The sequence below is a fragment of the Lonchura striata genome, chromosome 2 (assembly GCF_046129695.1).
Source record: "Lonchura striata isolate bLonStr1 chromosome 2, bLonStr1.mat, whole genome shotgun sequence".
NCBI lineage: Eukaryota > Metazoa > Chordata > Aves > Passeriformes > Estrildidae > Lonchura > Lonchura striata.
In genome coordinates, this window is record NC_134604.1 from 32,163,496 (window position 1) to 32,393,292 (window position 229,797).

General features: G+C 44.4%; 3 protein-coding genes across 23 annotated transcripts; 1 reads left to right on the forward strand and 2 right to left on the reverse strand.

The window, feature by feature from the left end:
* Window positions 1-40,987: 40,987 nt before the first annotated feature.
* MYO7A (myosin VIIA) lies at window positions 40,988-99,473 on the forward strand. The gene is made up of 49 exons (XM_077781289.1): window positions 40,988-41,101; window positions 42,101-42,253; window positions 45,202-45,219; window positions 48,006-48,190; window positions 49,550-49,671; window positions 51,469-51,611; window positions 51,699-51,812; window positions 52,666-52,819; window positions 53,474-53,550; window positions 55,199-55,318; window positions 56,516-56,658; window positions 57,010-57,220; window positions 57,697-57,832; window positions 58,246-58,352; window positions 61,624-61,680; window positions 66,794-66,931; window positions 68,982-69,140; window positions 69,488-69,580; window positions 70,875-70,969; window positions 72,030-72,114; window positions 72,971-73,189; window positions 73,339-73,446; window positions 73,998-74,207; window positions 74,754-74,957; window positions 75,753-75,929; window positions 77,591-77,680; window positions 78,902-79,029; window positions 79,565-79,691; window positions 82,901-83,020; window positions 83,704-83,877; window positions 85,049-85,276; window positions 85,697-85,867; window positions 86,245-86,362; window positions 86,642-86,768; window positions 86,883-87,052; window positions 87,171-87,361; window positions 87,914-88,038; window positions 88,769-88,926; window positions 89,406-89,559; window positions 89,675-89,830; window positions 90,191-90,296; window positions 91,927-92,040; window positions 93,102-93,189; window positions 93,984-94,090; window positions 94,290-94,475; window positions 95,329-95,445; window positions 95,920-96,003; window positions 96,528-96,647; window positions 97,364-99,473. Exons 1-49 carry the CDS (start codon window positions 41,003-41,005, stop codon window positions 97,451-97,453), a joined length of 6,576 nt encoding a protein of 2,191 aa, XP_077637415.1. The 5' UTR covers window positions 40,988-41,002; the 3' UTR covers window positions 97,454-99,473.
* A 1,662-nt stretch (window positions 99,474-101,135) lies between these two features.
* On the reverse strand, window positions 101,136-138,621 carry GDPD4 (glycerophosphodiester phosphodiesterase domain containing 4). The gene is made up of 16 exons (XM_021533931.2): window positions 138,515-138,621; window positions 122,712-122,920; window positions 122,019-122,122; window positions 121,158-121,251; window positions 116,429-116,488; window positions 114,599-114,697; window positions 112,371-112,464; window positions 110,713-110,858; window positions 110,129-110,211; window positions 109,122-109,272; window positions 108,202-108,426; window positions 107,235-107,392; window positions 104,973-105,120; window positions 103,829-103,911; window positions 102,221-102,306; window positions 101,136-101,730 (listed from the first exon to the last, which is right to left on the reverse strand). Exons 2-16 carry the CDS (start codon window positions 122,892-122,894, stop codon window positions 101,699-101,701), a joined length of 1,746 nt encoding a protein of 581 aa, XP_021389606.1. The 5' UTR covers window positions 122,895-122,920; window positions 138,515-138,621; the 3' UTR covers window positions 101,136-101,698.
* Window positions 138,622-149,942: 11,321 nt separating this feature from the next.
* PAK1 (p21 (RAC1) activated kinase 1) lies at window positions 149,943-222,288 on the reverse strand. Of its 21 annotated transcripts, none has more exons than XM_021533952.2 (17): window positions 221,431-221,513; window positions 195,339-195,417; window positions 186,661-186,810; window positions 179,534-179,744; window positions 174,581-174,681; window positions 173,013-173,160; window positions 171,850-171,887; window positions 169,835-169,951; window positions 169,350-169,524; window positions 166,348-166,411; window positions 165,430-165,478; window positions 163,084-163,196; window positions 157,628-157,745; window positions 157,084-157,183; window positions 155,093-155,289; window positions 153,401-153,538; window positions 149,943-151,530 (listed from the first exon to the last, which is right to left on the reverse strand). In XM_021533952.2, exons 4-17 carry the CDS (start codon window positions 179,721-179,723, stop codon window positions 151,444-151,446), a joined length of 1,635 nt encoding a protein of 544 aa, XP_021389627.1. In that variant the 5' UTR covers window positions 179,724-179,744; window positions 186,661-186,810; window positions 195,339-195,417; window positions 221,431-221,513; the 3' UTR covers window positions 149,943-151,443. The 21 variants fall into 21 exon arrangements, with proteins under 21 accessions (XP_021389627.1, XP_077637419.1, XP_077637418.1 ...); XM_077781293.1 differs by having other exon boundaries at window positions 179,534-179,751; XM_077781292.1 differs by having other exon boundaries at window positions 186,624-186,810.
* Between the last annotated feature and the right edge of the window lie 7,509 nt (window positions 222,289-229,797).

The following is a 229,797-nucleotide window of genomic DNA, read 5'->3' on the forward strand; positions in this document are numbered from 1 at the left end:
TCCTGCAGCATCTCCTCATCCCTCCAGCATGGTCATTTGCCAGGGATTTCTGCTCAGAACATTGGTTTCATATAATTTCATATTAGTTTTCATAGGGGGCTTTTTAAAGGGCTTTTTGTAAGGGCATGTTTTGAAAGAACAAATGGGGAATGGCTTTGAAGTGAAAGAAGATGAGGTTAGATGAGATATCTGGAAGAAATTCTTTATTGTGATCTTGGTGAGGCACTGGCACAGATTGCCCAGAGATGCTGTGAATGTGACATCCCACCCATGGAAGTGTTCAAGGCCAGGCTGGATTAGGCCTTGAGCAACCTGGTCTGGTGGAAGGTGTCCCTGGCCATGGCAGGGGCTGGAACTAGATGATCTTTAAGGTCCCTTCCAACCTAAATCACTCTGTGATTCTGTGACTCTGTGATTCTACTATTCTATGATTCTATGATAAATTGGAAGTTCAGCGTCTGCCTTTGACCTGAAAGAGCATCTTCACGGAGGAACAGACATCCACCCAATGCTTGAAAGTTGGTGTTGAAGTATTTCTTCTTGTACCTGGATCCCCTATAGCCATGATCTTCCCACCAGGATCCACTGGATCCTGGATACATTCACTGCCATTTGAGCCTCCTGCCACTCAAAAGGATGAGGGATTTCCAGCAGGAAGGGCTGCAGAGATGGAAGGGCCTTCAGCAATGAGATGGGTTTACTGCCTGTCCCTCAGAATGTTCAGGTGCTGCCACATCCTTGGCCAATAGCCCAGGTTAATACCAAGGATTGGCCATTGAAGTTTGCTCTGTGCAGCTGTCCAAAGGCTCCTTGCACTCTCCAAATGCCACCTCCAAACCCAGTGGTGCAGTCAGGAAGCAAGTCCAGCCCTGTGTTCCTGGCAGAGCCTCCCTCACTGCCTCTCCACGCATGCATGGGTCCTGTTGGGCACAAGGCAAGGCTGCCCAAGCCATTCCAAGCACAATGGATGCAGTCCAGAGCAAAGCCCAGATGCAGCCAGAATCTGCCCTCACATCCACACCAGCTATACTGACACAGGGAGGAGGGCTGGAGTGACCCTCGGCATGGCCCCATGGTCACACATCGTCCGTCCCGAGCTTAAAGTCAGCTCAGTCAGTTCACAGCTGAGGGCTGGGCATCAGCTGGGCATTTCTAGGGGCTGGGGAAGGGACCAGGTCACTGTGCTGTGACTTCTACATTTTGAGAAGAGTTCCCAGTTAGCTTTGAAGCAAGGAGGCACCCTTTTGTTGCTCTTTATTTCTGTAATATCACAAAAAAATTGCATTCAGTCAAGTCCCAGGAGGATTTCCAACTCCCTCATTCCAAAGTGGAGATTAGAAACAACTTTTATGATAACACTGCAAATAAAAAGGTTTAGTTTGCACCTTTCACTATACAAAATGAAAAGCTTTATACCTAAGTAAGAAACTTCAGTGGCGTTTCATAGCACAATTAAAATCCAACCCCACCTTTCTCAGGAAGGAAAAAAGACACTAGCCCAGATTTGGGCAGGGAGTCACCAGGTCAGAGTTAAGCTTCTAGGCAAAATCTGAGCTCTGAGTTTCCTGGTCCTCAAGTGTTTTCCTGTCCCAGTTTTCACATTTACAAGTGCACAAGGCTGGTGCATTTAAACAAGGATGCCTGTCAGCTCCTGGCCTCACCCCACAGGACCTCAGTACTGTCCCCTGCACAGCCCAGAGATCTCTTTGCACAGGGCTGGAGGACCTTTCCAGCCACACTTTTTCCTAGGGGTCCATCAGGGCTCTGCACAACGAGGACTTGAAACTGCACCTAAACTTGTAGCATGGGTGCCATGAAAATATTTTACATGAGCAGATAGTGATAGGAAAAGGAAGTATGGATTTAAACTTAAAGAAGGGAGATTTAGATTAGATACTGGGAATAAATTTTTACTGTGAGCATAGTGAGGCACTAGAACAGGCTGTTTGCCCGGAGAAGCTGTGGATACCCATCCCTGGAAATGTTCAAAGGTTCAGAGCAGCCTGGTCTAGTGGAAGGTGTGCCTGCCCATGGCAGGGGGCTGAACCGAGGTGATCTTTCAGGCCCGTTCCAACCCAGGCCATTCTATGATTTCATGGTACCATGAACCATAGACTCCAGCAGACTCCAGCGCTGCAGCGGGAGGCATCTTTGGAGAGCGGGGATGTTACGGGAGCGCGGCGCTCGCGGCTCCCGGGATGGAGGTACCACAGCACGCTCACACCCACTCACACCCCACCCCACACCCACACCCACACCAGGGGCTGGCTGCAGCCCGGCTCCTCCCCCGCTAAGAGGCTCAGGCAGGGCAGCGCTGCCCGGGCTCGGTGCTGGCGGCAGCGCGGCTCCGCGCCGGGCACCGCGCCCCGTCCCCGCCGCCGGCCCCGGCCATGCCCCGCTAAGGTAAGGCGGAGCGGGCGCCCGGGGGAGCCGGGGGATGCTCCGCGTGCTGCAGCGGGGCTGCGATGGGCGCTGGGGGATGCGGAGGGGCGCGGTGCGGCGCGATGGGTGCGATGGGTGCGATGGGTGGGGGTGCCCCCGGCGGGGCTGCGGGCAGCGAGTCGGATCAAAGCTGGGCAAGAGGCTGCGCTCGATGGGAGGGGGGAGAGACACGACGCAGACCTGCCAGCAGTGCCCAGCAGCCCCGAGCCAGCTCGGCTCCTGCAGCATGGATTAGCGGCTCGGTAATTTCTAGCTGCTGCTTAATGTGGCTGGGGTCACCTAGCAGGGAGCTGGAGTTCGTGTGCAGCCCTCCAGCCCTTGGCTCCACAGCCCTTTCACATCCAGGGATACCTCTGGCTGTGCTGAAACATGGGGAGGGGCTTTGGGGGATGTCCCTGCTACATGGATCCGCTGGCAGCGCCACAAGACCCCAGGTGTCCTCCCAGTTCGCTTCATCCTCTCCCTGCTTTCACGCAGCTCCACACACACCATTGAGGTGGATAAAGCACAGCCTGTGGTCAGGCAGGTGCTGCTCTTCAGGGAACAGCACAAGTTTCCCTGGCTGCAGCATAGCAAAGATTGTGCCCAGGCTGGTTTGTTGGGGTGTCTCCTGGGTCACACCAGTGCTGTAAGCAGCATCCAGGACCTTCCAGGATATTTAAATTATTAGGACCATCCCTGGGAAGGGACTGAGGCTTGATATGGGATAGGCAATTCCCACAAAGCAGTTTTCATTTTGCTGCCCGGTTTGGGAGTATGATGTTTTGTACGTGGGCTGTGCTGGACCAGCTGAGCACAGTACCAAAGAAAAATCCCAGGATTTCCTAGAGTATTTACAATTACACTAAGAGAAGTGGAACTGGCATATGTTGGTGTCTCTGGGAAGATTGGGGTGTATGGTGGAGGACCTGTCATGTAGGCAAAATGGAGGGGGGCAGGAGTTTGAAAGGCAGCACACCACTGTGTCTACAATTGCCTGGTTGCCCCTTGTTGTTAAATCTCCCCTGCAGAAGGAGGTGGCAGACACTAGAGATGGTTTTCTCACAGCCCTAGGCTGTGGTGTCGGTACGAGTGTGAGTGTGTGATTGCTTCTCTCCATAGTCCGGGCAAAAGGATTTTCAAGAACCAACCCTGTGGGGTTGACCTGTGCATTACATAAAGATGGCAAGGACATGGTTGTTGCAAGCTGACTCCTCACCCATCCTTCACTATAGGATGCTATGGGTCTTATTCTTCCCATGAGGTGGGGGGACTGCAAGCTCCCAGCACTGGTAGTGTGAATTTATGGAATGGATTTGCAGCTTTGACTGAGCTTTGCCAAAGCTGCAGTCAGAACCTGCATCCCTGTGAGACCCTGTGAAGCCTCCTCCCTACCCTGTGCCTGAACTGTCCCAGGGTAAACCAAAGAAGGGCAAAAAATAAAATCTGTGACAGCACTTCTCTCCTGTTCATTGATGGTCAAAATTGTTTTCACCTGTGGCTTTGCAATCTCTGAGCCCTTACAATTCCCAAATATGTGTATCTAAATTGTGTTTAACTTTGTGGTGATGGCCTGGTTCAAACTGTCCTTCTTCTCACCCTGACCTGTTTGAAAGCATTGATTTTCTGTAAAACTAAGATCTAGGGCCAGAGTCTCTTCTTGGGCTTTTTGGGGTGAGACTGGAGTAACTTCATGAGGCTACAGGATCTTCCCACGGAGAGTGGCATTTATGAGATCTGAATCCTGGCCAGGGATGACCCTCTTTTCAAGGCAATACTATTTCTAACTCATTTCCCCTCCTCAAAGCAGCCTATTTCTCTCGCTAACGATGAAGTTTCCCTGGGCCAAGGGCTGCTGTGCAGCCTTTCTGTCTTACACTTGCTAACTTGTGACTTCGCAATCCGTGGGTTGCCATGGAAAGGATTATGCTGTGATTAATGAAGGCATTGTCAGCTAATAGTTTTTTTTTTCAAAGCTTTTCCTGGAGCTGCAGAGAGCAGCTTCCAAGCCTGGCAGAAAGGGGCTGACAGGATAGGTGGCTGCAGGCACTCAGTCCTGGGCACATTTTTGGTTGTCTACATCAAGACCATGCTGGCTCCAATCACAGTCACGTTGGCTCTGCCAGTCCCTTTTGAGGGTGAGAGGAAAAGCAGGGGGTTTATTGGTCTCTTGGACCAGAGCCAGTGTTTTTTTCTCCCAAAGCAGAGTGGGACAAGTGTCACTGTACTAAGGGTTTGGCAGGATGTGAAGACAGCAAGTAACACTTTGCACTGTGAAACCCTCTTCTCTGCTAGGCAATGTCCTAGAGGAGAACTGATATGGGATGAACCTCTGTGACTTTCTGGTGCCCCAGTCAAATGCTAGGTAGAGCCAGAAAGGTTATCAGGACAGGACTGCCCCAGCAGTGTCCATAGGTATGCTGTACTAAACCCCAGGCAGGCTCTCTCAATCTGTGCCTGGAGCTGTGCACAGAGCCCCTGCTCTGAACTGTAGACACACAATGGTTGGAAAAGCCCTCTAAGATCATAAGGTCCAACTCTCAACCTAGCACTGTCAAGTCCATCACTAAATTGTGTCCCCATGTGCCACAATGACAAAATTTTTAAATACCCCTAGGGATGATGACTCCACTACTTCCATGGACAGCCTGCTCCAGTGCTTGGCCACTCTTTCTGCAAAGAAATTTGTCCTAGTATCCAATATAAAGCTCTTGCAATCAGACACTTGTAGAGAGCAGAGTGCAGTTGTGCCCAATTGCACAAAGGGAGTGCAAAATATGAGAATCCAATAAAAACAGGAATTTGAAGTAGATTGAGTACCAAATGAAATGGAAAAGTTAGACATCCATAGCCATAAATCTCTGGGGAGCCCTTCATTTCTTGGCATGGTTAGATGAGTTCCCCCAGACCTGCCCAGCCTGAGCAGCTAGGTAGCAGCTTCTACCTCAGCCCAGCTGTAATCTAAAAACTGAGTGCTTGGTCCCACTGTCAGCCTCAGGGCAGTCACAGAAAATCATTGAGCTCTTCTTAGACTGCAGTCCCAGCAAATGCCTTTCCCAGAATGTCAGTTCAGCTGCTGCCATCCCCTTTCCTGCATTTAACCTGGTGTAACAACAGAGCATTTACCCGGGGTGCAGATGACCTGAACACAGTTTCACATGCATGAAAGGAGTTAAAACTTACACTGGTTGTAAGGTTGTCTGTAGACTGACAGGTGCCTGGGAGGGAGGTTTGCACTGCTGTTGTTGCTGCACAACTAGCCTGGTCTCCACCTTTATGAGTGTGGAGGAAGGAAGATTTGCAAGAGGCTATGCCTGATGTTACATGGAGTGCTGGGAGAACAGAACCTCTGTGAATCCTGGTTTTGTCTCCTCTCCCCATCTGACACTGGCTTGTACAGTGGGAGCTGTGCTTGGAAGGGGCTTCACCCCATCAGACAGAGCCACTCTCTTCAGCCGTTCCTGACTTTGGAAATGGGAAGATAAATCTGGGATCATGCTGGCTGTCAGTGTCTCCATCTAAATGTGAAGACTTTTAGTAATATTATAGAATAATGGAATGGTCTGGATTGGAAGGGACTTTAAAGATTAACTCTTTCCCACCCACCTTGCCGTGGGCAGGGATACCTTCTGCTTGACCAGGTTGCTCAAAGTCCCATCCAGCCTGGCCTTATCACTGGGATTTAGTCTTGTAAGGCTTGCAGGTTGCAGCTGGGAAACACAGGGCACAGGGTGCTCTGGGCTGTGCTAGGCTGGGACCAGGACCCAAATCTTGGGACCAAGCCCTTCTGTCTTCCTCCTGATATCTGCCATTGTCCAGAGAGCACATCCCACTCCTCTGGTGCTTTTTCTCATTTCAAGTCATCTAAAACAAAAATGGTCCAACTGAGGAGAATTATGACAAAGGAAAGATGGTCAGAGGTCTGGGACACCTTTCACAGGGGGAATGATTGTTTAGACAAAAGCTCCAAGCTGAGAAGAGAGTGGAAGAAGGTATGTTATAGATCCTGGAAGATCATGTTTGCATGATGAATGCAAAATATTTTCCTTAATTTTCTTTTGAAATACAAAAATTAGAGAGTGTCAATAAAGCTTATAGAGACCAGGCTCAAAGATAAAAAGAGTTTGCACAATCTGGCATCTGTGGTGTAACTTAAGCCAGAACCCCGTGGATTCTCACAGTATTGGGTTAAAAAAGCATTTGGACAACTTTCACTTACAAAAAGCCTCTAAAAACTATAAAGCATATATATGAAAGGAAAAAGACAACTACCCCTTTTTGCACTAGATGTTCTTGAGCTGCAAATTAACTGGGGGGAACATTGCAGAGTAATGCCACTATATCTGCTTTTATACTGCTCCTTAGGCATCCTCTTTCAGATATAGTAGATGGGGAGCCCACAGGACCCAGCCTTTTATATGGAGCTCAACTCACTAGAAAGTTGTTCATGGCCAGAGATTTTCCTTCAAAAAATTCTTCTGAGATATGAGCCTCACTTCTTAGTTATCTTGGAGAAGATAAAGTGTCAACACATCATTTAGTACAAGTCCCATGTGTTATGTGGGCCAAGGGAAATACAACAATACCTGTTCTCTTCTTTTTTCATTGAAAATATTTTTATTCCAGAAGATACAGAGAGGAGCTTAATGGGATTTCGTGCATGTTCTGTATCAGATTTCCTGAAAGCCATTAGGGATTGCCACAAAGATAGTGATCAGCTGTATCTCTGCTAGAAAACCTGGGGTTTGTGTGTGGATTCCTGTGATTTCCAGAGCTGACCCATGTTCGGGTGAATCTTGCTTTGTAAGTCAGTTTTCCATGTGCCTGGTGTGTCTTGGTGTACAGGAGTTTGAATTCATGCCAACAGGAGAGGCTGGGAGAAGAAAATGCTTTGCCTCTTGGTGGCATCAAGTTCCCAGCCCAGGCAAAGCTCCCACTGAGCTCAGGGGGCTCAAACAGCTTCACAATAACAGTGGGGCTGGAAGGGAAGGGAGCCCACCCGCAAACCACAGCACCTCCCATCAGCAGAGGAGGGTCCTCTTCTCCTGCACTGGGACAGAGGATTCCAGCAGGTGTGTGCTGTGGGAAGGAGCAAGGAGCCCTGCCAGCCCAGCTAGAGCACATCAGAGTGCTGCCTCCCACGTCTGAGCCTTCGGGTGTTTTCCAGCATCAGTGGAGGTTGCTGTTATGTTGTGATGCCCCAGCTATTTCTGTCCTGCTTCCTCTCATCCTTCAGCTTTGCTGGAGCAGTGCCATCAAGGCCAGCAGATTTACCCTGGGCTGAGATGAACTCCAGAAACCACACACAGACACACACACACACTGGGTTTGTGTCTCATACAGCCCCCCAGAAAGTTTTGGTCTGGAGAAAAAAAGGAGTGGACACTTAATTTGTAGTTTCTGTGCAAGAGCCTTCCTCAAGTCAAGTCTGATTGAGTTCTCCATGTCTGGAAAAAGACTTCTAAGATCTTGGTCAAATGATGAAGTAAATCAGAACTGCAATTGATTCAGGTTAATTGTATAGGGTGATGGGCAACAGAAGGTGAAAGGTGTTAGGGCAGCCTTATTGCTCTTAGAAAAAAACCCTCTAGATCTCTCCCAGTGCTCTGTTATACCTGTTTTTCTACCAGGGCACACTACTCTTCAGAGTAGCAAACCAGGTCCTGTCCTCCCAGCCCTGAGCTCAGTGGTCAGGGAGGATATTAAGTAAACAGGGTCAAAATTCCGACTTTTCAGGTGGAGCTGTGATGTTGACCTCAGCCAGGGAAATGAGATTTGTCTCCAGAAACCAACAATTCCTTAAGTGTAGCTAGGAGCAAGGGACAACTATCAACAGCCACCCCTTTCTTTGTGTGGGTATCTCTAAGCACTGCAAGGAAGGGTAGGAACAGAGCAGTTTGTTAATTCTGGAATAATTTAAGGACTGATTAAAACTGGCTTTCTCATCTAGGCTGATTTCCATAGGAGACGAGGCTTGTGTGGCCACTGTGCCTGTCCCTTTAGATGTGTCACCTAATCACAGTAGTTTGATGATCAAGTTCACCTCAAATTTCAGCTGTAACAAGGAAACAAAGTTCCTAGACACTTCCTGAAATGACACAGGTGAGCATGGGAGAAATCTCGTGCCCTGCAGCATGATGCCACTGCCTGTTGGCCATCTCAGGTGGATGAGAAAGCTATTATGGATGCCCCACCTGCAGGAAAGTCTTCTTAGGAGGGGCTATGCCATACTGACCATCTAGAAATCTTATTATTTGGAATTTTGTCATTGTAAATGAGGCTTTTGTTAGCGCTGCTTCTCACAGATGAAATTCTATCTATTTTTGGCTCTGCTGTTTGCTAGGTGGGAACTTGGCATGGAGCAAAGTTGCTTTACTTCCTGGAGACTCCAATCCTTTTGTCCATCCATGCTGTTTCAGGATGCAATGACTTCTACTTTATACCTATGCAACACCTAACATATAGAATCATAGAATGGTTTGGGTTGAAAGAGACCTTTTAGATTATCTCATTCCAACCCTCTGCCATGGGCAGGGACAGCTTCCACTTGACCAGGTTGTTCAAAGCCCCATCCAGCCTGGTCTTGAACACTTCCAGGGATGGGGCATCCAGAGTTTCTCTGTGCAACCTGTGACAGTGTCTCACCACCCTCACAGTAACGTTTCCTCCTTATATCTAATCAAAATCTACCTTTTTATGTGCCCTTTAGTCTAACTCTCTGACCTATACAAGTGACTTCAGCTCAGCCAGATGATGCCCTTTAGAGCAGAGCACCCATGCACTGAATAACACTCAGCAGGAGAGCAGTAGATCAGCAGCAAACAGCCCCTGTGACTCAGAACTCCCAGCTGAAAAATTAATATGACTTTTTGCATGTGCAGCCAATGAGTCAGGGAGTGCCTGTCCCCCTCTCATCCGGACTATTACAGGGTTGATGTCTCCCAGCACTGCCTGATACTGCCCTGAGGGGTGTGATGGTGATTGCACCAAAGGCATCCTGAAAGGGCAGAGCAGAGTCTCCACTTAATTTTACAGTCCTTGTTCAAGCAAAACAACCTCTGGAGTCAGCAGGAGTCTTAGCAATAAAAATAGGGTTGGTATCTTATGATTTGAACCCATTTAATCCTAGCAGCCCTTGCATTCAGAAGCTGACCCCAGCCTCTTGAAGGGCCACCCTGAATATCTCCAGGACCATGAAAAATAAGAGGATAGTTTTAGGGCAGGCAAAAGGAGGATTTCACTAAAAATCCCAGTAAAGGAGTTCCTGCTGAGACAAAAGCCCTTACAGGATTACAACAGCTTGCAGAAGTCCTGCTCCAGCATTAGTAGCACCAAAAGGAGAGAGCCAAGGCCAGATCATTAGGGACCTACAAGAGCAGAGGTGAGACAGCTGCTTATTATGCCAATTTAAGGATAGAGAATGGTAGAGGAACTGCCTTTAATAAAGACATCTTGATCTGGAGTCATAGGCACAGACTTGGCTGCCCTGGTTCTACTGCATGACCTTAGGGAAAGTGACATCCTCACTCAATGCCTCAGTTTCCCTCTGTGTGAAATGAGGATAGCATTAGCCCCTCCTCCATAAATAGGCTGGGATTCAAGAAGTAATAACACAGGATAATATCTTGCTAGCATTGTTGCTAAAACAGTGGCTGCAGTAAAGACTCCCTTTAGAGAACATTTCTATAGGAAAAAAACAGAAGCGGGTTAGTAATTAATTTACTGAGCTATGTTCAGTAAATTACCTCTGCCATCTATTGTCTGGGTGGTGGAGGGTCATCTAGAGACTATTGTACAATGGAGCACCTTTCCTTAGATTTCTGTTTCCCAAGCCTTTGCAACAGGCTGCCCAGATAAGCTGTGGATGCCCTATCCCTGTTGGATGGCGCTCTTTGAGCAACCTGATTTAGTGGAAATGCTCTCTGCCCATAGCAGAGGGTTGGAACAGGACAATGTTTAAGGGCCCTCACAACCCAAATCTTTCTAGGATTCTATGACCTTTACAGAATTGTTTTCAGATAACAGAGTCTTTGTAGGTGCCTGAGCAGTACAGCCAAAGGGGTACGCGTGCATCTAAGCTAAGGGCTAATGTCTGTGGTTCCACTGCCTGGGTGGCTCAGAAGGCTGTTGCCTCCCAAACCTGGCCCAAAATGGGATGTAGCATGCATGAATCTCCTCCCAAATCCAAGCACTCATTGTGAAACATGTCAGGCTGAAGTCATCCACCACATCTGTCTGTATTGTTTGCTCTATAAACAGCAGGGATTTACCAGCCCATCAAGGAGCAGGTCCATGGTGACCCCACTGGCACTAGCTTGTCTGCTCAGTCCAGGTTAGCTGGGCTTCTCTGAATCACAGGTAGGCAGGTTCTGAGCTCTGGTCTTGGCACAGTGCTATCCACACATCTCAATTTGCTCAGGACAAGCAAGAGGGCTGCAAGTACAGCCCCACACTGTGCTGCTCCAAGGAGGAGAACCCTGAGAGCATATTCATGTCTCAAATCACCCCCAGTTTCAAACAAAGGCTTTTACTCCTAATTTGTTCTTGTCATGTGCTGAGCCCTGTGTGTAGGGGCAGAACTTGGGAATTCATGTATGGGTAAAGATGAGATGAGAACAGTTGAAAACACCATTCAGCCGACCTGCAAGTGCAGCGTTTTCCCTAGATCAGCTCAGCCTGCTGCGTCTGGATTATGCTGAAATTACACCTGACCTCCTTGCAAAAGGATACTTTATTTGATTAATTATTGTGGCAGTTGAGAAATACTCAGTGGGCAGTAGAGGCTGGTGCACAAAAGGAAATTGCCCTCCTCGGGAGGCTGTGCTGAGTGCTCTGTGCAGAGCCGGGATCGGATGCCGCCGCCATCCATTGTTCTGCTCGGGCTATGTGAAAGCACAGTGAGGGAGAAAAGGTCATGTCTTTTGTTCAGCTCCTCTACCTGCTGGACTTTTCGAGGAGATTGAATCTATTGAACTTCCTCCTGAAGGCTTAAAAAATTCATGTCTGTTTCCTGACCACTCTCAGATGAACAGAGGCTACTACATAATACTCTGACTTTCCAGAGGGGGGAGTTTTCTGTGATTTCTTGCTTTAATGTGACATTTTGGCTGGGACTCATTCAGTTGAGGTGTTTCTTTCCATGGCACTGCTACCAAAACCCTCCAAATGGAGGTTTGGGGATGAAACCCTCAGAGTCAGCTAAGTGGTCTTTTTTCATATTCACAGCTACTCAGGGATGGGAGAGAGGAGGGGACATAAAAATGAAAATGGTCACCTCAGGCTTCTTCTGTAGTCTATGGAGATAAATAATCCTGACAGATGGAATGAAATGGGCCTTGTAAGCACTAGTGTGTCCCTTAGTCATGGAGGTGATCTTAGAGAATCATGGAAACATTCAGGTTGGAAAAGATCTCTGAGGTCATCAGTTCCAATCATTAACCCAGCACTGCCACATTCACCATTAAGCCATGTCCCTAAATTATCTATCCACGTCTTTTGAACTCTTATAGGGATGGTAATTCCACCACTGCCCTGGGCAGCCTGTTCCAATGCTTAAAAACCCTTTCAATGAAAAGAGTTTTCCTAATACTCAGTTTAAACCTCCCCTGGCACAACTTGAGGCTGTTTCCTCTTGTCCTGTTGCTTTTTTACTAGGAAGAAGTGACTGACCCCCCACCTGGCTACAGTTTCCTTTCAGGGAGCTGTAGGGAGAGAGATAAGTTCACCCCTGAGCCTTCTTTCCTCTAGGCTAAACACCCCCAGCTGCCTTGGCTACTTCTCATCAGACTTGTGCTCCAGACCCTTTACCTTTCCAAACTTCGTTGACTTAATCAAACCCAGTGTTTGCATATAAACAGCTCAATCCCACTTTGGGTGTCAGATGGGACGTGGAGCATGAAAAGAAAAGGTTGAGAACCACAAAGACACCTAAACAACAGCACTGTCACAGGAGAGGGAATGATGGATGCTGATGTGAGGCATAAAGCCACAACAGAGAGATATACTAATGGGCTCCCATTCTAGGATTTGCATTCTTCTGTCTTACTCCAGGCTTGTGTGGATAAACACAGTGACAGGTATTTGCTCCCAGCTCTCCTCTGATCTGTGGCATGGCCAGAAGGAGGCATTGCTTTCCACCATCCCTAGGTAGTGAGTGCATCACAAAGCAGGCTCTTGCCTTTCTGGAAATTTGCCTCTGTCTTGAGTTCTGCTTAAAATAACATCCTGAGATCCATAGTGTTTTGGGGTTAGTTTTTTGAATTAGCTAGTTTATCACCTTTTGAGATATGGTGTCGACTTGGAGATTTGCACTCTTGAACAGAAGAACAAAATCAATTCTGTTGGAAAAACCTCTGAGATCAAGTCCGACTTGTGACTGAACACCACCTCGTCAACAGACCATGGCACTAAGTGTTGTCCTCAGCTGAAATATGAAAGAGTTTGGGTAACTCTGTTAGGAGATTGGTAGGGACAAAACAGAGGATCAAATGGACTGCAGAGCCCCTCTCCTATGACAGGGTGAGAGGAGAGGTTTGGGTTTGTTCAAGCTGAAGAAGAGAAGGCTCTTGGGAGATGTTACAGCCCTTTCCAGTAATGAAAAGTGCTACAAGAGAGCTGGAGAGGGACTTTGGACAAGGGAATGTAATGATACGACAAGGTGGAATGGCTTTAAGCTGAAGGAGAGTTTGTTTAGACTAGATAAGAGAGAAATTTCTTACAATGAGGAAGGTAAGGCACTGGAAGAGGTTGCCCAGAGAAGTGATCAATGTCCCATTGCTGGAAGTATATGATGTCAAGTTGGATGGATCTTTTAGCAACCTGATCTAGTGGAAGGTGTCTCTACCTGTGGCAAGGGGATTGGGCCAGATGGCCTTTAAAGGTCCCTTCCATCTCAAACTATTTTGTGATTCTGAAAAGGCTTTGAGACCCTGCAGCTGGAGAATGAGTCTTCATAGTCCTTTCACTGACCAGTGCAGTGCTTTGCAAAAACAAACAGTATGACACAGCCTGGAGCTGTCATCACAGGCTCTGACTAGTGCTGCAGCTCTTGGTGGAGGAAGGCACAGAAGATCACATTGCTTTCCTTTGCTGTCTTTTCATACCCTTCACAGTCTCACCAGGGATCACCACCTCAGCATTTCTTGGTGCTGCATTTCACAGCTTGCGGAAATCAGCACAGTTTCAACCAAAGTCATTTTATCTCAATCACTTGATACTGCTGGGGGTCTGGTTGTTGAGATTTTTAGCTGGGTCAAAAGAAACACTGCATTTTCAGCTGATCCATAGTCAGCCTGACCAATGAGGAGGGCTCAGCACATGGTTTATAAGTGCTCGGTTTTTAAGTGCTCAGCATATTTTTCATATTGTTCATATCTACTCAGGGTCTGTTGAAAATCATACCCTATTTTTGGGTACTGAAATCTTTGGCTGGAAGCACTACGTACTGCACAGCCCCTGGTGCTCATCTGTCACTCACGTTGTGTAGATGACACCCTGTTTATTGGTGGTTTCAGTTACGAGCATCATTTCCCCGGGTTTCAGTTGCACTTGCAGAATGACAGACTGCAGTGTGCATTAGCACTCCACTTTCTTCCTGGAGCTACTTGCATGGAGAAAAAAGAAAAAAAGCTCTAATGTACAGAAATGCAAAGTATCTGCATATGTAATGCAGCAAGGCTGCTCCTGTGCTGGGCTGTTTTACTACAGAAAGCCACTTTGGTACCTGTGGTCTTTTCATCCTGTAGTTACTTGGCTAATCGATTTGCAGGTTCTCTGTGTTCTTTTGTGTAGGAAAGGTTATTTTTACTCCAAGTAGCTGGGATTTCATAGGTTTGGAGATTCCAGATCTGAAGGATGGCTGGAACATCCCTTTTTTCTAAAAAAACAAAACAAACAAACAAGCCAAACAAAACCCCACCACAATAAAAGACTGCCAGGTCTTCCCTACAAACAGCATCCGCCCACGAGAAGGAGAAGCCTGACAGGAGTACCCTCAAATCTAATTAGCACCTAATCCTGTGCCTTTCATCATTGTAAGGCTGAGTGTTGCAGGAATAGCTATAGAAAAAGCTGCACATCTTCTAAAAGAGCCCTAGCAGGCTGTTGTTTAGTTGCACAGTATTGCACACCAAGAAGCCATTCTGAGCATCCAGGACTTCCCAAGGGCTTTTTACCCACCCTGCTATCAAGTATACCTTTACACGTCAGCTTGCAGCTCTACTTGAATTTGTCGTTTTCCCTCAGTTGTCCGTAAAGCTGGATCTGCAGCTGACAGGGAGGTAATTCTTTACACCAAATCACATCTCTTCTTCAAGCAGCTATTCCTCTCCTGAGACCAGCATTCACTGGAAATTGGTAATCACTCAAGTTCTGATGTGAAAACTGTAGGAAAGGCTTTTCTTGACCTTCACTGAATTTGGGTCAGAGCTTTTCCAGGAAAACAGGCTCTGTGCTGATCACAGTGCAGAAAGAGCCTGCATCTCGGTGGGCAGGCTGTGTCATGGATGCACCGCTCACATGAACAGTGGTAATTCCAATGTTTTCTGCAGCTTATTGCTATTGTGACCTGCCTTGCTGAGGTGAGAGCTTCCTTGCATTCCTCACGTCATTTGTCAGCATGACCCCAAGCTGATCTGTCTGTGCGGAGGCGGCAATTAAGGCATAAATAAGGGAACTTTCTCAGCACCGGTGGCAGGCAGCATGTGGCCAGGTGGTGCTTGCTGTGTCCCCACATCCCTGCCACGAGAGTCTTGTACTGTTTGCTCACTGGCAAAAGCTCAGGGTGTGCTGTCCTGTGTGTAAAAAAAAAAAAACAAACAGTGAATGCTCTGGGTGAATTCCCATTGTTTTTTATTGCCCTCCAGACAATATCATTGCTTTCCAGGGGAATGCATCTTTTCTCCTCATTAAATGGGATAATGAGTAACAAAACCAGAAGGCTGGATTTTATTTTTCTGGAGGAGTTAGAAATGACCATTCTTGCAAGGATGAACATACTGGTGCCACGGGAAGGGATGGTGCAAGTGAATGGCCACTACTCTAACACTTCAGTCCAAAGCTCACATTGGAGAAATGGGGAACATCATAGAGTCATGGAATGGGTTGGGTTGAAAAGGCCCTTAAAGATCATCTAGTGTCAAACCCTTTGCCATGGACAGGGACACCTTCCACCAGACCTGACAAAACCTTCCATGTGGGTCCATCTATGTGGTCAGTTGTAGATGGTAAGCTGTGACTGCCTCAGGTGAGAAGCTGAAGGCAAACAGAGGATGAGACCCTAGGACAAGATAGTTAAATAGTTTTTAACACTAAGGATTGTTTGAGCTGGAGCTAATTACCTAGAGAAGAAGTGGGTTGTCTCTGTTGAGAGCTTGCTCATTGATAAAGCTATCAGGGAAGATTCCTGTTAGTCAGGAAGAAGATGAATGGCTGTCGTATTCAGACTGATACCTTCTGACCTGAAAGCCCTGCTTCCCATTCAGGGCTCCAGAAGAGTGCAAAAACACATATTATCATAGCTTCCCAACCATGCCAGCTTCCAGATGGACAAAGACTAGGAGAAGTAGTATGTAGGGATGTTGCTTTTCTTCTTTCTGCTCACTGTCACCTATGGTCAGTGGTTAAAGGTCCCAAGGACTGGAGGGGTTTGTCAGCTTAACCATGATCAAGAGCCATTGTTTTCCTTCCTGAGTGTAATCCTGGTTTTGGTAAGGACAAAGGTGCTTGTCTCTGAGGGTGCAGGTCTGACCTTTTTATTCACCATCTCTCAGATGAACAGTAAAATACACTGGAAAATCCTTAATCCTTCTCAGATCCCTTGCAGGAGGGCAGGAGGTGAAAGCAGTAGTGTGCAGAGAGCATTGACGTGTTAAATCTCTTTGCTCAGCTAAGGTGGCACATTTCTGCCAGTCAAGTGAATTGGACACAAGCTGAATGAAATTCTGGATTTTTTACAATTTAAAGTGCACAAGGTGTTCTCCAAAGGACAGGCTCTACACCAGGATGGATACAGTTGGGGACAGGGATTGAATTGGAATGCACACACACATAAATTAATTATTCTCTTTTTTCACTGCACTTGCATGTAAGAAAATAATTTAGGGTGCAGAACTTCCTGAGAAAGGAATCGATTTTACATTTAGAGTGAAATGCCTGAATTTCTTTGGACTAATGCCTAATAAGCGTGTGCTCTGGAGGATTAGCACTGTGGAGTGATCCCCCAGGAAGTATGGCAAGTCATGTGGCTGGAATCCGGTCCTGAAGTTCCAACAAGGGGCACAGAAGTGCCAGTTAAAGAGATTAGAGTAGCAACCCCCTCCTTTGCAATTGCAGGATAATGGCTTTGTCCAGGTTCCTCAGACTTTCTCCCTCCAGAATCAAACTCTGTGGTGTTCCTTTTGTATTGAGGATGTCTTTAGAACCAGGAAAGCCATGGTGGAGATCACTGTGGTGCAGACCTCATACTGAAGCACTTTTTGGCTTCTGTTGACCACAGCTTGCAAGCAAGTGGCATGTATAATTCTGTGTCAAACATTACTCTGCATCCATATGTATTTTAAAGCCGCTTCAGTCTCACCCTACTGACTCCCTCAGATGCTCAGTTCAGATGATGCTCAACCAGTGATGGTCAGAAAGCTGAAAAATTAACCATATTTGCAAAAAATATATTTTCCAGAGGGTTCTCTCTGTGCCCTTGTGTTACATATGAGTGATTTGGGAGAGGTGCTGGGTATGTTTTTTTAGCCCAGCTCATTTCCCAGACCATCTGTAGAGCTTCTCACAAGATTGGGATTGAGGTGCCCTACACTCACTTGCCAGCGAGGGTCAGAGAGTCTAGATGGCTGTTTAGTTCCACCAGGGCCCTCATGAATTAATAGGCAGCTGGTCTTTCTGGTGCTCAGACAAGCCCAATCCTTCTTACTGATCCCTGTGGGAAGAACAGGCAGGGGAGTCTGTCCCTTCCCCTTTGGGTTGTCCCCTGCTGAGCAAACCTCAGGGAAAGCTGCCTGTCTGATGTCTACAACCTCTATTGCAAAGACATCATGAAGGGACTGACAATGCATTGAACAAGATTAAGCTGAGGCTACACCTTCAGAAAATAAAAATAACCCACAAAAGATTCTGGGCATCAAGAATTTAAAACCAGACTGGATTTGGTATGTAAATATTCTTCCAAACCTGGAGCAAGTTTTGGAAGAGTATTCAGCATCACCACAGGCCAGGCTAAGCAGGATGCCCACACACCAGGTAGTTTTAATGCTAGGAACCCAGATAACCATGGAAAAGTGCTTTGTTTCAGCAGCAGCAGGACAAAAACTGAAGGAGCAGTTCTGAGGTGTTAACTTGTGGCTTTAGCCCAACCTGTTGGAATAGATGTCCCATGCATGGTTTTTGCAATGTGGACACCTAGTGGGGCCAGCTCACCTAGGTCACTTGGCTGATTAGCATAAAATTTATGTCTGGGATACTTAGGAGCTCCCTTGTTGGGTGACATCTCTGTTTTTCAGAGAAGAAAAGGGAGGAAAGGAACTACTAGATGACTTGTCCATAGCAGATGTCCTTCAGCCAGGGAACTCCAACTGCTATCCAACTACCCACCCCAGAGTCCAACCAGACCCATGATCATCATGGACAGACCTCTGCAGAACCTTCCCCAGTGCCTGCTTGAGCCTGGCTAAGATTTCACTGGCTATTTCCAGTGAAATAGACCCTTCAGCATCCCTAGGCAGTCTGCCTCAGGGCTCTCTACTTGGCAGGGTTAGAAAGTTATTTTCAACCCATGTGAATTAAAGTGGAGAGTAATAATTTAAAGTGCTAGAGAGAAGGTTCAATCTTAGAATTAAGAAAAGTGCCTGACAGCCTTTCAGTTATTAAAGTGTACATGTGATTTTCCACCATTCATCTACCTTCTAGGAAAAGTAAAATTAATTCATTAAATATGGCCTGTGGCCAAAGCTTGCCTAGTGAGTATTTCCTAATGAACAGTGGTGTCTTGGCTGCTCTTAGGACACCAGTTCCTTTCCTAGGCAATGCAGAGTGTTTGTGGATCATGTAGATGGTTTTAGCAGATGGATGTTTTCATTAAGGTGGTTGAAGGCACTTGGATGGCAAAAGCCTACAAATGTCAGTGGGGTAGTTATCTACTTCATATATGTGATCTGTGAAAACATAGAGGTAGTGCAGGCAGCCTGGTGAGGAAAAGGAAATAACTGGAAATTCTGTTGGGCCTTTACAGTCTCTGCAGGAGCTAATGGAGATAAATCCTGACTTTCTAGTAGGATGAGAACACCTCTGTTTCCCACTGCACCTGAGAGGCTACAGAAAATTCAGCCAGCAGGATCCGCACCAAAGGCCAAGTGCCTACCCTGCTGTATGGGATGCAAGCAGTTGCTGCTGCTGGGGAAGAGAGATCACTTTCCTTGCCATGAGGAAGGTGTGTAGGGACACTGGCATGGAACATTATTGTACCTTTTTTTGTGAGACTGAGTCTCTCTCTTTGGGACATCCCACCTGGAGATGATTGTGGGGAGGGTTGAAAGACTTCTCCCTCCCATCCCCATGAGAAATATTTCCTCTTTAGTGGGAGGAGCATAAAAATGAAAATAATGGCTAAAAATTGAAACACAGTATTTAAGTTTTTATGATGAGCCCAGATTATTTTGCCTCTGTGAATGGAAATATCTTGGGTTCTGCAAGATTATCCTTCATCAGCCTTCAGTGTCCAGAGTCCTGTGGGAATTGTGTCTCTGAGATCGAGTGCCTTTCCCCCTGCTTTTTAAGACATGAATATTTTTACTATGCTGGAAAATGTTCCACACCATAAATACAAGTATTATTGATTGCCATGTAGCAAGGATGACTTGGAGATTAAAAGCTGCAGAAATTAAATTCTTTTAAAGTATTTTTCATTCATACAAACCTAACACACTTAATTTTGGGAGCCATGAAATGGCACCAGAGCAGCAAGCACAAACTCAGGAGCAGCATGGGACTTTCCCATGTAAATCTCACAAGGTACAATTTGCAAAACAGCTGAAACAGAGAGTGGAAATACTCCATCCAATCCAGGATTTAGTTTCAGGGTGTGCTAGGGGACTTCATATTTTCTTTCCTCTCTTGAAAACAGTTTGGATAGAAAGATGAAAATCCATCCAGCCATGTCATGTGTTGGAGACAGTCCTCCCTGCCTCTATGTGCTTTAGTTCATACCCCAGGATCCAGAGACACATGTAATAAATCAGTATCAGTGTGTTTGCTGGGTTAATCCTTGGATAACTTTCTAGGACTCAGTTTACAAAATATCACTTGCATAAGTGACCTGCAGGCCCAGTCTCATTCACCACAGTGCCAGCATTAATCTGGATGTATTTAGAGGATTGTCTCTCACTGTCTGGAATTAATATTACAAAAGCATTGGGAGTTTCAGTGCTACTGGCTCTCCTCCACACCTAGGGCTGTGGAAATGCTGTAGGCTTCGGACAGTCTCCAAGCTGGGTCTCTTGGGTCAGGGGGAGAATCATTAATTGCCGACTTCTTTTGATTTAGGTCCATTCCTGGTGACTGCTGATGTGTTTATACAGGAACCATGGTCATTCTACGACAGGTAAGTGAATAATTCCTGTCTTCAGCTTCTCTAGTTTTACTCCATCACCACAGGCACTAATAAAAATATATTTTTGGAGGGAGCGGGTCAAGTCAGGTTATTTTTGTCCTTTCTTATTTCCCTAAAAAGACTGTTACAAGATGCAGAGATACTCATTAGCCTTAATCCTTGATTGGCTTAGAGGAAATCATTACTCTGTGTGTGTAGTCCAGATTAACCTCGCACAATGTTCCACTTCTATTTTCTCATCTGGGTTGGCCCAAAAGCTGCATGTGAATCCTGGACATGCAGAAGAATAAAACAACTTACTGCCTGACTTAAAACAGGATCTAGTCAAAAATTGATTTCAACTTCCAGGAACAATTCTGCTTTGGTTGTGTAAAAATTGAGCCTTTTTGCACATTTAAAAGAAATTGAAAGATGGAGCACCTCTGATATGGAAACAGTCCAAGAGAGTTGAGGTTGAGAAGGAGAAGAGAAGGCTCCAGAAAGACCTTATATCACCTTGCAGTACCTAAAGGGAGTTTGTAATAAAGGAGAGCAACTTGTATATTGGTCTGCAGTGATGGGACCAGGGAAGTCCTTTTAAACTAAGAGGGGTCAGGTTTAGATGAGATATTAAGAAGAAATTCTTTTCTGTGAGAGTGGAGAGGCACTGGCACAGTTTGCCCAGAGAAGCTGCCCTATCCCTGGAAGTGTTCAAAGGAAGGTTGGATGGGTCTTTGAGCAGTCTGGTCTAATGGACAGTGCCCCTACCCCTGGCAGGGGGTTTGGAACAAGAACATCCTTGAAGTCCCTTCAGACCCAAACCATTCTGTGATTCCATCAATTGAAAATTTAAGTTGTGTAGCAGGTCTCATGCAGATTCTGAAATAATTTAGGGCTTCATATTGTAGTGTTTTCCCTTTGTCTGGGGATAACATGTCTCTCTCTCAGCTTCTCATTGCCATGTGTCACCTGGGGAGGACTGACAGTCCCACCACGTGTCCTGGGTTGGGACTGCAGAGACTCGAGTGTATTTGTCAACACAGTCAAGCATTGACACAATGGAGCAAATCTACCCAACCATTTTGACTGAATTCTGCATCTTGCTTGGTAACTCTGCTTTTGTCCAGCAGAAAGCACTGGACCTTTGAAGGACCTCACATGGCTTCAGTTTACAGGAGTGACACAAAGGGCTGAGGATAACTTTCAGTGGAAGGAATTCCAGAGATCTTGTAGAGCAACTGAAATGCTTTTTATAGCGTTTCCCCAACCTGCTGGAATCTCAGCCAAAAAAAAAAAACAGGCTTTACTTTGGTAGTGGTATGTAGAAGCTTGGTCCCCCTTCCAAAGGGTCCAAGGTGTTGGAGCACAAACTGCTGATACAGTTTGTGATGCCAAGGGAAATGGGTGTGAAAATTAAAACAAATTAGGCAAAAAGGTCAGAATAGAATTTGAGAAATACCCTATTCCAACTCTGTCTAGGATGGGATCACTGCAGGCTGCCTGTCATGTCTCTCTCCGAGGGTTACTCCTCCGTAGTTCAGCTACTGGATCACAGTCTTCTGTACCAGCCTGAATTCACCCTTTGTGGGCCTTTAATCAAATTGAGCACCTTTCTCATTATCTAAAAGAAAAGTGTCTTGTCTAGGCAAGGCTGCAGCATGCTTCTGAATAATTCTGGGCACTCTCCCTGTGGGTTCAGATACCAAGCAATTGCTCAGAAATATCAGAGAAATACATGTGTATTGAATTTGTTGCTTACTGCAAACATCTCTGCAGCATGGATAAGGTGAGCAAGGACCCCTCTGTAGTTGTTAGCAGGTGCAGGCCCTTTCTGAAGTCACTTCACACCAGTTTCTCCCATCTAAAGGTCCCTTCTGAGTCACACAGGAAACTTTGCTCTCTGTTGCTGTAAATACTGCTCTTTATGTGATGCTTAATTACAAATAGCAGCAATATTTGTATATTGCCTCCTTCAGTTTCGCTGTAAGATTTTGGAAATACACCTATGTTGTTCATGACCTCTATTACTTTCCAAAGAGCTTTCTCTCTCTCTTTTTTTTTGCTCATTCTTGAATGTTCACAGCATGCTTACAGTCTTGCCATCCTACCCTTTTTCCCCTGAGAACTTTCTCCCTCAAGGTCAAAAAAACCCAAATTGTCGCCTGAGATAGATGAGCACAGAGCATTTGACCCTTACTGCTTGGTTTCCACCCAGCTATAAATCCAGGAATTTTGAAGATGAGCCTGTGACATTGCTTCTCTTCCATTCTCCCATCAGAACAATTCATACCAGGATCTCCCTTAGGGAGAGCTGAGCACCGAGGCCAGCACACAGCTCCAGCGAGGAAGAGAAAGCACACAGAGCTTTCTGCCTGCCCTCTGTCTTCCACCCAGTAATCCAAAAGAAAAGCCAATATTGTTCCCCAGCAGGGGCCTGCAGGGAGCCAAACTTATCAGCTTTAGTTGCTGGCAAATTACTAGTGGCAAGTCCATTTCCATGCACAAAGAAAGGGAAGATGGAAAAGGAGGGCTTCCTGAATTCCTGCCTTGGCAGCCTGACGAGTTAGTTTGGCTCCACAGCACAGCAGCAGCTCACTCATGCACATTCTGTCTGTTACTTAATGTAGAGATGTTTTTGGAGCTGGAGTGGAGACTGGGAGGGTGTGCTGGTCCTGCCCACAGCTGACCACACAGCCTGGCCAGCAACAGGGCTCTCCTGGTGGCAAATGGCAACAGACTGGTGCTCGCTGCATGGCTCTTTTTGCCAGATCCATCTTCTTGCTCCTGTAGGCAACCCTCATATAGCCTACATTTAAATCCAAGGTGCTGCAAATTTGCTGTTGCTGGGCCATCCCAATAGAAATCAAACACACTTATCTGCTGGAGAATAAAACGTTGCAAAATTTAAGTATTTTGTGGAGGACCAAGTTCTGCATCAGGAGTTGGACTGGATGATCCTTATGCATCCCTTCCAACCCAGGAAGTTCTGTGATCCTGCAAATCTCGTCCATTAAGGTAGACTTTTCAGATTATTGTATCTGTGTTACTCTAGGCACCTGACTGTGTCCAGACCACATGAAGAGCATTGCTGCTGTTGCAAGTTTCTCCCATTCTTAGTGTCCCCTTAACCTGCACCTGCAGTTCTAGGGAGAAGAGTGGAAATAAGAGCTAGGAGACCTAATCCATGCAGATAAAGGAAACCAAAGGTCAGCCAGATATTAAGGTCTTGAGGGATCAAGCACAGTGGATGCTTTACACTATAAAGTTCTTTTTAGTTCAACAGCAAAACAAGGAAGTTATTCCAACTATTTTGAAACTTTGCAGGAGCCAAGGTTTGGTCAGAGACTTCACCTCTGCTCTCCGGGTTTGTCAGAGCTGCTGGTGAGGTGATTCTTGGGGGCAATGCCAAGATCTCACAGTTTCTTTGCTTCTGTCCATTCTGCAATTCCTGTGACACCTCTGGCATTTCTTGGAATGTAAAGTCTGCAGTACAGCTTCAGCTTTAAACCCCACAAGGCCTACATGAACAAGATGGTCCTTAATATCTTCATTATTCTGTTTTTTGAGGATATTTGTGGCTTCCTGCTCTCATGTCAGGAATGGCTTTTGGATAAAATTATCCTTTCTCCTTCTTGCCGTTTCTCAGTGTTTGTCTACAGGGTTACAGTTTACTTCCATACCCTTGGAATTGACCGAAATCCTACAGAACCTTTTTCCCCCACCTTGTAAAACAAACTCTGCAGTCCTCCTGTGAGGGCAGCAGCCCTTTCTTCACTATTCCAGCTTAATTTCTTCTTGTTAAGACCAGAATTGCATGTTGCAATGCAGGTGAAGGGGATTTATGCAGTTTGTAAATGAGCAGAAATAGATGTGACTGCCAGATGCTCCAGTAGATGTTTTCTGTGCTGGGGGTAAGAATAGCAGAGACCAGGTTTTGAAATCTTTCACAGACATGTTCCACTTGGGCTGTATGAGCACTGGCTTTGCCTCGGGCTGACATACACTGTTTTGAGCACACATTCAGCTTTGCCAGGTGATCTACTGTGCTGTGTATTTTGCTAGTAAGGAGGAAGGGGTGGGGGAGGAAAGCAATAATATTGTAGGTCTGCTTGGGGCTCGTCTGTAATCATGTTATTATAAAAAGCAAAGCGTAACTCTGCTGTTTGGATTCTCTTTCTCATAAACACTGAATAATTTAAGTCTTCTCCCATTTATGCCTTGTATCTGTCTGATCTATGAGTCTGAGGCTTCCCTGGATAACTGTATTGCAGCAGTGAAAAGTCCAGCACAAGCCAACCAAAGGGCACATTTGCATATAGATTGAAACATGAATCGTTGGGAGCCATTCATTAGTTGCAGTGCTCAAGACATTTGGCATTTTAACAGCTCTTTGCATCAAATCCTTTCCATCACATTTATGGGACAATTAAAGTGCAGGGGCTGCTGTGTGCAGAAAATGAAGCTGCAGGCTAGGGAGATGTTCTTGCAGAGCTATGGCTGTGGAATATAAATTGTGTGATGTCAAATAAAGGTAGAGCAAGCAATCTCAGCCCTAGCGTGGAGATACCTTCTGAGAGAGCCTGTCTGAAATGTACTCATTCCTGCTTCTTGATACCTCAGGCACACCCCCAGGATCCATCTTCCCTGAAGTGTATGGGCTGAAACCTTCATCTATTTGAATTCAAGACAGAGAAGGCTTGGAGTGAGAGTTGTTGTATATGCAGCTGAGTTTAGTATTGCTTTATAAAGAGGCAGTAACTGAGTACCCAGCCAACAGGACATTCGTTTGAGGGTATAGGAAACTTCAGAGGACTCAGTAACAAATTTTACCTTGACTCAATCTTGGGGCCACATGTTTCCCTAGGGAGAGCTCTATAAGGACAGCTCATATATCATCTTGTCTTACTTGATGGTAACTTCTCCATGACTGTCAGGACCCTTAAAGATGCATTTAACTTGCTGAGACCTGTCATCTGGAGCAAGAAGAGAGGAATTCATCTCCTCAAACTGCATCTTTCTCTTAAATCTTCAAACTCATCAAGGCCTTAAGTTGTGCCAGGGGAGTTGAGCTTGGATATTAGGAAAAAAATTCCTCAGCATAAGCACTAGAGTAGGCTTCCCAGGGCAGTGCTGGGGTCATCATCCCTGGAGGTATTTAAAAGATGTGGCACTTGGGGACATGGTTCAGAGTGTAAGGTTAAGGGTTGGAGTTGATGATCTTAAGAGTCCTGTCCAACCTAAATGATCATTCTATGATTCTATAACCTGACCTTGAAGAAGTCTCACTGTAATTACATGCTTTCTGTTAAAAAAAAAAAAAAAAATCCTGTCATGAATCTTGAACCTCACCTGGCCACTCTGCACCAGCTGGTGGAGCTGGGAACTGCTGGCCCATCTATCAAACCCATTTTCAGGAGTGAGATCAGAAATCCTTCACTCTCATCCACCCCACATCTTATCCTGCTGCTAGGGATCAACACAAGTGTTCATTTCCCATGGTCATACAGCTGTGGAGCCTCTGATTACTGTTCTTAATGGGAGGAAGCATCTTCATCCCAACTGTGCAAGCAGACGAGCAAAGGAGCTCCCATCCCAATCCCATCCCATTCCCCTGCCCATGTCTGCCCTCCACTCTGTCCCAGATGTGTGAGACAAGTGTTATCTGGACAACCTTATCCATAATTTTGCAAGAATCATATGATTCACATGTACTTTTAAAAATATTTTATGGAAGTTATGATTTTTTTTTCTGTTCTTTTTACTCAGGTTAGTTCTCATGTGGGATATATATAGGGACTGACAATTGGAGGGATTTGAGTAAAAGGTAGACAGTTAAGACAACAAGTTAAGTCTGCTGTAAGGGGTGTTTGTGATGTGACATCCACAGAGGGACCATACCTTGCTATCTTCTTGTACAAAAGGCTGTGCAGCAGACTGGTGCCTCCCCCTTTTCAAGGTGACCTTCCTCTTAATCAAATTCCTCTTGCAAGATTGAAAAACATTTGACAGCAAGACATTAAAAAGGGAACCCTCAACATTTCATGGATTTGGGGTTATAGACACTTCTGTGGAATGACTCTGATGTACTCCAGTGAAAAGATTTGGCTCTTATGGTGTAAAATTCATTCCTTTTTCAAGACACAGCATCATTTGCTAGCACAGAGTAGACTTGACAGCAATTTTCTTAAAGAAACCCATTTAGCTCTGGCTTTTGCAATCAGGTTCAAGAGGCTGAGCACATCTCCTGGGGCCCAGGGGAAGAAAAGCAGTAACAGACCTTTTCAAATAACACAAATTGAAAAATGGCATTTCTTTCTTGGGAGAAAGTTGAGATGGGCATATAGAGAATATCTGTCGGGATGTCATTTCCTGGTCAATAAATAAAATAGTTCAATTGGAATTAAAAGCTGAATTTGGAAATGGAATTCCAATAAGAATATCAACACTATACTCTCAGTGTCAGACTTTAGTGAAATGCAAGTGTTTTCCCTAAAGGTTCTGTTTATATGTTTTTCCTGTTGCATTACAGGTTTTGGTGAAACAGCAATCTCTAAGGAAAAATTATAGTGAGAATTTTTGAAGAGTAAATCTATTTTGAGTTGGTTCATAAATGCAGTCAAAATAGTCAGATAATTTAGATGTTTGCTAGAATTTACATAAGGAAACTTCTGAAAAAAAAATTCAAAATCTATTTAAGAACAAAGAAAATTCAGTACTGGGAGCAAAATAACCTGAGATAGGCAAGTGAGCCAGCTGCCACTTTAGATACTTCTACTGGAGCTCTTGACAATGGGGGAACGAGATGAGTAAGTGTGGACTGGGACTTGGGAATTTGTATTCTAATATTTTAGCATTTCCATTTTGCTAATCCTGGATATATTTACAGATACTGCTCTAGTGATCAGCAGTACTGTCCAGTTTGTGCAGGGGTTGTTGCAATTTAAGGGAATTGGCCTTTCCTGATTAGCCACATGCACATGGATAAGTTTTACAAACGTGGGAAGGTGATGTGATGGTGGATCACTCCTTTCCTTCTCTGCTTCACAAATCTGCCCTGCCTGGGAGGTGGCACAAAGGAGCTGGCATTGGCAAAGGAAACCAACTGTTTCTTGCACTGGGCAAAGATCAGTCTTAAAAGCTTACAAGGATTTCATCCTCCTTAAGGCAATTTTGTGAAAGGAGAAAACTTTACCAGCTGTAAATTATAAGGACTTCTGTTCATGAACAGAAACAAATATAAAATTCTTAAGAGAGTTACGGTGGGCTGAAGTTGGGAATGTATATCAAATGTTCAGATTTGTTCAGATCCAGTTCTGCCCCACTTGGCATTCTGTGTCCAAAATGACTGTTGCTGAACACCAAGGGACTAGTAAGTATACACTGTTATTTCCCCAAAATATTTTCCTAGCCTTCAGCTAATTTTCTGGCCTTCACCTCTGACTTTGCAGCTAGATTATTTCCCAAGCCTGGTGTGACTTATTTAGTTAGCAGTCCCTAATGCATCTCCCTTCCAAGCACTTGTACAATGCCCTTAGTTCTCATCCACCTCCATGGCCATTTTCTGAACCTACCCACTACTGAATTTGATATCTTCTTAGTTTTGGACCAGAAGAGTATTTTAAAGAAGTATCCCATCCAGCCTATCCCGCTGTGCCCTAGGCAACCTCATGGACCACTGGAGAAAGCAAGATGCTACCTACCATAGATGGCCCTTTGGTGTGCCTCAACCTTGCATGCCCATTTGCATGTCCTGCCTGAGGAAATGCCTCTTGCATCCTGATAGTATTGCTTCCTCCCAACTCTTCTACCAAGAAGCAGATGTCCTCTGTCCTTTCCTCAGAGCCACTTTAGCAGAACCCAGGAGAAGAAGAAGTTGGCTTATCCTGCATGCTGAAGAAGGAAACCAAATGATGCTTGGTTTTAAGGTTAGGAGAAACACCTGGGTGGAACAGTGATTTGTCCACCTTGACTCAGAAGCCTTTTGTGCAGCCTGTGCAAATGCAATGTGAGCAATTTATGTGCATCCCCTACCACCCAGCCAGGCGTTTTATTGCACCGTTGCTGGCAAATGACTCTTAAGGTCACACACTGCATTTTCATGATCTACAAATCACTTTGTGAGGGCATTTTACTGCCCCTTTACCCCATAAAATTGCTCGATTCGGTATGAGATGAACAGACAGTCTTTCCAATAACATAGATGCTGGAAATGAAACAACATTTGCATCCAGCAAAATGCAGTGGGGACATTTACCATATTTCCATGCTGATAGTGTCAGCTAATTCCTGAAACATAGGCTTAATTAATATATCTATATGATAATACTCTTGGGAGCTGCAAAATTAAAGCTGTATGACCATTGCTGAGTTTCTCAAAGCAAATATAAAATTGATGAGTATTACATGAATTAATTTCCCTTCACATGATTTGGGTTTGCACATGAGTACTCATTAGCTGCCAGTTTCTGAACAAGCCTCTATGCCATGCTAGGCTCCCTGAAAACCCTCCAACCAACCCAAAATTTTGATTCCAGGAGTAATATTTAACAAAACTTATTTGTAATGCAATCTTTCTCAAAATGGGTTTTGGAGGCCATATCCCCTTTAGGTAGCATATGCAGAATGGACTGTCTATTTTGGGTTTGTCTGTTTTATGTAATAAAATATCCATGAGGAATATAAGAAGTACCAAAACTACAGGAATTATTTGTTGAGCCAAAATACCAAGCTTATTTCTTTTATGGTTTTAATCTTAGAGCTACTAGAGTTCAGGATGCCCATATGAAAGACTTCTCCCATTGGCAATCTTACCAGCCACCAGTCCTTAAAAATTTCCTGTAAGACATGGTTCCAGCCTCCTTTTCCAAGCTATAACTATTGCTTTGTTTGCAGTGGCTGAGGATTATTTGGTCGGACTTGGATTTTGAAACACATTTCTGGGTTCTGCCTCTTCATGTGTGTAAAAAGGACTGATGTCTGGCTCATGGTCACTTTCTGAAGGCCAGGTCTCTTCAGTGTGTGCCCAACAAGCTCTAAACCATTAGCTGCAAAGCTGTTCCAAGCTCACAGTTTGAAGATATCTGCAGTACACATCTGTGTGTGTCCTGAGCCAACAAGCTGACTGTCTTGGCTGAGTCTGGCAACTGCAGGTGTGATTTGAACAGTGATGGCTGTCTCAATCTCCATCATATTGTGCTAGCCTGAAAACTCCACTGCACCTCTGTTTGCAGCCTCTAGGGTTTGTCTAGCTGAACTTGCCAGCTGGTCCCTCCAGACCCTTTATAAGCCAGGTTGTCCTCTGCGGTCTCTACATTATTCGAGAGCCTTGGGGAATTGCATGTACTATTAGCATCAAAGTTTATTTAAAACCCAGGGAGAAATCATCAGAAACAAGTCTCCTGATGCATTTGGTAATTCCAGAGAGTTACAGCAGATGGGGCTGGTAGTGTTCTGCCCAGCTCTGTGGTTGGTCCACTTCCTCCTTCAGAGGGGCCCACCACCAGCACTCTGGTAAGTTTTTCCAATACAGTAGACAGAGGAATTGAAGAATCCAGGCAAATGGTTGCAATTAGCAACTTGCTCTGAGTTTCCTTTTCAAGGTGATCTGGTTTGAAGCAACTCTGGGGTCTTCAGAACCACAAAGCAAGCAATGAAATATGCATTATTTTTCAGGGTTTTGATGAGGACTCGCAGGAACCATGTGCTTCACTTTCTCAAGACTTTTTTCGTAGAATCATAGTATCATAGAATGGTTTGGCTTGGAAGGGACCCCAAAAATCATCTCATTGCAATCCCTGGCAATGGACATGGACACCTTCCACTGGATCAGGTTGCTCAAAGCCCCACCCAATCTGGCCTCCAACACTCCCAGGTTTGGGACTGCCACACCCTCACTGGGCAACCTCTTCCAGTGCCTCACCATCCTCATTGTCAAGAATTTTTTTCCTGATACCTAATCTAAACCTAAACTAAACCCAGTTTTTTTACATCTTGGAGTGTCTTTTCTCCTTTTGAAAGGATGCTGCTTGTATTCTTTGCACCTTTGTTGCTGGCACCTAAGGAACAAAGAGCAGTAGTGAGATGTTTTGAATTGCATCACAAGCATGGCAAGCAGGATTTGTTTGTTTTCAGTTATGCTTTCTCCTCACCTCCATTCTTCTTAGGGACTGGCTTTTCAAACACATCCCTGAAGTAGTCAGCTTCTCCCTTCAGCAGTCATATAAAAAACTCCCTCAGGATGCTACTCTCTGAGCTGCAAAATAATCTCCCACCAGAACCCCACACTCTCCCCAGTAATCATCACAACCCTCAGAGGGTAAGCATAGATGGTGTGTAAAAAGGACAGATCTGCTCAGATCTGGTGTGGCAATGAAGGAAAAATAGCATTATTCCCCTTTCATTCACTGTTTCCAAAGAAGAGATATTCTTTTTAAGTAATAGGGTTTGTCTAGACAGATCAGTGTGACTTTGGCTAATTTAGACCCTTAGCACAGACACATTTCTGCTGGGAAAAGTGCATTTACACAAGTATAGACTACTACTATATTGGAAAATAATATATTTGCAGTATGATTAAGAACCTCTTTGTACTAAGTCTGCATCTTTGCTTATGCAGGAATTGCTGTGCAGATTACAATAGTCCCACATCTATTTGGTACACAGGCACTAACTGCAGACTAGGTCTCCGTGAGATGGTGAAATTGCAGAGAGGAGCAAAGGAGAGCCTGAAGTAAGGAAATTATCAGAAAGCATCTTCCCACAGCATGGAAGATAAAGCTAAAACTCTGAAACACAATTTGACAGGTTGCGTGTGAAAAGTAAAAGATATTTTTATCACAGATGGTAGAAAAATATTATTTGTTTCCAAAGAAATAAAATCAGCCAAAACAATTAAATTCATGTGGCTGTTTTTAGGCTTCTTGGAACAGTCTGCGAGAGCCAGGATTAGATACATCCCTTTCAATTCACATTTCTGTGTATCATCTTCTTTTTTATTATTTCTCCCTTAATCAGTACTGTACAATGTAATTCAAACTGTCCTTTCTGTGAATCATTGTGATCTTGAAAAGGCTGTATGCCTCAGAGGCAGAAAAATGTTTTGTAGACATACCTATTTACCTCCATATGTTACATAGTTCTGTAGCTCTCATGCTCATCAGCTGGGATTCTGCTTTCATGAATCTAATCAAACAGTTCTCTGCCTTCATCCAGGGAATAAAGCTCATCCACGAGTGTGGCAGAGCATCCATCAGCTCTGCACAGTGATGCCACCAGCAGGTACCTCACAGGCAGCAGCTCCACTCCCATGGCCATGCTGCCAGCTCTGTGTTCTTGCTGCTCTCCTTTCTCCTGCACTGGGGCTTTGCTTTTTGCCTGGGGAGTTAGTTCAAGGACTAAACCAGCAAAACACTTTGCAGAAACATGGGAAAATGTTGCTGCTGGGTTCATGCCCTGAGCTGGTCCACTCAGGATCAAATCAAAGAAGAAAACCACAGATTCTTTAAGGCTGATCTAGTGCAGAGCCCCTGCAACAAGCACAGACATCTTAAACTGGATCAAGTAGCAGAAAGCGCTGTCCAACCTGATCTTGAAAGCTTCCAGGGGTGGAGCATCTACCACCTTTCTGGGCAATCTGTACCAGTGTTTCATCACCCTCAATGTAAATTAACTTCTTCCTAACATCTAATCTAAATCTCTCTTCTTTTAGTTTAAAACCATTGCCACCTTTTCCTGCTAAAAAGTTTGTCCCCAGATTTCTTGTAGCCTAAATCAACCCTACTTCAACTTGAAGCCATTCTCCCCTGTCATATCACTACATGCCCTTGTCAAAACTCCCTTTCCAGCTTCCTCTTGGATCTTCTTTAGATACTGTAGAGGCTCAAAGGTCTTCCTGGAACCTTCTCTTCGGCAGACTGAACACCCCAACTCTCTCAGTTTGTCTCCATAGAAGAAGTTTTCCAGCCTTCTGAGCATTGTCATGGCCTCCTCTGTCTCACTCCAACAGGTCCATGTCCTTCTTATGTTGGAAGCCCTGGAGCATGTGGGGTTTTACCAGAATGGAGGTGAGGGGAAAGAACCCCCTCCCCTGGCCTGCTGGCCACACTGCTGGGGATGCAGCCCAGGATGCAGTTGGAATTCTGGGCTGCCAGTGCACATTGTTGGGTCATGTCCAGTTCTTTATCCATCCTGTCCTTCTCAGTGCTGCTCTCAATCCCTTTATCCCCTGGCCTGTATGGGCACTGGGGCTTACTCTGACCCAGGGGCAGGACCTTGCACTTGGCCTTGTTGAACCTCAGGAGATTCCTGTGGATGCACTCCTTGAGCTTGTCCCTCTGGTGGCATCTCATCCTTAAGGTGTATCTACTGCACTACAGAGCTTGGTACCATCAAAGGGATGGGAACAGACAGCTCAGTGGTATTGTCCAACCTTAGAGACCTGTTGGAATTCCTCCCAAACTATGCCTTGAGAAGGAGATGGCACTCCCTTAGTACCTTCCTAAAACTTGACATATAGAAAAACATTCATTTATAGAATAATATCCAAAGTATTTAATTCTGGATGGGTAAGGACAAGGAGTTTCCATCATGCCTGCTATTGCAAACAAAGGAAGATTTAGCTGCACACTTGGTTGTCTGGGGGTATGGGGTTTTCTGTTCCTGGCAGGTTTAGACTGGATCTGAAAGTTCCCAGGGTGCTAACCAGCAACCTCTTACTCCTAAGACCCGAAGAAAGATGTCTTGGTCAAACAGCACTGAATTATATGCTCCCATCCTAAAGTGCTCCCCTTCTGATTCCTCCTGTTCTTATTTTCCCTCAGTCCAGTTTTTCAGATTTGTACTTCTTATTTTGTCTTCATTTGGATTTCGTCCATTTGCATTTAGGACAGGACCCTGCCATGTGGCTAAAAGGCTCAGTCTTCATTTCCTGTTCCACTTCTGCATCTTAGCAGATTTTTCAATCACATCCCAAGCAGCATCCATCAGCTTTTTGTATGAGACCTGATAGGCAGGGCTCTGGCTCGGCTTTTGGGTGGGTGACACCCGAGGACAGCTTAATCTGCTTGCAGCATCAACGGATTGCCGGATTCTCTACTTCGCCCGTGGCAGTAATGCCATAAGAGTCACAGATTAAATCTTCTATCTCCATGTTTGTCTGCATGCTTAAACTCCTCTCCTGAGCCAAGAGGTCCCAAACAGTCAACAACAAGCTCCTTGCCAAAAGCCAGGGAAGAGGTCAAGCATCACTGGGAGATGAGCCTCCTTACGCCACACTAGGTTGAACCCTGGTAAATCCAACTAAATCCATAAATTTTGTTCCCAGAGCCTTTGACTATCCCTCAGCACCAAATGGCAAAATGTTGGGATGCATGCCATATTTGTGGGAAGTTTTCTTCACTCCTGTCAGTATCAGAGTTACAGGGTGAGTAAGCAGTGCATCAATTATTGAATTATTTAACAACTCCTCTTGTATCTCTCCCCTTGCTTCAGGAAACCTTTGTGTGTAGCTCATTACCTTGGCTGACAGCTGGTGCCTGATGTGCTACAAGAAATTGTGAATGGAATCTCCTTTGAAATAGGGAAATTATTAATGTTACCAGCTACCAGCATGTGTGCTTCTCTTCTATGTTATCATTTATTATCAAGCAGAAATGCAAGCTTTTTCTTCTTTTTCTGCCTCTTCCTGATGATAGTTGCAAATGCACAACTAAAGATGAGTGCAAAGAATAGCAATGAGCAGTCCTGGTTCTCCCTTGGGTTCCACAGCTGTGAAACCAGGAGGGGCTGCCTTAAACTGAGCAGGGTACACCTGTGTAATTGAGAGCTGAACTGAGACAGGTGATATCTAGAGGTGATGATATGTGGTTTTAGTAGAGCACAGACATTCTACTGCCTGAAGGATTCAAGTAGCTGCAGCAAGTCCTAACTGGCATAATCAGCTGCAGTGCACAAGTACATTTGGATTTCAGTCTGCTCTCTAAATCACACTGAAATTTGGAGCTGGGGGAACACCCTATGTTTTCATTGGTGTCATGTGCACTAAGGATTTTTTTTCTTCAGAGATTAGCAGGAAGGGAGTAAAGGACTCAGCTCTGGTAAGCTGAATATGTGATTGTGTCTGTTTCCATAAGAAGAAAAGCCAACAAACAACTGCACAATCGCACAAAAAGGTTGGTTTACATCTGCCATCAGTGGTATGGCCCACAGATAACATTTGTCCCACACAATACATCAACAGTAATTCTGCAGGGTATCATCTTTCTTATTTTAGAAAAACAAGTTTTAGAGCTGCAGGGAGTAACTGCTGGCCTAAGTCCATAGACAGCCTCTGCTAACCACTGATTTTTCCACATCCTTCAGCAATTTACTTGAGTATCAGCCCTCAGGGATTTTCAGTATTCATGCAGTGGGTAGGGGCCACATGTACTGTAGTTTTTTCAGTCCAAAATGTCCTCTTCACATACTCCTGTAGGTCAGCATCATCTGACCTAGTTTAATTACCTGCTTTGGTGACCATAGAAGTGCCTCTTTTTTTCCCCTTGAGTGTAGAATAAGCTAGACTAGGCTAGGATATTTCGTTTGAAAGGGATGATCATCTAGCAAAGGTCTGGATGTCTTGCTGAGAGGTGAACATTGGGTTAGTTGTACCTGACCTTTTGTCACTGAATAACTTAGCTTTTCAGTGCTAGCTGCAAAATAATTGATTCAGGAGCACTTCATCCACCCTGATAGTGTCTGATGCATTTTCTTTGTGACTGAAAAACAGTCTGGGGCAAAGAAACCCAAGCTTTCATTAAACTGGGTGTTTCACCTGCTGTGAGGTGCTTCCTGCAGGTGAAATTTCCCTTCTTTCTCCAGCAGTAAGGTCCATGCCACTGCAGTAGCACTTAATGGGAGCTCAGGCCTCAGCAGCAGCATGAACTCATTGCCTGTGTCACATCAATTCCTTAGGATAAACATTTACTCCTTACTTTGATTATGCACAAAGCGTGTCACAGCAGGACCTTGATCTCAGCTGTGCCTGCTGCTGCAGAGGTGCAGTAAATCATCAGAGCAGGGTCCAGCAGGAGTCTTCTGGCTCATACTTCTGTCTCTGCAGGGAAAGGTCTAATGTTACCCCGGGGAGCTGTAATCTAAACCGGATGGCATTGCTGACAGCCTGCCAGCCAGCTAAAGGTTTATTTTCCTCCACTGTGGCCCTCTCCTTATTGTACTGTGTTTATTTGTTTCACACATAAGGCATAGCACATTCCCTCAGAAAAAGCAGGTTGATAGGAGGCTTAGTGCTGTGGCTCTGCCTCTTGATGCATAGAGAAGAGAGGCTGGTTTCCAAGTTGGGTCATCCCTTCCAAGGAGCAGGGTTTGCCATTCCAGGAGGCAGCACGCTCAGGTCATTCAGGCAGACCTCACTGCAAATTCTGGGTGTTTCTGGCTGACATGTGTGACTCTGCCTCAGTGTGCCAAGAAAATCTGCTGCTAGCAGAGGAACAGTGCAAAAAATATAGTGGTAATGTGTGAAATTACAGATATTCAGCAGCCCCAGTGCCAGGAGAAAAATAAGCACACTCATATAGTAGGACTGCAGAGGCAAGATTCAGCCCTCTAAGGTCCCATCTGTACTTTGGATCCTATTCCAAGGATAACCTAGGGCAAATCATTGCAGTCCTCTGCTCCTTACTTTACTCTTTGGCAGCACACCGTGATACACAATCTCAGAAATACAGTGCAGGGTATGGCTGAGCAATGATGGTATTGTCTGCTCCAGTGCAAGGTGAGATAAATACTCCAGCAGCTCTCTTGGATCTGCTGCTCCCACACTACTCCAGTTTCTGTGGCACAGCAGTGAGGAGAGGTGTTCTGGTGAGTAAAGAACCTCTGTAGGACCCCAGTCAAATCCCAAGAGTTTGTCCTAAGGATCCCTTTATACATATTTAATGAGTTTTTCCTTCCACATGGATCCTCTCTTTTTTTTTTTTTGTTTTTTGTTTTGTTTTGTTTTGTTTTGTTTTGTTTTTTGACATCTATCTTCTGCTTTCTGGGAGAGCAGAACTGCAGTCATTTACAGCACTGTGTGTTCAGGTCATGCTGGAGGTAGACATCTCCCCTGAGATTGCTACATTCACTCTGTCCTCTTCTCCCTGCATTACTATCATGCCTCATGTACATTTTTACTTGCTCCTTTGCTGGACATCCATCTAATTAATATTCACCTGACTTCTTATCCATGAGACATGATCTCTTCTTTAACTTTCCCTGCACAGATATACAAGTGTGTAGACTTATACACCTTATTGTTCTGGGGCAAACCTTCAAAGTTGCCTGCCCTTTGCGCAAGGGTTGCCTCACTGTCATCACTGCAGCTCATGGATCAGCAGAACTAGCTCATTCTGAGTTTAATGTGCCCATCATCTGCTGTTGTGCCCATCATCTCCAAGACTGTGTCCCTGTGAAGCCTCCTTTGTCTAGAAAGCTTACCTTCAAGCATAAAAAATCACAGAATCATTAAGATTGGAAAAGACCTCTAAGGTCATCGAATCCAACCATTAACCTTACACTGCCAGGCCTTCCAATAAGCCATGCCCCTATTCTCTGTTCTTCGTGGACAAATGGATTCAAAACCTCATGTAATCAAGGCATTAGTAGAGCTTTGCATTAAAACAGTGATAAATGAGAATGTCTTAGCAGCTGCACTGTTTTATCTAGTTGCTCTGGTCTCTATAAATGGCACTGCTTTAGATTCAAAATTTTAATGGATGAAATTAGGGCCAAGCTATAGTGGTTTGAAATTCTCCAAATGACCAGCAAAACCTTTCTTAGATGAAAATGAGAAATTTCAGGTGTATCTAATACAGGACAAGAAAAAAGCAAGTCTGAAGTGACTGTAAAATGCCTTGTACTCTTCTGGTTTGGTCAGTGGTACTGATTAGTCCTTACTACAGCATTCCTCCCTGTAGAGAAGGAGTGATTGCAGAAATGGGTCTGTGGAGCTGGCAGGTGTAGAGTCAGTACAACCTCATTATCTCCATGCTCCTTGTACTGAGCCCATTTTCAGCACAGGCTCTCCTCTCACCTATAGGCACGGAAGCCGTGCTGCACTGAACACCTTCCACTCAATTATTTACAATTCAGTTGCTATGGATCTACTCAAGGCGATCAGTTTAAAGAAAATGCAGATGGCCTCTGGTTTTGAGTTCCGCTGCTCTTTGGTTAATTTGGTATGTAAAGGTATTAGGTTAATTAAATGCCATGTGTTGCATGGGGACTGACTGCATTTGTGGATTATTAAGTATCCTAGAGTGTTCTGTGCTGAAAGTCCTCAAGCTGGCAGACAGTTATTTCACTAAGAAAGGAAGGTAACAGAGAGAAGTCGTGGGGAAATGAAGAGGTTTCCTGTTAATCCTGGAGTTGTTTTTTCTGAACGGGAAGTTGCAGTGTCCTTCAGGTTCTTGACCAAGTATCAGCCCTTGCTGAAGCGACTGGAAGAATTTAAATGAAGAGAAGCAGAATTGTACAGTTTTCTTTGAGATTCCCACAGGGCTGTTCACATAAAGTGAGCATGTCAGCTGGCCAGGGGAGGACCATGGCTGGTGCGTGGAAATTTTCCTGCTAGGAGAAGATCTTTACCAAGAGCCATATTGTGAATCAGGTCAGAGGGTGTCCTGTGAGCAGCAGGCATGGTCACACCGCAGGGATAGAGCAAACCAGCCACCGTATTCGGGCATTCATGTTGGAATACACTTAGCAGGGAGAGGGACAAATACCACTGCAAAGTTTTGGAGATGTTGAAGAAGAAGAAAGTCGTTTTCATGCAGCCATGCCCTGAGGTGGTGGAAGATCAGGAGAGAGACCAGGGCAGATGGACACTACTTCGCAATGTCAACCAGGTCCTGAAGCCCACGACCATGTTAGCGGTAAGATAGGGGGTCCCAAGCCCTGGGCATGGCTGGAAACTTTCAGGCTGCTTTGAAATCTGTCTTGCTGTTGATGGGATCCTTGTACTGCTTACGCCAGCTTCTCTCACCTTCCTCCTTTGTCCCCCCCGCCAAGCACTGTAGCTCCCCTGCAGTGCAACCTTCTTGCTCTTCACATTTGGAAGCTCCTCCTAAAGATCCTCTCTGTGAATTGTGTGGATCCGTGTGTGGTGTTTCCTCCTCTTGCAGCACTGTTTGGTTGTCACTGCCCCCAGTTTGTGAGGTCCTGGGGGTCTGCCCCAGGGCAATTTGGAAGATTTTTCTAGTTTGGAAGGATACTAAAACCCACTGGCTGCATTGAGGAGGAAGAGGCAGACCATGTTGATACTCTAAAGGGTCTGGTGGTGTTCTCATTTCTCCAGTACTCTGTCATGTATTTTGGAAAATAAACTTCACCAGTGTAGGCACAAGGCAGATTATGCAACTTGAAAGCCACAGCTGGTAAATGCATGAATCACCCTGATTTGCCCTGAAATCCCCAATATATCGGCTGGGTTTGGGGTTGATCCGATGGTGATTGCTTCAGCAGAAGGAATGTAACTGACTTCCATGGGGTTTATATGAAATTGATTGAAGTCAGAAAAGGAAATGGGTTGGCACTCTTAATAAATGATGTTATTTTATAACTCCCTCAACTTCCTGAGCTTACCAGCTTAGCCCATCCCATAAGACTTTTTTCACCAGTATTAAGAACTGCATTTTAATGGGTTTAAAAAGAGCAGTTTGAGGGGATAAGCACTCTGTGCATTAGGCAGACAAAGCACAGAAGTTGTCTTAGTGGTAGGAGAGTATCAGTTTACCTTGGGGAGGGCAGACTGCCTTTCATCTCAGCTGTGTGGTAATACACCATATGAAGCAGGCTGCTTTTACAGCTATTCAATATTAGAGGAGTTTTTTTTAAATGGCATTACAATTCTTGGATTTTTGATGAAGAACAATTTTTACAGAGCTACTAAGGTGTTAGAAAGGTTTTCTGCTGAGCAGGAGCTGAGCAACCCAGCTCATCTCTTGCTGACACCTTGATCAGGTTACCCCCGGTGTGCACCCCCCCGTGTGCATGAATTTGCCGAGTGATGCAGAGAGGATAACAGTGCTGAATGTTCTGAAATGCTTTGAGAGTTTTAGATCAAAGGAGCTAAAAAAATAAATATTAATATAAATGGATTTATAATGTATCTGCTCCTGACACTGCCTTCATTAGTTGTGATTTTTTTGCCTTTTTAACTGAATTATGAGATGTGAGATTAAGACAGTTAATGAGAAAAATATATTAATACTATATTTTTATGAGCTGGATAAATATACTTAGAGCTGTAGCACAACCCTCTGAGGAAATGAAAACCCAAGCTAAGGACTGGATACTCAGCTCCATGAAACAGGAATTACTTTGTTGTTATCCTAGTGCAAACCTTGCAAGCAGCTGTTAAGGGTAGAGTCTGCCACAAAATGATTGGGAATTCCTGGTGTGTAGTTTCTCCATGTGTGGATCGCTGAGTGTAACCTTACATCCTGGTGGTACTTACAGGTTTGTGTCTCTTGGAAGACTTAATGGATGACTTGGATGGTGACATCTCCAGTTGCCACCGCCCAGCACAGAGATTAACACTGTTTAGCAGCTATTGGGCCATACCAAATCTATAAATATGCTCTGTCCACAGAAATGTGGATACTCAGGAAAGGGATTATATCAGAGGACATGCAAAGTGATGCATCCTGGTTTTCCTTCTCCCTCTCCCAGCAGTTTTTCAGGACTTCAAAAGGTAGATAGCACATTTGCATCATGCTTAATAGGTACAAGTGGAGCTGGTCCCCAAGAATGTGGTGTTAGGTGGGGCTATAAGTCCACAGCATTAATCTCAGATTCATGAATGAAAACATACCTGACAACTAGATTGCTCCCCATTTTAATACCCTTTCACCTTGCAAATAGGGGTGGAAAATAATTCTGTTTTGTTCCATCATGGATCTTGCTTGGGGCTTTAGTTTGGAGTTTGCTTTTGTATTGAAGAAAACAGCTTCTTTAAAAGCTTTTTTTGCATTTGAGTAATTTAATATCCACAGAGCTGATGAGCAGATAGTCCCTGCCCAGCAGGGCAGAGGTGTATAGGATCAGTAGTGACATGAAGTGAGTGGATAGAGGTCAACTGCTTGCTGTGTCTTTCAAAGGGAAAACACAGAGCTCTGAAATGAAAGAAGTAAAAACATTTGAAACATGTAAAAGGACACAGCCTTTTGGGATTATGGATGCTAAAACTTTGCACAGCTTCAGGACTCAAATGAAAGTGCTCACAGCAGATAAAATCCACTGAGAAGTATTAAATACAAACATCCCACCTACACATTGCTGTAGGTGGAAGAACTCCTGAAGAAGAACATATATCTGCCTCTCTGTTTATGTTTTTAACTCATCTTTAGTTATTCCCTTTTCAGCAGTCTCCAAAGAATATTTGATAGTGGTTCTCTGCAAGGAAGAAAGGTGCCCCAAGCCTCCAGATAAGGCTTAGCAGAGCTCAGAACAATCTCCTAAATGCAACTTCCTAGGTACATTACACAGAGGAAAACCCCTACCTGAGTGGGTTTTTCTGCCTGTATCACTGTTCTGTAACCACACTGTGACCAACAACCACTCATGAGCTTGAGAAGCAGACTTAGGGCAGTGGGGCAGCAGAGAATTATGTCCATACGCTGTATGGACCATGCTCTGCTGCTGGCACCTCGCAGGGGATTTCACAGATTCATGGAATCATTAAGGTTGAAAAACACTTCAAAGATCTTCAAGTCCAACCATTAACCCGGCAGCAGCATGTTCACCACTAAACCACATCCCCAGGTGCCATATGCAAAGCATCTACTTTCCTGAGCCTCTGTGAAAAGGGGTGGTTTGTGGTTTGCAAGGGAAGTCATCTGATTTGTGCTAATGACTTGGCTACAAAACATCAACTGCTTGTATCCCAATGGATGTTGAACTCCCTGCAGTGCTGAGTGTAACTTCTGTCTTTGGTTCCAGGGGGATTATGTGTGGATGGACCTCAAAACCGGACGGGAATTCGATGTCCCCATTGGAGCGGTGGTTAAACTGTGTGACTCTGGACAGATCCAGGTCGTGGATGATGAAGGCAATGTACGTACAAAGGCTTGTGATGTCCCTTCTTCAGATCTATGGCCTTGCTAGGCCAGGGGTCCCAGGGCCATGGACATACTCTCCTGTATGTCCTTGGGAATCAACTGTGCCATAGTTTTGTATGTGTAGACATGACAATGTTGTGTCCCCATTTTCGTGGCTGTACTGGGAGTGCAAGATTGAGAACCTTCTTGAGAACAATGATAGCAGAAGCCCCCAAAATACATTTAGGTAATTATTTGAGCAAACCCACTTACACCTGAGGTTCCTCTGTTGTTATCCAGTTCTTCCTTAACTCCTACCAATACCTGATGTGCCAAACTACTGTTTTTTTCTTCAATTCCCCACCTCTGTTGTTCTACAGTGGTGGCTGGTTTAGAGTAAGGTCTGTATCAAGGTGGTTCTCTGTGCTGCTTTTTTTTTCTTGCTGAAGTAATTGTAAATGTTCCCACTCTCTTCAAGGGTAATAGAGATTTAGTTTGGCAAGGTTCTTGTGGTCAATTTGTAGTGGCTTTTGAAGCCCTTAGAAGTGCTAAGTCTAAATAACGCTGCCAATAAAAGTATGACTTTGCCAGCCCTGTCCATCCCTTTCTCCTTTTCTAAATCATCTTCTCTCTGCTCAACAGTATTTTGTGGGAGAGGGTTAACCAGTGATGTGAAAATGTGAAGGGGAAGATGAATGTGCTGTTTGTTATAAACTCCCCTGATGTGCTGGATGACCACGTTGCCCTGGAGGAGATTCCTGCCAGGATGGCTTGTGTCTCCTGTCTCTTGTTGCTCCAATAAAACTTCAATAAAAAGATGTTTTCCTTCTTTTGTTACAAATCTTTCAAATTCGTCACTGCCTTGCCCCAGGAATAGAAGCTGTGGCACATGTGCTGATGATCTCTTGTGTGTGTTCTTCCATCTGGTCCTTCTCTTTGGGGTGGGCTGTTTGTGTCTTTCATCCAAGTGGTCTCTCATTTGACTTACCTTTCTGTGGCCTTGCTGTTTTCCCAGGAGCACTGGATTTCCCCGCAGAATGCCAGCCACATCAAACCCATGCACCCCACCTCCATCCATGGGGTGGAGGACATGATCCGCCTGGGGGACCTGAATGAGGCAGGAATTCTCAGGAACCTGCTGATTCGCTATCGGGAGCACCTCATCTATGTGAGTGTCCACCTCACCTCACCTCTGGTTCTGCACTCCATGCCCTGCTCTCCTTAGCTCTGGGGAACCCATGTCAGGGGGAACTCTGATTGAACTGAGCATTTGGGTTTCTACCTTCACCTTGTCCCAGGTGGCAAAGGGCTTCTGACTTTGGAGGACATTGCAGAGCTTCTAGATGCCTCAGTGAAAGACTCCATGAGTTAGGCCACAGGCAAAGTCCACACCACCTTGCTGTCCTGCCCCTGTAAAAGTTTTGGGCATGTATATTAGCTTTCTGAACACAGAGTAACCAGTTTAACTCAAGTCATGAGCATATTGTAGTCACCCTAAAGCAAAAGCTTCTCTAGAGGTGTAAACTACATGCTCAATGTGACCCTTCTGCCCTCTCCCCCTGAACTAGTAATTTATTTAACTCAAGGGGCTGAAGACAACCATTGCTGGAGGTGGAAGGGGTGGAGAAAGGATGATGAGGGGCATGCATGAAATAACTGGGAACAAAGAATTAAGCAACTCCCAGAACAGTTCTAAAAAACCTTCCTAGTCTGTGTTCATGGCTTATTAGCCCTGGGCTGCCTGGGATCCTGGCAGGTGATCTCTGAGGACAGCAGTGTCCTTCCTTAGGTGAGCTCAGTCATGTCATGCCCAGTGGACCCAGTGCAGCCTTGCCCATCCAAACAGACATTCACAGATTGAGGGATTTACAGGGAACCAGTCAGAGCTGCATCTCTCTTCTCTTCTTCGCAAAGGCCACCTCCCCAGGAGAACAAGAGTCAGCATTCAAGTCTCTGTGCTGGTTTTATCAATGTTCTCTCTTCAGACAGAAATTCAGAGTACACGTGTTTGTTGCTAGCTAATGTACTCAAACAGCCTCTGCAAATACAGAAAATTTGGTATTACTATTAAATCCTACCATTTTTAGATGTTCAGGTAAGTGCTTGCTATGCCTTTGAAGGCCTTTTCAAAGCCTCCTGGTCATTTAATTTTTAAAAGGCTCTAGAGACTACTAGATTTTCAGGCTGGAGGGAATTACAAGACAGTCAGATTTCACAGATAAAATAAGCTAACAGAGTGTGAGTGGGATTTTATCTATCAAGTCTGTTTGTTCATCACAGCTTGATGTCCAGTGCTTTTTGATATGATGATTTTGGATTAGGTCTGGGCAGTGATGGAGCAGACACCACTCTGCTGCATAGGCTGTTTATATGATTGACAACTCCTTGTCCCTCTCTGGGAGATATCCAGCTCTTCTTTCAGAGATGGAGTCCAATCCTGGAGGAAGGGGACATGGATGCTGAAAAGGCACCCATAAGTCCCCAAAGCCTGGAGGAGAATAGAGACCTCCAAATGCTTCTCTCACTCAGACACATTTTTTGTTGTGCATGATGCCTAAGGCCCTATATTGTCAGTTTAGACAAAAATAGTATAATCAGAAAATTATTCCCACATTATATGAACTGGGTTTCTCTCTTTATAATCAATTTTTCTTGCCATTTATAATGATAAACTAGCAAGTTAATAGCTCAAATTCATACTTGAGGTGGTGTCTCCATGGGCATCCATGGCAGTCACCATAGGTGTCAACAGAGTCAGCAGAGACAAGATTGACTTTCAGCTATGCAAACAGAAGTGCTTTAGAGCTGACTGGAGCTTGGATATCATAGAGGAGTTTATGTTGGAAGAAAATTTTAAGCTGGAGGTTTACAGTCCAACCTCCCCCCGCTCAGAGCACACCCATCTTCAAGGTTAGGTGCAGCACTCATGTGGATAACTGAATTCAAGAAACCTGAATGCCACCCAAGAAGTACAGATGGTCAATGATTTGTAGCTGATTGGCTCATTCAAGGAACTTGAATTTACCCATTGAGCATTGCCCCTTATTCCCCTGCCTGTGGGCACCCTGCAGTGGCACAAAGTGGATTCCTGCTGCTCTCTCTGAGAAAGTTTGGATCGTGTTCTATGTTTTTTCAGTGGTGTCCTTGTGTCTCTTTTGGGGTGTCTGTGTTATTTAGCAAGTTCCTGTTGCCTCTCCAAGTGACCTGAGATCCTCAGATACAATTCTGTGTGTACAGTATCATCAGATTGCCTGTGAATACACCAAGCTCCTTCAAAAAAGCTCTGTCTCTGAGCTGCCTTGCCAAGCTATTCACAGGCATCCAGGAAGATTAGGAACACAAACAAGCACTGTGCAAAGTGTTGTGTGGCAACATCATCTTAATAAGGGCTGATGCAAAGGGCAGCTTTTAGCCTGGAGGTGAGTGTGGGTGGTGATTTGGGCTGAAGTGACACAATAACCACATCAGTTTCTCTACAAGTTCTTCTGGTCCAGTGGTGACAGGGCAGTGTGTCCTTCAGAATTCCTGCCTAAGGGATGGCCACATCCCACAAGGACATTTGCATCACAGAAGTTCCAGGTTACTGTGCCTTGATTGCTCCACACCACTAATGGCTTTAGAGTGCCAGCCGGGGAACTGGGCACAGCACAGCAATTAGTGCAACCTCAGAATCAGAATGACACTCTCAAAATGACAGAGTGCATAGCTTGATAGAGAGCTATGCAAACCACTTCTGTCTATAGGTGTGGAGGCTCAGGAGCCCAACCTTAGATCTCATCTATCAGGAGTGATGGAACTAGGAGGAGTAATTTGTGTCGGATGTGGTAAATATTGATGACAGTTTTGCAAAGCCAAGGTATCATATGGATGCCTGTGTCCAGGGGACACCCAGTCCGCTGAGGTGGTTTTTATTCTGTGGTATAACTAGCACTGCCTTAAAGACAATGAAGTTTCACTGCTTAAAAGGATTTCTGAGCCTGCTGAGTAAATGATTACTTTTCCAATGGGACTTTAGTTCCTCTAGTTTCCTCATGTCCTTAGCTTTGTGGAGGGTGTAGTTCTGCTCTAATAAAATATAATTTCCCTTTTTCTTCTCCCTCACATTTTACTCATAAGACAAACTGCGGCGGGAGGGTAAGTACGACTCTTTGCAATGTCATTTGCAATTGCTGTCATGCCTTCCACTGGATCACTTTTTTCTGTTCACCGTTGTGGCCTTCTCATTTACTTTGCACCACCATTGCTGCTGCTTCATAAATGCACTGAGAGCATCCATCTGCTTTGGTGCAGAGCTTGACCCACATGGTGAAGTTGTGACACATTTCTAGAGCTGGAAAGTCCCCAACATGTGAATGTGGTTAAATCTTTAAGTGCTTCAGTAATGACCTTACCTTGAAGGGAAGAAATGTCTGCAGCAAAATATGAAAAATTTCAACAAGGTATTCTTGCCCTTAGTTTGGCTTGCACACAGCAAAAGAAACTATGCTGAATAGCAAGAGAGTCTGGTGGGGAGTTTGAACTCATGAGTAAGGTTAAATCTCTTTATCTGGAAATGAAACCAGTGCCTGCTACTGATCTCTAAGGGCTGGCAAAATGCAGCAGTGTTTGGTAGAGCTTTAACCCCATAAGAATCCAGATGAAGTCAGCCATGGTGTTCTGGGTAGTGAGGGAAGCAGGCTCAGAAAGGATTTGTTTGGGGCTAATTAAAATGTAGGTCATGCAGGCAGTATTGAATTTGCTGTGGGATGCGGTTCCTGTGGTCAGCTATAGCAGAGTCCCTGCTCTCAGTAAAGCTTTATTTTTCCAATAGAAAAGGGCTTTGACATCACCCAGCAATAGAAACCAGTAAGCTACTATTTCCTTGGAAGTGCCCTTTGGCCCTTGATCAACAGAGTGAACAAAGTTTTGCCTTCTGTCAGCTGTGAGAATTGGGCAAATTGTGATTATTTATCAACTAGGAATGACCTACAAAAACAAGCAATAGTACAAGAGTTCATGCTGACAAAGTGTTTTGTGGATCACAAGGGAAGGGTCAGTGGGAGCATCCAGAAAGAATACCTAATGGTTAACACCTTTAAAAGCCTCTCTGTTTACATTTGTGGCAGGGCAGACCAGTGTGACTAAAACACAGGGATTTCAGAGACCTCTGCAAGGAGTTAGATTAAAAAAAAAAAAAACTCAAGGAAGATGAAAAATGTCCCTAAAATTAACCTGGTGATAAATTGTAAAGAGGAAATGAATGAAGTAATGATGACTCAAAGGAGTCTTCATTAGGGATCTTGATGTCATAATCCCATTCAGAAATTGAGCTCCCTCCTCCTCTGAGCATTGAGGTTACCTGTTCCGTCCCCTTTGAAGGCTTCTCTGGGATGTCTCTGCTCCCTTTTTTCAATACCTTCTTCTTCTAAAATCCAGGTTATATGATTTCACAGCCAATTTCTACCCTTTGGAATTGTGACAACATTGTTCTAGGGCTCAAAGAGCTTTTTTCCCTTACTGGCACATAATCCCCCATTACAGAGGAGAGTATTGTGTCCTTTCCCAGTTAGCACTGTAAAGTCAAACCTCATATGGGACTGAACTGAAAGTTGCTCTTTTGTATTGGCCATGAGAGTAGAAGGTGAGGAGCCTTTAATGGATTTCATCCTCCCTACTATAGGACACAATTGCCACCTACTGGCTGCCTTCAGGATGCCTGAACTGGTGGCAAGTTTTGGAGAGATGGTGTCAAATTATTTATTCTCTCTCACAAGCATCCTTGGCTGTACCACATTGCTGCTTTGTGCTGAAACCTTACTGGGTTTAGGCCATGCAGATGAAAACCCATAAGGATTATATGAATGTTGAATTTACTTATTTTGTTTCCTGAAAAAATATATGCAGTAGTGGGGGCATTTTCACAGCTGCTTCCATCAGGAAAGAAAGGTAAGATTAATCTTGTAACTTCAGTTGCTAAAAATTAACCTAGAGAAATTAGGTTAATTTCTATAGCGACTTCTCTGAAGTCACAGAGTGAAAGTAGCCTTCATCTCATGCCCCTTGGCTAAGCCAAGGTGGAGACCCACTGACTCACCTGCTCTAGACACTGACTTTTAGACAGACGGAACAGGGGAAGGAGGTCCTTATTCTCTGCCTTGAGCTTGGGATGTGGCCAAACCTCCTAACCTCACCGCTGCATCTGAGCAAGATAACAAAGTTCACGAGTCCTTTGATGAGAGGCTTGAGAGAAACAGCTTCTGGAAGGGCAGAAATGAAAGAGCAAGATACTACAGAGGGTTTTGCTACCCAAGGCCCAGGACAGCTGGACCAAAGGCCATTTACAAAATTTCAGAAATAAATGAGAAGGGATATGTCAGGACTTTGTGGACAATAGCCATCTGCACAGGATAAGGTTTAAACTGAAGTATTAAGAGAATTGGTTAGGCAGAGATGGTAGAGAAGAATGCATTGCAGAGGGAAGTTTAGTAGCTGCTGTGGATTGATAAAAACAGGTTAGATAGTCATCTGCCAGAATGGTTTGGATCCAACTGGTCCTGCCTTGAGATATGGGAATGGTTGCCAGGTTTCTTTCACCTATGGTTTCTCATCATACGTGCAATGCAGTAGATATGTATGAATATATGCTGGCTCTGGTGATATTTTTTGCAACTATGAGCTTCTCTTAAGACTCTGAATCTTAGCTGAGAGCATACAAATATGAATTAAGGCTTGCAGCCATGTTGTGCATGATCAATTTAGGGACTTCTTTCCCATTTTACTCCAGGCTCCCCCTGCAAGCATCTCTGACTTGAGCATCATCTTTCATCCAGCTTTTAAAAAGCCTTGATTTTTCTGGCCTCCATCCACATTCCATCCAAGCTGTTAAAGTCTCTCAGCTACACCTCACTGTCCCCATAAACCTTCATGTGTTTTTCCTCCAGACATACACTGGTTCAATACTGGTGGCAGTAAACCCCTACCAGCTGCTACCCATCTACTCACCTGAGCAGATACGCCTGTACACCAACAAAAAGATTGGTGAGATGCCACCACACATCTTTGCAATTGCTGACAACTGCTACTTCAACATGCAGCGCAACAACAAGGACCAGTGTTGCATCATAAGGTGAGTTTCTGAGTTTCCAAATGGGCCATAACCTAAGAGCAGATGACAAGCAGATGCAACGTGCTTGATTTGGAACAGCTTATCAGATAGAGTCAGACACAAAATGGCTGATTAGATCTTCCATCCACATATTCCCAGTGTGGAGAATGTGCGTGTCCCAGTGTGTCTCTGTTTGAAGTCACTCTGTTCCTAGTAGAGGTGCTTTATCAATACTTTGGTATTTATCCTTATAACTCAATAGATCTCATATTCATTTTGAGCTTCCACTTTTAAATTTAAGCTCAATACTCCTACAGACATCAAAACCTCAAACATGGATACCTTCTGCACAAGGAAGGGTCGGGGACAAGCTTGGTCACTGGACCTGTGGTCATTCACACTCCTGAAGGGTGTCTCCATGCATGGCTCTGCTCTGGACTGACCAACCTTGGGCACTAAGGAGTGCCTGGTCACAGTTATGGGTATAGTTCCCTCCAATGTCCGTCCCAAATGGTGGTATAAGCCAGATTTGATGTCCTCAGCCCTCCAACACAGTCCTATAAATTCTGAACGAGTCTGAAAAGGCCATTCAGTGAGGCTTATTTTGCTGGTCTAAAAAAGCATCACATGGGGCCATAGGAGAGTCAATGCAGTGTGCCAGTGGCCTGAAAAGTGAAACAATTTGCCCATGAAGCGAAGACTGGATACTCAATGTTAGGAAGGCCTGTTTCAGTCACTTATTTTGGTTATCCCATGTATCAGACACATCACAGACTCACCCAAATATTTCTGCCCAGCATTCCATGAGATAGCTGAGGTTATCTTTCAGTGAAGAGAAAAGTTTGAGGAGAAGCTCTGGCTTCCTGCCCCATAAGCTTCTCCTCTCTCACCTGCTCCTTGTTAAAACAAGCCTAGGAGACCTGTGGAAGTCCCTGCTGTAAAAAAGCTGTATTTCACAGTCTGCCTTATCACAGCTCAAGACTGGTGATGAAGATGTCCCCTGGGAACAGCTAGATCCTGGACCACAGGGTCATGGTCTGGTGATCATACCTGGAAAAGCACTGACTGAAAGTATTTCACTACCTTCTTAGTGCTGGTTGAATGATGGAATTTGCTGGGGATACCCGAATTCAAGCAACAGCTTGGGCCAAATGGAACATGGAGCAAATCTGGACCTTGGCTGGAAGCTGTCTGGTACCATGTCCTAGCATATGTCCCACAACCAATCCTTGGGATGCTGGAAACCCATCCTTAGTGGTCTCATCCTACCTACACTAACAGAAGAGACAAAGAGACAGAAGTTCCTTTGGAGACAGAGGGAGGGACATTGACAGGAATGCTGCATGGCTCTCACTGACCTCCACTCATGTTGTCTTGCAGTGGAGAATCTGGAGCAGGGAAGACAGAAAGCACAAAACTGATTCTGCAGTTCCTAGCAGCAATCAGTGGTCAGCACTCCTGGATTGAGCAGCAAGTTCTGGAGGCAAATCCCATCTTGGAAGGTGAGGCCTCAGATAATAAAGAATTCTTTTGTAGGAAAAAATAAAAAGCAGATGCAGGAACCATAAAATATAAGCAAATGTAAATCACTTATGTCACACTTTGAGTTTCCAAAAAAGTGACAAAACTTTTTTTTTAAGTACGCTTTTGCTACACAATACATTCAGATTCTTTCCATCTAAATTTATTTTTCACAAGACTAGTATTCTCTGATTTGAGCTCTCAGTGTTTGCTTTAGTACTTTTGACAAATCTTGTTGAAAGCAAAGCATTTCAGCTGACCTGTATTATTTTTTTACTGTTTTGTTACTTAAAATTTGGGGGGGGGGAGGAGGGGGGGGAGAGGGAAGTGGTTTTCCACTTAAAACAATACTTTTCTCACCAGAAAATCCATACGAACTCCTGAATTTTACCTAATTCTGTATGTAGTATGTAAAAGTGCTGATCAATATTTGAGTATCTGATGTTGTCAAAGCTCTTTAGAAAAATCTCACCACCTTCTCCAGTGCTGGACTGCATGCAGAGCTTCAGTATCCCATCAGTGCTGTATTCAGCTAACTAATTATTTTCTTGTTTGGCCATAGTTGCAAAAATCATATTCCTATTCTCTGATTGTTCCATAAAACATCAGTTTAATAGGACCTGAGCTTCACAGCACCTTGTGCTTGCTGTATACAATAGCAAATCCCACCTTTTCCTTCCAACACTAGTGAATGGCAGCAGAATGCAGAAAAAGAAATAAGAGGAGTCCAAGAAAGAACCTGATAATGAGAATCAGCTTGTGGCCTCAATGGGTTCATTGGCAGGCTGTTACTGTTATCAACCCCACTGATTTAATTGGATATCTTTAATTTAAATAGGTTATCTAACCCTCTTGACCCAACATGATTGCCAGATGTACCTTTTATGCTTACACAGAAAAATTGCATTTTCCTTAAAGAGTAACACTGGGGTTGTTCTCTAAGGATAGAGGTTTGATCAGCCTGGTCTAGTGGGAAGTGCCCCTGCCCTTGGCAGAGGGCTTGGAACTAGATGATCTTGAAGGTCCCTTCCAACCCAAATTGGAATAAATAATAATAATTCTATTAAATAAAATTCTATGATTTTTACCTCCTCTGCTTGGTGAATAACCCTCTAGGAACCAACAGAAATGTGACAAGCACACAGGGCACTATTGAATATGCACTTAGTCACTGCTGAGATTCAGGAAAGAAAGGCTCTGTAATTCAAGTGCATGTCCATCACCTGCCAGAAATCCTGGAGCAGAAATTGCAGGGTGTGCTGGCTTGGGGCACTCATCCACACCCAACAGAGGATGGACACGGGTACCTTTCTCTGCACAGTCAGCTTGTAGGGAGAAGTCTCCTGCTGGAGGTTGGCTTAGTTGTCTGTATTTTCCTTTTGGAAGCATTTTCCCTTTTCTTTCCCTCTCAATCATCAAATCTCTCACTAGCATCTCTGTCATTTTCTGCAGAGTCACCTTTCACACTGTAGCCACTCATGCTCAACTCTCCTCTAATTTCATCAGCTGCTGCCAAAATCCTGCTGTCCTAGCCCTTCTTCCTAGATAAGATCACCACATTCCCAAGCTTCCTCCTCTGTGCTCCTCTCTGTATTTCCAAGGAAATTCATCTGATACACATCTTGGGATGAAATTGATCCAGCTAAACTTAAGGGAAGGCTTTGGGGCTGCTTTTAACCCTTTCAGCCTCACTCTTTTGACCTTTTTCCCTCACAATGACACCTGATCCATCATCCTCCCTGCATCAGATCCTCTGTAACGCACCATAATTCTTGCAGCTTTTGGGAATGCGAAGACCATCCGTAATGACAATTCCAGCCGATTTGGGAAGTACATCGATATCCACTTCAACAAAAGGGGAGCCATAGAGGGGGCAAAGATTGAGCAGTACCTGCTGGAGAAGTCCCGGGTGTGCAGGCAGGTGAGGTGATACAACTGCAAGGCGCGGGCAGCTGACCTTTGCCGTGCCGTTCTCCTCACAGAGCTGGCACTTGCTCTTCTCCTGCAGGCCCAGGACGAGAGGAATTACCACGTGTTCTACTGCATGCTGAGAGGAATGACCGTGGAGCAGAAGAAGAAGCTGGGTCTTGGGAAAGCCACAGACTACAACTACCTTGCGATGGTGAGAGCGCACTGAAACAGAGGTTTGGTGGGGTGTTGTGGTGAAAGGTCTTTAGCAAGGCAGAAAGAAAAGAGAGGTGTTTCTGCAACCAAGAGCTGCTTTGCTGGTTATGACCTTCCTGAGCTTTAGCCACAGGGTTTGACAGATCTCTTTGTCTCACCACTGCAAGGTTCATAGTCTTAGTGTAAATCCTTAATCCCTGTGTCTAGACCAGGCTATTTCCACACTTTCTGTGAAGTAGAACACAGGCTTGGATGTGATGGTGTATGGTGCCAAAATGCCACGTGTTTGAAAGTAGCCATGGTGTTAGATAAGACCTGCTGCTCTTGAGGCAGTGATGGCTGTAGAGGAGTGCTTGTCCGGATGGCACATTCTCAGCAGAATATGGGACTGAGCTGTGTGTGCTCCAAGTGTCCGACCGAGCCAGCAATCTCCAACCCCGCTCCCTATATACTAGTGTTGATATCTAGAAGAGCTGATAGAAGCAGGTGTAATTCAGGCTGGTGCATCATCAGCAAGGCTGGGACCCAGCTTTCTAACTGGATCAGTGGGAGCCTCCAGCTCCCTATCCCCATCTCAGAGAGCTTTTTCTCTTCTGCTGATGGCAGTCAGACACAGGGTACCTGGGGACAATGGGGTAAGTGTAGGTCACAAGGTTCAGCACTGAATCATAGAATATGACAAAGAGCAGAGCCTGATCCACAAGTTCAGCATCATCCCTTAAACAAAACCTTCCTAGTTCTGGGGGAAGTCCTGATAGTTTAGGATTATACCCTGCTGGTATAATCCTGATAGTTTAGGATTATATCCCTGGCTTTGCTCCATGCAGTGTGTGCCCCGTTTGCCTCCCCAGGGTAACTGCACGACCTGTGATGGCAGAGATGATAGCAAGGAGTACGCCAATATCCGCTCCGCTATGAAGGTCCTCATGTTCACCGACACTGAGAACTGGGAGATCTCCAAGCTGCTGGCTGCCATCCTGCACATGGGCAACCTGCAGTATGAAGGTAAAAGGACAAAATACAGGGACATGGTCCAGTGCACTGCTGCTCTTTATTCTGCCTGCTGACAGGGAGCCAAGCTTAGGGATGGAGGGCTGTATCCAGAACACCTGCCATGGTACCATGCCAGGGACTCAGGTGTTTATTATGGCATTGTAAGGACAAGAAATAAGGAATAATTCCACCTGCCCACAGCAGCACTGCCAGGCTGCAGTGTGCTCAATGACATCCACGTTTCTGAGTGTTGTGAGGTTGAATATGGACACAGGCCATTCAGTAGACTCAGGTTTTACAAAGAGAGACTAATGGAGTGTTTGCCTGTGTGATAGGATATGCCTTTGTAAATGTACCAAACAGCTCTGCTGTCAGAAATGACGCAGCAATTTAAAAAGCCTCTTCAGAAGGCAGAGGCCTAAAGCACTTTGATGCTAAAACATTTCTACATTCCTTACTATCTGGTCTGGCAGAGCAGAGTACAGGTCCTTTGCATCCAGCAGCAGGACTCCAGCAGATGTGTGAACTTTTCTCTCCCTTCTGATGCCAGATTTAGCCAGGACATCACACAGAGGCAGAGGAGAAAGACCCTTTCCCTCACCCCATCCACTTTCTGCAGAGACACATCCCTTGCTGATGGCTTTCCCTCTGCCTTTCTTTCCCCAGCTCGGACCTATGACAACCTGGATGCCTGCGAGGTTGTTCAGTCAGCATCGCTCATCACTGCGGCAACACTGCTAGAGGTCAGTGGCCCTGAAATGCTGCTGTTCCCTTTCTGATTCAATCACAGGTTCTTGGTATTGTGAAAAAGCTTTGTCTGAGCCAGCCTCTCCTTGCATCACCAGCTCTAGGAGGCTGAAGAGGCCTGGATGAGCCATATTGTGTCCTGCATTGGCAGCATGAAGGTGAATGTCTCCATCTGGGCTGAGTAGCCAGAGGAGGCTACAAAGATACTCAGAAGGCTGGAGCACCTCTTCTGTGGAGACAGGCTGAGAGAATTGGAGTGTTTCAGCCTGGAGAAGAGAAGGCTCTGGGGACAGCTTAGAGCCCCTTTTAGTACCCAGAGGGGCTCCAAGAGAGCTGGAGGAGGGACTTTTGACAAGGGCATGGAATGATAGGACAAGGAAGAATGGCTTCAAAATGAAGGAGGACAGGTTTAAATTAGATATTAAGAAATTCTTCACTGAGGGCAGTGAGGCACTGGAACAGGTTGCCCAAGGATTTTGTGGCTACTCCACTTGTGGGAATGTTCAAGGCCAGGTGTGATGGGACTTTGAGTGACCTGGTATAGCAGAAACTGTTCCTGTTGTGGGGTTGGAACTAGATGGCCCTTAAAGGTCCCTTCCAGCCCAAACTATACTATGATTCCATGATCCAATTATCTGAGCTCCCCTTCATACCAGCAAATAGGAACAGACTCTCAGGTGGCACATCATCCTAGAAAGGGCATCCAAAATACCTGAGTCCCTAAAGAAGGATGTTTGCCTCACTGATATAAAGAAAGCTCATAATGGTGCTTGAGACAGATGTCATATACATTCTGTGTATCTGAAGAGTGAGGTGAGATGACCCTCACTGAAATCATCCATGCAATGACTGGGGCATTCTTCAGTGGCCTTCTCAACAGCTAACAGGGACATCATCTCATCTCCATAGGCACTGCTGGTCCCAGAGTGTGATCCACAATTCTCTATCCACTTAGGGAGTGGAAATTTCCCTGAAGTATAAAAAGGGGTCAAGGTGTATAGTAAAAATGCAGTGATCCCCGGATACAGGAAGAAATGATGTCTGGCTCCAGATCAGAAGGCTGAAGGATAGATTTATTAAAACTATACTATATTACATTAATATATTATTTAAAGAGATACTATACTATTCTACATGCTTACTTCTTACTTATCTATCTAAAAACTAACAAACTCATGACTCTGCTGAGAGTCTGGGACACAGCTGGATCCGATTGCTCATTGAACCCAAACAACCTTCACCAGAATCCAATCCAGCAATCACTTCAGCAATCCAGCAATCTCCATACCACATTCCACATGGGGAAAACAAAGAAGCAGAGATAAAGATTGTTTTCTCTTCTTCTCTCTGTGCTTCACCAAGAAATCCTGAGAGACAGAATTATGTCTCTGTCCAGAGAATGTGAATGTCACAAAGGTGATGTAAAGCTTTAACCCATGCTGGTAGCATAAATCTTTGCAGGCTTTGCTCTGCTTTCTCATTCTGTCTTCCCACACCTTGTTAACATCTCATGCTAAGTCACAAGAACACCTTCCAGATTAAAGCACGGTATAAAAATGTTAATTTTTCTCTCTGAAAATACCTGTGTCTTCATTTGAGGTACCTCCCCTGTACAGTAGCTGTGTTTGGTGTTGTCCCTGGCAGGTTGAGCCTCAGGATGTGATGAACTGCCTTACCAGCCGGACTATAATCACGAGGGGAGAAACTGTCTCCACTCCTCTCAGCATGGAACAAGCGCTGGATGTGAGGGACGCTTTTGTAAAGGTAAGTCATAGGGCATTTCCTTATGCCTTCTGTTGATAAGCTGGAGTAATCTGCCCCTTCTGAGCCTGGAGCATCCACTGCACAAGAAAAGTGTCTCCCTTGGTGCCTGTGTGAGTCCAGATCAGCAAACACCCTTGAAACCGTGTTTTAATTGGGATGTACAAAGACTTGAGATGGAAGGAGTCTTGGTAACCTGCTCTGCAAGGGATTTGCAATCTGGACTGGAGATTGTATTCAAAGGGGACCTGCAGAAGTACGCAGCATTCTGAAATGACTTTATCTCAGCTTCTAGAAAGATCCTCAGTTGCTGTAAAGCAGAACAACTCAACCAACACCTCTAGCATACACAGCTGAATTTCAGGATTTGGGAACATAAGCAGCAGTAAATACAGAACAACACAGGTCCAGGGATAGAGCAGTCCAGAAGCCATCAGAGCACTTAGACCATCTTGAGCCTTTGGAGTGATGAAAGTTGATGTGATAGGTATGCATCATTGCTGTGCTGTTTGCAGCCCCACGTAAAATTCTGAGACAATCATTATTGGCATGCTTTGGCCAACTTGAGTCCTCATTTTATCTGTGGGGAATTGGTAGATCAAGCTGGTTTAATAGTTAACTAGTCTGCAAATCCTGAGTGTCTTCTCTAGTGGTGAACTGGGCTTCCCTCTTGGTCACACTGCTGTAATTTATAAGATAAAAATTAATAACAATTTAAAACATGAAGTTCTACAATTACTGAAGCAGCATTATCTGTGTTATTAGATCAGCAGACTGTTCAGCCAGTGCTGCAATGTTTCAGTGAGCACGTTGCTCAAGTGAGCAAGATGTTCTTGCAGTGTAATTTGGCTCTGCTCCGCTGATCTGTAGAGAGAAATGTGTGGAAACCAAGGAAAGGACTGTCTGGCTTCACAGCAAGCACATAGATCCAAAATTTATCACTATCCAAATTTGGGGTTTGCTCTTAGTTGTCCTATAGCTAGGCTTTCAGGTCTGTGTTCCTTGATCTACAAAATGGTTCTTGAAGCTTTAAACCATGACAAGAGTCCAGCATAAACATTGGTGAGCACATCCTCAGGGACTGTCTGGTTGTTGGACACGCTTTAGGAGAACCTGTTGACATCAAGGGTGAAGTGGTGACAGACTAGCGGGACAAACTGCTGAACTGTCTCAGTGGGCTCCATCTTTGGGATGTTGCAGGGAATCTATGGGCGACTTTTTGTGTGGATCGTGGAGAAGATCAATGCTGCAATTTACAGACCTCCTTCCCAGGAACTCAAAAGTATCAGGAGATCCATTGGCCTTCTTGACATCTTTGGCTTTGAGAACTTCACTGTGAACAGGTATGGAGCCTGCAAAAGGAGAACCAGGTCTTAATCCTCCTTCGCAAGCCCAAGCTCAGGGTCTTGCAGTCCTTTCACCTCTCCTGAAGTGAACTGGACTGGGTTGGACCAACACTTTTTCTATATGAGAAATGCTCAGAGCTAATCAATCAGTTTCTAAACTGATTTAGACCACACACAACATATTGTTTTGGGAGAAAAACTGATTGTCTGAACCAATAAGGAAATTCTAAGCCAACAGCAGCCTTACTGAGTAGTTGACAAGGTCTGAGAGTATTGTTTCAAGCGTGGAGAGAGAAAAATTTATCAGGATGTATATAAAAAGGCCTTTTCTTGACCTTCCCTCCACAGTTTTGAGCAGCTTTGCATTAACTTTGCAAATGAAAATCTGCAACAGTTCTTTGTGCGCCACGTCTTCAAGCTAGAGCAGGAGGAGTACAACCTGGAGAACATCAACTGGCAGCACATCGAGTTCACAGATAACCAGGATGCCTTGGACATGATTGCCATCAAGCCTATGAACATCATCTCCCTCATTGATGAGGAGAGCAAATTCCCCAAGGTGTGTTTTGGGCTCAGCCTTGCTGCCAGTGACTCTCCTGATTTTATACCCTTTGCACTTGCATACTGGCTCCCTGTGAGAGATCTGCTCAGCCCCAAACACACATTCACCAGTAGCCTGCCTATTTATAGTTTTTATTGCTCTCTTAAATTTTATTTTCTCAGTGTCACAGAAACAAGTGTTTCTGATGGGAAAATATGCCTGCAAGAGGCTCAAAACCATCTATTGGCAAAGTTTAAGAGAAAATAATGTTAAATATACTTGTTTTAGAGCATTATTTTGAATACAGTAGTACACATCAGTGATATGTAATCAATTTCTGTAATTTCTGCACTTGACATACCTTTTCCAACATACCACTTCTCAACATAAATGCACGTTGACGTCAAGACAAGAAAGAAATGTGCTATTGACTGGAAAATTATTTCAATGGGACTGGCCTTGGTTAAATGTCAGATCTTTTCATGCATGTACAGGGTACAGATGCCACCATGTTGCACAAGCTGAACTCCCAGCACAAGCTTAACACCAACTATATTCCTCCAAAGAATAACTACGAAACCCAGTTCGGCATTAACCATTTTGCTGGAATTGTTTACTACGAAACAAAAGGTATGGGGCACCTCCTAAGGCACTGCAGGTGGTGAGGGGATATTCATGGGCAGACCAGCCACTGCTGTGTTGGAGTAGGGCAGGGTGGTAGTCCACAGTAGTGTCAATGTATTCCTTTTCTGGCTGCAATGACTTGGCCCTCCAGCTGTGCCCATGAGCTGCAGAGTTTGGTGCTGTTTCATTCGTGTGTGCCTGTGACAGAATGGCAGTGCTTTGCACCACTGCATCTTCAATCCAGTCTGAAGATGCACCTCTGTCTTCCTTCTTGTGGTCTCTCTCTCTCTTGCCTACTCATTACTCCCATTAACGTCACCAAGAACATCCAGTAATCCAACAACCCAGAAGCTGCTTGCAGCTCACATGCTGACCATGTTGCACTGTGTCATCTGTGTGTTGTCCCATTATTTCTCTAGGTTTCTTGGAGAAAAACAGGGACACGCTGCATGGAGACATCATTCAGCTGGTGCATTCCTCAAAAAACAAATTCATCAAGCAGATCTTCCAAGCAGATGTGGCAATGGTAATACAGGCGGGAGAAGATCTTTATTCATGAGGAGGGGTGTTCCTGGAAGGGTTGGAAGATATGCAGAGTCATATTGCTCTGACGCTCCTTGGGGTGTCTCAAACCTGTTAGTGAGAGTCAACCATCAGGAAGTGTTAATGCAGTGTCATGGGTGCATCCACACTCACACCCCCAGTTCACTGCATCTGGTTCATCAAATGCATAATTTTTTTTTTTGCTCTGAAAGCCCCTCAGACTTGTGTAGGGACTGGAACAATTAGGTTTATGATTGTAGAAATCTGAGAGAAAAGTAACTGTGCCTTCCAGTTAGGTCATCCAGGTATGTGTATAATAGAATGAGATGTAAACTAGCAGAGGGCAGGTTTAGATTAGGTGTTAGGAAGAATTTCTTCCCTGTGAGGGTGGTGAGATACTGGCATAGGTTTCCCAGAGAAGCTGTGGATGCCCCATCCCTGGAAATGTTCAAGTGTTGAAGCAATCTGGTCTGCTGGAAGGTGTCCCTGCCTATGGCAGGAGAGTTGGAACTATGTGACCTTGAAGGTCCCTTCAAACTCAAAACTTTCTGTGAGTCCAAGTAAAAGTCAAATACTTGTCAAGCAGAGTAGAACAAAAGGGCAGTCTTGCTGTCGTTAAGCCCTGCAAAACAGGACTTGGAGGGAACAGTTATGTTTTGCTGTTACAACAACAGAGAGAGGGAACACCAGTTATGAAAGCTGAACTTGGAAGCTCTTCTTTCCACATCCCAGTCCTCCAGGAGGTTATGTGCTTACTCTATGCTCAGTATGAGAGAAGACTGTGTGTCCTGAAGTTTCAGAGAAAGGCAGAGTTATTGCTTTAACCCTTTCCACCCCATTTGAGCATTTCTTACTGAGATCCCATCTTAAATGCTGAGATTAGTGGCGATTTTACTTATCCCCCAGTCTTTCCCAAGGCAAAAGCCATGGGACTGCAGAGGGTGTGGGGATAACATTTTTCAAAGCAAACAAATTTTTTGGCAGTCGGAGTCCCATTTCCAAATGCCAGCCAATGCCACTGATGGGCCAAGGGACTTAGGGACTTTCAGGAGTGCCAAGTTCTAAGTGCTGAATTCCTTTACTTGCCAAGGGAAAGAAATATTTACATTCCTAAGACATTTCTTTGAATGTGCTATGTGCTGTTTGGCAAGCCTTGTTCATTACCTTCAGCCATTCAGTTTTGCTCCTGCTGAAATTAATGATCATTATCCTTTTGACTTCATTCGGAATAAGAGAACATTTATCAATTACTAATTAAGCTACCGATAGGCAGGACACTCCTGTTGGGTTCAGCACTATCCTCAGAAGTGGACACTCCTGTTGAAGTAGACGCTAACTCCCTTAGCATCAGTGCTGCTGCTTACTTTGCTTTTTATTCCTTATTCTTCGCTGCTTTTTATTTCTGGTGTAAGCTTTGCAGTTGACCTTGAAAGTGATTTCTTTCTTCTTTGGGCAGAGCAGAGATGCACTCTGGGGCATTAATGAAAGGGTTTGCACAGTCACACAAGCTTTCTCACAGGGATCCCTACCAAAGCATCTTAAAAATATTCTGGAAATATATAATAGCAAAGTTGAGATGTCTGCCTGGATGTTGTCTAGGACTTGAGAACTGAAACCTTTGAAAGCATCAGATCTCTTTTTTTTTTTTTTTTTTTTTAATGTAAACTGCTTGGGGTTTTTTGGGGTTTTTTTAAGTTCCACTAGACATTTCAGAATCTGTCCCAAGTGGTGGTCTCTGTGCTTTGATACTTTAATGATGCCTGGCTTTTTTTTTTGGAATGAGAAATTTTTAGCCTGGTGTCATGGAACTGGAAGAAGAGCCAACATTGTGTAACAACTCCCCTAGTTATGCACATTGTCACTGTGAATCTGGAGAGCACTAATTCCTTGAACAAAAATTCTCAGACAAGCAGGATCCAACATGGGGCTGAGATGCTTTTGCCATTGCTTTCCATCAATGTTCAGTAATGTTTGCAGCCCTTTTGTTAGGACATGTGCCCCAAAAGAGAGAGCAAGTGAGCCTGGGTCACAGAAATTCACTGCTCTTAGCAATGATCTGTGGTGAAGTGTCCTTGGTATGTCTTAGAATTGTGCGTGCCTTCCTCAAGCTTCAGTGAGGCAGTCTGTGGAGAAACTTTCCAGAGACACTCAGGCTTGGTCAATCAAATATATTCTCTTAAAAAGAGACAAGTGGCTGTTCAGCTAAGGGCTAAATCAAATCATGAGGCATTTTGCTCAACACCTTCTCAACTTTGGTTCTCAGGAGCTTATTGATGAGTTTGTAGGATTTTGTGAGTCAGTTATAAGTCCACATCTGCTTTACATTCAGTCTTTCAAATGGGGTCCTTATATTCCAGAAACTTGAGACAGCCACAGATCAGAGAAATTTGAAAACTGGTTGAGATTGTATATTTGAATGTTGTAGTAACTGATTGGTCCCTGAAAGATGTAATATCTGTACACAGTAAAACCTGTGTGGTGAACTGGGTATTTCTGGAGCACATGGGGCTATAAAGTCCCACTTCTTCATGGTCATCACAGAGACAGTTTATCTGCATGTGTTTGCTGAATAGGAACATTGTTTTGAGTGGTGCCAGATGAAATTATGGATTGAGTGGGAGTTGTACGCTGTTCCTCTGAGGGATCAGCTGGTATGGTCTGGCAGCACTGCTTGCTCAAGGAACAGGTAGAAGGAGCAGTGAAGGATGGAACCCTGTAAAGTTAAAAACAAATGGGAAAGTGGGGGTGGGGGGGTGGGCAGGATGGCTTTCCCCTTGGCAAAAGTTTAAATTCTATCAAAAATACCTGATTTGGGATTAAAATTGGGGAGGGAGGGATTTCTTTTCAATTCTTGTGCTTTGTTCCTGGAACCTTCCCAACTAATGTATATTGAGAGCAGAGATGTGTGAGGAAGAAGAGTGGGAATGGCTGAAATTGGGTGGACAAAGAGTGGGGTTAAAAAATTTATAGTTTGTTTCCAAGAAGCAAGAGCTGAACACTGACAGTTCCCTCAAATTCAAAGAAGTAAACATCAAGACAAAGGAGAAAAACCAGGAGAGAGTTAGACAAAAATCTAAGAATTAATGCATTTTGTTAATGAGATATGAAACAGCTGGGCTTCCAAGACTAAAATGTCAATGTCAGGCTCCCATTTCAGTTATTCCTTCTTTTCACTGTTTGCTCTTCTCTGTCTCTGTTTTGTGTTTTGTTTTTTTGTTGTTTGTTTTTTTTTTTTTTACCTGTGCTTCATGTAGTTTCTCTGTGGCTATGCATCCAGCACATTTGGCCAGTCGCCCACACCCACACCAAAGGTAAACTGAATACATGAGTTCCTCTTTTGTATACTCACCTCTCCTTGGCAAGGATTGTGCTTTACTCCTGTTGGTTTATTCCTCTTCCTATATTATCTATAGAGGATCCATTTCCAGTGACCAATGTGTTGGAGAGCATTTTTACAGCTTGTTGAATAGGTACATGTGTATGACTATGTCACTTAATGCTAGAACTCAACTCAGAACATTGTAATGATGGGAATTTGGTTTGGATAAAATCAGAACCAGGCTCAGCCAAAATTTTGTGGCTTTTTTTTTCCATTATATTTGAATCATTTCAAATAACTTCAGATGGATCATCTGGGATTTGGCTGTTGTTTACCATGGTGCCACCATCGGCTTCAGTGGGACATAATTCCTCCAAACAACTGCAAATCTCACCCAGTTTTGCACTTTTTGAGGCAAGATGGCTCACAAGCGAAGAGAGACCCCCAGGATTGCATTTCTGGGTTGTTGGAATTGCTATCATTTTTGGAAGTGGAGGGTTAGTTCTTGTTCAGGGGGGACCTCAGATCCAAGCCTTCAAAGACAAGGTAATATGAAATTTTGTCATGATAATCAAAACAGGCTTTTGGCACCTCTTTTCTGTTGCATCTCATCTGCTGACTGGTTCTGATAACTTCCCAAACCTTTCTTGCTAGTTATTTGGCCATAAGGTAGCATATGGTGTGCTAAAAATTTTATGATATAAGCTTTGTGACTCTGCTCACATTTCCACAACCCCTTGATCACCAGAGGATTAGCCTGCTTTTCAAAATTCAGCTCTTTGCATGGGGCTGAATTTCATCCCTTTTTGCTTCTGCAGTATCTTGGATGTTTGGATTTGGAATTCCAATGAGGAGGATCTGACCCAAAATGACTGAAAGCCATTAATTCCAGAGGTGGACTCCTTCCCCTCTGTATCATGGTTAAAATTGTTTCAGTTGGAACATATCACTGGGCCTTGCTCTAGAGTTGTAGTAAAAATAATAGTCTTTCCTGAGTTAGGATATGAGAGAGCTGGAGAGGGCCTTGAGTGATTGGAATGGCTTTAAACTGAAAGAGAAAATGTTTAATTAAGGCATTAGGAAGAAATTCTTTACTGTGAGGGTGGTGAGGCACTGGCACAGGTTGCCCAGAGAAGTTGTGGTTGCCCCATCCCTGGAAGCGTTCAAAGCCAGGTTGGATGGGGCTCTGAGCAACCTGGTGTAATGGAAGGTGTCCCTGCCCATGGCACTGGGGTTGGAACTAAATTAACTTAAAGGTCCCTTCCAACCCAAACCATTAATAATTATGTGATTCTATGGTGGGATTAAATCCAGGAGACAAATGTGCAAAATCTGTCAGAAATACTTAGACCAGTTTTTTCCTCTGAAGATGTCAACAGGTGGTACAGAGAAATGGGAGTTTTGTTGTTGTCATAGATGATCTTACAACTAAACTTTGTGTTTTGTAGGTTTTCTAATGAAAAATAATTGTTAATATTTGTTAGACATTGAGGTAAAGGTGGAACAGCCAAGATAAAAATGATTTTTCATGTATATATATATATATGTGCATGTCAATAAGCTTGTAGTTCAAAAGAGTGATACTTGGCACTTTTGTGTATCCCGTATCAGCTTTGCATTGGAAGGCACTTTCCAGACTGCACAGCCTTTAGGAGAGAGACTCTCTTCACTATATGATGCTACAGAATGAGGTGGCCTCATCTTTCAGTGGTCCTGAAGGTCACCCCAGTGACATTTCATATAAAAATATAACAAATAAAAAAAGCATTGTTTTGCCCAGAAACTGCATGTCACATTGGCATGGCTCAATTTAGTGACCACATAATCCTAAAGAGATGGGAGGATGGTCCTTTGTCCAGAACCTTTCCCCAGAGTATTGCTGGTGGCACATGCTTCACCCTCCTTCCCTAGCTCTCCCCAAGTATTTAATCTTTCTGCATTTCACTGAAGCAGGCTGCCATCTCCTGATGGTGTTTCTGGTGCACCAGCAGCCTTGTCCTTCAAGGAGAAGAAGGTGCATGAGACAGAAGGAATAACCTTTGACATTTCTGGCTCAGAGACTTTTGTCCTTGTAGTAGCCATTCTCCTTGCCTTTTGTCTTGGTGCTACTGCAAACAGCCATGTATGTGTTTGCACTTCCAAAGTTCAGACTGGCTTGAGATGGCAGAAAGATGTGGAATTGAAGCATGTCTAGATGTCATGCTGGTCTGCACATCATTCTAAACTCTCTTCTGCGTGCTCCTTCTCTGTAAATCATCTAATTATCTTCTTTTCCTTGTTTTGCTCTTCTGTTTTTGAGTATTTTCCTCTTTTGATATTGAGTACAGGCTGAGTGCTGCAGTCTGGGGTGCAGCATCTGTGAGTCCTGCTCATCCTTCCCCATTTTACACAGGTCTCATCCTCCCTTCTACTGGGCATTGTATGAACACAAGTGAAGAGAGAGTCTGAGTCTCAAAGATTTTACAGTCTTGGAGTTTGAAAGCTATGAAGAGTCTGGCCAGGGAAAAGCAGAATGTGTCAGCCCTTTCTCCAACAGGCTATGGGGACTGGGTCTGATTTTAGCTTAAAAAAATGCTTCTCCTCTGCAGAAAATCCTGTATATTCAGTGTCTTCCTAGGCTGTGTTAAGAGGCTGCTCCACTCCTTTTTTTGAAGTTATTTTGTTGAAGTAATGGAAGAGGTGTGATTCTCTCCAAGCTGTTGAGGTGAGGCAGAAGGAACCACAATTACTTGAGTGGTGTCACCCATCCTGAAGGATGAAGCTGATGCAAAACACTTGTCAGAGTATTTATTATGTATCTGAGAGCCCAAAAAAATGCCCATAGGGGTGGTGCCCACCATTGAGAGGAGTCTGTGCACAAATGTCAGGCCCTGAATTGTCATCCCTGAATGGGATGATGTGGTCTTGGCATGGGGAGCCCAGACCACTCTGACTATTTTGGTCAGGAAGACAAGCTGCTCTCCGGTCACTGTCCCTTCCTTCCAACCCCTCCCAGCAAAAAGCCCTCAGATGTAAGAATGGAGATGGCACCACTGCTTTTTGCCAGATCTGGATGCATGCAGGAAAGAAATGCAAGGTGCCAGCAACCTGGAGAGGCATTTCTTGGTGTCTGGGAGAAAACCACTCGTGCATTCCTTTGTAGACCCTTGTACAAAGTTTTGCTCCCTTCTAACACCATGGCATAAAAATGATCTCTCCCAGACAAGCACAAACTGACTAAAATTTGGCTAACATGCAATTGTTTTAGACTGCCAGTCCTGCTCCTGCATCTGTTGCTGCTTCTAACCCCTGTGGCTATCCTTACCCACCTCACAGCGGTGACCTTGCGTGCATAATTAGCAATGCGATAAGAAAACATTCATCAAAGCCTTTCAAACCAGGATTCTTGCTGAAACAGCCTTTTCCTCAGAAAATCTGTGACAAAATATGAGCATCAGACTCTACAGTGCTCTGCACGTAGCAGCTGTATCCATTAATTACTCTAGATTTGTTAGCAGTTTGTCCTTCTGGGGCCGATTTTGCTGGGAGAGATTGCTGGTAGGCTCCCATGCTCTTCTTGGCAAGCAGGCCAGGTTTTTGTGGTGTTTGCATGAGCTGGATTTTCTTTTGTTGGAATTCCATGATGACTTTGTGTTTGTCTTCATTGGGTTTGTCTCAACATCACATCCAACCCGAGCTGTGTAAACTCCATGTTCGTGGCAAAGGGGTTGGACTAGAGGGAATTTGTAATCCCTTCTGATCCAAATTATTCTGTGATTCTGTGGAATTCCTCAGTTTTGAGGAGTGGGAATGTTAAAGGTCATGAGTGATACTTGATGAAGCACGTGTAAAGATTTTAGCAAAAGTAGAAATAAACGCAGCAATAAAAATGTGTAAATAAACACTGCAAAACATGGCAGCAAGGCCAGTGCAGATGAGGATTTTGTGACTCCACACGTGGCTTGGCCACCTGCAAATAAGAGGATGTTGGAAGGAAAAATGCATTAAAATCCTGCTAGAATTCTCCCTTTGGGGATTCTCTGGCCATCAGGTCACGTCGCAGATCATGTTACAAGCTCAGCCTGTTTTTAATTAAGAGGGAGTTACCTCCTGGTGCCCAACTCTTCCTCCAGCCCTCCAGCATTACCTGCTGCCCCACAAAGGCTCCCTGAGCACCAGATCCCACTAGACACATGGCACCACTGTGACTGTGTAATGACCTTAGGTAATTGTGTCTGGAAAGTGAAATGAGATAGAGACTTGATTTGGAGGTGGTTTAACAGGGTTTTCTCAGAGCAGGGAGAAGGGACTATTAAGGGAAACATAGACATTCTCATTTAGAAACACTTGCCCCAAAATAGAGATTGGAGTATTAATTTGACTAGGGGAGTTAAACCAAGAAAAATACTCCAAATCATCCCTAAATTCTCAGCTAAATACTCCTAAATACTCACTTCCTTTAGATTCCCCCTAAATACTCACCTCATTTAGTCTAGTTAATATTCTTTTCTAAAAGTAATTTGAACTTGTAGTACAGGCTGAGGTATCTCAGCAGAAGTTTCTGGAACTATTGCAGAGTCACCCTGCAGCCAGCATTCTCATGGATTATTTTTTACCCTAAATGAGTCTCTGGTTCTTGTTCCGGGGAGCAGGAGGAGCCCTGCCTGACACGAGGGACCATGACAGAGGGTTTGGCATGCCCTTGCTGCAATGCATGGGGACAGGGAAGCCCACACTGCTCCTGAGAGCATCCCTGGGCAGATGCACTGCCCCAAGCTGTAATACAGAGAATTTTGATGGCCCAGAAGAGGCTGTTTGCTCTTATGGGCAGATCTTCCTCATGGCTCTGCACAGGGCAGATGGGTATTCCAGTCACACAGGGAGGTTCAAGCAGGAGAAATTAAATCACAGCACTTTTCCTGCCTGCATAGAGCCAAATGGAGTAGGCTGGCCATTGCAAATTCACAGACTCTGCCCTTCCCCTCTCCGTCCACAACTTTCAGCCACCTCTGGCCCCCCTCCCCTCTCCAGCCCTGGCTGTTGCAGGAGGTTCCTGGGGACGTGGCCAGAGGGGAAAGTCAGTGTTATCCTTTAATTTCCTGATGCACTGTGTCACGGTTTTGCAGGGAGCAGAGACGAGGAAGCGCTCGCCGACGCTCAGCAGCCAGTTCAAGCGCTCCCTGGAGCTGCTGATGAGGACTCTCAGCGTGTGCCAGCCCTTTTTTGTCCGCTGCATCAAGCCCAATGAGTACAAGAAACCCATGGTAAGTCCTGCTTTTCTCTCCTGGTTGCTTTTTGTATGGGACTGCCCATGGAGTCATTCTGCTCTGGAGCTACCGGCAAAACTCCTTTGGGCATCAGTGGAGTCAGGATTGACCCTGCATGCTTGGGAAACCAACCCACAGCCTGTTGTGCAAGCAACAGAGGGTTGGAAAAATCAGTGACTTGCTTTGCAGTCCAACAGCACCCTGGAATTTTTTGCAGGGGGTAGCTCCTGACCCTGCCTTTCTTCCCAAGGGTGATCTCAAGGAATTCACCCTGCAGCCCCTTATCCTATAGGAAATGCCTCTCCATTTCCATAGGGGGTAGGCTCCTTCCTTCAGCTGAGCTATGGGTTTAGTTCTGTGGCAGAGTTCAGTGCTTTCTAAAAATCATCTTCCCGTGGGTGCTTTCCTGAAAATCTTTGCTCACATTGGATCTCCCTTACTTTAAATCCTGTTTGATCATTTCCACTGCCTATTTTTTTTTTCTTCACCAATTACAAAAGCATGGTTCTAAAAGCAGAGGGAAAAAGAGGCAAAATAGCACAGAGGAAACATGAGAGGAGTTATTTTGCTCCAATTCACAGTGATTTGCTTCAAAAGCAATGAACATTACGGGGAAAAACTTTTGGGACCAAATGAAAAGGAAGGAGAGGGCTCTCAATCCCCCTGACCACAAACTTCTCATGGAAGAGACTTCAAGTCTCTTGCAGCAGAAGGCAGGCGATAAAGGTGGGTGCTACATGCTCTGATCCCACACCTTGCAGGACCAGACACTGATGCTGCGAGCAATCACTGTTTCCTGCTCACCAAACTTAATAGTGGTACTGCTTGGAAAGGAAGAGCTTTATTTAATAAATAATCTAGCCAGGGCTGGAGCTTTATCTAAAGTCAGTGTCTGTTAGCAAAGCTCAGCTGAGTGTAAATAAGCATAAAATCCTGAATTGCAGGACTGTTATGTACAAGCAGTGTTTGCTTGAAACTTATTTTTGCTGTTTAAAGAACCTAATATGATGCAGAGTGCAATGTTTGATGGGTCTCTCAGATAATTTACCATTCTCTCATCCTGGTTTTGGTGAGAGTAAAAACCTATTTGCCTGTTAATGGAATATTTTGGGTAAATATTTAACAATATGTCTGATGTGTAGTTATCATCTGAGAAGAAATCGAGCAAAACCTTCTTTTTGGACATAGGTGATGTTGAGGAATAGGTGTACATCCTGAACTGACATTAGCAAATTATTCTAAAGGCCCTGATTCTGAGCTGTTTTTACACCTGGATCTCTGGAATTCAGTCTGGTATTTTGTGTGCTGCATAGGAAGTCTGTATTTCATCAGATCTTGTGAGTGCTAAGCCAGAAGTCTCTGTTCAACCTATTTGTCTACAAAACTTTCAGTGGGACAGGAAAATGGTTTCAAGTTTGAAAGAATTAGACAAAGAGAAATTAATCTCCCCATGAAAGAAATAAGTGGGTGAGCTGACACTAAATCAGAGACTGCAGTGTGATATGAGATGTGATTTCTTGCTAAATTTAATTTTGGCCTTGGTTTAATAATCCAAAGGAAAAGAAATCCCAGATAAAGTCACACAGAGTTGTGCAGGGTGACTGCAAAACAGAACATTGTCTGAGAGATCATTTTCTGTCCCTGCCTTTGAGGGAAAACATACTGATAGTGATAGGAAATGGGACAGCGGAAGTGAAAGGTCAGTGGAAAGTCCTGACTGTTTATTACTTTATGTTATTCTAAAACTTTTACTTCCTTCTGAAATGTGCCTTAGAGGGGGAAAAATTGTTTGTATCGGGATGCTGGCTGGAGTTCTCTGGGTCTGTATATCATCCCATGCTGCTGCTTCTGAGTATTGTTCTGGTTAGGCCAAGAGAAAGGCGTGGGATGGATTAGATAACAGAACCATGCAAAGAAAATCAAAACCATCTCCAGCAGTCTGTGCCTCATCAGGCCCATGAGGAGGAGCACATAGTTGCCCATAGGTACAATGAACTGGCCCTGAAAAGGTTTGCAGTCAAACCCCTGTGTCCTGTAACCTCCCCAGCTGTTTGATCGGGAGCTGTGCGTCCGTCAGCTGAGGTACTCTGGGATGATGGAGACCATCCGCATCCGCCGGGCTGGATACCCCATCCGCTACACCTTTGTGGAGTTCGTGGACCGGTACCGGGTGCTCATGCCTGGGGTGAAGCCAGCGTACAAGCAGGTGAGAATCCTCCTTCACAGGTAATGAGTGCTCTCTGCTGGGCAATCTCCAGAGATATTTATGGGCTGTGCCTCCCCTGCAAAAACAATGATGCATCATTTGATCCCCGGGTGTCACAGTGGTGCTCTGGGCTTTCCAAGTGAAGAAAAATGGTTACAGGGCTGGCAGGGACAGGTAGCCATATTCAGCCTGTCTGATTCACTCATCTTAAACAAAGTGACAGTAAAACTATAAGAACCTCATTAGCAGAAAACTGCAGGATTTGGCACCAGAAAAGGTTTACACTGGGGCTGGGAGGAGCAATGGTTGAGTCTGGTCCTGGTGAATCCCAACTCCTTTTCTGTCAGGGTGACCTGCGTGGGACGTGCCAGCGCATTGCTGAAGCAGTGCTAGGGAAGGATGATGACTGGCAGATTGGCAAGACAAAGATATTTCTGAAGGTGGGTGGTTCTCCACATTCTCTCTGCCATCTTGGATCCTTACCTCAGGAGACATCTCCTACCATTTCCTTTCTGTCAAAAGACATGACCTTTTTCCATGATCTCTGGGCTGGCATGTCAGTGGGTAGAACCTGGCTTAAGGCAGAACATCTGGGGATGGTTTAAGCAGCAGGCAGGAGGTGCCACCACTGATGCATCACAAATCCATACCGATACAAATGCGGTCACATCCAGTGCACAGCCTTTTCCCTCCTGGGCTAATCTGTTCAGCTTCCTCTCCTGCCTTCACTCAAAAGCTACAGCAGAAAGAGGGATGCCCATGCTGAGCCCCGCAGGGAGAGAGACATGAGCACAAAAGGCTCATTTTGCTTTCTGCACAGCCTTGTACAACCCACAATATGCCTACAGTCTCCTTTTCTGCATCAGTCCAGCTGACACCGAACAGTCCAGCACTGCAGGTCCCCTGCAGCCCCATACACACTCATCTTTCCTTGCAAACCTATTCCTGTGCTGTTCTGGGAAGGTGAGCAAAAACCCTGACTGCTTACACCTAAATTCACCTCCAAATCCCACTGCCAGCACAAACACCCCCATCTCTTCCCCAGAGCTTGTTCCCACTAGTTGCTCTTTTCAGAGCCTGTTATCAAGATTTCACAGCTGTCAGGACAGGAAACAGAGAAACTGGGAGGCCTTGAGGGGCGACAGGAGGTCGAACAAAGCAGGAAACATGTGGAACTGCCTCTGCTGCACGCAGTGCGGCATGGCTCAGCTTGCCATGACTGGGAAAGAAAGCTGCATCACACACAACATGGGAGGAATCAGTATTAGTGCATCTGAAAGCCTCAGGGCAAAGGAAATTTAGTGTTTTGAGGGGATTTTTTATTCCTTAGGTTAGGGAAGCATTGCAGTCCTGGCTGGAAGAAGTGATAGGACCCAGGTAGTCTGGAGTTTGTTTGCAAACCTCTCCAGTGCTCCTAGGAGCTGCTCCCATGGCTGAGAGCACTAGGAGGGAGGTCTGTAGGGAAGGGCAGTGTAATTTGGTTGTTTTCAGACTGTGAAGTATTGCATTTGCAGCTTCTGGATGACCTGGTTCGTTTGGGAATGAAGATATTTCATTATGGTTTATGTTAGGATTTCCCCAGTGAGTAGGTGAGGTGATACTTGGGATGTAAAATGACCCCAGAGTTTATTTTGAACAACTATCCTGGGGAAGGGTCTTGTACCACCCACTCTGGCCACATATCTGACAGAGGGAGAGCTTGAGACATGGGTGCTGTGTTGCTTCCTCCCCCAGGACCACCATGACATGCTGCTGGAGATTGAGAGAGACAAGGCCATCACGGACAAGGTCATCCTCATCCAGAAGGTGGTCCGTGGGTATAAAGACAGGTAGGTATGAACCCCATGGCCAGATGGGAGGTGGGCTATGTGGGATGCTTCCTCCAGCAAGTGGGTCCTGGAGGCTGCATCACTTCTTTGGTGCCCAGATGACCAGAGGGGCCTCCTGACATGTTGGTACTCATGTGCAGCAAGTACCGGAGGAAAACAGTAGAGGAAATAAGAGGATAACTATGTTGTCTGCCTCAAACCTGGACAGAATAGGCCCTTCTGTCCCTGTGCCATCTTCAGAGAATGTGGTGTTATGACAGTGCAGCAGTGGGCTCTTAGCCAGCTAAAGGCAACACTGAGACTCCAATCTATGGAGATGCCCACAAGACTGCAGAGGGAACACTGGGTCACCTACTGCTACTAAAGTTGCTCTCCCCAGGGCCCAAGGGGTTCAGAACTCTCCCCTTTGCAACCTGGTTTCAAGACTTGGGAAGAGGACAGGTAGCTCATGGCACCGTGTGGGTGAAGAGGGGGAGCCACAGCCAAGGACAAGCTTCACCTATGAGGGAAGGACAGTTCTTAGGTTTTTATGCTCTTCGATTGTCCAAACCACAGCTGTGATTCTGGTTGTGGTTTGCAAAAAAGACACATGCTAAATAACTCATCAGTGTTTCACACACTGATCGTAGCAAGACGAGACCCCCCAAGGCCTCCCGACACAACTGTTGTCTGCAGGTAGAATCAGATCAGAATCAGAAGGACTGGAGAGCAGACAGGGATAGCAGCGTGGTGTTAGTGAGGTTTGCTCTCGATCACTTGGGTAGGATTCAATCCCTTTTCAGGTGCTAGAATGAAATGGGAAGACTGGGATTCCTATAATCTCCTGTTCTTCCCATTTCCATAATGTAGCATAACCTCTCTGCAGAGTATGCTCAGAGACAGTGCCTACAGATGTTTTTATGAAAGCAAGGAAAGCTGGGGAAGGAGACCTTTTCAAGCCAAAAATACAGGGCTTATTCCACTTGGACACTCAGGTTCAATTCTCCAAGAAATGAGGTCCAGGAGATGATAATAACTTGTGGCCAAATGACAGAGGCAAATGATTGAAATGCTTTTGCAGGTCCAATTTCCTGAAAGTGAGAAATTCAGTCTTGATGATTCAGAGATACTGGCGTGGACATAACTGCAGGAAGAACTATGGTGCTGTAAGTACAGGGGTGCTTCCTCACACTTCTGCCTTCCTGCCTCTCTAACGTGGGATATACATAAGAGTTTCTTAGTTCAAAACATCCCATTGAATGTTGGAAGTAGTGAGGTTGGCTTTTTTCAGTTAGAGCAATTAATGGAAGTTTTTTCTTTTGCTTTGTTCTCCATTGAAGAGATTGCCTTCTAGCTGCCCTCTCCCCTGTGACTCATATGTCCATTGTACCAGCTGGCCATTTGGGTTTTGTAAGTCTTCCCCTAGTTTCCAGATGACTGAAAACTCAAGAGCAGCTTCCTCTAAAAAATTGATTCCATCTCCATGTGGGACCATATTTGGATTTCTCACCCTCCCAGTCCATAGTCTTCTTCTCTCCCTGTTTCAGCTGGTTCTGACCCAACAGCACGGTCTTTTGGAAAGTGTGTTAAGATCTAAAGTATCTCAATATAATCATTCAAGCCTTCAACTTGATAGAAATAGCCACTTCCAGGCTGGCTAGGATGCTGCCTCCTGCCATCAAACAGCACTTTGACTGTCAGGCAGGAGTTTTGCAGATGCTGGACCTCCGTAGGAGCAACCCTCATGGCTTGCAGCTACCTTAGGATGGCAAACCAGACCTGAGGCCTCTTAAAGGCTCAGTGGGGAAGAAACTGTTTCTGTTTCTGTCTTTCCTGGGCAGCCAGAGGGTTTCATTTCTCTACCCTTTTGGAGACCCTCCTTCCAGAAGGTTCACTCTCATGGGGACTGATTCCAATGGCTTTTATTTACAGCCGTGCAAGCAGGAGATTAGCAGTGAAAATCTGCTTACAGTGGGTGAGCCCCTGGCTGGCGGGGTGGTTTCATCCTGCTCCCTCTTGTAGATGCGGATTGGCTTCCTGAGGCTGCAGGCCCTGTACCGATCCCGCAAGCTTCACAAGCAGTACCATATGGCTCGCCGGCGGATCATCGAGTTTCAGGCACGATGCCGGGGCTACCTGGTCCGCAGGGCTTTCCGCCACCGCCTCTGGGCTGTCCTCACCATCCAGGCCTACGCCCGGGGCATGATCGCCAGAAGGCTCTACAAGCGCCTCCGGGGGGAAGTAAGTATGGAGGAGAAACAGAGATGAGGAGAGGGGAGAAATACATGCTTCTGCATCATGTGCTCTTGGGATCAATTTTTAAAGGACAAAAAAAAATCTGGAAGTAATTAGATGCCTGTTCAGAAAGGCTCTTCTGTTTATTCCCACAGTATTATCGACGTCTGGAAGCAGAGAAACTTCGGCTGGCAGAAGAGGAACGACTTCGAAAGGAGATGAGTGCCAAGAAAGCCAAAGAAGAAGCAGAAAAGAAACACCAAGTATGTGGGGACTGATCTCTTTCTGGGGTTCTCTCTGTTCTCCAGGAACTAGTTTTTCTCCTTTGAGAGGCAATGACAAAAGTATCTAAGGGATTTCTTCCCTGCTTGAAAGGTTTGTATTTAATTCTCTAAAGTACTCTGTGCTCTATTAGTTTGAGTCTGCTCCAGAATTTCTGATTTGCTGCACAGGAATGCCAGAGATTATAGTTATTATTCCCTTTTGCTATTGTATAAAGGGGGAACTGGGACACTCTGTGTGTGTGTGTACATGCAGGGCTGTTGTATAAAAGAAAAAAAATTAGGTCAGTGAGAGTTTCTGTGCGTGGACCAACACCCCTAAACAGGCACTGAGGAATGGGGAAAATAAATTGCTTTGTCCTTCTGCAGCTGAGAAACTGAGACACGGACACGTCACTGATTTGCTCCAAGTTATGATACGGGTATAGTGCCCTAAGCACCAGGCAGCCTGCCTTCCTAAAACCAGGCCCTGTGGAATTTACTGGCAGCTCTTTGGAAGGAGCAGTTCAGTCATTGCACTTCTCCTTTTGCAGGTACGCCTGGCCCAGCTGGCACGGGAAGATGCAGAGAGAGAAGTAAAGGAGAAAGAGGAAGCACGTCGGAAGAAAGAGCTCTTAGAAAAAATGGAGAGAGCTCGCAATGAGCCAGTGAATGACTCAGAAATGGTGGACAAAATGTTTGGATTCCTGGGGACAACCTCCTCCCTTCCTGGCCAGGAAGGACAGGCACCCAATGGCTTCGAGGTACTGGAGATGTAGAGGAGCCTGGCTATCACATGACAGGCATTAGAAAAACATTAATAGATCAAGAAATAGTACACTAATAAGAAAGTGTGTCTCTGAAGGCTTCCTTCAAGGCCAGGCTCTCCTGTGTGACCCCAGAGGGTTATTGTGCTTTGGCTAGAGATGGACAGGCAGCCTGGCAGCTTTCCCTGGGACTATGAAATGGAGGAGATGACCCTATCACTACAGGGTCATGAAGGACTTGTGGCCTTTGAGATCTTCCCTTTTAGGTTCATCACAGCTTAGGCATTTAGCTCTTAGACATCCTTTCCCCATGCTATGCATAAAGCCATGCTTGTTGCTTCTTCTACTGCTCTGGGGACATTCCTGGGTACAGGCATGTCATGGGCTTTGCATGGGCTCTAGAGCTCATATTCCATGTTTTTCCTCCAGCTGACTTTTCCTTTTGGGATGAAAATGAGACTGGCAGAAAAATCAGGCCCAAAGGGAAATGATAGTTTGATATCCAAAGCCATGATGACTGTCTGACATTTCCTTCCACAACAGGATCTTGAGCAAGTCCAGAAGGAGCTGGAGGAAGAGGACCTGGATGCAGCATTGCCTCTCCCTGAGGAGGAGGAAGAAGACCTCTCAGAGTACAAATTTGCCAAGTTTGCTGCCACATATTTCCAGGGCACAACAACACACACATACATCCGCCGGCCCCTCAAGCAGCCTCTCTTGTACCATGAAGATGAAGGAGACCAGTTGGTGAGGCAGGAGATGAAAAATCTTGAACAGGGCTGGGTGGGTTGGAGCAAGCCTGGGTAACCCTCCAGCCAAAGGGCACCAGAAGTTTCCCTTTTGGGATACACTTATCTGCTGCACGTGTGTCCATGGACACTGTCCCACCAGTATGCTTTGAGTGCTGGTAAGACAGTGAATATTAGAGGGAAGGAGCATTAGAGAGGACGGTCCCTCTCTGTACCTTGGTGTTAAGACAATGGGCTCAGGCAATGGGCAATGGAAATTATTGCTTCAGTACCACTTGTAAAGCTTCTAGGGAGCTGTAAAAGTTGCTTCTTAACCTTGTTGTACACACCAGTGCAGAGCTAGAAGATAAGAACTGCTTGTCCCATATCCAGCAGTACACGAGCAGAATTGGATTGAACCTGCATGGCTATAACACATATTGCATCATCCATGAGCTTGCCTGCACTGTGGTTCTTCTTCCCCTCTGCAGTGGGTTAGGAGCTGCCAGTCCCTGCCCCTTGGTAAGGTTGGCATCTCCTGTCAAGCAGCAAAGCTCTTGTAGGGCTCACAAACACATTTATGGTGGCACAAACACAGAGCCTGAATGTGTGGACCCAGCCAGCAGCCTGCCCAGCATTCAGAGAAGATGTGTGCTGCAGGCAAAACTGTTACATATGGCACAGGGAAGTATTTTAATTCCTGCAAATGTAGAGAGATCACAGTGGGGATCCACAGGGTGGATTCAGCATGGCTTGACCACCCCCTCCACTGCCGTGGTGTGAGCTAACGGGCTGTAATTTTCCTTTCAAATAGGCGGCACTTGCTGTATGGATCACTATCCTGCGTTTCATGGGAGACCTCCCTGAGCCGAAATACCACACAGCCATGAGTGATGGTGGTGAGAAGATACCAGTAATGACAAAAATCTATGAGACTCTTGGGAAAAAGACCTATAAGAAAGAACTACAGGCTCTGCAGGGAGAAGGAGAGGTAACTGCTGTGGGTGTAAAAGATAGGTTGTTATTATTAGGTGTTGGATATTGAAGGGTGTTGGAAAGAAACAACTTGTGGGGTTTGCTCCAGGCAATCAGTTTGTTGATTGTATTTGCACTTATGCTATGAAGGCAGAACTGCCTGTGATCCTGTCCCTTCCTCACAGGGAGAACTGAATGTCTGCCAGCTGAATGTTCCCCAGTGAAGGAAGTTCCCTGGTATCTCTCATGAGACTTTGATCTCTCTCCTCCACCCTGCAGGGCTAAAGTACAGTGGAGGGGAATGTAATGTCCTCTGTTTCTTATTTGGCGATTTCCTTTTGATCTGCCCCGAGTCAGAAGAGACTAAATTAAAAATGTGCCCTTAATCTTGGAGCAGGAAGTAATTAGTTACCAGGAGATTAAGCTGTAGAAATAAAAAAATTTTAAAAACCAAATCCCTATTGCATCCTGAGTGCCTTCTGGATGTGCCACTGGAGGACTTCATCTTAGTATCCTTCCCAGACAAAACATTATTCTGGATAAATCAATGTCCACAGTGCTGATGCATTTTCATCTTTGGCAATTGCTTTATTCAATAGGATAAGCTATAATCTGCTATTGGCATCTTCTGGATGCCACTGTTCAATTTTCAATAAGTTTTCTTGACAAATCTCTATAGTATTTGCAGAGGTAAATTAACAAATCTTGATCTTAAAATAACGATACCATTCAGCACTTCTAGTGAATAACCTGATGAGAGTAGCCTCAGGATCATAATTCTGTGAAAATATATACCAAGAATCACCTTTCATTCCTTCTACCCGTAATTTCTTGCTTGTTTATCACAAAAAGGCATATTTCGGTCAAACGGAATATCAGGTAGTACAGAAGAGAAGGAAATTTAAGCTGTTCTTTTTCTCTCTGTTTGCATCATCTCTTCACAGTACAAAAATATGCCTAAGTAAAATGATATGCAAATCCAGGTTTACAGCACCAGCTCATGTTTATAATGGATATAAACCATCCCAGCTGCAGCACTCAAAGTGTTGTTTGGGTGTGAAACCATGATCTTTTCAAAGCTGTTTAAATGGGTAGAGGTTAACTGAGTCCAAAAGTTTGCTATAAAAGTAGAAAGCCAGCAAGTAATTTGATGATATATAGTCAGTGCCTGGAGCTGTCCCACATCAAAAGTGTCCTTCTCGGAAACCTGACAGAGCACAGGGCTGGTTAAAAGTTATGAAACCACAGTGGGTAACTACCTGTCCATGAATCCCTGACTAGATGACTTCCAGCTGAAAACCTGCTGTGCAAATGGCTTGTGTCAGAGAGTGGTCTGGCTCATCTCGTTTCCACTGTCATACAGCAGAACTGGGTGTACATGGGTTCAGCACAAATCAGCCATGTATTCAACATAAGTTCTTTCATATGTTCCCAATATATAATTTTGATCTGAGGGACACTTACTGATTTGAGAGTGTCTACAAAATTCAGAGCCAGCCCTGGGTTATCAAGGGACACATGAATATGGGTTCAGCCTTCTGGTTCCCACCAGCCTCTAAAACATCTCACTCTCTGCTCAGGATTAATGACCTTTTGCAGGAGCCCAAGGGAGGCAGAGAGAGCACTTGTTCAGGACTTGCATGTCACCACTTTGCATCCACTCCTCTTGCTTTGCAGAGTACTCATGTTGATGGGCACAAGAAAAACAGTGTGCGGCACAAACTGGTCTCCTTAACACTCAAGAAGAAATCCAAACTGACGGAGGAGGTGAGGGGAGACGCTTGGCCGCCTGGCAGCACAAGTGCCGTTGGATTGTCTGCAGCCCTCTCTGACTCTCTTCTGCTTTTCCCTAGACAACATAGAACCAGCCCTCCTCTGGGTTTGGCGCTACCTGTCTCTCTGCCTGAAAGATTTAAGGAGTGTTTAAGGGGAAAGGTTGGCTTCCCGTGTCTCCTTGAGTCATTCTGCACCTCGCACCGGCCTCCCCTCGGCTCCTGTTCTCCATCCATCCAGCACCTTCCCTCCCCTCTTTCACAGCCCTCCATCCTGCTGCTCACCTCTCATCACTCTGTGATGGTCTGGTTGTTATCCCTGCTTTTAGTTTCCTGCCCGTAGATAGCAGAGGTGGGGTCTCCAACAGCACTCGCCCGTCCTCTGCTCCACTCCAGTGCCAGGGACAAAACTCCCCATGGGAACAGTTACCCCAAGCTGAGAGCTTTTGAGAAATGCCATTTCAAAAGAGTGAGGAATGATAAAACTTTCAGGTGGGGGTCATGGAAACAATTGGTAGACTACCCATTTTGAGAGCAGGCACCGTCTTACCTGGCTACAGCTGCTTGAGAGCATGAAGATTGCTCTGTGAGATATTCCCTTAGGGGTCAGCAGGGAGAAACAGGGCCCAATCCAGCTCACCCTAACTGACTCTGAAGGTGCACTAGAAATGTCCATCTCTCTAAATGGAGATGAGGTTGACTAGTGAGACAGTGAGCTGTGAGGCAGACCAATGCCATCCTTGTTTTTACAAACAGCACCATGCTTATGCAGTTTCAGCTGCATCATTAGCATGGGGAATGGGTCCATTTTGCCAGTGAAAGCACTGATGATTATTTTAATATGATTAGATTAAAGGGACAGGTCCTTCTTGGCAATTAGATGGTTTATTCCAAAGACCTTTGGTGGCCCTCTCCTAGCAGCAGGACCAGCTCAGAGCTGGGATGCAAGGGGGTCTCATTGTAAGAAACCCTGGGAAAGGACCAAGCAGGTGGAAGTGTGACTAGACAGGACCATTTTTAATTTCACCCATACATGATTAAAGCCAGCACAGTCAAACCCTCCCATTGCTGTTAAAATCTTAGATGGAAGAACTTCTGAGAGCCCTCCTGGCTGGTGGAGGAGTCCTCTTTGGGGAGCACCACACACTTGGGATGGGGGTGGGGGGGGACACAATAACTGGCTGTCCTGAAAGAGACCAATATGTTTGGTTGGCAGGTGACGAAGAGACTTCATGATGGTGAGTCTACGCTGCAGGGTAATAGCATGCTCGAAGACAGACCCACTTCCAACCTGGAGAAGCTCCATTTCATTATTGGTAATGGCATCCTCAGGCCAGCCTTAAGGTTAGAACTCAAAACAAAGTCATGAACATGCCATTCTTTCCATTCCTTCTTCCTTGAACTTTTCTTGAGCTATTCAACAAAGTTTGATATTGTCTGCAGCTTTACAAAGCTCTTGTTTCATAATTTGTATGGTTATGTTGTGTAATGCAGGCTGGACTGGATCATGTTCCTTACTGTCCATATCAGGCTCAGTAGAAAAACCATGCAAAGAGATTCAAACATTTCTGAAACTCCTAATGACACTGGATTGTTCTTTTAAATGCTTGCTCTTGTTCCTCACTACTCTGTTTTCCATTTGACTATTGTATCTCTTTTGTTTGTGGGAATATTTTTAGTGGTCTGCTAATGAAAAACTCAAACTCATTTCAGCTGCTAAATGAAGCATTCAAAAATTGGAAAGTGTCAAATGAAGGCCACTTGCACATCTCTGGTTTAACCAATTTATGTGTTTATGTTTATTAATAGAAATTAATGTTAAATAATTCCTCTTTTTTATTGTTTAATTTCAAATTATTTTTATTGATTCCTGTTGTAGGGATGAAATCTACTGTCAAATCTGCAAGCAGTTGACTCAGAACCCATCCAAAAGCAGCCATGCTAGGGGTTGGATACTGATGTCCCTTTGTGTGGGATGTTTTGCTCCTTCTGAGAAGTTTGTGAAGGTACATTGTATATGACATTTGTCTAATGAATTATCTACTAATACATTTTCTTTTCCATTCATGGGATGAGCTTTTCTCTTGGGTTTCACAGTAGAGGGAATCCCAGTCTTTGCCAGAAATGAGGATGACAGAGTTCCTAAGGAAATTGTTCATGATCCCAAGTTCAGTGTCTAGTGTCAATCAGATGAGTCACTCCTGAGTGTGACTCCAAAGGTAATGTAGACAACCAAATTACATGATGTCTCCTGCATGTCGATGTGTGAAGATGTGATTAAGTGACTTCTGGTAGGAAATTTGTTTGTGGGAGGCTGCAAGTGGAATTTACACAACCAGAATAGCCCACATTTCTCCTCTGTTTCTTATATGCAAAGGTCTGTACATTCAGCATTTACTGGCTTTGACAGTATGACCTCAGGCACCTACTCTACCAAAACTGGCAAGGAATAGAGCACAGCCAGTTATACAAATATATATTTATAGTTAGAAAGAGAAGGATTTCATTTACGTGGAAGTACATTTGCTCTGTGAATGATGCTATGTTCCCCATCATATGTCATATTGAAAACATCCAACTGCAAACAGCCACATGAGATGATATGCAACCCATCTTGAGCAGCACTGTGGATCAGCAGGACTGAAGTCAGTGGGAGGTGCCAAGAGGCTGACAGTTTTGAAAATCAGGTTGTTCTTAAGGATTTTCTATTTTCTGGGCAAAGCTCTTTTGCCTAGATTTGAGCACTCTGCTTTCCAAATGACTTATAGAGTTGTGGAATTGTTTGGCTTGGAAAATATATCTAAGATCAAGTCCAACCACTGCCAAGCCTACCACTAAAGCACATCCACAGGTGCCATATCTGCATTTTTTTTTAACACTTCCAGGGATGGTGAGTCCACCACTTCCCTGGACAATTTGTTCCAGTGCCTGACTGGAAATAAAGATGTTCCATTAATTTCCATAGATACCAGATTAGGTACTGGGTGTTCAGCACTGAAAGAGCTGAAGCCAAGAATAAAAATGCCTCCATCATCCCCAGGCCTTGTCAGTGTGAAACCTAATAAAGAAGATAAATCACTGGCAAAGTCACAGAAAATTAAATTACACGTGGAAATGAGATCTGAGAAGTATGGCACAGGAAGCTGTGTTAGTTTAAATCTTTAATAATAGAAGATTACTTTAAGATAGTGAAGCACTTGTCAGAAATAATTTATAAGTAGTTCTGGAGACTCAGAATCATACAAGCATTGGATCATAGAATCAAAGAGGCATAGAATGATTTGGGTTGGAAGGGATCTTTATAAGTCATCTAGTTCAATCCTGCTGGCAGGAGGGCATTCCTTCCACTAGACCAGATTGCTCAGAGTTCCATTCAGCCTGGCCAGGGATGAGGCAGAGACAATTCTTCTGGGTAACCCTCACAGGAAATAATTTCTTCCTCATGCCCAAACTAAACCTGCTCTTTTTCAGTTTAAAGCAACTTTCCCTTGTCCTGTCATTCCATGCCCTTATCAAAAGTCCCTCTCCAGCTCTCTTGTAGCCCCTCTAAGTTCTGGAAGGTGCTCTAAAGTCTCCCTGGAGCCTTCTCTTCTCCAGGCTGAGCAACCCCAACTCTCTCAAGCTGTCTCTATAGCAGAGGTGCTCCAGCCCTCTGAGCATCTTAGCAGCCTCTAGACTTGCTCCAACAGCTCAACATCATTCTTGTGCTGGGGCTGGATGGGATCTTGTTAGGGCAGAGCAGGGGTGCAGAATCCCCTCTCTCTCCCTGCTGCCCACATTGCTAGTTATGCAGCCCAGGACATGTTTGGCTTTCTGAACTGTGAGTGCTCACGGATGGGTCATGTTGAACTGCTTGTCCATGGATACCCTCAAGTCCTTCTCCCCAGGATTAGTCTCAATCCAGTCTCTGCCCAGCCTGCTTTTCTGTTTGGGATTGCCCCAGCCCAGGTGCAGGAAATTGCTCTTGTCCTTGTTGAACTTCATGGGTTCACAGAGACCCAACTCTTAGGCATGTCCAAGTCCCTCTGGATGGCATCCATTTCCTTCTATGATTCTGTCATTCAAATGTATCAAGTAGAACTGAACACTTTGAGGTTTTCACTGATAATGAGGCAGGTCTTCAATATGTATTCCAGCTCCCAAATATTCAAATTATGCTTTGGATCCCATTAGACACCTTTATTGCATCATGGGCAAATGCACATTAGCACTCCTGTTCTTTGCACCTTTCTTGCAACCAACAGTGGGTCTAGGTGGGAAGGTTCAGTCACAAGGAAGTAGGAATGTGAAAAAATATGTAATTGCATAGATCATTATTAGAAATAGCATAATTAAAACTACATTTTGACATTGCATTGACCACTTATGATCACTTGCAGCAGATCTCATCCCTATAACCTGGCTATGTTATGTAGGTACTTCATAGTGTCTCTGTAAGTTAGGGCTGACAGAGATACCTGTCTCTCTAGCTGTGTTATTTATAGCTAACAGTGTTATAAAGCAGTATGTGTTTGTGAAGGTATAGCTGTGCCTTATTGCTCAGAGTACTCTATCTTTCTACAAAGTCTCTCAGAAAAAATTGGTTTACAGATTTATTAGTCTTATCTAACATTTTGGCCAAAATGTTCATGTAATATTTTTAAGAGTGTTATCTTTTATATTGTGGAAATCACTGGATTTAATTTTCTCTACAATAATGTGGTTATATTTTTAACATATACTGAAGTGCTTCAAATTCTGGTTTAGGCCAAAATGCCATTTGAAATCTGACTAAGGAGATACCTCTTTAATGTCACTGTGAAAGATCTTTTGTGCTCTCAGTTAAATGTTCTGAGTAGCATTCACTTACAATCCCCCTGAATCATTACTTACTCCCATCTTTTTGCCAAGACTCAATATCATTTTATGGCACATCTTTAAAATACAAAGGTCGAAATCCCTGACAGCAGTAGCAGGAACAGAAATCTGCTGCTCTGGCTTCAATCAAAGGTCTATCTAGTCTGGTATCTTATCTCCTCTGAGGCTAGAAATGCACAGGGGTGCAGACTGTCCTAGTGTCTCTCAGCTTCCAGTGATGTGATGTAGGAACATTTGAGCCTGAGTGGTATCGCTGTCATTAGTCACAGAGGGCTTTTTTCCAATAAAACATGCTTTTTTGCAAATGCTTGGCCTTTTAAGCCAAAGGTCTATACAATGTGTTCCCTGCTACCAACAGTATTTAAGGAACTTTATCAACGGAGGCCCCCCAGGTTATGCTCCCTATTGTGAAGAGAGGCTGAGGCGGACGTTTGCCAATGGGACAAGGACACAGCCACCCAGCTGGCTGGAGCTGCAGGTATGAGCCCTTCTGTGTCCTCCCCGGGGAACTGGGCCTTCGGGTTTAAGCCTTTCAAGAGCCACATCACTGTAGGATAACAAAACGCCTATTTCTGTCAACATTTTTTCAGATAATTCTAACATACTGCACTCCCTGTACATCCTGGATTTCCTGCAGAATGTGTTGAAGATCAGTCCTTTTGGCTGCATCAGTATTTGTAAATTAAATTTGCACTGTTGGCATTGAGGCCAGCTGGCACAGAGCAAGCCCCTGTGTGTTCAGAAAACTATCTTGCAGATGAAGATGGCTGCAGGCAAACTGCTTCCTATGAGTGGTCCTTAGGACTTATTTGGTGATAATTATAGCTGGAACAGGCAGTTTCTGTTAAAATGCTCATTTTCTAAACTGGTTTGCAAGCATATACAGCTGTGCTCTAGTGTCCATGAGCATTCCCAAGCCTCCTTTTCTGTTCTGGATTAGGCACCTTGATGACTGAATGTATTAAATAAAATATCTGTGACTTCCAAGTGCTTCCTGTGGCTGACTGTACATTATGTTGATAAGTATGGTGTGGTAGCATTGAAAAGCAGCCAGTCAGTGGGATCAGGAATTAGTAAGTAGTTACCAGAGTGGGGTGCAAGAGTATGCAGGTAAATAGTATTGAAATACACGTAACATAAAGTTTGACTTTAATCCTTTAGGCGACCAAATCCAAGAAACCGATCATGCTGCCTGTCACATTTATGGATGGGACAACAAAGACACTGTTGACAGACTCTGCAACAACTGCTAAAGAGCTCTGTAATTCTTTGGCCGACAAAATCAGCCTGAAGGACCGATTTGGCTTTTCGCTCTACATTGCACTTTTTGACAAGGTATATCTTCAGTTATGTTCCAGAATAGTTCTGGAAAAGAAGGGGGAGGTTCTCCTTGCTGTCATATATCTTCCAGAAGGCAGAGGGATTATTTCTACAGTGCAAGTGTCAGCATGATTTTCACAAAAAGAGTAGTCAAACTCTGCAGCTGGGTTGTAGGAAAATCTCTCTCCTTGGAGATACTAAGAATGCAACAGAAAAATGCACAGAGAAGCCTATTCAAAGATTCAGCTGTTCTGACCAGTGTGGTGTACCAGAAACCTTCAGAAATTCCTTTCCTCCTACATACTTATGTGATGCTATTCTCTTACTCTTAGTTGAGCTTATTAGAGATGAATTTTCAGTAAAGCATCCTACCTGGATTTTTATGCAAGAGAGCCAATTAAATTTAATTGGAATGCTAACAGTTGTAATTAGGCTTCCAAAATGAGTTAAAATCCAAGCTGCCATGCCTGCATTGGCATTTAACCTGCTTTATTTGACCTAAAAATATATATATTTCTCAGAAATTCTGTTAAAATAAAGGCGAGCATAAATGAGAGGGGTAAAGCTTCATCCTTCATCAGATCAGACCATAGCTGCAAGTCAATGAAACTCAAGTATTCCAACAGCTGCTGTGTAAGAGGATGAAGTATATTCTCATCTACAGATGTGGCCACCTCTGCCTGTAGGTGGGGAAGCAAATGGTTTATACTCTTTCCTCATCTTTTTTGAGGAGACATTCAGCATAGGATGCTAAGTCTGAGGAGATATAGTGCTTTGGGGGCTTCATGGCATACCTCAGTGAGAAGAGAGAAGACAGGTAAATTTCTAACAGGACAGGCTTTTTTATTCTGGGTTTTTCTGATGCTTAGCTAGGTTGGATCCAAGCCCATGACTTTGAAACTGTGCATTTCAAAGCACAGTATGAATCAACAATAGTATAAAATGGGACCATTGGCTTTGCTGAATCATGTTGATGCTCTCCTTTCAGTCTGAATGGGAAGCTGGAGCTCAAAATGGCTCACCCAGTCATGCTGCAGGACTTGGCTGGCTAGATGACATAGAACCATTGATTGTTTTGATTATTTTGATTATAAAGGTAGTCTGAGTGACTCAAAAATAGATCTGTCTACCTGAAAGGGTCTGCATTTGGTCAGGTGAATGCCACATTTCTCTCTGCCCTGCCTAGGTGTCCTCGCTGGGGAGTGGCAATGACCACGTGATGGATGCTGTGTCCCAGTGCGAGCAGTATGCCAAGGAGCAGGGAGCACAGGAGCGCAATGCACCGTGGCGGCTCTTCTTCAGGAAGGAGATCTTCACCCCCTGGCACAACCCCAGTGAGGACAACGTGGCCACCAATCTCATCTACCAACAGATTGTGCGAGGGGTGAAGTTTGGGGAGTACCGGTGTGACAAGGTATGTGACAGCAGCTCCCATTCTGGTCCAACAAGTATCTTTGAGATGGTGAAATAGGTTACAACAAAGGGTATGATAAATATTCCTCCCTGGACACCCATTAGCTTGGGAATTATGGTATTCACATGGAAAACGGGAGCTACAGCAATCAGATCCTCTTGGCTGGGCTTGGACACTTCCATGTGCTGCATAAGCACTCTTAACAATGAACATGTTAAGGCTTAATCATTGCTTTTAATGGTCAATGTCCTGAAGTTTAGATGTGCAAAAAGCTGCAAAAGGTGAAGTTCTACCAAAAAGAGTCATACCCACACAATTCTGTAGTACACCCAGCATCCAAAACAGGCTCCTTGAGTGGTGGAGGATGGATGTTGTGATGACTTGGTGACAGCATTCACTTTGTTTGTTTGGCTCCCATAGGAGGAAGATCTGGCAGAACTGGCTTCCCAGCAGTACTACGTGGACTATGGGTCAGAGATGGTACTGGAAAGGCTGCTAAATCTAATTCCATCCTACATTCCAGACAGAGAGATCACAGCTTCAAAAACAGTGGAAAAATGGGCTCAATTCATTATAGCCGCACATAAAAAGGTGGGGACAATAGATCACCTGTCAAGAACCACATCATGGTTCAATAGCTTCATGTGCCTTTTAAATGTGTCGGACACCATAGCTCAGCTCTTAGCCTGGCCTGAAGCTAAAACTGTGAGAAAGGGCAGGGCTTGTGCTAACCATATTCAGCTTTACCACTGGTTTTTATGCAAGATCTGACAGAAGACATCCTACAAAGATTTACTGTGAGATGCAAAACACTCTGTCTGGGGTGGCATTCCTGTTACATGAGATTGTGGTGTTACCAGTTGTATTACAGAGGTGGTTCATGTCTCTGGGTAATGTCAGGGCTTTATTGTGTCAAGCATTGTATAAAACCTCCCTAGCTTCAATTAGAACATTTGCTTTTTCCGTAGGGAATTTATACTCAGAAGAGGGCAGACCCAAAAAAGGTCAAGGAAGAAGTAGTGGATTTTGCACGTTTTAAGTGGCCTTTGCTGTTTTCTCGGTTTTATGAAGCCTTCAAATTCTCAGGTGAGTCAGTAGAGCACATCCCCAGAGCACAAGATGCTCTAAAGCAAAAGGAAGGAGAGATGGGGATTCCCCAGACAAGAAGGGGACCATCTAGCTGGTCATTTTTGGAGGTGTTATTTTTTGTTGTATCCCGATCAGCAATGGCTCAGGCTATGGATGTGCCATTATTTATCTCCCTTAAAAAAACACAGAACTTTTTGATCATTGCATTCTCCTTTGAAACATTTTCTGTATCCAAAACCCTTCATGAGCTGATTGAATGTCTTGTCTTCAACACAGGGCCAAGCCTGCCTAAAAATGATGTGATTGTAGCTGTCAACTGGACAGGGGTGTACTTTGTGGATGAACAGGAGCAGGTTCTCTTGGAGCTCTCTTTCCCAGAGATCACAGCTGTGTCAAGCAGCAGGTAAGGAGGAATAGACTTGGCTGGCAATCTCACCACAGATCAGTCTTTTGCCAGGCTTTGCCTCTGGATGTCATTATGTTTCATGTTTATGTCTCCTATAAAAATATATCCCAGAGGAGGAAAGCTGCAAGGGCAGAGTTTCACCCTGGCCACCATTAAAGGTGATGAATACACCTTCACCTCCAACAATGCAGAGGATATCCGGGACCTGGTGGTGACCTTCCTTGAAGGACTAAGGAAACGATCCAAGTATGTGGTCGCTCTCCAAGACAACCCAAATCCAGGCAAGTAAATAGCCCAGCTCAGTAGTAAACATAGAGTTAGATTTAATATTCATGAGGAATTTGGGGAACAAAAAACAGTTCTAACCAATGGTTGTTTTTTTTTTTTTTTTTTTTGTAGTGGGAGAAGAATCTGGGTTCCTCAGCTTCCTTAAAGGAGACCTGATAGTTCTGGATCAGGACACAGGAGAACAAGTGATGAACTCGGGGTGGGCTAATGGGTTCAATGAACGGACCAAGCAGAGAGGGGATTTCCCAACTGATTCCGTCTATGTCTTGCCTACCGTCACCATGCCTCCGTTGGAGATCGTGGTAAGCAGTCTTATGGAATTACACAACTCGGTACAATGCCCAGGGAGGTCAAAGCCTTCATGGAGTGCTTAGATCTGGCCCAAGTCTCCCTGAATGTAAGGCAATAAACAAAGTGGATGAGAGAGGTGACAAGTTGTCCAAGGCAGAAGTGATCTCAGCCTTTCTTCTGATCTTGGCACTCAGGACTCCACAAACTTGTGACTTGGAATATCCATGTATTGTGCAAAATCCTTCCAGTTGGCCTGATTGCTTAAAGGTATATTTGTGGTTGGAGAAAGCTGCTACATTCACTTGTGGAGCTGTAGGTTCCAGAGAACATTATCTTCCTTAGGAAGTGATCCACACTATGGAAATACTTGTTTTTCCTTGCATTGGTGACTGAGAATGGCACAGAGAAATGGCAACTGCACAGTTCTAACTGACTGTTAACAGGAGTTAATGGATTATTCTCATTTTCACTGTTCTTGTTTTGTATCTGCTTCCTCTCTTTGAATACATCAGATATATTTTGCTTCAAATATACAAGGTAACAGAGAGCTTTTCATCCCACAGGCCCTAGTCACAATGACCCCTGACCAACGACAAGATGTTATCAGAACCTCTCAGATGGCAGTTTCAGACAGTGAAGAAAGAGTAAAGCCATACACCTTGGAGGAATTTTCCTATGATTATTTTAGGTGATTTTTTTAAGCCATTCTTAAAAATTATAGGAGTCCATCTGCAGGTAGCTTGGGAATCAGGAAAGTTTTGCTAGTGGAAAAGACTCTGAATACCCCATTGTGTGATTTTGTGCAACTGCAGCTTCTGGTTTAAGTCGTGGTATTTGAGCTGCAGGTTTTCCACAGACAAGGTTTTATAAAGGATTTCTTCTCAGCAGAGGTGTAGCAATTTGAAATTTAATATTATGTGGGAGAATGTTCTTAGGCTATATAGGCATTTTCATCTCAGCTCCAAAAATGTAAATGTGCACCACTGCTGAATGCAGCTGACCAAAGCTCCCACTTCTGTTTGGATGGGCTGGCAATCCAAACAGGCAGATCAGATCCTCTGAGATGTCTTTTCCTTGTGAGGCTTATACTGCTAGGTGATATTCTTTCAGTGTGGCTGCCCTGACCATTCATTGCTGTCATCCTTCCTGCAGCTAGAAGCTTTTTGGGATAGGGGAGGTGATTGTGGTATCATTAATGGGGTAGGGTCTATAAGAAACTCTTCTGAGCCACAGGAGAGTACAAGTGGTTCTCTTTGAGCAGAACTGGAGCTGGATACTTGCTAAATTGTGATGTCCCTTTTGATGTAAGAGTTTATTAGCCAGGTGCTGTGAGCAACCATTCTAGGTGAAACATTGGCTACAAGCTGTTCCTATTATCCCTGTAATCTCTCCACCTCTTGCTTTGCATATGCCATCAGACCACCTCCAAAGCACACCCTTAGCCGGGTCATGATCACCAAGAGCCGTGGAAAGGACAAGCTGTGGTGTTACACCCGTGAGCCCATCAAACAACCACTGCTGAAGAAGATCCTGGGCAGCGAGGAGCTGTCCCAAGAAGCCTGTATGGCCTTTATTGATATCCTTGCTCTACTTGGGAGTCCCCTTGGGCTCGAGGTCTGAGGGCAAAGGGCTGAACAGGCTCTTTTGGGCCCCAAACAAAGCCCAAAGAAAGGTTTGTGGTCCCTCTTAAGGGCTATGACACCATGTCATAGGCTTGGAAATGGGTCTGTGCCACAAATCTGTACCATAAGCATCCTTGAAATCTGAGGTGTGTCTACTTCTTAATCAGTGAGGATTTGGGGACCAGTTATTGAGTCCTGCTGATCCACACACACTAGCACTGTTCTGTCTTGGTTCAGCTGACTCTGCCAAGTGCACCTGCTGTGGGTGGCCACAGCCGTAATCAGTCCACATGGCCTTGGAGACAGCATTTGATGCCTGAATATTCCTTTGCAGTCACTTCTGTAGTTATGTTAGGATGTCTTTAGCAACATTATCAACAGGGGGTCTTCAAAAGATATCCCAGTTAGCTCATCCTTGACTCCTACCTCCCACCTGTGCTGAAATATATGGGTGACTACCCATCCAAAAGGACCCGCTCAGTCAATGAGCTGACAGACCAAATATTTGAAGGTGCCTTGAAAGCTGAACCCCTAAAGGATGAAATCTACTGCCAGACCCTCAAGCAGCTCACAGACAACCACATCAAGTAAGAGTTGTTCATTCCTCTTGACCCAAATGCATTAGAATGTGTTGGGCAAAGCAGATCAGAAGTGTCCATGCCACAAGTAATTTTTTTTCTTCCTGGGTCTCTTCTTGTGCAGATACAGTGAAGAGAAAGGCTGGGAGCTATTGTGGTTGTGTACCGGCCTTTTCCCTCCGAGTAACATCCTCCTGCCCCATGTCCAGAGGTTCCTGCAATCTCGGAAACATCACCCCTTGGCAGCAGACTGCATCCAGAGACTCCAGAAAGCCTTGAGGTATGGCACTGGAAGACCTCCTAGTACTGATTTTATACCACAACATCCAGATATGTGTGAAAAAACACAAATGGGAGATATTTTGGTAAGTAGGGGCACAGTGAAAGCTCACAGCCTCTCTCTCTATTCCACCAAACTGATTGAAAGAGACATTAGGTTGCTGATAAGCAGTGCAGAAAAATAAATCAACTTCATCCAGGTCCATTTAAGTCACTTTCTTCTTTCTTGGAGGAAAGATAATGTTAATATTAAGAAAGTAGCTGAAGTTGCTCAAAAGGAACATGCATTAAAAACGGAATATTCAAACAAAGGATTCTTGCTACGATGATGCTGTGACACTTGCCACCTCCTGTTTTGCAGGAATGGATCCAGAAAATACCCACCCCATCTGGTAGAAGTAGAAGCCATTCAACACAAAACTACCCAAATTTTCCACAAGGTTTACTTCCCTGATGACACCGATGAGGTAAATGGCAGAGAAGGACATTCTTTTCTGTCAGGATGGTTGTTAATTTTCTTGTTAAAATCTCAGAAGAGGCTTATATTAGTTCTGATTCAGAAAAGCTCAGCCTTTCCAAAAGCCTCTGGACCAAAGCATAACTCAGATTTTTTTTGCAAGGTGTGGTTTTTAATATATGGGTGCTTTGCTGGTATTCACTGGAGCCTTTAGAGCATGACTGCAGAAAGAGGGAAACTGGATGGGCTCATCCATTTCCTCACAGTAGCTCACAGGCCTTGCCTCTCAGTTATTTGGAGCCTAAACCAACAGATATTGTCCACCCAACAATACTCAGAGGGGTACCATGGTGGCCCTCCCTGGGAAATGGGCAGACTATTGTAGGACTGGCAAGTAGGTGACTGAAATTACCCCTTCTGATCTGAGATGACACAGAAATTATACCTGCACTCAGGAAGCTCTCTCACTAAGCATCTTACATGCTTGTAAGGCTGCTAGTCATATTGATGCCAGGGCAGATAGGCATGTCCTTGCAGATACTGCTGTCTCACCTACTGATTAGTCTTCCTATGAGGCTCACACCTCTCTCTTCCCTCATACCCTTGGGTACCACTGAATTTTTGTATTTCCAAGTGGTTTTATTTGTAAAACAGTCCACACCCGTGGAAGAAAAAGGATGATTCCTCTGCAGCATCTGGGAGTGCCCTTGTTTATCTGTAATGGAGAGTTGAAAGAAGTCTTGGGGTTTCTCATCACTTTGAGTATTTTTTTCTACATGACCAGCAATGAGCATGACACTACTTCATACACATGCATCTGTGTGAGAGCCAGTAGAAGGAGGCACTGAGGGCTTCTACACTTGGATGGGTTTGCTGTTATCCATTTGGCCATGGAAATCACCAGGTGGACTGGCAGAGTAGCATCATTCCAGTACAACATGCATCTGCACTGATGTGGTGCTGAGCATTAGCAGCACTGAACGTTTGATGGTTCAGTTGTGCATGTGGTGATCAGAAGCTTCAGTTCCTTAAACTGCTATGAGCTGAATCTCATTAAGTGGGCAGAGAAAAACTGAGGCAATGTAAATGCTGAGCACAGCTCACAAGGCAAAACCAGAATAGGGATGTGCATACAAATGGGACAGACCTTTAAACATCCCATGCTGTAGACATCCATAAAACAGGAATCGTTTTCCCTCTATTAGCTATCTAGAAACTAGGCATCTGGCTTAGACCTGATCTAAGCCAGGCATCTGCCTTCCTCATCATCACTGGAGAGACAGTTGGGATAAATCAGCCTGGAGGTCTCTCACTCTGTCTTTCCCACCCCTCTTCCCTCAAGCAAATAGTTCCAATGCTTCACTGTTAGATGAGAAAAATCTCTTTCATTGCCTGGAGAGCTCTGGATAAGCCAGCACAGTATATAGATACAGGATCACAAAGCACAACGGTACAGCAGTAGCATGACAGAGCCTCTGCAGACATCCCTTCCAATGCCCAGGGCCCCAGCCCACAGTGTCACTGATTTCACTGGTGGTGGGCATCTAAACTTCTCTGTGCATGTGCACCTGGAACTCCCCAGACAGCAAAAAGTGGAAATTAACCCTTAGATAGCAGTAATGATCTTCCTCTCTTTGTAGGCATTTGAGGTGGAATCCAGCACGAAAGCCAAGGACTTCTGCCAGAACATCTCCAACAGGCTGCTCCTGAAGTCCTCTGAGGGCTTCAGCCTCTTCGTCAAAATCTCCGACAAGGTGAGTGACCCACTCAGAGGCTGAGGTGGCCCTGAGGTACCCAGGACAACCCGCTTGCCAGTAGGTACACATTGGTGGAGCCAGAGCCATGTGGTGAGAAGCATTCCTCTCCAAGCTGTGTGGCATTCCTAAGTCAGATCTGACCTGGTACAGGTGAGGTTTGTGGTTCCACAGCCCTGATGTACAGGTGTCACCCCAAAGTGACAGACGCAAAGCAAGACCCAAAGGACTTACAGCACACACAGGCAAAGCTCTCCTAGCCTGTTGCTGAGTTGGGTTTTTAAGAAAGGACTAAGTGAGAAAAATGTGCAGCTTAGAGCTGCCTCTGGCAACTGAGAGAAATCTATGGAGATAGTCATCAGAAAGGGAAAGGAAGGGTTGTGGTGAAACAAGGAGTAATGGGTGAAATTAGAGACAGAGCCTGAAGCAAGGTGCTGGCATTGGCTTTCTCACATCAGCAGTTTGTAGAAGTACAGATCAGTGAGCAACAGCTACAGGAGATGGGCTGGGCAATGGCCAGCCCTGCCTGTGGAGTCTGGCCACTTGTGTGGAGCACCACAACATAAGAAGGAAATAAAGCTGTTAGAGAGGGCTACTACAATGGTGAAGGTCATTGAGGGGAAGGCATGTGAGGCGCAGCTGAGGTCACTTGCCTTGTTCAGCCTGGAGGAGACTGAGAGACTTCATTGCAGTGTGCAACTTCCTCATGAGGGGAAGAGGAGGGGAAGACACTGATCTCTTCTTTGGGTGATCAGTGGTGGGACTCAAGGGAATAGCATGAAGCTGTGTCAGAGGACATTTAGGCTGGATACTAGGAAAAGATTCTTCACACAAAGGGTGGTTTGGCACTGGACCAAGCTCCCCAGGGAGATGGTCATGGCACCAAGCCTGACAGAATCCAAGGAGTATTTGTACAATGCTCTCAGGTACATGGTGTGATTCTTAAAGATATCCTATGCCAGAAGATGGACTTTGATAATCTTTCTGGGTCCCTTCCAACTCAGGATATTCTGTTATCCTATTGTATGACAGCCTTCGTGACCATGTGCTGTATCCCCCAGGTCATCAGTGTGCCTGAGGGAGATTTCTTCTTTGACTTTGTGAGACACCTGACAGACTGGATAAAGAAAGCAAGACCAGCAAAAGATGGTAATGATGACTTTTTTTTTCCCAGTATGGGTCACACAGAGCCTTCCTACAGCCCTCCAGCCCTTTCAGACAAGATTGACCACTTAGTCTGCCACAAGCATTGGAACAGGCTGTTCACGGAAGTGGTGGAATCACTGTCCTCTAGTGTTCAAAAAAATGTAGGTGTGGTGCTTAGGGACATGGTTTAGTGATGCTCCTGGCAGTATTAGGTTAATGGTTGAACTCAATCTTAGAGGTCTTTTCAAACCTCAGTGATTCTGTGATCTGTTGGGCCACACTGATGGGAGTGGTGCTCTCTGCACGATCCCTGAGGACATCACCTGGGAGATGGTCCATCCAGGAGCAGCAAAACCTCTGCTCCAAGGCTAGTCCTGGTTCCTGTGAGAAGCACCTGCTGTAGGGCATCTCTCCAGAAAGTGCCTGCAGGAAGGTTTCAGTGGTGGGATTCATCTCACCTCACTGACCACATCCAAAGTGGAACTGGCTGCAGCTCTGCTGAATTTACCAGTGGCTGCAAGACAAAGGTGCCTCAACGGTACACCTCCTCTGTCCTGTGTTAGGCACAGGTACTATCAATGAAGTACAGTTGTGCAAGTGAACCCAGACACTTTTCCCACCGTATTAAAGCCTTGCATGGCAATGTTGTGGTTTGTTCTGCAAAGTCAGAGCCCAGTTGGCCTTGTGGATGCTCCTGTCCCTGCAGGCTGTGATTGCACATGGGCACTGCTGGATGCAGACACCGATTGCCAGCTGATACTCACACCATCACTGTTACATTTGCTTCATTTGCACAGGTATAGTGCCTTCCCTCACCTATCAAGTGTTCTTCATGAAAAAACTGTGGACCAACACGATGCCTGGAAAAGACTCAATGGCAGACTCAATTTTCCACTATTACCAGGTGCGCTGGGACTCTTCAATAGCAGTGGGGACTTGGGAGGGATTAAGAGTAGGTTGCAAAGACTTGGCCATCTCCAGATGTTCCCAGGGAACAGCCTCTTAGCCAGGGGCTGGATATCTCCACCAACTCCATTTAACATCTAAGGGTGAAGGACCACAGACATCCTCTCTATCTTTCTGTTGTTCTTTCCTCCATGCAGGAGCTACCAAAATACCTGCGTGGCTACCACAAGTGCTCACGGGAAGAGGTCCTGCAGCTGGCAGCTCTCATCTACCGGGTCAAGTTTGAGGATGACAAGTCCTATTTCCCCAGCATCCCAAAACTCCTGAAGGAGTTGGTGCCTCAGGACCTCATCCGGCAGCTCTCTCCAGATGACTGGAAAAGGGTAAACTAGCAGTGTGATTCATACACTAGACCTGGCTGGGGGAAGCCCAGTCTCTCAGGTGACTTGTCTGACATTCAGTGTTTAAGTTGGACTGCCAAAATCAATGACACCTGGTCCTTCTGAAGCCTTACCAGAGCTTCAGCTTCCCTGGGACCACTAAGAGGAGAGATTGTACATGCATGTTCACATAAAGATGCCTTGCCTTGGGTTTTCTTTGTCCTGACTGTGGCTGTACTGGTGGATACAAAGCCAGATGGAAACATGCTAAAAGATGGTCTCATGAAGAGGTGGTCTGTCATTTAATGCAGACTACTGAATAAAGGGGTAATTCTTCCTGCTTTACATAGGGAGAGCTGTGGCACAGGTGCAAACAGGTCTAGCCTTAAAATATTAGGGGTGTCTCACTGTCAAAAAAATTGTCTGATAGTCCTTTCTGTTTCCTGTCTGATATCAGGATATCTGGGCTGAAGGTCTCCCAGTCTCTTCTGCTGCATAAACTGGATAATCACAGTTTGTTATCTCTTTACTGGAGTCACCAGCTCAGCTTATCTAAAAGGGATCTGCCTTGGTTCCAGGTCCTGCTCTGGTGACAAGAGCACTTTTTTGAAGTGTTATTGGAACAGAGGCTAGAACCAAACATCAAGGTCAGGTTGGACAAGACCCAGAGCAAGCTGTTCTAGTGGAAGGCAGCCCTAGCCACTACAGGAGAGTTGGACTAAATGACCTTTAAAAGGTCCGTTCCAACCAAAATCTTCTATGAGTCTATTATGGTGGAACTGATGCTCCTTCCATGCAAACAGCCCTGGTGCCAGGTACTGCAAACCCTCCATCTCCGTTGTGTTCTCTGTTGCAGTCCATCATGGCATACTACAACAAACATGCGGGAAAAACAAGAGAAGAAGCCAAGCTTGCCTTTCTAAAGATTATCTTCAAGTGGCCTACATTTGGATCAGCATTCTTTGAAGTGAAGGTACCTGCCCTGGGGGTTCTCTGGCAGCTTTTAACCAAGATCAGAAGACCTGTACCACAGAGGGATTCCAGTTCTGAACCAGACTGGGACAATCCTGATGAAACAGGGAAAAATGTAATACTCTTAATTGGAAAAGTGAAAATACACTTGTTCATTGCTGCTCTGCCTCTTTACACAGACAGGAGTATTGTAGAATTTCAGCATATCTCAGACCTTGGGGCTGTTCCCACAGCTCTGCTGCTGAACACACAAGAGCTCTTCTCTGTTTTGCCAAAGCAAAGGGGAACCTGTGGTTTTCCAAGGGATGTGCCTCTACCCATCACAAACTAAATCCAGACCATCCACCATGCCAGTACAGTTCCATCAAGGACAGCAGAAGCCAGTGCTGTCCAGAGAAGATAGAGAGACAGGAAATAGGAAGGGGTCTGATTTTGCTTGACACATCATCTAATCAGTTCATCTCTTTTCCAACAGCAAACTACAGAGCCAAATTATCCAGAAATCCTTCTAATTGCCATCAATAAGCATGGAGTCAGCCTCATTGATCCCAAAACCAAGGTAAGCAAAACTTGGGTATTCACCAGATGCTCCTGAGCCCAGTCCCCAAGCCCTCATGGAAGACATCCCAAGGAGCATATTGTTCAGTACTTAGTGAGTTCTCTTTAAGCCAGGTTAGAAAGGCTGGATAGACAAAATCTTCCTGGAGGTAGAAATTCACAGTTGCACAGAGGCAGCACAAACTTCTTCAACAAAATATGGATTGGGAGCATCAACTCTTAGGGCCCTGTACCTGGAGGATGCACACAGTCCTTCCTTAATCCTTTCACAGGCGATAGGACAGGAGTTGGAGTAAATGAGATCCTACTAGTTACTTCCACCACCTGCATGGTCTTTCTAGCGTAGCAGTCCTTCACAAGCTCTGGAGGATCTGCAGTCTTGATCTCACTACCATGAGTCTCATCACAGTAGACATCCTTGGCCTGCTGTGATAGAAAGTGAACAGGGACAATGAGAAGTGTCCACAGCCCCTTGGAAGTTGAGGCTTTCTTGCATGTTGAGTGTCAGTTTTTTGTTCCCACCAGGATATTCTCATCACTCACCCCTTCACCAAGATCTCCAACTGGAGCAGTGGCAACACGTATTTCCACATAACCATTGGCAACTTGGTGAGAGGAAGCAAGCTGCTCTGTGAGACCTCCCTGGTAAGAAGTGTTAAAGATTAGATCAAATCCTGACTTCAGCAGGAAATTGTGTCTCAGGGATTCTCTGGGCTGAAAGTGGTCTCTCAGAAGAGCTGCTGATAGAGTTTTTTTTCCTTCTGAATTTCCCATGGCTCTGCTCAATGAATCAGGGATAGGGCTCTCACTTGGTCCATAGTCCAACGAACAAGCACACCTAAGGTACTTGGCATGTTGCTGTGTCAGGAGCATGAGGGACTGCTCCCAGTAACTGGACTGAAAAACACATTAAAGTTGACATGGGCTCAAGGGGTACTCTTGAGCCCTTTAGCAAATAACATTTACCCATCTTGTCCCTAGTAACAATCACAGCAATAAACCTCCTTCTAGACTGTCTTAAACCCAAAGCATAAAAATCCCATCTGGATTAATTGTTACTAATCTGAGGCATTTAGTATTTTGTTGGCCATTTGAAAATTTATGTCCTATCCAAAGCTCCCTCTGTCCTTAGCCTCAGCAGCATCCTGGGACAGGGAGTTCCTCCATCTCAATGTTGCAAATAATGTTTGGACAGTGTTCCTTGTGGTGGTGACACTTCACTCAAGGAGAATGGTGGAACAAGTCAAATGTACCTGACAATTTGCAATGCAAGAACTGCTAGCCAGTGTGTTCAGGAGGCACAAGCCAGAGACTGTAAGTTGTGCTCTAGAGGCTGGTAACATCTTCCCTTTCCTCCTCAGGGGTACAAGATGGATGATCTTTTGACCTCATACATCAGCCAGATGCTAACAGCCATGAGCAAACAGAGGAGTGCAAAGGGTAGCAAGTGAACTGCAAGAAGCCACTGGCATGTGGTCATGGGGCTAATTCACCAGCTGAGGGCTGTGGGATACCCATGCAGCTGGGCAAGAACCTTTGCCTCCCAGATGTGGAAGATGAGCCGAACACCATCAGGGAGTTCAATGGACTCTGACCTTGAGGGCTCCAATCCCACCTCCCCTTCCAGCGAAGATGACTATCTATGACCTTCTACTCACCTTCATCACCCTGCATCCCAACTCAATCCTACACCTCAAAGATTTCCAGGAGACACCACTGCTCTCAGAGAGTGACCAAGGCAAAGACACTCCAGCAGGAGGTCACAAAGGCTCTTGGAAGAGGATTTGTGTGTGTGTGTGTCAGTGTGTGTGTGCGTGTGGCTTGCTTTGTTTTCATTTGTTTTTTTTTTCTTAAATATGAGAGCTGTTAGGATGCTAACAGATTTTGGTGAAGTTCTGGGAATTTCAGGTTTGAAGAGGAATAAAGGAGCCCTGACCCATGCTGGAAAGATGTCCAGTGAACACTGCAGGGCTTGTTTTTAAGTCATTACAAAAGAATACACTGTGTTCTTAAGATGTACAGAAAGAAAAAGTAAGCAGGGAGCACCACATTTTAACTAGGAATCAGAATAAACAAACTACTGATCGAACAGGCTAGAGTACTAAAGTCCTATCTGTGCAATGCTGGAAATATTTAAAGAACAAATTTTAAAGTTTCATTTCTTCTTTTATTTATTTTTTAAAATATTAAAAAGGAAAAAAAAATCCTGTATTTCGTACTGGTATCTGGATGCTGACCTGCAGAACAATCCCTTGCCCAGAGATTCCCCAAGAGCTATGACTGCCAGAGGCTGAGTAAGCCATATCTTTCTCAACCTAAGGGTTCAGCTGGAAGCAAAGCTTGGGAAATTAATTATCTCCTTTTGCTCCCTGTGTTCAGAAAAATTAACCTTAACTTTTATTGCAAACTTCAATATGGTTATAGGGGTTTTGAACACCCCATGCTTGGAAGACTGAAGTTTTTGGAAGACTGAAGAGCCTGTGTTGGGCTGTAATTCAAACATTAACTTGGCCATCAGGTTTGTACCAGCTGGTGATTTTATTGTGATTTGTTTGTGTGTTTCTGTGTAAAGCAGCTCTTCATGAGTCCTAGCTGGACCTGAACCACTCACAGCAAAGGCAGACCCTTGATTTTGGTGGTCTTTTCTCCATCTTTGATCGGCTGTCTCATCTGCCACCCAATGCCACAGAGTGTGGACCAGCATACTTTGGAGCAGAGATGGGACCTGCTGGCAGAGAGGAGGCTGAAATTATATTGTGTCTGGAAGGATGCAGGGAAAGAAGCCTGGGGGGATGCCTTTCCAAAATCCAGCCTTTAAAGGAAGACATGGCTGGGTGTGGAGTATCAAGAGAGGTGACAATTGTACACCAAGATCTGGTGTTGGTGTAACCAGCACTGAGTGGATCTCAGTAGATGTTGAGGCCTCTCTTGGTCCTGTGCACTGGGCTGGGTTTGACTGCTTTTGTAGAAGTCCATATTGTGTGGTGTCACGTGCTGCTCTGTTAAGCTCAGCTGAGCTCAGGTATGGTGTGCCAGGCAGAATTGGCAGCGCTGCCTACCAGATCTTGAGGACTGTGACATTCAAGTGGGATGCAGCAATGACTTATGACTTTGGTTGGTCCATCAAAGCGAATGAGATGCTGCATGGCGACATCCACCAGCCAGACAGGGCTGATAGGAGATCACCTTCTTCCATCATCCCCTACCCATCTGGGATGGGAGCATGGTTACACCAAGGCTACGTTAGGAGCCCAGCTGCCTTCTCATCATCCATCTCTGACATTTCTCTCCCTTCCCCAGCTGCCATGATCCAGCTGTCCCAGGGATCCCACCTGTCCTTAGACACACGCCTATCATCACCACACCATCACCGCTTTTTCTGAGTCTCCAGCCATCCCTGTCACCCACTGCACACTCAGCAGATGATGCATCACAGCAGTGTTTTCTACAGCTGTTGTGGGTCATCTTTCTCCTGCCACCACCCTCATCCCTCCACTTACAGCTCTGTTTCCATCCCATGCACCCATAATTTTGGGCAGGACTGGGACTCTGTGTGTGTGTGTATCTGTGTGTCTTATGTATTAGCATCTGCTGGCCTCTTTGTATACACACCAAGCGATGTAATATGAAAAAACATATGTCCAAGTGAAATACTCCAATTAAAAAGCATCAAGTGGCTTGTGGGAGGCTGTTCTGCACTGTGCAGTAGTGGTGACATCTCCATGGGGAAGGGTGGGTTCAGGGCCCCCGCGTTCTTGTTATGAACAAGACTTTTCCTTGTATTGTGCAACTCCTGATGAGAGCATCCAGCAAGGGAGAACAAACCATCAGTGTACCCAGACTGGAAATTAATTGAAGTCTTTTCTTTTGGGGTAAAAAAACACTGAAGTCTGGGAGTCTCCATTGCTTGTCCTCTCTGATAAGGGCTGAACCTTCCAGTCAGTTCTGAGCTTAATCACTGCATGTAGGAAGTGTTGGATGAAAAGTCTGTGTGTGGGAGTCAAACAACCAGTCATGTGCTTAACAAGGTTGCCAGACCTTGCTAGCTGAGAAGCAATGAAAATAGTAGCTGAGATGTGACAGAGTGTAAGACATTAAAGGAAACCACAGGTCTATCTGGCCAGGCCCTGCCTAGGCAAGACTTCTGAGGATGAGAAGGGTGAGTACGGGGAGTTACGAGTGCATACTGGCCAAGCAGTGGCTAGATAACATGGATGAAAGAGCATGGAGGTGGGTTTTCCCAAAGTACATTAAAGGCAGCAGTTGGGGAGCCACAGCCAAGTCCCTCACTTGAACACCAAGCCACAGGCTAAGAAGCCCATGGTGCCCACCACACATAACCCACACACTCCCCACCTCCTATTTTTGCTGCTCACATTCCCTATGTGACTGGTACTCATGAAAAGTTATGAACCATCTATGTATGCAAGGCAGGGGGAGGGGGATTTAACACCATCCACTCCCCATATTTCATAGACCTGGAGCAGCTCTACAACATTTCATCAGCCCTTTAGCCTTTTTCCAAAGAAGCATTTTCATTTTTCACATTTCTAGCCTTCAGAATACTCCAGAGTTGCAACTTGAAAGGTTTGGGTGCTTCTCAACACAGATAACTCTATAACTTAATGCTGCCCTCTCGCTTGTGATCACTTCATTTAACAAAAGGCTCATGTATAAGAAATATCTATAGTCTGGATCAGGCAAAGACTACTGTATTCTTTTTCCTTCCCAGTTTGCTGAAATAAGAACAAAACAGGATAGGAGAGATAAAATGTATTTAAAACATCACTTGCAATTTACAAAAAAACATATTATCTCTTCAAGTAGAAAGATATGGCTTAAACCTGAGAGATGTTTACATCTCCCTTACAGAGCATAGGCCCCCTCCCCACTGCCAGCAGCCACTGGGAGAAATGAAAATTGGAATAAATCCCAGGCTATAGTACAGGTGTAGAGACCTTCCCAAGGGAAAAGCAAACACTTGGTGGGACCAATTCATACACAGCTCCATCCTTCTGAAGAAAAGTGGTTCTTACTGGTCATAGTCCCAGTAGCTACATGGCCAAGACACTAAAAAGTCCTCAGCCCCCACATGCTCTTGCCAACAGATGAGGGGAGGAGATTGTCCTGTTAGGCTCTGTGGCAGGGCGAGAGTGGAGAAAAGGAAAACCAAAGTTGCTCCTGCCTCTGTTATGGAAAGGTACCGATTGTCACCCAGCCAGCAGCACCTGACCGTCGTGGTGGGGATAGTGTGCTCTTGGGGATGGAGGACACCTGCAACAGGGGAGGACGGGAGGTAGTGTGTGAAGAGGCTGGTCTGATACGAAAAATCTGGGCACCTGAGAACAAGGAGGTCTGGAGGATGCTCAGATGTTTGCAGCACGTGTGGAAACGGAATGATTGCCCTGTGAAATGCCAGTGGTCTCGGGTAAATGGTGGCTCCCATGTGCTTGGTGCATCTCACCATAATGCACAGTTTCTTCATGGCTGCAACTCCATCTGCGCTCTCCTGCACCCCAAGGATCGCTGACAGGCATGGGAATGTGAGAAAAGCTGTAGGAGAGGAAGGCTGATGCTAATCTTCAGCAGGGCCACGAAGGCAAATGGTTCCTCCTCACCAAGTAGATCTGAGCCCCCACCAGCTGGTCTCCCTGGCCTCACTGAGACAACAGGTTCACATCCCCTCTCTGCCCATGTCAGGCCAGGACAGCAGGCATGTCACTGAGCTCTGGAAAAGAAGACACACAGTGAGCTACCAAACATCTGCATCTGTTCTGACAGCTACTGTGAGCAAAGAGAACCTGTTCGAAAATGCATGCAGGCCAGGTTGGGTCATTTTGTCTGGATAATAGCTGATAGCTCCGTGGGTGCAGAAATGTGGTGCGTGGGAGAGTTCTCAGCCAATCCCACCCCACCTGGCAGAACCAAGAGTTCTCAGTGCCTCCAGAGTCTCTTTTCACAGCATTGCATAGTAATGAGTATTGGAGGGGACATCTAGAGGTGTCTGCTGCAGCCTCTGCTTGAAGCAGGGCCAATTGGATTGAGCTGCTACAGGGTCTGGGGCTGAGATAACCCAGACTGCATCCTTCCTCATAACCTTCCTTACTTAAGTATGGACACTTCCATACTTAAAGTATGGACACCCATCACCATCCCACCCATCAGGATCTTGATACTCCCACAGAGCAGGATGCAGCTGCTCCCCTTGTCTTGCTCACCTGTCTTGAATTTGTTATAGGTGCCACCACTTTCTATCATTGGGTTACTGTCCTGGGCACAGCAGGAGAAATTCTTCTCTCGCCACCTGCATGGGGCAAAGCACCTGAGTTAGGCCACTTCTTGCTGTGGTGTTCCTCACAGCCCCCTGCTGCCTTGGACAGCTTTTTCCTGCTTTGTGAAGGCAATATTTTGGGATTTTCTCAGGTTCTTACTGAGAAAGCACTCAAGTGCATGACTGATGTCTAAGCACCCACACTTCATGTGTGCAGCAGCATTTTGAAGTCAACTTTCTGACTAAGCCCTGTTTTCTAAGGAATATTTAAAAGCTCCAAAACCCCCAAAATATTTACAGACACTGGTTCTAAAGCAGCCAGGCAAATTAAAAAATTGTGATTTTGGTGTGTTCATAAACCTGACAAGACCACACAGGGCACTGACGCACTGCTAATAGCCCTTTGGTCCCAATCCCTGGGGATGCCATTGTTTGGGAAATGAACACAACATGAACATGATCCTGGAGTTGGGCATGGTAAGGTCTGATGGTGGTGGTGATATTTTACAGGAGTGATTGCGTACCACCCTGAAAACTGTAGCCTTGAAAACAAGGGGAAAGCGGGACTTGAGGAGAGCAGAGCAGGGTAAGAGGGGGAGGAAAGGAAAGAACCACCTTGCCTTGGGAAAAACCTGGATGCCCAGCAAAAAATGCCTGTACAGCTGCTAGTTCATCACGGTCAAACTGCTACTAATTAATTTTTTCACCATCCCAGAGCAATATTAGCACTCCAACCTTTTCCCATGCCAAAGCAAGTCACAGTTAACAGCAGCCCAGAGTTCTCACCCAGGGGCTTCCCAAACTTTCTGCTTGTTGCCACTAGAAGCATCATTGTACTGCCAGCACCCTGCAAAAAAACTTCCCTGGGCTGGCTGCTCTGATCCTCCCACCCACCTGCAGACAGCCAGCTGAAGCTGAGCCCAGCACATCCTGCTTTCCTTGGGCACTACTGGGATGAGAGCACAGGCATGTCCTCACACAATTGTGGCAGAGCAGAACACCCAGCAGCCAAACACAACCTGCTGGACCGAGCCTGTTCCATGAACCCCGGATTCCCCAATAATCTCTGACAGAGTGGAACGAAAGAAAATGTGGTGGCTGTGACATGGTCAGACATTTTTGTGTGGATGGATTTCCTGAGGGGCTCTGACATGTGCAGAGAGACTTGGGATGCTCAAATATTAGCATTGAGAGCTGTCCTAACAAATCAGTCCAGTGAGACACTGTCAAATAGTAATAATAGAAAAATCAGTTCCTTTCTCAGCCCACCAGCTTTGATAGCTGGTTTATGTTGCTACTATAAATCCACCAGTTCTCCACTGAATCCTGAGGGCAGACAATGGCAGAGTTGCCAAAACGAAAAGGGAAAATGAGAGCAAACAGGAGTAAGAGAAATTTTTGGTGGACTTTTGGGTCTTTCTTCCCTTCCCAGAGGGAAGTTCCTAAAGTTCTCAGGTGCAGTTTTAACCCTTGAGGTCACCTGAAAGCATTCCTCCTTCCCTCCATCTGGAGCAAAAGATCAGGTTAGGATGGCCATTAACAACTTAGTAGTTACCAGTGCAGAGCAAAGATGAGTGAGATGAGGAATGCAGCAGTCAGATCTGTCAGGATCCACATGGTGTTGTACTGCTGTGGTGTCTGGAAGAAAACAACAGAGGTTGTGTCCACCACCAAGGACCATGAGATTTGCAAAAAATTTACCCAGCCTCTTTCTTCCTGATTGAATATGGCTATTCAGCTGCCTGGTTTGCATCTGCAGTAACATCCCTTGGGTGTTTAAAGCACTCAGTGGTACTTCCAAGTGGCCACTCATCACTGGGTGTTAGTGCCAAATCATCCTCCTTCATACAAGCAGGTCTGTTGTGTAGCCAAGAAGATTTTACCATTTCACAGTGAATGCCACAGAGACCTCTTGTTTGTAAGGCAGGTCTTGCACTTCTCAGCTTCACCCCAAATATAATATCAACTGGTGGCATCTCATTTTCTCTGGCAAAATTGTCCTTTACTAAACACAACAGAGTGCCTGGGGTGGCTCCCACTTTAAGTCTAAGATCATCTGAAGATTCATTCTTACACTAGACCTCCACCCAAACTTAGGATGGACTGAAAGACTGCATTTCTCTGGAGGGGAGCATTGTAGAATCTAATTCAAGACTGAAGCCAACTGTTTAAAGCCCTTAGAGAGACTCTGGTGGGACCAATGCTCCAGATGCTTCTTGGTCCTGCAGGAGAAGGCAGAATAACAAATAGAGAAATTATGTGAAAATTCCTCCCAGAAGGAAGGCTTATTAAAGTGATTGTTTCCCTTGGACTTGCGGAACAAGACTAAGTTTGACAAGGGCAGTAGGACGCTGTGGGAAAAGAGAAATCCTCATGCATCAACTTCTGTCCTCAGAGGCCCTTCCTTTCTTCCTGCACAAGTCTCAATATGACCTCTTTTCCCTTATCTCAAGGCCTAAGGTGATAATGCAGACAAGCAGAGTGCTTCATCCTGAGCCAGGAGAAGAGAGAAGAGTATGGTAATACCTATAGTGGCTTTGAGCTTCCAGGTAAGCCAGGTTTCAACTCAGGTCCTTCTTATGCAAAGGATCCTTAAAGGATGCTTTATCCATGTGTGAACTGGCCCATCGTCTCCAAAGGTAATCATGAACATCCTAACCCTCTTTGCCACCCTTAAGACAGAGAAGACTTCCACTTACCATGAGGAAGAGTGGCTGGTTGAGATCCTTCAGCAAGTGGACAGCATTGGTTGTCACAGAGTGTGCCCCAGAGCACCATGCCAGGGAATAGAGCCATGGCTCGTTGACCACATAGAAGTTGGTGGTGATGTTTGCCTCAGCATATTTCCTTTAAAAGACCAAAAGGCAACAACCTTCATTGAGCAAGGAGATTAGCACTTCCTTCGGCCTTACTCAAGGAGATTCGGGAAGATCATGGGAAATGGTTGTAATCTTCTGTAGGAAGTGCTTACTTTAGGACCTAGATAAGGAACATAAAGGAAAGCCAACCAGCCAATAATTAATCATTAACAATTCATCAATACAGAATAGCTGAACAGCTGGAAACAAATGCAGATAAAATGCCCAAAAGGTCAAAACCTTTCTAATCCTTCTGCCATATGAATCAATGTAGGAATGTATTTGTAAAGGAGGCTGTGCCCAGGTGGGAGCCAGTCTCTTCCTTTAAAAGGCAACCGAAATATTCTGTGCTGCCATTCTTTCTGCATGGAAGATCTTCAAACAATAGAACAAGAAGAAATGGACCCAAGCTTCACCAAGGAAGGCTTAGACTGGATAGTAGGAAAAAAATTCTTGATCGCAAGGGTTATCAAGCTTTGTAATCAGCTGCCCAGGGAAGTGCTGAAATCATCATCTCTGGAGGAACTTAAAACATGTGGATGTGGCACTTGGGGACGTGGTTTAGTGGTGGGTTTGGCAGTGCTGGTATAATGGTTGGCCTTGATGGTCTTAGAGATCTTTCAAATCTAAACTATTCATGTTATTCTATAATCTTCCCACAGTGTGTTCCAAACCACCACAGAGTCACAGAATAGCCTGAGTTGGAAGGGACACAGAGGGCCACAGAGTCCAACTCTTCAGTTAATGGCTCAGGTAGGGATTGCACCCACAATGTTGGTGTTGGTTAGAGCACCTGAGTTGGTTAGACCAGCTGAGTTAATCTTTGAAGCTGGCCACCCAAGTTTGTTATGGTCACTCCATCAATGCATCATTTCTCAAGTTATTATAAGCTATTGAAACTTAATATGAAGTTCATTCCTTGTATAAAGGTAATGTATCCTCAATATCAGCATTTATAAATCTACCTAGGAACTACCCAAGGTTTACCCAAAGGGATCTGCCTATGATTTTTTATGGCCTTTCAGCCTGGAGAGAAGAAAGCTCTGAGAAGACCTTAGAGCACCTTCCAGTACTGAGATAGGCTACATGAGAGCTGGAGAGGGACATTTTACAAGGGCATTGAGTGACAGGACAAGGGGGCATGGCCTTAAACTAACGGGGGAAATTTTAGATCAGACATTAGGAAAAAATTCTTAACTGTGAGGGTGGTTGAGACACTGTTACAGACTGCCCAGAGAGTTTGTAGACTCCCCATCTCAGGAGGTGTTCAAGGCCCTGAGAAACCAGGTCTAGTGGGAGCTTCCCTGCCCATGGCAGAAAGTTGTAACTAGATGATGCTGAAAGTCCCTTACAACCCAAACCATTCTGTGATTCTATGACTTTACATCCTGTGACAATTATAATTGAGAAAACATGAACATTACTCTCGTCCAAAGGATTAAAGTTTTTAATTTCTTTTTCATTTCAACTAGACTTCAATGGTTTTGTGCATTGGAAAAAGCAAAAAATTCCTGTTTACAAAAGGAGAGCTGGGCAGGTAATGCTGGGGTTTTTTTGGTGATTTGTTGGGTTATTTTGCCATGTGAGAGTAGCATTCTGAGAACTCCTGCAAAGAAAGTGGAGCCTTTCATCATAGAAATGGCATTTCTATGTCACATGTAACACAGCACTGATAGTAACAGACAAAACACCAGAGGGTGATGGTCTCTCACCATAGCACTATGCACCCTCACTGGTGTTTGTGGAAGAGCCATGGGAAGTTAAATAGTTGTCCATTCTCCTTGATTAGGGGATGGCACAAATAAAAAGACAAGAAATCAGAATACAGCGGTGTTGTTCTTACCAGAAGATCCTCAGATCCTGGTCAATATCGAATTGAGGACAGCCAGATTTAATTACATATACCACCTCTTAATCAACAGTAGGAGTGAACTGCAGCCTGTCACCCCTAAAATACATCAGGGATGACTGCTTGATCTGAACAACCTATTCCCAAAATAATATCGTCTCTGGAACTGGTCACTGGAGGGAGACATTGCCCCATACATGAGGCAAACATAGTCCAGATGCACCCCAAAGATTGAACTTGGAGCTGAAACCTACCGGATATCTTCACTGGACATGTCAGTGTAGACCAGATTGAGTTTGACAATATTGTGCTTTAATAGGTCTTCTATTGGTGCCTTTCTGCCCATCGTGTGCTGAAACCCTGGTGCAACAGATTGAACAAAGGACCTCACGCTGTTATGCAGCCACAGGACCTGCAGGCAGCAAGAGGGACCAGAAAATTCTCAGCAGAAGAATTTGTGCCCCTGATATGCCCCACTGTTTACACAAGCCCAGTAAAGATAATGTCTTGAGGGACTTAACCCAGCCTGTCAAATTTTCTCCCAATGTTTCTCCCAGTGATCAAGTAATATTCAGATGCAGGGTTAGAACTTGCAAGTCACTTTTATCAAGAAATAAGTATCCACTGTTCCTTTCTTATCCACTGGAAATCAGTGAGTATGTTTCACACAGCCCAACAAAAGACACAGTGTTGAAAATGAATGAAATACAGCTTTGGTTTGTGGAAAAGGCAACTGAAAATATTCTCTTCTACCATTCTTCCAGCATGGAAGAAAAGATATTCAGCAGATATAGATAATTCCCCAGGCATCAATGGGTACATAAACTGATTCCCATGAGTTTAGTATTCATCCACTGCCAGGGGGAGGAAGGCAATAAAGGCTCACAATTTATTTTAATTTAAGCCAGGAATTTTTATGCAACATATAAAACAAGCATGGGTAGCAGGGAGTAGACTGACAATTGTTACATTTATGAAGGGGTGCTGTTTAGGGGCTAAGGCATCAGCTGGTATATATACTGCCTTCTTTCCTGTGCTGCTGAAGGATTGCACTATTGTGAACCTTCTGAGGAACTAATATTAGGAATATACTCCAAATTATGTCTTTTAAATCAAGTGAAATGCAACAGGCCAATTTTATGCAGGTGAAATCATGCCTAATCCACCCCAAAGCCCAATGAGGAGAGCAAGAAAAAGGCATATGGAGTGAGGCCACCCTACCAGATGGCGTTTAATCTTCGACTCTTTGAGGATGACATCCAGGACTTTGCGGAGCCATAAGTTCCTGTAAGGATGTTTCTCTGGAGGGCGGTAGAGATCAAATATCACAAGTTTATTGTGACTGTCTGCAAGGCGCAAAAAACTATTTAGCGTGTAAATGGACTGATTCTTTGCCTGGTTTCGATCTGCCTTTGACAGGGAGCCCATCCCTACAAATGGTTTGTTCTAGAAACAAACAGATATAAAAAAAAAAAAAAAAAAAAAAAAAAAGAAATCAATCAGATAGTTTGCCCTGGGAATCAGCTGTATCTCTAAGATGGAAAAAGTTTTATGTCAGCCCTCAACAGGTGGGGATATATTATTTTGTTTATTTCTTCTACATAAGAAGTGGAGGAAGCTAACTCAGGCTGTGAGGACATTGCTTCTGGGAACTAAATTGCATAGCTCAAAGCTAGCTTTGCTGTGCTTCTCTGTCCCACCTTGTTAGCTCTGAATATTATAAACAGCACATTGCACAAGTAGCTCTTTTCTTCTTCCCCCAGCTCATGAGATATGCTGCTTGCCATGATAAGGTGACACAAGAACACCTACCAGCCAATTGTTATAGGTCTCCTTATCCTGAAGGCAAACTGGACAAAAGAGACCCAAATTGACAGATTTACTCTGACTTATTTGAATTTTGACTCAACTAGCTGTTCCTCTTCTAACACTGATGCTGTTAAATACTAGACAGCTAGTGTCTCTTTTACATCCAGTTGGTGATAGTCATGAAATCATAGACAAGTTTGCATTGGAAGACACCCTTAAAGCTCATCTAGTCCAAGCTCCCTGTAATAAACAGGGATGTGTCTAACTGGATCAGGTTGCCTAGAGTCCAATCCAACTGACATTGAATGCTCCTAGCCCTTTATGATCCTTACCTTAAGGAACCACTTTCCAGCATTCAATTTCTGCAGGGCATCCCAGGAGAAAAATGAAGCAGCTTTAGCAGTGTCATTAGGGTAGACCTCTTCAATGTTAGTTGTCCTTCTCAAGGTGTCATCATGCATGAGGAAAGGAACCCCATCATAGCTGCCAGAGAGCAAGAGTTCAGGTCACCTGGGGAGCAAGTTCGTTCACAGCATGAGCAGACTCAAGCCAGGTCAGAAGAACATGTGGGCCACTGTGAATGCAGCAGAGTACAGAAGTTCTTTGCAGAATGTGCAATATGGAGGAATGCTGAGGCTCATTACACCAAGTTATTTCCAGCTTAAATACTTCTAGATCTCACAGAAGTCATGCTTATTTGTATCTCAGTTTCCCTAGAGGCAATGTGAAGGAGGTGACCTTTTTGCCCGCCGACTTCCTCAAAAATGGTTAGTAACTTATGATTGAAAACTCTTTTTGCTGACATCAAAGTGTTTCTGTGGTTTTCAGAGGACTGAATTCTGAATCGATAGTGACAGAAACACAAAATTTTCTTTTACAGAAATGTCTAGTTTACTATAATGTCCAAATGTTAGTGTTTTTCTCATTCAGTGCCTGTGAACAGCTCATCCTGCACAGAATGTTAGCATTTTATGGCAATGAAAGGCAATTAAAGATCTAATAATTAGGGCAATGCTGCCACAAATCTGAACTCATTTTCTGTTGTAGACCTGATATAACCCTCACTGTGACCTGGAAGCCAGGCTAGATGAGAGGCTTGTTTTTATACTCTGCCAAACATTTAAAACACACTGTAGAAATAACGATTGTTAAATCAATAGCTGCAGCTTATTGACTTGCCTGAGAACAACCATGCCCTACAGCCCCTGTCATCACATGACAGCTGAGGGACCCAGTCCCATCCATCAGTAAAACCCAACTGCCTGGAGCTGCATGTCTCCAAGGACAGCTCTTAGAAGAACCAGCGAATATTCTGTGACATGCGGTGTTTTGCCCTCACCTTATGGTGACATCTGTTTCAAGCCCATCCCCACCATGCTCAATTGTCTTCAGAAATGACATCTCAGTGTTTTCTGGCGCCAGCTGGAAAAAAAAAGCACAGGAGCAGATAATTTTCAAACACACTCTGGAGGACTCTGCAAATATTTTCTGCCTCTTTGTAACATCTCTGTTTTTTATTAAGGGAGCATCATTATATTCCTATAGTCTACTGTATATTTTCTTCCACTTTAGCCAAACCCATTGTGTAGAAGACTAATAGATTCATAGAATGGTTTAAATTGGAAGGAGCCTTGAAGATCACCCTATTCCAATTCCTCTGTCAGGGTAGAGACACCTTCCACTACTCCAGGTTGCCCAGGGCCCTCTTCAACCTGGTCTTGTCCCTCAGGAACATTGTTTTCCTTGTTATCCCACCCATACAGTGATGCCTTTAGCATGCAGTCCCAATGACCAGAAATGTTTCCCACCATCCACAGATTTAATGGGAAGAAAAAAAAAAAAAAAAAAGAAGAAACAACAAAATATAATGATGAAAGTAGCAACACACAGGATGAAGAAATGACATAACTTCTTCAGACCTACCATTGGTGCTCCACGATGTCCAATGAGGGCTGGCTTTGGTCCAAGTGTTCCCATCTCTCTTATGCAAGGAGAGTACATCCCCAGAGGTATCAAGAAAAGAAAGAGAAGGATAGCCAGGTATGGACCAACAATTATCACCTGAGTAACTGAAAGAATTTGAAGGAGGAAGGCTAGAGTTAATCCACATCATAACGTACGAGTCTGCCTCGCCACTTAACTTTTAATACAGCTAAGTAACTTTTGGGCTTTGTCCCATCCCTTTTTACTTTCCATCTTCCCCTACCTAATTTTCACTTTCTCTCTGAACAATACAACTCAAGAAAACAAATTGGTAAAGCAAGGATGAAGGCTGTCTAAGTCAGGACTGCACGTTTTAAGCTTTAATTACATCTCACAATGCCTGAGAGCAAGATATGACCTTATTTCTTTTTTTTCTTTAGATATAATGCAATGAAATCTCCTCCATGTGTAGAAATACAATCCTCAACAGAAGGATGATAATTTTTTTCTTACTCAGATGAGAACAAGCACCATTTTCAAGTTTCATTCACAATGAAGAAGAGTAGCTACCTCTCCTTCAACTATGTTGCATCTCCTTGCTTTGAATACTTTCCTGGTTTGTTCAGATGGTTGGTAGTGACCCAGATAATCCTACAGACCCTGAGAGCATGGATATTGCACCTCAGAGACTTGCCAACTCATTATCTGTGGTCTTCTCTGGAGTCTGTTGACACATTGCCCAAGAGCCCCAGGAGTCCTCCTCAGGGGCCAAAACAGTTCTTCTGAGAAATGAGCACCTATGCACAACACCTCTTTCTTTAATGGGTACCACCATCCCTCTGTGCCAGTGGCTCTGAAGGAATTTGGGCTTACACTAAGATGATGATGTACTAAGCTAGGACTATTTCAGGCAAGGTGGTGTATAATGTCCCTGTGTATTCTCCCCCAACCTCCCCAGCTGCAGTTCAACAAGTCTTGGACGGGAAAAAAATCAGTCCATTCTGTCTGTGATTTTTATTGCAAACCACGATCTGAAGATGGGTGTTAGGTAGATAATTTTGGCTACATGGAGAGACAACAAAAGAAAACTAGACACTCCCAATCAGGTTTTTCAGCAGTTGTTCCTGGCATCTGGCTTTATCCTTACACATTTGGTCATTCTTCCTAGAGGTGGGCAGGAACTTCCCATGAGATAACACCAGGAACTGAGGAAAAAGATATTTTCCCTATCCCAGCTGGCCTCTCTTGATATATGCTAGCCTGAAATAGTATGTCTGACTGGACTGGAGATCCTTTCTGTACACAGCAAGCAAAAATCAGCCACTGGCCGCTTTCCCCTGCAGAGGGCAAAACAAATTTCCACTCATGACTCAGAACATGGGTACTTCTGCTAGTCTCCTCTGCCTCAACATAGATCACTGCCTCAGTATAGGGCAAAACAGTGCAAGGTAACATGCAAACCAGTAACACACTGGGACAGCAACAGGGCAGTGCACAGCCCAAGCCCCAGCCCTACTAATTTCCCTGGGAGATGCAGAACTGGGAAGTCTCCTCCAGCTGGAGTACAGGTGTGGAAGGAAAGGGCTCCTGCATGCCTCTTTTCCCATGCTTGTATATATCTTTTATCATACAGGAAGGAGGAACCAGAGCTGCCATACCTTTCTTATCTGCTCTGATGGCATGAAGAGCCACAGGCCAGGCAAGAAATACCATGATGGCAATTGCCCCTATGTGGAGATAAGGAGCTGTGACCTGGTAAGGAGAAAAAAAGTATTTTGGTCAAAGGATGAACTGTGGAGAAAGATGGAAACAATCCCCATCAGAGTGACAGTCCTCACACCTGGATGGGCTCCTGCTGCAGATACCAGCAGTTAACCACTCTCCCTCACCTGTGTTGGATCCACCAAACACCTCAGGAGTCAGAGGAGAGACATGCCCCTGATCAGGCCAGGGAGGAGTGTGCCCCAGCCTAAGGAGCGCTCCTCACTTCTTTACCTTCTCCTAAATCAGCTGAAGGGGACACAACTACCCTCCTCTATGAGGACATGATTGCCACTACTGATATGCCATAATCTCTGAACATCTTCCAGTTTAACCCAATACAAACAACTCCAATCCTATCCAGGCAATAGCTATCTCCACACCACACCACACCACACTGCAGTTAAATCATTAAACTCAACAAACCTGAGAGATAAAATGTGGTATTTACTAGCTGTGGTATGAAGCTAACTACTGTGGTATAATAGAAGCAGATATATTAGGTAATATTGCTGGACACGTATAGTTAATAGATTTGCTTTCATTAATCCTAGGGGTTAAACAAGAAGATCATAAAACAAGAATCACTTCTATGCTTAGCATGAATGCATGAAAAGAGCTGGAAACCAAGCAGAAATACAAAATCGGAATGGTTTGTTGGTCTAACACATTTTTCCTAAAACTAGGCAAATTTGAACTAGAAGCCAGTCCATTGTATTCAGTGCCCTGTGGCAAATATTCCAGCTAGAACTGACAGCTATTAAGGTATGTGCTAGGAAAAACAAACAAACAAACAAACAAACAAAAAACACCAAAAAAACCCCCAAACCAAACCAAAACAACAACAAAAAAAAAAACTTTCCAGATGCAAGCCTTTCCTGTCTTAGTCCTGATGCTTGATTCTCTAAGCTGGAAGAGTTGAAGAAAGCAGCAGTCACTGGGACATGTTGCTGTATGTGACACTGTCTGCCCTGGACACCCTATACCAACATCTCCTGACCAGCAGCAGGATTCAGTTGTGCAAGCAGAGGTGCCATCTGAGATGTCCAGAATAGCTGAGATAGATTTGCTGGGCTAATGGACATGACACAGTATCTACAAGAGATTCATGTCCTTTGGGACAGCAATGGGAGGCCATGTCAAAGGGCATGGACACCTGAAATAAACAGCACCTTTGGGGAACCCAAAGGCTCTTGTGTCTCATGCTCATCATCCACATCCTCTGGTGTCTGTCAGGGGGAGGAGAAGCTGATGGTTTCTCATTACCTTTGCCAGTGCATAACTCAGTGGTTAGTGAACTGTAGAACAGGAATGTGCAATTAACCACACCCTACGAACTCTACATCTTCAATTCCTCTGCCAGTCCACTTGCATTGCTCTCCCAGCCTTCACAAGAACTAAGGCACTTAGGGGAGAGGTAATAGACCCAAATAGCATAGAATCATAGAACTGTAGAGTGGTTTGGACCCAAAGCAGCTGTGTAGTCAAAGGCTACATGCTTCCTCCTTCCCAATAGAAGTGGGGACCTGGATGCTCAGACACTGAACAGCACTGGGCAGCTCTTACCTCCACCGTCAGATCTGGTGAGAGTTGAGGAGGCCAGCAACTATGAACTCTGACCTCCTGCAACCAGCATTTTGTCCCACCTGACACCAGTGTTCTCCACCTGCTCCCCAAAAACCCAGTGCGCTTGTGCCCTCAGGAGACTAAGATCTTCTGAGTCACAAAAGACAGAAACTGTGCTGTAGCAGCAGATTAGCATGAAGGATGAGGGAGAAAGTTCTTGCTCCAGCAAACCTACCAGCCTAAGGTGTCCAATTTACCTGTCCTGGACAGCTGAAATTTAACAGTAGACTTCTATTTTTGGGGAGGGAAAATCAAAAAGGGCTTTGTATCTTTCCAAACTGAGACATGTTAAATCACACAGTTTGAAACTCAACCTCGGGCCTTGGCTTCCTTTCCCCCAACAGGAAATGTAAAGTCATAATAAGAGTTTTCTCAGAACGAACCTTGCTAACAAAACTACGTGAAAAACATCCACCATACAGAAAACCTTCTGCCAATTGTCACTGAGTATGTCTATAAACAAGCTGCTCTTTCAAATAGACCTCCTTACCCCTCTTACCTGGAACGACAGGCGGACAGTTTTCCGGTGATCTCGCCAGAGTATAGATAATGCAAAGAGGGACGCGATAGAGAAGCCCAGGACAAGAAAAGTACCAATCTGGGCAGACACAAAGAAGACATAAATCAGCTTCAGCATTTCTGCATAGGGTATGCCATTCATCTCAATCACGGCTAATTTAAGCAGCTAGAAAAATTGTTTCAGATGCATGAGATTGACTGTGCCAGTTCAGAGACACCCAACAGGTCTAAAACCAAATCCACAATGCTATCAGTATGGCTGGACTGATCCCGGGAGCTGGGTACTCAACTAAGTCAACTCTCAGGATTCTCTCTATAATCAGTGGAGAAAGAGGAATTTCAGAGGTGATCCATTCCTGCTTGCATTATGATGGAATATGCTTCTCTCTCTATTGATATAGATGGAGCCTAGGTGATTAATTTACATTAAATCTCTAACCTGCAGATGAAATTTATCACTTCTAAACTCAAAAGTGACAAAGTCCACCCAAAAGGGACAACAACACAGCTTCCTTGTTCTATGAGCTGCCTTATAACAGGCTTCAGCGATAACAAACTATCCCATAATTAGGAGATGAGAATTCAAGTTTTAACCCAAAAGGTGAGGCAGTGTCTCAGTCAATTCTTCAGCTTCTTATTTGGTTTGGTACCAGCACTGTGGTAATGGCAGACCTTTCTTGGTATAACATCTTTCTGTTGACAATTAAAGGTAATTGCACCAAGGCCTTAACCATTCTTCAGGGCATCTTCTACAGATCAATACTTTATTTCTTGCACCAAAGAATGCCTCTTTTTATTTTTATTATTTTTAATTTTTTTTTGTTTGGTGGGTTTTTTACAAATTGTTCTACAACTTTCTGGTTCTTCTGGAGCCCATTTTTTAATAGTAAAGATCACACAGTTTCCATTACTTAAATGAAGAAACACAGGATCAAGCATCTGTATGTTCAGCTATTCCCTCCTCCTGCAGCTTTTGCAATTGCATGTCATCCTACCCTAAACTGCATGGACAGAGAAATACTTTTAAATGCCTCACACAGCCTCAAAAATTACTTAAGGAAGATTATTCTAACCCATAATTTTACAGCAAAAAATCCCTGATAATTTGTTTCTGTGTCCTCAAAACTCCTAAAGGCATTTCCCAAACCCTAGAAAAGAATTAAGAACTATAGAACAGTATGAGTTGAAGGGGACTTTTAAGATTATCTAGTTCCAGTCCCCCTGCCATGGATACTCAATCAGATTTCTCAGGGCCCCATCCAGCCTGGTCTTGAACACTTCAAGGGAACCACACAAAGACCAAAAGGCATAAAACACCAGGATGCCCTGGAAAAGCCATCTTTCTCTCCTGTGGAGAGAGCAGACACTTTTTCACTATTGCTGGGGTCTGATCCAGAAAGTCATGCAGCGCTTCTCATGAAAGCCTTGCTTTTGACTTCCTGTTACCATATGTAGATGAGTCAAATATAGACATCTTCACCTGAATGAGTCACTGCAGGCACCTTTTAGAGTCAGTGGGGAAAAAAGGGTTTTTTGAGTGTGATTCATCTCATCTTAATTTAGAGGCCTATGACCAGCTGGATGAATTGCTTCCTCAGAGGATTCATTTCCCTCCACTGAGTGCAAAAGGAGTTTGAGTGATCAGCTCAGGTGGAGTTACGATTTTCATGGGTATCTCGATCTTGTAAGATTAACCTCTCCCCTCTCTTCCATCTTTCCCATAGTCTAAGAGGTTTTCTGCGCAAAGAAACACCACAGATTCAATTAAAAGCATAAATTAGAGTTACCAGAAAGCCCTGACTCTCCCCACCTTGTGACTCCAGTGCAGGTACAGCTGCTGACCTTCTGCAAGCAAACACATCGCGAGGACCTGGGAAATCAAGAAGAGATTGTATGCATCCTGGTGGAAGGTGCTGACATGTGCCCAAGAGGCACTTCTGGAATTATTTTTGCATTGGGAAGTTACTTTACACTAGGTCTTCCTGCACAATATCAATGTTTGCAGGACAGGTAAATGGAGAGAAAAGTTTAGTGCTACAGTAAAAATGCTTCTGAAATGGCCAAGCACACATCAAGACTCCCCTTCAGGATAAAAGACCTTTTCCTGGGTAACAGATAAATGGGCACTTTGGGGTACTTGCTTACAATGACTTTTTGTGAGGATAGACTCTAAAAGAGGAATGATGGCCAGGGTCAATTATTACTGTATAAACCAATACAGCACTAACCTTGACTATTTTCCTTGCATTTATTGTGATTAGAGGCATATCAATCATGGGAGAAAAGCCAGGAAAGAAAAAATGCCCCAGAGCAGCACAAAAGTACAGAGTAGACAGCAAAAAAGGCAATTCTTCCACATTAACCATGGGGAATGCAAGAGACAGGCACATCTTGGGGATTAAATTACTCCAGTTTTTGATGGCTGGCATGTCCCTTCCACCTGATGGCAAGTTGGAGCCCTTTGGGAGGGTTTTTACGAAGCATGCTGTAAACCCCAGCCAGGACAGTGATGCCTTGAACACCAACAAGCCAAGAATAAGGCGAGTCACTCCACGGTTCTCATGCAGAGCTTCTTCACATAATTCCATACCTAAGTGACCAGTGAGTCTGGAGATGAATTTCACCTGAAGAAATACTTCGCTGATGTGAAAATGTACTCTATTCTCAGGAGTCTAAATGCCTGGGGAAACTTCCCAACCACTGTAAAGGATCATTTTGGGACCACTATCAGGGCTTAGAGAAAAGTATCTGTTAGTAGACATCAGTGCTCCGCTAAAGCAAATCCCTGCAAGACTGTGGGATAGAGGGATTGTATGAAAACAAGATGTACAGATTTGGGGGAAGTGGGTCTTCTCTCCTGAAACTCAACTGCAAGTTATTTCCTATCCATTTACAAACACACTCTCTTTCCAGGAACAGGCTGATTTGAAACAAGATACAAGGCCAGGTTGGATGAGGTTTTGAGCAGCATGGTCTAGTGGTAGACATTCCTATCCATGACAGAGAGGTGGGAATTAGATAACCTTGAAGGTCCCTTCCAACACAAATCATTTTACAATTCTATGATAAACTCAACAGCGAATACAAGTGCTTCTTGACATGTTGGCTTCCTTTAATAGAATAAATGCACCCAGTACATGATAAGTAACATGAGAGCAGTTGAAAGAGAACTGAAATACTGCTAAAGATCTTAAATTAGCCCCATTTAAATAACCTATTCCAGGGTGAAAAAATGAGAGCAAAAAACCACTCTGCTCCTTTGCTGCAAGTGATGTTACACCAAGACCTGGTCCTTGCATACAAGAAAGCCAAAGATTTAGAACATTCTGAGCCAGAAGGGACCCACAAGGATTGTCAAAGTCCATCTTCTGGCCCAGCACAAAATCACACCATGATTCTTGAATCAACTAATGAACTAACATGAGTCAGGAACTCATGTTCCTGAGAGCATAGTACAAATACTTCTTGAACTCAGGGCACTCAGACAGACTCGATCCCATTACTACTTCCCGCAAGCCTGTTCCAGTGCCCAAAAATCCTCTGGGTAAAAAACTTTCCCCTAATTTTTAACCTAAATCTCCACTGATACTGTTTTATCATGTCCTCTCACTGGTCTGTCTACTCCAAATTGCTTCCACACACTTTCTGGGATTGTCTAATATAAGTACAAAGGCATGAGGGCTTAGGTGATCAGTATGTTTCTGCCTAATACTCCCAAAGTTAGAGTCAAGGTCCCTTTTGCCAATCCCATCATCTCCCAGAATTTTACAGCCTCCAACTCTTGAATTCTTCTCTTCTTTAAAATGAGGTGTGGAAGTGTCTCCCCTCCACCATCTACCTGCAAAATGGTGATTAAGGGATGCTTCCTAGTGGCAAGATAAATGAATTCACTGCAATGAGAATTTAATTTCTGTCTCCCTCTTTCTGAATGGCTGTATTGACCACAAGGTTTCTCTGCAAAAGGTGGACAGCAGATGCTCAATTCCACTCTACTTCAGCATGGGAACTACCTTGTAATCATCTCAATATTTCTGGTGAGGTGTAGGCAAGCTCTGAACCTACACTACAAGGACATGCAAGCAGGAACTTAGACAATTGGCTCCCCTGAAACATCTGCTCACTTAGATGTTCACAGCAGCTGGATTCAGGTCTTTATATTCATCCACTTCATGGTAAAAAACTCAGAACTTGTCTGATACCCCTGTCTCTTGGGAATGGAGTTTTTTGAGGTCACACTTTGCATTTCAGTGTCAATGTACTAATTTGAGTCCTCTCTATGAATGAAGAGGCCACAACACATCTGAACCTCTTCACTTTGTACAGTCATAAGTCACCTCCTCACAACCCTTAGAAAAAACATGGTTGAACTGCAGAGAGCAAATGTTATCTGCTGGGGTTTGAAAGACTAAACAAGAAAATATTTTTCTTCTCTGCTGAGCATAAACAGTTCTGTAATTAGACCCCTAGTAATTAGTTTATAATTAATTGTAATTAGTTTAATCTTTTAGCCCTAATAGGGATGAGAAAATTGTCTTGGGGAGCAGTTGAACAATTGAAATAATTGAAATTGATTGTGTGAAAAAAATAGCAATGATGCATGTGGATGAAGATCATATTTGTCCAGTTAGTGCTTTCTTGTGCAGAATTTTCTTTGGCTGGGTCACTTAACAGCTTCATAAAAGCAAGAAGCAAATGGACCTTCCCTGCAGGGCTGTTCTCAGAGCAGAGGAACCTCTGAAGTTTCTCATGTTGTCGGATACCATCCAGACTACTTGCATTCTTTCAGGTTTATCCATGCTCACCCTTCTGAGGAAGGCAAATGTTGTTAGCCTTAGACAGAATTGAGAGGCTTGAGAGGAAGAGGATGATGTAGCTATGTAATAAAGAGTAGGACCAGGACTGAACTAAACCAATTGCACCTCATATCCTCCATCTTCCTTTCCAGCTTTACTTTGCCCATCACCTACCCTGATAGCTTGCAGACATCACATTCATGGTGACAAAAACCTGAAAATGCTTAAAGAAAGTCCACTGCTTGGACACTGGCTGGCATTTGGATCCAGACAGAGCATGACCGAGCTGACAGATCAGCCCCAAGGGTCTTCAGGCTCCCTGAGCCCAGGAAATCCTGTAAAGCCAGTTTCTAGCATGGGCTATGGTGCGTTAGTCTGATCCTGAGGTCAACTCCAGATCCACACCCTGCTGAGGTGCCATCTCAGTCACATGGGCATCTCTGGCAAAGCTCTGGGTTGCCAAAAGTATTGTAACCACCAAACTACCCATACTACTCTATGGCCCCTGGAAAAGCCAGGTAGGCTTTGCTGAATAATAGTTCATGAGCCACCGTGGTGTTACAAAATCCTTGTAATTAATTATTGTTGTTAGTCCCTTTCAGAGCTCAGTTAATCCACATGTCTTACAATGCTCTTGATTGTTGTGGACATGAACAAGCACCTGTCCTATTTATCACTATGGGGTTTTTATCACTAGCACTAGAATAAAAGTTCTATTTATTTGTACTTCATCAGGAAAAAAGGGCCCCAGAAACCAATTATGTTAGGTACCACACAGACAAAGCCTGTGGTTCCCTTTCATGAGCAATTTACAGAATGACTGTATGATGCCACATCAGGGAATGGGTAAGAACAGCAGGAATGGATGATAAAAGCTGGTTGTCTTGGTCACAGAGGTGAGAAAAAGCCACAAACTCACCTTCAGCACCTGGCATTTCCAAATGAAAGTCAGAGCAGGCATGGGACTGATGTGAGCCCCAGTGCCTGGAATCAAAGTGAATTCTTGGCCTATAGCTCTGGATGAAGGTGGAAAAACAGGTGCAAATCTGTGTTTATTTGAGAGCTTTCTTATGAGGGAAATAACAGAGGAAAAGGATGAGTAAATAGAAATTTTAGGAAAATTTTGGGGTTGGTAGGTTTTCCTAACTAAAGCAGACATTATATCAGAAAATTTCACAGGATTTGGAAAAGTGAAGATTCCAGGAACCTCTTTCAGCAAAAAGTGACCACAATTATAGCTTCTATCTGGAGAAAATCCTCCAGCAAATCAGAGTCAGTCGAGTGGAAAAGTTCTGTTCTCCTTCCTCTAGTAGAACTTTTTATCCAGCATTAGAAGAATAACTCAGCTGTGATGACGTTTTACCACTGCTACATGACTCAGAGCCCCGTATTTCCCTGCTGCCAAAACAATTTTTAGTTCCCCCAAATCTAAATCCAGCCACTGCTGGGTCAGTTTTCCTTGGGTTCAAGAAGGAATTGCAAGCATTTATCAAAGGGAAATCATTGAGAGAAATCACAGAAATGGCATCTGGCTTGGAGACTCCTGAGCTGATACTGGTCATTTGCAGGTAGATATGGGGAGAAAGTACTGTAAACACTCATTGTGTTCCAGATCATCTCCCGATTTTCACTGTCCAAGGATCACATGGGTGACTAGACTGAGCTTTGGTCTGACACATTAAAGCCACATTTTTGTTCACCTTTCAGGACTACAAATCAAGGTCAGCTCCAAGGAGCATTACTCACCAGTAACAGTGAGATGTATGCGAACAAGACTGCAGCCACAATCAGGATAACAAGAGACCAGAGGAACCAGAAGCCCAGGTTCCCATAGTTATACCTAAAAATAAACCAATAAAATACTGTAAGAATGTTTTTTGTTAGCACCTGGACTACAGAGGACCAACAGACCTGTTCCTTGAAATTCTGAAATTTCCTAGGCAATAAAACAAAGAAAGGTGGAGGAGCAGCCTACACTGTAACATGCAAAAGTGATTAAGAACCTCCTTCCCCAAATCTCTGATTGTATTAACCATCAGACTAAAACACATTATTATACCTTTCCTTCCCATAATATTTGAGAAGCTTTAATTTAATTTTAGGGGCCATATTTGCATAAATCTACGTAGTACAGAAGGAAACAGAAGGAAAAGATGTGCATACATCCCTGATGATTATTTCTTACTTTTGAATTTGGGAACATAGAATTCTCTTTCAGTGAGATAGCTGATGCAATGCCTCTGATTCCAGCCACTACATTTCTTCACATAGAATTGGGGAGAAAAGGAAGGAAGAAAAGAAAGACTCAGAGAAGGAAAGAGTTATTTAGTCCCTTGCATTCACAATGTTTGTGATGATAATTCTCCCCTTTCTCCTAAATTCACATTTACACCCAAATATTGTACCAAGCAAAGACCAAATCTCAGCACCTCCAGAGTCACTGGACATTCAATTTGGATGCTGTAACCAAGAGTTTAAGGTGCAAATCTTTGCTTCATTACTAAAGTGCCCTGTTGCACCACAGCTGCTCTGGATGGTGCTCATCCCTTCCCAGTCATCCTAGTGACATGCCAAAGGGGTTGGAGAGGAGGAAAAGATGTTACTTACCAGTCAAAACTGTTGTAGTCATTTTTACCTTCACCCCACGTGTACAGAAAGACCAGAGAAAAGCAGAAAGCTGCAACGAGCAATGGGAAAAACATGCATTCCCGCTGGAGAGGGAGAGGAAGGACAAGCAGTCAGAGCTATGGCCAGCCCACAGCAATCAAAGGGTAGATTCTTTTAGGCTGTCCCTAAACATATGTAGCTTGGTGTTGGAATTCCAACTGAAGTAAATATGGAGAGGAATTCCCATCCTTTCCCTTGTAACCAGGAAAATGTCCTTAAAAGCATACTCTGCATTACTTGTTCTCAGGGAAAACTCATTACTTCCCAAATGAACAGGATTTTAACCACCTCACATGAGAGGAAATTGCAAATTGAGCAACCTTCCTTGCAATGCTTACTGCCCACCCTACCTAAATGTTACTTCTTTAATTTGATTCTATAGCTTTGAGAGGTTTCACTGGCCAGGAGAGGTTGGTGCAAAGTCCACATTCATCAGCTGTATGGTGGCACAGGCAAATTGAGCCTGCCACAGAAGCAGCAATACATCAAGCATTTAGAGCAAAACCTAACAGCCCAACAGATCCTAGTGGACTCCAACTTATATTGGGCTGGGATTCCATGTCATCAACCCCTTGTCTGCTTAGACCTCCCTGCCCCAGTACAGAAATCTCTGCTGACTTTGATCTCACTTACCATGTTGCAGCAGCATTTCCCAGGCTCGGTCTTTTCGCGCTGGTACCGCTTCCAGCGGCAGCTGTAGAAACCAGCCAGGCAGGAGATGAAGGGCTGGTGCTCGTACCTCTGCAGCAGGCTCCGACGGACCACCTTCAGCTTCCCAAGCTTCAGCCTCTTGAGGCTGCTGGGACCGGCCTCCATCTAAGTGGCTTTAGCTCATCTTCCTCCTGAAACAAGAGCACAGGTTTTACAGAGAGACTGTTGGGTAAGCTTCCCATAAAGGAGAGAAAGCTTTCCCAAGCAGATGCTCAGACCAGCAGGAAGCCGTGCTGAGGACATCCCACCTAATTTTAAATACAAAAGTGAGATGGCCAGCTGAGAAGGATGGTGACAGTCAGTGGTGCTACTGGTTATAACTTAGGTGCTCTGAATCACCTTCGATGCTACCTCTGCCTTCTTTTGGCTATACGGAAGGTTCTGGGAAATGAATTCATTAACTTAAGCACATTTCAAAATATGCCATAAGAACCTAAATCTAGGATTAGCTATGGGAATTATTCAGCATCACTGTGACCTGTTTGAAACATGTTATCAGTTTAACTAGCTCATGTAAAAAAGGCACTAAACCTCCCCAGGTACACAGCTCTCTTATCCTGGCAAAACCGCAGCATTGCAGAGACTGATCCCTTAAGAAATAATTATTACCTGGATGAAACAATGTTACTTGGAACAGATTTTAAAGTGTAGAAAGACCAGCTGCAAAAATGTACATGTGGGAGATCTATTCATAATCATAATTAAAACCAAAAAACTTGGTGGTAAATTGCAACCAGTGTAGTTACAGTGAAGAAAATAGCACAGGGACTAGTGCTAGGTGAGGAGTGGTTCACCCAGCAGGGCACTACTGAGACTTCAAGGAAAGATTTAGGAAAACAGTTTTGTGTGGGCATTTAAAGAAGCCCCATTATACAGCTCTTATCTGGGGTCAAGTTAGTCAGAGATGTTTTTCTGTTACATTAGAAGTGCCATCACATCCTTGAGTCCACATCAACCATGTTCAAATCCTGGAATGCTTGCCTGCAAAATCCCAGCTTAGGACACAAGATTTCCTTGGTTTTTCAGATGTAATAACAATAATTTAAGAGGAAGAGTAAACAGTTTGCTGCACTATACACATGGATGAAACAGATGCATGAAGGGTTTGGAAGTAACTCAGATCCCAGTGGGACTTTGGAGAAATCAGTGCATAAATCCTTGCAGACTGGCACATCCAAATAACAGACCAGTTTGCAGAAAGCACAAACAAATCAGAGACATGAGACACAAGTTAAAATAGAAAAGACACTCCCCTCATACCCTTTCCAAATGCCCAGCCTGTTGGCAGCTGGAGTGCAAGGAAAGAGGATGGAAAGGAAATAAAAAGTTGGTTCAGTTTGGACCAGCACTTATTATGCAGCACTAAGAATGTCATGCCCTGAATGCCTTCCTGAGACAGATGTGTCTGTCCATCCAGGACAGTCATAGGGAATTACACACTTGGAAGCTTAAATCTAGTGGGTTTAAGCCATCCCTAGAAGCTCAGCAGTACCAGATCCTGGCACCAGCAAGTCACCCTTAGTAAAAAATTGATGCCAATCTCATGTGGCAAGATGGTGATCCTGCTCTAGAATTCCCAGAGCACAGCTGGGGGGATGTAGTGCAGGTGACAGCTGATCCAGGTGGTTTCATCAGCTGGCCTAAAGTACACCTGGCATAAATCCAGCAATTACCAAGTAACAACAGCCACAGCTTCTGAATATATTTAAGCCTTCAGAGCTCTTACCAGAAGGTTGTCACATGCCATGGGACTGCAATATTTGTTACCTCCTAAAAGGATCCCCAAAACATGAGTACCTGTATCACCAAAGCACAGCATTCATTCTTGCTCAGCCCTTCCCCTTCTGCAACAGGAATTCAGGTCACTGGACCAAACCCATTAGTTTTGCTGTCAAAGGGCAAGGAGGTTCATTACTCACATTCCCAGGTGTGGGTACACATGGCTCACACATCCATATTTGTCTATGAGCACACAGGATTTGACAGGAAAACAGATTATGGAGATCCTGAAACACTGTCCGCGTCATCTGTCTGGCTACAGCAGCATGCCAGGTGTTAAACCTAGGTGTTAGTTTACCTCTCATGAAATTGTCAGTGATGGAAATCCCACCATCTCTCAAGACAGGCTGAACAAGTCCTAAATCACTTCACAATGAAAAGTTGGCAGGTTTCTTCCCAGTGTCACGTCTCCTGTATTACAGTTAGGGGCATTACTTCATGCCTTGTTTGCTGTGCATATAGTGAACAGCTTAAACTCTTCCTCTGTTAGATATTACATGTACTCACATATGGATGTCTCCTCTTAGAACTTCTCTGGCCTCAATTATCCCAGCTTTTCTAGTCTTTCCTTGTAGCTCATATTTCCTCCTCAGAATATCCTTGCATGCAGTGCACAGTCACCTGCTATTTGGGATTTCTGTGGCAATTCCCATGGGTTTTGGAACACAGGAGCCACAGTCTGTCCAGGTTACACCTGTTCATCCATAGCACAGGCTACTCGATACCTGCAGCATCCAGTTTCTCTCATGTATCAAACATCATCTGGCCTTGAGCTTCTGAATGCTTAATTTGCCCTGGACTCACCCCCAGCAGAAAGGGAAAGGTGTTTTCAGCTTCATCCCAGAGTGACAGAATTGTTTAGGTTGGAAATTATCTTAAAGATCATTCCACTAGACCAGGTTGCTCAGAGTCCCATCCACTCTGGCCTTGAACACTTCCAGGGATGTGGCATCCAAAATTTCTCTGGGCAATGTCAGAGCTTCATCTATGCATTAGAGTGCTTATGACACCACTATAATTAAGAATTTCATTACCTCCTGCCTTAGTCTTTCCAATACAGTCACCTCTCCAAGCCCATGAGTTATTGGGAAGGGGACACCTCATTGCAGCAGAAGCTGGGAAATGAAGGAGATACAAACACAACCTGCTGTCTACATCCCCCTCCACCAGCCTCTGGTTCTCCCAAGAACATCAGGCTGGCCAAAGAAGAGCAAATAAAGATGCCTGTCTCCCTGGCATCCCTTGAATTCCCATTGACCTGTTGTCCAAGCAGTATCACTATGGCAATAACACATCTCTGTATCAAGAGACTCAAAAAACATAACTTGTCTCCTGCTTTCAGCTCTAGCTTTTGCTGTTATCTATCCGTCCCTCTTTTCCTATCCTTTCCCTTTTCTCTTTCCAGAGACCTTTTCCCTCCTCTCCCAGCCCCCAACAGACAAAGAAATCCCACTCAGCTTCTTCTCCGGAGTCTGTAAAGGGCCAAAGAATTCTACAAAGGCAATAACCTCAGACTGAAATTTTGTCTTGTCAAGTAGAGAGGCCAGATGTTCTCTAGCATATCTCCACTCAGGTAAATGGAGATATAAATGGAGATATAAATGGAGACCCTGTAGCCCCTTCCAGTACCTAAAGGGGTTACTATTGAGCTGGAGAGGGACTTTTGACAAGGGCATGGATGACAAGAGGGAATGGCTTCAGACCGAAAAGGAGGTAGGTTGCAATTAAATCTTAGGAAGAAATAACAGTGAGCTCTTGTCCAAAGCAGAAACTATCCTGTCAATTCCCAGATCATTATTTGATCCAAGGCTTCTGTTCCCTCTGGGCGTACAGGGCTCACCTAGCAAATGGGAGCCTTTGAGGAGCTCTGCCCCACAGCTTCAGGGCTGCTGGGTCTCTGCTGAGGAATGAAGCACAAGGCATACTTGAGGCACTAGGAAAAAGGTGATGCTTGCATGGAGATGCAAAGGAAAGAATTGACAGGGAGAGGGAAGACCAAGGACAACTCACCAAATTTGAGGCTGCTTCACTCTTAAAGCAGTGACTTCTAAGAGGAGATCATCTCCCTCTACGCTCTGCAAGGCTCATGTTTTGCAATGCATTTACACTGTGCTGTTGCTGGTATTGGCAAACAGTCCAGCGACAACTCCTAGGACAAGTCCAGGAGAAATCCCTCTTAGATATGCCAGATCTCACATGAGAATGAGGAAAACAAAGACAGACACAAGGACAGACAGAAGGATGCTTCTCAGTTAAAATGTACTCATATATCCAGGCACTCCATTGTTCTCTTTATATATGTCCTTCCAAACAGGCATCACTCCTCCCCTTTTACCTCTGCATATTTTCCCTGTTCTCTGTCCTCAGGTTCATCTCCATCTTCTCAAGTAATTGTATTCCATTTAACACAAGCTTCCTCCTTACCACCCAGCCACCTTCCAGGTTCTCCATGACCCTCTGTCCCATTATTTCATCCTTCATGGTTTCATCTGTGGTAACCAATTACTAGTCTGCTGCCACAGCTGAGACAAGGCAATTCGAAGCCATAAAATCATTATAACTCCCAAGGTCTGGCTGAATCTGCAGTGCCTCAGACCACATCAAACACTGATACATTTGAATTCACAAGCATCTGATCCCAAGAAAGATAATATCCCAGTAACTGGGCCCAACAACCACCTTAAAGGGCAAAAACCACCTAAACAAATGACAGATGCAGAAGCAAAAAAAAACAGTTCAGTCCTTGGCAGAACTTAGCAAGAGGCTTCACAGTCCTTGCATCTAGGTTTGAAGCACAGTTCTCTTAAAATTCAGAGATCGTCTGCAATTCCAGCCCATCTTTACCAGGCAAAGTTAAATGGATAGAGAAGGGAAACAGCAAACTTGCATCCATTCACTGGAAAAGCCATGGGAGCAAAGAGCAAGTAGGTAAACATGCATTAGTAGGATGGCAAAGTTTAGGACTACTTAACAAGTGAGGCATGAAAGCAGTAACATATGTTATTCTGCTCCATAAACCCCGGGGACTTCAGGTTTTTCCATGGCAAACAGAGACTTTGCTTGCCGATAAGAGTTCCTATGATCACAGGCAGTCAGATAGGGCTGCTGCTTTCCCACTGCTTGGCACAGAGTGAGGAAAAGCATGGGAAATAGCCTGGGGGGATGAGAGAGAAAAGAGGAGGAGAGAAAAATCAGGAAACATATTCAACCACACAGCCTGAATGCTGAAAGCACTGAAAAAAGGAACCTACTTGAGAGGCCAGTGCTTAAGCACAGATTAAAATCTTGAGTATTTTTGGGTGCTGGGGCTGGAGCTTTAATCTTCCAAGGGGCAAAGGTATGGCAGTCAAACCTGGCACTGCCCTGTAGCTTTTTCCCTTGGGGCCTCTTGAGCATTTCTCGCCTTTCCCCTGCACGGAGGTATCTCCCACGCCATACCTAACAACGCAAGGGGTTTAAAGCACTGTCGGCGAGGCGGCAGCAGCGGCGGCCGAGGTACGGCCCGGGGCGAGGTGGGGATGCTCGGGTCAGGCCGTCCAAGGGGAACACCCGAGCAGCAGCAGCAGCAGCGCAGAGCCCCCGCAGCGCCGGGGAGCTCACGGCGGCGGAGCGGGCCGGGAGCGGCGGGGCCGGGACAACCGCGGCGGTTCCAAACCGGCCAGCGGGAGCGGCGCGGGGCTGGCGCGGGACTGGCGCGGGACTGGCGCGGGGCTGGCCCGGGGCTGGCGCGGGGCTGGCGCGGGACTGGCGCGGGACTGGCGCGGGACTGGCGCGGGGCTGGCGCGGGACTGGCGCGGGGCTCTCTCGCGGGCAGCGGCTGTCCAGCGCTTGTCCCAGCGGCTGTCCCAGCGGCTGTCCAGCGGTTGTCCCAGCGGCTGTCCCAGCGGCTGTCCAGCGCTTGTCCCAGCGGCTGTCCCAGCGGCTGTCCCAGCGGCTGTCCAGCGCTTGTCCCAGCGGCTGTCCCAGCGGCTGTCCAGCGGCTGTCCCAGCGGCTGTCCCAGCGGCTGTCCCAGCGGCTGTCCAGCGCTTGTCCCAGCGGCTGTCCCAGCGGTTGTCCCAGCGGCTGTCCCAGCGGCTGTCCCAGCGGCTGTCCAGTGGCTGTCCCAGCGGCTGTCCCAACGGTTGTCCCAGCGGCTGTCCAGCAGCTGTCCCAGTGGCTGTCCAGCGGCTGTCCAGCGCTTGTCCCAGCGGCTGTCCCAGCGGCTGTCCCAGCGGCTGTCCAGCGCTTGTCCCAGCGGCTGTCCCAGCGGCTGTCCAGCGGCTGTCCCAGCGGCTGTCCCAGCGGCTGTCCCAGCGGCTGTCCAGCGCTTGTCCCAGCGGCTGTCCCAGCGGTTGTCCCAGCGGCTGTCCCAGCGGCTGTCCAGTGGCTGTCCCAGCGGCTGTCCCAACGGTTGTCCCAGCGGCTGTCCAGCAGCTGTCCCAGTGGCTGTCCAGCGGTTGTCCAGCGGCTGTCCAGCGGTTGTCCAGCGGCTGTCCAGCGGTTGTCCCAGTGGCTGTCCCAGCGGCTGTCCCAGCGGTTGTCCCAGCGGCTGTCCAGCGGTTGTCCCAGCGGTTGTCCCAGCGGCTGTCCAGCGGTTGTCCCAGCGGCTGTCCAGTGGTTGTCCAGCGGCTGTCCAGCGGCTGTCCCAGCGGCTGTCCCAGCAGTTGTCCCAGTGGCTGTCCAGCGGCTGTCCCAGCGGCTGTCCAGCGGTTGTCCAGCGGCTGTCCAGCGGTTGTCCAGCGGCTGTCCAGTGGTTGTCCCAGTGGCTGTCCCAGCGGCTGTCCCAGCGGCCGGCGGCGCCCCAGCACCGGCAGCAGAGTCCGTTGCCGCAGATGCCTCGAGATGAGACGACCAAGAGGGGACCTCACCTGTAAGAGTCTGCGGGAGAGGATGGAGCCAGGCTCCTCTCGAGAAACTGGTGCACAGGAAGCTCCACCTGAGCAGGAGGAATAATTTAAGAATTTCGTTACTGTGCAAGTGACCAAGAACTGGAACAGGCTGAGGGCAACCCATATTGGAGATCCTCCACATCCCATTGGAGATACTCAAGAACCACCCAGTCCCATGCAGTGTGCTCTAGGGTGATGCTGCTTGAGTGTGAGGTTGGAGCAGGTGACCCACTGCGGTCACTTCCAGCCTGACGCCTTTTTATTCCATGATTCTGTGGTTGCAGGCTCTTTCCAGATCTTACAAATACATTTCACAGTTGGCTGCAGGAAAAGAGTTGGGGGAAAAAATTACATGGGCAGCAAGAGTCACATGAGAGACATGGAGATGGTAATTTCTCAGCCCTTTAGCATGGCCAACTTCTCCTAAGAATCTTTTTGATATAGAAAGACAGCAGAAAGGAGTGATGCCCACTCTGCCCATTCCACTGTTTCCAAGGGGTTTGGAGAGAAAGTGAACCCCATGCCAGGACTAGGAGATTCTTTGAACCTGAGCTGAGCCTGCCCAGTATCTGCAGCTCCTTAGCCTGGAAGTTCCTGCCACCACTCTTTAGGGCACCACTTCCTGGCCTTTCCTCTGGGACTCTTTCACAGCATCACACCAACAAAAGCAAAGGAATAAAAACTCCTGGCAAGCTGCTGGTTGATCACAGTCACCATGAGCTGCACACAGACCTTGCCACTAGCCAGAAAAGGCCAACAAAGAGCATCCCTTAAACCTGCATTTCTACCCTACACACTGCCCAAGCCTCTTGATCACAGCCTAGGATCCCTTTTAATTGACTATCATCTGCCTTCTGTTTCTTTTCAGGAAATTAATGAGGCGTAACCCAGAACAGGAAAAAAAGATCAAATAAAATAAAGATAGTCATAATCTCCCTATGATACAGAATATAATCTATATCCTCTCCCTAACAGATGATAATTATAATTTATCAGCACAACCTTCTGCAGTTTCTTGATAAGCCCTGGTCTGGGCTCTCAGGGAGTGGTACTGCCGGGGACAAACACGTGTAAGGCATGTCTCGTGCACTGCTTATCTGTTGGCTTCTGAGGTGGAAGAACACAGCCATTAGCAGAAAGAAACAACAGGGCTTAACATGGGAAACAACCAACAGATGTGGATGTGGAAGGGGCTAACAAGGAATTACAGCTCCTGCGACTGCAGGGACAAGGCTTCTCCATTCCATTTGTTGTTTACACCTCTAACAGGCAGTGGTTGTGGCTTCCAAAAACATGGAGAGGTTTCCACCAAGGTTCATGCCCTACCTTTTGGAACATCCCACCACATTTTGAACTGACAAAAATAAACAAGCCCATTTCAAATAAATACTGCCAAAATCCTGTATCTATTACACAGGGTCTTATCCCACCACAGAGGACATCCAGCAGGAGCTGTGCTGGGAATGGGTGGTGTGCCCTGCTCAGCCATAAGTGCCTCAGCTGTGGGTACATGCTTTAAGGCAAGATCTTCTCAGGCAACCAGTCAATCTTCTGGGGTCAATTTGAGAAGCCCTTGAGGAACCCCCATGGCTAAGAATGAGTGATAGGAGTTTGGAAACACTGCTGCAGCCCCAAATTTGTAATCATACCCCTACATGGTGAAGCAAGCCTCACTCCAAGGTGAGATCTATTCACCTTGAAACAAAATCCAACATGAGCCATGAGAATTTAGCATACAAAAGGCATCTTAATCCCTGGTTTTATTCCAGAGTGATCACCATAGGAGGTAAAGCTGTAAAGTTGAAATACATTTTTGCATAAAGCCCATTTTTCCTCTGCAAAACCCTCCCCCAGGACTGTTTAGAATCTCTATTCTTCAAGGTACCTCTCTCAAGAGTCTTGCATGATCAGAAGACTGCAGCACCCCTCCTGTGAAGACAAGCTGAGAGATTTGGGACAGTTACTGACTTTAAACTGAAAGAGAGTATGTTTAGATTGGGTATTAGGAAGAAATTATTCACTGTGAGGGTGATGAGGCACTGGTACATGTTTCCCAGAGTTGTGGCCGCTCCATCCCTGGAGGTGACCAAGGACAGGCTAGATGGGGCCCTGAGCAACTTGATGTAGTGGAAGGTGTCCCTGCCCATGGCAGAGAGTTTGGAGCGAGATGAACTTAAGTTTCCTTTCAACCCAAACCATTTTATGATTCTATGTTTGGAGCATGTTTGTCCCCAATGTCCAGTCTCCAGAGATGGCTCATTATTCACAACCACTTGCAGAATCCTTGTTTAATCGCACTTATCATCATTAGAAATTACAGCTGTTTTTCTTCATTTTCAAAGCACTTTGCAGGCTACATTGACAAATGTGTGCCCAGGAAATTATTGGCCAAGCCTTAGAGCATTTACAATGGATTTTATACAAATGCTTTCAGCTTCACATGGAAACAGGCAAGGGGAAATCATCATGTTTGTAAAAGGGTCTCAAAGTGCTACAACAGATTTTCCTCTTGCCTGCTAGGAGCAAAATGAATGTTTTGAATAAAGCTGAATAGTTGCTTAAAAAAAAAAAAAAAGGAAAAAAAAGAAAAGAAAGAAAGAAAAAGAAGAGGTGGAGAAAGGTTTTTTTACAAATGCCATGTCTTTGGCTGGACTCAGGCATAATCTGATCCAAGTGTTCTTGGGTACTTGGGCACTTTTCCAGCATTGCAGAAATGAGCATGACAGGCAGGTATCTTTGGCTCTGTTGGTGCCAGACACCTCAGCAGAGCCTTTCCCCTGTTTTTGACCCTAATCATTCTTCATATACCTCATATACAACCCATTATCTTGGCTTATACAGCACCTCTTATCTCAGTCTTGGGTTCCCATCCCAAAAGGAGAGAGCCTTTGGGGAAGCTGGCACTCTTCCCCTTGGCAATACAGGAAAGCACAGGCAGAAATTAGCCCCAAAAGGGATTGGGAACAGCTACCTTCCATCTGTGATCACACAGAGACCTTCCATCCCCCAGCCAGATGCTTGTCCCAGATGGCAGCAGGCGAGATGTCCACATCTGGGTGTCACTTTGCTCACCCCAAGAGGGAATCAGGAGCATTTCTGAGGTTATACCTCTCCAGGTCAAACTCTGAAAACAGACTCAACATGACCAGGTTGGGGTGAGATGCTGCTCCCCACACTTCAGCGTGGCCAGCAGCAGAAGGGAAGAGTTTTGTCCTCACCGTGCCTGTGGTCACGCAGTGTCACCAGCAGCAATGTGTGCAGCTGTTCTCAGCTAGCCCCGTGCAGCACGTGGGCACAGCCCCTGGGTGGCCCACAGCTTTCTAAGAAGTCGTTCTCCCACCATTGAAAAGCCACCATGGGGAGGCAAAAAGTGCTTCCACGCCTCAAAGCCTGCCTGGGCGGGAGGAGGAGGAGGAATAAATCCCTTGGAAAAAAAGTTAAAAAGAGCTCAGAAAGGAGGGAAATATTTCTTTGAAGATATAAATCCTACTTTGTGCGTTTCAGCATGCCCTGGCTTGGGTCCCTCTCTGCTCCTGGGAACGCCTAAGCAGCTCTTTGTGCCCTGCTGCTACAGGGAGGCAAGGAGATTGGGACACAGCATGGGGGACCCTCTCCAGCCCCACAGCCCCACCAAGGGCTGTGCATCACCCCAAGCATCATCTCTGGGGAAAGATTTTATCCCTGAGCCAAGAGGGCAGAAGAAAAGAGGTTTCCAGACTGTGTACCTCTGCTCAGCAGCTCTGCAGAGCTATTCAGCCTGGACAAAGGACAGGGCCCCTGGAAAGCCACTGTGCTGAAGACTCCAGCACTGGCCCTCCCCCAGGCTGTGGGTGTTGAAGTTCAAGTCTTGGAGAAAAACATCCCTCTGCAAGGAGGGGAGGAAAAGGGAGGAAAGGATGCTTTCCATGTCACCGGATATAAGTTTATCCATTTAGTGATTGACAGTATCCAAATTCATGAGACCTAGCCAGCTTTTGCATTATAAGAATGTGGTGCTGCTGTTCTCAGAGAAAAACCCTTTTCAGCTAATTAAACACTACCACAATTCTGCATTAGCAAACTCAGAAAATCCTGAACTCATTTCAGAGCAACAGGATATTCTGATACACAAATCCCCTGACCTACCCTCCAACAACGGATCCAGGGGAGCCATCACCCAGAGACTCAGTTTACCAGTTCAGGGTTGTGCCAACAGTACCACAAGATCAGCAGGTGAGGATTGTATGGCTCATTTGAGTTTCATCCATCTGCTGGTGTGAGACATGGCGTTTGCGTAGCAAAACAAGAAGATTAGCACAGACAACCCTTGAGCCTTGATGGACCTCCTCAAGGCCAAGGATGCACAAAACAGTCAGATCTGCTGGATCAGCACTCAGCACTCACATCCCAGCATCCAGGAGGAAACGAGTGATTTCTTTAGCTGAGAGCTTGGGGCAGGCATTTTGGTTCTTCCCTTGGTCTTCCTCCTTCCTGGAGGACTGAAGGATTAAAAAGTCCTCTAACATCAAGTCCACCCATTAACCCAACACTGTCAAGTCTACCAAATAAATCATGTTCCCAAAATGCCACATATACACATTTTTTCCAGGTGACTCCACCACTTTCCTGGACTATCTGTTCCAATGCTTGAGCACCCCTTCAGTGAAGAAATTTTTCCTTAAATCTAATCTGAACCTCCCCTGGTGCAACTCAAGGCCATTTTCTCTCATCTTGTTACCTAGGAGAAGAGACAGACGCCCACCTGGCCACAGCCTCCTTTCAGGTGGTTGTAGAGTATTAACGTGCCCCCTCAGTCTCCTTTTCTTGAGGCTGAACATTTCCAGCTCCCTCAGCTGCTCCTCATCAGACTTGTGCTCCATCTCCTCTGTGTTTGAGCAGACACCCTTATTGCCCAGAACAGCCAGCAAAAAGAAATGGGCACAACTCAGCTCATGCAAGGGCCAGTATCTAAATAGGCCAGATGAATGGCCTCACACACATCCAGAGTGCCAGGGCATGAGCCCAGCCCAAAACGAGAGCGCATTCATCGCTTAAACCCAGCAAGCCCTGCCAGTTCACCTTCAAGGAACTCCTGCTTCTGGCACAGAGAGGACAAGGCCACAGCTGCCAGGGGGTTGTCATCCTGTTGCCATACAAAGGGACAGCCACACAAATTCTGTGTGTGAGGTGACATGAAGCAGTCACAGGGACCACAGGTGGGCCCCTGGGTAGGACCACAAGTAAGGCATCAACAGACTGATCGAGGGCAGTGCTACTTAACCCTACAGTGCCTCATTCTCCCAGAAGGGCCAAAACTTCACTCCCCCGTCTCCCCAGACAGCATTCACCATGAATTGCAAAGGAATATAGAACAAGTCCAGCCTGGTAACAGGTTTGCCAACTGGCAGCAGGGAAGGAAGGAAGAGGTCAGAGCAGCAAAGCACTAAGATGAAGTCTGGAAAATCAGAGGGATGGAGAAGATAAAAGGGTTGGTGTAATTCACCTGAATTTCTTGCAAGGATTGTGTTGTGCTCAATGAAAAACTTCTTAAAAGCTTTGCAGGGAAAGAGAGCACTTAGGACACAGGCACCATGACCCCACAGAACCTTTCTGACGGCTTTGAGGCATGAATCAATTAAAGCAATCACAGAGCAAAGGTTAATCAGTAGCAAGTACATCTTAAGAAATAAGTAGTCCTTTAAAAAGCAACTGCTTTTGCCAATTCCCCCCTCCCTGTTTTCTAAAGTGTCTTTTATTTCTCCAACTCTGGAGACCTTCCAAAGTGAGGTCAGTGATTAAGAGCAGCAGCCGAAAGGACCAGACTAAGTTGGTGGTGGCTGCCAGGGCTCCGGAGCAGAGGGGACTGGACCCCTAATTGTCACAGAGGCTCAGTGCTGTAGAAGTGTCTTGGGGTTGAAAACCTTCCAGCCTAACTGGAGCAGATGGAAGTTGGAGAAACAAGGAATTGCTCACAGTTGCATTGGAGAACAGAAGAAAAGAAGCAGGAGAGCGAGGCAGGGACTGACTCTAAAGCATTTCTGCACAAGCAGTGAGACTCCAGCAGGCCTACAGCAATGCTTCAAGCTGCTCCTGGCCTGTGCCCTGCTTGCAGATATGTGCTTCTTTCTTCTTGCACCCAAAACTGGAGCTGACGTCAAAACAGCCCCCCCAGGCAGCAGCCACAGCCTCATTCACACATGTACTCATTCCCCAGCCCTGCCCTCTTTCCCTGCCTGCTGCTATTCTCGTGCTCCCTGCTGCTTTTATAGCACACCACCACCACAGCTAACCTCTTACCCTGCCACCTTTCCTTGCAAGTGTTGATGAAGTAAAAGAGCTGGCACGCTGTGGCGGCCCCAGGAGAGCTTCCTTTGGCAGCAGACCTGCAGGGGATGAGTCCCAGGATGGGGTTTTTCATCTCTCTCTTGCTTGTGCACTCACATGGGCTACAACTGCTCAGTCACCAGGAAGGACCTGGGCCATGAGCATGGGGAGTCCACCTTGATATTAGGTTTGCACCGTGCCTAACACAACATCTTCCCTGGAGACACCATGAAGACTGGCAAGGCAAACAATGACAGGAGAAAAGGATCAACATAAGACCATAACACAGGCATGTTCATAAAATCAATGTATCACAGAATGGCTTGGGTTGAAAAGGACTTCCAAGGTCAGCTGGTTCCAACCCTCTGCAATGGGCAGGGACATCTTACTGTTCAAGCCTCTGAAATATCACTGTTTCCACTTCCCTCCTCTTTTCCTGGAGAGAGAAAAAATGCAGCAAATGCCAATGTCCTGCTGGTGGGGAGAATAACAAGGAACGTGACCAAAGATACTCTCTGTTTACCAGGATTTCACAAAATGCCAAGCCCTCAGCCACCAAAAAGCAGCCAGCTGTGAGTCCTGACTGAATGCTGCTGGGAGAGCAGTGTCCAGCACATGAAGAACAGGATGAGAACAAGATGTTGAAGAGAGGAGCACCTGCAGGCTGGCTGCTCAGTTCCTTCACACCATGTGTCTGTAGCTGGAGCAGAGGGTGCAGCATGGAGCCAAGCCTGTGCACCCTCAGGACTCATCCTGCCATGAAGGCACAGCCCAGGGTACATCACAGGTCAGGTCTCCAAGTTGCTCTACTCACACCAGCTCTTTCCTTTCAGTAAGAGCTGTAACACAAAGGATGTTCTCCCAGCTATTTATGCTGTCTGCTCACCTAAAACATAACCCAAGACCCCTGTTTGCTGCACACCACAGAGGTCTCTGGGGCAGTTCTACAAATCAACACATAGTAGGTCACTCCAGGATGAAAACTTCCTATAAGCTATCCTGAGACATGGAGTCAGGTTTGGACCAAAGCCAGGCTGCTGCTGCACATGTGCATGGTGTTGCAGGAAATGACCACTGCAGAGCTCCCTGCAGCCTGTCCCCATCAAAAGCCACCAAACTGGGGCTTTGCCAACGGGCAGGATCTGCTCCACACTGGAGCACGTGGGTCTCAGCTGGTAAGTGGTAGCTTCTTAAAGTGTCTGCACACAAGTTAGCCTGAAGGAGGGCCTCTGGGTTTGCAAAGAAAAGGTCATATTGTCAAAGGACCACAAACTTCTAGAAAAAAAACCAACAACTTTCTCTTTTATTTTAGCTGGTACTTTATCACACTAAGCAGAGCTGTACAGTAACAACTTTCACAGAGGTATATTGTGAACTGCAGGCATTCTCACTAAAAAGCTGACACAACTAAATTTAAAGAACTGTGTTTCCAACAACAGAAATTATACATAAAGACACTGTTTGCTCACCTCCTTGGTCCAATGTCATTGTGTAAAGAAGTCCCAGGACTGGCCGTGAGAACAAGCTTTGTGTTTGTATTCTCTGCAAGGATTTCAAATTGCCCTGAAAATCTTGCACAACTTTTAGACATTTCAATAGTAAAGTTATAAAGGAAGTGACAGCTTTGTCTCCTTTCACATTCAGAACAATTCTTAATTAAAATCCAGCTGGTCTCATGGTATATTATGCCTTTTCTTGTTGTTAAATGCAGCCTAAAATCTTTAAGGAAGAATCTGTAGGAAATTATTTCTGTTCTCTCTTATCCTTCCACCTGGTATCATCTCTCAGAACTTATCAGGAGAGATGCTGCATTGTGAGGTTAGGATTCCTAGAGAAAGTGTAGAAGTGAAGAGAAGTGTACACCATGGGGTGGACCTCTAGCTAATCAAAGTTTGCACTTTGCAACTTAAAGTTGTTCCAGTCCCCAGGTTCACATCTGCTGAGCGCCTGATACGGAATTAAAATTCACTCTTTCTTAGAAATGAAAATTCCTCTCTTTCATTGCTAATGGACATTTGGACAACAACAACAGCAGCCTAAAGCCAGGGTCAAATCCTGTTTCAGCTGCAAACTGAGCTGCTCTCCAAACACTTGCCCATCAGAGCTCCCAGGGTGACTGCAGCATCAGGGCAGATGGTGGATTGTGGTGTTGCTTCCAGCCTTTCCAACCAAATCGTGATTATTTACAGCTGTTCCCAGATGTTACCCTTTCACGGGTTATTTGTTCCTGAGTCAAGCTCCCCGTTCACACGCTAGGCAAGCTCCGGGGAAGAAAGAGAGAGGCTCCTTTCTCCCTTTTACTATGGAAACAGCCCTTTATCCCAAGGATTGCCAACGCTCCGCCGCCGTTTCTCTCCCACCGCTGCCCCAGCCCCGGCGACCCCCGGAGCCGCCCGCCGCTCGCGTCTCATCCCGGCTCAACAGGTCACAGCCAACTCATCCAGCACGGCCCCCGGCTGAAGCGGGACTGCTGAGCACCTTCTCCTCCCCAGCAACCTACCAGAGATCCCCCCTTGCCTCCCCTTTTGTTATCCTTTCTCCCTGTTCTCCGGCTCCCTGCGCTTCGTTTCTCTCTTCAGCCCAGGCGGGAGCCGGGTCAGTCCCCGCTGTCGCATCCCGACCAACACGCTCAAACACCCACGGGTAACAAAGGAAAAGTGAAAAAAATCTGGCCAGCTCGGTGCTAACTTCCAAGGCAAGCAGGGAGAGGAGGCAGGGGTGAAGTCCAGTAGGCAGGAGCATCTCCGAGAGTTCGGAGGGAGGAGGTAACTCACCGCGCCGTCACGCACATGGAGGGATGATTTTTGCTTTCCGCTGCTGCGTCCCCGGCTTGTGACACTCCGGGATGCGAATGGTGGCACCGCCGGGTGACACCCGGTATTAGACAGGCTGCTGGAGCCGTCCCTCCCACGGGAGGAGGGGCCAGGGGAGGCTTAATAAATTCAGTCCCCAAAACTAGAGAAATTAAAATCTCACCATGGGGCGCAGACGGCTGCTCACGGCATGGCTCTGGGAGACACCCGCGACTTGGGGACAAACCTGGGATGGATTAATTTATCCCTTGCCCACCCAGAATAAGAGAGGTTGGTGTTCACATCCCACCTTGGTGGAATTAAGTGTCAAAAGGATGGGGTTTGAGGAAATATCCCAAAGGAGATCTGAGGAAGATGTGTCATCGCTGACTCTCAGAATTAAAACTCCCAAACTTCCTCCGTGAAAATATTTTCCACAATTGTAAGCCCCAGGCAGGAATTCAGTACACCAGATTTCTGAGCAACCCCGGATGCAAAACTGCTTATTTTACTTGGGGTTTTGCATGGTTTTGGGCTTTAATATCTAAATCCTATTAGAGTTATAACTTCCTTTGAAGGGGAGAGGGGACAGGTCTGTACAACAAAAGCAGGTTGGATTTTGTAACCTCCAATGCACCCTGGGCTTTCAGAGAGGCAAAATCCCATAATAAAGTTTCTCAGGATAAGAAGCTACACAACCTCATGCAACTCCTCCTGCTCCATCAAAGCTCTTGACTGCAATGGAAGCTAAACAAACATCCCCTCCAGCCCTGGAGGGCTCTCTAAAACATCACTGGTACAGTTTTTCCATCCCTGTGGTTTCCCACATTGGGGTTTTTCTTGTTAGATGTAAAGACAGATGAGGGAGTCCCTCAAAAGCAAAATCAGCAAACTACCCTTGGAAACAGAGAGAGCAAGAATGGGCAGAAAGGATGGTCCAGCACTTTTTGTGCAGTTCACTTTACAAAGATAAACTTTTCATTAGAAGCTGAGCTATAGAGATGACAGCCTGGTTCCCTCCGAAACTTAACGATGAGCAGAAGGCATAGAAGAGTTCCACTTTAAAACAGCCTTGCTAATCTTTCCTTAGCACTTGGTCCTAAAATAACATCACTCTTCCTGTGAAACTGGGAGAATTGGAATTAAATAAATGCAAGAACCACAAGACATGAAGGTAGAAGCAGGTGGTTCTGTTGCTGGTGGCTCTCCAGCTAGCACTTAGCTGTCTGGAGTAAAAATGCATGGGACTGTGTGTGAGCCTCCAGAAAAATTAGTTGCTTTATGAACAAATTCCTGGAAATCTGATAAATAGGGCAGGAAAGGGTGAGATTAGGAAGACTGGTAGCACTAATGAGATTTAGGAAGCAGCAGCTTTTCCAGGTACCCTGCAGTTTTAATCTCCTGAGTTGATCCACTGGATTTTTCTCCTTACGTATTTGGGCTGTGTTGAGCCCAGCTTTGTCACGAGGCCACACTGAAGTCCTGAAGGTCCAAGACAAGGGGAAGCATGGCACGGGGGTGGCCCGGAAGACTTAAGGAGTAGTGGAAAGCACAGACAGCCAGAGCATTTTGCTCTGCCTTTGTAGACAGTAGCAGGGTCAGCAACTCCCCAAAAATAAGTTCTGAAGGGCCTTCACCATCATCCCTATTCAGGCTGCCATTCTTCCAGCTTCACAGTGTGGATGAACCCCAAGAGTTACATGAAGGTAAAGGGACAGGGTTGAGCAACATTAGCAACATTATCACTGAGTCTCCTTCAGTGAAGGTAAGAGGCTGAAAACGAAAAGACTTATTAAAAGCACTACCACAGTCTTACTTCCTAAAAAGAAAAAAAAAAAAAAAAAGAAAAAAAAGAAAAAAGAAAAAAAAAAAACCAGAAACAAACAAAAAAATCCCAAACCTCCATATATCTCTATTCTCTGCCCTAAAATATTTCTATGGTTTTGCTTTCTTCCAGGTATAGAGAGGCAAAGAATTCAGCATCAATTTGCTCTCCAAACACCTGGCAAAGGACTGATCAGCTGGGCAGATACTGCTCTGGCTTCAGTATTTTCAGCTCAGAGTTCACCAGCTTATCTCAAGCACAAAATCCTCACCCAGTGTTCCATTCATTGTCCTAGACCTGCCAGAAACTGAGAATAAAGGCAAGCAAGGATCTGCCGGAGCCCTGCCACCAGCAAGGCCAGCCTTGGAGATTATGAGTTCATAAAGGAAATATCTGCAAGGGACTGGTGCTGTACAAATCCTCTCCAAGGGGAGAGCAGGGCAGGTCAGCATGGAACCCAGTGAGTTTTGCCTCTGTGTCAAGAGAAGATCAACCCAGGGCAAAAATGGCACAAATAGAAGTGGAGATGGTGTCCCTGCCCAGCTGCCAGCCACATCATGAAGGTTTTTGCTGGGTAATGAACAAATGTTCACACCCTCCCACCCTAAGTCCTCCTCACCCTGGTTCATTTGTCCTCTCACAACACACTGCCTTGGCAGCATGAGGGGCCAGTGTGTGTCCCCATCATGCCCCCCATCCCACACAGCACATTTGCCCAAGGAACAGCTCAAATTTCAGAGCAGGGACTCATGCAGGTAACGATGTCCCCACAAGATCTATGACAGAAATTGCACAGTTTATGGCAGTTCCAGGAATGATAAGGGAGGTGGGGGGAGAAGGAAATGGCCTGAACTGATCCAAGCTTCAGATCCACAGGCAGGGGATAGCAGCATCTGCTTTTTTCAACAAGTAGTATCCCACCAAAAAGCAGAAATATCAGACCCTCGAGGCACACAGGATGGACTGAGAGGAAAGAAAGGGACCCTGGCCAGCTCCAAGCCCCATCACAGGAGAGCAGAGGCTCCTCCAGCCCTTCAGTACACAGCATGTCCAAGAATAAAGATGTCCAGTCAACTTTACATTAAGCCCCAGAGGATGAGGCTGCAGGGGAAGGGGTAGGCTGGGAGGTCCTCTTGCCTTCTCCCAGCCTGAACCCTTTGACACACACACCGACACAAAAGAAACAAGGAGAGCATCAGCTCCCCCCAAAGTGTTGGTGTGGGGAGATTCAGGGTAAAGTAGAGGCACAGTGAAAATGGGGAGCAGCAGGATGCTGGCAAGCCTCCGTTGAAACCTGGACCTGCTCCTGCATCCTGGGACCTGTCCTTCATTAACACAGGCTGCTTGGGTTGATCAGAGTTGTTTCCAAATGCACTTGCTCCCAAGAAATGCTGCTGTTCCTTCCCAAGGACGGCAGTGGCTTTGGATAATGGTGAAAAGTCCAACCAGCTGAGCCCAAGACGTAGCAGTTTCTTCTGGAGTATGCAACCCACCAAATTCAAAACATACACCAAGAGCAAAAATATAAACGCAAGAAAGCACCTCATGCATGCCAAATTTCCAGGCAAGTCCTTCCAAGTTCTGGGGCTCAACAAGAGGCTCTGAGCACCGTTTCTGGGAAAGCCACATCCCTCAGTGGGCAGGAAGGGAACCAGGCAGATATACTAAGAGCCTGACTGTAAGGAACAAGCATAAATACAGGCTGTGTTGAGTGGATGGAGAGAGTTTTTATATTGTCATCAAAGCAGCTGGTGGGGACAAACTCTGCCTCTCACAGCTGTTGCTGCAGCAGCTCTGCCACCCGCTCTCCCACAGCAGGGCTGGCTGCTGCTGGAGCTGGTGCAGCCTTGTCTAAAGGGAGAAAGGGACAGTCCTCACTCTTCCATAGTTTGTGGCTGTCCTTTAAGAAATAGCATCATTTTGTCCAGAAATCAGGGGATTGCAGCACACCCAGGAGGACACAGCTTGATGTACCCTGAGAAGCCAAGGGACTTCCAGAGGGGAAAATCACGCAAAGACCAGTGAGGAAGAGAAGGGTGTCATAAAACATCCCTTGGCCAAATTTTTCTGTGTCCAAGAAATGTAATGTGGTAAATGGTGAGAGAGGATTGTGACAGACCTCAGGAGTGAAGCACTTCAGAGTTTTGTTTCTTAAGCACATGGGCAGCTATTCTGTGCTTCCTCTTCCTCCTCTTTGTTCGGTGAGCCTGGAGCTCTGCGTTAGCCCCTGCCCTGATGGAGCCTCTCTCAAGAGCAATGGGGACACTCTGCTTCTCCTCAGTAGGGATGTTGCAGCAAGATCCCCCACTATCCCAGGGTAATAAACCACCCTCTGGAAAACTGAGCAGTCAAAGAGTTTTGTGGGGACTCAGAGTTGCTGTCCCATTTTGGGCTAGCAAAGATGGTTCCTACCACTCAGGCTCTTACAATTGTGGCACTTGTCATCACCAGGATAGGTCCAGAGAACTCACTGGGTGCTTCTTACCCTTCACATGGTGGATGGCATGGGCAAGTGGGACCCACCATCAATGAGACCCCTTCCTCAGCACACAAGCACCAGTGGTGGCATTGCCTAAAGTTCCTGCACCTCTTGGGAGCACCGAACCCACTGTCCCTGTGCAAGGGGACCTGAACTGGCTGGTGCCTGCTCAGGGAACACTGCCATCTTTCTGTGTCCCAGCATTACCACTCATCTCGTGCTGGTCCTTCCTGAGTTAGGCATACCTGGTGGATTCTTCATGGTGCAAAAGAGATGGGACAATTTTCAGTGTCCCTGGATTGGGCTGTTCCCAAAGTCTGGGGGGGGCTTCAGAGTGACACAAAACACAAAGACCTTGAGTGAGAAGTGATTAGAAAATGTGAGGAATAGAAAAAAGCAGTGGATGTTTCCCATCTAGGGACTCAGTGTTCATGCAGCCATGAGGCTGGAGAATGAAGAGGAGTGTGACTGAGGGAACAGTTTCCCCCCAGTTCACTGCCCCCTGTGCCAGTCAAGACTCACTCCCCCCTCCACCTTTGAGCATTTCAACTCTCCACTGGTGAGAAAAGAGAGCATTCTTACCTGCCCGCTGCCCTCCAAAGCATGATCCAGGCACACCTGAGCCCTGGACACCATTACAGCTGCACACATGGACAGCACAACCATGCCCTTGACTGCCACAGGAGCTGTTAACCCCAAATTTACGCCGGTTAGTGGCTTTAGGGTGCAAGGTGTGGGATGAGGGATGAGCCGGGGCTCACTTCACCCGACTGCATCCACAGGGGAGGAGCTTCTGCCCAGGAGCCTCTCTCAGCCCTGCCAGCCTTTGCGGCGCAGAGCCCCTTCTCCTTTACCAGGCTTAACCAGCCCGTCAGAGCAGGTCTGGCCCAGCAGAAAGTCCCACCAGACCTGGAGGAAGCACAGGGGAGTCGCTGAGCATTAGGGACCCGTGCTGGGATGGGAGCAGAGGGCTCACACATAACCCATGGTCTGGGGGGAGACATTTGTCTGACCAAAACTGCTGCAACCTAAGAGAGGAACAAAGCTGGACATGGGGTGATCACAAGGGAACAGGACACCAGATTCCAAGATTCCATGTCAGGATGATCTTCTTATCCATGCCTGTGTGCCCCGGCTGCCTTCAGCGTGCATCCTCCAAAAGAAACACAGAAAGTTCCTTTTTACGTTGCTCACAGAAAAGGAACACGAAAGGAAAGGACTTTTCAGCGCATCTGCCGGGAGAGGGCATCACAGCCCCAGGAATGAGAAAGGATCGGGCAAGCCTAGCCAACTACCTGCTGTCCGTGTTCAAGCTACAGATCCTCCTCAAAGATGAGCTTGAGAACCAAAACTTGTAAGTCTTCTGCATGCTGCTAGAAAATGAGGGGACCCAGTCAAAGCATCCTCTGCTCGAGGAGCTGCAGTGTCCCTCAGCATGTGATAAAGAGCCCATCACCTCTGTTGCACCTGCCAGGGTATGGCTTCTCTTACCACTTATTCCCCCATTTCACTCCTAAATAAACAAATATAATTCAGTTACAGAGAATAACTGCTCCCACTAGGATTTAGCTGCCAGTTTTCTGTGTCTGGCTCCCCAAAGCTTTTTGCTGTCTTTCCTCCCCTTCTCCCATCTCCATAAATAAGCTGATCTAACACAAGGCATCATCACCTTGTGTCCATATCCAGAATTGACTCCCCAGCTATTAAGCTATGAAATAGGCCTTCAATAATTGTTTGCTTTTAAATTTGATTATGAATGTACCTTTAAGAAGAGCTGCCTTAGGCTCTGAAGAGTCTTCAGACAAGTTATACTTCACTAAATCAACATCAACAATTTCTTAAAACCTTGCCATCATTCATTGTCCAATACCTCCCATGCCCCATCCACTACTGGGCAACTCAACCAAGAAATAAAGTTCTCCCCAGAAATCATGGATTGTGGTAGCTAGTTAGAATACACTATGCCTCCTCCATGGGGTAGGGGATAGAGCCACCAGACACCAATCCAGTAGTATTTTTAGGGGCACTCTGGGGGAACATACATTACCTTAAGCAAAGTTTTCCTGGTACCCTGCTTGATGAAGCATTGGAGGCAGGGTGGTTATTCAGCCTGGAGAAAAGACTCTGTGGAGACCTTAGAGGACCTTCTGGTACCTAAAGGGACTATAAGAGAGCTGGACAGGGACTTTGGTCAAAGGCATGGAATGACAGGGCAATGGGAAATGGCTTCAAAATGAAATAGTTTTAGATTGGATATTAGGAAGAAATTCTTCACTGTGAGTGTGGTGAGACACAGGCACAGATTGTCCAGTGAAGCTGTGGATGCCCCATCCCTGGAAGCATTCTAGGCTAGGTTGGATGGGGCTTTGAGTAACCTGGGTCTAGTAGAAGGTGCCCCTGCCCATGGCAGGGGGGTTGCAACTAAAGGATCTTTTAAGTCGCTCCAACCCCAGCCATTCTATGATTCTATGAAGGAGAGGTGGTGTTGGCCCAGTCATATTTCTTTTCTCTAATGGGACAAGGACATCCAGCATGGAATGCTACCACAACATGGCAAAGAGAAACACCCCAAATCCCTGCCAGTGGAGCTGCAACATTCCTCTTGCTCAAACAACGGGGCCCCCATCTTTGTAAAACACAACTTGATGAGTATCTCCTCTGGCTTTCTGAAAAAGACCTGGAGAAGCAATGGATGGAAAGCAGCATTCAGCTCTAGTACCTGTTGTAGGCAGAGGGGATTTTATGGAGTCAAACTGATTTCTTCTTCTATTTGGTCAGGTCCCCCATTCAAGGTGTTCCTTTGTCTCTCAGTGACTTCTCTAAAACCTGGCTCAGCACCCAGCTGACTCATGGGAGCATGTCAGAGCTTCTTGCTGCTCCTCACCCCAACATTCCACAGGCGCTGACCTCAGAAACCTCTCAGCACCAGGCTGGGCTTTTCAGACTTCAGAGTAAAACATCCAGGCCAGAGGATACCCAGGCAGTATGATGAATTCCTGTTCTTCTCATCAGCCTTATCGCACCAACCCTAAAAGCAAAGAAGTGATGCTGGGAAGATGAGTGCACATACCCATCTCAAACCCACCCCGATTTCCTCCTCCTGAGACCAGGAGACACTCAGACACTGAACATCATCTGCAGAGAAAACAAGCATCCAAGCTTCCTTCTCTGCTTCTTTGAGCTGTGCTCTAGGTCCTGCTCTCCAGAATATTAACTATGTTCAAACAAGTTAAAATAAGTGGTGAAAGTCACACTTGCTGCAACAGATTTTACTGTAGTCAATTTGCTCAATCAAATAAGATCTGTTTAAGCTAAAATGGGTCAGAGAAACACAACCCCTCCTTCAAGCACCCCCATTCATTTCTACTATCACTGCAAGGATCATTGAAACAGCAGTCAAGCAGAAACAAATAATTAATCAAGGTTTTATATCAGGTTTCAATTTTTATTTTTAAAATGGCTGAGCTGACCTGGCACATTATACAAACCCAGCAGTACAGTACAGGAGTTATGCCAAGGCAGCATGGGGAGAAGTACATTACCCAGCAGATTTTAAAACTGCAACAGCCTCCATATTTCCAGGTGGGACATGACACAAAGGCGTCTACCAACAGCAGAGAGCTGCAGTCAGAAATCAGTAGGTCCGAAGCTGGGTGGCTGCTGACATGATCCCAAAGCAGAGCTGATCTCAGAAGACAAGACACTGATGCTACAAGGCAGGAGGGAATGAGCTACTTGTCATCCACTGAAGCCTGTGTTAAATTAGTTTCTGCCGTTTCACACATTCAGGAAATCTGGCCTCTCTCTTCAGCTCCTTGGTACATCAAGGCCATCTCCTCCATTCTAGCTCCACTTTTCCTTCTCAGCTGAATTATGTGATTTTTCTGTGAACCTCCTGGATTAGCTCCAGCTCTTAAGCAGGAGCTGTGACTCAAAGCCATATTGCTGCTCCAATCTCCACTTTCAGCACCTTTTCCCTTCTCGGGCTCCTTTCTGTTCTCCGCCTTCAGAGACACTGCTGCCTTGAGATGCAGCAGGCTGCTGTGGCACTCCCTGAATTTCCTCAGCAACTGTGCAATTGATTAACCTTTGCTTCATCCTACCCTTTGGACCAGCTCTGTCTCTCTCCCACTACTCACTGTAGGCTCATTCTGGCAGCAAGTTTTTGTCCAGCTCCCATCTGCATTGCAGTTTTGTTGCTGTTGGCCATTCTCTGTCAAAGCTGGCAGCTGCTTCTCTAAGGTCCCACCTTTGCCACTGTGAGTTGTCATTAGCAAAAAAACTAAGAGGTCCTACAGCATTCATTATACATATGCTCCATCCAGTTGGCTTATGACCCCAAAATACATCTACAGGCTCTCTATTACAGCTGAAATAAGAAGCAATTAAAAAGTCTTACTGTTTTATGGGGGAAAGATGAGCAGATAATCAGCTCACCTTTAACAATTTTAACATTGAAGATGTTGTCATTCACCAGACAAATGGATTATGCTCTCAATTAGGAGTGGGCTTCAGACAACTATTATTCCTGGACACTGGTAAGAACCAATTTTGCTGTCAGCCAAGAAGGGTGGGTTCTAAGAAAGCAAGCACCTACTACAGACCATTGCAATCTTTTCTCGCACAGTACTCTGCTGTAAATGTGCCCTACTTACACTGACCTGCAGCATTTTGAGGCAGATGGATCAGGATACTAACAGACATCTCCACTAAGCTAAGCTGAGTCAGACTTTTATACACCTCACAATCCTGACCAGGCTCTTCTCACTCTCAGCACTTTTTCAAAACCAATCCCCTGAAAAGGGGCATCAAACTGGCAACAAAACACTGCAGCAACTCCAGCTGCTTTGAAAAACAGTGGTGTCGATGTGGTGTCTACCCACCAAACCGCTTCTCAAGCCTTAGCCAGATTGTTTAAGTCAAGCAAATGTCTCCATGGAAACCTCCTTTCTCAAGGAGCCTCCTTTGCTGGAGAAATCCCTGCACCCCTTTTGTTTAAAAGGGGAAAGCAGTTTGGTAGGAGCATAATGCCTGCCTAGAGAAGTGCTTGTAGCAACAAATCAGTCAGATTTATGCTCCTTAAAAACACATTTATTCAATGAAGACATTTCAGGGATGGTGTGCTACTGCTGCAGCAACCAGCTAGTTCTGATGTGCCCACTATCCCTGTCCTGGCTCTTCACTCTCAGCCTCACAGAATATCCTGAGTTAGAAGAGATCCACAAAGATCATTGAGCCCAACTCCTGGCCCTGAGCAGGACAACTCCAAGAATCACACCATGTGCCTGAGAGTGTTGTCCAAATAACCTGCCTTCTTCCCACGTGGTCTCCATACCCCTCTCACACATAAACTCTTGGACATTAGTCAAATAGTCTGTTTAAAAAACCTTTAAACCCTAAAAATCCCTAATAGCTAAGGTAATACAAAGAATCAATGCCCATTCTTGAAACATAGGAAAAGTCTTATTGAAAATACCAATTGATACTCAAATAAGATAACTCTCTGTGTTTAACAAAAGAAGATGAATTTTATCCTCTCCTTCCACCAAGCCCTTTGAAAAATTTAGGATACAAAATTATTTCTGGTATAAGATTGCTTGAGATCCCCCAGAAAGGAAATCAGCTTTCTGAAAGAACAGTCAAAACAATTGAATATTTAATGTTCTAATATGGAAGAGAGAACTTTAATATTAGCAGGAAAATTAATAATTAAGGGCTGTGATTAAAAACGGTTTCAACTCAGGCATAAGAGAAAGTTAGGGAGAAAAAAAGGCACCAAAGAAGCCATCAAGTTGTAGTCACTTTCAAGTAACAGCAGAAACAATATTCTTGGAAAATAAGCCCTGGAGATTAGATTTTAAGTCAAAAAAGTCACTATTTAAGAGCACTCTCTAGACAGGAGTTTGCTGTAGACAGGAAGGGCTCTTCAAAAGCCAACAGAGATGCTGGTGCCGGGCGACTCACACAAAAGGAGAGGGGAGGAGAGGATGCATTTCAGAACAACTAGAATAAAATAAACACATTCTCTTAAGATTAGGCTAATTACAATTTAAAAAAAAATATTTTTAAGGATTTTCTGAGAACATAAAAACACAATGCATCTGGCAACTAGAAACTAGGTCTAGGCACACTGTAGCAATCGCCTCCTTTTCCCACACACCCATCACAAGAGGGGACAAAACAGCCTGGGACAAGATGACACACAAGTATGGGCACAGTCTTGCAGCTTTTCCCAGCAGAAAGACTTTTGGCAACATCCCTCTCCAGCAGTCAACAGAAACCAGGCATGATTGAGTCCATGTGGAAGTTGATGAGACAGAAGCACATTGTAAGATGAGGGATAAACAGACACTGTTGATCCCTTTTCATTATGTGATAGAAGATCCAGAAGAGAAACATAAAACATATAAAAATAACCTTTTCTATCTTGTTTGGGGAAGTTTAGCAGAAATCTTGCTGCAGGAAAATAAACTCCTCTGCCTGCTTACAGATAGGGCACATCTGCATTAAGGTTCTCATCTCAGTGCGATGCAGAAAAGGGAGTGGGGAAGGGAATCAAAGAGACATCAGACACATTAAACACATTGTGGATCAAATTGAACCCTGCACTGTCTGAAAAGTAGTGAACTGTCAAATCTGCCAGTCAAATGAGATTTTAGATCAAGAGAGATCTAGCCACTAATTGCATTCCTCCCACATATGCCATCCTGCATCTTCCAGAGGGAATACAAAGTCCTTTTCAAAGGGAATTATTCAAGAATAGTGGCCTTCCATTCCACAATCTCCAGCTAAACTCCAAGCAGATGAGCTCATCAATAGATCATATCCCTTTCCAGGTTGGCAGCTCTACTGTTTTGCCCAAGGAATTCATCCTTGGATATAAGCTTTGTGAGAGGAAACTTGACAATACTGGGAGAAAAACAATGCATGCACAGAGGGAGAGAGGCTGCAAACTGGGGGAATAGACTTCACTTCTCAGCCTTTTGTCAAATAGTGACTGCCCTGGAGCACAAAATAGGAGAAGGCCCCTGAGAAGCAAAGGAACTTACAAAGTACCTACACAGAGTAAAGCTAGTGTAATAGCTGTCATGGACCGTGGGGCCAAATCAGAAAAATATGTTTAATTAAAGCCCAAGTCCAGGGAGGAAAGCTGAGCCAGCAGCAAGTCTCAGCACGAAGTAATGAATTTCTGTCCAACAGAAAGATGAGCGGTTACTCCAGAATAGATTTAAACTCACCCCATATGTGACCAAAGCAGTACAGAGAAAGCAGCTCCCACAGTTACAATACACATTTTTTGTATCATTTTCACTGTGTGTAAAGTGGCCCTTGGGAGCCACTTGCTATCCCAAAGGGCTGCAGAAGAAGAGGTAAAAAACAAGGTTAAATTACTTCATCCAACACATCCAAATACCTGGTGACCATATGAGCAATGACAGGTGTCTGGTGACAGTGAATTCTCCAGCTCTCTTCTATCCCCGAGTTAAGAAATGCAGCAGTCACTTTATTAAAAATCAGTATACAGTTTAACATAAGCCCAGTGTTTACAACCAGTCCCTCTTCTAGTAGTTCCAGGTTTCCTGTTGTTTTACAGACTATTGGCAACCCAAGGAATCAGTAGCATAAAGAAACCATAATTTCAAAAAATTTGTGTCCCCGCATCTCCACAGAGAAAGCAGCATCCATTATCAGTTTGTTTTCCACTGGACTTGCTCTACGAAACAAGAGTTTTCAACATATTTTGCAGACAAGTCTTGTCTTTACAATAGTAACTTCTCTGTTAATCACACAGGGCAGCATGTCTAAATAGCCTCACAGCACTGATAAAATAACCCTAAAAGAGCTCTCTGTCATTTTTTTCCTGTGATTTGTTTCCTAGAACAACAACAATTATTTGCGATTTGTTTAACTAGTAGAGTTGCCACTAAAGGGGGAAGGAGGGAGCAGGGGGCAGTTCACACCATTTGGCAAAGAGATCATCCATGAATTAAGTTCTTCAATGGCTGCAGGAAGCACACAGAGGCTTTATCCATGCTTCCTCGAAGCATCCAGCAGTGCTGCAGGGGGGATGCACCTCCACTCCCTCGTTCTCCTCTCAGCTGACAGCTGTTCACATTGCTGCTGCCTGCTTCCTTCCCTCCTCCAGTCATCCAAAGCACAGAGCAGCCTCCACAGTGTAACAGCAGCTTGGCAGAAGCAGGCAAAGTGCAGCCAGCAAAAGATTTAATTTACTGAGATAAACATGGTGTAAGGCTCCACATTATTTTAAAAAATAAACACCATAAGAAATATGAAAAAAAACTGGCTTCACTACATGTAGGTCAGGTCCAGATGCTCTCGGAAAGATCTTCTCACCCATACAAAATGTTCTTTCCCTCTCGTCCCCATCACAAGGATGGAAGGAGAGTTCACTGTGTAAGATCAGCTCTGTCCCGTTGTGTGCCTTTCCACACACAGTGAACCATGCCTCTGCCACCCTTCAGGGCGAGTCAAAGTTTTAAGAACACCCCTGTGAAGAAGGAGCAGAAGGGGAGAAGGGCAAGTAACTCAGTCTCAGAAATGGACATCTAAAAGTCTTGATGTGATGACTGTGTTGACTTCACCACTTTAATGGTTGTTCTTGGCTGCCTCTTTAGCTGCAATAATCAGAGGAGTGAGACTGGATAGAGGCTTTGCAATTTTCAAAAACTGGTGCTAGGACAAAACAAAAAGAAAAATTGTTAGATTTTTCAGAACATGCCCCAGAAGTGGCTATTTTAAGCATTTTCACCTAAACCCATATGAAATCTAAGGACCTACTCTAGTCTCTGAACACATGAATCCAGAAGCTCTGATTTCTATCAAAACTCTGGGGATTGCCTGAAGTGATGAAGTGATTTCCGCCCAACACATGCTAAATTATCCAAGGTTTGCATATGTTCAAGATCAAACAAAACTCAGCAAATTCCCTGGGGAATTATAAAGCTGTAAAACCCATAGTGAAATCCAGTGTGAAAGAAGGTCAACCCATGTGTTTCAGACACAAGAGAGAGGGCTCCATGCAGGAATCGCCTCTCATTTCCGTGTTCCCCCTTGTCACAGGTCTGGAGAAAGCACTGCCTTGGCCTTCTACCAGATATCAGAAATTTGCAAAGCAGCTGAAATTTGGGATAGCAGCAAAGAGCTTGCAACACAACACCAGTCTCCTATATAGGTGCTCTTCTTTAAATAAAACAATATTGATTATCAAAACAGCTCTCAGGTGAGAGTGAAGGGCAAGTCTACAAGGTGTTCTGAAAAAAAAAGCAACAATAAACCACAAGACTTCTTAGCACCAGAAGGGATCAATCATTCAAGGCAACATGCTTCAGAGAAAGAAAAAAAAAAAAAGTAAAAATTCAGAGGTAACAAGGTAGTTAAGAACAGGCTGAAGTGTTACAGTCAGAATGTTCTCCTGCTCCAAGGAACAGAACATAACTTCTTTCTGATATTTTAGGACTGAAAAATACAGAAGAAAAAATGATCTTTCAGTTACTACCATACTGTCAGACGTTTATGTTTCATTATAGTTACAGAAGGCAGCAACACGTCCAAGTCTGAGCCCACTACACAAATTAGTGGAGAGAAAGGAAAACAAAATGGAAACTGTCAGATACTTAAGGTCTGAATGTTCCTGATCACAGATCTATTTTATAAAGACTTACATATTCTACACTCACGGCAAATTTGATAGAAAGAACGCACAAAACATTCCTCTCATCCATGTTGATAAAAATCCTGGCAGCTTGGTCCTCAACTTTCACTGTGAGTTCAGACTTAGACAACAGGTTTTCAGTGAAATATGTGATTATAGGGTGACGAGGCACTGGCACAGGTTGTCCAGAGAAGCTGTGTATACCCCATCCCTGGAACTATTCAAGACCAGGTTAGATAGGGCTTTGAGCAGCCAGATCTAGTAGAAGGTGTTCCTGCCCATGGCTGGGGAAGTGAAACCAGAGGATCTTTAAGGTCCCTTCCAATCCAAGCCATTCTATAATTATGATATCTCACAAGCTTTGTCCCGTCACCTCTGTAAGGAGTAATATCAGGAAAAATGTAGTAAAAGTGAACTGCTCCAGTTAATTGAAGCCATGAACATTTCAAAAAGCTTCTTGATCCCTCCTCCCAAAAGGAGACAGCCAGAATATCTGATAGCTAGAAGCCTTCCTGCTGTCCAAATTGGAACAAGTATGACAAGACAACACACACAGATGTCATGGCCAGCCACATGAAGAAACCATGGGAATCAGAGGGCTCAGCATCTGGCAGGCCTGGGACACAGCCATTGTTTGAGTTTGGACACAAGAACATGCTGCACAGCTGCTGCCAGTAGCCAGTACGGGAAAGAGAGCAGTCTTATCTCTTTATTATAGATTTTTCTTTGAGGGCTGTGGTTTTCAGTTGCCTTTTTCCCCTGAGAGGTTACCTTACCTTGTGCTTTCAGCTGATGCAGTATTTAAGACCTCAAACAAGATCTCATCCCTAAGCCTGGCCTCACTCAGGATTGTGTGATTATATTGTTCCAGTCTTGCTCCCCACCACCTACCTGTAGCAGCTCTTTGGCAGAGCCTCTCTTTTCCACGTCCATTTCAAGACAGCGATTTAGGAAGTCTCGGAATATGGGCGAAAGCTTTTCTGGATTCTGCAGTTCTGGAGTCCCGTTAGTAGCAATGAGATACAGGGCCTGAGACAAAAACAAGCACCCAGGAAACAGGAGGTTATGAAGATTAGATTCCATCTCTGCATTAGAGACACCCATTTCTCCTCTCCCTCCCCACAGTTCAATAGGGAGGAAAAAACCCCACCTTATCAGGGTCACTAATCAATGGCTACATTTCAGCAAACAGAATAGCTGCCAGCCAACCCTAATTTTTTGTGGATGAGATCCAATCCTTTATTGTTTTACCCTTGTAATCTGGGTTTGGATCCTGCAGCCCTCTCAAGAGATTACAAGGACAAAAACAACATTCCAGACCCTGTTTACACAGGGAAGTTAACTGGCACAATTTTATCATTACTCCTGTAATGACTCATGGAAGGTAACCCTGATTGAAGAGATTTTTTTTCTGTTGGTACTCTGCTTGAGTGCATAAGGCCTAAAACATCACCACTATAAAGATGCAGCTGGGTCCTTACAAAGAATGTTCAGCAGACCCTTGGGCATCTTTCCTGCAGGAAAAAAGCAGTTTTGCTGCTGCTTGGGGATAAAGCACTCATATACATCCTCCTCTGAGAATCAAGAGACTGAAAATTCATCCATTTCAGGATTTCATGTGTGAAACTTCCTGGATTCATTTTCAAGAGAAACAGAAATCTGCCAGAGACTTGTTAATATACAGGCTTTTTGAGCACATCACACAACACATCCCATAGGAGCAGTCTGATAGCCTGGGAATTGGCATAAATTGAGTTAAATGAAGCCAAAATATTATTACTTTAACTCATCACTGTTTTATTCCTTATAGTCTTCTTGGTTGCTACACCTTTGTCCCAAAAATCCCCTCTGTTGCAAGAGATGGGAAAAAAAAGTTAAACAGAATTTTTCTAGATCCCTCCAACCCATGTAACTGGGGAAAAAGCCATAAACCTAGCTTATATTAAGAGCAGTGATGTCCCTACATCCTGACAGCATATCTCCATTTGTTAATAATTAAACAAAGGAAAGACATCAGGAGGCTAAAGCCCTGTCCTAAAGGCTTATTACACTTTGAATTTTACTTGGAGCATGCAAGGAGGAAGAATTTGCCCGTAGGGAAAAATTCCTACTACAACAGAATTGAATATAATCACAGAAACATAGAATGGTTTGGGTTGAAAGGGACTGGGTTGAAAGGGACCTTAAAGATCACCTAGTTCCAATACCCCTGCCATGGGCAGGGAACCTTCCACTACACCAGGTTGCTCAGAGGAGAATTCTATCATACACAGGGGTAGAAAGTTTGAAGACATGACTGCTTTGTTGCTTTAAGGTAAAACATCTGCCTCTTCAGCACCCCAGAAAGTGGGAAATGATGAGTGCGCATGATCTAACTCACAGAAGAACCCACACCTCTGATACCTAGAGCAAACCATGGCTTTTAACTAAGCTATCTCAATCTTCTCACTATGACATCTAAGGAGGCCACAGCATCGTTTGAGTTAGACGGGGCTGGAGGTGATGAAATCACACTGGAGGATTCACATGACTCAGTTCCACCAACAGCTTAGTGAAGACCAGAGGAGAAGAGCACGTGCTTACTCTCAGGGGGTTCTCATTGAGGTAGGGTGGCTCTCCTTCGATCATCTCGATGGCCATGATCCCCAAGGACCAGATATCCACTTTGGGCCCGTAAGCTTTCCGTGTCACCACCTCCGGGGCCATCCAGTACGGCGTGCCCACCATGGTGCTGCGCTTGCTCTGCTCAGGAGTGATCTGGGCACAGAACCCGAAGTCAGCTGCAAAATTCAAATAGGGTGGAGGGAAAAGACACAAGAGTCAGCAAGTTTCTCCAAAATCAACTCTTACTGACACCAGAGCTCCAGTACACTTCACCCTGCTACACTCTATGGGGTGCTGCTGCTGCAAATGTGACAGGAGGAGTGTTTTTTGTGGCTAACACACAGGATGGTGTTTAGAGTAAAGTTTTTAAACCTGGCTCTCTATGGCCATGAGGATTCTAGAGCTGCTGACTTGCCTGTGTGAAAGATGGGGATCAGGAAATAACCACACACGGAAGTTAAGACACTCATTGGTGTTGCAGCATTACACCAATGTTACACACTATGTAATATACGGCTTAAAGACCATTCCTGGGTATGGGAAAACAGGAATTAATGCAAGTCTTATCTAGATACACCCCCAGACCACAGGCTGTACTGTCTGGTGATATTTTCAGCCCATGGGTATTACTTCCCCTGTAGACATATCTTCCTTCAAGCAGCATTAATTTTATAGAGCAAACAGTGTTCAGAATAAATTTAAAATACCTAAATTCATATTGATTATTTTCTTTGAACAGAGAGAAGGGTGGAGGGTCTTCACATAAAGATTGCTGAGCCCTATGTTTTATTTGTATTTTGCTCACCAAAAGAAAACTAAATCTGCTCTTGTGAGCCCAGCAGAATCAACACAACAAGGTTCATCACCCATCCTGACTCCCTGTGGCATCACAGGTCTAATTTTAGGGAGAATTATGAAAATTAAACTGATTCCTAGCTGAGTTTTCATCAAGGGTAAATACCAGGAAAGGACATATGGTTCATAAACAGGGCAAATTTCCAGCAGAGCCAACAAGCAGCTCAGATCCAGAAGGTTACTGCATCATATCCACAGAGATTTCTCTAACTTTAAACTACAGTCTGGTACCAGCGCACTGTGCTCAAATAAGTTTTTCCATAAGAATAGAGCACTTTGGCCCCCATCAGTTATTCATTGCTAAAGCTCCTGAGACCTGGCTCTATCAAAGTTCAGCTCTAGTTTAAAAAGCAATTATGGGCAAAAAACCCCACCTTCTTACTCAGCATATCTGCACTCTGTGAATTTTGAGTCATATCTGCTGTCGCTGCCGACAAAAATAGATTTATTTATGCCTGTTGGGTGCAAGCCAACAGAACTGAGAGGAAGAAAAAGGGAGCACCATTCTGTTAAAACTATAGGTGGAAGATCATAATTCGCTGGTTTCCAGGGTTATCTCTGCATGGACAATAACAAGTACAACAGCTACCTTAGCACCCAGTGGGCAGAACAGTCTTAAGATTTTCATTACCAGTGATACCAGAAGGAGGAAAAAATATTAAGGCTCCAGTCTGGGTTGGCATTGTAAGATTAAATGATTTGTAGTTACACAATTTTCAGTTCTCCCTCCACTTCCCCTGCCCCTTGAGTACCTGCAGTATTTTTCAGACTGAAGAGGTTGTTCACAAATAAAGATTTCTAGCCTTACACCTTCCAACCCAGCTTTCTGGACTGGAGTAGCATTAAAATACTGTTATTCTAGTTCACATAAACAGATGGCCCAAAGCTAAGCGAAGCCCAAGCCTCACTTCAACCCTGGTATCAGTTCACAAGGATTTGTGTTTGCCAATCTCCATTAAAACAAATGCCACAGAAATATCTACAGTAACATTTCTACAGCCTGTTCATCATGACAGCATCAAGCACCTCAAACACCCATCTCCCTAAAATGTCTGGCCCAGAGCAGATAACTGGCACGGGTTGGTAAGTCATAAGCAGTAACATTCCCTGCATACTTAGTTTGACAGAGCCATCCATTCCCAGCAGGATGTTGTCACTCTTGATGTCCCTGTGAATAACTTGGTTCGAATGGAGGAATTCCAGGGCTTGGAGACACTGAAAAATAATTGAGATATTCTTACTGTGCATGAAATGGTTCACCAGTCACAATTAGCCAACTAAAGGACTCAAACAGACTGCGCATTTTTGGTAGTAAGGGCGCAGTGTGTTAGAACCTTTCGTATCTTCAATATGTGCAGGGCCACAGAGAGATGTCACTCTGGGATCAGCAGGTCCTAGGAGGACAAGTTAGTCCCAAAAGACTTGAAGGACAGGCAAAACCAAGAGGATCCCACCCCCATTTCCCACTCTAGTTCCTGCTTCTGGGGTGAAACATGAGGCTTGCATTAGAATTGTACGCTGCATCCTCACAGGTGAAATCCATCCTCCAAAAGAAGACTGTCACGTTACAGAAGCTGGAAACATTTCCATGGAGTCAGTGACAGGTTGTGGAAATCCGTGTCCCGTTCCCAACCAGAGCTCCCTCTGAGTGCTCCTCACCTCCCGGCACACGGCGGCGATTTGTCCCTCGTCCATGCAGGTCTCCGTCACGACATCGGTTAGGGAGCCTCCTGCCAAGTACTCCATCACCACCCAGAGCTCTTCTCCTACAAGGTAACTGAAGAGCCCAGGCTAGGTTTTAAAACCAGAATGCACAGGGTTTTAAAGCTCTCTTACAAGTGCAATAAAAACAAGAGCTGCAATTAACAGTATTGGGGAACACGTGTTCCTGGTACTTTCTGTGCGTGGGAGCATCCGATCACAACCTGAATGACCAAAGGGAAGGGTGAGTGCAGGAAGTCGAGGAGAGATGTAGTGGGAGAGCTGGATACAAGTTTCCTGTCCATAAAAATAAGACTGAATTTTTTTGCCATGGAAAGGATGCAGACTAAGATGGAGACCTGACCTTACAACTTCTCCCACTGCTGGGAGAGAAGGCAAAGAGCTACTATTCAAGGATGGGGTCCAAGCATGCAACCCAGATATTTGGCACACAGCAATGGCTTCTGAGGGCTCTTACACTGGAAGAGGTGGCTGGGGGCTGTTTCATTACTCCTGGCATCCTGCTGTCCTAAGCAACTGACTGCTTTGCCTCAGCCCAGGGACAGTTCTGGGTTACACAAAAGATGGCTACCCACAATCAATCATGAGAAAGCACTTCTTTTTTAAGCATCATGCACTTGAAAACCACCTCTTTTCCACATTATCAAACTAGTCTGTGATTTGGTCTGAAAATTTCAGAACCATTCATAAAGGCAAAAGAGTACACCTTATTGAATGAAACAGCAATTCAAAAGACTTAAAAAATAAAACTCCTAAAAGGTACGTCTTTTCTAAAAAAGGCTCATAGGAAGATGGGGAGGAGACAACTGATGTGAGAGTGGCTTTTCTCAGTCACTTGGGATATTCCTCTCTGCTGAGTGTGTGCGTACCCATGTTTAAAAGTGGAAGACAGGAGATGAAGACTTCAGCAATAACTCATACAAAACAAAAAAAAAAAAAAAAGAATCAAAAAACCCCAAAACAAACAAAAAAGAAACCAAAGAAAAAACAAATAAAAAAACCCACCAACTATTTTTGCCTGTTTTTGGACCCATCAGTACAAACTTCCATGACCAATAAATACATCAGGATGACACATTTCTGAAGGAAAGAAGCATCAGTATGAAAACCCACCTTTTCAGCCTATCCTGTCATTTTTCAAGTGAGTGGACGAAAGAGTCAAAAGTGAGAGGGCAGAGAATGTAATTAAAAGCTTCATTTGGCATTAGAGTTCATCAACGACACATTCACTTTGCTACAAAACACTGATCCTACTGAGGAATGGATTTGCCAGGAGCCAAATGCAAAAGCTGGGATAGGGACTGGAGAACAACTAGGTAGAAAGCAACAGTAAAGGAGAAAGAAGCCATTAAGCTTTGCATGGAAAGTAGACATAGATGAGTGAGACATCACAGGGATGAGCAAGGTGTGGTATTTACCACCAAAGGACACACTGACAACACTAAGCTGATGAAAAAAATCCCCCTAAATAGCAATAATGGTCTGAGCTACACCTGGATGACAATAGCGTTACAGTTATGGACAGTTTTTGATTCCAGAGACAAAGTGGGCATTTTGGTTTGCTGGTGCTGAGGACTATGTAGGGAGGTGCCATCTGCAGATTCTTCCACGATACAAAGCCCAAGGGCACAGGGCTGTGCTCCTGCAGCAGAGAGGTCTCAAACTCCACTATGGAACAGAAGCTGAGGCACTGGCATTTTTTCTTCCCAGCATTACAGACTCCAGCAACAGCAGTACCAGCTGCAGAGCAGCCCCTCTGAGTGAGAGAGGAGCAGCAAGACTGCTTTCAGAAGCTCTCCTGATAACTCTGTGGGTCATTTAGCTGCTGTTGGGCTCTGAAAGCCCAGCTCCAGCCACACTCTTCCTTCCTGCCCCTATGCCATAGCTACTTTATCACTTCTGCCAAATCAGGGTCTCTGCAGATTTTATCAGCACCCTCTCAACACATCACCCACCACGGACATCACAAGGTTTCCCTTCACTGCCAGTAGCATTCTCTGCAGCCCAGATCCACTCTCTACAGCCCAAATGCACTTGCCTGTATGAATGAAGGCAGAACAGGCTCTTTGCATGACAATCTCAGGTTCCACATGCTGGGAGCAAGCTGGTATCCCTCTGCAGCCAAAACAGATGGAGCAAGCCAAGAACCCCACTGTGAAACCAAAGCTCAGCCACAGCAGCCACAAACATGTGCCAAGATCCTGGCAACTCAATAATTTATAGATTTGACATAACACACAGGGAGGGGAACTTAACAGTGGCTCTCTGCCAGCTGTCACCAAAGGAATGTCATTCCAGGGTGGTACTGTCTCAGGGATCTTTCCACGCTCTTGCCACTCTTAGTCCCTGAGCTGCCCACTGTTGGCATGACTCAAACCCACTCCCTCAGCAGCTCTAGAGACACCACCAGGAAGTCCATACACCTACACACTGCTCTGATGCGACATCAGGGACAGCATGGTGCAACATACTGTCACCCACAGTCACCTTCCAGAACAAGCTGGCAGTAAGAAAAACTTGATGAAAATCTGTGAGGAAGAAGGAGATGGTCCACAGCTTTCTCTTCATCCATCTGCAAGAGCAGGTAATGTCCCATACGGTTTTCCTCAGCCTTCATTTAGATACCTTAGGAAGCTGTTCACCAAGCCCTCTCTATCACAAATACACACCCTTTATTGATAAAACTGATGGAATTTGGAGTTGCTCAGAAGTGCAAGTTCATTCATTACAGAATTTTGAGCCACTAACATGCCTCCAACATGCAAACATGAATGTAGCCTGGAAAGAAACCAGTGTGTTCTTGTAGCATGACTGTCTTGCATCTCCAGCTTTATTCATTGACTACCCATCCTTACTACATTTTGGGGTTGGGGTAAATGAGGCTACCACTTATTTGGGGGTTTAAGTTAAGGAGTTGTTCAGAACAAAACTAAAGGGCAGGAGTTTGTTATGCCTAGCATGGGGCATCTGATGCCTGTGTTTAGATGGCTGAGTTCAGAAGCAGGGCTCTGAGGGCAGCAGAAAGGAACTGGCTCCTCCAGCAGGTAACTCAGCACAAGTGGCTGTTTGTCTGTACAGATGACTAGTGTCACTGTCCTCAGAGCAAGATCCTTCCAAATCCAGCTCCTAAGTACAGCTGAATTAGGCCATGTCACTATCTCAAATATCACAGCACACCTTTGTGCAACACTGACCACTTTTCTGACTGCAGCAGAAAAGCTGCTTAACCACAAGCAAGTAGGCCATGCAGTTAACAGAGGACAAAGCACAGGAAACCCTTGCACAAGGGCAGGAGCTGAGAACGCTGGTTTAGGCCAATGACTACCTTGCAGCTCCCATTAGGGACTCAGAATGGGAGACTGTAACAGAACCACAAAACAGAAGCCAGGCCCCGCAGTGATCAGCACATCCTTCCCCCACCTCCTTCAGGAGGAGGCAGAAGCCAGGAAGTGGCATCCAAATATCAGCTTAATTCAGCACTTGGGAAGCACAGGCACATTTAGGCTGGGTAAGAGGGACACAGCTCCCCAGCAACAGAATCCTGCAGTTGCAGAGCTGAAGTGGCATAATAGGCACAAGAATCCCCATGTTCATCCCAGTTGCTGTTCTGTCCATGTGCAGCACTCAAACAAAAGCTAAACCCTCTGATAAAGATTAGTGAAAGTGGAGGATAAAAGCAGCAGCTTTTGTTGCTGCAAGTTTGAACAAGACAGCCGGAGATGGAGCTATCCTGCAGCTGGGATGCACTGGCTAGACAAGGCAAGTGAATGTACACAGCAATGGTCTCTAATGGGAAGAGCCTGTCTCTCAAAGAGTTTTGTCAAAACAAAGCCTCTAATGAGCCAGAGGGAAATACCAGTTCTAGCCCAGATGCAATTCTTAACCACTTGTTTCATTTTACACTGGTAACATTCTTCTCCTCTCTCTAGGAAGAGGGTGTGTGCCCAGCATCAGATCCCTGCACACACACCTCTGTCATTAAAATCTCAGGAGCAGACTTTCTGTCTCCTCTACAAAGTAGCACTTTACAGCTATGTATGGGACACAGCACCACAAAAATTCAGCAAATCAACTGCTGCAGTTCATAAGTACCACCTTTTTTGGCTAAGACATTAAAAGCCTGCAAAAGAAACTTATTAAAGAAACAGCTGATTAGATTTTTATATACAGACAGAGAAAAAAAAGTGTGCAAATCCTCTCTCAAATTTCTAGGGATTCTAGATCACATCCCTTTGTTGTATCTTAAAAAAAACCAAGATGCTGAGATTAAAGTCTGCAGCCCACCTTATCCTTATCCAAGCAGTCTTTACCCTTACAATAACCCCAACCTGTGGTTCATCAGAACTGCTACATTCAGATTTTGAGTGCAGCAGACTGAAAATCTTGCTGCAGCTCAAATGGAACTAGCTATAGTTCTAACAAGTGAGTGACACAGGCTTGACACAATGCAGCACTGCGATGCTGATGGTGAATTCAAGACACCATTAAATGCTTTTTGCCTGCTGGACTTTCAGCATCATTGAATGAGAGAATGCTTCGGGTTCAAAGGGACCTTAAAGACCACCTAGTTCCACACCCCTGCCATGGGCAGGGACACCTTCCATTATACCAGTCTGCTCAGAGTCCCAACCTGGCTTTGAACACTGCCAGGACAGCTGTATCTTCTCTGGGCAGCTGTGCCACTGCCTCACCACCCTCACAGCAAAGAATTTCTTCATTATATCCAACCTACATCTACCCACTTATCTGAAAACTGTTCCATCTTGTTCTATTACTATCTGCCTTAAAATTCACTCTCTCTCTTCTTAAAAGTCCCCTAAAGTACTGTAAAGCTGTGTTGAGGTCTCCCTAGACTTCAGGTTATGTGTCACACGTCATTCCCCCTCACTGCTGTTACGCTACTGTGCAAAAACCTCAGTGGACAGTCACAGGGACAGCACTACATCTAACCCTGGAAGCAGTCTGCTCCTCTGGCAGCACAACACCAGCATTGCTCAGTGAAAAAAAAAAAAAAAAAAAAAAAAAAGAAGAGGAAAGCAAATAGAAATATTACATTTCAAACTGTTTCTATTTCTCCTTTAGTAACAGGAAGGAAATAAGCAGGAAGTCTGTTGCATCAAATTTGGCAAAGGAAAGAGATGAAATATGCAGTCCTGACAGGACCTTAGTTGCCAGCATCTCTGAAGAGAGCCTAGACATCCCACTAACACTGGTTCAGATACCTGTTTCTTCTCATTCTGGAGAGAGACTGCCAGGCTACCCACACTCCCACAGTGCTTTAAGCAGTGCAAGGTTGCCATACACTTGCATTAAGCTGAGCCTGGAACCCTTAAGCCACTGACAAGAAAGTGTTTTCCAGTGTCCCTCTGTGAGCCCTTCAAACACTGACATACCTGTCCAAGTAGTTGACAATGTTGGAGTTTTTGTTTTCCCTCATCACAAGGATCTCATTAATAATCAGTTCTTTTTTGGGCTGCTGCTGTAAATTCATCTGTTTGATTGCAACCTGCAGGGAAAAAAGATCATGTAAAGCATTATTGCAGGAATCCCCAGAAACCTTCCAGTACCAGTTGATTTAGTCCCACATCCACATGAGGGAGGAAAAACACCTTTTGATCACCTTTTTCATCATTAGCTACTGAATTACCATTCCATAACTCTGCAGGTTCCTGCAGCCAGTCCATTTCCACATATGCTGGATGATACTTAATGAAAAAAAGAATGAGGGGAGTTGCCATTTTCATACTGGACCTCAATGTCACAGCTGGATAGCTGTCTCCATCTACAGTTTCTTGGTAATAAAGAAGGGATCCCCTTGCTCTGGCATGGACTGGTGTGTTAAAACCTTTTTGTTTCTGAAAGGATTCTTATTATTTTTATTTTTCATTGGATGTTTCTGAAAAATATTTGGTGTTTTTTCCCTGCTCCCATGCAAATTTCAGCTTCTAAAAATCTGAAGTAGGGTGGGTAAATAACACAACTATTCAAGGTAGTAACTCTATTTCTTTTGTCACAACAATAACTGGAGGAGATAAGTACAAATGTTTAAATAAAAGGTGAAAATAAATAAATTAGAGTCAGCTTTATATCCAGTCATGCCTGAAGTGCAACAGGGATGGATTTGTCAGCTGCAGCCCTTTGGTTTAGTAGCTTTCTTCCTGTTTTAGGGTATCTGCTCTGCATGTATGTATGCAAAGAGCAGGAAGGTTACAACACGTTTGTAACTCTTGTATTCAAGTTTCCACACTACCAGCACACTGTAGAGCCCTGGCCCTCAGAGAAGCCTTCAAATCAATAAACCTACTCAGCACAGCTGGAGGCAGAGATAACTCACAGAGGTTACAATTGTCTTTGGTACAATATTTAGGCAAAGAGAATGAAGTGAAACACCCTTACAAAACTGCTACATGCAGAGAAAGAGGCCTGGGTGAATGGACTGGAGCCAGCAACTACAGTAACTCACAAAAACAAGGATTAAAAAAAAACAAGCCACAGAGTGCCAATATAGATGGATACAATTAGCATTTTGATAGAATATAGCAGGGAAGACTATACAAAAATCCCAATACATGAGAAGGCAAGAGCAGACAGACATGCTGCTTTTCCACAGTATTCATGAGGGATGTACTTTAAGAAGACAAAACCAAAAACCCCAGGCTGCTCTTTGTACAAGGCCAGAAAGAAGAATTTAAGATGAAAAAGAAAGAGAAGGCATTATATGCAGATAAAGAAATTCCCAGTGTTTCCCTGCACTGAGCTCCTGAGTTCATTGCACTTCATAGAAAGGAACAAGCAACAGCATGGCAAAGTTACAGTGACCCCAAACGCAGATTTAAAAATTCAGAACCTGATCACACAAATGTAATAGGAATTATTTAAAAATTTTCACATGAGAGTCACCCAAGGGGTCCAGAAAGAAAGCAGAAAACCATCAAAGGACTTCCCCCTCCTATAAAATTTCTTCTGCTTCAAAATAAATATAAGAACCTTTCCTTAGAGGCTGTAATTAAAGTGTATTAATTCTTCAAGGAACTGAAAAAGGAGGTGAAGGAATTTCAGGAAATTTACTGATTAATAACTCTTACATTGTACAAATGCAAAGTAGACACACATTGTTGCAGACTTCCATAAATATATCTGGAATAACACACACTTTCATCTTTAAAAAATCCTCCATCTAGGAATAAAAGTTTCCACAGTTGCTGCATATCCATCACTACTAGTTTATTATGCAGGCAATAAGTATGGTGCTTTTTAATATTTGTGAGGGGAAAAAAGAAAAGACAGGCATTCCTTGTCTCACAATTCAAGGACAGAATGTAAGCAGGCAAAGGGTGGAACAGGAACTATTTCCGTGCAAGTTAAGTCCTATAAGTGTAAGAAGTAAAGGAGCAGAGGGCAAATAAAAAGAGTTTGTATGGAGACAGGCAGCAATCTTGGGGAAAAAGGGAGAAACTTTTACTGAGGAACTGCCCAGTCCAAACATTTGCTTCTAGCTTTCCAATCACAGAAGGAATCTTTATAAATATGAAATTATTTAGTAATCAAAACTTGTGAAGTAATTTTTTCCAGTTCTCTGCTCAGACCACTCAACCATGTCTCATTAGTAAGTAAATAAAGACCTCATTAAAAATAAAGTGTCATGAATCTCTGAAAGATAGTCTTTATTTTGTAGCATCAACTTGAATTTTTGGGACACAATCCAAAATCCACTGCTGTGGTACTCTGGAAGCACTTACCTCCTGTCCTGTAGCTACATCTATTGCTGTGTAAACTGTACCTGAGGCTCTAAACAAAACAGAGAAAAGAAAAAGAAATTATTTATTACTGTCTCAAAGTAAAAGTGAGAGCTTAACACATGCCCCTTCCCACTTGTCTCTCTGAAGTGCTCTCAACCCTATTCCTTTACATGCAACAATTCCAGTGGTAAACATCACCTGAAATATTTCTGAGACAAGGCTGTTGTTGAGACAGAAGCCAGAGGACTTATGGGGAGAAAAGTTCCTAATAAGGGACACTGTGGTTGTCCAAACCCTTGCTGCTAAACCAGCAAACTGTAGGACTGAGTTTATTCTATTTCAAGTGGCATGACCACACTACCCTGGCTTGCAGAATGCCCAACATGCTAACAGAGCAACAGGATCAGCTGAAGTAAATGGGGCATTTGTATGAGGAAAACAGGAGTTTGAGCCTCAGCACATGGATTTGATAGCAGATCTGTGTTCTTCCTCAGTACAGTCTCTCCTATAATTCTACTTGCTCCCTACCTTGTTTAGAGGGGCACACAGCACATGCCTTAAGCAGAGCTGATTCAGAAGAAAATCTATAAACTGAAGATGGTCTTGCAGTTCTTTCCCTGCTTGTAGCTGTATTTATCAACCTGATCATCTAATGGCATGATTTCTTATATTACAACACAGTTCCATGAAAACCCAGTTCCTGTGACTTTGCCAGGAACAGGAGAAGATTTGGGGGGACATGGAACCCAGCAAAAAAACCAATAACAAAAGAAGAAAACAAATAAACAACGAAACAAAATAAACTTTCCAAAGTATCCCCAACAGCCTTTCCAGCAAGCTAACTTAGCCTGGTTTTGGTGACTTCTTCTTAGCACCAGGAAATGAAAGGTTTAGGACAGAGAAGAAGCACACACTAACCCCTGTCCAATCTTCTCAAAATTCGTGTACTTCTTTTTTGGATCGCCCACACTCACGATACTTCCTACAAAAAAAAAAAAAAAAAAAAAGGATTTTCTTCCAGTCCTTTTTTCATACAGCTACAAGAGCTAGCTGTACGAACAGCTCCATTGACCACAGTAGGGTCTGTCTCATGAACCACTCATCAGAAATCCAGAGGCACACAGACACCAAGGAAGTCCTCAGTTATTTCAACACATCCCAGGTGCACTATTCCCCTGTAGAAATGATGGGATACACACATTAAGAACATTTAACCTTAGCAGTCATTACTAGGTGCAGGATAGAGATACACAGACCTGACACATGGAAAAGCTACTACTTGTTGGAAACCTGCTACTTAAAGTCACTCCCAGCTTCAACACCGCGGATGATCCAAAATGCCCCTGCACTGCAATGTCTCTGAATTTGGAGGCTGGGCTCTCAATCATCTTGGTGGCAACAGTCTGTTATAAAACTAGTCAAAGATTTCCCAATACCATTACAATTTGTAGCAGGTAAAAAATGTATTTATGATGTTTTCGTACCAGCACAAGCACAACCATTTACTGACCCAGTGACTGGGCTGCAAGACTCAAGAGGAGAAGGTAGAGAAAACCTCCAGAGTCAAATCTCCCCTGCCTGTCCTGGGCAATGCTCAACTGCTCCTCCAGGAACCTGACAGTCAGCACAGGTTTCAGCAGCAGTTACCAGCACCCCTCTGGTTTTGGAGAGCAACCTGAGACCACCTCAGCTCATTCTCCCAAAACCAAAAGAAAGTCTATCACTGCCTTCCATAAAGGGAAAAGCACTTTGCCTGGTGTTCCACAGCACAGGGCTGCAAGTGGCTGCAAACTTAAACTGATTTTGATAACTCCCCTGTGCAGGCAGGAATTACACCCTTTTTAGGGTGAAGGAACCAGAGCCAGCAATTTCTAGAGCTCAGCTGGGAGCCAGTCTCCTCTCTAACAGCACCAGGGTGGCCAAAAGGATCCAGGGATGCAGAGCTGCATCCGAGCTGGCGTTTGCAAGTCACCGAAGCTGCCAACACATGGTGCTGCTCTCACAGGGTCCAGGCTGAGCCTGCACAGATGTGTACTGGCAAAGAGACTGCTCGTGGTCATTAAGCCAAGAAATCCAGTAGCAAGCAGAGCACAAGCAGGCTATTTTCAGACAGCACTGAAGAGCAGCCAAACCCAGAGGGTTTAGGACAGACAGAGGTAGAAGTAGGGAATATCACCCATGTTTGGAGAGGAGGGCAGGAGGAGAAATCTGGCTTTACAAAACCCACTCTACACTTACAGAAGCAATGCTGTCTGCCCTGAGGACTGGTATTTCTGGAAAAATATTCAGAAATTTTCCCTCAAAGCCTAATACAGGCTAGAAGCTCAGACTGCAAATTCTTCCCCAAGGCAAGGACTGGACAGAATGCTGTGGTGACAAGTGGCAGTTGCCAGTTTTGCCCTGTTTAATGCTGATAACTCTAAAATGGTGGGGTATTTCCTGCCTTCCAAAGAGTCAGGTGAGGATTCATTAATGTTTGCACCAATGCTGTGTTTCTTCTGAGAGGTAGGGATTGAGCACCCCCTTTTAAACATTTGCATGCATTTAGCACATCTTTTGTATGTGTAAACATTTTTTGCTTTATGATTTTAATCATTTTAGTTACATGTCAAACTCAAATATCAAAAGGCTGCTTGGCTGCACAAGTACAGCTCCATTGCCTTCAGTGGAAAGACATTTTTACTTAGATTAAGACTAAAGATTAAAACTTCATAACATTTTCTGACTAGCCCACATATAGAAGCTGACACCTGGAGCAAGCAAGGTGTCAGAAGGTACATCTGCTTCTCAACAGTCCCAAAAGTAGCACTTGCACTTCTCTGCATGACTGAAGTGGGCGTATTTTTATTAGCATAGCACTTTTTTTCCTGCTGCAGTTCCTGCTCGCCCTGCCTGGTCACAAAAATGTCTTGAATCCTTAATGATACAAAAATCCTGCTGATTGAGTGAGTGGAGCTGGTGTTTTGAAACAATGGGTATGAGTTTTCCAACAGCAAGTAGTCCCATTTAATAAGCCATCAAGTCAATTTAGGCTTTATTTAGAGAAATTAGTTACTCAGATACCATTCTAATATTTAAAATTTTTTTAAGTTATATCCTCAGATTAAGTCTTCATCTAACTACTAGACTCTTATTCCTAAAAGACTGACAAATATATCCTCAAACCAAAGAGGCCAGCCTTATCATAGAGGTGCTAACACAATTTAAGTCAACTGACAAGCAAGGCATGGATGTCATTAATACAGGATTAGAAGTTCAAAGAATTATAAATGTTCTACTCTAATAAAACCTGGCCCAGGCTGAGAATAGCAATCAATTGCATCAAAGACCTGGTTCAGCTGTTGGATATGCCACAGCATAACCCAAAACCACCAGGCAGCAGAGGACCACTTGCACTAGAGGTAGGAACTGTTAAAGACATGAGGACACATCTGAGAGACTTGATGAATTTTTCTCAGAAAAAACCCCACCAATTTGGCTACCCACAAAAATGTTAAAGCACTTAAAAATAACCAAGCTGCTTTACACCATGATACTGTGGAAGGCAAATTTGGGGATGCATTAATTTTCTCTCCATCTTTTAGACACCTCATGTCTAACATCGCAATATAATCATTTATGCTTCAGAGCTGCAGAATAAGATGTGGAACGATCTCAGACTTCATAGTTAAATAGATCTTATTTATTCAGGGCTGGTTTTGCAGAGCCTGAGGATCTACAGCTCCCTGGGGATTTCAGCCAGTATCACAGGTGCTCAGCTTAAATTCAAGCTCACCCCTTATACCTGCCCAAATTTTTATTGTGACCATGTGCCCACGTCTTTGGTAAGGGATCACAAAACGGGGAAACATTTCCGCTTATTGACATTCTCAGAAACCAACTCCTCAGGAGTTTAACTTTTTTAAAGAAGAAGGACATACTTAATTTTTCCAGTATTTCTTCATCTGACATTTTTGGCTTTTTCTTTTGCTTCTCCGTGTTCCTGACCAGCATGTCGGGTGCAGTTGTGCTGTTTTCCGAGGGAGAAGAAATAGGAGAGGTGGCCGCATCTCTGGTAGGCGGAGGAAGAGGGTCTATCACAGAGCGGGTGTAGATCTAATTTTGTTGGGAAAAACACACAAGTCAGATGAAGATTTAAACACTTCTATTAATCTTGTTACTGCTGCTGTCGGGGATGCATTTCTGTAGCTGCTTTGTTAGCGACTAACATCACTAACCAAGGACTCGTGCCCCCACAACTAGGCAGGTGACAACACTAAGGTACTCTGCCAGAAGGAATGGCTCCCACTGCATCCCTCCTGCTCCCAAGAAGGGCTCAGCATCAAGCCATGCAGAGGGACAAAGTCACTGGCAAGGCCTGACTGTGATTGCAGCAGTGCAGGCTGAACAAAGAACTTCTGCTCACAGATTTGGTGTGTTCAGGTCGTGGAGCTATCACAGGGGGTGGAGCTGCATCATCTTCATCATCCTCATCTTCTGACACGGAGGGCACTGCAGGGGTCTCAGAGACAGCCTTCACATTCTGCAAGGAGTTGCACAAATAGCAAAAACCAAAACCCAATCACACATTATAAACAAAATCACAAACATTAGATTAAGGTCCTAACAGAGATTGCACTGAAGCAAGTGCAGAAAAAACAATAATCAGAACAAGCTGGTGAGTTACAGTGTCTGAAAAATTCAAAACCCAAGGTTGCTGGGTCTTCATGGGAAATGGATGTGCAGTCCAACACTGCCTGACACACCACCTCATCTGCCTGAGTGACAGCAATCCTCTTCCCAAGGATCTGAGAAGACCTGGGCTCTTTCACTGCATTCCCAACATCCACACAGCTGACCAACAAGTTTTGGGACGCCCAAGTTTAGAAATATCTGTCTCTGTTTATACTGTCTCTTAGGGTTTTTTGCTTGCTCCAAACCCTGACCATTCAGTAGGAAGATTTCAGACTTTAAATGCTAGAATTTACATCAAACTCTTAATGGTTTCTCCAAAAGTTAGGAGGTCAAGTTAACATTGCCTCTGGTATGGTGATTGCGAACTAATTAATTAATGTGAGATTTTGGAAGCAGAGTCTGGCAAAATCTTTTCAAATATCTTTTTAAATTGCTTCCCAACATAAAAATTTATGGAAAAATAGGAACGATTATTTTGTTTAAAAACAGCTTTATAAGTGGTTAAAAATTATCTGGAATTTTCTGCATACTGTGATTAGGAAAGAAAGTCACTTAAATTTATCCACATGAAACTGGATTAGAAGTTCATTACATTCTTTACACTATGAACATTTCAGAATAAACTTGGTAAGGTCCTCAACCCACTAGAATAGTTCTGTTTGTGCATCATCACCTCCCTAAGAGTGGTGGGGGAAAAAGTATTAAAATCCTCAGAAAGTGGGGGAAAGCAACACAATATTTTACTGAGCCTAAAATATTTCAAGTCATCATCATCATGACAAATAATTGTCAAAATGAACTTGACATAACACAAAAACCTAGCTTGTCAAAAACAACAAGGAAGAACTATGTACTGGGAATTTCCTGAATATCCCCAAAATTAAAGGTCAGCCTGAGGGAGGGCATTGGGTATCTCAGTAGACTGGTAACTACTGCTTTTGTCAGGATTTACTTAAAAATCCAACTTCAGATATTGAAAATACTGAGGACTGACATACAATGACGTATAAAAATCAACAATGGCAGAAACATTATTCTTTTCTTTTTACAGAGTCCTAAATGATCAGATCTGAATAAGCTGCCTTTGGAAGGGAGCAGAACAAGCTAATTCTAGGCAGTGACATGGCCATGAGAAACAAGAGCTGAGGCAATTGTGGGGTTTTATAAATCATCTTAAATTGAAAGTTTTGTTTCTTCCACCTCACAGGCACACAGAAAAAATTATCATGTCTCCTAACAAACCAAGTAGGAGTGGTGCCTGCCCTGGCAAGGACTGAGTAAAGGTCAAGCAGAGAGGAAGAGAACCTTTTATTTCCTGTTCTGCTAGAGATTAGTCTGGTTAATGAGCATTAGCTTTAGTAAAGCAGACCTTGCAGGGTAGTAAATAAATTTTGTTATAAAACAGATGTTTATAGAAAAATAAAACCTGACAGCAGAGTGGTGATCTAATTCTAGGTGTAGAAAAAGACCAACTTCTATGAAAACAGAGCTACTTCTACTAATTAATTCACTAATTTCCATTCACTAATTCACTATTTACTAAAAATTCTACTTCCATCTGCTTTATTCCTCACCAATTGAAAAAAAAAGTTAAAGGAGCATGCCTGTTTTTATAAACATGTACTCACTATACACATATACATAGTTCAGATTTTAAAACACTAAGCAAACTACAAGTTTACATGTAATTAACTAGTTTTTGCAAGTTTTTTAATCCCCAAACTGGAGACAGAATGTGAGGCTTACCAATGTATTAGATGAATTGTAATCCTCAGCTGATTTATCTGAAAGACAGATAATAATGCTATTATAAATGAGTTACAAATGCAGCAGTGGGGAGAGGAGCAAGGGACAAGCTCTCTTTAGAAAAGGCAGGAAAAAAGGCTGCTCCCAAACTTAGCTCCCTAACTCCAGCTTCCCAGAACCAGCTGAACCCTGGAAGACATAGGAACAGAGGGTAAATAAATGCAGACAAATGCAGGGGTCACAAATCCCTGAAGCAGGAGGGTGGAATTGCCCAGAGCAAAACCTGAATGAATATTGTGCTCCATTCATGTATACAAATATTATTAATGGACTAAGTCCCCAGCAGAGGCACTGCATCTGACTCCTGACTGCAAAATGCTCAGTCTCAGCCACCTAAACTTCCTGGAATAGCAGAGAGGACCCCACAAGTCAACTGATAGGCTTCTCATTTGACTATTCAGGCACATATGGGGAATATTTTTGCTTTTATCACTGCTTGAAGCCTTCCTAATTAGTACCAGATCTGGTTCTATCCCCCTAAAAGAACCAAAGCAAGGGTTAATATTTAGAAAGGGAAGGAGTTGCAGTTGAAAGGAAAAGGAGTGGTGTTTGCAGATGTCCTTCAGAGGGCAGACAAGCCATAGAAAGAGGCACAAAACCTTGGCCAGTTTCAACTTTCAGAGGAACCCAGCCAGCAATTTTCAAGCACCCAGGCAGCTGAGGCATATTCCTCAACCATGGCACATGGCAGCAGAGAGACTCTCACCCCAAGTACACAAAAAAAAAAAAACATCCACACCCACCCTGCAAACTGAAACTGGTGCAAAATTTACCTGCCTGTTTTCTCCAGGGACTTCCATCAGGAGGAAGCCAGCCCCAGCAGTCTGGGATCTGCCTTCCAGATGCTGGCTGTGAGCACCAGAAAAAGTATATGTGTTTGGGAGGCTCAGCCAGTTGACTGACCTCCTCTTTTGCAGCTATGCTGGGCATCCAGATTAACAGAACAGCATTTTAAAGGAAGAAGGGTGCTTGAGCAGCCAGAGAATCTCACTCACATTATCCTTGAAAAGACAGACCTACTTGTCAATTAAACAAAAGAAGCCCCACATGCCCTGACCACGGAGAGTTGGACAAAGCAGCCACATGAGACCATCACCAGGTACCTGTGAAGCTCATGTACTTCTGGCTGTTGGAGATCTTCTTGGAGTTGTAAAACTCCAACACGTCCAGCACTGCCTGGGGGTTCTTCTTTTGCTCTGACTTGGTGATGTTGGAAGTCTGCAGCAGACGCGCCCATTGCTCCGGCATTCCCTGTGGGAAGAGGCAACACACAGCTGGTCTAATGTGCACAAAACATAACACCACTGCCACAGTTCTGCCCCAGCTTTTGGAGTTACACAGTATTGTGAGGGAAATAGGGAAAAAAGAAGACAGAAGAGGAGAGAGAAGAAAAATAAGTGTGCCTCCGTAGCCACTGCCTCACACTCGGGTATGTAAATGTCACTCTGCTCTTGGATCTCTGGGTGACTCCCAGGTCCTTTGCAGACCAAAATGCAAAAACCAGAAAGGAGAAGAAGCAATTGCTGTAGTCTGGGAAAAGCCTCAAGAAAAAAAAAATCAAAACAAAACACAAAATCCTTTATGTACAAGTACTCACATACTTATATATACCCAAGAAAGACTACAGAAGTTAACACACAGTGCATAGCCCCCAGCACAATGAACATGCAACACTCATTTGGGTCTTCTGGTAGCACTAGAGTAACACTAACAGCAGTGTGGTGCCCTCTGTAACCAGAGCTGGGAAAGCAGAGGTGTTAACTTCACTTCTAAAGTTCATAATTTCACCACAAGGACATCATTTCAGCCAGAAAATAAACACACCTGGAAAACAGCCAGATTTGTGCTTTTCCTCACCAGCAGGGATAATAGTTTTATGGCCAAAGTGACAGAGACTGGGATCCATGACCAATGAAATTATCCTCCCTGTTCAAAAGGATGGCTGGACACATCCCTCAGGTAATTCCCCACTAGTACAGGTGGGGTAACCTGGGTAAGTCTCGAGGCTGCCATGCAAAACACGTGTGCACATGATTCAGGGTAGGGGAATAAAGTCCCTGAAAAGGCAGCATATTACAGACAGGTAGAAACACCTTGTTCATAAACAACTTCTGCTGCTAGGAAATACTATCTCGACCAAAACAAGAGTGAAAATACAATGATGATGAAATACAACTGTCTTTACAGTATTTTGCACGTCAATAAACAAAAAAACCCACCACACATAAAAGCATCTGACATTTAGCCTTAGGGCAGCCCATACATGTTCTGTCGTAAGTAGTTGTACACAGCTGTGTGCCTCCTAAAGGAAAACTCTCAGAGCCCACCTGGGGGATACAAGACTATGCTATAGACCTCTTTCAGCTCTAGAGGGGGAAGGGCAGGGAAGAGAAGGGAAGGGAGGAGAGATACACCATGTTAAGCTGACCACAGCAGCCAAAAAAACAGGAAAGGAAAAGTCTGCTGGCAGACTGAGCTCCTGGGATGTGCCAAGTTTGACAGCCTCTCAGCATGAATTAGTGGGCAACCTCTGCAGATGTGTTTCAAATGAGATCAAACTAGACGATGGTAATAGCCCTTCCAGCATTAATATATAAAAGATTAATGGGTCCTGGCTCCTCCTAGCAATAATCTAAACCACACAGTTCTCTTTTCCTCCAGCTTCACTTACTGTGAATTCTCCCGTGACTGCATCAAACCCCACATGAATTGTGTGTTCAAAGTCTGAAGGGAGGGAGATCTCCGGCCGCTCTTTCTCTTTCTTCTTGTTGGCTGCAAGAGACAATAACAACAATTTTAAAAACCCCATAGATGCATCAAGAATTAAAATCTCCCCAATAGCTTCTAACTCACCTACACAATCACCCACTCTTCCCATTTTTGCTAGCAATAGGATTTTGATCTGAAGCAAACAACAAGTTTAAAAATTTTCTTTTCACACTTAAGAGCAGCCACAGTGAGCGGACAACAGAAATAAAAGGCCAGTAGCCTAGGACAAGCATAAAAGAAGGAAACTGATATTTTCAGTATGTAAAGTATCAACTAGTATATCTAGACTCAACATCATGAGAGCTATTTGCCTAAAATATCCACTCAAACTTACACAGTCAGAGTCAATAGCTCTGCAGTGGCAGTAAGTGGAAGCTAGTCAGTTTTGAACACATATTTTTATTTGATTTTCTACAGCAACTTTAAAAAACCCAACAAAACAACATTATGGGCTTTTAAATATACACTTACCTCTCATACAAAAGCCAGGGACAAAATTAACTACAAATATTGTTTAGAAATTTCTTCCTCCATCCTATTTCCTCAAAAGTTTGTGAAGAAACTTAAATATAATGTGGGATTCTGCTATAAAAGCTTATGAGCAAAAGCACATCTACTTTTTTTTTTGCTCACAAAATTAACTAAAGATGGTATAATAACCAGCTGTGAAGACATGAGCAAGACAGCAGAATCTGGCAGGTAAGGAGCAGAGAGAAGGAAACAGAAAATGAAATATATCAAAGCAGATGCACCCTGCAAATTTTAAACTGAGGTCTTCAAACAGGATTATCATTATGCATTGGATTAAGTTCATCCATATTCATTATCTATTAAAGATTCCACCTTCCTTTTAGCACTTATTGTATTCAAGAAATTGAGATCAGTTTAAGGAAGAACCACATTCTAGTCAGCTTTGCTGCTGCTTGCTGTTATAAAATCAGCAGAGCCAGGAGAAGGTGAGCAAACCACTCATATTTCCCAGCTGCTCCCCTTTTTTATCCAAACAGAATTTGTTTTGTGGTTGACATTCCCCAGTGCATTTTTGGCAACATGAATGCCAAACCCCAGGTATTTGAGAAGCCTGCAAGCTAACACTCAGTGTAGCAATTCTTTAGGATGCTGCTGTGGTTGTGTAGAGAAGCTCAGGGCTGGCCCCAAAGGACTGAATCCCATTTCCTTCAGTGCCAGCTCTGGCACTGGTCTCTGTATCATTACAGAGCTACAGTTGTATAGAGTAATTTTGGAGAAAGAAAAGGATCAGATGCTCCATTTGGGACACAAAGATGGAACAGATTGCTTTTGATCCTTCTTTCAAACAAAGGGAGTGAGGGAAGCTGAGTCACAGAGGAGTGACAGAGCTGCCAAGGGGAAAAGAGCAATGCTGGAGGAGCCATCCTTGAGAAGGGAGCAAGGAGGAGATGGGAGCAGCTGCTGGTTAGCAGATGGTGAGGGTGAGCATCTGCAGCACAGAGGCTGCGGCACGCACTAGCACTCGATGGAAAGCGAGAGGCAAAGAGGTGCAGGGAGTGTCATCAGAGCCACCATATTCCATAGGTCTGCCTACAGGATCAGTCCACTCTTCCAAGCCAAAGACTGAGGTGCCATCTCAGCCCAGAATCCCATTGCTCAGGTGAGGAAGAAGAGGAAACCTCTACCAGCACCACTATGCAAGAGTTACGCACGGACAGTGAGCACCCACACATGGTCCGGGCAGCTGCCACAGCAGAGTTGAACATATTCCTAAAAATGCTTAAGGGCATTAAGTTGTTATCCAGAAGACTTAGGTGGTTTTTTTTATTTCCACATTCAGGCAGATCTGATAGAGCTAGAAGCCTAAACATTATTAAACCATTATCAATACAATCGCCTTTGTAAGCAGATATTTATGTCATAGCAGGTGGTATAAGGAAAAAAGAACTAAAGAGAAAGGCACTCCCAGTCTTGCTAAACACTAAAGTCCCTTTAAAGTGATTGCATTACCCTAGCAATGAGCTAAAAAGACTTGAAGAATCTTAAATAATATAATATATTTAAGATGACCTACTACCACCACCAAAGGCTTTATTCCCACAAACAACTCATCACCTTCTCATCCACAGCCTTCCATGTTCAATGTCATTACAAGAGCCTCCCATAAATTTTCCTTACAATGTTCTGGCAACTTGAGCTGCAATTGTGAAGCACGATGTCTGACCATGCAGTGAGGCCATGCTGAAGCACACTGAGATGAGAACAGTCTTCACTGCTGCTAACATGGAGTAAAGTGCTCCCAGTCATGATGGAAAGGGCTCCTGGTTGCTGCATACTGTCACCTTGTGGGTAAAACCTTGCCTCTGTTTGAAGCCACAACTGAGCTCAGCAAAGTTCAAAGGCAATGACCCATTCAAGCCAGACTGATGCCCTCAGTTAGGCACTGAGAGTCCCCTGAGCCCAGGAAAATTTAAATATTCACAAGTCCTGCTGAGAGCAATAAGTTACACATGCTCTGCATTCTAGTGGGCAGGACCTACTCAGTATTAAGCCAACAGGTTTTTTAAATACCGGGTTTGTGGTTTAGGCTTGGACAGAGAAAATGAGGACTACAAATTACATTCTAAATTTTGCAGGCAGAGCATGACACCTCCAGAGCTGCCTGGCAAGGGGTATAGTTCAATGCAAGTGTGGAAATATGCATGAGGCCTTGGATTTATGACCCATGTGTCCTTTACACAACACCTCTCACACAGATTTTCTCAAAATTACTTTTCTCTAACTGGATGGAAACCAACTTCCCTTTTAGTTCAGCCAAACTAAAAAATAACACCCACATTATTTCAGTCACAAACCAAAGAGAAGTTCTGTGAACATTGAAGAATTTCCCTACATTTAAGCAGCACGACACAATAGAAATTTAGCTGTCATCATGAGACTAGAAGAAGTTTTCATAAGATGGAAATCAACCAATTTGAAGTGAAGGTGACTGTGTTAAAGGAATTTTTTGCTCAACAGGAGTTAGAGGATAGAAACAACCATTCTCATTTGGGCAGGTGTATTGCAACAGAAGGCTCTGCTGGGCTTGGCTAAACAAAAATCTCTCATGTCTTGAAGCATCTGCCATGTTGGCCAATCTTCAGTAAATATGGGCAGCTTTGGATCAGTCACAGTCTCTCTGCTGATTTTCCCCAAACCTTCATTTTTCTCCTCATTCATAGTTCTCCTTCATAATCCAACACAAACTAGCATTTCAGGTTCTACTTCTTTTACTCCTTTACAATTTTCAGGTGATTTCTTTGATCTCTGGAGCAGTTCATCCTAGAGCTTTAAAAATGCCTCTCCTTTAAGTAAGTCAACACAAAAATCCTGCAGCTTTTTTAGGACTTATACTCATAATGGCAAGTTCTAACCCAGACCCAGCAGACTTTTTTTTCTGGATTGCAGGTTCAAAACCCACATTTGTAAAACAAACCAAAATTGTCAAAAGTACCAGATAAGGATAATAATAATAATAATAGTAATAATAATTGTCCCATTCAATTTGTAGAAAATGATCCATCACCTTGCTTATTTAAATTAGTGAAACTATAATTTCAATTAGTCTTTTCACTAGTAAAAATTAGGAGGCAGCCTTCCTCCTGAAGGCCAGGGAGCTGAAGATATTTAGTCATGACTTTAGTTACCCAGTACTTAGAAACCATTGCAATACAGAAAAAGCTGATGTATTACAAAGAGGGACTCCAAAAAAATAGGTCAGATATAAAAAGAAACCAGCACATATTAGGGGATGGAGAATTTTTTTTTAACACTTCAAAAGATTCAGAGGAGAGAGGTTTTTTTAAAATATCCTCATCCTAAAAATTAGAATTTCATGTACAGTTCACAGTTCCTATCTCTTTTTCCATCTGTTATAGTCCCTTGAACATGAAAAATTCCTTCAGTTCACAAGAAATATGCAAGAATTTTCAGTGACAGATTGTTCGTAAAAGCAAGTAGACAGTGCCTGACCCAGACATTAGAACAGAGTAAATGGCCATGAGGCAAAATATGACAGGTCTAGTAGGAGATTGCATGTTAGTCTTGTATAACTCAAATTATTTGCTGTTTAAAACAATAAAACAAGCAAAAGACCAACCTCTGCTCTCTACCAATTGCCAATGCCAGCTTTATTGGCCAGCTTGTAACTGGCACAAAACCTCATGATTTTCAAGACTATTATGGACAATGGTCTGGGAAGTAACAGAGCTAGTCCCAGAGTTAGTCCAGGTTTTCAGGGATACTGTTCTCATAATTTATGGGAAAGGCAAAACAAATTAAAAAAAAAAAAAAAATACCTACAAGAAAGGGGGCCTAAAAGAAACCTGCAAAGGTATTTTGACAAGGGTGTGGAGTGATAAAACAAGAGTGAATGAATTAAAAACAAGAGAGGACAGGTTTAAATTAAGTATTAGGAAGAAAAACTGTGAGTGTGGTGAGGCACAGGCACAGATTGCCCACAGAAGCTGTGGCTGCCCCATCTTGGAAGTGTTCAAGGCCAGCCTGGATGAGGCTCTGAGGAACCTGGTCTGGTGGAAGATATGCCCAACTATAGCAAGAAAGCTGGAACAAGATGATCCTTAAGGTCCCTTCCAACTCAAAAAATTTTAGTGAAATTCTATGAAAAAAAGTGAGGTGGATTGAAAGTTACAGGAAAAAAACATTAGAAAAAACATATCTACAGACTGTTCCTTATGTACCCCAAAACAACCAAGACAGATGTGCAGGAAACAAACACACAATGTTGTCTAAAACCTCAACCATCACTAAGTACTGAATGCTTGACTATGTTCAAGCAGAGCAACATTCAGACAGACGGTTTATTAGAAGAGATAAAATACTGTACTTTTATCTCCTGGCAAAATAGATCGGTAAAATCGATCCTTCCTCTTCTTTTCTTCTGGATTGGGAGGCAGAGGTTTTGAGCCATGGTTTAAGGTCCCAGGATCCTTGCTTCCTGATCCAATCATAGTGCTGGTATTTCTCATTGGAGGAGCAGGTGGTTTGTCTTCTGTTTCAACTCCATTGTTGGACATCTTCAGTTGGGCAGGCCGTTACTGGGAATTGGAAAAGAAAATAAGTTAGAAGCTGTAATTATTTATTTATTACAGACTAGAACCACAAACTACCAAGTAAATCACAAAGAGGTATTTGCAGATGGACCTGCAATCTCAGCCCAACCATTAACCCAGCACTGCTGTACACCATTAACCATATTGCCCAAGTGCCACATCCACTTAAATACTTCAGGGATAATGATAGTAACACAAACCCAGTATAAAAATTTGTGTCAGCACAACAAATTCTACTCAAGATCCCTTTTTTTTTTCTGTTAATAAGACTATTATTCAGGCATTTGCATTATTTATCACTGAGAAAAGCCTGTTTCAGGATATAACAAATTCTCAAGCAAACCATGGAGCAGAAGTGCATGGTGAGAAGGTAAATATGATGTAGTGAAGAGTAAGGATACCTGAGAGGAGCCAACAAATTGCTGAGTTTGTAATACCTCTCAGATTCACGCTAGTTCTAAAAACTCTGTCAAAAGGCTTGCATCAGTCTCCAGCACAGCACAACACAGACACTGAAGTTTGTACTCAGAGTTTTGATCCAGTTGCTCAGGCCCCTTTGCTAAAAAGCTGCTGAGCGGGTTCAGAGGCAGAGGTGGCCGTAAAGCCCTGAGCTGGTCCCACTCAGATGCCAGAGCCCTCGACTGTGCCAAGCCAGCCCTGGCCTTCCTGCAGTAACTGCACACTTCAGGAGCAACTCCAGCTGCCAGGAAGTTGATTACATTTTGTTCTGTTGGGAGGGTCAAACGAAACTAGATCCCTAACACACGCTTAAATCCATAAGTAAATAATCCCTGCTGTGCAGATTTAAAGACGGAAGTTTGGGAACAGAGTAATAGATTATTCTGCAACAACTAACTTGTTCCACCCAAATGAGATCAGCGTTACTCCAGGCGCAGCCCGGCTGCAGCAAGATCCTTCTGGAAACTAGAATTCATCTGCACTATGTTTGCTTTCAAATGTAAGTTGGGAGTTAAGTGCTGAATAAAGACCAAAGTGGGAACAATTTCTGTTTGGGTGGAAAAAGCAATTCAACAGCTTTACCAATTTCACAGGCAGTAAGGGAAGTTGTTTCACTCAGGGAGAATTACAGGGTGGCAGAAAGTCAGAAGCTGTTTGCTCTCTTCAAGCAAGAAGTTTAGTTACAAAGCTGAGATCACTGCTGACTGCCAGGGAGCCGCTTTCCATAGGCTGGACTCGGTGTGACACTGAGTCACACTGAACAGATCTCACCACCACACCACAGCCCTATGGCCACACAGCACCCAGCCAGCCTTCAAGTCTTCTTTAGCCAAGCTACTGATCCTCAGCGTAACTGGCAAGCTTTGGACCCAGAGCACGCTGCTCTTGCTCCTGTGGAGAACTGAGGCAGGCAAACACTAAACACTGCCCACAGAAGTCACTCAGCAGCAATGTGCCAGATTTTGCCAAGAGCAGAGTTTCCCTGTGGCCTGCCAAGCCATGGCTGGCCTGCAGCTCCACCTTTGCTTCCATTTGATTGATTCCCAGTTTCTTCACAGTTGCCCTTAAATGGGAGGGTTGGCAGTGTTGTACAGCCTGTAAGGCTTTGGGCAAGTCTTCACACACAGGGAACTTTGTAAAAGGTCTGACCCCAGCCCCATTCTCCTTCCAATACAGCGATGGAATATTAAATGACAGACTAGCATCTGGGGATTGATTTTAACGGTGGGACAGCTTTGGCATTTGGGAGGGGTGGGGGGAAATTATCTGTGCACTTGTCTGGGTGTGTCCTCGCATGTGCCCTGTGCATGTCCTACCATTCACACTTTATCCTCATGCCATTCTCGGGTATAAAACAGAACAGAACTAAGTGACAGCTGGAGTGCCAGCCATGAAGTGGTTGGCGCAAATGAATACTCTCCCTGCCTAAGCAGTGGAAAAAAGTCTAAGCTAAAACCCAACTGATAATTTTGGCAGCCACTGCTGCACACGTATCTTATGAAACATGAAGATACTGAGGCCTTCCTGATGGGCTTTGCACATCACAGTGTCAGTGGCTGGAACTGAACTGGCACAACTAAACCATTTGAAACCATAAGCAGCAGTGTCCCATAAGAGATGCATTCTCTGCTTTGATCTTATTTAACTACAAAAAAGCAAATTGCCAGGAAGGTGCTAGGAACATACTGCAAACAGGGAAGCAGAAGAAAAAGGAATGTTAGCAGCCCTGTGCTTGCCAAACAGACCTCCCCAGGAGGAGCACCACATTTGCTGCTCTAACACGCCGATTTACCCCCACAGGGGTGTGAATAAAGGTGCATCCAAAGATTCTCCCATCAGCCAGACTTCTGGGAGCTGCAGGCATGGCTGGGATGGAGATTGACTCACTTCAGGGTCCCACTCCCACTGAGCAGAGAGGTCAGAGGCATAAAACTAAGCAGGGGACAGAGTAAAGTTTACTAAGTTGGGGAATGGATGTAATATCAGACTGAAACAAAGCAGTATGTGGCTCCAGCCTGGAGAAAAAGTGAGAAGAAGAAAAAAAAAAAAAAAACCCAGATTATAGGCAGAGGCTGGCCTAATGCTGGGAGAAAGAAAAAGAATATAAGGAAAACCTCAAAAAAAAAAATAGTATAAGAAAAATCTCTGGATGTCAAGCATCCTCCCTCTCAGTTCCACCAGTGCAAAACCCCAAGGACATCTGCTCTCAGTTTCTTTAATATGAGAAAGTTTTTCAAAATCCCTCAATGAGAAAGGATAGCGCACAAGTAAATTACTGTTTTACCGCAGGGATAGAAACTGGCAGTACAAGCTCTTGTTTATCTTACATTATTCCCTGAAAGAGCAAGCAACTGCTGAGAAGTTACATAGTTTTACAAGCAATATTGTTTCACACCTATTTGATAACTGCACCTTTGCTGTAGGCAAAGCCTATAGTACACGCTCTCATTTTCTCTCCATCACTCAAGTTCATAGACCTTTCTCTTCATCAAAGTCTTATGTTTGGAGTTACATGAGCTATTTGAAAATGGGAGGGTAAGAGAAATCCCTTGATCCACAAAATTAAGAGACTCAGATTCCACAGAAGTTATCCCCTGTAATAGCTGCACTAGAGGGTTCCCCAAAGCCTTGTGAAACTATATATTTAAAGGGAAAACCTAAAACTTGCTTAAGTGAATCCTCCCTCTGCAATACAGAGGTCACATGCAACATCATTATGCTTTCAAATTCTATTGGCTTCGAAGCAGGCAGATGAAACCCTGTCCTGACAGAATTATACCCCCAAGTGAGAGCTGAGAGACCAGAGCCATGGAGTGGTTGTAGAGGTAACCATCTCCCTCACTGCAGCCCAGCTGGCTGTGCAAATTCTCTTCTTTCTAAAATAATCTCCTGCCAATTCACATGTAAGCAGGCTTTAAACAAATCCCCTCATGTAGGCGCTGCTCAAATCCAGAGCACCAGGCAATCGCTTCCCCAGCCGGCAGAGCATCAGCGCTAGGCCACTGAAATGAGTCACTCTGCTCGGCACAATCCATGCCAACAGGAATGCAAAGCATCACTGCACTGAGTTATTTCCTTCTTCACACCAGCACGACTCTGCCTTGAGAAATCCATCTTAGGTTTCCACGGTGTGATTAAGTGAACAGTGGAAGCAATGAAACAGCACATGAACTTTTCAACCAGAGTCAGATGAGGGAATACATTTTAGCTGCAGACACAATTATTCTCAACTACAATATATATTAAAATACCAGCACTCAAGCCAAACTCCTTAGACACCACTAGGAAGGCATAGCTGTAATGTAGGACTATTGTTTCTGCAGACATTTGAGAGTAGTGAAAGTTTGAGTTGTTTCAGCACACAGTAATAATGAAAAGTTTTATTACATATGGCTATCTGTGACTGCTGTAGTCAAGTTATGGTTGCCTTCAATGCACCCCTGTCCCTTCCCATCAACTTCTGCAGCCCATTAGCTACATATCATTGCCCCAGACTCAACAGAGTCCAACAGCAAACCTGACAAACTCTCCTCCAAAACCTACAAAACACTTGTGCAGACAGGAAAAAGACAGAAGATAGAACAAGCAGAAGTACTGAACAGAAAACAGCACCCACAGGTGCTAAGAGTGGCATCCAAGAGCTCAAAGTACATCCACACATGCAAAGATCCATGCAGGTCTGCTGGTCTTCGTTACGAAGATATAACACAAAAGACAATCATAAAATCATTAAGGTTGAAAAAGACCCTAAGATCATCAAGTCCAAGCATTAACTCAGCACCACTGTGTTAACCACTAAATCACACTCTCAAGTGCCACATCTACATGCCTTGGAAATAATGAAGTTTATGTCTAAACCACAGGCATAAACCGTAGTACAGGCACAGTCTCCTGAGACATTCACCTCACAGAGTGGGACCCAAAAGTAGGTGAGACATTCTGACCCCACTGTAGCACACACACAAGTAGAAAAAAGAGAACAAAGACCCTCTATGTATGTCATTTTTCCTTCCACTTAACTTAAGCACATCATTTCAAACCTGCTGTTCCATGCTGAACTCTAAGTTTCTATCAATCTGCTTGTGTTCTCTTTGCATTCCTTAGCAAGACAGACAGATGACTGATTGCTAAAACAGAAAGCAATTAAAAAGTCAGAAAGGCTGAAACCTACGCTACAGTAGATGCCATACAGATAACTACGTCCAATGCATACTAATTGCAGGAGTCAACATGAAAACTCATAAAAGAGACATCTATAATTCATGCAGTCTGGCAAGAGAGTAGCTCCAAGTTACTCACTACAACTTACAGATGAATAAACTATATTAAACAAGATGGGGAGGAGGAAGATGCTCAGCAACTGCTCTTTCCTCTCTGCCTGCTATGAGAAGAAAATCTCACATTTTTCCAAGACACTAGTATGCTGTTGTTGACAGGGTGAGGAAAGGGTGTCTTGCCCACAAACAAAAAAAAAAAAAAAGTAGTCTTAACCTTTAATTGAGTTGATCCTGATCAGAATAAGTGTTTTACCTCTGCACCAGTATCCCTCCATCCTTCCACCCCATGGCTAGAAATTGCTTGTGTGCACACACAGTTAAAATATCCTCCTTCCCCCTCACACTGCCCTGGTGAGAAAGAGCACAGGCTGTGCCCTGCTCTGTTCAAACACATTTCAAGCAGCAGATTCCCTCCCTGTGTGTCACGCTTCCATGCAAATCCCAGCAAAAAAAGTAACATCAGAGTTTACCAGCTGGGTTTCCACCCAGGATGAAAAGACAGTCATTCGTTTTTTATTACCTTACGTGGGACTAAATCTCAAACACCAGTCTCACGCTGAAGGGAAGGCACCCCACGCCTTCCACCTGAAAAAGAGGCAAGAGGTGTCTTTTTCCTCCACCCAGTGGCAGATGGGACCTGGAACACATGCTGTCGCAAAAAAGGCAGCTGCAACACACACACTCCGAGGGAGGAAAGACTGATCACAGCATTTAGAGGTGATTAAAAAAACCCTCAGAAACCCTAGCATGGAGCTGTCTCCCCAACCACTCACTGCACATCTGAGCTCTGTGTACATGTGCCAATTAAACAAAAAAAGCCAAGGACCAGCAAAGCACCAGCCCAGACCCTGCATTTACATGTATACTACAACAAAAGCAAAACAAAAATAACAACAAACAAACAACACAAACCCCCAACAGACTAAACAAAGTTTGTATAAAGTTCAAATAAATAATTACAAAACAGCAGTGTTTGCTGATGTCTTTTTAGAACTTACCTGTTAGACCCCTGCAGGTGCTGCCAACACCTAAAGATGCAGATGAAACCGCTAAATTAAATTAAATAACTCTCAACATCAGTATACACATAGAAGAGAATGCATCCACTGCTACAGCATGAGTGGGTGGGTGGGTGTGAGGAGGGGGAAGGGAGACACTCTCATGGCAGATGGCCAACTACCAGTTGCAGTCTTGCTCCACTGCCAGCATTATTTCCATAGTGCCAGACATAAAGGATGACTGACCACTTACAACTCAACAGGAAAAGCTGGACAAGTCCATGGCTTGGAATTTTAAAAGCCAAAAGTCTGGACAGTCCTTTTAAAAAAAAAGCCTTTAATTCAACCCCAGCAGTTTGGGCTAAATGCAAGGTGGGATTCCCTAGCCCAGATTTTGCAGGAGGATGTGGACATGACTGCAGTGGGAAGAGGAGCTGGAAAATCTCTCCCAGGGCAGATATCCATGTTAACCCATCCTACCGCACAGATACGCTTCTAAAGAAGAACAGACTAATTATAACCACTCGATTCCTAGCAACAGAGTTCTCTTTCATTCAAGTTAAGGAAGCTTCTTGCTGTTTTGTTGGAAAGAATCAAGGCCCAATGGTCACCAGATTCCACAGTGTGGGCCCATGCATGACCACTGTGACAGTAACCCAGGCACACTGAGGGTTTTAGAAGTGCTGAGGCAGGTCAAGCCCTTTTCACCACATTAGGCTTGAATCCAAAACCACAGAGAGGCAATGCCAGCTTAAATTGCCATGTTTAGACTTGGCTTCAGCTGTTGCACAAATAAATGGCCGTGTCAAACAATAGCCACTTCACAATCGATGCCAGCTATGTCCAAGTATCTGGAACACGTGATGAACTCCCCTTACTTGTGCTCCAGTACTCCAGCTTGGAGAACTGCAGAGATCAGCTCTGCCTGATCCCATCCCTGGGCAGCAGCCTCCTCACTTTGACTGAGCATTTACCCACTCCGAACAATGCTTTTAAACAGCCCAAGAGAAATAAATTGCATCCATATTCAAGGAGGGGAAAAAAAATAAAATCAAAGCTGCAATAGAAAGAACCAAGAGTATAGTTTTTAAAAGTTCTCAGCCCACAAATCATCCTCCTTGTTTCCTCACCTCCAGAAGCGCTGCCTCCCCTCCCCCAGCTACATGCCTGAACAAGCAAGCTCGCTGTTGCAGATGTCAGGACAGGCTCCCTTTTCCAGCACAGAGCAGAGCAGCCTTGGCTCCGGTTCTGCTGTGGCTCACAGGAGGGCAGGGCTTCAACCACACAAGTCAAAGTAGGCGCTGGAGTCGGAGCATGCTAAGCAGAGTGGGAGAAATAAAGGCCTCTTATGTTAAAGCATATCCAAAGCCCATATAAGCAGGTTTCCTGGAGGAAATCTGTGCTCCAGAGGAAATGACTAGATGCACCATAAAGAGAATATATTAATGCACACAGTTAAACCACCCCCACTACTCTTGCCTAAGTTACTTGGCTCAGAGTCCTAACTACACATTAGCAGTAACAGCAACTGAGAGCAGCCGAATCATTAATCATTATTCCATTCAAAAGTTTCCAATGCAGGAAGATGTACATAGAACACAGGGCTCAGAATTAAGCCCTGCTATCTCCTAATGTGGAATAATTCCCAGTACAATGTATTCACACTTTAAATGCATGTCAGCATTTGCAAAAACTGCACCTTTTTAAATCCAGAAATCTGTCATTTAGCAATGGGGGGTGGGGGTAAGAACTATATAAGAAAATGGGAACATTGTCAGATCAAGCCAACAACATGCCATAGGCACAGAGGACACTGCAATGCAGTGGTCAAAAAGCCACAATACATAAATAGATGAAAGTTTACATTAACCTGTAAAAGCTGAGTTTTTTCTGAGGTGAAGAAACACTGAGACACAGAAACCTGCAAGGAGGAAACCAATATTCTTAAGAGCAAAACTCATTCAACTGCTTTGTTGCTGGGAAAGCAAAGAGCAAGAAGACAACCCAGTTATTGTTAGTGAATGAAACCACCCAAGACCCTCAATTAGACTGAGGGGAAAATGCCACAACAGTTCAGTGCTAATTGGAAATGCAAACATTTATCATCAGAGTAGTTCTGTGTATAGCTCCATTGTGTTCATTGCAGCTAATGACAGTAGGAAGCCCAGTGCTCCGTAGTATTTATGTAATGACTGGCAAAACTTTCACATTCCCTTAATTACTAGCCAGGATTTTCATACCGGCAGTAGATTTCAATTAAATAAAATCACAAAGATCGGTTCAGTTTCATGTTACTTTGTTAAAAGTTTTGGTTCTTCAAAGCTGAGAAAAGAGGGGAGAATGAATAGTTCTCCAAAGACAGGATAAGCTCTGCATCAAATATGAGGTTTGAATTTAGAGACAAGCACCATCAAATACCCAGCACTGCAAGAGTTAATTTAATATCAGTGAAGACAATCAATTTGAGAACTGCACATAAATCTGCTTCAGGTTTGCAATGATTCAAGTGCAATCCACTAAATGCTTTATGAGCAGTTCACTTACAAGGCACAATGAAACAGCTTATGGTGGCTTACGGTTTCTCCCCTAATTAAACTGTCTCAGTAGTCTTCTTTGTTGCAAGAACATCACCTCTGTGTTGATAATTATATGCTATCTAGCAAAACTCTAACTCCCTATTCTACCTTCTTTATGATTCTAGAACATATAGGAGGAGCCATAGTGGCAAGGTGTCACATCCCTAAACTTCCTTACTTGTACCAAATGTACTGCAGAGCACTAACTAACCATTAAGAATCATCATCATTTAATGAGTGACAGTTTGTTTTTAGGAAGCACCATCAAGCCTTTTATCACATCATATACTCAGATTCCAATCATACTTACTGTATGCCAGTAGGGAAAAGAAAGCTCTATAGGACTGGCACAAAGGAACTGCTGTTTCTGCAATATATTACAACCAAGTCTGCATTAGTGCTCAGTTAAATAAAGCCCATGAGCCAAGTGAACTATTTTTACTCCACTGAACAAAAGGAAATATAACAACATCATTTATTACAGTGGCAGGCCCATTTTAAGGCACTATGTAATTAGGAGTAGGAGTTAATTGCAAGGCTAGATATAGCAGGCAAGGTTTTCCTCAACATCTTTGAGCAAGGCTTTTCTGGGGCACAGATCTTCCTGCCCACTGCTCTTGCTACAGTGACATAAGCAGCTTTCAGTAGGACACATGAATCTTCACTGCTACCTATTTAAAACTCACTCTTTCTCAAGAAGCAGCAGCACTGCAGCCATAAAATTCAACCCAGAGGAGACTGACTGAGCTCCCATTCACAGCCCTGTCAGCATCTGAAGCAAGTGACTTGGTAATTTCCATCCAATTCCCAGTGGACCAGCATCTACATCATACAATTAGTGACAATATGAACTGCACATTCAGCAGAATTGGGATTTCACTGATGGATGGATTACGATGGATTGCTAGTATACATGTTTTATTCATCTCAAGACTGCTCTGTCAGGTTGTTGTTTGTCCTCTGTGTAGTTAAAATGCTAAAAATCTTTTTATGGTCACTACTGGGCAGACAAGAAGCTCTATAGACAATGTTGCACCTTTGCTAAGTGGTAGATAAAACTCAACCTATTTCCAAAATGAAGACAACAACCAAAGACAGATGCTCTAGGAAGTTGTATGAGCTAAGGCATTTTGTTCTGTACATAAATAGATGAAAGTATGAAATATTCCCTCCCATTGCTTTAAGTCACCTTGTTCAAGTCAGCTACTTGCTCCTAAGGCCACCAGCATACGAATTAGGAGAACACAGCATGCAGCAAGTCCAGGTGCAGTTTTCTCATCATCCTCCCCTAATTTCAGCAATTAAGAATCAAGAATGCTTGCAGCAGGCTGTCAGAGATATGGTACCTACCCCACAACCCAAAGATCTCTCAGTGTTTTGGCCACACAAATCCAGCATCCACCTCAGGTTACCTGACCACACTCCCTCTCTCCTATCCAAGGCAAGAGAGTATAAAAGGATACTTTAAATTCTGTAATTAGCACACCATAATTTCACCTCTCACCTCTACAGTACCAGCTCTGCTAAAAAACTCAAGATACAAACAGGGCAGTCAGTTTTGGAAGCAGCTATTGCACAACTCTCAAGAAATCCCTGGTTTGATCCCTGAGCACACTCAGGAGCAATGCATGGGGATGCACTTCCCAAACCAATTTTTCCCCCTTCCCTTTATGCTATTTACACTTGTGTCAAGGCAAGTGCTGCCTTCCTCTCTACTAACAATTCATACTCATATTGTGGCAGCACCTGCACTAACTCCATCTTTCCTGTTCTTATGCACATTGCAGAGGGATTCAGTGAAGTAAAATACATTTGCTGTAGAAAAGGAGATCCTCCAAATCAAGCCACAACAGAACTTAAGTGAACCATCTCCTTTGCAAGTATGAGGTTGTTTCTTCCACTCTTTCCAGTTGTTTCTTTTGGCCCATGTTTTCACAGTATCACAGAAAATACTTGTGTTGGAAGGGCCCTTAAAAATCAACTAAATCCAGCCCCTCTGCCATGTGCTGCAATGCCTCCCAGCAGATCAGGTTGCTTAGGGCCCCATCCAACATTTTGTTCCATTCCTGGTTATTCTTGTACTGCTGGTATTTGCAGGTGCTGATTCACAGCCTCCCAACATACATGTTTGGCTGCTTTCATTTCTAAGAGAAATGAAAGGCTGGAAATAACTCTTTGTTTTCCTGGGAACACTCTTCAATGTACATCTAGTTTTATCTGAGGAGCTTAAACATTCTGCATTTGCTAAAGTTTTGTCAGTCTTTGTTACTCTATTAAAATATTATAAACAGACATTGAAACATGTGGCCTTCTACTTTGTAAGGTCCCTTTTAGCTTTAAAAATAGAAGTTTGATTTGAGCCTAATACATATTTTTTAAATATGTATTTGGCTTGTTTGACTTTACATCCCACACAGGTGAAACTTCACCAAAGGTTTTCAGTTTGTAAAGATAATTAAAAATCTGAAAAAATATAATGCTTTATTTCTGATAAAATTTAACCAGGATATCTTAAATAGAAGGAGTCAAATCCCAAATCATGACTTTTTTAAATGGGCTCAAAAAAAGTAGGCTTAAGCAAATAAGCCTGTAATTCTGTCATTTTAGTATCTTGTGCTGTCAGCAGACAGCTTCCATCTCAGATGTGAGATGATGTATTGTCTCCAGCCCCTGGTACTCTGGCTCCCAACCTTTTCTTCCCCACGGAGCATCTGGACCCTGGATATTTCCCTGAAGATTCATTAACTGCTTCTTCCTCAAAGGATGACATTATTGGCATTTTTCTCAGACTACATTTCTAACCATTTAAAAGACCTGTCAGGACAGAGAAATAAATACATACCAAAAAATAACAATCAGTCTCTCTGTCAAGACATTGCAGGTAAAGGGAAGACCTAAGTTTTGGCTAATTCCTTTAAAGATGACTTTCTATTTTTCATGCCTGTAAATCATTTACATAGCATTCCACACCCTCTTTTAATGCAAGTATCCCAAGGGAGAAGGTGGATTAGAAAATTGGTATATTTAATTTAGGAGGCAATTAGACCAACAACAACAAACTAGAGCCGCATGCATGCTCAAAACAATCTTGTTAGAATTCTATTTTAATTAGAAATCAGTAAAACAATCCTGTTGTGCCAAGAATTGGTTTAGGCATGGTTCCAATCCAGCACATCTTTTTCTTTAGTATTTTAGTTCTATACAGAGAAAGTGATTGAAGTAACACTCTAGACTACCAGAATGGTCCTTTCTGTACAGCAAATTCCTCTTCCAGTTAGAGAGCTTGGGAAGATACAGAAATAAATGTTCCAATGTCAGTCAGCCACTTGGAAAGACATTTCATAAAAGAAACCTGCTAAAATAAAAGCAGCCTACATCTCAGGGCACTGTGACCAGCAAGTAGAAGAAGGGGATTCCCCACTTCTGCTCCACTCTGGTGAGACCCCCACCTGGAAATGCTGCATCCAGCTCTGGGGACCTCAGTGTCAGAGGGACGTGGACCTGCTGGAGAAAAACTACAAGAGACCAGAAAGATGCTCAGAGGGCCAGAGCACCTCTGCTAGGCAGACAGGCTAAGAGAGCTGGGATTGTTCAGCCTGGAGAAAGAAAGGCTCCACAGAGATTTTAGAGCACCTTCCAGTACATAAAGGGGCTGCAATAGAGCTGGAGAGGGACTTTGGACCAGGGCATGGAGTTACAGGACAAGGGGGAATGGCCATAAGACAGAAGGCAGGTTTAGATCAGATACTAAGAAAATATTCTTTCCTGGGAGGGTGGTGAGGCACAGAAACAGCCTGCCCAAGCAGCTGTGGATATTAGATCCTTGGAAGTCTTCAAGGCCAGGTTGGATGGGGCTTTGAGCAACCTGGTATGGTGGAAGGCAGTCCCCATGGCAAGGGGTTGAAACTGGATGATCATTAGGGTCCCTCCCAACACAAACCATTCTAGGAGTCTGTGAAATCCAGTTTCCCCAGTCTTTATCCCACGACCTGCAAACCTCACCTCAAAGGGCACCTAATTCCTTCTATTTCCCTCTTTTGCCTCTTTTGTCAAAAAGTAACACACACATCTGCTACAGCTGCACAATTTATATTGTCTTGTTTTCAAAAATCAGAGAAAATAAATATTTCCAATAGCATCTTTCATTTCTGGGTTTGCCCTTACATGGTCTGTGGGGCCCTGCTGCACAACAATTTTATCCACAGCAAAGACCAGCAGCACAGCTGCCAGAACCAGTAACCCACCTGCAGCTCTGAACTGGGGAAGGGGGCAGAAGGAGCAGGGCAGAGGTCTGTCCTACGGAAGAGAGTGTGGATGTATAAATACATATATCCACACTCACACACATTTATGTGTGCATATGGGTATATAACTTGCACCACCCAAGTTAACTCAGTTATTTTGTTTACTCCCAGACAGTGAGTATGCATCATGTGATATGACCATTTATAAAACATAGCTATCCTCAAGTGACAAAGTACTAAAAAGAAAAACAGTTGTGGAACATTATAAAGTACCACAGACTGCTCTAAATTAATATAATTTGGTATTGTGCGCTGCCCAGTTATTTCTGTAAGCATTCATACACCGGATCTTGTTTCTATTAACTGGAATCTATATTAAATTATAAAATAAATAAACTTATTCCCCAGAGGCATGTAAACAAGGTTGTTGCCCAGATCCATGTTGCCCTAATGCACATCAACCACTATACCCACAATACTGAAATATACTTGGGAATTAAATGAGAAAAGAAAAATGAAGACATTTCTGGAGGCCATTTCCTCTTCCAAGACACATGTGGGAGGGATGGCCCAGCAGCTTAACAAAGGTTAACTTCACCAATTCCCTCCAGGCTTATGCTGAAGAAAGAAGAGATTCAAGGTCTTGCAATTCCAGATATATAAATCCTCCATTGCAGACATTTTATTCTACCAGACCAACACACAGAAGACAGTGGTGGGCCTCGAGACATCATCTTCACCACTCCTTATCCTGCAGAGCCTTCCAGTCTGCCAAACTCAACCTTTTAATGTCTCTGGCTTCTTGGGAAGTAGAGAAGAGGTTATCCACAGACAAAAGTAATAAAGTTCCTGAACTACCTGGACTATTGTCACATTATTTATTTTTAGCATTTGAGTGCAGAAGTCCAGGAACTGATGGATGGAACCAGGTTTTGGTCATCTTGGTGTTTTGTACGAAGACTAAACTTCATTGCAAAGCCCTTTTGCTTCTCCAAGTATCATTGGGAAACAAGGTAGGATGGTTTCAGGGTGGTAAATGTATACATGACGATGTAGAACTGGCGAGGTTTGCCTTATTACAGGCTCTCCACGGCCTTAAACTTTGAGAGAGTCTGCCTGAAGAGACAAAAGTGTACTTCTTGTTGCCAGGACTGGGGGGGTGACCCAGACTAGTCCCCATGAATGTGAAACAGAGGTGGGCAAATGACCCTTACACTCCAAACCAAAATCATTACAAACTAGCAAGGTCTTAGACCTGAGAAATTCTTACAGGACACAGTCAGGAAGCCAGAGCAACTTGGCTTTGCATGCCTGCAGGATTAAGCACGGCCATCCAAAGGCATACCACGGTCCTGCAGGATCAGGATCACCACAGGGCTGCAGCCTGGTGGTCACTAGAGCCAGTGCCCATCCCACCTGCACCCAAAAACCCAGCGTGGAATACTGCGTCATGAGTCCACAGGACCAGATGGCAGAAGCACCTCTGAAGGAGGAATCAGGCAGCCATGAGAGTAGCAAGCTGACAGAAGAGGTAATATTTGCTCTGCACCTTTCCTGTATCATTAGTGCTTGTGCTAATTACACCAACAGCAGCAGCACTCACTCTGATGGGAGAGCTGAACACAAGTGACACAGCTGTCAAATCCATTCAAAGAACTAAAGCCTTAAAAGTTCATCCTTTTGGGGGCAGAACAGAATCCATACAGCAAGATGCAGAGGGTTGCAGCTTTTTTAGGGCAGAAAGTTTCAGAGAGCAAGTACAGCTGATGCAGAAATTAAAAAACTAAGTGTGTTTGCCAGTTTCTCAGGGGGATTTAAACAGCAGGTGAGTGGGGCTGGTCTGTGGGACGTGACCCTTTTTTATTTCAGCTATTTAGATGCAAATTGTTCCCCCTCCCTCCCCCTCTCAACACCATCTGTTAACCCAGAGGTTTAGACTGTGCCTAGGATGTAGGTTTTGGGGGAGGGGGATATAGATAAAGCACTGAGAGAATTTTGGTTGCTGCCTCTATTTCCTCCCGAGCACAGTTTTGAAGAGAAAAAGAAAAATGGCTTTGCTATGCCATAAAAACCAGTAGGATTTTCCCCTCATTCTACTGCACTTTTTTTTACTGACCCCATGGATTTTCTGCCCTAGAAAGCAGACCTTGTCCAGCTTTTGGCTAACAAGCCACATTACAGAGTGACATTTATAGCAGGTTGCTATGGTGTTAGAAAAGGGCAAGAGCTGGTATTGCATGAAGTATCAGAGATTCGAGGAACTAAACTCCTAAATAATAATAATGAAGTCCTTTACTACAGTGCACAGCATTTAATGTTCTGTTAGTGCTACTGAGGCTGCCTCATCTCTCTCTGACTTTCCCAAGTGAACAGCAATGTATCTTCTAGAACTGTTGAGAGATTTGATTCATTAAACACTTCACCCAGGGCTCTAAATTCTTTATAAAGGGAAGATTATGGATGACAGCAGAGTGTTCACTTTTGGGATGTTTGAAGATGATGCAGCATTGGAAGTGGTGGCTAACAGACCGGGTAGTGCTGCCACTCAGAGGGATATGGACAGGCTGCAGAAATGGGCCAACACCAACCTTTGCAGTTCAACAAAGGAAAATGCAAAGCCCTGCAGCTCAGGAGCACAGACTGGGAGCCAACAGGCAGAAAGGAAGTAGAAAAAGCAGAGAAATGCCTGAGATTCCTGATGGACATCAAGTTGACCATGAGCCTCCAAACCACATTTGTAGCAAAGAAGTTCAACAGCATGTGGGCTGCATTAGGAAAAACAACTTCCAGTAGGTCAAAGGAAGGGATCCTTCCCCTCTGCTCAGGGCTGGTGAGACAAATCTGGAGTGCTAGGACAAGTCCTTCCCTGCCCAGTACAACAGAGATGTGGACATACTGCTGAGAGTCTAGCAAGGGTCCACAAAGATAATTAAGGGACTGGAGTATCTGGCATATAAGGAGAGCTGGGACTCTTCAGCCTGCAGAAGAAAAAGTTCAGAGGGGTCTTATCCATGTGCATAAATACCTGATGGATGTGTAAAGAAGATGAAACCAGGCTCCTCTTGGTGGTATCCAGCAACAGGACAAGAGTCAGTGGGCACAAACTGAAATACAGGAAATTCCATTTAAATGTAAGAACAAACACCACAACAAAACCACATTTTTTTTCTGGGTGGGGATGAGGGGAGACGGACACAAAACCACAGAACTCAGAAAATCACAGATTTCTTAGGAAGAGAATGGGAATTTCAATCCTTGGGCATGCTCAAAACCCCACTGGACATGAAACTGAGCTGTTACAGCTGCCACCACATTAGGTGGGGAGTTGGACTAGACTATCCACACAGAGGCTCCTGCCAACCTGCAATGACAAGCCACACAAACTGACAGGGAGGCTTTAAAGGAGACACACATCATCATTCAAACTACTTGTCTGAAGCACTTTTTTACTCCTCAGTATCCAACACCCCAGTTTAGTGATGAAGACAAATTAAAAATGGTTGTGACAACCCTGAGCAAAAAATCAGCAGAATAGTTGGGACCGGTACCATAACACCCTCATTATGAATTTTAGTGTGTGGAGTACAGTTCCATTACTTGGCAGATGCCAGCTCTTGTCCCAGTTCTCACAGACCTCATTTGTGATCTTGAAGGCACAAGAGGGGGAGAAAGCCAAAGAACAACTTCTTCTACTCAGACCTCCTCCTATCAGTCAATCACCTCTTTAAAGGAAAGGCAATTCAGGTAGTTAGAGAGCACACAGCATGAGATAAATCTCCTCCAGGTGCTTCTGCAACTTCAGTTAGCACAAGAAACATTCTCAGGAAGAGAAAAAAAAAAGGAAAAGAAAAAGAGAGTTGTGTACACAATCCTGATGGAGAACTCAGAGGTAAAGGGGAACATAGAAGAATTTGAAAATCCTTCTTCCCACAGGATGGGACAGATGAGCCCTCCTGAGCTTGAAATATGAATAGGCAGTGACCACCTAAGGGGAAATGGGCAAGAAAAACAAGACAGTGTGTGCTTCACTCTAATGATGATGCTCCACTGAGGTGCAGGAAAGAAGCTCTTCAGCTGGGCAAACCTTCTGCCAGCCAAGGTTTGCACAGCAACATTTTCTGAAGGGATTTGGGCCTTTTTTCTTTCTTACTGTTGAGATATTGCTTGATTTTTCTTAAGTGTTGCCAACACAAACACAACATCTTCCCTCTTTCTTGCATAGAGACAAAGCCAGAACAACTTATGATCTCAATCACTTGGTGATAGTCAGGAACTTCAGGTACCTACTTTCAGACTCTTGACTTCTAAAACACATGTAATTCAATTTTGCTTGAAAGCCATATACTGATAAAAGTTGCAGGCATTTCATAGAAACATTCTCCTAAAAAAAACCAATCAATTATCTGAGCAAACAGAATTTCAATAAATTTGTGCTGTCATTTTGAAAGAATTTAAAGTTTTCAATTTAAAATACATGGGGTTATATATTTTCCATTTATGAAAAGTAAAGTTTTCAGAACATCAGTGTTTGCCCTACAGAATCAGTGTCTTCTCCATGCACTGCTCTAAATCACCAGCTAATTTCTGTTTCCACATTTTTGGCATTTCACCAGCATTACTGAGAATCCAAAGAACAGTTACTGGAAATGTTTTTGGTTAACCAACTTCTTGTTCACAAATCTCAGCACATGTACAAACTCCAAGGGCTACAATCCTGCAGTTTGATATCTAGTAGAAGACAGAGGAATCAAGTCTCAGTCTCCTTGATTTTTAAAGGACAGAAAGGTCATCTGTAATAGTTGAGGGGTACTTGGCCTTAATGCCAGCAAGCCACCCACTGAAAAGAGTGGGAGTTTAGCCCAAATTAGGATTTCAGGATTTATCCCTGTAACACTTCCCACACAGTACTACCTGACAACTTCTGAAAACTGGCAAAATGTGAGGGACATGCCAACACCATCCCAGATGAGGTTTCCAAGAGTGTGTTTTGTAACAATTGAATTCAACCAACACCAGTCTGCATATGCACATATTCTCACAACTCCAAGGGGGTTTAGCATGCTGATTTTAAAAGCACAGTGGCTAAAAACACCTCTCTGATAACTATTCAATGCCAAACAAACCACACTTTAAAACAACCCCAACCGCAAAGCAGTTGCATCCAGGGTATCATTCAACTTGTGCAAGAATACCCCCATCTTCAGATGCTTTTCTAGAACTTTTTTCCATCACCCAAATCCCTATCTTTTCCAACCCAATACCTCCAGAACTGGCCTAAAATAGCTGCTGTCATTCCCAACACGACCTGGGACAAGGTGGATGGGTTTACAGCCAGAAGGCACTGAGGGCTGAGAGGCCAGTTTCTACTCACACAGTGCCTTTGAACCCAAATCTAATGGTACTGATGCTCAGGAAACCAGTTTACCACTGGCTGATGAACATTTCCATCCCTGTCCCATTCTTAACTGAGCAAATATTGACCAGCTAAGTATGTGCCAGAGCTGAGTGCTTCTCCTGAGGGAAACATGTCTGTGAGCCCTGTTCAACCCAATCTGGCCTTGATCCTGCAGGGAGCTGAGGAACTTGGATATTCCAGGGCCAAAGGCTTTGTACAGTACCACTGGGCCTGGGTGCTGCCCAAACTGAAACCCCTGGTTCTACAGACAACAGGATAGGGTCTGCAGCATTTAATTCTTTAAAAGATCTTTTATTTGGATCCCTGGAGGCAGCAGGGCTTTGCACAAGACAGGGTCAACACCTATGGTGCAAGTCAGGTCATTATCTTTGTTAATAACCAATGCAGCAACTGGGATACAATAGGTAAGAGGAACAGCCTCTTTAGCTACCACAGCATCTCCCTGACAACAACCAAGAGAAATAACCCAAACAAATGATAGAAAAAAGGTTTAAAAGACAATCAAGGACAGTGGGGCTTTCAGAGACTGAAATATGACTCATTTTGGAGCAAGAGCACAGCTAAGTAGACACATTGCTGAAGAAACATGACAGGTACCACTCTAACAGCAGCAATTAGCTAGCAAATGACAGGTTATTCGGTATGCTTGCATTTTTCCCTGAAACTAGTCATTTTTAAGAGGATCCAAATGTAGGAGAAAGAAAGGAGCCTGATTCAAAGAATTAAAAAAACACCAAATTAAATAGCAAAAAAAAAAAAAAAAAAAAAATCCCATAGCTCTCAGACTTACATTCTCTAGACAGGAAATCTTTGAAGCAGCAAAAGCCTCTCTGCCCTTCACAAACCCTTGATATCATAATCACATTTTTAAAATATTGCCTTCTTGAATGATGCAGATTAAAAGGCGTAAGTAATTCTCTGACATACTATTGAAAACCACACAGCAGCAAGAAACAGCATTTATCGCATGCAAGGCCATTAAACTATTACTTACAGCACAATAAATTGTATCCATACAAATAGCACTGTCACCGCTGAGAACAAAACTGAGGAAATTCCTCATCCCTGGCCCCTGGGGTTTGAGTGAGAGAAGTTGAACTGCTCCTGCTTGGAGCAGGGTTTTGTCCTGCAGAAACAGTGCAGTATCTCAGCTAACACAGCAATTGTCCTGTGATTATCATGCACACTTTATAGTCAGTGAAACAGAAGAGAACTTTCACTTCAGAAGTAGTTTTTAAGGCAAAAACAGAGGAAAGCTTTTCAAATTATAACTGGGAAAGGACAAGAAGAGAAGCTTATGCTTTTTTATGAGTCAGTAAAGCAATGCTGAAACAATTGAGGCAGGGGATGGTCACAGGAGACCAGGGTTCATTTGCCACACCAAAAGTGGGTTTATTTTCACAGAGTTAATGCACTTGTCAACTACTCGGTCACAGCCCCAAACAAGAAGGCTGCCTGACAAGACAGAGCAAGACACCCAGCTGGCTCCACAGTCTAGACAAAAACTTGCTTCTCTGAAGCTTTTCTATTTTCCCTTCCTCTTCCAGAGTTAAAACTGGAATGGCATCAGTTCCTTTCCCAATTGGAAAGCCCTCTGAGAGCAAAGCAGATTTTGAAGCTTTCTAGCAACTACACAGATCAGGCCGCCAGAGCTTGCTGCTTACATGTCTGTGTTCAGAGCATCCGCAGGGCAGTCTTGGGCTCAGAGCAGAGCTACAGTTGGATGCTCTCCAGAGGTATTTTGGGAGAACAGAATCAAATTGCTACACGAATGTAATTGCCAAGTTTCCATCTACTGTTTCAGCAATTTGCTTGACACGTTTAATTTCAGATGAGAGAGTGGTAGAGTAATATGTTGTTTTTATTAATATGTCCAAATTCCTTAACACAGCATTCATATCTTTGGTATGGTGCAGGACTCTTTCAAGTCCTGCTTTTGATAACAGAAAGCATTACAAATTCTTCATGCCGCCTGGAAAAAAATATTTGGATAGACTGAGTTTAGGGCAGTCATTGAGAAAGGTGCAAAGCAATATTCTTAAATTACCTATTTAAACTACCTATCAAAATCTACAAATCTGGAGCAGAGAATTTTAGTCCTCTGCTTTCTTTTCAGCAGTCCATTCAGAAAGCCAAGCTTTCAGACATCTGTAGAACATCTGGTCACTTTTTACCTGAAGCTTTTAAATTCCCACACAGAGCTAACTCATCTGGGAAAAGAAGATTTCCCTGCCTTCTACCCCACAGAATTTAAGAGAGTTCAAATTCTGACCCCTTTTGAAAAGCCTAAGATCAGCGTGTTTCTATGCTCCTATCACCAACTCATTGTCCATTCAGCTCCTGCCCATTGCATCTCTCCATTTCCAAACTTACAGACATCTCACAGAATCCCAGAGAATACACTGAGATCATCTGAATGCATCAATATGCATTTGAATCATTTATTAAACCCACAAGGCATCCACTGTCAGAAGATCCATAAAGAGTGGAGAGTCAGTGTGTATGATGACTTCCTCTTCACAATTTATTTTTAAAAATATTTCAGTCCCAATTCCCACAGAACCAGAATGTCACCTGAAGAGAACTGTTTCCCTTCAGAGCTACATGAGAATTCAGGTTTTTGAGCAAAGCTGAGCTATCAAAAAACCAAGTTGCTTATATATCTAGTTTCCATTATAGAGAAATCCAACATTGTTTGTTACACTCTCCACATATAAACTGTTTCTCTTCAACATTTCAGAGCAAAGTCATTAAAGATTTAATCTAAAAAGTGAGAAGAGATTACAGACCTCTAAAAAATTACAAAAGACATGTCATTCTCTAACACTGTTCATAAGAATTGAGCTCTATCTTTATAAGCCTGTCATTTGGATTATTAGCTTTTTAAAATGTGAAAGAACTGAATCCCAACACTGACTTTCAAGACTAAGAGCATTTTGGTCTGAAGATGATTGACCATAGCAAAAAAATCAAGCTAAAGAGGGCAGGAAGTGGCTTCAGACCTTTTTAGCAGGTATACTATTGCAAGCACCAGTTTGATATTAGGCTGAACATCCAACTGCACAGGAAGCACCAACTCTAAGCCAAAGATAGAGCAAGTCCCAATTTACAGTTGTATAGAAGCAACAAAAAAATCCATTCTTTCACTCCAGCTATCTGAAATTCTCTCCTTTCTTGAATTCTTAGAAAAGGGCATTCTTCCTGCTCCATTCCACTTTACATGGGATTCCATTAAAGTAGAAATTCCACCTTTCACATATTTTTTTGACACAATCTTCACACAGGAAGATAGATTTTAAAGAGAGCCTGAGCTTGTAGAAACTGCATCTTCCTACTCCACAAGTTAGACAAAGTGTTCCAAAATCATACTCTGTGTAGTAACAGTAATTAAGATTTTACCAGTTTCCTTAGAGCTCTGCAGAGCCTATGAAAAACCATTTAAGTTTTCAAGTCACAAACACCACTGGCCCCATCAGCCTCACAGACTCAAGAGTGGTTTTACAACGAGTGGGTCACACTTCTGCAGGCAATCTCCAAGTCCTGAGCAAGAACAATGCTGGCCAGAGCTGTGACAATGCAAAAGTAACAGGCAGCACTTGAGCACAATCTGGTCAATAGTTACTGCTTAGAGATCCCACAAGAGCTCCACTAGACATGTTGGAGGAAATATTTTTGCAGAAATCCTCTCACAGGCACAAAGGTGGAGAAAGAAATGGTATAAAGCTCTCAAGCACTACTTTGCTTACTCTTGTACTAATGAAAGAAACCCACAGCAGCACAGACCTCAGCATAAGCATGAGCTACTCATGAACACTGTGGTCTTTCAGTACCCAAATACTGTCTACAAGAAATCTACAAGTCTACAAGGGCATGCAGTGATAAGACAAGAGGAAAAGGCTTCAAACTGACAAAAGGCAGAAGGTTTAGATTTTACATTAGGAAGAAATTATCTGCTGTGAGAGGCACTGGCACAGGTTGCCCAGACAGACTGTGGGTACCCCATCCCTAGGAGTGTTCAAGGCCAGGTTGGATGGGGCTTTGAGCAATCTAGTATACTAAAGATTTCCTTGACCATGGCAGGAGGTTGGAATGAGATGATCTTTGAGGTCCCTTCCCACTCAAACCATTCTATGATGGATACCCTGGCTCCAGGCAGCTTGACCTGGTTAAGCCATGACATTGCCCATGCTCCAAATACACCTCACTGAGCTACAAAGACAAGCACAAAGCCAGGTGACACAGACTTCAACGTGATAACACAATTCCAACAGACATTCAAGTACAGCCCCTGCTTCCTCTAAAAATGAAAGGCTTCAGTGAGATAATTCAAGCAATTAAACTTACACAAAGCCTTGAGTCACTTGCTGGGTCAAGATCCAGCTGATTCCAAGAATCTGTATGCTGGCTGCTTACCCAGAAATTAACCTACTGCCTCAGAAAGTGTTGCTTAATTTAGAAGAGTGATTACTTACAGCACCTGCTGCTAGCCTCGCAGCCCGATATGCCAGCTTCTCCAAAATTAATGCTAAGTCTTCTAAAATTATTTACATAAGTCATTAAGGAAAGAACTAAAAAAACTGTGCTAAATGTAAAACATAACAATCAGCTGGGTTATCAGCAGCAATTGAAATTGTAATTTCCAAAGTAAATAGTGTGAGTTAAGGCAGTTTGAGCTGAAGTTGCACAGCCAGTCCTTGTGGCTGACTCCCTTCCTCAGGCAGGAATAAGCAGCAAACACTGCACAGGAGACACACACCAAATTGTGCATGGACATGACACCCCACCTCAGAAGTAGCCCCACACAGCACGAGAACCTTTGCAAAAGAGGTGTCCTGGCTTTTAAGCCACATTATCTGAAGGTTTTCAATCTAAAGCCAAGCCCACGATAGCCTTTTCATGCAAGCAAAGAGCCTCTAGCAGCAGCTGAGGACTGAGGTCAGCAGGCAGTGGAGAGAGGGAAAGAAGAGAAGAAAGGAGGACCAAAGAGCAGCTTGATTCCCAAGCCTTAGTCCTTCTCTAGGAGTTTCTGGTCACATCTACATCTAGAGACTCTAAATAAGTACACAGGCCCTAACAGAATGTATCCAGGAATGCCACTGCAAGGCCAAGCTCAGTAATTTTTAATCAATCATGGCAACTGGCAGAAACGCCTATAGACTGGAGGAAAGCAAATGTCAGTCCTGATGTGCCAGAAGACCCAGGGAACCACAGGTGTGTCTGCACAAACCTCATCAAGTTCAACAAGGAGAAACACAGTTTTGCACTCAGGGAGGAACAACCACAGGCACCTACTGTGGTGCTGGGGTTCATCCACATGGAAGACACTCTGGCAGAAAAGGACCTGGGGGTCCTGGTGGCCACCAAGTTGAGCATGAGCCAGCAATGAGTCCTTGCAGCCAAGAAGGCAAATGGTGTCCTGGGCTGCATTAGGCCAAATACTGCCAGCAGGTTCAAGGCAGATGATCCTTCTCTCCTCAGCACTGGTGAAGGCACACCTGGAGTGCTGGGGCCAGTTCTGGGCTTTCCTGTATGAGAGGCACACAGACCAGAGAGAATCCAGCAAAGGGCTGCAAAGATGCTGAGGGGAGCATCTCTTCAATGATGGAAGGTTGACAGAGCTGGGAGTGTCCAGCCAAGAGAAGCACAGGCTCAGGGGGATCTCATCAAGGTCTATAAATACCTGCAGGGAGGATGCAAAGCAAACAGAACTAGGCTCTTGTCAGTGATGCCCAGGGCCAGAGGCCATGGGCACTAAGTGAAACACAGAGGGCCCCTCTGAACATCAGGAAACACTTTTTCACTGTGAAGGTGACCAAGACTGGCACAGGCTGGCCAGAGAGGTGGTGGAGTCTCCATCCTTGGAGATATTCAAATGCTGTCTGGGCACGGTCCTGGGTAACTGGCTGTGGATGGCCTTGCTCAATTACACCAGCTTGGTCCAGATGACTTCTGGAGTTCCCTTCCCTCAACCAGTCTGTGATTCTGTGAAGACATCTACCTAAAGGTGTACAGGCATCAAGAAGAGCCATTCCAAGACACAATGCAAACTTTTACCTCAATTTTAACTACCGAATACATATTTTTATTCTGCTTGAAAAAAAAAAAAAGACATTTCAGTAATGGTAGCTGAGATGTTGTGCACTTCCTTCCAGAAGAAGGGGTTCAGAATTAAAGATGTAACCCTTTACCACACAGCTCTATCTCAGAGAACAGTCAGCCCACTCACTTGTGTGCACACAAATTGGAAGCAATCCACATTTGGGGGCTTATTTCTTTTCCTAATCAAGACAGAGGTTATTTGCAAAAATCCAGCTGGGATCTTAAAACCCACTTCATGCACTCAGAAGGACTTTCTCAGCAGCTTGAAAACTTCCAACAGTCTATGCCTGCTTCCTCCCCTGACCCATATATATCAAACTCTAAAAGCCACAAGCGGCCTATACAGAAAGGTTTGCCTTTTAGGAGATGAAACAAAGAACATAACATTCTTGTCTGAGTGCAACAAAAACAGTTTGAACAAGATTTCAAAAGGTTGCAGTCATTACAGCCTCCCAGAACTAGAGGCACCCAGTTGCAATTCAAGCTACACAGCTCATCTCTTTCAAGCCCAAAAGCTTGGCTAAGTTTGCAGGTCTTCTGGGGACACTAAGTAAAACACCGGAGTGCCTCAGCTCCAGACACCAGCTGCCTCAGAAGCCAAGGCAAGCAAAGTAAAACTCAAAGTACTGAGGCTTAGGAGAGCTGTGTGGGCAAAATATGACTTCACCCATTGCTTTGCAGCTGTGTAGCAGGCCCAGAAAGCATCACACTTCATATTATTCCTTAGGGTGTTCTTAATTCCTTGTTTATGGCTTATGTCTTGAAGCCTCTTCTAATCTGTACATCCTTCCAAAAGGACCCACTATCTGCTGTTCCACAATGTACAATGAATTAATGAAGATTTGATATAAATAAATCGCCTGAAATTATTTTGGAAGAGAAAATGCACAAGAGTTTCTCCAGAAAAGCATACAACTCCTCCTTCCTCCACCTCCTCGGCCAGCTCTGCCTGTACAAGGGCTTCATAAAATTTCAGGACCTTTTTCTAAATTTTAAGCATTGCACAGAAAACCATTCATGCATAAAGCACTACTCAGTGATAAAATGTTACTAATGTGGGTGAAAGAACAACTTCTGCCAGGACACAGAACACCTGAAAGTGCACATCAGCTCCACTACCCTTCTATAAACTGAGGACACAGCTGAAGTGAGTTCAGAAAAGTCACACAGATTTACAGCAGAGGGGAAACACATCTTCTTCTACCCTATTCTGGTTCTGTATTTGCGACCCTCCAACCCTCTGTTAATTTTGCAAGCGACTCTGGAGCAAGGCAGGGAGCAGGGATCTGCTGCTGGAACAGGCTGCCAGGCAGAAGCTGCTGCAGCTGGTACCACACTCAGAATGGAAACAGCTCAGAGAGCAGGAGGAGCTGGCAGCACTCTGCCATCCTTACCCATCTTCTGTGCAACTTTCCCAATCAGAGACATTGGCACTGCTCACTCTCTTTTGCCTTTCCACCTGAATGAGCCTCACAGATTTGTTCCTGGTTTAAACTACTAAGTGATTACAACACTTTACCCTACTCCCTATAGGGCACAAGTTGCATAAAGCAGAGATTTGCATCACTGCTCCTGGCACAGGTTACAGTGTTCTTGTTCCAACCACCTCTGCCAGGAATGGAATTTTCATGTCACAGAATCATGGAGTCTTAAAGGTTAGAAAAAAAACCTTTAAAATCACCAAGTCCAACTATCAACCCAGCACCACCACCACATTCACCATTAAACCATGTCCTCAAGTGCCATATTCACACATTTTCTGAACACTTCCACGAATGGTGACTCCACCACTTCCTTAAGCAGTCTGTTCCAATGATTTATAACACTGTCATGAAAAAAAAAAAAAAAGTAATATGTAATCTAAACCTCCCCTAGCATACCTTGAGGCCATTTCCTCATGTTCTATTATGATGAAGGAAATGGTCAGGCCTCTTCCTCTCAAAAAACATTTCACTATCAGACATTTCTCTACAGCTTCTGTACTCTGAGGTGCTTAAAGCCTTCAGACTGACATTGACCTTGTTCCCCACTTACCTCAGGCTGAATCTGTTGACCTCCACTCAAAGCACATGCTCCAACCTATGAACTCACCCCAAAGCAAAGCACATCCAAGCTATGACACGACCATCACATTCCTTTCTCTCTAAAGTGCACTCATTATGTTGCTCTGCTGAACAGCTGAAGGAAATCTATTCCCACAGGCTTATCTTTGCCCCACCTCCTTGCTCATCTGTTTCCTCCCTCCCCAGGAGATTGGTGGCAGATGCCCACCTGGGGCTGCAAAGCCCCAGCATCACCAGCTAATTCCCAGCAATTTTAACTTCTAAACACTTTTCAGATCAATGGCATGAACTGCCACTTCAATGAGACATTAAGAGCTGAGCATCAAAACCCTCCTTTGATTCATGTAAGATTCTGGTACAAGAAGCCAAATTTCTAGACAATCCCTAGAGCCAGCTCTTGGGGCAGAAGCAGAAATAGAACAAAACCAACATTGTCCTCATGCAGTGGCATCATGCCAAATCTCTCCAGGCTTTTGACATCAGAAAAAGTTGCCAGCTACCTCCAGATTCAGCAGGAATCATGCTGAAGGTCTCAGCTGTGCAGTCAGTCACCAGTTTAGCTTCTTCAAACACACCAAGGTTCTGATAACAGGAGAGCAAAACCATCTCCAGTCTGAGAGAATTTCTGAAAGGGATGCTTGCTTCAGTCACCACAAACAAGCAGCAGGTGCTAACAGGATGCCAGGTTTGACTCACAAACTTTATTAGCCTCTTTAAAGTGTTTGTGGTTTGTTTATCATATTTTTCTTTGTGCACAGTGAAAGAGATCATATTTTATTTGTATGCCCCACTTCCAGTACAGTTCCAGCAACAGCTGAGTTTTAACACCTTTATTATTTTTTTTTCTTAACAGAAAAATAAATAAACAAAAGGCCATGCACACACCCTGGATTTTCCCTTCTTAATGGTACAGAACCATTTTACTCATCTACTCCCTGTCCCTTTCAGGTTTTACAACTCAGAACAAATTTTAGCCAACAGCATTTGTTTGTGACTTCCAGCACCGTTTGTTTTATTTCTCAAAGATGCAGAGAACCATGTTGACCCAATCCCATTAGTACTGCTAGTAAATTAGCAACTCAGCTGGCTGGTGGGGATCACATTTTGATCATAACAGGCACCCCTATTCCAAGGAGATGGGTAAACCCTGGCAACAGGCAATGTGGCAGAAGCTGTCTGAGCCAGGAACAGGACATGGCCGAAAGGGCTTGGAAGTAGATTCACATCCCATTTGACCACTCCCACTACAGGGACAACAATCTCAGGCAGAGCTGCAACAGCCACCCCAGTATCTGCCCAGAACCACATATTAGTGGCCCAAAATAAAGCTGTGAGGAGGCAGTGCCTCTGCATTGGTTCAATTCCTCTGGCTGTCAACCAGCTTGGAGCAAGTCCCACAGGTACAGAAAACCTGAGAGATTGGAATCAGGCCTCCCACCGGAGAGGCAACCTGATTTCACTGGCCTTTTCATCAATCCCTCAGGGCTGTTTTCACTCTCTCATGAGAATCTGGGATATAGTTATGTAAAACAGATTCCTCACCCTTAATTAAAATACAGTTCACATGCACACCCTGCTGAAGGCAGTATTAAAAAAAAAAATACTTCTATGAGGAATAAGTCACTTAAAAAAAAAAATCTCATTGTGCACACAAGGGAGTGTCAAACACTTGCCAGCCACCTGGATAATTGCTTCCTATGAAAAAATTGCACAGGAGAGCCCTGGGGAAAGGAAGGGTCATGCAGAGATTCTTGCAAAGGCAAGAGTCTTGCAAAGTGCAAGTGGGATTTGCCCTGCACAGGTGAGCGCCTGAAAGCCTGTCACCAAATTCTACCTATTCTGAGGCTACAGTCACCAATTCTCCCCTACACTAGTATGGTCTTCCACCTATTTTAAAATCAAAGCCCATCATGTTTAATCAAAAGTTCTCTGGCTGTAAAAGGATTAGAGCTAATGTTTCATAATAGCTTGACCTGCTGACTTTGTGATTTAAACCTGTGTTCCTTCCTTTCTTCCCATATGGAACAGTCTCAACTATTTTAGCTTCTTCTTGGAAGGTGGCCCATTTCATTGCCCTTTCTGCAATGCCACTGTGCTCTGCAAGAGATGTGGAGACCAGAACTGCACATCACCCACAAGATATGGGTGCATTGAGCATTTATACCAAAGCCAAATGGTGTCATTCATCACTTTCCCAATGAGGATGGTGGCCTGTGTGGTTGCTACTGCAGTGATGTTTCCCTCTCCATCATAAGATGTGAAATTGTCCCAAATTTTTTACTTTCTATTATCCATGTGGCTTAAAAAAAGCCACCATAAAAAAGCCCTTCCTCCAAACTTACAGGAACTTAAATTGTTGACAGAAGTTTTATGAAAATCCAAACATCTTATATCCACTTTAACCCTTCTTTATTGACACCCCACAGAACTTCATGGGATTGGGAAGCAGGATTTTCATTTTCAGAAGCCGCACGGACTTTCCCATTAACAGTTAACATTTCTTTACATATTGAGAGATCCTTTCCATTCCTGGCAGCATGACTCTTTGTTGTGTTGTTCCCAGGATCCCCTCTAGAGCCCTTTTTATAGTTGGGAATCACACTGGCAGCTCCCCAGTCCTCTGGCACAGCGGCTGTCTGTAGTGATAAACAGCTTGGCCAGCAGTTCTGCAGTTTCACATTCAAGCTCCTCAGGATTCTTGAATGCCATCCAGCTCTGGTGACTTATTAACATTTCTCTATTTGGTCTCATTTTTCCTTTAGTAATTATCTGTAAGTAGTTTATTGATCTATTGACTACAAAAAGTACACTTGACATGGAAACATCCCTAACACCTCCAGCAGTTAAGACTCGATATTCTCTGCTAAAGCTTTATTACACCTTTGACATCAAGCACTCCCCAGGATATCCAAATCTTACTGGATTATATCCTCACACATATAATATTTATGTCCTAGTGGATATAATAAGTGATGTCCTAACATCTCAGAAGAGCAGACTGTTTTATCTACCTGGTGTCCCCCTCCTACCAACCTGTGCCCTGGAGTAGCTGTCACCCTGCTTTTCCCTCCTGTTGAAAGTTCCAGTTTCAGATACCACAAGAGATCAGTGAGATTATACTTGCCACCATGGCAGCCAGCTGTAAGGCAGGGTGGAGATCCAAGCACTAACAATCCAAGTTTGGGACAGGAGTTTCTTAAAGCTCCTCCTGTCTGGGAAGGCCAGCACAAATGGGAAGCAGCTCTTGTGTGGTGTGATGTGATGACACTTACAGATGCCAGCCCATCTCAGGTGCAAACAACTGCAGATTTTAGTGGTTTACCCTGACTGAAGTACTAAAGCAGGTACCTTCCTCGCTGCCACACAAAGTGTTTCTGTTCCTCAGCAGGACATCCCTGTAACACAAGGTTCTATGAAAATTCTCCTTTTGAATAGTGCTGTGTGTGAGGCTACCTGGCTGCACAAGCACTTGCAGAGTAGAGGCTCCATTTCTTTCTTCCACACCCTCCATTCCTTGGCATTTATACCCTTCAGAATTCCATAGCAGTCCTGCCCTCCTACTCATTTTATAAAAACTACACAAGTATATAGCTTTTATCTTCCTCTTGCGTCAATCTCTCCAATCCCAAAGTCACTTCTGTTGCTTTCCTTCAACTTCCTTCTGTTTATCTACTAGAAAGTAACAAAAATCAAAGCCACCATTACATCACAATAAAAAAATCCCCCCACCCTTCGCGCTGATTAGCAACATCAGACCCAATTTTCAGAAAGACATTTAAGAGTTTTTTAAAATACTTTACCAGCCTAGGTGCCAAATCCCAACAGTTTCCGAGGGAATCAAGCGCCCACGCGCTTTCTGGATTCCCACTAGATGCCTACCCACATCTTTTAGTGTGTAACCACATGAAACACTACTTTTGTTCTCAAGGTTAGGCTCCCAAGTGCTGCTAAGACAGTCCCTGAATGTTCCCACTGAAACCCACAGGCTACTGAGAAAGTTATGCCTCCTGGTTAGGGAGAGGAAAAAGAAAACAAAAGGAAAAAAAAAAAAAAAGCGGGAGGGGGGGTGGGGGGAAGACAAGAAAAAGGAAAAAAAAAAAGAAAGATAAAAACCTCCACAACTTTTGGCTTTTGCTCTTTCATGCCAGACAGATCTTACCAAATACCTGCTGCACAGTTCCTGCCAGATGAAAGCTTTGTTTTCATCTTGGCTATGAATTCTGAGGCACAGATGTTACTGAAGTCTTTCTGCATATATTGCAGGGTATTCAGAGATAAAACAACATTATGCTATATCAGAAATATGTTTTCCTACTTCTCCTGTGCCTGCTGCTTCCCTGTTTGCCCTTTACACCTATATGACAGAACTAAGCATATTATTTCTCCAGTACTGTTGTGGTTTATGCTCACTGTGAGCCTTTACTGGCAGTGTTTAGGTAGAAAGTGACAAAGAATCACAGCACCTCCATCAAAAAGCCATCAAACATTTGTACAACTCCTACACTTTGGCTATGAAATGGAGGACTGCAAGGTAGAAGGGGAACAGCAAAACAGTAGGATTATTTAATTTTTTGAGATTGGCTGCAGTATTAGCAACTTAATTCTGTCTCAGAATAAAAATGTAGTTCCAGCTGAACACCATAACAACTTTGGGCCCAGCTTATAATCATTCTCTCAATTCTGAAAAACTTCTCAAGAATACATATAATACTTACACGACACAGGACATTATCCAGATAGGCAATGGGAAAATCCCAAAAGTGCTCTGCTACACTAACAAATGAACCCACTAGGCAAAGCACAGAAGCCCCTACAGCATGACAGGGATTACAAAAATTACTCCTCTATATGGAATCAAAGCAGGATTCAGAGCCACAGAACAATGGGATGGGGAGAAATACATGACCCAGTTGTGATTTCTTGTAGGGTCTTTCTCACAAAGACATTTATTAAAGACAGAGAACCAGCTAAAGAGTCCAAATCAAAAGGCTGAAGAAAGTTGGGGCTGTTCAGCCTGGAGAAGAGAAGGCTCTAGGGACACCTTAAAGCCCCTTCCAGTACCTAAAGGGGGCTACAAGAAGGTTAGAGAGGAACTTTTGACAAGGGCACAGAGTGACAGGGCTAAGTGGGGGGTGGGCTTAAGCTGAAGGAGGGTAGGTTTAGGTTTGATATTAGGAAGAAATTCTTTACTATAAAAGTGGTGAGGCATTGGCACAGGTTGCCCAGAGAAGCTGTGGATGCCCCACAGCTGGAAGTGTTCAAGACCAGGCTGGATGGAGTTTTGAGTAACCAGCTCTAGTAGAAAGTTCCTTGCCCATGGCAGGGGGGTTGAAACTAGATCACCTTTAAGGTCATTCCAAGCCAAGCAATTCTATGATTCTATAAAATCCATTCTGCACTAAGGACTTTCAGTTCTGCAGCATAAGCAGGTCCTGCAGGAGCTGACTGGGCAGGTGCTAGAGGTTCAGAGAGCTTGGGGACAGAGGGATACAAGAACAAAATAAGCAAAATAAAAAGCTGTATGCAGCAGGTATCACAAGGACAGAGTTAAAAAGGCACTTACTTGAGCGTCAGTTCTGAGGAGCCGCTAGATCTCACTGTATATCTCACAGACCTTACCTCCAGCTCTCAGACCTGCAGGCCTGAGATCCAGCTCTGTGATCTTTAATACTACGCCACAGCTACAGTCACTCATACTGCTTTGCAAAGTTTCCTGCCAGGTCAGCTCACAGCCAAGTGCTGAAAGAGAAAAGCACCCTTGCCTTTGGATGGCTGCGTGCCACGATGAGCTCAGCTGTGTCAAGCTTCATCCTCTGATCCCAGCTCCTAAGAAACTCAAGCAAAGAGCACACTCCCAGCAGGTGGAGAGAGATCCCTCCTGTCCTTTCATCATGCACTCAGTCTCCAAGAAAATGCAAGTTCAGAATTATACTTTCAATGTTAATTTTGAGTTGACCACATCAAAAGGAAAACAGCTGCCAATGACCACATCCTTGCTTTATAGTTTGGGGGAGAAGGGGAGAGCAAGCTGGTGTTGAGGAAAAAAGCAAAACACAAGCTTCTCATATGCTAGTCAAGAAGAATCTTAAGTCAACCACACTCTCCTCCAAAATTTGTACTTAATTCATTAGCAATTTATAGCCCTCACAGAGAGAGTTTCTATGCTGAAACTAGCACAAGTTGTGTCTATAGAGAACCCTTTCCCTACTCACCCCATTCATACCTGGGTAAAAAGAAAAAATGCTCACAAGAGAGCCCCATCAGTGAAGGGAAGCATGTGAATTCATGAGAAAGGAGGTTCAGAGCACAGAGATCAGGCATGCTCATCATCTTGGATTTCAGATGATTTACCTACAGCTACAGGAAGTGCAGATGGAACAGGATCTCAAGCCTTCAAAAACAAACACAGCTACACCACACATTGGATGAGATCACCTTGTTGAAGTCACTGCTCCTCGATACTGAGCCAAAATAACAGGGTGGGATTCAAAAAGCAACATCATCAGAAACACAAAGCATCCACTGTAATGCTAAATTTAAATCAGGTATGATGTAAAAAGCAGAAAGCCACTTGCTGCTCAGGTGAAATTCTTTTCATCTTGATGACCATTACATCCTAAACCGCACGTTTACACATTTAATGCTGCCATATGTCATCATGTGATGAAATGTTTTTGAAACAAACAAAAAAGCCCACACAAACACTGTTGGTGGCATTTGGACTAGGTCCCAGGATGAGTAAAGTATTGGATCAGAAGGCAGAAAGGGCTCCTGCAGGATGTACCTAGTGTTAGAAAGAATTGATTCTTAAAAAACTACAAAGGTCACCTAGAATAAAATTATGTGAATTAAACAAAGAAAATTATCTTGATGATCATCTAATGAGCTGCAGGAGATAAAGGAAATCAAGCTGAAAGCATTTCGACATTAGCATTTTTCTAAAGTAGCAAATAACTTTAAATGAAACCTTTGCCTGAAAGAAAAGACATTTTTGGTTGGACAAAGTAAATGACTAAATTCTTACAATTTTTTACAGCTCATCACTTCTGAATGTCTTTCTTCTGCAACTCAAAGGCTTGTTTCAGAGGCAGACAAAACAAACAAAAAGCTGGCATTCTGAAGTCTACAAGGTAGTGAGATTTCTGATCTGCCCTTGCAGCCTTCTGCTGCCTGACACCCCCAAATCCCCTCTTCACCGTGAGTCAATTGGAAACGAGCTTGGAGGGAGGGGGGATTGTTAATATGAGCTGGCAGGACAGTGTTTCAGCAAGTATAACTGGGATGTGAAAGCCAGCAGCCCTGCTATGACAGTGCACTGAGTCACTCGATGACAAGCCACTGAGGCATTTAGAGATGGATTTTGACTTCTAACAAGTGACACTGCTTTGCCTCCTCTAACGGAAGGATGTGCCTTTATTGAACCTGGGATCCAAACACCGCCTGTGACCGTCTGCCTCCACTAAAGACAGCCTACAAGGAGGAGTACACTGTTGCATATTTTCTGTCTTGCAGGAGAGCCCTGAAGGAGTCTGGAGTTGTTTGTTTTCTCTTCTTGAATCAAGTCCTGCTTTTGTCATTCCCAGCCCTACCCTTACCTTCTCAGCCTTAATGAAATCTACAGATTTAAATATTCCCAGATACCTCATCACCAAAACTACCTGCTTGATAGAGAAGATAGTGGGTTTTTTCCCCTATCCAGTCTTCATCCTCCTCCCAAGCCCCAAAGAAGATGCTTTGTACTGGGGGGAGGACAAAATATTTCACCTCCCTGCTGCTCATCTGTGCTTGCCCAGTATCTTCAGGATCACAGAAGTATGAGGAATCTGTTTCTCATCAGTCTTAGGAGTGGCCAGGGAAAGTAAAGATAGGCAGGAGATGAGCAAGGTTTCTGTAGAAAGGCAAAAGAAAAACCAACAAACAATGCTTTAAGAGATATGATCAAGGGAAGCAGAGAAAAGAAACCAAACAGGATGAATACAAAAGTTAGTTCCCCATACACGCTGCAAGTTAAGTCCAGTATTGTTGTCAGGGCCCCCAGAAATGGCAAGAGACACAAGTCTGATACCGGAGGTTACAGCTCCAGATAAAATGTCAGTTTAATTTTATTCATACTCTTTAAAATCTGGTTTAGGAATATATGCAGAGGAATTAAAGCTGGAAAAGTACTTCCAGTCTCACTTCTTCAGTGTCTTTTGGCTGTGGCATGGTAGTGGATGAGACTCCTGCTGATTGCTGTCACTATGGTACAACCTTTTTACTCATTCTCTCTGCTACCAAGGGAGTCAAAACTGAAAATAAGAATTTATAGCACACACAAATGTAGGAGACTGCAATTTTTCCCAGACACCAATTACCAAGATATATAGGCTGATGCAACAATAAGAAATTTGATGAGCCAGAAATTAAAATGCAGATTTTTATATTAGATCAAGATAATTGTGAAACAATACTTGCTGCTGGTGCTGCAGTTTATTCTCCTTCCTTCCCTCACAACTTCTCTGGCTTTCTGTAAGGCTACTCAGTGAAGACTTCAGCGATTCTGGAGTCATTTTGGAGAATTAAGTTATAATGCTAGTAACTCACTGCTAAGAGATAGTGGATACCATCACTTCCTCACCCAAAATTAGGAACTGGAGGCTCAAACCAAAGCCTCTGTGTGCTTAAATCTCTTTATTTAAGTCTTCAAGGCACATTTGGATCAAATTCTGTCATTTTTTTCTACAGATAGGAGTGGGAGAAGTCTCATTTTTATGACACATATTTTTGCATAGCTTTTACATCTCCAGAATCTTGGAGCTTAACAGAAAGCATCAAACACCTTAACACACACCCACAACTGCATACATTTTACCAAAGAACATTACCAATTACTTTGATTATCAGAAAGGGGATGGTTTTGATGAAGGACTATATGGTGTTATCACTTCTGGGTATCTCCTTTGAGTTCAGCTCCCAAAGCTTTTTCATTAACGCAAGACCAGAGAAGTAACACTGTGGACACACAGAAGTGAACACACAGCTTATTCCAAAGTGGGTCCAATGATGAGCACAACAGCAGGGTAAAACAGGGGTGGGAACTAGAAGCTTGTGGTTAACATTTTGTGGTTAAACAGAAAAATTAGCTCTCCTGGGAAATGTGGCAAAAAAAAAAAAAAAATCAATCAAACTTCTGTAGAAAAAAGAAGTAGCAATGACCACATCCATAAGTGCCATCCACTTAGCAATCATTCAAGGATCTTAGTTCTATGACTTTATCTTCCTTCCAGCCCTCTCTCTTGCATGGAAACTGAGTATTTCAGAGCAATTTCTCATTCCAGCAAGAATTGCCCTGAGTCAGGTGGCTCAAACCCTTTCAAGCAAAGCCTTTATTAAAGATACTATTTTAAAAAATCACAATACTTAGTAAAGCATAGAAATTCATATTAGAAATCCACTTCTAAGTAATTTAAGGTTCCATAAGGCAATAAGATCTGTAGCTTTAAAAATTACATTTATGTACTATGGAGGCAATATACATATTTCTGAAGAATTGGGAAAAATTAGACTCTTTTCCCTTTTAGGAACAACATGCCCTTTCACATACTTGTTCCTTGAGTTCCTGATCTTGAATCAAAGGGTTTTCCCCACTGTGTGCTGTATTTTGAGACAAATTTGTCTGATTTGCTAAAATTGGCCAGTATGTGAATATCAGCCATTTAGTTTTTGACCCTACTTAAAACCTCATTAGCCCAATTATACACTAATTTAGATCACTCTCAATAAAATAAACGTTTTAGTACTATGCTTACATCTTCAAGTCTATTAAAAACATTGCCCTACAAAAAACAATGTTTTACTAAAGAAAACACTGATGAACTTAGGCTCTATTAAAAGTTAACATATTCTGTGGTTTGCAGAGGAAAATGACATTAAAATTTGTTTTATGTGAGATATTCTTGAAAGGATAAGGACATATAAATTGTTCTATTTCCAGAAGAACTGCAAAATGTAATAAGACTTTGATAATTGAGTACCTTATTAATTTTAATGAGCTAATCAATATTGCATTTCAAATCGTGATGTGTCCATTTGCTGCTAATCCCTCTTTGTGCTGGGCACTCCCTGGTCTTTGCAGCTGTTACCTGACAAATCTACCTTCTATTGTGAAGGGACACAGCAGTTCAGGCTCAGGTGACCAGATTAATGAGCAAGAAAAGCAGAGGATATATTACAAGCCTGGCCTCATTTTTTTCCCTCCTCTTCCCTGGCACATGCTGGCATTAGAGAGCTCCAAAAGAGCCTCAAACACCTCACACAGGTAAGCACAGGGCCTTGAGCTGAATGAATCTAACAGCTTCAGTAGTGTGCAGAGAACTGGGAGAGAGGGGTTGGAATATCCCTCCCTTCTGCTGCGGAAGGAAATCAGCTTTTGCTTCACCCCAAACAAGCCTGAACTCTGGAAGTGCATGAATTCCACATTCAGCTGTGACTTCTATCCTCTCAAAGCATGATTGAAATAAGACATTCTTGAAATACCAACTAAAGGCAAATCACAGAATCATCCTGGCCTTCAACTAAGCCTTGAAGTTGAACATATTGGCAAAACTGCATAATGTTTACTTATAGATAGCTGGAAAAATTAAATACAAGTTTTATAAAAAGAATCACTTCTCTACTATTTCCACATAAGAGACTGGGTTCAGAGGCCAAGCCCCTCTTATTTTAGTATCAGCAGATAACGTGCTTTTGGGAATATGTAGGTATCAACAATAATCTATCTTGTGATTTCTTCATGCTAAATAAGTGACAAGCTATTTTGCATTCCATTACATGCAAAAGAGGAAAAACCCACATGATGCAAGCCACTGGTTCAATTAAAAATATTTCTTACTCCAGCTCTTCATGAGTAGAACATCAGCCCTGAGAAATGGGCTTTTCCTTGTAAGTGAAGCATCACATAAATACTGGTGTGCCACTACAGTCCTTAAGAAAAGTGATAGTTCAAAGCCCTACTGATGCTTAGAGTGGGTAACTCAAAGCAGTGCTGTGACCTTAGCAAGCCAGGCTGACAAACCTCAGGCTGTCTCCTAACTGTATTTGATTTTCCTTCTCTCTGCTGCCACCTGGAAAGTCATCAAATGCCATCAGCAGTAAGCCATGGACAGACACTGTAACTACATGCAGCAAGTTCACAAGGGGCAGGAAGCAAAGCCTTAAGGTACACTTGGAAGACTTTATTCCCAAAACACTCACAATCTGAATAGCAATTATTTTCCTCCCCCGTTTTCCTTTAAGATTACAGGTGGACAGACTTTATGGGTAAAGAAGAAAAAAAAAAAAGGCATGACACAAGTCTTCATGCCCCACCTGCCTGCAGCACATACTCCCCACTTGACCAGATCACAGTCCCAAAGCTAAAGGCCAGCTGAGATCAAGGAACTGTTTGCAGCTAGATGTCATATGCTTCAAGGCAGTCACAATATATTTTGTGCACTGTCTCTCACACAGTAGTTGGGATCACAAAGGGCTACTTTGGTGGAAATTTTTTCTTTCCAGAAAGTACCTTTGGTTACTACTTCTGGAGTCTTATGATTTGGTCCAATTTTCACAAATTAGGACTTTCTTTCTACACCAGTCACCCTTTTCTCTGCCTTTCTTTAAACCTAAGATGATACAAGGTTGCCTGATTCAGCACCACTTCTGACTTTTGACAGGAAGTAAGAAACAGAAGGCAGTTATACCAGCCTAAGAGTAAAACAAACTAGCTCTATGACAGGTCCAAAGAGTACAGATTGCAAGAAGGAAAGAAGTTATGGAGGGGAAGTTATTGTTTAACCTGCGTCTCAGACTACACACAAGAGATTGATAGTGTAAAAGTGGAAGCTGGAACACTTGGATTGACAGCCTGAAAGAGTGTATTAGTACACAAACCAAAACTGAATACTTGGACTTTTTCTTCAAATCCCCCTGGAAATCCACTTCTCAGATGGCTTGTTTTGCTAAAATGAAGAGAAAGGGTTAAAACCACACTACAACAGTGCTTTTGCTGATGGATTTGTTAGCAGTGCTGCCTGCATCCCCAAAGTGAGAGGAGCAGGTAAAAACTCCTCTCAGCTACTCCAATGTACAGTACAAGACATGGGAGACAAGGGAGACCATGGAGACTACACAAGGAAACAGCATTTTTAGAGTACAGCTCTCTGACCTATTTTAAAAATACCTACTGGAGGGTGACACAAGGCACATCCTAAAAGGGCCTTTTTCTCCCCATAGATCATACTGGGAACCTGGGGAGACATGTTCAGCTCAGAGCAATCATGTTTTGAGCTTGGAGCATTCATGCTTTTATCAAATGGATCCTATGAAGGGCCCCAAAATTGCAACGTGCACCCCAGGGTCATGTGCCAAAAAGAAGACAGACCACTGAAGGACCTAAAGACATCCAAGGCTCTGAGGATGTGCCCGAGGTGAGATGGGACAAAAGTCAGCTCCCTTTCCTGCACAATGCCAGGAGCAGTCATCACCACTGGAGCACCAAGCGTTACCCCTCACAGCCACAACATCACATCTGCGCATGCTGTGCGTAACTGCACCCGAGGGCAGGAATTTCAAACCTGAACTTCAGTTTGCATAAAAACCTGATTAGTACAAGCAGCATCAGGTACTTTGGACCGATTCATTCCCACAGAGCATTATGTGCCTTAACCACAGACGGGAAAAACTGATCACTGACTTCTGTGCTACATCAGTGAGCACTGGCTGACAGTCCCAGTTCTGCTGCCACCAAGGGGAATGGACCAAAGCAGCTCCTCCCAGGTGAGAGCTGTGCAAGTGCATAAAAAGAGTCACACACTGGACTATGTTCTCCATAAGAGCAAGCCCTCAGCATCAAGAACGTCATGCTTACATTGTCCTCGATTCCTATACAAGCCAAGACATCAGGCTGAGAAAATTAGTTCAGCTCATTGCCAAATATAGAAAGATATTCTTTGACACAGTACCATTCTGCTACACAGTATTATTTTTCCTTCCCATAGAGGTAAAAAGCCAACAGTAGGCATTCTTGTACCTGTCAGAGGGCTAATGGCTGACTAGGCTTTTAAGAAATATGGCTGATTTTTAGTTGTCTAGTTTCAGTCTGTGTCTTGCACATTCTCACCACGACTGGTCAGTTTCTTTACAAAGTCTTTTTGCTTCTGTTATCTGCTGTTGACAGGATGAACCGTAAAACCAGAACACTTTGAGGGTGGAGCATTGGATTATTTCTGTATTTTTCAACTGAGAAAAGTTTATTTCAGCTCTAGGTTGTTCTGTACACTCTTAAGCATATAAGGAAATTGGACCATAGCAACAAGCTTTTGAAATTACAAACCTTCCCACACCAAGGAAGTGAGACAGGTGCACAAAAGGGAAAAAGAAGAAAAGAAGCCATTCTGCAGTTCACAGTTATAAAAAGACAAGACACTAATCAGCAAACTGGTGAAATTCATGCATTGAAATCAAAGCTGAGAGAAAAGGTCTCCTTTCAGAGCCTGGAAAAGGATAATAAAACAGTTCTTTGACCTCTCCAGCAAAGAGAGCTAGCATCAGTTTTCAATCCAGCGCAAGAAAGGCAGTGAAAAACAAAATAAACAAGCAATATATTTCCACTTGTGGCACTTATATTGGACTTGTCACGTATTTCTTCCTATATCCCCATTATGCACAGAAATGCATGAACTAAAAACCTCACTTTTCCCTACTCTTTTTTTTTCTGAGCAACATCCAGAGCACACAGTATTCCTCAGAAACCGGTAAAAGCATTCTTGCTGTCATGCTACAAGAGCATTTTCTTCTTCAAGTTTATTTTTGGCTTTCATTTCCAAATCGAAAAATGGCAGTTATATCATCCCATTTAAAGATGCAGGACTCAAAAAGGCTAAAAAAATTACCTGGCAGTTTATTGTCCAGTCTTAGACTCCAGCTCTGTTATACAGTACAGCTGAGAACAAATTCTGTTCTGTGGCACAAGACAGGCAATCCAGAGTTAAATAGAATCAGTATTTAAACATATTCAAATTCCCACCATAGCTTCTGTTCCCTGTGCAGAGATGAGCTTCATTTCTCTGACTTACCCACAAAAAAAATGCACGGGAAAAAGCAGTCTCCAAGCATCCAGTGGACACACACGCAAACTGTTCCACAAGGAGGAGTTTTTCCAGCCTCACCCTATAAAGCTGAGAGCAAGACCAGCACACCCACACTAAGAGATATTGAAGCAGCGACAGGAAGATGCTCCCTGCTTGCCCAGGTAATGTGCAACACCAGGAAACTCCCAACTGTAGAGAAGGGGGAGGTGGTTCAGTGAAAGGCATCCATAAGTCACTGGGCAAAGAGTAATTGCGAGCAAAGAAAACAAACATTCTTCCCTCTGTGCCCGATCCAGCCATTTCACCCTGCTACAATACCTACTTTTACTTTGAAAATGAAAAGTGTGGCTAACTGAACAGATTTTATAGTTGTTCTCACACACATACACATCTCATACATAGTTACCACAGAAAGTACACGCCTTACAGCCAGTCCCAAGCAAAAGTCAGGTTTTGACACCTATTTATAAATCTTGCTCCAGAAGAAAAAAACTCCTGGAGGCAATGTTGAAATAAGAATCAAGTAATGCTCAGCAGGAGCAGATGCACCGTGACACACATACGGATGGAGCCAGCTATTCCCAACAATCATGAATTTTAAGCCCTCTGGATAACAAAAGCAGCAAGACCAGGGAGTGCAGGCGTGGGAGAGCTGTGGATTGGGGCATTTCCATGCACAGTGGAAGACAGAAGCGCTAGTACCTCTGAAATCCCGTCCTGCTGGTGCTGCCTTCTCTAGCGAGCTCCCAGGTGCATTCAAGAGCACCCAGAGGTGCCAGCCATCTCCGATGTCCCTTCACTGCCCCCCACTCCCCAGGCAGAAGCCCCTGCTTTGAAGAAGGCTGGATTGAGACCAGCTGACGTTCCCTCCAATCTGAATTATGCCGCGATCCCAAAGTTCAGCTTCGCTTTTAAGTACTTTACTAGGAAAAAAGTCACGGTTTCGTACACACATGCGGGCGGAGGGGTTAAAAGACAAGCTCCCACCTCTCCATCCCTCCTCCACCAGCCACACAAAGCCCGAGGCTTCATCAACCCATCGCCCAGCATGGGTCCAGCTCCTCAATTCTTTGTGTTTGCCCAAAGCGCCCGCCCCTCCAGCCGAAGGCAGGACGGGTGCTTGGCAAAAACTGTGGGCTGAGCGCCGATTTCACCCCAGCCTCTGCTCCGGGACCCCAAACATGCGGCCCCGAAGGGCTCCCCGCTCGCAAAGCCCGGCGGCTGAGAACAACTCCCTTTGTTAAATGAATGAGTCGGGGAGGCAGGGGGGGGAAGGCAGGGTCAGTACCCTCTTCTACGAGAAAATTTCAAAAGGAGGAGGGAAGAGAAGGGCTGAAGAAGAAGAACGCACCCGTCCGCTCAAGCCCTGCGCAAACTTCCCGGTTACAAAACAAGCGAGGAAATCCCCTTCCCCGGCGCGGCGGCACTCACCTTCCGCCCGCCGCAAGGTGCTGCCCGGTCTGCCCGGCCCCGCTGCCCACGCCGCCCTGCCGCGGCCGGCGCCGCCCCGCGCCCTGCCCGCCGTGCCGCGGCCATTGGCTCGGGGCCCGCCCGCAGCCCCCCTGCCGCCAAGGTGGGCAGCCGGGCCGCGGGGCGGGACGCAGCGGGGCGAGGGGCGGGGGCAGGTCCCTGCGCTTCGCTCGGCGGCGGAAAGTTGCTTTGGGAACGGGAGGTACCTGCGCGGCGCGGCGGGAGCCCGGAGCGCCCCGGCGCTGCCCCGGCGCTGCCCCGGGGCCGCGGGTGTGCTCCGGCCGCGCTGCGGCTGCGGGCGGCTCCCGGAGCCCGCGGCTCCGCCGGGCAGCGGCCGGCAGCGGCGCTGGCCTGCCTGGGACGCAGAAGTCTTTGGCGATCACGCCATCAGCGGGGAATCGCGGCAATCGCAGCAATCGCGAGCCGCGCTGCGCTGACTTTATTTCTGCCGCCCGTACCGCGCTGCGCTATCGCGGAGCCGGCTCCATTGTGCTGAGGTCTGTGTGCGTGCAGATCCAAAAAAGGCAAGAATAAAACGGGCTCTGCCCTGCCGCTGTGTTGCACAAGCCGAGGCGTCTATACCTTATATTGCCGGGATCCGGGTGTCCCCTCTCCCCGTGTTCCGCAGCTTGCTGGAAACTTGTCACCCTAGTTAACAGGAGTTTTCGGCTCAGCGCTTGTGCTGCGCCCGGAGGGAAAAAGAGGAGGGGTTTGGCTGCACGTACAGCGCCGGGCTCTCGAGAAGAGAGGTGAGGTGTTCTCGGGACGTGCTCTCCAGAGGTGGGAAGGTGAAATGTTGAAGTGAAGCAGGTAGTTACAGGCAAAAGGGAGACGAGCTTTATACCGAGACAGCACACGACAGATAAGACAGCGCTGCCACAGTCTCGCCCTTCCCCCTTGTCCAACATTTATCAGTTGCCGTGATAAGTTTGTTCAGGAGCTAAACCAACAGAAAATTACACACACAAATTAACATCGCAAAAGTAAACAAATGGAGGAAGCGAGAATTCGAGTCTGGGACTGATAGGGAGAGTGAGAATGCCACAAAGCTGATTTCAGTCAGCTGAACCTGCTGTGGAATTACGCACTTCGAAGCACTTTCCTCTGTTGGATACATTTAACATTGGGCTCAAATCCACACACACAGGCAGATCGCATGAGCTCCCTCAAGCATCCTCTGCTCGCAGTTTGGTTGCAACATAAAGGTTTTTCTGTAGTTCAGGGTAATATGTATCAGTCCCATCACTTCAAAGACAGGATCAGACTGTGTCAAGAATCCCAGAGATACATGGGAGCTTACTGGATTGCTGCTGGGGGGAGGGAATGAACTGAGGCAAAAGCCACGTAGCTCAATTTAAATTCTGGATCCATAAAGGGGGCTCCATGAAAGCTGGAGTTAAAACACAAGAGTTACCCTTTGACCCTGAACTGAGAGCTGAAGAGTGACTTCCTTTTTGTACCATGCTTGAAATATCAAAACCTTTTCAGAAACATGAGTGAATGCTGACAATATTTAAAAAAAAAAAATTTTGAAGCCAGACAAGAGAACAGCCCAAAATACTCCATAACCATGCCTGTTTGACGAGACATGTTACCAAATACATTCATTCAACCACATGGAGAATAGATAAGTCAGGAAATTGCAGTGGTTGACCTAAGGCCTGGTCCATATACACTGGGTGTACTGCACTCTTCTGAGCCCCGGAGAGGTCCATCTGGGGTGCTGTGACCAGTGCCAGGCTCCTCAGTCCAAGAGAAACATGGAGCTCCTGGAGTGGGGTTGTATAACTATAGTGTTTGCCCAAAGCACCCGCCCAAAGAGCTACAAATGTGATGAGGGGAAATGAGCATCTCCCTTATGAGGAAAACTGAGTGAGCTGGCCACGCTCAGCCTTGAGAAGAGACAGCTGAGAGGGGACAATCAATACACAGGTTAACTCAGTTCAAAGGAATCTCACCAAAACGTAAAGAATCCTTACATTTTGCTATTTTCCTATTCTGTAGTAATGTGAAATCCTAATGAAATATCCAGGAATTACAATACTTAGAGTTTTCTGAATTTACCCAAAGTTCAAGATTCATTTGTGCAAAATTGCTGCTTGATATTTCAGAGGGAGTTCCTAAATGAAAGGAGGAAGATGTCCATGAACAGCGTAAGAACAGGATAGAAAGCTACCACTGCAAACCAGAATTTGGTACTTCAGAAAGGAATGAGTGAAATGTAAATCTTTTTATTTGCATTTCTAAGCACTCACAGCTAAGTGTTCAGGGGTTTTCAGGCAAAGGAACCATCCTGCCTTGCACTCAGGTTCAAATCAAATGCCCCTTTTCTAATATGGAGGAAACAGGGGATTTCTTATACCTCAAAAGGGTCTCCTGTGTTCTGTGGGAAGAAGCCTGGCACCAGACCCCAGCCTCAAAGACCAACTCTGTCGAACAATCAGTTTTACAGCAATCACATAAGAGCTGTGTTTGCCTCCCCTTCAGACACACAGCAGAACAAGCAGTACACTGCCGTGGGGCACAGCCTGACGATTCCTTCTCTGTCAGCAGCACCAGTATCAATAGTTCTTACTCTGCTGTGCAGCTCCGTTCCTGAGCTACTCCCTGCACTGTGCCAACACAGCTATTTGTGCAGCTATGTAATGGAAGGGATCAAATAACTGGTCCATCTAGGATTTTCCTAGGTGTTTTTACTCAGATCAAATCCCCAAATACCTTGGCTGATATGATGCAGGAGGAACACAAGAGCATATAAATTCACAGGAGATGAAGCTGAGCTGAGGGACAGTAACTTGTTAGGATGTGCCCACTTAGTCACCTGCGTTAACCTGTCCACTCAATTAATCTGCTTAAGCAAACAGAGACAAATTGGACTCAGCCTACATGGAAGAAAACAGAGTTCATGAACGACCTGAAGACTGACTGCAGGTCTCTAGATTTTAATAGTAGGGAAAGGAAAAAGACAAAAAAAATAGAGTCCTATAGTTATGCAACACAAAATTAAGAAGTTCCTCAGCTATATATCATACTGTGAAGATGAAGAAATAGCAAGCACCAGCAAGCAAAACTGAAGGTGGTGGTGAGTCGGCACAGTACTATCTGGAGGTTTCTCACACAGTAAATAAGAAGTCAATCCAGCAAAGTAGTGTTGTTATAGTGGTGTGAAATGAAGAAGAGAGACTAAGATTCATCACTGCCCTACATATCATATAAGTTTGTACAGCACTGAAAAATGTATGTAAAACACTTTCAAATCACAACTATTTCCTTTTCATTTTGTCCAGATAATGCAGTACACTAAAGCAGTGAGGAATGTGTTTCTGGACACAAATCTATGATGCAGAAATGTTTTTGCTAAATAAACACACCAAAGCACGACAGCAGCAATCTTTCATTTCCTTAGTAAATTTTAGGGAGTTTTAGTGCCAGAAAAGCAAAGTAAAAGCTAAAAAAAGCCCAGAACACCTGACTAGCACAGAGTAGCATCTGGTTCCTATCTTATATATCTTGATGTTAGATGGTATGTAATACTCATCCTAACAGAAGTTAAAATCATTTCCAAAATGTATAGAAATACCACATTACCATTGATGCATATTTAACATGGACATGCACCTCCTACCATCCCGTAGAAAGGTTTGTTATGATTTCTTTGCCCTAGAATGAGTTCAAATACAGGAGTAAGAACCAGGGTCACCATTTTAGAAAAGCTGGCTCTGGGTTACACTTTTTTGATCTTAGAACTGAAGTGAAAATCCAGTTTATGCAAAAACATGTCTCAGTAATTGACTATATGCAGTTGTTTCACTCCAGATAAGTGGTTAAGGCATCGTAATGTACACGTTCCCACTTGCCACTCAGTCTTCCATTTCTGTACTGAGAAGCTCACAGTAAAGGTTTAGGATCTGTCTGGTACAGTTATAACAGTACTTACAACTTGGTGGGGTTTTCTTTCATTTGGTTTTTGGTTTTTGTTGTTGTTGTTTTGGTTTGGGTTTTTTTGTTTGTTTGTTTTTTTGATACCTAAATCCCAGATAATTCTGGTTCTTCTTATGGGTTACTGACTTTTTGGTTAAGTTACCTTATATTTGGTTGAAACCTCAGAGCAACCTTCATGCCATTCAAATTTTAAATAATCTCTTACCGCTTCATTGAAGTCCTGGAATCTTGCAAAACCTCTGGTGATGAATACACTTTTACATTCCAGATCTCCTTTTGCCAGGAAATTGCACAGAGACAGCTAAGAGCACTCAGTGCTTTGGTGAGCAATCAGCAAGTCAGGGAATATTAGGGAAGCCACAAATGACTGTTTGATTCTGGAAGCCTTGTGTATCTCTGGAAGTCATAAAATACAGATGGGCAATGGCTTAACAGTGAGGTCAGTCTTTGATTCATTAGCTAACAGCTGAATTTAAGCATATATATCCAAATTTTGAGGCATGCTGCTAATTCAAGCTTAAAAGCAAGGGGGAAGTTTTACCCTGCACTGTGAGTTTCTCTGGAGTGTACAGAATCCTGGCTTTGGCTTAGGTTTTACATGTTCTCTCAATGATCTTAATAGTTCAGGTTTTGGAAAAATATTACTAAGCACTGGTAATCTTAGGCAAAAAACATATTTAAGTGCTGTAAGCTCTTCTTTGTGGATTGAGGTATAAACTTCAAACACACTGGGTCAGTCACTGGGGCTATAAGAATTCACACCACAGACTGACTGTATGTAAATCCTACATTATGCAAAAGAATCTGTGGAGATGAGTGCCCTGACAGAGGAGCCTCTTTTCAGATATTACAAACAGTACTGATGTGCTCCAAAACCAGAAATTTGGTTCAGAATTTTGTCTTTCAATCTCCCAACTGCACTTATAGCTATGGTTCCCTACATCAAACTTCCCTCTGCCTGCACTCTAAAATTAAACACCCATCCCTGCCTGCCCCTATTTTTCTCCACCTGTATCAAGGAACATCTACTCATTCCTACTTCCTCTCCTTTCCCCTTCCTCCCACCTCCCAGCCTTATTTAATCATTCACCTGACTTTGAAAGTCCCCTTCCTCCCTGATCCCACCAGCCAGCCTAAGCCAAGGATGTGAACACTCTTTTAGGGATCTATGTTGACTGAAAATTATCCTAGAATGGTTAGGGTGGGAAGGGACCTTTAAGACCATTTTGTCCCAACTCCCCTGCCATGGGCAGGGATATCTTCCACTAGACCAGGTTGCTCAAAGCCCCAACCAACCTGGCCTCAAACACTTCCAAGGGATGGGGCATCCACTGCTTCTCTGGGCATCCCATTCCAGTGCTCCACCACTTTTGCAGTGAAGAATCATGGCAGCAGCTCTGCTTTACAAAACACAGGCAGCAGCAAACAAAGAACGAGGCACCCAGGGAGAGCAAGAGGGGCACTGCTGAGAGGGAGGGGAGGGAAGGGGGAGGTTGTAAACACTGCTCATTCACTTGGGCCTTTGGAGCATGAAGGAATTGCTGTTAGTGAAGGAAGTGTGGAAAGTAGCACAGTAATGGCAGGCAGGCAAACATCTCAAGCACGACAGCCTGTCTCCCAAGTGACAAAATATCTGCAGAAATCACAGAACAATCTATGATTGCTGGCTCTTGTTCAGCCACAAGTACAAGGACTTGGCCTGTGATATTGTGTGGCACAGCCCTCTCAGAACTGTTTGGGTGACTGTCCTGGCCTCAGGTGTGAACTGGTTCTCTGCACTGTCTCAGAACCATGACTCTAATTTTTTCTAATATAAAGAAATCAGAAAAAAATAACTCAGTACTGCCCAAAATGTAAATTCAATACCTAGAACAGGTTTTCCAATAGAAAAGTCTGTGACAAGTTTTCCTTCCAGGATTCAGCTTACAGAATTGCAATGGTTTTATAACAGACACTCAGAATCACTTTTCCATTCATTTTATTGTGATTTATGATGAGAAAAATCCTCATCTGTGAGAGCATGGAAGAACATGGTAGAAATAGATTTACGCATTTCTTGGGCTCAACAACTCCTGCTGAATCACTAAGAAAACAAGAATAACACTACTGAAAGTTAAATCAATCCAAATTATTCTGAACTATGCTAATTTTTTTTAATTTTCTTGTACCTATAAGTGGGGAGAAATAAAAAAGAAAGCATAACATCAATGGGACACAACTCTGCAAGTGAGGAAAAAGAAGAGAGTGCTAAATTTACCTTTCATTAGGGACTCTCCAAGTTTAATGGGCTACCATACAAGGAAAATAATAATAAAGATAATTTTAAAATCAATTAGCTTTTCCTCTCTTTATTGACTTTTTAAAGAATGCCTCTGGAGAGTTTTCACTTCCGGTGATAGGGCTTAAAAACATAGCTAGGTAATGCAAAAGACAGTCTGAATGAGACATCAGACAGAGACTACTAATCCAGGGTTATTTATTACTCAAAACCTAACAAAAGCAGATCGTTTTTCTGTGCAGAAAGTCTTAGTTGCATGGGAGGACACTGTAAACAGAGGAGGGTGAGGCTGAAAAAGATTGTAACAGCATGATGGCACCACAAAAGTAGATTCTTTTGCTAGTTTTGCTGAGCTTATTCAAACTGAATGACTCTGAGGAGCTGATCCTGTTTTAACTGAAGCCAGTGAAAGATTTGACACACATTTCAGAGTACAAAACCAGCCCTTCAGTCATAGCACCTCTGCCAGATTTTGTTTCACACCCTGCCAAAATGTCATAGCTTGAATCACTTCAGTAGCTTGAGCCATTTAAAACTGGACTGAATAAAACCCTGGAGAATAAACTGCAGAGAGGAATCTTCCCCTGTTCTCTCCCTTATCTCTGCTCTTCTGCCTCACTGGGTTACATGAATAGCAACCAAAAACTGCAGAGCACTGACAGACATGGTGTCTCTGGGCATTTCAGATGTTTCACAAGCAAGCTTTGAAAATGTGAAACCTCTGTCCTACGCTCCTACCTATTTGCATTGTGTCCAAGAGGACCTAAGGAGACCATAACAGAAAGATTATAGAGTAGCTGACTTCAAACGTTTTGGAAAAACTACATTGAATTTGAGACTTCATGGCAGCTTCCAACATCAGTGCAGTAAAATTTTATTAAAGTGCAAAGTAAAGGTCTTCAGCAACATAATCTGAACTGACCCGGAGGAGACAAAACATCATAGAAACAGTGAGATAATTCAAGTTATTAACTCATAAAAAAGCTGGAGAGATGGAACACCCGTTTTGCAGGGTAGAGAGTGACTTTGATAGTTAACCCAATAGAGGGAGCTATACAAGCTCAGGGGCAATTTGGCTGAGGACAGTGGCACTGATAATTTAATTATACTGGTTGGTCACACTAGAACCAGAGTTACACTAGAGATATAGATCACAACAAGCTCGCCAAGAGAGCTGGCCCTGCAGAATTCCTTTGATATGATGTACATCTCAGTGCTGTCCAAATTGCTGATGAGTCATGGATTGTTCTGCAGGACACAGGAATCTTAATAAATTATTTTATTGCATAATCCTTTCCTATTGATTCCTTTTATATACCTTCAGGAACTGCTAAATAACAGCATACAACCCCCTGAGCTTTTTCACTGCCTGCCTCGGCATACCACATTGGTCTTGCAAAACTGCCAGGATAAAACTAAGGTTTAGGAACATATCAACCTCTAACTTTACAATCCTGTCAAACTGCCTCTGCAATCAGAGGAATGTCAAGTTGCACTGACTGTAATTTACCGTAAGATCTCTGATGAGGTTTCTATCCTGAATCTCACCATCTTGTCTCAGTTTGTTAATTAGCAGTTTTAGGGATGGCTATTTTGCCTTTCTTTTTGCCACATTTTCCAGGATATGAAGAGGTTCTCATCAAATTTTTACATGCTTACCAAGTACTTAACTTCATCAGCATAAATTAATCACCAAACCATACTAGGAGCTGTATTGCAGATGGGAGAAATGAGGTAAGAGCTCAATCCATAGCCTTAGGCTCTGCAGCAAAACTACTGCAATAATGCTTTTTTGAATTCAGGAGTTCCTACTTCCCATTTCTGCTCTCAGACTAAATCAATCCTTTAAGCTGCCTCTGAAATCTTCCAACTGCATCAAATATAAACCTTGTAGAAGGGACCTGGGCCTGCACTCATTCAGAGAATTAATCTTCAGCAGGCAGGTGAACTATAGGGAAGAAACATTTAATATTGCCATTTGCAATTAGCAGCCTCTATCCACAGGCTTTGCATTGTAGAGAGCAGCTCTGCAGGAAACTGTGACACTGAAACTGATTCTCTGGTGACAGTGGCCTTTATCACACACAGAGATGAAGGTGCAAATGGCT

Bases quoted from the DNA above. Each gene is read 5' to 3' on its own strand.
- PAK1 (XM_021533942.3), bottom strand. From the start codon at position 179,723: ATGTCCAACAATGGAGTTGAAACAGAAGACAAACCACCTGCTCCTCCA. The intron at 169,952-171,849 runs GTAAGCCTCACA...AACTCCTTGCAG, and splicing joins ACAATTCATCTAATACATTG to AATGTGAAGGCTGTCTCTGA. The intron at 153,539-155,092 runs GTAAGCACGTGC...TTTTTGTCTCAG, and splicing joins TCAATGAGAACCCCCTGAGA to GCCCTGTATCTCATTGCTAC.
- GDPD4 (XM_021533931.2), bottom strand. From the start codon at position 122,894: ATGGAGGCCGGTCCCAGCAGCCTCAAGAGGCTGAAGCTTGGGAAGCTG. The intron at 116,489-121,157 runs GTGAGTAATGCT...TTGATTTCCCAG, and splicing joins CATACATCTCACTGTTACTG to GTCCTCGCGATGTGTTTGCT. The intron at 110,212-110,712 runs GTAGGTCTGAAG...TTTTTTTTCCAG, and splicing joins GACATCGTGGAGCACCAATG to CTGGCGCCAGAAAACACTGA.
- MYO7A (XM_077781289.1), top strand. From the start codon at position 41,003: ATGGACCTCAAAACCGGACGGGAATTCGATGTCCCCATTGGAGCGGTG. The intron at 79,692-82,900 runs GTACATTGTATA...TGCTACCAACAG, and splicing joins CTTCTGAGAAGTTTGTGAAG to TATTTAAGGAACTTTATCAA. The intron at 85,868-86,244 runs GTGGGGACAATA...CTTTTTCCGTAG, and splicing joins TTATAGCCGCACATAAAAAG to GGAATTTATACTCAGAAGAG.